At 53.7% G+C, this 284,581-nt stretch overlaps 3 protein-coding genes across 3 annotated transcripts in view; 1 reads left to right on the top strand and 2 right to left on the bottom strand.

Moving 5' to 3' along the window:
* The window catches only part of LOC144248838 (olfactory receptor 14J1-like), an 819-nt gene extending 173 nt beyond the window's left edge, over positions 1-646 (bottom strand). Inside the window, exon 1 of the mRNA XM_077790819.2 lies at positions 1-646. This exon is cut by the window's left edge and continues 173 nt beyond it. Within this exon, the coding sequence (XP_077646945.1) occupies positions 59-646 (588 nt within the window). The 3' untranslated portion in view covers positions 1-58.
* Positions 647-35,230: 34,584 nt separating this feature from the next.
* LOC110479977 (uncharacterized) lies at positions 35,231-188,190 on the top strand. The gene is given in 14 exon segments (XM_085565443.1): positions 35,231-36,124; positions 116,719-116,742; positions 134,632-134,649; positions 164,541-164,656; positions 164,659-165,449; positions 169,566-169,640; positions 171,439-171,481; positions 171,797-171,954; positions 173,487-173,762; positions 174,678-174,858; positions 175,527-175,596; positions 179,494-179,594; positions 179,698-179,768; positions 187,319-188,190. Coding segments are annotated over 14 exon segments (3,489 nt in total). The 5' UTR covers positions 35,231-35,258; the 3' UTR covers positions 188,018-188,190.
* A 10,663-nt stretch (positions 188,191-198,853) lies between these two features.
* On the bottom strand, positions 198,854-199,683 carry LOC146764078 (olfactory receptor 14J1-like). The gene has a single exon (XM_085565444.1). It carries the CDS (start codon positions 199,681-199,683, stop codon positions 199,096-199,098), a length of 588 nt encoding a protein of 195 aa, XP_085421570.1. The 3' UTR covers positions 198,854-199,095.
* Positions 199,684-284,581: the final 84,898 nt, after the last annotated feature.

Below are 284,581 nucleotides of genomic sequence, written 5' to 3' on the forward strand. Positions count from 1 at the left end.
ACAAGATTTACCAAAGATGATATGTATTACAAGTGATTTTCAGAAATTGGCCAGAATTTTAATGTTTCTGAAAGCATCCAGTCATCAGTCTCCACACTGCAGCCTTGAGCTCCTGGTTCCTCAGGCTGTAGATGAGGGGGTTCAGGGCTGGAGGCACCACCGAGTACAGAACTGACAGGGCAAGATCCAGGGATGGGGAGGAGATGGAGGGGGGCTTCAGGTGAGCAAATGTGGCAGTACTTAAGAACAGGGAGACCACAGCCAGGTGAGGGAGGCAGGTGGAAAAGGCTTTGTGCCGTCCCTGCTCAGAGGGGATCCTCAGCACAGCCCTGAAGATCTGCACATAGGAGAAAACAATGAACACAAAACAGCCAGATGATAAACAGGCACTAACAGCAATGATCCCAAGTTCCCTGAGATAGGATTTGGAGCAAGAGAGCTTGAGGATCTTGGGAATTTCACAGAAGAACTGGCCCAGGGCATTGCCATGGCACAGGGGCAGGGAAAATGTATTGGCTGTGTGCAGCAGAGCATTGAGAAAGGCACTGGCCCAGGCAGCTGCTGCCATGTGGGCACAAGCTCTGCTGCCCAGGAGGGTCCCGTAGTGCAGGGGTTTGCAGATGGACACGTAGCGGTCATAGCACATGATGGTCAGGAGATAAAATTCTGCTGCAAGAAAAAAGAAAATCAGAAATACTTGGGCAGCACATCCTGTGTAGGAGATGGTTCTGGTGTCCCAGAGGGAATTGTGCATGGCTTTGGGGACAGTGGTGCAGATGGAGCCCAGGTCGCTGAGGGCCAGGTTGAGCAGGAAGAAGAACATGGGCGTGTGCAGGTGGTGGCCGCAGGCTACGGCGCTGATGATGAGGCCGTTGCCCAGGAGGGCAGCCAGGGAGATGCCCAGGAAGAGGCAGAAGTGCAGGAGCTGCAGCTGCCGCGTGTCTGCCAGTGCCAGCAGGAGGAAGTGGCTGATGGAGCTGCTGTTGGACATTTGCTGTGGCTGCACATGGGCACCTGGTCATGGAGAAAGGACAGTGAAGTGTTAAAGGAGATATCTCTAAGTAAAATCAAAGACATTTCACATACACCTCTTTTTTCTGTGACACACACGGGCATATTTTTGTGTTCAAGAGTTCTGCAGATTACTTTTTAAGCTCCCACCATGTCTCTTCTTGTGTTCTTGGGTATCAGAAAACTGAAGCATTTCTCCTTCTCCCAGGGAGAAGAAAGCAATTTCTGTGAGGCAAAATGATAAGTGGAGACTGAGGGGAGATGGTCTGTCCTTCTGACATGTTCAAATTTCTCTGGGCTTTAACCGCTCTCAGTTAGAGGATGATAACCTTCCCACGCTTCCTCTAAAATGTCACCAGGTACGGCTGAGAGCAGATGGATCCACCAAAGTCCAGCTCCACCATTTGGAGCCAAGGACTCACGTTGCTCATTTCACCAACCCAGCAGCATTTTCAGGGTCACAACACCTCTACCTTTCCCTATCAACCTTATGACTCAAAGATGCTCTAGGACAGGTTTGCACCCTGCATTGAAGCTCCCAGCTTCGGCTCAAATCTCAGGGACACTGCCAAGTGTCCTTCTGATGGCACTGGATGAAGGGAGGTGCAGCTCCTTCCCTGGCTGCACTGCCAGCATTGCCCAGAGCCGGGCACTGGGGACAGCTGTGTCACCCTGAGCCAGCTGTGCCCCCTGCCAGAGCCCCCAGTGCCGGGCAGCTGCTCCCAGCCCTGTGCTCTGCAGAGGGAACTGGGCCCGGGGCTGCAGAGCTGCCCCACGGCTCTGCTGCAGCTCTGCCTGCACAGGAGGGGCTGCACGCCTTGGAGCCCCGGCCCTGAGGGCAGAGGCTTGGCTGGGGCACAGGAGGGAGGGGGCTTGTTCAGAGGGAGGGGCTGCACTGGAGGGGATCCTCTGGACATCTCTAAACTCTCCCTGCCTCAGCATTTCTGGGTTTTGTTTTCTCTCCTTCCCTGATCTTCTCTCTGCTTGCTGGAGATTTTCCTCCTGCAGGTGTTTCCCTGTGCCTCATCTCTCCCTGCCAGCACTCCCAGAACCCAAATCTCTGTGCACTCTCCTTGGCCTGACAGAACCCTGCCAGTTTGCAGGACACTGGCTGGGGGCAGGTTCTATTTGCAGCTTGGAGAAAGGACAGCTCAGACTGAGCCTGATGGCTCCAGCAAAGGTGATGCTGGGGCTGTCCATAGGCAGAGTGGCTGAAAGCACATTAGGGATCCCCTGTGAACCTATTAATTACTAAAATAACACTTCTATTGTCTCATGCACTTGTCAAAATTCATAATCCACCATTAATATTTATCCCCCTTCCCTGCCACTCTCCAATAATAGGAAACCAAATAAAAAGTCTTAGGAAATTTCCTCCTTTTTATCAAAATCGTTTTCTTGGAAAAATTCTATGACTGATCAGAACCCCTCAGAATGTCAGAGATTCATGAATATTTCACCTCCCCAGCACCAGAAATACTCAGAGTTGTACTCACAGGGTCTGTGGGCATTGGGATGTTCCAGCTTTAGGAGATCACTGCAGGAGCTGCAGCTGCATTGTCCTGCAGCCAGAGGTTCCTGTGCCAAGGGCTGGCAGTGATTCTGCCCCAGGCACTTCTCAGCCCCTTCCCAGCCCTGACTGATTGAAGCTCTCTGTGCCTCTGTGCTGTGCCCGGGCTGGCTGCAGGCAGTGCCCCAGCCCTGCTGGGCTGGGAGAAGAGCTGCTCAGCAAGAGAAATGTGCTTTTGAAGCTCTGCTTGGTTACCAGCATCACCCTCTGTGCCAGGAGCCCGGCCCAGCTCAGCTGCACAGACACAGCACAAGGACTTTAATGACCGTCTCAGGGGCTGCTGTTGTTTTCATTAGTCTCATTCCCAGAGAGTGTGCTCAAAAAACTTCTCAAGAACTCAAAGTGTGATTGAAACACTGAAATTTCTTGGACTTTTAATGGGTCCCACTGAGGGACAGCACTGAGAAAGTGTCCCCAAGTAGAGCATAATGCTGGAGCAGAGATGACAGCAAGGGACAAGCAAGGGAAAGGTGTCTCTGGTGCTGAGCAAACCTGGATGTGTTTCAGGAATGCAAAGGGCCCAGGCCTGAGCCCCAGACCCTGGCAAGGCAGATCCTGTCCCTCCTTCATTGCTCAGGGCTCTTCCCGGGATGGGCACTGGCATGTGGGGATGTGCAGTGCCAAGGGCAGGACCATGGGGCGGCCCCTGCCAGGCTGCTGAGCAGGGACAAGGAGGCACTGAGGCCCCAGGGCTGCAAGGGTCACTTGTCCCCTCGTGGCCTCAGGCCCAGGGCCAGCAGCCATGGCCAAAGGGCTGCACAGGTTGGCTCTGTCAGGGCCTTGCAGCTGCTGCACATCCCTGAGCCCTCTGCAGCCCAGGCTGTCCCACGGTGTCCCTGCCCTGTGCCTCTGTCCCTGCAGGCTGTCGTCACCCCCGGCTGCCCCACCTCGCTGGCCCTTCCTTTGCTGGCAGCTCTGCCTCCTGCTGCCCCTGCCTGGGCACACAAAGCCTTGGGCTGCTCCAGGCTCCTGCTGGGGACGTGCTGCACCACAGCCCTGCCCTGGGAGGGAAATTCCTTTCTCCTCCTGTGTCCAGTCTGGACTTCCCCAGCTGCATTTGTGGCATAATTTCTCTCCCTGCCTGATTCCCACTATGGAGAAAAGCTCCACCATTTCCACATCCACCCTTCAAGCCCTGCCAGGCCACTCCTGATCTGTCCTCAGTCTCTTCACAACTGAGCCCAGGCAAATCAGCCTCCATACATGGGTTATGTTCTTGAGGCCTGCAAAACCCAGCTCGGGAGATCTCTGGGCCCTGTCCAAGGTGTTTGCAAAGGAAAACCTTCTGCTCATATCACCAGAGGCCAAGGCCAGGCAGAACTGTCCTTCCTGGCAGCTTTTGTCTGGGAGCAATCCTAGGATAGATGGAATTTTGGTGGCTACATTCCAGCTCCTGCCATGGCCCCGGGACAAGAGGGTCAGTTCTTTTCTGCAGGAAGAAAGGAACAGAGACCCAGTGCTTCTGAGGCAACTGAGATGTGACCATCAGAGGCCAAGGCCAGCCAGAGCTGGCAGGTCTTTTTCTGGCAGATACCCTTGCATACAGGAAATTTTTGAGGGGAAATACCAATTTTGTCCATGGGTGTCTGAAAAGAGGGACAGTTCTTTTCCATAGCAAGGAAAGCACAGAGCCCCAGTGGTTCATGGGCAGATGAGAAGCAGCCCTTGACATTCCAAGATCAGCCAGACCTGTCAAGTGGTCCCTGGGAGGCCAAGCCAGCCAGACCTGTTCCCTGTTCCCCTCATTCCATGGAGCCCCACAGTGTCCCAATGGTCCCTTGTTTCCAGGAGGCCCTGAGGTGTCACAATGCCCCCTTGATGACACGAGGCTCTGAAGGGTCGGAATGGTCTCCATGGTTCCACAAGGCCCCACAGAGTCATGGTGGTCTCTGGGTTCCATGGAGCTCCGCGGTGTCACCATGGCACCAGAGTGTCACAATGGACTCCATGGTTCCACCAGGTCCTCACCGTGCCACCATGGTCTCCACAGGAAGGGAACAACCCAGCCCCAGCGTTCCAGGGGCAGATGAGCCACAGCCACCAGAGGCCAAGGGCAGCCAGATCAGATGGTGCTGGCAGATTTTGCCCTTGGATATAGGGAATTTTAGAGGTGGAATGCCAGTTTCAGACCTGCTGCCTGGAGGAGAAGGACAGTTCTTTTCCATAGGAAGGCAAGGATGGAACACCGGTGTTTCAGGGGCAGATGAAAGGTGACCATCAGAGGCCAAGGGCAGCCAGACCTCTCTGTTCTGGTATTTTTTTGTCTGAAAGCAACCCTTGGATATAGGGAATCTGGGAGGTGGAACCCCAATTTCGGCCATTTCTGCATTGTTAAGAAGGACGGTTCTTTTCCATAGGAAGGAAAGCCCAGAGCCCCACTGTTGCAGGGGCAGAAGCAGAGAGAGAAGGCTCCTGGGAGGCCGGGCCATTCAGACCTGTTTGTCCTGGCAGCTTTTGTCACTGAGAAATCCTTGGACCTAGGGAATTCTGGAGGAGGATTCCAAACTTTGGCCATGGGCATCTGGTCAAGATGGATGGTTTTTCCCATAGGAAAGAGAAGCGTGGAGCCCAGGTGTTTTGGAAGAAGATGAGAGGTGGTCACCATAGGCCAAGAGAGCCAGACCTGTCTCTCCTGGCACCTTTCATCTGGGGGAAATCCTTGGATATTCAGAATTTTGAAGGTGGAATCTCAGTTCTGGCCATGGGCACCTGGGCAGGAAGAAGAGTTCTTTTCATCAGAAAGGAAAGCACAAAGCCCCAGTGTTAAAAGGCAGATAAAAATCACCTCTTTGGAAACCAAGGCCAGCCAGACGTGTTTCTCCTGGAAGCTTTCACTTGGGAGAAATCCCTGGATATAGGGAATCCTGGAGGCGGATTCCCAACTTTGGCCATGGGTGCCTGGATGTGAAAGGTGCTTTTTTCCCATAAGAAAGAAAAGCACAGGGTCCCAGTGTTTCACAGGCAGATGAGAGGTGGCCCCTGGGTGGCCAAGCCAGCCAGGTCTGTCTGTCCTGGCAGATTTCATCTGGGAACAATCTTTGCATAGAAGCAAACTAAGAAGAGGAATCCAAATTTTGCCCATGGGCACCTGGAGGAGAAGGACAGTTCTTTCCACAGGAAGGAGAGCACCGAGCCCCAGTGCTCCAGGGGCAGATGAGCAGCAGCCCTGGACATGCCAAGGTCAGCTGGACCTGTCAGGTGGCCCCCAGGTGGCCCAGCCAGCCAGGCCTTGATGCCTTGAGAGGCCACCTAGAGCAGAGGCTGGACAGTGTTACAGGAGTAAAGTGGGGATTTATTAAAAAGGCCTTCAAAGGATTCACCTGGGCAGTACAAGGGCCTGGCTGAGCGTACATCCAGGATGGACGCCAGGTCACGCGTTTTCACACTTTTAAAAGTTCTGGTTCATTTCCATATTGGGGTTAATTGTCCAATTACACCTTCAGGTTATGCAGTCCCACCCTCGCAGTCTGCTCTCCTCAATTCGCTGCTGTTTTCATGTCTTGGGCCCGAAGCTGCAGCGGTGTCTATGGTTCTCGGGCAGGAAAAGGATTGTTTTGTCTGACTACACTGTAAGAGAACTTGCTGACACTCTGCATGAAGTTCAGAGTTACAGACTGATACAGCACAGAATTGGGAAAATATGGAAGCTAAAACTTAAGGCATCAGCCTGTCCCATGTTCCCTTGGTTCCATGGGGACCCACAGTGTTACAATGGCTCCTCGTGACACTCTGGGCTCCACAGTGTCACCCTGGGCCCTTGGATCCATGGGAGCTTCCCAATGGTCCCCTCTGATTCCACGAGGTCCCCACAGTGTCACAGCTGACCCATGGCTCCATGAGGTTCCCCAGTGTCACCAGGGTGTCTTTGGACCTGCCTTGTCCCAACTGACTCATGGCTCCATGATGCTCCATGAGGTTCCCCAGTGTCACCATGGTCGCTGTCAGAGGCTGGATGAGATCAATGTCCCCAGACACCTTGGGCTGAGCTGTCAATCAGTCACACAGATGGGACAGCGCTGACCCAGCTCTGAACACCTGAGATATCAGAAGTCCCAGCTGGGGGGAGGCCCACGAAGGCCCAGGGGCTTAAAACCAAGGAGCACAAGGTCAGCCCCTGGTATGGACTCTGCCTTCTCCTGGGGTTTGTGTCTCCCCAACGCTGGAACCCCAGGAGCTGGGAGCCACATGTGTGTCTTTCTGTGGAGCTTCTCTCTTCCTGTCTCTCTCTCTCTTTCCTCTCCTTCTAATGCTTTTTATATGGAACATTTGTGGGTACCTGAACAACTTCAGTGTTTAGGGCTTTCCAGGCTAAATGGGCTGAGGGAATGAAGTTACAGCTGTGACAAGTGATTTAAGTTGGATTGGATTTGTATTAAACACTTTTCCAAAGTTCCTTGTTCTTTTGTACTTTGCCATAAAATTTTGTGGGTCCCGAATGGGCGCTGAGGGCACTTGGGGGTCCCGGAGGGTCTGGGGGACACTGATGGGACAGATGGGGGCGGTACCGGGGTTCTGTGGAGCGCGGGGCATGACGGGCGTTGTAGTCCCGGCTTTAATGGGGCTCTATGGGGCCGCAGAGCATGACGGGAGTTGTAGGTAAAAAAAAAAGATGGCGCATACCCCAGGCCCCGCCCCCAAAGCCATGATCCCTGGCGCTGATTGGTTGGAATCGTGATAGGCGGGAGCCTCGGCCAATGGGAGGCAGTGTGGGCGGGAACAGCCATTCAACCCCTCCAGTCCCTCCCAGCACAGCCCAGTTCATCCCAAGCACAGCCCAGTACAGCCCCAGTGCCCCTCCAGTCCCTCCCAGTACAGCCCAGTCCCTCCCAATACACCTGAGTTCATTCCCAGGCCCTCCCAGTCCCCCCAGTTCCATCCATATCCCGCTCCAGTGTCCCCCAGCCTTCCCCACAGCGTTCCCGCCCATTGCGGGGCAGCGGCGCAGACGGAATGTCCTGCGGCCCAAACCTCCTGCTCCTGCCACACAGCGCCAGCCTTCTCCCCTCCTCCTCCTCTGCCAGCACGGCACAAATTCCAGCTCGGAGGAGGCTTCCCCAGAGAGGGCTCCGGCTCCTGTCTCAGCCCGAGTGTCCCTGCAGAGGAACAGGGCATCCTTCAGGCACTTCCACAAGCTCAGGGTTCCCATTTCATGGCGAATCTGGGATGCCGGGGGAGAACGCCGGGGCATGGCCGGCCCGGGGCGCTCGGGCGGCGCTCGGGGCCGCTCCTGGCCCGGGCCGAGCGCTGACAGCCGCGTCCCGCCCGCAGGGAAGGCGCAGGAGGCCCGGCAGGAGCGGCCCCGGCGGGTTCGCTGCTGGGCAGCGGCGGCTGCGGCGGCGGCTGCGCGGCCACGCGGCTCTCGGACGGCGCCCGGGGAGCGGCGGGGCCGGCGGCGGGCACGGAGGAGGGGAAGGAGGAGGAGGAGGAGGAGAGAAGGAGAAAGAGGAGAAGGATGGGGCTGTGCGGGGCAGGCGGCGAGCTCAGCCCGCTGCTGCCCTCGGCTCGCAGGTGGCCATCAAAAGGGTGCCAGGGAACCGCGTCCGGCGCCGGGGCGAGCTGGTGATGAGCGGGGCCAGCGGCAGAAGCCGGGCCGTGCCGGGCGGGGCTGAGCCGGGGCCCGGCAGGGTGGGAGCTGCCAGGACGCCTGGAGGGAGAGCGGGCGTGGGGCCAGCGCAGGGCGCAGAGCATCCCGGGCTGGCCGAGGGGTTCCCGACCCCCGGCACGGCATCAGCCCCACTGACGGCATCGTGTTCCTCCCGCAGCCCCACGGCACCAGCGCAGCCCTGGAGATCGCGCTGCTGGACAAGGTCTCCTCTGGCTATGCTGGTGTCATTCAGCTCCAGGAGTGGCCTCAGCTCCCCGACAGCTTTGTGCTGGTGCTGGAGCATCTGGAGCGGTGCCAGGACCTGTCGGGTTTCCTGGCGGAGCGGGGGTTCCTGCCGGAGGAGGAGGCACGGGGGCTGCTCCTCCAGGTGCTGGAGGCTGCAGCATCCCCCTGATGAACTGTGTCTGTGTTCCACAGGAACCCTGTCCTACAGCCCACCAGAGGGGATCCACCATCAATGCTACCACGGTGAGGCAGCGACGATCTGATCCCTGGGCCTCCTGCTGCACCACCTGGTCACGGGGAAGCTCCCATTCAGGAGGGGCCAGGAGATATCTGGGGTCAGATCTTGTTCCCACCATGGCTCTCTCAAGGTGGATCCTCATCTCTGGCCTCGGGAGCAATACCAGTGCTGGGAGACAGCAGCAGCTCATGGGCATTCTGCTCTGGCAGCTGCTGAGGAGGTGGCACATGTCCTGCTCTCCTGCTCTCCTCCAAACAGAAAATCCATGGGGAAGTTTAGGCCCACCTCTAAGCACACCCAGCATGGCCTGGGCACGGGAAAAGGGGGCAACTTCTCCAAATGACTGGTGATTTCTGGTTTCTCTCCCCAGAGTGCCAGGATGTCATTAAGAGGTGTTTGTCCATGCAGCCCTTGGACAGGCCATCCTTAGAAGAGATTTTCCGTGATCCATGTTCCTCTGCCCTAGAAGATGGGAGAGATCCACATGCACAGTTGGATCCAGGGGCCTGGCAGGTAACAGCTCCACACATCTCTTGGCACTCAGTAGCAAAGCCAACCAGACAGGTTTTGTCCTGCCTGTAGCTCTGAGCAGGGGTCAGCAGGAGGGAACACAGCTCATGGGCTGGAGCTGAGCTGGAGACTTGGTGTGGCAAGCACTGGGGGCCACCATCACCCTGGTTTTGCTTGCCATGGTTCATGGATGGCTGGGGCCCTGGGCAGAGCCCTGACAGCCTGGTCTGGCCCAGGGAAGAAGGAGCCCCTGGAGAAGCTGTCCCAGGTGGGGCTGCTGCTGGGGACAGTGAGGACACAGGGGAATGCTCCCAGATTTGGGCATTGCACAGCCTGGCTGGGAACCAAAGGTTCCCCCTTTGCTGGGGCGGATGCAGCTGATCCTTCAGTCGGCTGCCAGGCTGCTTTTGGCAGGGCTGGGGGCATGGGCTGGGGTGGGTACGAAATGGGAGTGGGCTCCTGGCCCTGCCAACAGCCCCCAGCACCCACCGTGCCCCGGACTGGGGCTGGGCTGGGGCACCCAGCCTGACACAAACAAACCCCCATGGTGGGAGCAGAGGTGGGACTCCAGACCCTGTGCAGGGGCTGCTTTGCTTTGCAGGCAAGGAAGGGCTTGGGCTGCTCCACTGCCCTTGTTTGCTTTGGGATCACCATGGGGGCAGTGCAGGGGAAGGGAGAAAGCCTGGGATTCCCTCACCCATGGTGGGTTTTTCCCTGGCACGCAGGGGTTGGGCCTTCCTTAGGGCCCTGACAGAGATAAGATTTTTGACCTTTTTTCTTGTTCCCCTTTTTCTCTGTAACCTATTTTCCATAATTTGATGTTTGTCTTTCTAGAGGAAGCGTTTCAGGTGGGGCCCAGTCTGGATCAGGACGTGCTTGGGAGCAGCTGCGGCGTGGATGGGCCGTGCCCTTGGAGAAGGCTGAGGGCATCGTTTGGGACCAGCTTTTCTTCCAGCGGGGGATGGCGTGAGGTGGGTCCTGTCTGCTGGGGATGGTGGGGTCAGAGCTTTGGGGAGATGGCAGCGAGCACAGGAGCGTCCTGCTCTGGGCAGCTGCTGAGGGCTGGAGGTGCCGTGGCTGGCTGCAGGCTGGGCACATGTCCTGCCCTCCTGCTCTGCTCCCAAAGGCAGCAGTGATGGGCAGCTCTGGGCACAGCTCTGGCACGGCCAGCATGGCCTGGGCACCGCGGGTGGCTGGGACAAGGGGACAGGAGCCTTCAGCTGACGGGGCTTTCTGGTTTCTCTCCTTGCAGCCGGGCTCTGCGGGTGCTGAGGCTGCTCTGGGCTCTGCCAGGGCCCTGCTGGAGCTCAGCACGGGGCTGCAATCAGCCAAAGGAGAAATGGGGTGCCCTGCAGCACAGACTGGCTTGAGCATTTTAGCAATACAGCACAAGAAAACATGCAGCCACCCAAAAAATAAACTTGTTCAATAACTTCTTGTCTTGGTTAGACAAGACAGGAGTCTGTGAAAGAGGGCAAAGCCTCCTGTGCAATGGAGAACGGCAAACCCCCCTCCCTCTGAATTACGAGGATCTTTAAATTAAAAGGCTCTCAGGCAAAGATATGGGAGTGGGAGTAACAATTCTTTACTAGGAGAAAACTAGACAACAATTTAAAAAGGAAAATGCAATCGGTACAAACAAAACTAGTGAAAGAAAAAAGTCTAGAACCTGAGGAATGCCAGTATCAGGTTTTGCTGGGACAATTGCTTTCCCTTGCAATAGTTGATGAGTTGCAGCTGAAGTGGTGATCTTTAGAAGGGTATAATTTTCCTCTGAAGATCTGGTGGCAGCGGGGGCCGGTCTTCCTCTGCGCCGGGGTTGCCTCTGAGCTCCGCTGCCGTCGCCTCTGCGCGCGCCGGCTGCTTCGCTGCGGGTGCCGCCAAAGAGAGAGCGAGAGAGAGAGCTGCTTTCCCCGGGAATCCCGCGAAGAGAGAGAGAGAGCTGCTTCTCTCGGAGTCCCGCAAAGAAGAGGGAGAGTTGCTTCTCTCGGAATCCCGCGAAGAGAGAGCGAGAGAGCTGCTTCTCTCGGAGTCCCGCGAAGAAGAGCGAGAGCGCTGCTTCTCTCGGAGTCCCGCGAAGAAGAGCGAGAGCGCTGCTTCTCTCGGAGTCCCGCGAAGAAGAGCGAGAGCTGCTTCCCCCCTCTGGGTGGGACCCCTCACGGCGTTACATTTTTTCAGCCTTTCATTGAATCAGTCAAAGGTGTATACACAAACCATTGTCTCTGAGAGAGATAACAAAAAAACCTGTCCAACCGGTTCGCCTTCGACAGATGGCAAATGGAATACAAGCTTATCTTACAACCCAGGACACTTCTGAAATTAAATCAATCTGGGATGACCCCAAATGACTTTTTGCAGCTTGCTCAAGCAGTACCTCAGCCCTTCTCTGAACTGTTCTCTCTTCTCCCTGCCTTTTACATCCAAACTGCTTCCTCTTTTCCCCCAGTGAGTTCCCAGCCCATTCCTGTCTCCATCACACTGTTCCCTTCCCTGGTGCCCCTCGCCATGAGGAAGGCCAAGCCCCAGGCTAAGGGACTCATCCTGTCACTGGCTGAGGAGCAGCAATGTCTCAAGAGGTCTGGTGGGATTTTAGTGTCATTCAGAGCTGCTCTCCAGCCCCCAGCTCTCCTCACTGCTGAGTTCCCGCTCCTTTTTCCTCGTCCTTGCAGCAGGATGAGCTCTGTGAATCCCCTGGAGCCTCCCCACTCTTTCCAGCCCACGCACCCACCTCAGTTAGGCTGAAGCTGCAGCTTCTCTGTCTCCTCTGGCACACCAGTGCAGTCCCCTGTGCAGGGAGCCCCAGCCCCAGAGCACAGCACTCAGCAGTGCAGTCGGGGCTGGAGCAGCTGCCCTGCAGCCCTGCCTTGGCTCTTTGTGGCAGGGAATGCTCCCTGTTTGCAGCTGTCCCTGCAGGATGGCCCCAGGGCAGAGCCCAGCCGGGCTCCCACTGCAGCCCCTGAAGCTTGGGGCAGACAGTGGTCCCAGAGCTGAGGTTCACGGGGAGCCCCCGGAGCTGTGCCTCGCACTCTGTTGCCGTGTCACCGTGCAGGCTGGCTTGTACGGGGTGAATGAACCAGCCCTGCTTTGACTGACAGGGGCCGGGCCCATCACATCTCTCCCATGGCTGCAGGCATTGCCCAGGCCAGAATCTGAAGGGGCACAGAGATCAGAGCAGTGACATAATCCAGACCGGGTTTTCAAAGGCCCTTTAGAAGGAAGGGCTTGAGAATAAACGTGCTCTGTTTGCCACACAAACATAAGGGTGAGTGGTCTCTTTGGCTCCAACCCACTTTCCTCCCTGAGCCAAGGTTACCCTCTCCCTCACACGTCCCCCTCGTGCCTTCCCACTGCCTTGTCCTGTCAGGGCTTCCACAGCCCCTCATCCCTTTGTGGCCCCGTCCCCTCAGGGTCTCCCCAGCCCGGCCAGCCTGCCCGGCAGCAGCGCCGCAGCCCCACAGGAGCTCCAGAGGAGCCCCACCAAGAGGCACCTGGGAGCCCTCAGCAATCCAGCCAGCAACACACGGGCAGGAGGACACGGATGGCGCTTCCTGCCTGGGACAGGGCTTGTGGCCATCTCCAGGCACCGCTCTCACAGAGATCCCCACAGCTCCAGCCCCTGCCCATCTGCTCTGTGGGCAGCACAAAGGCTTCATCAGAGCCACCAAAGGCCAAGGGGCTTCTGGCCATTTTCCCTGCAACCCTGCAAGCCTGAGCAGCTTCCTGAGCCCAGGAACCCTTTTCTCCCTCTTCCCCTCAGCCCTGCAGAGCCTGGACAGCCAAAGAAAGATCCTGGGAGTCTGTCTATAGCAACACATCCTATATTAACATGCTAAAGAAAAACAAAAAGAAAGAAAAGAACAATCTTAACGAAACAAAACATTCCTGCTGGCTCAGGTGGCCCCAGCAGACAGAGCCTCTGGAATCAGCTCTGTGCAGAGCTCCAGCAGCGCAGCCAGCCGAGCCTCGACAGACGAGGCCGTCTCCTCCATGCCCTGCAGAGCCGATCACGCAGGCTGTCAAAGATGGAATATGGAGCTCTCTCTGCTTCCTGGACGATGTATGGTGTTTGAACTGCCAGGCTTGCGACGTCGACACTGATGTCATTTTCCATGCCTTCAAGGGCTGAAAGAGAGAGGAACAGAGCCATGGTCAGTTCCCACATCTGAGGGGACCCGAGGGGACTCTGTGCCAGGGCCATCCCAGCTGGCTCTGGCCATGGCCAGCAGGGAGCAGGGACCAGCTGGATCAGCCCAAAGCTGCTGGCCACGAATCCCCCAGGTGCCCTGAAAGCTCTGTGTGCTCTGCCCACGCCGGCCCTGGTCCGCACAGGGAGCAGAGCCCTCCGCAGCCGGGGCAGGGCTCGCAGCTCCCCCGGCAGCCCCCGCTGGCAGCCCGCTGCCCTCACTCACCCTCAGAGAGGAGCTGGAGCTCTTCCTTCCTCCCCCTCAGGTGCCGCCCGGCCGTCCCTGGGAACACAGAGCCTGTCAGGCCCAGGGCACAGCTCCCTGCCAGCGGCGCCGCCAGCCCTGTGCCCACACGCCCTCCTGGCCCGGCTCGTGGCTCACCCATGAACCTGACGGCCGCCTCTCGCAGGGGCTCCTGTGGGCTCTGCAGGTAGGGCAGGGCCCGGCGCAGGTGCTCGGCCACGCTGCTGCTGTCCTCTGCCAGCTGGAGAGAGCGACAGGAGGGAAGGGTTGGCCCTGCAGCCCCCCGGGCCGGGGCTCCATGGGCACCCGGCTGGGGCCGCAGGAGCCTGGAGCAGAGCCCGGGCGGCCTCGGGCTGCAGCAGCGGGCAGGGGCACAGCTGCCAGCCCGCACACCGAGCACCGCGCTCAGGGGCTGCTCCAGGCTGGGGCTGCGGCTTCCCGGCCCTCCTTACCAGGCACTCGCTGAACTGCCACAGCTTCTGGTTCTTCACCAGCTGTCCAAGGTCCCTCCTCCTGAGGAACTCGGCTGCACAGAGCAGCGTTTCCTGAGAAGCCTGGAGAGCAGCAGAGACGCGGAGATGGCCCCACAGCCCAGGGCGCAGGACCCCGTCCCTGTGCCAAGGCCAGCAGGAGCTGCAGCCTGCGAGGCGCCAGGGCAGGGCCAGCCCAGCCCCTGCCAGGGGCCAGCGGCAGCTGCCGAGTCCTCACCTCTGCCACTCGCTGGTTCTCATCATGGCAGTGGAAGAAGAGTGGCACCAGGCTCTGGCGCACATGTGCCTTCAGGACCTTTTTTTCCTCTTCTGGAAAAACATCCAGCATCTCCTTGAAGATAAACATGGAGCACAACTGCACCTCGCTGTCCTCCTGTATGGATGGGAGGAAGAAAGACCTCAGTGTCAGCTGCTTCAGGCCCACCTGGGCACAACCCACTGAGTGCACAGGGCACAAAGTGTGCGGGCCGCACCCGCTGGCCGTGGCTGGAGGCTCAGAGCCTTACGTTGTCAAAGAGTGGCAGGAGCGCCTCAGCCAGCTGCAGGGCGAGGGTGCTGGTTACTGGGGCACCATTGCACAGGAACAAACCCCTGAGGAGAACCGTGGTCATCCTGAGCATGGTGCTGTCATCTTCCTGAAGGAGCTCCACGAGCCTTTCATGCAGGCTCCACATCCTTATGGCCATCTACTTGTGGAACACAAGTGTGTGAAACACCATCCTGCTGCCACAGGGCCCAGGGGCCAAAGGCCTGTGCCAAAGCCCTGGGGCAGCTGCAGCAGGAGGCAGGAGAGCTGGCAGCAGCTGCCCCAGTGCCCCAAGGCCAGCCAAGCCCCAGGGACTGCCTTCCCCAGCCCCACGCTGGCAGCACGGCTTCAGCCCCTGCGCTCTTCTCACCGAGACACTGGTGGTGCCGAGCGCCACGAGGCCTCGGAGTGCCAAGCGACGCCTCCCCCTGCACTCGCTCTGCAGGTGCTTGGACAGGAACTGCAGGACGCTATCCCGGCACTCACTCAAGTTCAGGTGCTCCAGGATCTGAAAGGCACAGGCCGGTGACGGGGGGGCGGCCGGCGGGAGCCCGGAACCGCCCAGGGCCGGGCCCAGGCAGCAGCACAGGGCGCGGGCTCCGTCCCAGGCACTGCGGCCAAGAGAGGGCAGAGAGCCGGGAGGCAGCTCAGCGAGGCAGCGCCGGCCTTCAGGCTCACCTCCACAAGGAACGCCAGGGCGGCCAAATCCCGGCACGGCGTGTCCTTGCTGAGCAGCCCGAGCAGGTGGAACGCAATCCTGGAACACGCGGCTTCGGATGCGCGGTGCATTTCTCTGACAGGAGGAAACACTAGTCAAAGCCCTCAGCCAGCGGGGGCAAACCTCTCCCAGGACTGCCTCACAGAGATCTGGCCTTTCTCCACCACCCTGCAAGGGCAGCTGAGCCCTCTGGGAGGTTGCTGCTCTTGGGCACGCTCCTCTCCCAGCCTTTTGCAGCCTCCTTGGCCGTCCCTTGGTGACAAGGCCTTCTGGCCCACGTCCATGGGGACTGTGTGGGGCACCTCGGGCACAGGGCACACATGCCGGGGACAGCTGGGGAGCAGGGGGTCTCACCTGGCCAGCACGCCCACAGCACAGTGGTGGGTGTCAGCACAGAGCAGTGTGTCCCAGCCATGCTTGTCTTCCATGGCCACCACCACATCCTCATAGTGAAGTTGGCAGAGCAGGGCCTTGAGGGTCTGCTCTGCAAAGCTGTGCACAGAGCAAAGCTGAGGTTACACTGGGAGCACTGGCCCCTGCCCTGGGCACATGGCAGGGACAGGAGGACTGGCATGGAGCACCTGCTGGGGCTGGTGGCAAGACCGTGTTGCTGCTGGCATCCCTTCCAGAAGGTATCAACCTCCTCTGGCACATCCAGAGTGCTGAAGAGCACTTGGTAGAGCAGATGCACAAAGAGGCCGGGGAAATGCACGGTGACTACATGTGGCACACAGGGCAGCTGGAGGATCTTCCACATCACCACGGTTGCCTGCAAAGGACAGAGCAGCCTGAGACAGCGCTCAGTGCCGAGGTGTCCGTGTGGCAGGGCCCGAGCATGGGAGGGAGAGGCCCGGAGAGACGCAGGGGGAGCACCGGGCCTGGTGGCCCTGGAGCTGCCCCGAGGCCAGGTTTCAGCCCAGCGCCTGAGGCAGGGAGACGCCGTGGGGGAGGGAGGATGGAGAGCTGCTGGAAAGGTGGCCTTGGGGCCAGCAAAGGCAGAAACTCACAGCCAGGGCAAGGACAGCCGCGTGGTCCCCATCGGAGGTGCACGTGCTGTGCTCTGGCCAGCTCCCCAGCACATCAAGGAGCACGAGCATGGCCGGCTCTGCAGTCCTCAGCGAGCACATGATGTTCTTCCACATGGCCAGAGCAGCTCTGTGGGGTCAGAGCTCTGTCTCAGAGGAGTCTGGGACACAGAAGCGTGGCCTGGGCGGCAGCGGGGAGCTGAGCTGCTCTGCCAGCCCTTCCTCTGCCCACTGCCCCTCACTGGCAGCACGCAGGCAGCCCAGCCCTGTGGGCACTGGCCCCTGAGGGGCAGGGGGAAAGCATGGCAGCCCTGGCAGGGGCCAGGGCTGGCAAAGGGAGCAGCCAGAGGGCCCTGGAATTCTCTGTGTCAGACACCTGGGACAGGCTGCACAGGGGGAAGGGCTGCTGAGCCCCGAGCCCTCTGGGCAGGTGGGCACCGTACCTGTCACACAATGGGGCCACACGCAGGAGAGCCATCACCACGTCAGAGGGCTGTGCCTCTGTCAGATCCAGAAGGGGCCTGTACAGATTGTATTCAGGAAACTCATTGGCCAAGAGCCACTGGTGGATGTACCTCACCATGGCAGGCACCTGAAGAAGGAAGGGGAGACTTGGAAAGCTGCCGGAGGAAGGAATGTGCCCAGCTGCCCCAGAGAAGTGCTTCCCTTGCCTCCACACTGCCATGGCCTCAAAGGCTTCCAGGGAGCAGCAGGTGTGGCTTGGGAGGCCAAGCAATTGCTGGGAGAAGAATAGCCAGGCCACAGGCTGCTTACTTGCTTTGGGCTGGAAGGACCCTCCTCCACAAGCATATCCAGCAGGGCAGCGCTGGTCTTGGTTTTGAAGATGGGAGAGTACGCTCTTAGCACGGTGCCCATGGCGCTGCTCTCTTCCTCCCGAATCCTCTTCATGAATTTGCAAACCATCTGCAGCAGAAGGGCAAGAAGCCCGGGATGCTGCATGGAGTGCTCCGAGCACAGTGCTGGGCTGAGCAGTGCCAGCAGGCCCAGCCCAGGTGGGGATGGCTGCAGGTACCTGCGCTGTTCTGCGGAAGCGGCCACGGGTGCGTTCCTGCTCTCGTGTGCGCTGCACGGCTGCACCTGGCAAAGAGCGAGCGCAGCCCGAGCTGAGGGGCTGCGGGAGAAGCCGGAGAACACAGCCCAGCCCTGCGCTGCCCAGGCAGGGACAGCCCCGCGACGGCCCAGGGCACGGAGCACGGCTGTGGGGTGTCTGCCCGGCCCCTATTCCATCCTGTCCATGGGCATGGCCCCAGGGGATGGGATGGGATGGGATGGCATGGCATGGCATGGCATGGCATGGCATGGCATGGCATGGCATGGCATGGCATGGCATGGCATGGCATGGCATGGCATGGCATGGCATGGCATTGCATGGCATGGCATGGGGCCAAGCTGGCTGAAGGCACCAGCCCTGTGGCCCAGCTCTGCCACTCACCCTTCTGCGGTGGCTGGAACTGCTCCAGCTCTTCAGGCTGCTGTGCTGGGGCAGCTCCAGGGCCTTCTTTCTCCTCCTTCCCCCAGGCCAGCTTGGGCACGCTCGCAGGTCTGAGCTCTACGACACTGCCTGGATTCATGGCTGCTTGCAGAAGGTGAAAAGGAAAAGGTCCAAGTCAGCAAGTGCTGCAGTCGTGCCTTGAGGGCACCTGCAAGAGTGAAGTCTTGGCAAGGCTACAGGACAGCAAGTCCTGCACTCTGGTCCTGGGGGCTCCAGCCACAAGGACAGGAGACTCCTGTCAAGGGCAGTGAAAAGCAAATACCACGGTCTGCCCTCGAGGGCAGCTGCAGAAGAGATGCCTCGGGAAGGCCAGGGGTCACCAAGTGCTCTGGTCTGGCCACGAGCTCACCTGCAGGAGTAATACCTTGGGAAAGCTCTGGGTCAGCAAGGAACAAGTAGCTGTGCGAGGGCTCCTCACAGCACCGCTCTCTCGCGTCCTCTCTCGTCGTGTGCACCGAGCACTGTGGAGTGTAACTGTAACTTGTAACTGCCAACACCTCTGCCAGAGCGTGTCACCAAGGGCCCTTGGAATCCCTGCCCCGTTCCATTCCACGGTGACCATGCTGCACCGTGTCACCAAGGGCCCTTGGAATCCCTGCCCCGTTCCATTCCACGGTGACCATGCTGCACCGTGTCACCAAGGGCCCTTGCACGCACTGCCACCTGCCCTGGGGCCAGCCCCAGCCCCCCAGAGTGGCCCAGGGTGGAAGGAATGCCTTGCCCCAGGTGTGTCAGACAGCCCAGCAGGATCTTTAGGAAGGGCTCAGCCCATCAGCAAACGCTGCCCTGCTCTGCGGGCTCAGAGCAGCAGGAGCCCCCGCAGCTGCCGACGCAGCCGCGGCGGGAAGGGCACGGGGCCTCCACAGAAGCTGGCACGGCCTCCTCGGGACACGTCCCACACGGTGGCCATCCTAAGCACGGCCGTGGAACACAGACCAGGAACGTGTGGGCCAGGGCAGGAATGCTGCTCTGAGCCCGCAGAGCAGGGCAGCGCTGACAGCAGCAGGTGAGGCACAGTCCCTGCCCAAGCAGAGTTCCCCCGAGCCCTGGCAGCACCGGTGCCCGTCTCCTGCCCAGAAACCTGTGCCTCAAAAGGGCTTCTCTGCCCGAGGGCAGCCAAAGCTGGTGTGCACTGGGGGCTGTGCTCCGTCCTACTGGGGCTGTTGGGAGCAGCACCTGGAGCAACTGGTGGCAACACTTGGTGAGTGTCAGATGTTGTTGCTCCTTCCTGGGATGATTTTTTCATGGAAGGGATTAGCAGCAGCACAGAAACACCAACAGCTACTGAACTTCACAGGACAAAGGGACTCCACCGAAACACTGCCATGTTTCCTTGTGCTTTTGCATCTTTCTTGCACTCTGAAAGAAGAAGAATTGGCCCAAGCCCTGCTATTCAAATCTCCAGCTGCTGTGTGTCTTCCTGTGGCAGCTCACTGCAAACAAAACTGGCTGCCTGCTCAGCTGGGCAATGGACGGCCACAAACAGGGAGGGCCCTGGTGAACATCTCTTTGGTCTCGTGGGGCAGCGAGGGCACAGGAGACAAAGACTGCTCCTCCCGAGTTCATGGGGCAACAGAGAGATTTTATTTCCCAAGCCCCCCCTTACACAGGGCATTTGAAAGACCAGGCCTGGAAGCTCTCATTGGTTTGAGCTCCACGCCCCTTCAGGTTCTGGCCCGTGAGGTGCCTGCAGTTTTGGGAGATATTTGATTGGTCAAGACCCCTGTCAATCATGGGAACACCTCACCCTTCTTTTCTTTATAAAATTCTGTGTATTGTTCTCTGTCACCCATCTGCAAGGGCCCTTTGCCAACATGGGGACAGAGGACAGCGTGCATCTAATTTACACTGGAGCTGCAGCATTCCCCTCCAGGGACTATTAGGGGAGAACTCAGGCCACAGGCATAATGCTTCTTGGTTACAAATTGAACTTATCTCTAAAAGCAGAAAGCTATTTAACCCTGAGCCCATTTAACACTTGGAGAAAAACCCAATTTTATAAAACAACCTTTCAGCACTTGATCCCCTGGGGAAAAACCAAACTCCCAGAAAACAGTCTGTAAACAGAAAAACTGTTTGTAAACATGAGAAATAATTTGTAAACAAATCAAATCCATCTATGAACTGTCCATGAGGCAGGTGATCATTTGTAATGCTGTCTGTGGTTTCCAATGTCCATATTTTAGGCAGCTGTATTGTACTGTTGTAGGATTTATTGTAAAACATGAGAACAGACTCAGAGGCGAGGAGGGTGTACCCTCAATCCAACCCCTTTCCCCTTTTTTCTTTGTCTAAGAAATAATAATAGGATTAGAACATGGATTTTGAATACTATTAACTTATGCAAAGTTTCATCCAGGTTTACTGATAATATTTTTCTTTACCAGCCAGGTTCAGGGCAAAGAACTTGATTGGGAGATGTTTTGATCAGGGCAAGGAACTTGGTTGGGAGACATTTTCTGTATTTATATTTTATCTAGTGCAAACCATATACTTTTTTCCCTTTGTTAGAAGTTAGAAATTTTTTATTGACTTTAATAAAATCTGACTTTTAACTTTTAAAATGATGACAAGTGGCAGAATTTCAGTGAAAAAACATTGCAACTGCAATTTGCTTATGACAAATCAATGTTCTGTCTGTACCTCAGTGGATATTCTTTGAATCATACCAGTTTATCTTGAAGCAATGCAAGAATAATTACACAAATATTAAGAAAAGACATGTTAATGCACATACTAGGACTTCTTTAAGACAATGATTTACTAAAATATGAATATCAATCTAATATCGATATCCAAATGAGATGGACAAAAACTCTCTAAGAGTTTAAAGTTAGAAAGTGTATGTTTATTGAGTCAGCCAGGCAGTAAGTGGGATAATTCCCTAATGCACACTGCAAAAATCACAGGTATTACAAAGCTTTTTTATTTGCAGAAGTCTTGAATACACAAAATATGAATGCATATTCATATCCCTGTCACTTCCTCTGCTCCGCTTCATGTGCTAATTGGCAAAAAGGCAATTAAGCATGTGTGGTTCTGTTCCCTGAAATGAGTCGGGGGTCCATTTCGGGGAGGGGTCTCCAAAATGAAGAAGCAATATAAGCCTTCCTCGTTCTGACCTTTCTGCCTTTCCCATGGATACGTGACAAATGAAACCTTGCCGTTTTCCTGTGCTTAATGGATCCCTAAAGTATGGGAAGTCTGCAACTGTTTTTGTGCCCCTGAAATCTGTTTATCACCAGGAGCGGGGCTGGGATGTGCCCTGGTGCCTGGGACATCATCAGGAGCGGGGCTGGGATGTGCTCTGGTGCCTGGACATCACCAGGAGCGGGGCTGGCTCTGATGCTCTCCAGTGCCTGGGACATGACAAGGGGCGGTGCTGGCTGGGGTTTGTTTGGTGCCTGTGCAATCCCAAGGGCAGTGTCACAGCGGGGCAGCTCTCAGTGTCCTCAGCAGGTCACAGTGTCCAGGGCAGCCCGTGCCAGCGGTCACTGTGCACACGGGGCAGGCTGGGCTGGACAGGGGACAGGGCAGAAACGCTGCCCTGGGACTGGGGTCTCCCCCTGCCTCTGGGGCCCAGCCCCTGCTGGGAGCGCCTTGGGCAGGGCACGGGGCTGCTGCTGGGCCAGGGGGACAGGACATGCCCCCTGTCCCCTGCTGCTGGGCCAGGGGGACAGGCCGTGCCCCCTGTCCCCTGCTGCTGGGCCAGGGGACAGGCTGTGCCCCCTGCCAGCTGCCCAGGCCCCTCTGATGCCTGTCCCATGTCCCTGTGGCTCCTGTCCCCACCACTCCCCACCACCTTCACTCCCTCCTTCAAAGCCCCACTCAACCCCTTCACAGTGACCTCTGGAAAGAAAGAATGAATGAAGGAAAGGAAGTGTTGGCTGTTCACCCTGGCTGGATGTCAGGCACCCACCAAAGCTGCTCTCTCACTCCCCTCCAGAGATGGACAGGAGGGAGAAAACAGAATGAAGGCTTCATGGGTTGAGCTAAGGACTGGGACAGATCACTCAGCAAATGCCATCATGGGCAAACCATTTTCAAAATTGGAGATAATAATGGAATTTATTGCTATCTGGATCAGGGCAGGATAGTGAGAAGTAAAACCAAGCTTTAAAAACACCTTCTGCCCTTCCCTCCCTCCTTCCCAGCTCTATCTCCTCCCACAGTGGCTGCAGGGAGACAGGAAATGGGGGCTCTGGTCAGTTCATCCCCTGTTGTTTCTCCTGCTGCTCGGGGGGAGGAGTCGTTCCCCTGCTGTGCCAGGGGTCCCTCCTGGAGACACTTCTCCATGAACTTCTCCACGGTGAGTTCATCCCACGGACAGCAGTTCTCCACAAGCTGCTGCAGCGTGGCTCGCTCCTCCATGGGCTCACAAGTCCTGGCAGGGCCCTGCTCCAGCGTGGGCTCCTCTCCAGGGGTTTGCAGGTCCCTGCCAGGTCCCTGCTCCAGCACAGGTTTCTCATGGGGTCGCAGCCTCCGCTCAGGCATCCCCCTGCTCCAGCACGGGCTCCTCCAGGCGCTGCAGGTGCATCTCTGCCCTCTGTGCCCTCCACGGGCTGCAGGGCCCAGCTGCCTCCCCAGGGACTGACCAGGGAATCTCAGGGCAATCAGCTCCAGCAGCTGGAGCAGCTCCTGCCCCTCCTGCCCTGCCCTGCCCTGCCCTGCCCTGGGGGTGTGCAGAGCTGCTCCCCTCACAGGTCCTCACCCTGCTCCTCCCTGCTCACAGTCACAACTCCAGCATCACCCATTTCCTTAAATCTCTTATCCCAAAGGCGTTACCACCATTTCTAACAGGGCCAGCCTTGGCCAGCAGCCAGTCTGTCCTGAAGCTGGCTGGAATTGACTCTGTGGGACATGGAGGAGCAGCTGCTCTCACAGAAGCTGCTCCTAGATCCCTTGCCTTACCAAAACGTGGCCATGCAAACCTGGTATAAGTATGGTAGAGTTTTTATTACCACTATTAATTCTTATTATTTCTATTACCTCTATTTTTGCTATTAATGGTACAGTTATTATTATTACTAGTATTTTTAGTCTTTTGGACTCTATATTAATAGTGGCTAGATTAGAACTGGAAACAAAGGTACTTCATTGCAAGTAGCGGCTAGAGTTTTGTCAGCCTCTTGCCCTGCCCTGTTCTGTGTCATTGCTGTGTCTGTGTGTGAAGCTGCTGCTGCCAGGCCACCCTATTTCTCTGGTTTGGAAAATTCCATGGCATTGCTCACATGTCAGAAAGAGAGGGGCTCATTCTATTCAAACGCATGCCCTTAGCTCTTTGAGTCCCATTGTTGGAAGCTTGTTTTCTAACATTGTCGACTTTCTCAGCTTCTGTTAATATTTGTGATTTTATAACAAAATGTTCTTGGATGTGATTGTGCAAGATTCTCTAATCAGCTTTCAGTTTGCTCTTGGGTTTCTTACCGGTGTGTCCGAGCTGAAGGCAGCATTTTGGGTGGAAGGCTTCAGTGGGAGCTGGGATTGCCTCGGCAGCAGCTGGTTTTGCAATGTGAGCAGCGCTGACAGAGATTCCGTGCGCTGAATATTCCGCCTGGTTGGAGCCGCAGTGCCCGGCTGGAGGGAGCCGCGCCGGGCGCTGCGGGTTGTGCCGGGCCGGGCAGCGGCCGCAGCCCCGGCAGGGCCCGGCCGTGGACACGGAGCCTTTGCTGGGCAGGGCTCGGCCCTGCGGCGCCGGGCGGGCGGTGCCGCTCCCGCCGGGAGCCTGCGGGAGCCGGGACAGCGAGAGAGCCCGGGCCGAGCATCAGCCCCGGGGCACGGCCCGGGAGGGGGCACAGCCCGGGGGTCCCGCAGAGCCTCCCTGCTCCAGAGCCGCGCCTGCCGCAGCGGGGCAGCTGCGGCACCTGCGGGGCACGGAGGAGCCGCAGGCGGCGTTCCGAGCGCTCCTTCGGGGCAGGATTTTGTCCCGCTGCGGGGAATTCCCGCGGGCCGGGCGGGCCGGGGCCGCTGCCGAGCGCCGCCGCCTTTCCCGGGAGCCGCCGGGCAGAGCTCTCTGCTCGGGGCTGGGAAAAACACCTTCACTGCCCTGGGAACATTTAAAAAGTTTCATACAGGACAAGAGGAGACAAGGGCCATAGAGCAAAGGTTGTTGTGGCCGGGTGCATCTCGGCACTGAGCCAAGAGCACACGGTTATCTCCGGAGATACCCCTTGAATACCTTTTCCCTTACACCAGCCTGTTGCATATTCATAGTCCCTTATGCATAGTAAACTTTTTCCCAAGCTAGTTTACATGTTCCAAGAACTGTTCAGCATGGCTCCTCCTCGGTTCCACCTTTTTAGGGCATGTGTATTCCTTGGTTGTGGTTTTGGTCCTTTTTTATCATCATCTTCAGTTTTGGACCCGGCCCACACTGCCTTCAGACGGTGAGTGCTGATGGTTGGCAGATCTGTACAGGTGTCCTCATCCTGTGCTCACTGGATGTTATCCCATCCAAGCAGGCATTTTAACACAAGCATGCTTCTATCAGCTATGGCACTACTATGTCTGAACGTAATCAATGAACAACAGAAATAAAAACTATATAACAAAGTTATTGTAACACCACACATATAAAATCCAGTGGAATATTTGCAAAAAGCCAATATTATAATATGTATCTATGACAGGGCCAAGGGCCGGGTGCCCACTCGGTGGCCCCGGGACAGCAGAATTTTGGGGTCCCGGTGCTGGCTGCCGGCAGAGCCCCGGCGCTGGGCCGGGGATGCGTGGGACCCTCCCGCGGTGGGGTTGGGCTGCCCGGGGCAGGCGCTGCATCGTCAGCCCGGAGCCACCGGGGATCGCCCGGTACCGGCGGGGCGGGGCTGGGGAGCGGAGAAGGGCGGCACCGGAGCTGGGGGACCCTCTGCAGCCTGCGGGGTCGGACATACCGATAAGGGGGTCCCCGGGAGCCTGGAACGTTGTGAAAAACGCTAATCACTTGGTTATTAAAATTTTAAACGTTTAATAATAATAAAATGGTTATAAAAATAGTAACACAATTAGACTAATCCAATTTAGAGTTAGGACAATTACAAGACAATAAAAAGCAAAAAATTATAGACGTCCAGATGCTCTCGGACACTTAAGCCAGGACAAGCATGCCTTGTGAACAAAGGAATAATCTTTAAAGCAATAGCCTATTGCATATTCATGTATCTCATACATGATGCATAAATTCCTTGCAAATTAGGAACTTTTCTGGATTTTGTCAACTTCTTTCCCTTAATCCTGGTGCTTCCATAAAGATGGAAACAAGATGGAAGAATGTTTGTCTTTTCTGATAAGGAGGTTGTAACTCTTTATGTGCCCCAAGTCACCGCCATCCCTGTGTGAAGAGTTTATTGATTATCTCATCTCTTGCTTGAGCAAGTAAAAAAATCCTACATCGCAGAGTTTCTATTTTAATATTATGTTGTTACCTAAAACTCTATTTAACACACTACTTAAGAGAATTAATACAGCATAACTTTCTAACATTACACATATAATATTCATTGTAACATTTGTGAAAAGCCAATCATAAAATAAGCATTCTACACAGAAAGTGTTGAAATGATAAAACCAGTCAAAACCCCTTAGGAATTGGAAGGAAAACCAGAGGCAGTGGCAGCTAACACCTCTGAAACCCGTGGCTTTTGCTCCTCTCTTTGACCTGAGAGCTTCCTGGGCAGGGGCGACTCTTCCAATTGCACCAGCGTGGCCATGGCTGGGAAGGGCAGCGAGCAGATGGGTTGAGCTTCTCCTGCCAGCCCCTAAAGTGCCAGCTGTCATTTGTGTGCGCTGAGGATTCCCTTCAGGCTCGGAGCTGGCGCAGCTGCTCCTGGGCGCTGCTCGCCCGCGGGCGCAGCGGTGCTGCAGCCGCTGTCCCGCACACAGGGAGGGCTCTGGAGCCTCCCAGGGCACCAAGGAGCGGAGCAGGGAACGTGCCGGGATCTGCTGCAGGACCGTGGGGCTGTGGGGGATCCTTCGGTCTCTTGGATGGGGCAGGGAGGGGGCAAATGGAATCAAGGTGAGACAGGGATCAGGCAGCCCCACGCCAGGCAGCGTTTTCTCCTCTGAGAGCTCCTCTGAGCTGAGCGAGCTGGTGAATCCTGCGGAGCAAATGAGACCCGGGAGCGAGGGAAGGGCTGGCTGGGAAGGAGTCAGATAAACCCAGTGGGTATTTCCCTTTCCAAGGGGCTCCTGGGGAGACAGAGGAGACAAGAAGGATTCCCCATCTCATGACATTCCCTTTTTTCCTTCAGTAGTCCTATTGCAGTCACTGCATACAAGAGTTGAATTGATCCCTTTGATGCCAGGGAGCAGCCAGAACTTGAACCTCGCTGGATCCAGCCCTGTCTGCCTATCACCGAGCAGAGGGAAAAGATAAAGAACCTGGGTGGGGGTTGAGCCAAAATGGCATTTTGCCACTTCTGATCTGCTCCCAGCTTTTGCAGCAGGGCAACAACCCCATCGCTGCAAACCACTCCCTTTTGCAAGGCACACGTGGACCTCGCTGGCAGCTCAGGGCTCCTGAAGGGGCTGCTGCAGTTGGCAACTGGAGCTGGTGTTGAACTTTTCACATTGCTTACCCCCCCCATCCAAATGCCATCAACTGTCTGAGGAAGGACACAAAAATATTACCCTGGAGAAAGTGGGGCCAAAAGCTTGGAAAAGGATAAAAGAAATGTTCTTATGATGACAATGACAAAAAACCACAATTTATTTTTGACAGCAAATGAATACCCACAGCCCTCCAGCCCTCCCAGACTGGCAGGCCGAGTGGGGCCGTTTCCATGGCATGAGGAGCTGGCAGCCTGCAGAGAGAAACCAGAGAGCCACGGTCAGTCACAGAAGGCTCCTGTGCCCCTGTCCCACCACAGCCTGTGCCTGGGCCAGGCTGCTGTGTGCTCAGAGCCCAAACCTCCTGACCCATTCTCCGTTTTTAGACAAGGGCAGAGTGGTAAGCCACATTCCATCTCCTCTGCTGAAGCACAGCCCAGCAGCCTCCTCAGCAGCTGCAAGGGCGGGATGCCCGTGTGCCTGGTTTCCTGGCTCCCCGGCAGACCAGGGGTTAAACGTTGGGTGTCTCCTGGATTGTCCCCGGAAAGAGCCCATCTCTGCATCGAGCTACCTTTTTTCATTTAGAAATTAGGTCTTTCTTTCTCTGCCAACTGGTTTCTCCAGCCCCGGCTGCAGCCACTGGTCATATAAAACTTTAAGAATCTTTTTCTACAAGCACAACTGACTTGATGTATATTTTACACAAGCACAAATTATTCCATAACATATATTACAATGGAGCTGCGGAGATCCCCTGCAGGTTCATGGGGATGCAGAGATCCCCCTGCAGGTCCATGGGGATGCAGGGATCCCCTGCAGATCCATGGGGATGCAGAGATCCCCCTGCAGGTCCATGGGGATGCAGGGATCCCCTGCAGGTCCATGGGGATGCAGAGATCCCCTGCAGGTCCATGGGGCTGCAGAGATCCCCTGCGGGTCCATGGGGATGCAGAGATCCCCCTGCAGGTCCATGGGGATGCAGAGATCCCCTGCAGCCCCTGGAGGAGCCGGGCTGGAGCTCGGCGATGCCTGAGAGGAGGCTGTGAGCCCGCGGGCAGAGGGGCCCCGCTGGAGCAGCCTGTCCTGGCAGGACTGAGCCCGTGGCACAGTGACCCACGCTGCAGCACTCGGAGGGGGCTGTGCCCAGGGGATGGACTCCGCTCCGAGAAGTTCCTGGAGAAGTCTCGGCCGGGAGAGAGCGCAGGGTGCAGCAGGGAACGACTCCTGTCCCTGAGCAGAGGGAGAAGCCCCGGGGGATGAGCTGAGCATGGCCCCATTCCCTGTCTCCTGCCCTGCCGGGGGAGGAGGTGCAGCTGGGAGCAGGGAGGCGTGGGGAAAGCTGCATTTAAGGCTCTGCACTGACTTCTCCTTCTCCTGCTCCGAGTCTTTGGAGTTTTCCGCCAGAAATCTCTCCCCTGCCCCACCCACCCACAGGGCTTGGGGCAGGTTTCCCTTTTCGGGGGAAATCAAAGCAAAGCTCTGATGCAATAACGAGGGGCAGGAGAAGTGAGGCTCCTGGGCTTCCCGCAGAGGCGGAGGCACGGGAGGCGCAGGGCCGGGAAAGCCGTGGCGGGAGGCGCGGAGAAGTTTGTTTGTGTGGGCAGCTCAATCCCGGCTCGGGCCGGGCCCGTGCCGGGGCTGTTCCTCATCTCCGGCTTTCCCCTCACGCAGCCCGGGGGCGCCGAGAGCGCGGGGCGAGGCGGGGCCGTGCGCAGAGCCCGCCCCGAGCTCGCTGCCATTGGCCGCCGGTGCCGTCAGTCGCGGTTGCGGCGCGCTGATTGGTGGGAGCGGGGCGCGGCGCGGCCCCGGCGGCGGGCTGAGGGCGGCCGTGGCCGCGCAGCGCCGCCATTGGCCGAGCGGCTGCGCGGGCCCGGCAGCGGCGGCAGCGGCCGGAGCGCGGTGAGGCGGCGGCGGCGGAGCTCGGAGGCGGCCCCGGCGCAGGTGGGAGCCGCGCTGGGCTCTGCGGGGGCTCGGGGCCGGCTGCGGGCGGAGGGGGCGGCAGGGGGCTCCGGCGGCTCGCCGGTGCCGTGTCCGGCCCGTGCCGGCCCCGGGCTGAGGGCGCTGCGGGAGCGGCTGCCCGCGGTCTCCTTCCCGCCGGGGCCGGGCAGGAGCCGCTGCCGGAGCAGCGCTGGCTCGGCCCGGCTGCTGTGGGTAGGACAGAGGGGCTGCCCCGCGGCCGGGAGCGGGCGGGGAAATTCCCGTCGCCGGAGGTTCGTGTGCCCGGGGGAGAGCGAGGAGTCCTGTCAAAGTGACTTTATTGCCGAGCAGGGGCAGAGGCCGTGGGGCATTTGCCGTGCGCTCTCTGCCGTGGCTGTAGTCCGCAGCCTCCTTTTTATCCTCATTTTCCCGGCCGATCTCCCTCTGCCTTTGCCCACCGGCTGAGTTCCTTGGAGGGTTCCGACTTCCCGATGCGCCTGCTGCCTGTCCTCGTTAATGTGCACCCTCCTTTTGTATAACAGCCGATATTCATGGCTCTGTTAAGTCTTTGTTCTTCTCCTCCAAGTTCAGGAATGTAGCAGGACTTTGAGCAGCTGTCTGGGTCAATTTGTAACATTTATTGGATCTGATGGATTCTCCTTCTTTATCTACAAGTGCCCGGCCCTATTTCCAGGCAGATTCACTCCTTGACTCTGTTTTGTCCTTCCCGGGTCCTCTTTGGTTTTGGGATTATTCTCGGTGCCCTCATTCCCTGTCCTTTTGTAGCCGTTTGTGGTTCAGGAGGCCTGGCTGCCACCTGCATGCCCTGGCTCAGCTGCTGGATGAGCTGCACTGCCAAGGTGTGGAGCATGGTAAAAAGATGAGAGTTGCTGCAGCACAGAAGAGGAGAAGCAGCATTCCTTTAACCCCTGGTGTGCCAGGGAGCCAGGAAAGCGTGTCCCATTCCCATCCTTTCCATGTTTGACCAATACATAAACTGCTCTCCTATTTCCTTTGTTAGCTTTTTCAGCACTTTTTCCTTGTCATCTCTTTACCAGCAGCATTTTGAGCCATTTAGTTTTCCACAAACTCCTGTTTTTTCTGCTCACAGATAATCTGATCCCATCCCCCGGTGAAATGTTGTGTTCCTCATTTCAGTGGCTTGGTTGGCAGGAAGGTCAGGAGCTGGATCTGTCTGGTTGGTTTGTATTCCGAGGACAGCTTTTAATCAAATTATGCCATTGAAATGATAAATGGGTTCTCTGTCTCCTGAAATGAATTGGTTTGCAATCCCAGGGGCTGGTCCATGGTGTTGTAGGATATGTTCTGGTGGCCATGCAATTTTTCCCCATTTTTGGGTGCTCCCTCCAGCAGGGGCTGCATCAATTGACTGCTTTTTTTGAATTACATCATCAATATTTGAATTCCAGCTGATTTTCCTGAACTTGTTATAGCAAAAAACCCAGTGCTGTGATACACCCTGTACAGCATAGACAGTGGCAGCAGATGTGGGAGTGGGCAGAGGGATGACCCCCCCCATATTTTAGGAAGTTTTCACAACATTCTCCATTTGCTGTTTCCCTTTGCAGCTTCAGCCATTTCTGTTTCAGAGTCAGAGATCCTCACCATGGGCTCTGCCTTCAGCTGTGCAGATTCCACCTGTGCAAGCAGGCAGAGCTTGGGGTGAGGGGCAGAGGGAATCAGCCAATTCCTGCCCCAGGCAAGAAGAGCCAGATAGTTGCCCCACTCTGCCCCCAGCAGTGTTAATTTGAATTTCTAAAGCTCCTCTCTTGGCTGCCTGTTTATGAGTTAAGGGGTCACTTTTAAATCTCTTCTAGTTTTGCAAAATACAGCCAAGAGGTGAACATCGAAGAACCCAGACCAAAATTTTGGTACCTCTAAGAGCCACGCAGAAACATACATGAAAATATTCCAAGGCGATTCACATTTTTCTCCTTCTCCTCAGAATAAAAACTCATTCTCACATCTCTGACCCGAACATAACCGGCAATATAGAAGTGGGAGTAATACAAAATATACTCTAATGCTCTAAACTTTGCATTGAAACTGCACGAAAAAGAAAAGCTCCACCAATATGTTTAGTGTTAGAGTCAAGGCATTCCTTGATTGTAGCCAGGATGTGCAACAGATATCATTCTATCCCCACATAGCCTGGGTGTGCAGAGAAAATCGTTGCATGACACGTGGCTTTTACTCGATTTTTCGCTAACCTGATCCAGTCTGATCCAGTCTAAATCGATTGGTTTAATGTTCTGTAGTTTCAAGTTGTGCAGTTTTTAGTATTTGGTTTCCTATTGGACCCAGATTTCTTTGCTTGTGCTGTTAATGAGGTGGGAAGTGCTGGATTTCCTTCTCAGCCTTTTGCAGACCAGGTGTCTGCAGCCCTGCCGGGGGCAGTGTCTGGGGTAGGTGTTGGTTGCTGTTTGCTGCTGGGGTTGATGTTTTGCTGCTGGTCGTTGTCTTTGTGGGTCTCTTTTGGGCCATTCCCAGTGTGTTGAGATGTTAAACTCATCTCCACTGAGTGGTGTAACATCCCTTAACAAAACCTTTAACATTTGTTTCCCCAAGGCCAAGGCAAAGCAAGCCTGAGTAGAGAAATCAAAGGTTAACAATGTTCAAGTCTGTGAGCTGGTCTATTTTCCATGGATGCACTGGCAGGCAGGGCAGTGTGTGAGTGTGAGTGAGAGCCAGAGTGGAATTGTCCCGGTGTCTCCCCAGCAGCTGTGGCAGTGCAGGCCCAGCGAGCACTGAAGCTGCAGCAGTGGCAGCAAGGGCTGGCCCCGGTGGCTGGAGCTGCCCAGGGAGGGTGGCCAGGCCGAGGATTTCAGCAGAGGAGGTGTGGGCAGGCCCAGGGCCTTGCCCCGCTGTGGAGCCCTGGCTGCTGCTGCGCTGCCTTCAGTGCAGGCTCAGGGGGGCCTCCCATCCTCCTGCTGCAGGCGTGAAGTGCAAATCTCCGGGGCTGCAGAGACCTGGAGCCCAGGCTGAGGGGTCCCCCCGTGTTCAGCTGTGCTGGCGGCTGTTTCTGGCCTCGGGGCCCCTTGGCATGGGCCACGCCACTTGGCCACCAGTGGTGCTGCTTTGCACTCCTTAGGAAGAGCCCATGTCCTGCTTGGATGTTGGCAGCAGCAAAGTGCCAAGGCAGGCTCTGTGCCAGCCCAGCTTCCTGGGAGAGATTGCACCAGAGATAGGATTCTGGCCACAGACTGCTTTAAATGTGCATCCCTTATCTCCACCCTGCACTAGGTGGAGAATTACCAGAGTAAGGAATTCCCGAGATCAATTGCAAGGGAGAGAATCAAGTATCTGCCCTGGCTCTCGCTCTTCTTCTTACCCAAACCAATGGCAAAAGCCGTACCATGGCATCTTGGTTTCTATCCCCAGCTTCCAAAGGTGTTTCTTTCTTTCCCCATTCATTCTTTGTACCCATCCTGAGCTCTGGGGGTGCCAGGGGTTATGGAGGTCCCATTGTATTCCTAAAGCTGCCATAAGCCCCTGGACGATCTTTCCTGGAAAATGAGTGCTGTTCTCTGAGTCTGTTTCTTCCACAATGCCTTTATTGAAATGATTTCTTTTGGAAATACCTTAATAAGTGATCCAGTGGTTGCTGAGCAGTCAGAATTGCTTTTGCCCCCCTGTTAGGTGAGATGGTGTCACCAGAAGATATTGAAGCCTTCCTGCTCAGGGCATTTCAGTGCCAGGCTCTTACAAGCACACACAGCTGTGCCGGTTGAGCTGACCATGGGGGTAACCTGCGCTTTGTCAGATTCCCTTTCCTCAATAACAGCGTGTCGTGGAACTCTTTTCCCTTCTGCTGCCCCTGAAGAGCCATCCACAAACACATTTTCTCCATTTTCAGACGAAGACTGAGCGTTCTCCAGGGCTCCAGTGTGGTGGGTCCCCGGTGGGATGGAGCTCAGAGAGCCCTGACAATCCATGTCCATGCAGGGGTGGACTTGCTCCTGCTGAGGGTGCTGCTGTCTGTGCTTGCAGTGTCCTTGTGGGCTGCAGCTGGAGCCCTGACTCCTTCCCAGGGGCTGTTTGGGTGGGGTCTGCCCTGGCCAGGGGGGCAATGCCTCTGCCAGGTGCTTGTGGCCGACCCCGTCATGCCCTGGGTGCTGGGGCCCCCTTGGGCCCTGGGGTTGATCCCTCAGGGCTGTGGGAACTCTGCCGTGGCCTTTGCCTTCAGCTTGGCCTTTTGCTCATCCCTTCTTGCCTTCAGCTGCTGTGCCTTTGTGCCCAAGTGCTGCAGGGCCTTCTTGTGCCACTCCTGCAGCCCCGGTCACTGCCTGTGGGTGCTCATCCTCTGAGAGCTGCTGAGCTTTCTGCAAAACCTTTCCTTTCTGCAGGGACCCAAAGTAAATCCTGAACAGCAAATCCTGATCCTTCATGTGCACTCTGCATTTCCCAGCTGCTCCTTTGTGTTCCCCGTTGTGCTCAGGGTCCCTGCCCAGCCCGTGTGGCAGAGCCGGTGCCTGTCCTGCCGCAGTGTCCAAAGGCGGCCCCCCCGGCGGGCAGGGCCGGCAGCTCCCCGGGGCCGGGCAGCGGCCGGGGCGTCCCGCAGCCTCCTGGGGGCCGGGGGCCACTGCCGGCCCTGCCCGGGGCTGGTGGGGTCAGGCAGCGCCCGGCGCTGAGCCCCGGCTGCCCCACAGCCCCGGCCCGGCCCCGCAGCTCCCCACAGGCCCCAGCCCGTGCTCCCGGTACCGCACCTCTGCGCCCGGTGCTGCCGCTGCCACCGCAGAGAAACCCCTGGCATCCTGACCTCCTGCTTTTCCTCTCCTGGAAACCGGGGATGGAAAGGATCTGGATCAGCTGGCAAATTGTGAGGATAAAACAGTGCTGGAAAACAAAACAATCCTGAATATTTTTCTCTTCCTCCTCTTTTTCATCATCCTTTTTCTTACCACACAGATTCCTCCTGCTGCTTCTTGCCTGAACCATATTGCTGCACTCTCCTTCACCCAATTCCTTCCCAGCACACCAACACCATGCATCCCCTGTTGTACAAATGCCTTCTCTACTTCCCTTGTTGCCTCCCTGGGTGTCCATGTCCTTAATTACCTCTAGGGGAATGTGCAAACTACCTCAGCATTCTCCCAAGGGACCCTTCAGAGACATTTTGGGATCATCATCCCTTTGGCCGGGACCCCTCCCTGGCTTTCCCTTTTCTCCCCTCCATGGGTGCCCTGCCATGTTCACTCCCCGAGGATCCCAGGGCACTCACTGATGAGATTTTCAGTGCTCTTTCTCTGCTGACTCTTCACACACCCCCTGATGTGTCACTCGTCTGTCTCCTGGTCACTCCCGGGTCCCCAATCAATCCCCGGTGCTGCCACCAGCCAAGGGAGCCGATCACCCAAAGTGGGTGAGGCACCTTCAGCTGCACTCCCTGCCCGCCGCCCCGGACGGTGGAAGGTATTCGGGATGAGCCCCAGGGTGTGTGGGTAAACTTACATCACCAGAGAATTCTGTCCACAGAGCAGACAGGTGTCCTGTAGAAGTAATTTTATTCCAAAAAATGGGAAAGGCCATTGGACATTCCCGATGGGATCTCTCCAATTGTTGGAGGACACATCCTCCTCTTCATCCTAATTCTCCTGGCCACATCTCCCTCTGCTTTCCCCATTGGCTGAAGCACTTGAGAGGTACAGACTTCCCAATCCACCTTCTATATACCCCCTTCATATGCACCCCACTTCTGTATGGCAAACGATATTCATGGCTCTTTTAAGGTTTTTTTATGTTTCTGGAAGTTCATTAATTGAGCAGGACCTTGGCTGAGGAGCAGTCTGTGTCATCAGTTAATAACATCTTCTGAGACAGATTGTGTCTGCTGTCACTTCCTTCTGTACAGGTCCCTGGCCCTATCTCCGAGCAGATTCAGAGCATCTGTTTGTAAAGACACTTTCCTGTGGTTCCTTCCATGGGGTCCCCCGTTTGTGGGACATCCCCCCTGGAGCAGGGTGTCCCCTCTGTGCTGCAGCCCCAGGGCTCGGGCAGAGCTCAGCCAATCAGAGCCCGCGGCGCTGATGACTCACCAGTTGCCAGGCAGACTCGCAGCTCCCCGCGTTCCCCACCTGGACCCACCTGCGCCCCCCCTCGGCCCCATGGCCCCGCGAGGGGAATTTGGGGAGGTGGGAGTGGGGCAGCGCCAAGGCCGGGCCCCCCCGCGCTGTCCTGGCGGGAGCGGCTGCAGTGGGGGCCGAGTGCGGGCGGGAGCGGCCGAGAGCCCAGCGCTGCCCCAGCCCGACCTGCCCCAGCTCCATCCCTGCCCCTGCGCTGGGATGCTGTGGGTGTGGGGGGAAGAGGGAGCCGGCAGTGGGTGCTGGGCCTGGGGGCAGGAGGAGAAGGGAAGGAGAAGCAGGCTTGAGGAACAGAATGGTCAAACGATGCAGGTGGCAGGAGAGGGTGGGATTGTGCAGGAGAAGGAGGAATAGCAGGAGGAAGAGGAGTGTGAGGAAGAGGAGAGACACAGGAGGAGGAGGAGGAGCAGAAAGAGGAAGCAGCAGAAGGTTCCACCCCTCCCTGTGTCTGCAGCCTCCCCCCAGCCCAGGAGTGCTGCTCCCCCCACATGCAGCAGGTGACTGTGGAGGGGGATCCACGATTTTCACGGGGTGAATCTTGGTGTTTCTGAGCTTGCTTGGGCTAAATGTTGGTGCTTTGGTTTTATGTGGCAGCTGAATATTTATATCCTGGAGGAGGTTTTTCCCAAGTTGTGATGTTTAGGGAGTTTTTGATTTGTGTCTTGGAAGTTTGCGGTATTTTTGGTCTGAATCTTGGTGTTTTGGAGGTTCTTACAGACACAAGATTCCCAATGACTTCCTGAGATGAACTTGGGCAAGGTGGAACCTCCAGTCCAAGGTGCTCCCCTCTTGTTTTTTTCCCCAAACCAGGATTTATCATTTCCAGGGCGTGGCTGGATGGAGGAGGAGGAAAAGCCCCGGAGATGCTGCAGGAGGAGGAGCTGCAAACCCAGCCCAGGGAGCTGCGGGGAGGAAAGAGCCCCCCTGAGCCAGGAAGGCGGGCAGAGATCCAGGCGGAGCTCGGAGCTGGTGGAGAAGCCTCATGGCAGGGAGAAGTCCCACAAGTGCTTGGAATGTGGGAAGGGTTTCAGCTGGAGCTCCACCCTGATCCAGCACCAGAGGATCCACACTGGGGAGAGGCCCTACGAGTGTGGGGAGTGTGGGAAGAGGTTTCAGACCAGATCCCATCTCCTCAGTCATGAGCAGATTCACACAGAGGAGAGGCCCTTCCACTGCTCCGACTGCGGGAAGGGTTTCAAGCAAAACTCCAACCTCACCGTGCACCGGCGCATCCACACTGGGGAGAGGCCCTACGAGTGTGGGAAGTGTGGGAAGGGCTTCAAAGACATGTCTGGCCTGATGGTGCACCAGGTGATCCACACTGGGGAACGGCCCTATGAGTGCTTGGAATGTGGGAAGAGCTTTGGGCGGAGCTCACACCTGAGAAGACACCAGTGCATCCACACTGGGGAGAGGCCCTACGAGTGTCCCCAGTGTGGGAAGAGGTTTCAGGCCAGCTCCAATCTCCTCAGACATGAGCGGATTCACACAGAGGAGAGGCCCTTCCGCTGCCCCGACTGCGGGAAGGGCTTTAAGCGAAACTCCCACCTCATCAGGCACCAGCGCATCCACACCGGGGAGAGGCCCTACGAGTGTGGGAAGTGTGGGAAGAGCTTCTCCAGGAGCTCTCAACTGACCCAGCACCAACGGAGGCACCACTAAGGGAAGCCCTGTGAGTGCCCCGAGTGAGGAAAGAGCTTAGAGTGAGGGAAGAGCTTGGTGTGCTGCTGCAGCTCCATCCCCCATGGGAGGATCTGGGCTGGATGATCCCCAGTGACCCCCGTTGGGCAGAGCCCTGGTGCCCCGGTATGGGGAATAAAACAGAGAGTAAAGCAATGGAGCTGATAAAGGGGCCCGATATCTGAGGCCTGACTGAGCAGAAACTGTGGGAGACACAGACAGTTTAAATCTCCCAGGGCAAGAAGTGACCAGAAAAAATGGTGTGAGTCTTTGTGATAACAGAAATGTTCCCACGTTACTGGATGTCACGAAGAATATGTAACCAATGGGAAATTGCTACCAAAAACAGAGCCCTCTATAAGCACCATACAAGTAAATCCCAGTATAAACACCTGGTAAACTCAATAAAATTGGCTTTGGTCTAAACTCGGATGTCCCCGTCTCTCCATGGTGGATAACCCTGTTGTGGGTGATCCCCGTTGGGTGGGGGAAGGCGCTGGAGGGATTTCTTTCCCTTCTCCTGGTGCTGCCGTGGTTTGGTTGGTAATAAATTCCCTCCCTGTGCCCAGGCCGGGTCTGTTGTCCCCGTGCCGGTGCTCGGGGCGGGATCTCTCCCGTTCCTTCTCTGCACTGCCGGGCCTCTCCTCAGCCAATGAGAGAACGCGGTGGAGAAGAGTCAGCCAATCAGCGAGAGCGGGGCTGATGACTCACCAGTTGCCGGGCAGACCCGCAGCAGGCAGTGTTCCCCACCTGGACCCGCCCTCCCTGCCCAGGGCCGGCCCCGCCGTGGGGTCCCCCCAAGTCCCTCCCCAGTGCCCCCATGAACTGGGCTGGGTTTAACTGGGAAGCTTTACTGGGAACACTGGGAGCAGGGGGCAGGGGCAGAGTGACAGCAGGGCTGGGGGACACTCGACCCCCCCAAAATCAGCGTGGGGCTGGAGCAGGGGGTGCCGGCCGGGTCCGGGGCCACGGGGAGGGGCTCTCACCGCCGGTGGCTCAGGAGCTCTGTGGGCAGAGAACGGGGGGTGACACCGGGCTGGGGTCCCCAGGGGGACCATTCACATTCTGGGGGAGGTGGGATACGACTCACGGGACCCCCCTTCCTTGTGCAGATAGAACCAGATTCCCAGTGCCAGGAAGATGAAGCCCAACACGGAATCCCCAGTTCCTGACAGCATCTTGCTGCGGCAGCATCCAGCAGCATCTCTGGGGTCTCCGCAGGGGTCAGGACCCCCCAGAAACTCTCACAGGCACCCAAGCCCCTCCAAGCACCCTCCTGGTCGCTCCCAACCCACTCAGGATCGCCTGAAACCTCCCTCTTGATCCCTTCCTCACCTCCCCAGGACCCACCAAAGCCCCTCCTGTCCCTCTCAGGATCCCACAGCCTCCTTCCAGTTGCCCCCCACTGCTCCAGGACCCCCAAACTCTCTCTCAGTCCCTTCCCAGCCCCACCAGGGTTTATCCAGACCCCTCCCAGTCTCTTCCCAGCACAACCAACCTTGTCCCAATCTCTGCTTTTCCATCCCCAATCTCCATCCAGCTCCTCCAGGCTCACTCACATCCCTTCCAGTCACACCCAGCACACCCAAACTCCCTCCCAGTGTCCACCAGGACCCCCAGAATCCCTTCCCACCCTCCCCGGTATCCTTCAAACCCCTTCTTAGCCCTTCCAAACCCACAACCTCCTCTCCCAGTTGAAATCAGGCTCTCTCCTACTCCCTCCCAGTTGCTCCCAGCACATCCCAATGGCTCTCCCAGTGCCCCCAATTCCTCCCCTGTATCCCAGTGCTGGCTCAGGGGGTGCTCCAGGCTGACATGCTCCACCTGGCAGGTGGAGGTGAGCCCGGCCCGGGTTGGGGTTTCCAGCAGCACCAGGAGCTGGTGGGTCCAGTCCCCGTTGGGGACCATGTCGGTGGCCACCACAGAGAGCTCCTGCTGGCCCTGGAACCACCTCAGCTGGACGTGGGCAGGGTAGAAATCCACCAAGAAGCAGAGCAGGTGGCCGGGGCTGGGCTGGGAGCTCGAGGGCACCAGCGAGATGGACACGCTGGGGGTCACTGGGAGAGAGGAGGGAGGGTTGGTGTGGCCTTGGGGCAGACTGGGAATTGACTGGGAGATACTGGGAATGGACTGGGAAGACTGGGGTGGCACCCAGAGAGAGGGGAGGGGATGGGGGGCACAGGGAGAGAGCGTGGAGATCTCGGAGTGAACTGGGGAGGAACTGGGAATGGGCTGGGAAGGAGTGGGAGGGACTGGGGCGGCACTGGGAGGAACTGGGAATGGGCTGGGAAGGAGTGGGAGGGAGTGGGGCGGCACTGGGAGGAACTGGGAATGGGCTGGGAAGGAGTGGGAGGGAGTGGGGCGGCACTGGGAGGAACTGGGAATGGGCTGGGAAGGACTGGGAGGGACTGGGGCGGCACTGGGAGGAACTGGGAATGAAGCGCGCGGCACTGGGAGGCCGAGTCCAGTGCGGGGCACGCGGCGCTGCGGGTCTGCCTGGCAACTGATGAGTCATCAGAGACTCGCGCTCTGATTGGCTGAGAGGCGGCAGCGCCACGCCAGGCTGAGATGGACAGCCGGGAGGCACTGGGAGAGACTGGGATGGACTGGGAGAGCCACGGGGGTCAGTAATTAGTTGGTTGGTCCGTCTTTGGGATGCTGCAGGCGAGGCTACAATTCTGGATGGCACTGAAGCGAGACATTTGGGATCCCTGTCACATGATCCTGTCATTGATCAAGGAATGATGAGGGGGGCTAACCCTCACAGCCTCTGGGCACGGGTTCTGGAAAGTGTAGCACAAAGATACCTGTGTGCAGATGATCTTTATATGCAGCAGACTCAGTGGAAGACTATAGAAAACAAGGGATCCAACGTCTGAGAGAAATGGCAGCGGCAGAGATTATCTTCTCAGATGAAATAACTAGAAATCCAGGCTTGGCACCATGTACATCTGTGATGTGGCGAAAACTTGTACGGCTTGGGCCACATGAATACGCTTCTGCTTTAGCAATAATGAAACGAGAGGAGAGGGATGAGACCGTGCTCGACATGGCAAGGAAACTCCGAGCATATGCAGATGCTGTACGTGGCCCAACCCATGCCAGAATTGCAGCAGTGGAAACATGTCTGCAGAAATTAGAAGATAAGATAGAGGAGAATCATAAGAGACTCAGGGAGGAGATTAAGGAGGACCTTTTCCAAATCTCAGCAGTACAGATCAGAGGTTCTGGTATCCAACATAGACGTTCCTCAGATGGTGAGAGAAGGTACACCCCAAGAGCTGAGCTGTGGTTCTTCCTGTGTGACTGCAGAGAAAACATGAGGAGATGGGACGGAAAATCTACTGCTGCTCTGGCACAACGGGTGCATGAATTGAAGGAAGGCAAGACTCAGAGAGGAAGTGCCACCAAAAGGAGAGCAGCTCCAGTTGCCCGTAGCCAAACTGCCAGGCATGATGATGATGATGACACGTCCGATCCCCTTGAAGGAACCTCTAAGACATACGCCCAAGGTAAGAAGGATAAACAGGCTTAGAGGGGCCCTGCCTCTAGCCAGGTAGAGGCGAGGGAAAACCGTGTTTTCTGGACTGTGTGGATTCACTGGCCTGGCACATCAGAACCACAAAGATAAAAGGCTTTGGTCGATACTGGTGCACAATGCACGTTAATTCCATCGAGACACGTAGGGGCAGAATCTGTCTCTATCGCCGGTGTGACAGGGGATCACAGGACTTTACCTTGGTGGAAGCTGATGTAAGTCTGGCAGGAAAGGAGTGGAAGAAACACCCTATTGTGACTGGCCCAGAGGCCCCATGTATTTTGGGCATAGATTATCTTCGAAGGGGGTATTTTAAAGACCCAAAGGGACTCAGGTGGGCATTTGGGAGAGCAGCTGTAGCGACAGAGGGCATCCAGAAATTGAACACCTTGCCTGGACTGTCTGAGAATCCAACTACAGTAGGACTTTTGAAGGGAGAAGAACAAAAAGTACCAATTGCCACTTCAACAGTGCATCGTCGACAGTACAGAACAACTCGAGATGCTGTGGTTCCCATCCATAGGATGATCTGAGAGCTGGAGAGCCAAGGGGTGGTCAGCAAAACCCACTCACCCTTCAACAGCCCCATCTGGCCTGTGTGCAAATCTGACAAAGAATGGAGATTGACTGTGGACTATCATGCATTGAATGAAGTGACTCCAGCACTGAGCGCTGCTGTGCCAGACATGCTGGAACTCCAGTACGAGCTGGAGTCCAAGGCAGCAAAGTGGTATGCCACCATTGATATTGCTAATGCATTTTTCTCCATTCCTCTGGCAGCAGAATGCAGGCCTCAGTTTGCTTTCACCTGGAGGGGCGTGCAGTACACCTGGAACCAACTGCCCCAGGGGTGGAAACACAGCCCCACCATCTGCCATGGACTGATCCAGGCTGCACTAGAAAAGGGTGAGGCTCCAGAACATCTACAGTATATTGATGATATCATTGTGTGGGGGAACACAGCAGCAGAAGTGTTTGAGAAAGGAGAGAAAATCATCCAAATCCTCCTGGAAGCTAGTTTTGCCATCAAGAAGAGCAAAGTCAAGGGACCTGCTTGAGAGATCCAATTTTTGGGAGTGAAGTGGCAAGATGGACGGGGTCAGATTCCTACAGATGTCATCAACAAGATCATGGCGATGTCGCTACCAACCAACAGGAAGGAGACACAAGCTTTCCTAAGTGCCATAGGCTTTTGGAGAATTCCTGAGTACAGTCAGATTGTGAGCCCTCTTTACCTGGTTACCTGCAAGAAGAAGAATTTCCCCTGGGGCCCTGAGCAGCAACAAGCCTTCACCCAGATCAAGCAGGAGATCGCTCATGCTGTAGCCCTTGGCCCAGTCAGGACGGGACCAGAGGTCAAGAATGTGCTCTACTCTGCAGCCGGGAACCATGGGTTGTCCTGGAGCCTTTGGCAGAAGGTGCCTGGGGAGACTCGAGGCTGACCACTGGGATTTTGGAGTCAGAACTACAGAGGGTCCGGAGCCAACTACACTCCCACAGAGAAGGAAATCTTGGCCACCCACGAGGGAGTCCAGGCCACCTCAGAGGTGACTGGCATGGAAACACAACTTCTCCTGGCACCCCGACTGCCGGTGCTGGGGTGGATGTTCAGAGGAGAGGTTCCCTCCACCCACCATGCCACCAGAGCTACATGGAGCAAGTGGATTGCTCTCATCACACAGCGTGCCCATATGGGTAAACTGAATCACCCTGGGATTTTGGAAATAATTACAAATTGGCCCGAAGGTGAAAGTTTTGGTGTCACAGATGAAGAAGAAGAACCAGTGACATGGGCTGAAGAAGCTCCACAATACAACCAACTGCCCGCAGAGGAAACCATTACAACTCTATTCACCGACGGTTCCTGTCGCATCGTAGGGATGAATCGGAAGTGGAAAGCAGCTGTATGGAGTCCCACACGACGGGTTGCAGAGGCCACTGAAGGAGAAGGTGGATCAAGCCAGCTTGCTGAACTCAAAGCTGTTCAACTGGCCCTGGACATTGCAGAAAGGGAGAAGTGGCCAAAGCTCTACCTCTACACTGATTCATGGATGGTAGCCAATGCTCTATGAGGTGGCTGGAGAGGTGGAAAAAAGCTAACTGGCAGCATAGAGGAAAACCAATTTAGGCTGCTGAAGTGTGGAAAGATATCGCTACCTGGGTAGAGAAGCTACCTGTGAAGGTTCGCCATGTAGATGCCCATGTCCCCAGAAGTAGAGCTAATGAAGAGCAGCAAAACAACCAGCAGGTAGATCAGACTGCAAAGATAGGGGTATCAAAGATAGACCTCGATTGGGAACACAAGGGAGAATTGTTCCTAGCACGATGGGCCCATGATGCCCCAGGTCATCAGGGCAGAGATGCCACCTACAAGTGGGCATGAGACCGAGGGGTGGATCTAACCATGGACAGTATTTCTCAGGTGATCCATGACTGTGAGACCTGTGCTGCCATCACAGGCCAAGCAGGTGAAGTCCCTGTGGTATGGTGGACGGGGGTCCAAGTACAAGTATGGGGAGGCTTGGCAGATTGACCACATCACACTGCCCCAGACACGCAGGATGGTTGGAAAGCTACCCTATGTCGCATGCTACAGCCCATAACACCATCCTGGGCCTTGAAAAGCAGGTCCTTTGGAGGCATGGTACCCCTGAGAGGATTGAGTCAGACCATGGGACTCATTTCAAGAACAGCCTTATCAACACCTGGACTAGGGAACATGGTATTGAGTGGGTGTACCACATCCCAAACCATGCACCAGCTGCAGGCAAAGTGGAGAGGTACAATGGACTGTTAAAAACAACCTTAAAAGCATTGGGTGGGGGTTCTTTCAAAAATTGGGAGCAGCATTTAGCAAAGGCCACCTGGTTAGTTAACAGCCAAGGTTCCACCAATCGAGCAGGTCCTGCCCAGTCTGAGCCCCAGAATATAGTAGATGGAGTTAAAGTCCCAGTGGCACATGCCAGAGGTTTGTTAGTGAAATCAGTGTGGATCAATTCTGCCTCGAGTACAGACAAACCTATTTGTGGGATTGTCTTTGCTCAGGGACCAGGTTGTACATGGTGGATAATGCAGAGAGATGGAGCAACACGATGTGTACCTCAAGGGGATCTGACTGTGGGGTGAGACTCGTGCAAATATCACTATTTGCTGGATGTTGCTGCCAGTATCTGTACACGAAAACACACAGACATGAGACAGAAGGAAATGTGTAAGTGTCAAAGGTTTGAGCAAGTGAAATAGAAGGAAATGTTAATGAGTAAGTGAAAGATGGAAGTTTTTACTTGATGGAGTTTTTACATGATGTTGAAGATATGGAGGTAAGGGGTGGAATGTCCAAGGGTGACATTATGGTGTTTGTATCTCCAATCGTGTGTTCTGTTTATGTTTGATATTCTGTTCTGTGCTCTCAGAACTGACTCAGAAAGTGAAGGTTTGTTTTGCCTTGTTATCAGCTGGCTCACCTCCCCCATGCTGTGCTGTCTAGAAGAGGCCAGTGCTGGCTGGCTTGCTTTGCTTTGCTTGCTGGCTTTTGCTTGCTTTGCTTTGCTTTTTTGCTTGCTTTTGCTTTTGCCTTTGCTTTTTAAATTAGTTTAGCTAAGCAGTCCAATTCTTTCCCTGGACTGTTTCTTTTCCCTTTCCCTTTCCTGAATACCATCCAACCTGCTCTGGACTGGGACCCTCTAAACACCGAGGAGCATCCAGAGCCTGCGCTCTGTGATCTGCAGCAGCCATCCCCAGTGCCCAGAGCAATCCCCAGCGCCCAGACCCGGGCGACCACCCCCAGGAGAGACTTTCTGGATTTGTCATCTCTTCAGAGTGGTGAAAGAGTTTGTTGTCATCTGGTGTTGTTCATTTTTATAGTGCTGGGAAGGGTTTTGTTTGTTAAATAAACAGGTCATTTTCCACTTCTCTCAGAGAAAATTCTTCCCGAATCAGGTGGGTGGGGAGGGGCCATGGGGGTTTGTTTTCTGGGGGCTCCTTCCAGAGGTTTTTCTCCCAAATTTGCCCTAAACTAGGACAAATATTTTGCTGCCCATCTCGTGGCTGGAGAGAATGAAAAAAAAAGAAAACAAAAACGTTCTAATCATATTTTGGTTCCAATTACTTTGTGTTAGTATGGAGCAGTTACTGGCTTTGTTGTTTGAATTCGTAGTGTCTTTTAGAGTGGAGGCCTGTATGTGTTCCTGGTCCCTAGGGTTTTTTTTGAGATCTTAATCCCTCTATGGTCTCTATGTTTATTTTTTTTATCCAGGAATAGCTCCAGTATTGTCCCTAATACGTAGTTTTTGCAGTAGAAGGGCACTGACCAGAATATCCATCAGGCTGTGCTATGGTGTGATGGCTTGCAGGGGGTTTATGAAGGTGCTGAAGTCTGTTCCAGGAATGCATGGCTCATGGTCATGGTTGTGCAGCCAGTTTGTTAGAGGGGAAGCAGGGGATGAGGCTTTTCAGCCGTTGCTTTCCTTCTTCTCCTCTGAATCTCTTAGCTCCCTATTAGAGAATGTTCAGTTTCCCCTGACTGTTAAAGAGACCATCTTCCTGGTGTTTAATCTGGTAAGCTTTCTCTACACAGTCTGCAGTCTCTCTAGAATGAGGGCTGAGATTTCTAGAGGGGCTGAAGAGACCCCTGACCCAGGAGTAGACCCAGGTGTGAGAAATCCTGAGTGGTGTGGGAAATGGGGGGGGCGGGAATTGGCACATAGACCGTTTTCCCACATTCAAATCGATTTTACTGATTTGCCTAAAGTAGGAAGGTATAAACACTTATTGGTGATAATAGATCACTTGACTCACTTTGTAGAGACATTCCCTACCTCCAGGACAACTACACAAACAGTAGTAAAAATACTATTAGAAGAGATAATCCCTTGCTACAGACTAGCAGAAGTAATAGACTCTGACAGAGGGCCACACTTTGCCTCCAAAATAATTAAAGAAGTAGTTACAGCTCTAGGAACAAAGTGGCAATATCATACTCCCTGACATCCACAAAGCTCAGGTAAAGAGAAAAGGGTAAATGGGAAAATTAAGAAACAACTAAATTGATGTATAAAACACAGTTATCTTGGGTAAAATGTTTACCTTTAGCCTTGTTAAATATAAGAATTCTGCCCAGAACCAATATTGGAATTTCTCCATTTTAAATGCTTTATGGGGTGCCTTATTACATGGATTCTCCTATAGATCACCCTGAAATAAGTAATCAACAAATTAACCAATATGTCATGCAACTTATGAAGGCTCGGGAAGAGCTTAGAAGAGCTGGGTTACTAGTGCAACAACCTCCTTTAGACCTAGCAATCCACAATATAAATCCAGGTGATAAGGTGTTAATAAGAAACCTAGAAAGAAACCTCACTAACCCCAAACTGGGAAGCCCCCTATGTTGTTTTACTCACTACAGAAACTGCAGTCAGAACCGCCAAGAAGGGGTGGACCCATGCGAGCCGAATAAAGGAACAATTCCTGCTGCTGCCGAAGAGCCCTGGAGAAAAACCAGCCAGCCCGGGGACCTTAAGGTCACATTTAAATGGACTGAGTGGACTCAGTAAGAATTGTACGAACCAGCTGGTAGAGTGAGATATTGGACTATGGATATCCTATAACTAATGATTTTAGAGTATATTGTACAAATAAGGATTGTGATTTTTACCCTTTTGTATGCTCTATTTGTAAAATTTGCCGGAACAGTGGTGGGTCCATAGTTACAGAGGCACTCCTCCTAGGGGTATTTGTAAAGGTGTTATCAGTTAGAAAGAGAACTGACAGAGTCAGTCCTAAGGATTGGAGTAGAGAACGGGACCCTACCAAGGGAATCCCAAGAGTGGTGGGAGGTGTTTACTAAGGGGGCTAGGCCTGAAAATTGTTGTTTCCACTCCAATTCCCCTAATTGTTCAAATTATAAAAGGGAATTACCAGAAAACTTTACCTGGGATTCAGTGTGACTCATCACAAGTGAAGGATAAAAGCTGGGAATCATTCAAAAAGAGGCAACAAAAACAGAGTAAGGGTCCTCCTGAAGAATATCCTTGCTGCTGAGAAGATGGTGCGCCTCGCGGCTCAGAGCAACCGAGTCGGCGAGAGAGGCAGAGGGATAAGAAGCGGTGGAGGAAAGAGCCCTCAGACTGGGACAATTCAAAGTATTTCAAGAACTGCCTCAAGGATACTGATCTCCCAAGGGTAAAGGTGAGCCCGGCAATAACATGTCAAAACAAACACTGGGAATGGGGAGATAATGATAATCAAATCCTGGGGCAGTTTGGACTCCACCCTTGCTGGCAAATTCTGTGCATATTAGTTATATGTTGTACCTGGCCTGGTCAAGGGGACTATGCACACCAGCCATTTAATTGGACTCTGATCAAAATAGACCAAGGGAAAGTTGTTAAGCATAATGCCACCACTGTAGCTCCCATTTTTTTTGTTACTAACAAAGACTTGGCAGACTCTATGTGGAGATGGAGTAAACCTGAACTCCGGGCTACCTATTGGTGTCCTAGTTCCAATCCTGGGAGGGGATATGGTCATTATCCTGGGGAATATCTGTGTGGGTATTGGGGCTGTGAAACCATAGCAATCGCCTGGGCAGTCACCCATCCAGGTAAATGTTTAAATGTCTCATGGTACCCTGAGGGGTGCAAAACTCCGGGGTATGGCACTCAAGGAGAAATTCTGTATAAGGGAGATTGCAGGTCCCGTAATATTGTTGTTACTAAGTTTAACTTTCAGACCTTACATTGTTAATAAAATCATAGACATTGTAAAAGGAAGATTAGAGGCAGCTCATCTAACACTTATTAGAGATAGGTAGGAAACATTGCCCAGGGACTTAGAAGTAGATGAAACCCTGGTCTTAAGCTACCAAGAGTTAAAGCGTTTTAATGAACAAATTGGTAAAGAGAAAAAGGGGGAATTGTAATAAATAAAAATTGTTTTGCTCATCAAAACGAGCGATATAGGAGATAAGAATCTGAACTGAGTAGGGAATGCAATTAGCATAGAAGACTGTGTAACTAATTATATACAAGTTAACTTTTAGGCCAAGGACAATCTGCAAGGAAGATGAGGAGCCTTCATTCCTATGACCACCAAGGGCAGAACAAAAGACCCCCCAGGAACCAATTGCACCGACGCAGAGTGCATCGAGAGAAAATGCGTCAACAGGAAATAAAAAGGGACTATAAAAAAAAAAAGGTGAAGGGGGAAGGTGCGCCGTGGCAGAGCAGAGGCTCCCTGGCCACCCAGACCTGTTCTTTTGCTTAATACCACTTGCTTAATAAATTCTTGTTAATTGATTTATCTATAATTAGCCTCCCCAATTGAATTTGTCCATAACACCCCTGGCCCAGCAGCAGGGGACAGGGGGCACGGCCTGTCCCCCTGGCCCAGCAGCAGCCCCGTGCCCTGCCCAAGGCGCTCCCAGCAGGGGCTGGGCCCCAGAGGCAGGGGGAGACCCCAGTCCCGGGGCAGCGTTTCTGCCCCGTCCCCTGTCCAGCCCAGCCTGCCCCGTGTGCGCAGTGACCGCTGGCACGGGCTGCCCTGGACACTGTGACCTGCTGGGGACACTGAGAGCTGCCCCGCTGTGACACTGCCCTTGGGATTGCACAGGCACCAAACAAACCGCAGCCAGCACCGCCCCTTGTCATGTCCCAGGCACCAGAGAGCATCAGAGCCAGCCCCGCTCCTGGTGATGTCCCAGGCACCAGGGCACATCCCAGCCCCACTCCTGGTGATGTCCCAGGCACCAGGGCACATCCCAGCCCCGCTCCTGATGATGTCCCAGGCACCAGGACACATCCCAGCCCCACTCCTGGTGATGTCCCAGGCCCCACAAGTGTCCCAGGTGTGGGAATAGCTCATGACACGGCTCAGCCTTGACCCCAAACCAGCAGAGGCACCACGAAGGGCAGCCCTGCGAGTGCCCCAGTGTGGGAAGAGCTCCGTGTGCTTCTCCAGCTCCATCCCCCATGGGAGGATCCGTGCTGGTTGATCCCCAGTGAGCCCCAGTGGGCAGAGCCCTGGTGACCTGTGGTGCTGCTGATCCATGTTGGGAAGACACCCAGCTGGAGGGGCTCCACATCCTCCTGGCTCCCCGTGGCCTGGATTTTCTTTTCATTTCTCTTTGCCCTTTCAAAACTCTTAAAAGCAGGCAAAAATAAAGATGTTGAGCTAAGACAAGGATAGGGACATGGAGGGGGGGGTCTTGCAGGGGATATGGGGGATGCTGGGTTTGAAGGACTTGGGGGTTCCTGGGAGGGACCTGGGAGTTGCTCAGGGCTTTGGGCACCCCAGGCTTAGCAGCTCCAGTTGCCCTGGGAGACCCTGGTGGAGGTTCTGGGCAGCTGGTCAAGGACCTCCTGCCCTGGAACTGTCCCCATGTGCCCCCATCCCAACACCTCATCCCCCTGCAGCGGCTGCCCCATTCCTTACTCCCCTTCCATACTCCCCTTGCCCCTGCCTGTTCCTGTGTCCCCCCTGTCCCGTTCCCATCCTGCTCCCATCCCAATCCGGACCCCATTCTTTATCTTTGTACCGTATTCCCTGTCCCTGTCCCTGTCCCAGTCCTATTCCCTGTCCCCATTCCTGGTCCCTGTCCCCATTCCCTGTCTCTGTCACCACTCCCAGTCCCTGTCTCCATTCCCATTCCCCATTCCCTGTCCCCATTCCCATTCCCTGTCCCCATTCCCATTCCCTGTCCCCAATCCCGGTGAGACATTAATTTTGAAGAATTAAGAATTTTAGGAAAGTTAAGATGATAGTTAAATTAGATGTTGCTGACTTATCGGAAGTAGATAAATCGGCTTTGTTCATAGTTAACAGTAGCTGGATCTTAGATAAGATATCCAGGATCTATTAACTCATTGCTTGCCAGCTTTATGCTTGGGTAGCTGTGCTTATCATGTGAAACAGAATGTGATCAACAGATTTCAGGGACACAAAAACAGTTGCAGACTTCCCATAGTTTAGGAATCCAATAAGCACAGGAAAAACGGCAAGGATTCATTTGTCACGTGTGCATGGGAAAGGCAGAAAGGTCAGAACGAGGAAGACTTATTTTACTTCCTCATTTTGGAGACCCCTCCCCAAAAAGGACCCCTGACTCATTTCAGGGAACAGAACTACACATGCTTAATTGCCTTTTTGCCAATTAGCATGTGAAGTGGATCAGAGGAAGTGACAGGGATATGAATATGCATTCATATGTTGTGTATTCAAGACTTCTGTAAATAGAAAAGCTTTGTAATACCTGTGATTTTTGCAGTGTGCATTAGGGAATTATCCCAGGTACTGCCTGGCTGTCTCAATAAACATACACTTTCTAACTTTAAACCCGTAGAGAGTTTTTGTCCATCTCAGTTGGATATCGATATTAGATTGATATTCATATTTTAGTAAATCATTGTCCTAAAGAAGTCCTAGTATGTGCATTAACATGTCTTTTCTTAATATTCGAGTAATTATTCTTGCATTGCTTCAAGATAAACTGGTATGATTCCAAGAATATCCACTGAGGTACACATAGAACATTGATTTATCATAAGCAAATTGCAGTTGCAGAGATTTTCACTGACATTCTGCCACTTGTCATCATTTTAAAAGTGAAAAGTCAGCTATTAAAGTCAATAACAAAATTTCTAACTTCTAACAAAGGGAAAAAAGTATATGGTTTGCACTAGATAAAATATAAATACAGAAAATGTCTCCCAACCAAGTTCCTTGCCCTGATCAAAACATCTCCCAATCAAGTTCTTCACCCTGAACCTGGCTGGTAAAGGCAAATATTTTCAGTAAATGTGGATGAAACGTTGCATAAGTTAATAGTATTCAAAGTCCATGTTCTGTTCCTATTATTATTTTTATACAAAGAAAAAAGGGGAAAGGGGTTGGATTGAGGGTACACCCTCCTCCCCTCTGAGTCTGTTCTCATGTTTTACAATAAATCCTACAACAGTACAATACAGCTGCCTAAAATATGGACACTGGAAACCACAGACAGCATTACAAATGATCACCTGCCTCATGGACAGTTCATAGATGGATTTGATTTGTTTACAAATTATTTCTCAAGTTTGCAAACAGTTTTTCTGTTTACAGATTGTTTTCTGGAAGTTTGGTTTTTTTCCAAGGGATCAAGTGCTTAAAGGTTGTTTTATAAAATTGGGTTTTTCTCTAAGTGTTAAATGGGCTCAGGGTTAAATAGCCTTCTGCTTTTAGAGATAAGTTGAATTTGTAACCAAGAAGCATTATGCCTGTGGCCTGAGTTCTCCCCTAACAGTTCCTGGAGGGGAATGCTGCAGCTCCAGTGTAAATTAGATGCACGCTGTCCTCTGTCCCCATGTTGGCAAAGGGCCCTTGCAGATGGGTGACAGAGAACAATAAACAGAATTTTATAAAGAAAAGGAGGGTGAGGTGTTCCCATGATTGACAGGGGTCTTGACCAATCAAATATCTCCCAAAACTGCAGGCACCTCACGGGCCAGAACCTGAAGGGGCGTGGAGCTCAAACCAATGAGAGCTTCCAGGCCTGGTCTTTCAAATGCCCTGTGTAAGGGGGAGCTTGGGAAATAAAATCTCTCTGTTGCCCCATGAACTCGGGAGGAGCAGTCTTTGTCTCCTGTGCCCTCGCTGCCCCACGAGACCAAAGAGATGTTCACCAGGGCCCTCCTTGTTTGTGGCTGTCCATTGCCCAGCTGAGCAGGCAGCCAGTTGTGTTTGCAGTGAGCTGCCACAGGAAGACACACAGCAGCTGGAGATTTGAATAGCAGGGCTTGGGCCAATTCTTCTTCTTTCAGAGTGCAAGAAAGACACAAAAGCACAAGGAAACATGGCAGTGTTTCGGTGGAGTCTCTTTGTCCTGTGAAGTTCAGTAGCTGCTGGTGTTTCTGTGCTGCTGCTAATCCCCTCCATGAAAAAATCATCCCAGGAAGGAGCAACAACATCTGACACGCACCAAATGTTGCCCCCAGTTGCTCCAGGTGCTGCTACCCACAGCCCCTGTAGGACGGAGCACAGTCCCCAGTGCACACCAGCTTTGGCTGCCCTCTGGCAGAGAAGCCCTTTTGGGGCACAGGTTTCTGGGCAGGAGACGGGCACCGGTGCTGCCAGGGCTCGGGGGAACTCTGCTTGGGCGGGGACTGTGCCTCACCTGCTGCTGTCAGCGCTGCCCGGGCCCCAGGGCTCAGAGCAGCATTCCTGCCCTGGCCCACACGTTCCCGGTCTGTGTCCCACGGCCGTGCTCAGGATGGCCACCATGTGGGACGTGTCCCGAGGAGGCCGTGCCAGCTTCTGTGGAGGCCCCGTGCCCTTCCCAGCGCGGCTGCGTCGGCAGCTGCGGGGGCTCCTGCTGCTCTGAGCCCGCAGAGCAGGGCAGCGTTTGCTGATGGGCTGAGCCCTTCCTAAAGATCCTGTTGGGCTGTCTGACACACCTGGGGCAAGGCATTCCTTCCACCCTGGGCCACTCTGGGGTGCTGGGGCTGGCCCCAGGGCAGGTGGCAGTGCGTGCAAGGGCCCTTGGTGACACGGTGCAGCATGGTCACCGTGGAATGGAACGGGACAGGGGATCCAAGGGCCCTTGGTGACACGGTGCAGCATGGTCACCGTGGAATGGAACGGGACAGGGATTCCAAGGGCCCTTGGTGACACGCTCTGGCAGAGGTGTTGGCAGTTACAAGTTACAGTTACACTCCACAGTGCTCGGTGCACACGACGAGAGAGGACGCGAGAGAGCGGTGCTGTGAGGAGCCCTCACACAGCCACTCGTTCTTTGCTGACCCGGAGCTTTCCCGAGGTATTACTCCTGCAGGTGAGCTCGTGGCCAGACCAGAGCACTTGGTGACCCCTGGCCTTCCCGAGGCATCTCTTCTGCAGCTGCCCTCGAGGGCAGACTGTGGAATTTGCTTTTCACTGCCCTTGACAGGAGTCTCCTTTCCTTGTGGCTGGAGCCCCCAGGACCAGAGTGCAGGACTTGCCGTCCTGTAGCCTTGCCAAGTCTTCACTCTTGCAGGTGCCCTCAAGGCACGACTGCAGCACTTGCTGACTTGGACCTTTTCCTTTTCACCTTCTGCAAGCAGCCATGAATCCAGGCAGTGACGTAGAGCACAGACCTGCGAGCGTGCCCACACTGGCCTGGGGGAAGGAGGAGAAAGAAGGCCCTGGAGCTGAACCAGCAGAGCAGCCTGAAGAGCTGGAGCAGTTCCAGCCACGGCAGAAGGGTGAGTGGCAGAGCTGGGCCACAGGGCTGGTGCCTGCAGCCAGCTTGGCCCCATGCCATGCCATGCCATGCCATGCCATGCCATGCCATGCCATGCCATGCCATGCCATGTCATGCCATGCCATGCCATCCCCTGGGGCCATGCCCATGGACAGGATGGAATAGGGGCCGGGCAGACACCCCACAGCCGTGCTCCGTGCCCTGGGCTGTCGCGGGGCTGTCCCTGCCTGGGCAGCGCAGGGCTGGGCTGTGTTCTCCGGCCTCTCCCGCAGCCCCTCAGCTCGGGCTGCGCTCGCTCTTTGCCAGGTGCAGCCGTGCAGCGCACACGAGAGCAGGAACGCAGCCGTGGCCGCTTCCGCAGAACAGCGCAGGTACCTGCAGCCATCCCCACCTGGGCTGGGCCTGCTGGCACTGCTCAGCCCAGCACTGTGCTCGGAGCACTCCATGCAGCATCCCGGGCTTCTTGCCCTTCTGCTGCAGATGGTTTGCAAATTCATGAAGAGGATTCGGGAGGAAGAGAGCAGCGCCATGGGCACCGTGCTCAGAGCGTACTCTCCCATCTTCAAAACCAAGACCAGCGCTGCCCTGCTGGATATGCTTGTAGAGGAGGGTCCTTCCAGCCCAAAGCAAGTAAGCAGCCTGTGGCCTGGCTATTCTTCTCCCAGCAATTGCTTGGCCTCCCAAGCCACGCCTGCTGCTCCCTGGGAGCCTTTGAGGCCATGGCAGTGTGGTGGCAAGGGAAGCACTTCTCTGGGGCAGCTGGGCACATTCCTTCCTCCAGTAGCTTTCCAAGTCTCCCCTGCCTTCTCCAGGTGCCGGCCATGGTGAGGTACATCCACCAGTGGCTCGTGGCCAATGAGTTTCCTGAATACAATCTGTACAGGCCCCTTCTGGATCTGACAGAGGCACAGCCCTCTGACGTGGTGATGGCTCTCCTGCGTGTGGCCCCATTGTGTGACAGGTACGGTGCCCACCTGCCCAGAGGGCTCAGGGCTCAGCAGCCCTTCCCCCTGCACAGCCTGTCCCAGGTGTCTGACACAGAGAATTCCAGGGCCCTCTGGCTGCTCCCTTTGCCAGCCCTGGCCCCTGCCAGCCCCCCAGCGTGCTGCCATGCTTCCCCCCTGCCCCTCAGGGGCCAGTGCCCACAGGGCTGGGCTGCCTGCGTGCTGCCAGTGAGGGGCAGTGGGCAGAGGCAGGGCTGGCAGAGCAGCTCAGCTCCCCGCTGCCGCACAGGCCACGCTGCTGTGTCCCAGACTCCTCTGAGACAGAGTTCTGACCCCACAGAGCTGCTCTGGCCATGTGGAAGAACATCATGTGCTCGCTGAGGACTGCAGAGCCAGCCATGCTTGTGCTCCTGGATGTGCTGGGGAGCTGGCCAGAGCACAGCACGTGCACCTGCGATGGGCACCACACGGCTGTCCTTGCCCTGGCTGTGAGTTTCTGCCTTTGCTGGCCCCAAGGCCACCTCTCCAGCAGCTCTCCATCCTCCCTCCCCCACGGCATCTCCCTGCCTCAGGCGCTGGGCTGAAACCTGGCCTCGGGGCAGCTCCAGGGCCACCAGGCCCGGTGCTCCCCCTGTGTCTCTCCGGGCCTCTCCCTCCCGTGCTCGGGCCCTGCCACACGGACACCTTGGCACTGAGCGCTGTCTCAGGCTGCTCTGTCCTTTGCAGGCAACCGTGGTGATGTGGAAGATCCTCCAGCTGCCCTGTGTGCCACATGTAGTCACCGTGAATTTCCCCGGCCTCTTTGTGCATCTGCTCTTCCAAGTGCTCTTCAGCACTCTGGATGTGCCAGAGGAGGTCGATACCTTCTGGAAGGGATGCCAGCAGCAACACGGCCTTGCCACCAGCCCCAGCAGGTGCTCCATGCCAGTCCTCCTGTCCCTGCCATGTGCCCAGGGCAGGGCCAGTGCTCCCAGCGTGACCTGGGCTTTGCTCTGTGCACAGCTTTGCAGAGCAGACCCTGAAGGCCCTGCTCTGCCGACTGCACTATGAGGATGTGGTGGTGGCCATGGAAGACAAGCGTGGCTGGGACACACTGCTCTGTGCCGACACCCACCACTGTGCTGTGGGCGTGCTGGCCAGGTGAGACCCCCTGCTCCCCAGCTGTCCCCGGCATGTGTGCCCTGTGCCCGAGGTGCCCCACACAGTCCCCATGGCCGTGGGCCAGAAGGCCTTGTCACCAAGGGACGGCCAAGGAGGCTGCAAAAGGCTGGGAGAGGAGCGTGCCCAAGAGCAGCAACCTCCCAGAGGGCTCAGCTGCCCCTTGCAGGGTGGTAGAGAAAGGCCAGAGCTCTGTGAGGCAGTCCTGGGAGAGGTTTGCCCCCGCTGGCTGAGGGCTTTGACTCGTGTTTCCTCCTGTCAGAGAAATGCACCGCGCATCCGAAGCCGCGTGTTCCGCAATTGCGTTCCACCTGCTCGGGCTGCTCAGCAAGGACACGCCGTGCCGGGATTTGGCCGCCCTGGCGTTCCTTGTGGAGGTGAGCCTGAAGGCCGGCGCTGCCTCGCTGAGCTGCCTCCCGGCTCTCTGCCCTCTCTTGGCCGCAGTGCCTGGGACGGAGCCCGCGCCCTGTGCTGCTGCCTGGGCCCGGCCCTGGGCGGTTCTGGGCTCCCGCCGGCCGCTCCCCCGTCACCAGCCTGTGCCTTTCAGATCCTGGAGCACCTGAACTTGAGTGAGTGCCGTGACAGCCTCCTGCAGTTCTTGTCCAAGCACCTGCAGAGCGAGTGCAGGGGGAGGCGTCGCTTGGCACTCCGAGGCCTCGTGGCACTCGGCACCACCAGTGTCTCGGTGAGAAGAGCGCAGGGGCTGAAGCCGTGCTGCCAGCGTGGGGCTGGGGAAGGCAGTCCCTGGGGCTTGGCTGGCCTTGGGGCACTGGGGCAGCTGCTGCCAGCTCTCCTGCCTCCTGCTGCAGCTGCCCCAGGGCTTTGGCACAGGCCTGTGGCCCCTGGGCCCTGTGGCAGCAGGATGGTGTTTCACACACTTGTGTCCCACAAGTAGATGGCCATAAGGATGTGGAGCCTGCATGAAAGGCTCGTGGAGCTCCTGCACGAAGATGACAGCACCATGCTCAGGATGACCACGGTTCTCCTGAGAGCGTTATTTTTCTGCAATGGTGCCCCAGTAACCAGCGCCCTCGCCCTGCAGCTGGCTGAGGCGCTCCTGCCACTCTTTGATAACGTAAGGCTCTGCGCCTCCAGCCACGGCCAGCGGGTGCTGCCCGCACACTTTGTGCCCTGTGCACTCACAGGCTGTGCCCAGGTGGGCCTGAAGCAGCTGACGCTGAGGTCTTTCTTCCTTCCTTTCATACAGGAGGACAGCCAGGTGCAGTTGTGCTCCCTGTTTATCTTCCGAGAGATGCTGGATTTTTTTCCGGAAGAGGAAAAAAAGGTCCTCAAGGCACACGTGCGCCAGAGCCTGGTACCACTCTTCTTCCACTGCCACGATGAGAACCAGCGAGTGGCAGAGGTGAGGACTCGGCAGCTGCCGCTGGCCCCTGGCAGGGGCTGTGCTGGCCCTGCCCTGGCGCCTCGCAGGCTGCAGCTCCTGCTGGCCTTGGCACAGGGACGGGGTCCTGCGCCCTGGGCTGTGGGGCCATCTCCACGTCTCTGCTGCTCTCCAGGCTTCTCAGGAAACACTGCTTTGTGCGACCGAGTTCCTCAAGAGGCGGGATCTTGGACAGCTGGTGCAGAACCAGAAGCTGTGCCAATTCACCGAGTGCCTGGTAAGGAGGGCCGGGAAGCCGCAGCCCCAGCCTGGAGCAGCCCCTGAGCGCGGTGCTCGGTGTGCGGGCTGGCAGCTGTGCCCCTGCCCGCTGCTGCAGCCCGAGGCCGCGCGGGCTCTGCTCCAGGCTCCTGCGGCCCCAGCCGGGTGCCCATGGAGCCCCGGCCCGGGGGGCTGCGGGGCCAACCCTTCCCTCCTGTCGCTCTCTCCAGCTGGCAGAGGACAGCAGCAGCGTGGCCGAGCACCTGCGCCGGGCCCTGCCCTACCTGCAGAGCCCACAGGAGCCCCTGCGAGAGGCGGCCGTCAGGTTCATGGGTGAGCCACGAGCCGGGCCAGGAGGGCGTGTGGGCACAGGGCTGGCGGCGCCGCTGGCAGGGAGCTGTGCCCTGGGCCTGACAGGCTCTGTGTTCCCAGGGACAGCCGGGCGGCACCTGAGGGGGAGGAAGGAAGAGCTCCAGCTCCTCTCTGAGGGTGACCAAGGGCAGCGGGCTGCCAGCGGGGGCTGCCGGGGGAGCTGCGAGCCCTGGCCCGGCTGCGGAGGGCTCTGCTCCCTGTGTGGACCAGGGCCGGCGTGGGCAGAGCACACAGAGCTTTCAGGGCACCTGGGGGATTCGTGGCCAGCAGCTTCGGGCTGATCCAGCTGGTCCCTGCTCCCTCTGGCCATGGCCAGAGCTGGCTGGGATGGCCCTGGCACAGAGTCCCCTCGGGTCCCGTCAGATGTGGGAACTGACCATGGCTCTGTTCCTCTCTCTTTCAGCCCTTGAAGGCATGGAAAATGACATCAGTGACACCGTCGGAAGCCTGGCAGTTCAAACACCGTACATCGTCCAGGAAGCAGAGAGAGCTCCATATTCCATCTTCAATAACCTGCGTGATCGGCTCTGCAGGGCATGGAGGAGACGGCCTCGTCTGTCGGGGCTCGGCTGGCTGCGCTGCTGGAGCTCTGCAGAGAGCTGATTGCAGAGGCTCTGTCTGCAGGGCCACCCGAGCCAGCAGGAATGTTTCGTTTCTTTAAGACTGTTCTTTTCTTTCTTTTGTTTTTCTTTAGCGTAGAAATATAGGATGTGTTGCTATAGACAGACTCCCAGGATCTTTCTTTGGCTGTCCAGGCTCTGCAGGGCTGAGGGGAAGAGGGAGAAAAGGGTTCCTGGGCTCAGCAAGCTGCCCAGGCATGCAGGGTTGCAGGGAAAATGGCCAGAAGCCCCTTGGCCTTTGGTGGTTCTGCTGAAGCCTCTGTGCTGCCCACAGAGCAGATGGGCAGGGGCTGGAGCTGTGGGGATCACTGTGAGAGCGGTGCCTGGAGATGGCCACAGGCCCTGTCCCAGGCAGGAAGTGCCATCCGTGTCCTCCTGCCCGTGTGTTCCTGGCTGGATTGCTGAGGGCTTCCAGGTGCCTCTTGGTGGGGCTCCTCTGGAGCTCCTGTGGGGCTGCGGCGCTGCTGCCGGGCAGGTTGGCCGGGCTGGGGAGAACCTGAGGGGACGGGGCCACAAAGGGATGAGGGGCTGTGGGAGCCCTGACAGGACAAGGCAGTGGGAAGGCACGGGGGGGACGTGTGAGGGAGTGGGTAACGTTGGCTCAGGGAGGAAAGTGGGTTGGAGCCAAAGAGACCACTCACCCCGATGTTCGTGTGGCAAACAGAGCACATTTATTCTCAAGCCCTTCCTTCTAAAGGGCCTTTGAAAACCCAGTCCGGATGATTTCACTGCTCTGATCTCTGTGCCCCTTCAGATTCTGGCCTGGGCAATGCCTGCAGCCTTGGGAGAGATGTGATGGGCCCGGCCCCTGTCAGTCAAACCAGGGCTGGTACATTCACCCCGTACAAGCCAGCCTGCACGGTGACACACAGCAACAGAGTGCGAGGCACAGCTCCGGGAGCTCCCCGTGAACCTCAGCTCTGGGACCACTGTCTGCCCCAAGCTTCAGGGGCTGCAGTGGGAGCCCGGCTGGGCTCTGCCCTGGGGCCATCCTGCAGGGACAGCTGCAAACAGGGAGCATTCCCTGCCACAAAGAGCCAAGGCAGGGCTGTAGGGCAGCTGCTCCAGCCCCGACTGCACTGCTGAGTGCTGTGCTCTGGGGCTGGGGCTCCCTGCACAGGGGACTGCACTGGTGTGCCAGAGGAGACAGAGAAACTGCAGCTTCAGCCTAACTGAGGTGGGTGCGTGGGTTGGGAAGAGTGGGGAGGCTCCAGGGGATTCACAGAGCTCATCCTGCTGCAAGGACGAGGAAAAGGGAGCGGGAACTCAGCAGTGAGGAGAGCTGGGGGCTGGAGAGCAGCTCTGAATGACACTAAAATCCCATCGGACCTCTGAGACATTGCTGCTCCTCAGCCAGTGACAGGATGAGTCCCTAAGCCTGGGGCTCGGCCTTCCTCATGGTGAGGGGCAACAAGGAACGCAACAGTGTGATGGAGACTGGAATGGGCTGGGAACTCACTGGGGAAAAAGAAGGAGCAACTGGGAAGTAAAAGGCAGGTGGGGGAGAGAACAGTTCAGAGAAGGGCTGAGCGACTGCTTGAGCAAGCTGCAAAAAGTAATTTGGGGTCATCCCAGATTGATTTCATTTCAGAAGTTATTGAACAAGTTTATTTTTTGGGTGGCTGCATGTTTTCTTGAGCTGTATTGCTAAAATGCTCAAGCCAGTCTGTGCTGCAGGGCACCCCATTTCTCCTTTGGCTAATTGCAGCCCGGTGCTGAGCTCCAGCAGGGCCCTGGCAGAGCCCAGAGCAGCCTCAGCACCCGCAGAGCCCGGCTGCAAGGAGAGAAACCAGAAAGCCCCGTCAGCTGAAGGCTCCTGTCCCCTTGTCCCAGCCACCCGCGGTGCCCAGGCCATGCTGGCCGTGCCAGAGCTGTGCCCAGAGCTGCCCATCACTGCTGCCTTTGGGAGCAGAGCAGGAGGGCAGGACATGTGCCCAGCCTGCAGCCAGCCACGGCACCTCCAGCCCTCAGCAGCTGCCCAGAGCAGGACGCTCCTGTGCTCGCTGCCATCTCCCCAGAGCTCTGATCCCACCATCCCCAGCAGATAGGACCCACCTCACGCCATCCCCCGCTGCAAGAAAAGCTGGTCCCAAACGATGCCCTCAGCCTTCTCCAAGGGCACGGCCCATCCACGCTGCAGCTGCTCCCAAGCACGTCCTGATCCAGACGAGATCTCCACCTGGAATGCTTCCTCTAGAAAAACAAACATCAAATTATTGAAAATAGGTTACAGACAAAAAGGGGAACAAGAAAAAAGGTCAAAAATCTTATCTCTGTCAGGGTTTTAAGGAAGGCCCAACCCCTGCATGCCAGGGAAAAACCCACCATGGGTGAGGGAATCCCAGGCTTTCTCTCTTCCCCTGCACGGCCCCCATGGTGATCCCAAAGCAAACAAGGGCAGTGGAGCAGCCCAAGCCCTTCCTTGCCTGCAAAGCAAAGCAGCCCCTGCACAGGGTCTGGAGTCCCACCTCTGCTCCCACCATGGGGGTTTGTTTGTGTCAGGCTGGCTGCCCCAGCCCAGCTCCAGCCCGGGGCACGGTGGGTGCTGGGGGCTGTTGGCAGGGCCAGGAGCCCACTCCCATTTCGTACCCACCCCAGCCCATGCCCCCAGCCCTTCCAAAAGCAGCCTGGCAGCCGACTGAAGGATCAGCTGCATCCGCTCCAGCAAAGGGGGAACCTTTGGTTCCCAGCCAGGCTGCGCAATGCTGAAATCTGGGAGCATCCCCCTGTGTGTGGACTCATCTGCAAACTCCCTGTGGAACCTGGCTTTGGAGGAGGTGTCAGAATCAAAGTCCACCATCTTCAGCCTGCCGGTGGTCAGGTGGAGCAAGTGGTTGTCATCCTTGGTGTTCTCCTCGCTGTCCCCAGCAGCAGCAGCCCCACCTGGGACAGCTTCTCCAGGGGCTCCTTCTTCCTTGGGCCAGACCAGGCTGTCAGGGCTCTGCTCAGGGCCCCAGCCATCCATGAACCATGGCAGGCTAAACCAGGGGGATGGTGGCCCCCAGTGCTTGCCACACCAGGTCTCCAGCTCAGCTCCAGCCCAAGAGCTGCATGTTCCCTTCTGCTGACCCCTGCTCAGAGCTACAGGCAGGACAAAACCTGTCTGGTTGGCTTTGCTACTGAGTGCCAAGAGATGTGTGGAGCTGTTACCTGCCAGGCCCCTGGATCCAACTGTGCACATGGATCTCTCCCATCTTCTAGGGCAGAGGAACACCCTGCACTCAAGGATCACGGAAAAGCTCTTCTAAGGATGGCCTGTCCAAGGGCTGCATGGACAAACACCTCTTAATGACATCCAGACACTCTGGGGAGAGAAACCAGAAATCACCAGTCATTTGGAGAAGTTGCCCCCTGTTCCCGTGCCCAGGCTATGCTGGGTGTGCCCAGAGCTGCGCCTAAACTTCCCCATGGGTTCTCTGTTTGGAGGAGAGCAGGAGAACAGGACATGTGCCACCTCCTCAGCAGCTGCCAGAGCAGCATGCCCATGAGCTGCTGCTGTCTCCCAGCACTGGTATTCCCCCTGTGCCCACAGATGAGGATCCACCTTGAGAGAGCCGTCCTGGGAACAAGATCTGCCCCCAGATATCTCCTGGCCCCTCCTGAATGGGAGCTTCCAATGACCAGGTGGTGCAGCAGGAGGCCCAGGGACCAGATCGTCGCTGCCTCGCCGTGGTAGCATTGCTGGTGGATCCCCTCTGGTGGGCTGTAGGACACGGTTCCTGTGGAACACAGACACAGTTCATCAGGGGGATGCTGCTGCTCCCATAGCCTGGCCCCAGCACCCCTGGGCATGCAGGGGCTGCCCCAGTGGCACACGGTGTGACAGCTGCCCTCTCGCCAGCACCTGGGACTTGTGTACAGACTCGGGGCTGGAAAAGAAGCCGCTGGTGCTGGAAGAGGGCAGCAGAAGCCCTGGGAAGGCACAACCATGACACACCAAAGAAAAACTCACCCAGTGGTGGAGAAAACCCCCTCTCCTCCCTGCTTGCCTGGCCCCACAAAATGTTAATAAGCCAAGGCAAACAAGGGGAGCAGAGCAGTCAAAGCCCTTCCTCACCTGCACACCAAACCGTCTGGGGCACGGGGTCAGACCCCCTCTCTGCTACCCCCATGGGGGTTTTTGTCGGGGCTGCCCCAGCTCCAGCCCCAGCCCAGGGCACAGTGGGTGCTGAAGGCTGTCGGCAGGGATGGGAGTTGGCCCCCCTCACACCCCACCCAAATCAACCTGGCTCCAGCATTAATCCCATCCCGGCTGCAATAGGGGAAGCCCCGGTGCTGCACCTCAGGTGGGCCATGAGATGCACAGGAGCATCCCCTGGCAGGGCTCACCTGCAAACTGGGTGTAGGCTGTGTCTTGGAGGAAAGTGCCACAGCCAAAGCCGATCAGTGTCAGCTGCCCGGTGGCCAGGTCGAGCAGGATGTTCCCTGGTTTGATGTCCCTGTGCAGGACCCCGCAGCTGGGGCAGCGCCGCACGGCCTCCAGCACCTGGAGGAGCAGCCCCCGCGCCTCCTCCTCCATCAGAAATCCCCACTCCACCAGGAAACCCGACAGGTCCTGGCACCGCTCCGGATGCTCCAGCACCAGCACAAAGCTGTCGGGGAGCTGAAGCCACTCCAGGAGCTGAATGACACCAGCACAGCCAGAGGAGACCTTGTCCAGCAGCGCGATCTCCAGGGCTGTGCTGGTGCCATGGGGCTGCGGGAGGAGCACGATGCCGTCAGTGGGGCTGATGCCGTGCCGGGGGTCGGGAACCCCTCGGCCAGCCCGGGATGCTCTGCGCCCTGAGCTGGCCCCACGCCCGCTCTCCCTCCAGGCGTCCTGGCAGCTCCCACCCTGCCGGGCCCCGGCTCAGCCCCGCCCGGCACGGCCCGGCTTCTGCCGCTGGCCCGGCTCACTCACCAGCTCACCCCGGCGCCGGATGCTTTCGCTGCTTTCGCTGCTTTCGCTGCCGCTGCTGCCGCTGCAGCTTAAGCTCCATGTCCGTGTGTCCCCGTGTCCGTATGTCCGTGTCCATGTGTCCCCGTGTCCGTGTGTCCCCGTGTCCGTGTGTCCATGTCCGTGTGTCCCGATGTCCGTGTGTCCCCGTGTCCGTGTGTCCCCGTGTCTGTGTGTCCCGTGTCCATGTGTCCCGGTGTCCGTGTATCTCCATATCCGTGTGTCCCTGTGTCCGTGTGCCCCCGCGCCCAGCCCCGCGCTCCCCGGGGCAGCCCCTGAGCCTGTCCAAACACGGGAACTTTGCCGTGTCCAGCCCAGACCCAGAGCCTGGACTCCTGCCCAGGGGCACAGGAATCCCCTCGGTCGCTGCTGTTCATTGTCCCTGCTGAGGATCAAACACTCTTGGAGCACATTCCCTCAATGCTGAATTTGTACCTGACCCAAGAACTGCACTTAGTCCCCAGCACTGATTTCCAAAAAAAAAAAACAAAAAAACAAAACAAAACAGGGGAAGGCAAACTGTGTGTAGCTCATGGTATTTTACACTGTCTAAAACTTGCCACCTCGTGGATCATAGAAGTGAGATCCATTTGCAATTAATGGGAAGGAGAAGTAGTGAAAGATAGAAAAGGGTAGCATGAAAATAAATAGAGAAAAACATCTTGGATTGTTTCTTTCCATTTTCATTTCATTTCTTAAAAGCTGTTTCAGTTTTCCTAGAATCTTCTCCACAGTCCTGTTTGCTGTTTCCAAGAACCTTGGCTGGAGAACGAGGAAGCTTTGAGCAGCTTCTGTCACAAGATGTGCCACCAGCTGCAGCTTCTCTTGGCTTTCCACACCGTGTGTGCAGCTCGACTCTTTGAGAAAAGTGGGACAAATAGATGAAGAACTTTACAACTTGTTCTTTCTTTTCCTTGTGGGCTGGGCAGTTGTGCCATTGGTGAGATTTTCACTGTTATTGTTCTACCCTAAGAAAACATGATGGATGTCCTGGGTTGTAAGATAAGCTTGTATTCTATTTGCCATCTGGCAAAGAGGCTGGGCAGGTTTGTTATCTTTTCCAAGAACCGGTTTTGCTCCTAAGAGGTAATGGTTTGTTAGTGGGCCATTGACTGATTCAATGCAGGGCTGGTAACGTAACACCAACCTATTGTGAGATGTTCCACCCAGAGGGGGAAGCCAAGCACTCTTTTATTGGATATAAGGGGGTACCTTTTTTGGGGACAGAGCAGCTCTTTACTTTGGGGGATTGCCAGAGAAGCAGCTCTTTTCGGCGGCACTCGCAGAGAAGCAGCCGGAGCGCGGTGAGGCGGCGGCGGCGGAGCTCGGAGGCAACCCCGGCGCAGAGGAAGACCGGCCCCACTGCCACCAGATCTTCAGAGGAAAACTATACCCTTAAAAAGATCACCACTGCAGCTGCAATTCATCAACCACTGCAAGGGGAGCAATCGACCCAGCAGGACTGCTACTGGCACACTGAATCCTCAGGTTGTGGACTTTTTTCACTGGTTTTGTTTGTACCGATTGCATTTGCCTTTTTAAATTGTTGTCTAGTTTTCTCCTAGTAAAGAATTGTTACTCCCATTCCCATATCTTTGCCTGAGAGCCTTTTGATTTAAAACTCCTAGTAATTCGGAGGGAGGGGGTTTACCTTCTCCATTGCACAGGAGGCTTTAGCCGTCCTTCGCAGACTCCTGTCTTGTCGAACCAAGACAATGGACTACCAGGAATTGTCAGGGAATGCAAGCCTAACTGAATGCAGAGAAAGAATCTCCAGAGCCTGCAGCCAGAAATGGAGAGCTGTGTGATAATCATTTCAACATCCCCATGGACAGCTTGAAAGTGATGTAGAAGATGAAAATGGGCTGACAGAGGGAGTTTGTTTCTGTGTTCAGTTTAGAAGCTTCCACATCTCATGCACTGATATATATCAAGAGTTCAATCAGTTCATGAAAAGCACCAGAACAATCTGGACCTTTCAGGAGATGACTGTAAGAACCTGAAAAGGAGAAATGCAGGCAATGACTTGGTGAGCTTTGTCTGGAAGAAGGGTCACTTTTCCCAAATAATTTCTAATCCATCTCCTCTGCATTTGTCTCTCTGAAAAAGGCCATTTTCATCCCAGATTCCCCATGAAATGGGAACCCTGAGCTTGTGGAAGTGCCTGAAAGATGCCCTGTTCCTCTGCAGGGACACTCGGGCTGAGACAGGAGCCGGAGCCCTCTCTGGAGAAGCCTCCTCCGAGCTGGAATTTGTGCTGTGCTGGGAGAGGAGGAGGAGGGGAGAAGGCTGGCGCTGTGTGGCAGGAGCAGGAGGTTTGGGCCGCAGGACATTCCGTCTGCGCCGCTGCCCCGCAATGGGCAGGAATGCTGTGGGAAAGGCTGGGGGACACTGGAGCGGGATATGGATGACACTGGGGGGACTGGGAGGGCCTGGGAATGAACTCAGGTGTATTGGGAGGGACTGGGCTTTACTGGGAGGGACTGGAGGGGCACTGGGGCTGTACTGGGCTGTACTGGGGATGAACTGGGCTGTGCTGGGAGGGACTGGAGGGGCACTGGGGCTGTACTGGGCTGTGCTGGGGATGAACTGGGCTATGCTGGGAGGGACTGGAGGGGTTGAATAGCTGTTCCCGCCCCCACTGCCTCTTATTGGCCGAGGCTCCCGCCCATCACGGCTCCAACCAATCAGCGTCAGGGATCATGGCTTTGGGGGCGGGGCCTGGGGCCTGCGCCATCTTTTCTTTTGCCTACAACTCCCATCATGCTCTGCGGCCCCATAGAGCCCCATTAAAGCCGGGACTACAACGCCCGTCATGCCCCGCGCTCCACAGAACCCCGGTACCGCCCCCATCTGTCCCATCAGTGTCCCCCAGACCCTCCGGGACCCCCAAGTGCCCCTCAGCGCCCATTCCGGACCCCCAGAATTTTCCTGACAAAGTACAAAAGAACAAGGAACTTTGGTAAAGTATTTAATACAAATCCAATCCAACTTAAATCACTTGTCACAGCTGTAACTTCATTCCCTCAGCCCATTTAACCTGGAAACTCCTAAACACTGCAGTTGTTCAGGTACCCAAAACTGTTCCATATAAAGAGCATTAGAAGGAGAGGAAAGAGAGAGAGGCAGGAAGACAGAAGCTCCACAGAACGACACACATGTGGCTCCCAGCTCCTGGGGCTCCAGTGTGGGCATGACACAAACCCCAGGAGAAGGCAGAGTCCATATCAGGGGCTGACCTTGTGCTCCTTGGTTTTAAGCCCCTGGGCCTTTGTGGGCCTCCCCCCAGCTGGGACTTCTGATATCTCAGGTGTTCAGAGCTGGGTGAGTGCTGTCCCAGCAGAGTGACTGATTGACAGCTCAGCCCAAGGTGTCTGGGGACATTGATCTCATCCAGCCTCTGACAGCGACCATGGTGACACTGGGGAACCTCATGGAGCATCATGGAGCCATGGGTCAGTTGTGACAAGGCAGGTCCAAGGACACCCTGGTGACACTGGGGAACCTCATGGGACGATGGGTGAGTTGGGACAAGGCAGGTCCAAGGACACCGTGGTGACACTGGGGAACCTCATCGAGCCATGGATCAGTTGTGACACTGTGGGGACCTCGTGGAATCAGAGGAGACCATTGGGAAGCTCCCATGGATCCAAGGGCCCAGGGTGACACTGTGGAGCCCAGAGTGTCCCATAGGAGCCATTTTAACACTGTGGGTCCCCATGGAACCAAGGGAACATGGGACAGGCTGATGCCTTAAGTTTTAGCTTCCATATTTTCCCAATTCTGTACTGTATCAGTCTGTAACTCTGAACTTCATGCAGAGTGTCAGCAAGTTCTTTTACAGTGTAGTCAGACAAAACAATCCTTTTCCTGCCCGAGAACCATAGACACCGCTGCAGCTTCGGGCCCAAAAATTGAAAACACCAGCGAATTGAGGAGAGCAGACTGGGAGGGTGGGGCTGCATAACCTGAAGGTATAATTGGACAATTAACCCCAATATGGAAATGAACCAAATCTTACAAAAGTGTGAAAACGCGTGACCTGGCGTCCATCCTGGGTGTACCCTCAGCCAGGCCCTTGTACTGCCCAGGTGAATCCTTTGAAGGCCTTTTTAATAAATCCCCACTTTACTCCTGTAACACTGTCCAGCCTCTGCTCTAGGTGGCCTCTCAAGGCATCAAGGCCTGGCTGGCTGGGCCACCTGGGGGCCACCTGACAGGTCCAGCTGACCTTGGCATGTCCAGGGCTGCTGCTCATCTGCCCCTGGAGCACTGGGGCTCGGTGCTCTCCTTCCTGTGGAAAGAACTGTCCTTCTCTTCCAGGTGCCCATGGCCAAAATTTGGATTCCTCTTCTTAGTTTGCTTCTATGCAAAGATTGTTCCCAGATGAAACCTGCCAGGACAGACAGACCTGGCTGGCTTGGGCACCCAGGGGCCACCTCTCATCTTCCTGTGAAACACTGGGACCCTGTGCTTTTCTTTCTTATGGGAAAAAAGCACCTTTCACATCCAGGCCCCCATGGCCAAAGTTGGGAATCTGCCTCCAGGATTCCCTATATCCAAGGATTTCTCCCAGGTGAAAGCTTCCAGGAGAGACAAGTCTGGCTGGCCTTGGTCTCCAAAGAGCTGATTCTTATCTGCCTTTGAAACACTGGGGCTTTGTGCTTTCCTTTCTGATGAAAAGAACTCTTCTTCCTGCCCAGGTGCCCATGGCCAAAACTGAGATTCCACCTTCAAAATTCTGAATATCCAAGGATTTCCCCCAGATGAAAGGTGCCAGGAGAGAGACAGGTCTGGCTCTCTTGGCCTATGGTGACCACCTCTCATCTTCTTCCAAAACACCTGGGCTCCACGCTTTTCTTTCCTATGGGAAAAACCATCCATCTCGACCAGATGCCCATGGCCAAAGTTTGGAATCCTCCTCCAGAATTCCCTAGGTCCAAGGATTTCTCAGTGACAAAGCTGCCAGGACAAACAGGGCTGGCTGGCCCGGCCTCCCAGGAGCCTTCTCTCTTTGCTTCTGCCCCTGTAACACTGGGTCTCGGTGCTTTCCTTCCTATGGAAAAGAACCGTCCTTCTTAACAATGCAGAAATGGCCAAAACTGGGGTTCCACCTCCCAAATTCCCTATATGCAAGGGTTGCTTTCAGACAAAAAAATACCCGAACAGAGAGGTCTGGCTGCCCTTGGCCTCTGGTGGTCACCTTTCATCTGCCCCTGAAACACCGGTGTTCCGTCCTTGTCTTCCTATGGAAAAGAACTGTCCTTCACCTCCAGGCAACCAGGTCTGAAACTGGCATTCCACCTCTAAAATTCCCTATATCCAAGGACAAAATCTGCCAGCACCATCTGATCTGGCTGCCCTTGGCCTCTGGTGGCTGTGGCTCATCTGCCCCTGCAGCACTGGGGCTGCGTTGTTCCCTTCCTGTGGAGACGATGGTGGCACAGTGAGGACCTGGTGGAACCATGGAGTCCATTGTGACACTCTGGGGCCATGGTGACACTGCGGGTCTCCATGGAACCCAGAGACCACCATGAATCTGTGGGGCCTTGTGGAACCATGGAGACCATTCCGACCCTTCAGGGCCTGGTGTCACCAAGGGGGCATTGTGACACCTCAGGACCTCCTGGAAACAAGGGACCAGGCTCCATGGAATGAGGGGAACAGGGAACAGGTCTGGCAGGCTTGGCCTCCCAGGGGCCACCTGACAGGTCTGGCTGATCTTGGAATGTCAAGGGCTGCCTCTCATCTGCCCATGAACCACTGGGGCTCTGTGCTTTCCTTGCTATGGAAAAGAACTGTCCCTCTTTTTTGACACCCATGGACAAAATTGGTACTTCCCCTAAAAAATTTCCTGTATGCAAGGGTATCTGCCAGAAAAAAACCTGCCAGCTCTGGCTGGCCTTGGTCTCTGGTGGTCGCATCTCAGTTGCCTCAGAAGCACTGGGGCTCTGTGCCTTCCTTCCTGCAGAAAAGAACTGACCCTCTTGTCCAGGGGCCATGGCAGGAACTGGAATGTGGCCGCCAAAATTCCATCTATCCTAGGATTGCTCCCAGACAAAAGCTGCCAGGACAGACAGTTCTGCCTGGCCTTGGCCTCTGGTGATATGAGCAGAATGGTTTCCTTTGCAAACACCTTGGAGAGGGCCCAGAGATCTCCCGAGCTGGGTTTTGCAGGCCTCAAGAACATAACCCATGTATGGAGGCTGATGTGCCTGGGCTCAGTTGTGAAGAGACTGAGGACAGATCAGGAGTGGCCTGGCAGGGCTTGAAGGGTGGATGTGGAAATGGTGGAGCTTTTCTCCATAGTGGGAATCAGGCAGGGAGAGAAATTATGCCACAAATGCAGCTGGGGAAGTCCAGACTGGACACAGGAGGAGAAAGGAATTTCCCTCCCAGGGCAGGGCTGTGGTGCAGCACGTCCCCAGCAGGAGCCTGGAGCAGCCCAAGGCTTTGTGTGGCCAGGCAGGGGCAGCAGGAGGCAGAGCTGCCAGCAAAGGAAGGGCCAGCGAGGTGGGGCAGCCGGGGGTGACGACAGCCTGCAGGGACAGAGGCGCAGGGCAGGGACACCGTGGGACAGCCTGGGCTGCAGAGGGCTCAGGGATGTGCAGCAGCTGCAAGGCCCTGACAGAGCCAACCTGTGCAGCCCTTTGGCCATGGCTGCTGGCCCTGGGCCTGAGGCCACCAGGGGACAAGTGACCCTTGCAGCCCTGGGGCCTCAGTGCCTCCTTGTCCCTGCTCAGCAGCCTGGCAGGGGCCGCCCCATGGTCCTGCCCTTGGCACTGCACATCCCCACATGCCAGTGCCTGTCCCGGGAAGAGCCCTGAGCAATGAGGGAGGGACAGGATCTGCCTTGCCAGGGGCTGGGGCTCAGGCCTGGGCCCTTTGCATTCCTGAAACACATCCAGGTTTGCTCAGCACCAGGGACACCTTTCCCTTGCTTGTCCCCAGCTGTCATCACTGCCTCCAGTGTTCTGCTCTGACTGGAACCTGGGGAGGCTTTCTCAGTGTGCCTAACAGGGATCTCTTCAAAGTACAAGAAACTTCAATGTTTCAATGTAACTGAGATCTTGAGAAGTTTTGTGACATCACCGAGGGGGATGTGACATCACAGGGCTGGCTGTGACATCACAGAACAGATTGTGACTTCACAGGATGACTTTGTGACATCACAGTCTTCTGTGACATCACAGCACTGCTGTATGGCATCACAGGGTGACATCATAGAATTGGCTGTGATGTCACAAGGGCTATGTGACATCACAATGATGGCTGTGTGACATCACAAGGATAGTGTGACATCACAGAGATGGCTGTGTGACATCACAGGGATATTGTGACATCACAGAGATACCTGTGTGACATCACAAGGGCTTTGTGACATCACAGGGGCTGTGTGACATCACAGAGATGGCTGTTTGACATCACAGGGGCTGTGTGACATCACAGGGGCTTTGTGACATCACAGTCTTCTGTGACATCACAGCACTGCTGTATGGCATCACAGGGTGACATCATAGAATTGGCTGTGATGTCTCAATTGCTGTGTGACATCACAGAGATGGCTGTGTGACATCGCAAGGGCTTTGTGACATCACAGGGACTGTGTGACATCACAGGGACATTGTGACATCACAGAGTTGCCTGTGTGACATCACAGAGGCTGTGTGACATCACAACAGTGTGACCTCACAGAGATGGCTGTGTGACATCGCAAGGGCTTTGTGACATCACAGGGGCTGTGTGACATCACAGAGATGGCTGTGTGACATCACAGGGGCTGTGTGACATCACAGGGGCTGTGTGACATCACAGAGATGGCTGTGTGACATCACAGGGGCTGTGTGACATCACAGGAGTCTATATGAGGTCTCTGCAGAGGTCACTCTGCCCCAGTTCCCCCAGAGAAGTCCAACGCTGCTCGTGCACAGCGGGGTCTCCTGTCCCCCCGGGTCCCCTCGCCCCCGGCGCTGCAGCCTCCCCCAGAGGATGTTCCACGAGATCGACCCCAGAGCCTGACACGGGGACGGGGGCTGGAGCCATGGGGGGTGGGACAGGGGGACAGGGACCCCCCGGCAGTGTCCCCATGTCCTCCAGGGCCATCGCTTGGGCCAGGGCTCCTTCACCCTGTGACCAACAAGGGCTTGAGAGCACTGAAAAAATCCCCAGCAAAAACCAGATTTAATATTAAAGTGACAGCAGCACAAAGTTCCTTGGCAAGAGTCACTCTGCTTCTGACTGGACACTTCAGGCACAGCAAGGAAACAAAGCAACAACAAAACCAAACAAAATCCAGACAATCAAACCAGAAATGAAACACAAACTGTCCCTGTGTGAGCGTGACACAAGGACAGTGAGGGCAAGGATAAAAGGAATATGGCCCAAAAGCTGAACACCTCAAACTTAACAGGACTTAACTTCTACTTTAAATTTCACAATTAAGCAAAAGAAATGAGCTTAACAGTATTTAACCTAACTTATAACCTAAGATTTTGCAATTTAACAGAGGAATAAGCTTTAACAATATTCAGCTTAGCTTATAACTTCTATTAAGTGTAACAACTTAGCAAAACAACAACTCTTAGCAGCATTTCACTTAGGTTATTCCTCATGACTTAACCTCACTTGCAGGCCTGACTGGCTCAGCTTCCCAAGGCACTGAGAGCCCTCAGGGAGCAGCATTTCTGCCACATTTCCCCAGCACAGGCACTCCTGTGTGCACTCAGACACAGAGAGTCAGTGCAAGGCACCTGTGAGAAATTCCCCTGAGGGCAGGGAAATGCTCCCTGAGGATGCTTTGGCATCTCCCCAGCAGGGAAGGGTTGAGCCTGGAGGAGTGGGGGGATCGGCCCAGGCTCCCTCGTTGTTGGGGATCCCCGAGTGCAGCAAACGGGAGAGTTCCCGGCTCGGAGAGGCCCCACTCAGAGGGAGTCGCTGGCCCAGGAGAGCTCCAAGGGCTCCTTTTGGAGCGCTGTTTGTAGGGCCCCAAGAGAGGGGCTGCAGTCCCAGCCATGTTTCATCCTGGCCGCACTTGGCATCAGCAGCTTTCTTTGGCAGGGTGAGAACAGGGATGTTGTGCCACCGAGGGAACACAAACAGTTCCCAGGGCTGCTCCTAAAGCAGCCAGGAGCTGGCTGGGCAGCAGCAGTGCCTGGAGCAGAGCGTGTTTGTGCTGAGCTCCAGAGGAGCTGAGCCCAGGGGCTGCTGGCCAAGGCCAAGGCCAGCGAGCATTTCTCAGCTGGCAGGGCGGCCTGAGAAGGGGAGGGGGGAATGCACCAGCACAGGAACCATGGAACCAAGGGACCATTGTGACACTGTGGGGCACCATGGAACCAAGAGGCCATTGCGGTGGTGTGTTTTTCTTTAATTTGATATTTGTTTAATATCTGTTTCCCCCCCCATCCCTAATCTCCTCCTCTCCCCAGTGTCAGTCTTCCCTAGCTCTCCCCTAACCCGTTCATCTCCAAGTTGCCAATCCTCCCTTTCCCTGCCCCTTTCCCTGGAACCTTCCCTGTCATTCATCCTAGCCCCTTCCTCAGCTTCCAGACCATTCCCTGTCTATTTAGTGAGGCTCAACACTCTATTGATCCATTTGTACTATTCCACTCCCCTGTTTCCCCTGATAGGTTTGTGATATGTTAGTTCTGCCCTAAACTCCTCCCCTGCTATTCCCTTAGTGGTTACTGTTCCTACACCCGTCCTCCTGAGTTCTGTATAAAACCTCTGCTCCCGCCCCCGAGGGAGTCTTGGGGCTTGCTGAATAAAACCATCCTGTTCACCCCCAAGTCCCGTGTCGCCTTCGTCTGTCCCCGCGCGCCACGAACTGCGACTGTAGAGCTTGCAGGGGGAAGCGGCCGCCCGTTCTCTTCCCTCACCGCCCAGCCCGGCACGGCTCGGAGTGCCGCGGCGAGAGGAGCGCATGCGCGCCACAACAAGGCCATTGTGACCCTGTGGGGCACCATGGAACCAAGGGGCCATTGTGACACTGTGTGGCCTCATGGAACTGTGGAGACCATTATGACATTTTGAGGTTTCATGGGACTAAGGGACCATTGTGACACTGCGTGACCCCAGGGAGCCAAAAGTCCATTGTGACACTGGAAGGCCTCATGGAGTCACGGAGACACCATGAAGACACTTCACAGCCTCATGGAAACACGGGGCCATTGTGACACTGTGAGGCACCATGGAACCAAGGAGACCATTGTGACACTGAGGCGACTCATGGGATCATGGAGAGGATTGGGACACTATGAGGCCCCACGGAATAAGCACAGCATTGTGAACTGTGAGGCCTCATGGCACCAGTGTGACCACTGTGACCCTGGGGGTCCCCACAGAACCAAGGGGACCATTGTGACACTGTGGGGCCTCGTAAAACCAAGAGGCCTTTGTGGCACTGCAGGGCTGCAGGGAACCAAAGGTCCATTGTGACACTGCAGGGCCTCGTGTCATCAGTGTTCCATTGTGACCCTGTGGAGCCAAAGGAGACCATTGTGACACCACAAACCCCAGGGCCCAAAGATCCATTGTGACATTGTGGCCTCATGGAACAGAGGAGTCCCATGTCATTGTGGGGCCTGGGGAACCACGGAGACCACTGGGACACTGCGGGGCCCCAAGGAACCGAGGGAACACGGAACAGGTCTGGCTGGTTTGGCCTCCAGGGGCTGCCTGACAGCTTGGCACCTGGAGGGTCTCTTCCCATCTGCTATTGAAGCACTGGGGCTCGGGGCTTTCCTTCCTATGGAAAAGAACTCTCCTTCTCCTCTAGGCACACATGGCCTGAATTGGGATTTCACCTCCATTTCCTTATATCCAGGGATTGTTCCCATGGACATATTGCCAGGACAAATGTGGCAGGCAGTCGTTTGGTAAGGGTCACTGCTTATCAGTCCCCAAAACACTGGGGAAGGCTCCATGCTTTCTTTCCTTTGGGAAAGAACTGTCCTGCTTCTCCAGGTGCCCATGGATGAAATTGGGATTGTCTCCAAAATTCCCTATATCCAAAGACTGCCCCCAGACAAAATCTGCCATTCCTGAAAAGTCTGGCTGGCCTTGGCCTAATGAGGCTCTCACCTGCCTTCCAAACAGTGGGGCTCTGTGCTTTCCTTCCTATGGAGAAGAACTGTCCTTCTCAGCCAGGTGCCCATGGCCATATTGGGATTTCACCTCCAATGTTGACTGTTGTGACAGACTGGGGGAGATTGTTGTCTGGAAACATTTCATGTGTGGGGGAGGAAGGGACAGGTCCAGCCCTGCCCTCCCTGGAACCCCAGCACTGCCCAGGAGCCCCAATCCCCCCAGAGCCTCTATCCCAGCCCAGCAGTGTCTGCCAGTCCCTGGCACAGCACAGGCAATTCTCCACAGCCACCTCTGGAGCTCCCAGCCCAGCTCCTGAGTGACAAAATGACCCCAAGTTCCACCTGGGGGAAGGGCCCAGGAAGATCAAGGGGTATTGATGGCTGACCACAAGGCAAGCACACAGCTTGACCTTACCTCCTCTTGGAATTTCCAGCTGAACACCACTGTAATCAAAGAGCTGGTACCTTTGTGTGCTTCCTTGTATCTATTCTGTCTTTCTCTCTTTCTTCTCCTTCTACTTCTCTCCTCTTTAACATTTTGATTAACTTAAAATAGAACAGGCCTAAAGTTGGTGAAGCTGAATCAAGACGCTTTGTGGCTGACAATCCATCAGACTCTGTCCCTACCCCCACCCCACCATTTCCCCCATCCAAGCCCTGGCACTCAGAGAAGCCTTATGCAAATCTGAGCTCCCTCCAGCCCAGGCTGCACCTGCAGCTTTCAGCTCCTTGGCTCCAACTCCCACCTGCTTTCCTTGGAGAAGAAGCTGCCCCAAACAGAGGGATGTTCATTTATTGCCAGCCATCAAAGCCAAGGGAAGGCACAGCTCCATCCAATGCAAAAGTCATTCCTGTGCTGGCTATTAAATCCACTGTGCACAAGCAGACAGTCTCAGAGCAATGGAAAACACCTTCTGTGCCCAGCACATCCCAAGGTCTCCCCAAACCCTCCCTGCCCCGATTCTGCCCAGATTTGCTCTTTGCACACACGAGTCACAGGCTGAAGTCAGGAGCTCCCTCCATGCCCAGAGGGAGGAAAAGAGGGAAAGTGGATGAAGAGCTCTCCTGTGCAGAGCCAAGGTCCAAGTGCAGCCCCTGCAGTGGGAACCACAACTCATCAGGTTTGTGTCCTTTGGGCTCAGGGATGGTGACACTCAGAGGCACAGAAAGGTTTCTTGCCAACAAACATATGTTGAATATTTGAACAGTTTAATAACCATCACATCTCTTCCGTCAGCTCTCTGTGATGTCCCAGCATCTGACATGTCCCCATCCCCAAGGGATTTCTGTACAGGAACAGTTTTAGACAGAGATATAAGAAAATGTAATTCTGTGATAGATATAAATCTAAGTAAGATGTTGACTAATGTGATATTTATTTGAACTTTGAAAAGAAACTTTCAAGCTCACAGCATGTAACCAATCAGTTGAGAGGCCCTCCAATGACCAGAGAGCACCTAGAGGAAGAAATCTGGGAGTAACAGGAAGTACATAGATCCAGCTGATCTAGTGAAGAGATGTCCTTAGACATGGCCATTTTAAAAGGAGAGTGGGAAACACCTGAAGGAAGAGGGAGATGATGTAATAAACAAAATATTGGTGACTCAAGTAGACAGGAAGTTCAGTATTTCTGTTCCTTCACCGATCAGCACGCTTCCAGGAAATTTCTGTTCCTGAAGGGAAAACTTTGGTCTTCCTTAAAATCAGTGATGTGACCCAGATAATAAAAATGTCCTTGTATAACACAAAATGTACAAATATTAAAACTGGTTCCCCTTTACAGGCAGATATCAGCTCTGTGCCCATGGACAGGCAGTGCCACTTGTGCCCTGAGGTGCCCAGCTGGGATTGGATCTCTCCGAGAGGAGCTGAGGGAGAGCAGAGCACCTTGCAAGCTGCAGGTCCCTGCCAGCCACGCAGGGCTCCTGTGCCATCAGCATCTGCTCTGCTCCAGTCTGGAACAGGGCCCAGCACGGTGCCGGGACCATCAGAGAGCTGAGGTGTGTGCTGGAATTCCATGGCCTCCCCATGGCGCAGCAGCCCTGCATTTCCCTGCTCCAGCCTTGGTCTCCAGCACAGCCATGGAGGCTCTTTGGGCTCCTGAGTGTTCCTGCAGCCCCCAAGGGCAGCTGAGCTCTGCCTTGGGCACAGGCAGCCCTGGCCAGCGCAGGCCATGCTCAGCAATTCCTTGTCTGTGCCCGGCCTTGCTGCCAGCCCCGGCAGCGGCTGCGTGGCCCCTCGGTGGCCCTGTGCTGGCCCAGCCATGGTGCCACAGCCCCTGTGCAGCCCAGCCCAGGACAGGAGCATTGCGGCTGGGAACGGCCCCTGTGCCGTGGGGCCCTGGGCAGCCTTGGGGCTCTGTGCCCCATGGCCTCCCTGCTGGGCAGCCTCTGCCAGCTCCTGCAGAGCCCGTGGCACCTGTGGGGCTGCACAGACAGCCCTGCCCGGGCTCTGCCGGCCTCTGGGCCAGCAGAGAGGCGGCCAGGGCTGGCCATGGCTGGGAACAGGCCCTGAGCCCCGCAGGAGGATGGAGCTGGGCCACAGCCAAACTCAGCCCAGGGCAGAGCTGGGCTCAGCAGCCAGGGCTGCCCAGGGCTGGCACAGACAGAGGCTGGCGCTGACAAATGTCCTGGGCCCCTCCCTGCTCTGTCCGTGCCCCAAGGGCACAGAGCATCCTCCTCTCTGGGGCTCTTGCCTGTTTTCAATGCCTGCCCAGGCGCTGGCCCTGCCCCACAAGGCCTGGGCTGAGTCCTGCCCCTGCCCGCTCAGCCAGGCTGAGATGGACACTGATGGTTTCTGTGCCAGGCTCTCCCAGCCCAGCCCAGCTCCCTGCCAGCTCTGCCAGCTGCCCTGAGCTCTGGGCAGCACCAAGGGCCTCTCCCCAGCACAGCCCAGCCGGCTCTGGCCCCACAGCTCTGCTCAGCCCAGGCTGCTCTGGGCACTGCCCCACGGCCTCAGCCCCTGCCAAGGGCACAGCAGCAGCTGCAGCTCAGCCAGGACTCAGCCCCACCATGGGGGAAGGGGCTTGGCCAAGGCCAAAGGAGCTCCCTGGCTGCCCTGCTCCCCTCTGCCTGAGGTGCTGAGAGCTCTGCAGCCCCTCCTGCCATCCCATCTGCCCAGGCCAGCACAAGAGCCCCGGCCCTGGGGCCCTCCAGAGCTGCTCCTGCTCCAGGCCCAGGGCCCATCCCAGAGCTGGGGCAGCCACAGAGCTGTGCCCATTTCTGCTCATTGCTGCTCTGATGTGGATGCATCCCCAGCCACTTGGGGGTTGCTGATGAATTTTACTGCTCCAGAGGCCTCTTCTTTCTTGAGCTCTTCAGTTCAGGAATTCAGTGAGAATAGCTCATAAATATTTGTTCAAAATGTGCGAAAAAGAAAAGCTCCTTGGAATATATTAAGTTTTCAATACTTCTCTGGTTAATGAAACAGATTTCGTAAGTGTATTCAAAGTGAATATACTGTATTGAAAACAATGCTTAGAGACCAGTTTTGTCCTGTTTTCTTTTCCTTTTTATAGATTTATATCAGCAATGTCCCAATTGATACTGACCCCCTGCACCTCCTATTGCAGTCTGAACAGATATGAAAATCAAGACTCTTCATGTCTGACAATCAATAACACTTTGTCCCCAGTCCCTCCCCACAATATTCTGAGGCATTTCTGAGACCCACAGGAATCAATGACTCTGAGAACGGAGGGAAATATTGTTATTCTGTGGTGCCCCATGGAACCAAGGGACCCTGGTGACACTGCAGGATCTCGTGCCGCCAGGGCTCCATTTTGATACTGCAGCACCAAGGAATTCCTTGTGGCATTCTGAGGCCTCATGGAACCAAGAGGCCACGGTGACCTTGCAGGCCCTTGTGGAACCATGCAGAGCTTTGTGACAGAGCAGGACCTTGTGTCATGATGGGGCCACTGTGACTCTGCAGGGCTCCAGTGACCCAAGAGGCCTGAGCTGCTCCTCAGGGACTCATGGAATGAATGAAACATGTTTGACACCGTGGTGGCTCTTGGGACCAAGAGGCCATTGTGACACTCTGGGACCAAGGAGAGCATTGCTGCCCTGCCAGACCTCATGGAACCAAGGATCCACTGTGACACTGCAGGGCCTTGGGGGACCACGGTGACATTGTGACCCTGCAGGGCCCAAGGATCCAAGGGACTTTGTGACACCAAGGGGTCCCATGGAACCAAAGGGACATTGTGACACTGGGAGGCCTCATGGAATCATGGAGACCATTGGGACACTCTGGGGCCTCATGGAACCATGGATGACACCAAGTTGGCTGGGAGTGTGGATCTGCTGGAGGGTGGGAGGGCTCTGCACAGGGCCCTGGGCAGGCTGGATCCAGGGCCCAAACCCAACAAGGTGAGGTTTAACAAGTCCAAGTGCCGGGTCTTGCATTTTGGCCACAACAACCCCTGCAGTGCTACAGGCTGGGGACAGAGTGGCTGGACAGCAGCCAGGCAGAAAGGGACCTGCAGGGACTGATGGACAGCAGGCTGGACATGAGCCAGCAGTGTGCCCAGGTGGCCAAGAAGGCCAATGGCTCCTGACCTGGATCAGGAATGGTGTGGCCAGCAGGAGCAGGGCAGTGATTCTTCCCCTGTGCTTGGCACTGGTTGGGCAGCACCTCAAGTGCTGTGTCCAGTTCTGGGCCCCAATTTAGGAAGGAGATGGAGGGGATGGAGAATGTCCAGAGACTGACAACAAGGCTGGTGAGGGGTCTGGAGCCCAAGTCCTGTGAGGAGTGGCTGAGGGAGCTGGGGTTGTTGATCCTGGATGAGAGGAGGCTCAGGAGAGGCAAGATGGTGGCAGGGCAGAGCTTGGACTTGATGATTTCCAAGGACTTTTCAAGCCTTGCTGATTCTGGAATTCTCTGAAACCACCCTTGGGCCAGTTGCAGGAGGAGCCCTGGGCCTCCTCTTCAGAACCTGCAGCTGCCCAGGTCCCTCAGCTTCTCCTCACAGCCCCAAAGTCCATCCTGTCAGTCCTGCAGAGCCTCTGCAGCTCCTCCTCACTGCCCAGAACAGGGAGCCCCACAGGCAGACACAGCAGCCCAGATGTGCTCCCCTGGCCTGGGGTGCCTCTGGCAAGGGAGCAGCACCAGGCACTGCAGGAGCCTGCAGACAATTCCTGCAGCACTTGTGAGATGATCCTGCTCCCCAAGGGACGTTCCCATGGTGCCAAGTCAGGAACTGCAATGGGGAGTGGGGCCAGAGAGGAAAGGGCACACAGGGATGGGCTGTGTGCAGGGGAGGGAACAGAGGTGGGCAAGAGGAAGAAATTTGTAGCAGGAAGAGGAAAGAAAACAAAGGTGAAGCCAAGGAAATGCTCAGGGCAGTTTGGGGGTGGCTGCCAGGCAGCCCTGGCTCTGAGCAGCAGCGTCTGCAGTGGGACAGGAAACTCCCAGCTGATGGGAACAAACTTTCTGGCTGACTGCAGACACCAGGACAAAGCTGAGTGGTTTCCCTGGCATCCCCCAGCCCTTCCTGGCTTCAGGGGCTGATGGCATTTGTGCTCCCTCAGGTCCATGTCCCCACACCTGCAGCCTGGGGCTGCTCACGGGGGTTTTCTGTGCTGAGCATTGGCCTGGCCGTGTTCTTGAGAGAGCCTGGGCAAGGAGCCTGGAGCCCCCAGGCCCTGGCCTGAGGCGTCAGTGCTGCCCCAGCAGTGCCCATGGCCTGTCCCTGCTGCAGCCCCGGCACTGCCACCCCCAGGACTGTGCCCGGCCCCGAGAGCACTCAGGCCCTGCAGCAACACCAGGGCCACCAGGGCAGCGGGGCAGGGCCACGGGAGCAGCACTGGCAGCACCAAGTGCTGCTGCTCCTGGGCACAGCTGCTGTGCCAGCCCTGATCTGCCCCAGCTCTGCACACAGACATTGCTGCTGCAGCTCCAGAGAAGGCAACCAAAGGGCATCTCTGCAGAAAACTCTGCTGGGTCATCCTTTAGTTCCTTTAAAGCCACCAAGAGCACAGCCCCTCATTGGCACAGTCTTTGGCCACAGGGAAAGTGGAGAGAAACGAAATGAGAAATGGCACAAGGAATTACATTTATTTGTGGACAGCATTAAATGTAAAACAAAGAAAAAGAACCTCCAAGAGGAAAACAACAAGAAGTATCAAAGACGACTTTTATTCAAAGTTATTTCAAGAAATTGGCCAGCAGTTTAATGTCCCTGACAGCTTCCAGTCATCAGTCGCCACACTGCAGCCTTGAGCTCCTGGTTCCTCAGGCTGTAGATGAGGGGGTTTAGGGCTGGAGGCACCACCGAGTACAGAACTGACAGGGCCAGATCCAGGGATGGGGAGGACTTTGAGGGGGGCTTCAGGTAGGTAAATACACCAGTGCTGACAAACAGAGAGACCACAGCTAGGTGAGGGAGGCAGGTGGAAAAGGCTTTGTGCCGTCCCTGCTCAGAGGGGATCCTCAGAACGGCCCTAAAGATCTGCACATAGGAGAAAACAATGAACACAAAACAACCAAATAGTAAAGAAATGGAAAACACAATGAGGCCAAATTCCTTCACGTATGGTTGTGAGCAAGAGAGCTTGAGGATCTGTGGGATTTCACAGAAGAACTGGCCCAGAGCATTGCCATGGCACAGACGCAAGGAAAATGTATTGGCTGTTTGCAGCAGAGCATTGAGAAAGGCACTGGCCCAGGCAGCTGCTGCCATGTGGGCACAAGCTCTGCTGCCCAGGAGGGTCCCGTAGTGCAGGGGTTTGCAGATGGACACGTAGCGGTCGTAGCACATGATGGTCAGGAGGCAAAATTCTGCTGAGATGAAAAAACAAAAAAAAAGACCTGTGCAGCACATCCTGTGTAGGAGATGTTTCTGGTGTCCCAGAGGGAATTGTGCATGGCTTTGGGGACAGTGGTGCAGATGGAGCCCAGGTCGCTGAGGGCCAGGTTGAGCAGGAAGAAGAACATGGGCGTGTGCAGGTGGTGGCCGCAGGCTACGGCGCTGATGATGAGGCCGTTGCCCAGGAGGGCAGCCAGGGAGATGCCCAGGAAGAGGCAGAAGTGCAGGAGCTGCAGCTGCCGCGTGTCTGCCAGTGCCAGCAGGAGGAAGTGGCTGATGGAGCTGCTGTTGGACATTTGCTGTGGCTGCACATGGGCACCTGTTCATGGAGAAAGGACAGGGACAAGTCAGGAGAGGCTGCTTGGAGCCAAACCTGGGCCATTCCCTGCAGCCTGTCCTGCTGGGACTCACCCACCCTTGTTCCTGCTCTGGGAAAGCCTTCACCCAGGTCCCTGCCTGAGCTCCAGTTGTGCTGGCTGAGTGTGCCAGGAGCAGGCAGAGCTGTGCATGGGGGCTCTCAAGGAGCCATCCCTGCTCTTCTGCCCTGGGTTAGTGGCTTTGTGGAAGAGGGACAAGGCTGGATATTCAGGATTGGTCAGGGGAATCACTCCTACTGCAGAAAGGTTTGGTAGCATCTGCATTCGAACTTCTAATGGTATTTCACTTTATTTCTAAAGGACATAGATGGCAGGAGTTGGTTTTAGGAATTGTTTTCCTACCCACACATCATTGCTTGCTCTCTGAGGTCAGAAATCCCCAGCATTCCTGCTGCACTCAGAGTTTGCCACTGAGAGATGTGAGAGGTAAAGGATTCCCTGTGGCTGAGGGAAGGTGAGGGGCTGGATGGGCTTGTTCCCCCAGCACTGCTCTGTTCAGCCCCCTCTGCTTCCCTGAGCATCTCCCTGGGCCTGGACATCCCCTCCTGAGAGGTGCCTTGTCCCTGCCAGTGCTCACAGAGCCCATCCCACCCTGTGTGCCCTCAGCCCACCCTACAGAAACCTGCCTGTGTGCAGGGCCCTGGCTGGGGCAGGCTCTGTGTGCAGCTGGGCAAGGGCAGCTCAGGAGAGCCCTGCTGGGCCCTGCAGAGGTGATGCTGCTGCTGCCCAGGGCTGAGGAGTGGCTGAAGGCCCTTTGGGAGGCTCCCAGCAGAGACACTGACCAGCCAAAGTCACAGTTCTGGAGTCGCTGTACATGTTCAAACATTCCTTTGATGATCCCGTGTGTCCCTTTCAACTCAGAATGTTCTGTGATTCTGGGATTACAATTCCTGCTCTGCTTCTCTCATCCCCCTGGTGTCTATAATCAAAAGAGAAAAAAAAATAAAAAATAAAAACCCTTGCAACAGTGTTAGAAGACTACAGTAAAAATCAGACCTTTATTGGAAGCTTCCAAGTGTCCCCAGGGGACACCCAGTCCCTGATTTTAACAATTTATTACGGTTAATTAATTAGGGTATTTAATAGGAACATCCAATAGGAGATTCAGTTGCCCCAGTTACCCTTCCCAGGCTCAAACCATTGGAGTAGGTCCAAGGGCTTCTATGCCTTTACTTTTTGTTGTGACTGCTCACATTTTGGTCGAAAACCAAAATGTTGTTCTCGTAGGTCCTCTTCCTGATAATAAGACTATGCAGTATTTCAGGAATGTGTTTAGGCAGTCAGTTTATTCTTCTAAAATCTAAAATAAAAGTAAGGAAATGTACTAGAGTTATTTAAGGATTACAGTTATATAATAGTATTTCAATAGAGTTAATTAGAGTTTAATAGTTAATAAGAATTATAATTTTATAACTATATAATAGTATATAACTATAAAATAGTAATTTACAGAGGTACAAATATATGAAAAATGTATAAAACAAAAATGTTTTTTTCATCACCCCAACTTTCCCATATTGCTCCAAGCAGGAAATAGAAAACACTCTCAGGAAAGCTCCTGATCTTTACAGCAATCCCAGCCTTACCTTCTTTGGGAAGTGCCCTCCGGAGCTGTGCCCAGGCTGGTCTGGAGCTGGGAGCAGCCCTGCCCCAGCCAGCCCCTCTCAGCAGCAGCACCTGCCCTGCTCAGGGTGGCTCCTTCCCCCCACAGCTCCTGGCCAGCGCTGGGAGCAGCTCCAGGGCCGGCTGAGAGCTGTCCCTGGCAGGCAGCAGAGTCCCTGGCCCAGCACAGCGCCCTGGGCTGCAGGACCCTGCTCTGCAGGACAGCCCTGGGCACCCCTGGCTGCTCTGCACAGGAGATGAGCAGAGAATGCACTCACAGGCTCTGTGGGCATTGGCATGTTCCAGCTTTAGGAGATCACTCCAGGAGCTGCAGCTGCATTGTCCTGCAGCCAGAGGTTCCTGTGCCAAGGGCTGGCAGTGATTCTGCCCCAGGCACTTCTCAGCCCCTTCCCAGCCCTGACTGATTGAAGCTCTCTGTGCCTCTGTGCTGTGCCCGGGCTGGCTGCAGGCAGTGCCCCAGCCCTGCTGGGCTGGGAGAAGTGCTGCTCAGCAAGAGAAATGTGCTTTTGAAGCTCTGCTTGGTTACCAGGATCACCCTCTGTGCCAGGAGCCCAGCCCAGCTCAGCTCAGCAGCACAGACACAGCACAAGGACTTTAATGACCCTCTGGGGCTTTCTGCTCAGGCCCTGAACATCAGGCCCTGAGAGGGAGCTGCAGAAACCTCTGCAGAACTCCAAGTCGCAATCCAGCTCCAAAGTTTCTGGGACTTTTAATGGGTCCCACTGAGGGACACGACTGAGAAAGTGTCCCCAGGCCCCAGGCAAAGCAGAGAACTGGAGGCACTGATGCCAGGTGGGGACAAAGAGAAGCCAAGTCTTGGTGCCCTGGGGCACAGCAGGGTCTGTGCCACCAAGGGCTGTGAGGAGACACCTTGTCCTGAGGCCCTGGGGCCTCCTGGACAGCCCCAGCCAGGCTGGGCACTGTCAGCCCCTGGTCCTGCCCTCAGCATCCCCCCCTAGCCCACATCCCAGTGGGGTCAAGGATCTGCTGGAAGGAGTCCCTGGGGAGCCTTGGTCAGGAATGGCCCTGGGGGCTCCTTCATGCTCCCAGGGACTGCAGGTTTTTCAAAGGACTTTGGCTTTTGCTTTTGCCTTGGAGTCTCTGAGAGCTTTCTGCAATCATGGCCTCCAATTATCTGCTGTAATTAGTCCCTGGAGAGGCTTTGTCAGGAACAACACTCAGTGGGGCCCATTAATGCTTCAAGGTACTTCAATTTTATTAAGGTACTTGGTGTTTGCCTTTTTATACAGACTCTGTGAGAGGTTTGTGCAATCATGGCCCCAATTATCTGCTTTAATGAGTCCCTTGAGAGCTTTGTTCAGGCACTCAGTAGGGCTCATTAATACTTTGAGATTCTTAGCTTTTGTAAGGTACTTTGGATTTTCCTTTCCACATTGACAGTTCTTTGTGCCATTTTGAGTCTCTGAGAGGTTTTTGTGCCATCCTGGCCTCCAGTTCTCTCCTCCAAGGACTCCATGAAGAGACTGTGGTATAGATGAACCTTTGTGGTTCCCATTAATGCTTTAGACCCCAACCACTTTGGGGTTTTCTTCTGACTTTGACTCTGGGAAAAGTTTTTGCAATCTCCTCTCAGGCCCTGAGGTTCCAGGGCTCAGCTCCAAATGCACCACGGGGCTCATTAGGATCAAGCAAGTCCTGACAAACCATGGGTCTGCCTCAGTTTCTCTCTGCTCTCGTGCAGTTTGTCATTAAGTTTCTGTAGTGATTTTGGGTCATCATTTTGAGATTTCTCGGCCAATGCTTCAATAGTGTGGTGGCTAATTACCAGTGCACTCACTAGAATATACTTACTATTTCCTGCTGTGACATAGGATTAGGAGAAAGGCGAAGTAGTCAAAAAATATTAAAAGGGTATAAATAAATTGTATTAACAATAACTAAAGAAAGAATAATAAGAATTAGAACAAAACTTTCAGAACACTTCCTCTCTCCATACAACCTGACAATGTAAAGAGACAAAACCCAAAATTTTCAGTCAGTTTACCACCTCTAAAATAGTCTTTCTTCACTTCACTTAGGGAGAGAAGTTCCTCTTGTTAATGTTATGAAGACTTCTCCACAAGAAAACTGTTATCTCATGGCTTTTCATTTCCGTGAATAACAGCTGACTGGAAAAATCTGCAGTCATGAAGTCCCTCCCATTTTTTCACAGCTTTTCCCACAGCTGTGTTTAGCGGCCATGCCAACTTATGGGGTATTAGTTTCAAGATGAGCTGTTTAAGAGCAAAGGTTCTCTTCATCTATTTCTGAAATCATCATCTCTGGGAACAGAGATCTTCTCTCCCTGAGGACACAGGGTCTCATCACTCTGCTCTCTTTCTCTGTTCAAACTTCTCATGGGATCACAGCTACTTCAACATTTGCTTACTTTAGCATGGAGGCCTTTGCTGAAACAAGTCATCTCCCCATACTTTTCAATGCATTATAGGGAAAAAGAGAGTCTGATGTATCCATGATATCCTTCTCCATAGCTTTAGCAGAGGATTTCAGCCCCAAGATCAAGGCATCTCCTCATCCCTCCCATCTGGGACTCAACTTCCTCTTCCCTGCCCTTGGTGTGTCCATGCTGCTCCTCTGTGTGCCTGCCCTGTGTCCTTTTCTCTCACTGGAGGGAGGATGGCAGCACTGGCAGAGTCAATATCTCCCAGGGCTGCAGATGGTTCCGTGAGCCTGGCCGGGCTCGGTAGCCAATTCTTGTTTTGGCCATGGTCCCTGGACATGAAGACCAGTTCTTTTCTATAGGAATGAAGGAACAGAGCCCCACTGCTTTTGGGGCAAATGAGAAGTGACCACAAGCGGCAAAGGCCAGCCAGAGCTTCCAGATTTTGTTCTTAGAGATACCCTTGAATATAGGAAAGATTTTAGGCAGAGTGTCAGTTTTGGCAATGGGCATCTGAAAAGACGGATGGTTCTTTTCCATACAAAGGAAACAAAGGAGCCCCATTGCACCAGGAGTTGATGAGGGGCAGCCCTTGACATCCCAAGATCAGCCAGACCTGTCAGGTGGCCACTGGAAGGCCAAGCCAGCCAGACCTGTTCCATGTTCCCTCGGTTCCATGTGGCCCCACAGTGTCCCAATGGTCCCTTGCTTCCAGGAGGCCCTGAGGTGTCACAATGCCCCTTTGGTGACCCCAGGCCCTGAAGGGTCAGAATGGTCTCCATGGTTCCATCTGCCCCACAGAGTCATAATGGTCTCTGGGTCCATGAAGCCCCGCGGTGTCACCATGGCCCCTTGGTTCCATGGGCTCCAGTGGTGCCACAATGATCCCCTTGGCTCCATGAGGTGCCCACAGTGTCACAGTGATCTCCATGGGAAGGAAAGAACCGAGCCCCAGTGTGGCAGGGGCAGCCACCAGAGACCAAAGCCATCCAGACTTGATGGTACTGGCAGATTTTGCCTGGCAGCAACCCTTGGATATAGGGAATTTTAGAGGTGGGATCCCAGTTTCAGATATGGACACCTGGAGGACAGTTTTTTCCATAGGAAGGAAAGCACAGAGCCCGAGTGTTTCAAAGGCAGAAGAAGAAAGGGGTGGCTCCTGGGAGGCTCAGCCAAACAGACCTGTTCTTCCTGGTATCATTTGTCATGGAGGAATCCTTGGATAGATGGAATTTGGGAGGAGGAATCTCAATTTTGACAACAGTCACCTTGAGATAAAGGACAGTTATTTCCACTGGAGGGAAAGCACCAAGCCCCAGTGTTTCTAAAGCAGATGAGAGGCAGCTCCCAGGAGGCCAAGGGCAGCCAGACCTGTCTGTCCTGGCAGCTTTCACTTGGGAGCAATCCTTGGATGTACAGAGTTTTGGAGGAGGAATCCCAATTTTGGCCATGGCCCATGGAGGAGAAGGAGAGTTCTCTCCCATAGGAAGGAAAGCCCAGAGCCCCAGGGCTCCAGGGCAGGTGAGAAGCAGCCCTGGACATGCCAAGGTGGTCAGGTGGTCCCCAGGAGGCCCAGCCAGCCAGACCTGGTCCGTGTTCCCTTGGTTTGGTGGTGATGCCTTGAGAGGCTGCCTAGAACAGAGCTAGGCAGTGTTAAAGGAATAAAGCAGGTATTTATTAAAAGGCCTTCAAGGGATGCACATTGGGCAGTACAAGAGCCTGGCCCTGGCTCCATCCTAGATGGAGTCCAGGTCACGAATTTTCACTGGGGCAAACGGGGAGATTTGGTCTGGCAGGATGTGTAAAACAATCCCCTGTAATATCTACCTGTTCTCACACAGAGCACTTGGCTGCAGGGACACATTCCCATCGTTCCTGCCCAGGTTTCAGGATTCAAACACTGCTGTCCTTCCCAGGAGCTGTTCCTTCAGCTGCCTTGGGAGGCCTTTTGGCCTCTGGACCAACGCTCTGGCTCCATTATTAGCACTGCTGAATCCAAACCCTTTATCTCCACCAACAGCAGTGAATTGAGGTGGATCTCCTTTTTTCCCAATTGTTTTAAACACTGACAATGTCAATAATTGTGCTACCCTGACATGGGTTTGAATAATCCAATCTTGTTCACTATTGTTTAACTAAATTACTTTAATTTTCCCTTGATAATCAGTTCCTCCTCCCATGACATGAGCACTTTGCAAGGCCAAGCTCCAGTGAGCAGTTACTAAACCAAAGTGTCCTGGAGGAATCTGGATTCCTGTTCCTGTATTGTTAACTCTCCTTTGCTTCTGAATTATCCTAATTCCAGTGGATGAAGGTCCAGCCCTGCAGCCTCTGGGCTGGCCCTGCCAGGGCCATCACACCCAGAACAATTTCCCAGGCAGTCCCAGTCTCACTGCCCAGGGCTGTATTTGCACATTGGGAGCAGCCGTGCACAGCCAGGGGGTTCCCATTTCCCCAGGGGCCATTGTTAAAGGCATGGAGCACATCTGGGAGATGGGTTCTCCATGGGGACAGGTTCCCAGCTCCTCATTCTTTAACTGCTCTTTTAACAACCCCTTCTCTGCCTCCTCCTCCTCATCCTCCTCCTCCTCCTCATCCTCATCTTCCTACTTCTCATCCCCATCCTCGTCCTCATCCTCCTCCTCATCCTGCTCCTCCTCCTCCTCCTCTTCCCCCTCCTCCTCCTCTTCCTCCTCCTACTGGTCTTCCTCGTCCTCCTTGTCCTGTTCCTCCTCCTCCTCCTCCTCCTCCTCGTCCTCATCCTCCTTGTCCTCCTTGTCATCCTAGTCCTCCCCCTCCTTCTTCTCCTCCTTGTCCTGATCATCCTTATCCTCCTTCTCCTCATCATCCTCCTCCACATCCTCATTCTCATCCTCTTCCTCCTCCTTCTCGTCTTCCTCATCCTCCTCCTCCTTGTCCTCCTTGTCCTCCTGGTCCTCCTTGTCCTCCTCATCCTTGTCCTTTTCTTCATCCTCATCCTCCTCCTCCTTATCCTCCTCATCTATATCCTCCTCCTCCTCCTCATCGTACTCCTCCTCATCCTCATTCTCCTCCTTCTCCTCCTCCTCATCTTCCTCCTCCTCCTCCTCATCCTCCACATCCTGCTCGTCCTCATCCTCCTCGTCCTTCTCCTCCTGGTCCTCCTCATCCTTGTCCTCCTCCTCCTCCTTTTCTTTATTCTCCTCCTTGTCCTCCTCCTGTTCATCTTCCTTCTCCTCCTCATCCTCCTTCTCCTCGTCCTCATGCTCCTCCTCTTGCTTCTTCTCCTCCTCCTCCTCGTTCTTCTCCTCATCATCATCATCATCATCATCCTTGTCCTCGTTCTCTCTCTTCCTCCTCCTATTCCTCCTCCTCATCTTCCACCTCCTCTTCGTCCTCCTCGTTGCGTCCACCTCTTCCTCTTCCTCCTCCTCCTCTGAGTGTAGTTCTCATGATTCAATGACTCTAGGATTCCAGGAACCTGGAACACTGGGATTCCATGGCTCTGTGACCCCATGGATGGATTCAGGATTGTCTCCAAGGCCACAAGGGAACGTTGGTGCCAGTGGGAGGGGCTGCAGTGCAGGGGCACCAACAGCTGAGAGGCAGCTGCTGCTGCTGCTGCTGCTGCTGCTGCTGCTGCTGCTTGTGGGGGTGCTGCTGGCAGGGTCAGGGCCCTGGTGTGGCTGAGCGTTGCCATCTCAGCCTGTGAGCTCCTGGGAGCTCAGGACAGAGCCAGGACTGACCCAGGTTGGCACTGCACTTGAGGACTGTTGCTGTAGGACACGTGAAAGCACAACACGAGCCACTTGCTGTTTGCAAGGTAAAAAAAGAACGTTTATTATCTGACTCTGTCTTTTATACCTTCCCAAGGTGACATTGGATTGGAGAGTGAATGGGCTACTTCTCCAAAGACATTGCACAAACTACTAGTACATCAAGTGTTCTCCACCCCCATAAAAGAATGTAAACAATATGTTGTTTACAGAAATTGTGTGGGAAAGTTCTCTAAAGGAATGTAAACTCAGAAGGCTTTAGAAAGACTTAAGAATCAGGGTGACAGAGGACAGACACAGAGAATGGAAAGTGCCCACAGAGTGGTTCAGAGCAGGTCTGTGGGAAGGAGGAGGGAGGGAGGATGAATCCCCTGCCCAAGGCTGCCAAGGGAAGGCTTTGGGAGGGAAAGCAAGCCTTGACCTGACACTAAGTCCTTCAAGGGCTCATTTGCCCACGCTGAGCAGGATTTCATCGGGCTTTATCTCACGACAGTAGCAGGGTCAGAAGTGGTGGGAGGAGCTGAAAAGCAGGGCTGTGTATTCCCTCCCGCAGCCCATCTGGGAACATCTGGGCAAGGTCTCCATTGTCTGCCTGCAGCCAGCTTGGGGGGCCCTTCCTCTCCTCCTCCTGCTTGGGGGACTGGGCTTGGTTTCTTCTGCCATCTGCAATGCTGAGCTCCTCTCTCCTCAAACCCAGCTGCTCAGGTTTGTGTCCCTGTGTCTCGCACCTTCCTCCTCTTCCTCCTCACCACGTGCTCATGGAGCCTCTTTGGGCAGCTGGACTGTAACTGGCAATAGCAGGCGAGCCCTGAGGAGCACCTCTGGCCTCCAGCCTTTCTGCAGGGCTGGCCAGAGCCTTCCTAAACTGAACATTGAATCTGAAACCCATAGCAGTTTGGGAAGAAATATTACTTTCTTCGCTAGTATCAATATATTTTTCCTACCCCCTTCAGGTAAGAAAGGATTTCACTCCTGAGCTGCATTAATGGATGCTGTAATTCCCAGTGCTCCCTTCAAACTTCCAGGGATTGGAGGGTGCACTGCAGGCTGTGAAGAAGCACTTCCCAGGCATGGCCGAGGTTGTACATCTATTCAAACAAACGGGAACTGGAGAGGGTTCTTTCAAAGTGTGACTCCTCCCTATTCCATCAGCAATAGTCTCACAGGATTTATGGGTCAGGAACATGTACAACACATGCCAGGGAAGCTGGGCAAGCAGTGAGTGCTGTACCAGCAGGGCCAGAACAGAGCAAGAGCCAGCGCCAAACAGGCTGAGGCAGCCAGGCCAATCCCATCTTTCCAGGGCTCTGGGCTGAACACACAGCTTCAATAACGCCAGGTGCGCTCCCCACAGAGCCTTCTGCAGAGCTCTGGGTGAGGACTGCCAGCTTTCCTCTTTATTTCATATCAGAAAGGGAAATTTTTCTCTTGTTTTGCCCATTTTACCTATGCAGATGTGATGGGAGGCCATCTCTCTGTTTGTGTAGGTGTTGAACCTGGGAAAGACAGTCTGTAGTGTCAGCTGGATACCTGAGGGCTGTCACATAAGCAGTAAGGGTGAGCTGTCAATTTAAATCATTATAAGGGATGTAGTATGTTCCAATCCTTCTTAACATTAAAATTCAGTGCCACCTGTGGCTCCAGTGGGATGTGGATCAGGCATGTGTCTTTACCAAAAATGTAATGGTTATTATAATACTTTTCAATTGGGATTGGGCTCAAAAGCAGGAGGGTCTTGGTGTGAAATTAGTATCCAGCCTAATCATTACAAGTAATTATGAATTTTATTGAATAAATGCACATGCACAAATGTGCCAGCAGCTAGTCTCTGTGATGAGTAGGTTTGAGGCATTTTTTCATTTAGTCTGTAGTGTGACCTTCAGTGCCTGCAGACTTACATATTAAATTTCTCTCTTGGTCACCACTTGATGATTATCGTCACTAGAATGAAATTCTTAGTGTAGTGAGGAGGTGTGAAATAGATAAGAAAGTCTGTTGGGTTTGCATGGCCAGGTTTTGGTAGGTGAAGTAATGGTTTCTGTAAGAAGCTGTTGGAAGCTCCCCCATGCCCACAGAGCAAATGCCAGCCGGCTCCAGGAGAGGCACACTGGCCTGGGCCGGGCCTGTCAGGGATGTGCTGATGCCTCTGTTATTGCTGTGAATATGTAAACTCACTGAAGAAGGGAAAAGCAATTGCAGCAAAGGAATTGTGTCCAGAAAGGAGCGAGGATGTGTGAGAGGAGCAGCCCTGCAGACAGCCAGGTCCGTGCAGGAGGGGCAGGAGGTGCTCCAGGCACAGGGATGCTGAGATTGCCCTGCAGCCCTGGGGCAGCCCTGGGGAGGCAGCTGAGCCCTGAGCACAGGGAGGGCACAGAGATGCTGAGATTGCCCTGCAGCCCTGCAGGAGCACATGCCCCAGCAGGAGGATGCCTGAGAGGAGGCTGTGAGCCCGTGGGAGGCCTGTGCTGGAACAGATTGCTGGCAGGGACCTGCAGACCTGTGGAGAGAGGAGCCTACCCCAGAGGAGGTTTCCCGGTTGGACGTGTGATCCTGGGAGGACCCGAGCTGGAGCAGGCTGTCCTTGAAGGACTGCGCTTGTGGAAGAGTGATCCCCGTTGGAACAGTTTGGGAAGAACTTGTCAGGAAAATTAATCCACAAACACCGGAGGTTTATGTCATAGCCACAAGCCCCCAGCTGGGTAAAAATTAGCACTGACCCCATGATTCACAGAAGGCTGATCAACCTCTTCATTATATTATATATCATTATTAAGAAACCCATTGCTTTTATATACAGTTATAATACACCTGGACCTAATTGGTCCACTAATCCAATCACCACCACCATTGGCTAATTAAAAAAACACCCTTTGGCAAACAAATCTCCATAACACATTCCACATGTTCACAACAGCAGGTGCAGCAAGTGAAGATAAGAATTGTTTCTCATTCTTTTCTCTGTTCTTCTCACAGCCTGCCCCCAGGACAATGCCTGGGAAAGTTGTTTCTCTATGTGGCCATAGAGCTGCCTGCCACAGGTTTATGTCCTAAACAGAGACAGAGGAGTTATTTTATTTTATTCAAATAAAGGGAGAGGCCATGGGGCATTCCCTTGAAGTCTTTCCAATTTTTGGAGGACGTAGCCTCGTTTTTATCCTAATTTCCCTTCTGTCTTTCCACACTGGATGAGGTACTTAAGCGGTCCTGATATGCCTGATACCAAAGATTCCCCTCTAATGTACGTCACTCACTTTTAGATTTTAATTTTCATGGAATCTATGTTTTTTCCCCATTGTTTATTTCATCTTTCAATATCCAATTTCATTTATCAGTAAACATACAGTTTGTTTGTTGTCTGAGATTGAGAGGCCAGATGTTTTCTATTGCCATCTGTGTAGCAGTTGCCTCTGGACTGTTTTCCTTATCTCCTGTGAATGGGCCCATCAATGTCTCCCCACATGGCTCAGAGATAACTCCCTCCAGAGCCATTTCTGTTTAACAGGGGATCAAGTGTTGCAGCATTTCTGAGAGACAGAGGTCATGATTTATGTTTGGAATGAGATTTGAGCTACTCCAGTCTGGGCCTCAGATTTGGGCCTTGTGAGGCCTTCCAGCCTCTGACACAGTTAGAAATTAAGAGTTTGTGGTACAGTTAGAAATTGTATTAAGGTGTGATGGGGAGCACTGGGCTGTCTGGGTGTGAAGTAGTAGAGGTTTATAGTGTAAGGTTTCGGCCACCTTAAGACAAAGAAAAAAATGTTAGCTTGCCAATCAGAGTGCCTTTGTAAATTGTAAACTATGTAGATGTGTATAAAAACTGCCATCTTCTCTCAAATAAGCGGAGAACGTTGCATTAATAATATCGGTTGGATGTGCATTCTGTCCGGCCAGCTTTCCCATTTTATGAGATTCCTGGCTTTTATCAAGGACCCACTGTGTTACTCAGAATGACATCAGCCCATGGTGAGATGCTCCACCCAGGGGGAAGAGCTATACATTCCAACCTAGATATATCCTGGGATTTCTAGACAGAGACGCAGCCTTCCCACAAGTTTCCAAGAGGACAAAGCTGGGGTTTTCCACTGGACCAACTACACCTTTTCTACAGGACCACTGCTCTCACAGAAACCAGCTTTGGCTGCCCTCTGGCAGAGAAGCCCTTTTGGGGCACAGGTTTCTGGGGCAGGAGACGGGCACCGGTGCTGCCAGGGCTCGGGGGAACTCTGCTTGGCGGGGACTGTGCCTCACCTGCTGCTGTCAGCGCTGCCCGGGCCCCAGGGCTCAGAGCAGCATTCCTGCCCTGGCCCACACGTTCCTGGTCTGTGTCCCACGGCCGTGCTCAGGATGGCCACCGTGTGGGACGTGTCCCGAGGAGGCCGTGCCAGCTTCTGTGGAGGCCCCGTGCCCTTCCCGCCGCGGCTGCGTCGGCAGCTGCGGGGGCTCCTGCTGCTCTGAGCCCGCAGAGCAGGGCAGCGTTTGCTGATGGGCTGAGCCCTTCCTAAAGATCCTGTTGGGCTGTCTGACACACCTGGGGCAAGGCATTCCTTCCACCCTGGGCCACTCTGGGGGGCTGGGGGTGGCCCCAGGGCAGGTGGCAGTGCGTGCAAGGGCCCTTGGTGACACGGTGCAGCATGGTCACCGTGGAATGGAACGGGACAGGGGATCCAAGGGCCCTTGGTGACACGGTGCAGCATGGTCACCGTGGAATGGAACGGGACAGGGGATCCAAGGGCCCTTTGTGACACGCTGTGGCAGAGGTGTTGGCAGTGACAAGGCCATGCCACAGTGCTCGGTGCACGCGACGGGACAGGACAGGACAGAGCGGTGCTGTGAGGAGCCCTCGCACAGTCACTCGTTCCTTGCTGACCCAGAGTTTTCCCGAGGTATTACTCCTGCAGGTGAGCTCGTGGCCAGACCAGAGCACTTGGTGAGCCCTGGACTTCCTGAGGCATCTCTTCTGCAGCTGTCTTCGAGGGCAGACTGTGGCATTTGCTTTGCACCATCCTTGACAGGAGTCTACTGTCCTTGTGGCTGAAGCCCCCAGGACCAGAGTGCAGGACTTGCTGTCCTGTAGCCTTGCCAAGTCTTCACTCTTGCAGGTGCCCTCAAGGCATGACTGCAGCACTTGCTGACTCGGACCTTTTCTGAGCCACCTTCTCCTACAAGTAGCCATGAATCCAGGTAGTGACATAGAGCACAGACCTGCGAGCCTGCCCAAGCTGGCCTGGGGGAAGGAGGAGAAAGAAGGCCCTGAAGCTGCCCCAGCACAGCAGCCTGAAGAGCTGGAGCAGTTCCAGCCACCGCAGAAGGGTGAGTGGCAGAGCTGGGCCACAGGGCCGGTGCCTTCAGCCAGCTTGGCCCCATCCCATCCCATCCCATCCCATCCCATCCCATCCCATCCCATCCCATCCCATCCCATCCCATCCCATCCCATCCCATCCCATCCCATCTTCTGGGGCCATGCCCATGGACAGGATGGAATAGGGGCCGGGCAGACACCCCACAGCCGTGCTCCATGCCCTGGGCCGTCGCGGGGCTGTCCCTGCCTGGGCAGCGCAGGGCTGGGCTGTGTTCTCCGGCCTCTCCCACAGCCCCTCAGCTCGGGCTGCGCTCGCTCTTTGCCAGGTGCAGCCGTGCAGCGCACACGAGAGCAGGAACGCAGCCGTGGCCGCTTCCGCAGAACAGCGCAGGTACCTGCAGCCATCCCCACCTGGGCTGGGCCTGCTGGCATTGCTCAGCCCAGCAGCACGCATGCAGCACCCCATGGCTTCTTGCCCTTCTCCTACAGCTCGTTTGCAAATTCATCAAGAGAATTTGGCAGGAAGAGACCAGCGCCATGGGTCCTGGGCTCAGAGCATGCTCAGAGCTCCTCAGACATGAGACCAGTGCCGCCCTGCTGGATTTGCTTGTGCAGAGGGGTGTTTCCAGAGCAGAGCAAGTAGGCAGCTGTGGCCAGGCTTCAATTCCCCCATGAGTCACACGGCTTCCCAAGCCAAAGTGCTGGGCCCTGTGAGCCTTTGAGGCCATCGCAGTGCGGTGGGAAGGGAAGCACTTCTCTGGGGACCCTGGGAACACTGCTCCCTCTGGCAGCTTTCCAAGTCTCCTCTGCCTTCTCCATGTGCCCACCATGGTGAGATACATCCACCAGTGGCTCATGGCCAATGATTCTGCTGAGCACAGGCTGGACAACGCCCTGCTGTATCTCACAGAAGCGCAGCCAAATGACGCAGTAATGACACTCCTGCGTGTGGTCCCATCCTGTGACAGGTATGGGGCCCACCTGCCCAGAGGGCTCAGGGCTCACCCCAACCCATCACCCAGTACAGCCTGTGCCAGGTGTCTGACCCACAGAGAGTCCCAGGGCCCTCTGGCTGCTCCCTTTCCCAGCCCTGGCATGTCAGCCCCAAGCCTGCTGCCATTCTCCCTCGCTGCCCCACAGGGGCCTGTCCCCACAGGGCTGGGCTGCCTGGCTGCTGCTTTGCAGTGGGCAAAGGCAGAGCCGGCGGTCAGCCCGGGCCCCTAGAGATGCCCAGGCCACGGTGCTGTGTCTGAGATCCCCTGAGACAGAGCTCTAACCCCACAGAGCTGCCATGGCCATGTGGAAGAGCATCTTGTGCACGCCCTGGACTGCAGAGCTGGCACAGCAGATACTCCTGGATGTGCTGGGGAGCTGGCCAGAGCACAGCACGTGCACCTCCGATGGGGACAAAACGGGTGTCTTTGTCCTGGCTGTGAGTTTCTGCCAGTGGCCTTTGCTGGCCCCAAGGTCACCAGTCCAGCAGGTCTCCATCCTCCTTCCCCCACTGCATCTCCCTGCCTCAGGGCCTGAAAGCTGGCCTAGGGACAGCTGCAGGGCCACCAGGCCCGCTGCTCCCCCTGTGTCTCTCTGGGCCTCTCCCTGCCACGCTCAGACCCTGTCACACAAACACCTCGGCACTGAGCCCTGTATTGGGGGGGCTTTGTCCTTTGCAGGCAACTGTGGTGATGTGGAAGATTCTCCAGGAGCGCTGTGTCCCAGATATAGTGGATGAGCATTTCCCGCAGTTATTTGTGCATCTGCTCTTCCAAGTGTTCTTCAGCACCAAAGAGATGCCAGAGGTGGTTGATACCTTCTGGAAGGGATGCCAGGAAGAACACGGCCTTGCCACTAGCCCCAAATAGTGCTCCATCCCAGTCCTTCTGTCCCTGCCACATGGCCAGGGCAGGAGCCAGTGCTCCCAGTGTGACCCGGGCTTTGCTCTGCACTCAGGTTTGCAGTGAGGACCCTGAAATCCCTGCTGTGCCGAATGGACTATGAGGATGTGGTGGTGTCAATGGAATGCAAGTGTGGCTGGGACACGCTGCTCTGTGCTGACACCCACATTTATGCCGTGGGTCTGCTGGCCAGGTGAGACCTCCTTCTCCCCATTGCTCCCAGCATTTGTGCTCTGTGTCTGGGATATCCCACTCAGTCCCCATGGCTCTGGGCCAGGGGACGAGGGATGGCCAAGCATACTGGGAAAGGCTGGGAGAGGAGGGTGCCCAGTAGCAGCCACATCTCAAAGGGCCCAAGTCCCCCTGCAGGGTGGGGGGTAAAGACAAGAACTGCATCAGTCTGTCCTGGGAGGCGCTTCCCCCCCAGCTCAGGGTCTTAGTGTCGTAGGAGCAGGCCCCCAGCTGGGTAATCATTATCACTGACTCCATGTGTTGCAGAAGTCTGATCAATAATAATCTTTATTAGGAAACCCATTGTTCTTATAGATAGTTATGATCTAGGTTGATTGAATTGGTTTTCTAGTCTAGACACGATCACCATTAGTTAATTAAGAAAGCACCCTTTGGTAGACAAATCTCCGTAACATATTCCACACGTTCACAATACCAGGTACAGCATGTTAAGATAAGAATGTTTTTTCATTCTTTCCTCTTATCTTCTCTGACTTTCTCAGGCAATGCCTGGGAAAGTTGTCTCTCTCTGGGGCCAGAGAGCTGCTGCCACATCTTAATGCCATTTACCTCCTTGCAGGGAGATGCACAATGAATCCATCGATTTGTGCAAAAGCATCTCAGGCTGTCTCCTTCAGTTGCTCCGCAAAGAGATGCCATACTGGAACTTCCCTGCCCTGGCATTCCTTGTGGAGGTGAGTCTGAAGGCCGGCGCTGCCTCCCAGCTCTCTGCCCTCTCGTAGCCGCAGCTGCCTGGGACGGTGCCCACGCCCTGTGCTGCTGCCTGGTCCCCGCCCTGTGCGGTTCTGGGCTCCTGCCGGCCGGGTCCCCTGTCACTGCCCTGTGCCTTTCAGGTCCTGCATTGCCTGGACTTGGTTGCATGCAGTGACAGCATCATGGATCTCTTGTCGAGGCACTTGCTGAGTGAGTGCACAGAGATGCGCCGCCAGGTTCTGAGGGCCCTCCTCTTGCTCAGGGATAATCCCTCGCTGGTAAGGAGGGGCAGCAGCTGAAGCCGTGCAGGCAGCGTGGGGCTGGGGAACGCAGTCGCTGGAACTTGGCTGGGCTTCAGGCACTGGGGCAGCCGCTCCCAGCTCTCCTGCCTCCCACTTCAGCTGCCCGAGTGCTGCGGGACAGGCCTTTGGCCTCTGGGCCCTGTGGCAGCAGGGTGGCCTTTCACACACCTTTGCTCCGCACAGGCCAAAAGAATGTGGAGCCTGACCGAAAGCCTCGGGGAGCTCCTGCAGGAAAATGATAGTGATGTGGTCAGGATGGCCATTGTTCTAGTTAGTGATTTGTTCCTGGATAATGACGCCCCAATACCCAGCCCCATCGCCCTGCAGCTGGCTAAGGTGCTCCTGCCACTCTTTGAACACGTAAGGCTCTGTGCCCTCAGCCATGGCCACTGGCTGCTGCCCAGACACTTGGTGCCCTGTGGAGATGCAGGCCTGCACCAACGTGGGCCAGAATCAGCTGATGCCAAGGTCTTGTTTCCTTCCTGTTCCACAGGATGATAGCCACGTGCAGCAGCTCTCCATGTTTGTCTTTCGAACCTTGCTGTCTGCTGTAGCAGAAGAAGGAAAAAAGCCCCTGATGACACAAGTGTGTCACAGCCTGCTCCCACTCTTCTTCCACTGCCATGATGAGAATCAGTGTGTGGCAGAGGTGAGGACTCGCGGGCTGCTGCTGTTCCCCTGGGAGAGGGCTTGGCTGCCTCCTGCCCTGGCGCCTTGCGGGCTGCAGCCTCCTCCTGGCCCTGGCACAGGGATGCTGATTCTGGGCCCTGGGCTGTGGGGCCATTTCCATGTCTCTACTGCTCTCCAGTCTTCTCAGGAAACCCTGCTCTGTGTGGCCAAATTCCTGAACAGGAGAGATCTTGAAAAATCTGTAAAGAAGGAGAAACTGTGGAGGTTCATTGAGATCCTGGTAAGGAGGAGCCGGGAATCTGCAGCCCCAGCCTGGAGCAGCCCCTGAGCACGGTGCTCGGTGTGCGGGCTGGCAGCTGTGACCCTGCCCGCTGCTGCAGCCCGAGGCCGCGCGGGCTCTGCTCCAGGCTGTGATGTCAGTGTTACATCAGAGACATGTCAGTGTGACACCACAGAGATGACCATGTGACATCACAGAGAGCTTCATGGTATCATAGAGATGTCAGTGTCACATCACAGAGAGCTGTGTGAAATCACAGAGATGTCTCTGTGACATCACAGGAGCTTGCATGACATCACAGAGATGACAATGTGACATCACAGACAGCTGTGTGACATCACAGACATGTCATTGTGACATCACAAAGATGTCTAGGTGACATCAAGTGGAGCTTGTGTGACATCACAAAGATGACCTTGTGACATGACAGAGAACAGTGTGACATGACAGAGAGTTGTGTGACATCAAAGAGATGTCCGTGTGACATCACAGAAAGCTGTGTGACATCACAGAAATGTCAGTGTGACATCACCGATGTGACCGCGTGACATGACAGAGAGCTGTGTGACATCAAAGGGATGCCAATGTGATATCACAGTATTTCCTGTGACATCACGGATATGACAGTGTTACATCACAGAGATGTCCGTGTGACATCACAAAAAGTTGTGTGACACCACAGACAGCTGTGTGACATCACAGAAATGTCAGTGTGACATCAAAGAGAGTTGTGTGACATCAGAGAGATGTCTCTGTGACATCACAAAATACTCTGTGACATCACAGAGATGACCGTGTAACATCACGGGAGGTTGTGTGACATCACTGAGATCTCAGTGTGACATAACAGAGATGACAGTGTGACATCACAGAGAGCTGTGTGACATCACAGTGAGTCAATGTGACATCACAGAGATGTCCATGTGACATCACAGGAGGTTGTGTGACATCACAAAGGTGTCCATGTGACATCACAGAGAACGGTGTGACATCACAGGGAAGTCAATGTGACATCACAGAGAGCTGTGTGACATCAGAGAGATGTCAGTGTGACATCACAGAGATGTTCGTGTGACGTCACAGGAGGTTGTGTGACATCACAGAGATGTCCATGTGACGTCACAGAGAGCTATGTGATGTCACAGATATGTCAGTGTGACCTCACAGATATGTCTCTGTGACATCACAGGAAGTTGTGTGACATCACAGAGATGTCAGTGTGACCTCACAGAGAGATTTGTGACATCACAGGGTTAGTGTGACATCACAGAGAGCTGTGCCACGTCACAAAGGTTTCAGTGTGAAACCATAGAGATGTCATTGTGACATCATAGGAGGTTGTATGACATCACTGTGATGACCGTGTGGCATCACAGAGAGCTGTGTGACATCACAGAGATGTCAGAGTGACCTCACACAGATGCCTTTGTGACATCAAGTGGAGATGTGTGACATCACAAAGGTGACCTTGTGACATGACAGCGAGCAGTGTGACATCACAGAGAAGTCCATGTGACATCACAAAAAGCTGTGTGACATCACAGAGAGCTATGTGACATTAAAAACAGTTGTGTGATGTCACAGAAATGTCAGTGTGACATCAAAGAGAGTTGTGTGACATCAGAGAGATGTCTGTGTGACCTCCCAAAAAGCTCTGTGACATCACAGAGATGATTGTGTGACCTCACAGGAGATTGTTTGACATCACAGAGATGTAAGTGTGACATCACAGAGAGCTGTGTAACGTCACATACATGTCAGTGTGACATCAAAGAGAGTTGTGTGACATCACAGAGATGTCCATGTGACATCACAGAGTGGCCACAGTCCTGTCCCAAAGCACTGGGGCAGGTGAGCCAGGGGAGCTGGGAGCAGCTGCCCCAGCTCCTGAAGCCCTGCCAGCCCAAGGGGCTGCTCTGCCCAGCGCAGCTTCAGCCACTGCCCCCTTCTCACCATCCAAGGATCCTTAGTGAGCACTGCGAGACCTCAGTCAGGCTCCACATTCTTTTGGCCTGTTTGGAACAAAAGTGTGTGAAAGGCCACCCTGCTGCCACAGGGCCCAGAGGCCAAAGCCCTGTCCCGCAGCACTCGGGCAGCTGCAGTGGGAGGCAGGAGAGCTGGGAGCGGCTGCCCCAGTGCCTGAAGCCCAGCCAAGTTCCAGCGACTGCGTTCCCCAGCCCCACGCTGCCTGCACGGCTTCAGCTGCTGCCCCTCCTTACCAGCGAGGGATTATCCCTGAGCAAGAGGAGGGCCCTCAGAACCTGGCGGCGCATCTCTGTGTGCTCACTCAGCAAGTGCCTCGACAAGAGATCCATGATGCTGTCACTGCATGCAACCAAGTCCAGGCAATGCAGGACCTGAAAGGCACAGGGCAGTGACAGGGGACCCGGCCGGCAGGAGCCCAGAACCGCACAGGGCGGGGACCAGGCAGCAGCACAGGGCGTGGGCACCGTCCCAGGCAGCTGCGGCTACGAGAGGGCAGAGAGCTGGGAGGCAGCGCCGGCCTTCAGACTCACCTCCACAAGGAATGCCAGGGCAGGGAAGTTCCAGTATGGCATCTCTTTGCGGAGCAACTGAAGGAGACAGCCTGAGATGCTTTTGCACAAATCGATGGATTCATTGTGCATCTCCCTGCAAGGAGGTAAATGGCATTAAGATGTGGCAGCAGCTCTCTGGCCCCAGAGAGAGACAACTTTCCCAGGCATTGCCTGAGAAAGTCAGAGAAGATAAGAGGAAAGAATGAAAAAACATTCTTATCTTAACATGCTGCACCTGGTATTGTGAACGTGTGGAATATGTTACGGAGATTTGTCTACCAAAGGGTGCTTTCTTAATTAACTAATGGTGATCGTGTCTAGACTAGAAAACCAATTCAATCAACCTAGATCATAACTATCTATAAGAACAATGGGTTTCCTAATAAAGATTATTATTGATCAGACTTCTGCAACACATGGAGTCAGTGATAATGATTACCCAGCTGGGGGCCTGCTCCTATGACACTAAGACCCTGAGCTGGGGGGGAAGCGCCTCCCAGGACAGACTGATGCAGTTCTTGTCTTTACCCCCCCACCCTGCAGGGGGACTTGGGCCCTTTGAGATGTGGCTGCTACTGGGCACCCTCCTCTCCCAGCCTTTCCCAGTCTGCTTGGCCATCCCTCGTCCCCTGGCCCAGAGCCATGGGGACTGAGTGGGATATCCCAGACACAGAGCACAAATGCTGGGAGCAATGGGGAGAAGGGGGTCTCACCTGGCCAGCAGACCCACGGCATAAATGTGGGTGTCAGCACAGAGCAGTGTGCCCCAGCCACGCTTGCGTTCCACTGACACCACCACATCCTCATAGTCCATTTAGCACAGCAGGGACTTCAGGGTCCTCACTGCAAACCTGAGTGCAGATCAAAGCCCGGGTCACACTGGGAGCACTGGCTCCTGCCTGGCCATGTGGCAGGGACAGAAGGACTGGGATAGAGCACCTGCTGGGGCTGGTGGCAAGGCCATGTTCTTCCTGGCATTCCTTCCAGAAGGTACCAACCACCTCTGGCATCTCTTTGGTGCTGAAGAACACTTGGAAGAGCAGATGCACAAATAACTGCGGGAAATGCTCCATCACTATATCTGGGACACAGGGCTCCTGGAGGATCTTCCACATCACCACAGTTGCCTGCAAAGGACAAAGTCCCCCGAGACAGCGCTCAGTGCCAAGGTGTTCATGTGGCAGGGCCTGAGTGTGGCAGGGAGAGGCCCAGAGAGACACAGGGGGAGCAGCGGGCCTGGTGGCCCTGCAGCCGTCCCTAGGCCAGCTTTCAGGCCAGTGCCTGAGGCAGGGAGATGCAGTGGGAGAGGGAGGATGGAGAGCTGCTGGAGAGGGGTCTTGGGGCCAGCAAAGGCCACTGGCAGAAACTCACAGCCAGAACAAAGACACCCATTTTGTCCCCATCGGAGGTGCACGTGCTGTGCTCTGGCCAGCTCCCCAGCACATCCAGGAGTATCTGCTGTGCCAGCTCTGCAGTCCAGGGCGTGCACATGATGGTCTTCCACATGGCCATGGCAGCTCTGTGGGGTTAGAGCTCTGTCTCAGGGGATCTCAGACACAGCACCGTGGCCTGGGCATCTCTAGGGGCCTGGGTTGACCACTGGCTCTGCCTTTGCCTACTGCCCCTCTCCAGCAGCAGCCAGGCAGCCCAGCCCTGTGGGGACAGGCCCCTGTGGGGCAGCGAGGGAGAATGGCAGCAGGCTCGGGGCTGACACGCCAGGGCTGGCAGAGGGAGCAGCCAGAGGGCCCTGGGACTCTCTGTGGGTCAGACACCTGGCACAGGCTGTACTGGGCGATGGGTTGGGGTGAGCCCTGAGCCCTCTGGGCAGGTGGGCCCCGTACCTGTCACAGGATGGGGCCACACGCAGGAGTGTCATTACTGCGTCATTTGGCTGCGCTTCTGTGAGATACAGCAGGGTGTTGTCCAGCCTATGCCCATCAGAATCATTGGCCATGAGCCACTGGTGGATGTACCTCACCATGGCAGGCACCTGGAGAAGGCACAGGGAGACTTGGAAAGCTGCCAGAGGGAGCAGTGTTCCCAGTGTCCCCAGAGAAGTGCTTCCCTTCCCACCACACTGCGATGGCCTCAAAGGCTCACAGGGGCCAGCACTGTGGCTTGGGAAGCCGTGTTAATCATGGGGGAATTGAAGCCTGGCCACAGCTGCCTACTTGCTCTGCTCTGGAAACACCCCTCTGCACAAGCAAATCCAGCAGGGCGGCACTGGTCTCATGTCCGAGGAGCTCTGAGTAGGCTCTGAGCCCAGGGCCCATGGCGCTGGTCTCTTCCTGCCGAATTCTCTTGATGAATTTGCAAACGAGCTGTAGGAGAAGGGCAAGAAGCCACGGAGTGCTGCAGGCGTGCTGCTGGGCTGAGCAGTGCAAGCAGGCCCAGCCCAGGTGGGGATGGCTGCAGGTACCTGCGCTGTTCTGCGGAAGCGGCCACGGCTGCGTTCCTGCTCTCGTGTGCGCTGCACGGCTGCACCTGGCAAAGAGCGAGCGCAGCCCGAGCTGAGGGGCTGTGGGAGAGGCCGGAGAACACAGCCCAGCCCTGCGCTGCCCAGGCAGGGACAGCCCCGCGACGGCCCAGGGCATGGAGCACGGCTGTGGGGTGTCTGCCCGGCCCCTATTCCATCCTGTCCATGGGCAGGGCCCCAGGGGATGGGATGGGATGGGATGGGATGGGATGGGATGGGATGGGATGGGATGGGATGGGATGGGATGGGATGGGATGGGATGGGATGGGATGGGGCCAAGCTGGCTGAAGGCACCGGCCCTGTGGCCCAGCTCTGCCACTCACCCTTCTGCGGTGGCTGGAACTGCTCCACCTCCTCAGGCTGCTGTGCTGGGGCAGCTTCAGGGCCTTCTTTCTCCTCCTTCCCCCAGGCCAGCTTGGGCAAGCTCGCAGGTCTGTGGTCTATGTCACTGCCTGGATTCATGGCTACTTGTAGGAGAAGGTGGCTCGGAAAAGGTCCGAGTCAGCAAGTCCTGCACTCTGGTCCTGGGGGCTTCAGCCACAAGGACAGGAGACTCCTGTCAAGGATGGTGCAAAGCAAATGCCACAGTCTGCCCTCGAAGACAGCTGCAGAAGAGATGCCTCAGGAAGTCCAGGGCTCACCAAGTGCTCTGGTCTGCCCACAAGGTCACCTGCAGGAGTAACGCCTCGGGAAAGCCTCAGGGTCAGCAAGGAACGAGCGGCTGTGCAAGGGCTCCTCACAGCACTGCTCTGCCCTGTCCTGTCCCGTCGCGTGCACCGAGCACTGTGGCGTGGCCTTGTCACTGCCAACACCTCTGCCACAGCGTGTCACAAAGGGCCCTTGGATCCCCTGTCCCGTTCCATTCCACGGTGACCATGCTGCACCGTGTCACCAAGGGCCCTTGGAATCCCTGTCCCGTTCCATTCCACGGTGACCATGCTGCACCGTGTCACCAAGGGCCCTTGCACGCACTGCCACCTGCCCTGGGGCCACCCCCAGCCCCCCAGAGTGGCCCAGGGTGGAAGGAATGCCTTGCCCCAGGTGTGTCAGACAGCCCAACAGGATCTTTAGGAAGGGCTCAGCCCATCAGCAAACGCTGCCCTGCTCTGCGGGCTCAGAGCAGCAGGAGCCCCCGCAGCTGCCGACGCAGCCGCGGCGGGAAGGGCACGGGGCCTCCACAGAAGCTGGCACGGCCTCCTCGGGACACGTCCCACACGGTGGCCATCCTGAGCACGGCCGTGGGACACAGACCGGGAACGTGTGGGCCAGGGCAGGAATGCTGCTCTGAGCCCTGGGGCCCGGGCAGCGCTGACAGCAGCAGGTGAGGCACAGTCCCCGCCAAGCAGAGTTCCCCCGAGCCCTGGCAGCACCGGTGCCCGTCTCCTGCCCCAGAAACCTGTGCCCCAAAAGGGCTTCTCTGCCCGAGGGCAGCCAAAGCTGGTTTCTGTGAGAGCAGTGGTCCTGTAGAAAAGGTGTAGTTGGTCCAGTGGAAAACCCCAGCTGTGTCCTCTTGGAAACCTGTGGGAAGGCTGCCTCTCTGTCTAGAAATCCCAGGATATATCTAGGTTGGAATGTTTAGCTCTTCCCTCTGGGTGGAGCATCTCACCATGGGCTGATGTCATTCTGAGTAACACAGTGGGTCCTTGATAAAAGCCAGGGATGTCATAAAACGGAAAAGCTGGCCGGACAGAACGCACATCCAACCAATATAATTAATGCAACGTTCTCTGCTTATTTGAGAGAAGATGGCAGTTTTTATACACATCTACATAGTTTACAATTTACAAAGGCACTCTGATTGGCAAGCTAACATTTTTTTCTTTGTCTTAAGGTGGCCGAAACCTTACACTATAAACCTCTACTACTTCACACCCAGACAGCCCAGTGCTCCCCATCACACCTTAATACAATTTCTAAATGCACCACAAACTCTTAATTTCTAACTGTGTCAGAGGCTGGAAGGCCTCACAAGGCCCAAATCTGAGGCCCAGACTGGAGTAGCTCAAATCTCATTCCAAACATAAATCATGACCTCTGTCTCTCAGAAATGCTGCAACACTTGATCCCCTGTTAAACAGAAATGGCTCTGAAGGGAGTTATCTCTGAGCCATGTGGGAAACATTGATGGGCCCATTCACAGGAGATAAGGAAAACAGTCCAGAGGCAACTGCTACACAGATGGCAATAGAAAACATCTGGCCTCTCAATCTCAGACAACAAACGAACTGTAGGATTGCTGATAAATGAAATTGGATATTGAAAGATGAAATAAACAATGGGGAAAAAACATAGATTCCATGAAAATTAAAATCTAAAAGTGAGTGATGTACATTAGAGGGGAATCTTTGGTATCAGGCATATCAGGACCGCTTAAGTACCTCATCCAGTGTGGAAAGACAGAAGGGAAATTAGGATAAAAAGGAGGCTGCGTCCTCCAAAAATTGGAAAGACTTCAAGGGAATGCCCCATGGCCTCTCCCTTTATTTGAATAAAATAAAAGGACTCCTCTGTCTCTGTTTAGGACATAAACCTGTGGCAGGCAGCTCTATGGCCACAGAGAGAAACAACTTTCCCAGGCATTGTCCTGGGGGCAGGCTGTGAGAAGAACAGAGAAAAGAATGAGAAACAATTCTTATCTTCACTTGCTGCACCTGCTGTTGTGAACATGTGGAATGTGTTATGGAGATTTGTTTGCCAAAGGGTGTTTTTTTAATTAGCCAATGGTGGTGGTGATTGGATTAGTGGACCAATTAGGTCCAGGTGTATTATAACTGTATATAAAAGCAATGGGTTTCTTAATAATTATATATAATATAATGAAGAGGTTGATCAGCCTTCTGTGAATCATGGGGTCAATGCTAATTATTACCCAGCTGGGGGCATGTGACAATGACATAAACCTCTGGTGTTTGTGGATTAATTTTCCTGACAAGTTCTTCCCAAACTATTCCAACGGGGATCACTCTTCCACAGAGCGCAGTCCTTCAAGGACAGCCTGCTCCAGCTCGGGTCCCCCCAGGATCACACGTCCAACCGGGAAACCTCCTCTGGGGTGGGGTCCTCTCTCCACAGGTCTGCAGGTCCCTGCCAGCAATCTGTTCCAGCACAGGCCTCCCACGGGCTCACAGCCTCCTCTCAGGCATCCTCCTGCTGGGTCATGTGCTCCTGCAGGGCTGCAGGGCAACCTCAGCATCCCCGTGCCCTCCCTGTGCTCAGGGCTCAGCTGCCTCCCCAGGGCCCCCCAGGGCTGCAGGGCAATCTCAGCATCCCTGTGCCCTCCCTGTGGTCAGGGCTCAGCTGCCTCCCCAGGGCTGCCCCAGGGCTGCAAGGCAATCTCAGTATCCCCGTGCCTGGAGCACCTCCTGCCCCTCCTGCAGGGACCTGGCTGTCTGCAGGGCTGCTCCTCTCACACATCCTCGCTCCTTTCTGGACACAATTCCTTTGCTGCAATTGCTTTTCCCTTCTTCAGTGAGTTTACATATTCACAGCAATAACAGAGGCATCAGCACATCCCTGACGGGCCCGGCCCAGGCCAGTGTGCCTCTCCTGGAGCCGGCTGGCATTTGCTCTGTGGGCATGGGGGAGCTTCCAACAGCTTCTTACAGAAACCATTACTTCACCTACCAAAACCTGGCCATGCAAACCCAACAGACTTTCTTATCTAGTTCCCACCTCCTCACTACACTAAGAATTTAATTCTAGTGATGATAATCATCAAGTGGTGGCCAAGAGGGAAATTTAATATGTACGTCTGCAGGCACTGAAGTTCACACTACAGACTAAATGAAAAAATGCCTCAAACCTACTCATCAAAGAGTCTAACTGCTGGCACATTTGTACATGTGCATTTATTCAATAAAACTCATAATTAGTTGTAATGATTAGGCTGAATACTAATTTCGCACCAAGATCCTCCTGCTTTTGGACCCAATTCCAATTGAAAAATATTACAATAACCATTACATTTTTGGTAAAGACATGCCTAATCCACAGGCCACTGGACCCACAGGTGGCACTGAATTTTAATGTTAAGAGGGACTGGAACATACTACATTCTTTATAATGATTTACATTGACAGTTCACCCTTACTGCTTATGTGACAGCCCTCAGGTATCCAGCTGACACTACAGACTGCCTTTCTCAGGTTCAACACCTACACAAACAGAGAGATGGCCTCCCAACACATCTGCATAGGTAAGATGGGCAAAACGAGAGAAAAATTTCCTTTTCTGATTGTCCAAGATTGGAGCACCAAGATGTTTCTTATTACCATCTGAGTAGGAGCTGCCTCTGGGCAGTTTTCCTTAACTCCTGTTAATGGCCCAACAATGTCTTGCCACATGGCTCAGAGACACTCTCCAGGAGACAGTTCTGTTCAACAGGTGATCAAGGACACACCTCGTGACTCAGAATAACATCAGCCAATTGTGAGATGCTCCGGCCAGGGGGGAGGAGCTAGGCATTCCCACCTGGATAAAACCGGGACTTTCTAGACAGAGAGTCAGCCTTTCCACAGGTTTCCAAGAAGACACAGCAACCACATCTGCAATTCCAAGAGGACTGCAGCCACTCCAATTTGGACTGCACCAGCATGCTGGCCAGAGGGGTGTTAGGTTGTATTCTGACTTTGTCAGTGGTCTTCTTTTTGTGGTATTGCACGTATTTTTGGGTTTTTTTCTCTTTTCCCAATAAATTGTATTTCTGATTTAGAGTCTCTCACTGGTTTTGCTTTCAAACCAGAACATTGATACAAAATAAAGAGGAAAGCTGGCAGTCCTCACCCAGAGCTCTGTAGAAGGCTCTGTGGGGAGCACACCTGACGTTTTTGAAGCTGTGTGTTCAGCCCAGAGCCCTGGAAAGATGGGACTGGCCTGGCTGCCTCAGCCTGTTTGGCGCTGGCTCTTGCACCGTTCTGGCCGTGCTGGTACAGCACTCACTGCTTGCCCAGCTTCCCTGCCATGTGTTGTACATGTTCCTGACCCATAAATCCGGTGAGACTATTGCTGATGGAATAGGGAGGAGTCACACTTTGAAAGAACCCTCTCCAGTTCCCCTTTGTTTGAACAGAGGTAATTCAACAAGTCTATCCACAAATGCTGGAAGATATCCTCCAGTTCTGCCCATGGAGATGCAAATGGCCCTGAGCAGCCCAAGGGCTTTGGCAGGAAGGCCACTCCTTTCCAGGATTTCCCCAAGAGCCCCGGGTCAGTCTTTCCTTCTCTGTGCTCCCATCTGGCTACATTCCTACGCTGCCTCCAGATCATGAATGTGGCAGGGACACCCAAGCAAACCACTGTGCATGTGTGCCATTGGATCTTTCCTCCAGTTCCCACAAAGGCCATGCCAAACACTCCTGTCTGGCTTCCAGGTCTGCAATTTCCTCCTCCAAGTGCAGCTGGTGCTGCCGAAGGGTTACCTCCTGCTCCTTCATCCTCTGGACAATTCCTTTGTCATCCTCAGGAGAAATCCCATTCTTTCCAGGGGGCTGGTTGATGCTGACAATGTCCATCAACACCAGGTAACTATGGAAGAGTCCTTCAGCCATGGTTGATCCTTCCCTGAAAGAGAAAGAAAGGAGGACAGAGCCAAGATCCAGACTATATTGCCTTGGGAAGAGACAGGAAAGAGGCTCGCCCCTGGCAGGAAGGCTCTGGCCAGCCCTGCAGAAAGGCTGGAGGCCAGAGGTGCTCCTCAGGGCTCGCCTGCTGCTGCCAGTTCCAGTCCAGCTGCCCAAAGAGGCTCCATGAGCACGTGATGAGGAGGAAGAGGAGGAAGGTGTGAGACACAGGGACATGAACCTGAGCAGCCAGGTTTGAGGAGAGAGAAGCTCAGCATTGCAGATGGCAGAAGAAACCAAGCCCAGTCCCCCAAGCAGGAGGAGGAGAGGAAGGGCCCCCAAGCTGGCTGCAGGCAGACAATGGAGACCTTTCCCAAATGTTCCCAAATGGGCTGGGGGGAGGGAATACACGGCTCTTCTTTCCAGCTGCTCCCACCACTTCTGACCCTGCTGCGGTTGTGAGACAAAGCCTGATGAAATCCTGCTCAGCGTGGGCAACTGAGCCCTTGAAGGACTTAGTGTCAGGTCAAGGCTTCCTTTCCCTCCCAAAGCCTTTCCCTTGGCAGCCTTGGGCAGGGGATTCATCCTCCCTCCCTCCCTCCTTCCCACAGACCTGCTCGGAACCACTCTGTGGGCACTTTCCATTCTCTGTGTCCGTCCTCAAGTGCAGTGCCAACCTGGGTCAGTCCTGGCTCTGTCCTGAGCTCCCAGGAGCTCACAGGCTGAGATGGCAACGCTCAGACACACCAGGGCCCTGCCCCTGCCAGCAGCACCCCCACAAGCAGCAGCAGCAGCAGCAGCAGCAGCAGCAGCAGCTGCAGTCGCCTCTCAGCTGTTGGTGCCCCTGCACTGCAGCCCCTCCCGCTGGCACCAACGTTCCCTCGTGGCCTTGGAGACAGTCCTGAATCCATCCATGGGGTCACAGAGCCATGGAATCCCGGAGTTCCAGGTTCTGGAATCCTAGAGTCATTGACTCTTGAGAACCACACTCAGAGGAGGATGAGGAGGAGGACAATGAGGAGGAGAAGGATAAGGATGTGGAAGATAAGGAGGAGGAGGATGAGGAGGAGGATGAGGAGGAGGATGAGGATGAGGATAAGGATAAGGAAAAGGACGAGGATGAGGAGGACAAGCAGGATGAGGAGGAATAGGAGGAGGAAGAGGATGAGAATGAGGGTGTGGAGGAGGACGATGAGGAGGAGGAGGATAAGGATGAGCAGGGCAAGGAGGAGGAAGGGGAGTAGGAGGACAAGTAAATGGAGGAGGAGGACAAGGAGGAGCAAGAGGACAAGGAGGAAGAAGAAGACCAGTAGCAGGAAGAAGAGGAGGAGGAAGAGAAGGAGGACGAGGAGGAGGAGGCGGAGAATGGGTTGTTAAAAGAGCAGTTAAAGAATGATTCCTGGGAACCTGTCCCCATGGAGAACCCATCTCCAGATGTGCTCCATGCCCTTAACAATGGCCCCTGGGGAAATGGAAACCCCCTGGCTGTGCATGGCTGCTCCCAATGTGCAAATACAGCCCTGGACAGTGAGACTGGGACTGCCTGGGAAATTGTTCTGGGTGTGATGGCCCTGGCAGGGCCAGCCCAGAGGCTGCAGGGCTGGACCTTCATCCACTGGAATTAGTCAGGATAAATCAGAAGCAAATGAGAGTTAACAATAGAGGAACAGGAATCCAGATTCCTCCAGGACACTTTGGTTTGGTAACTGCTCACTGGAGCTTGGCCTTGCAAAGTGCTCATGTCATGGGAGGAGGAACTGATGCAGATTATCAAGGGGAAAATGAAGTAATTTGGTTAAAGGATAGTGAACAACATTGCATTATTCAAACCCATGTCAGGGTAGCACAATTATTGACACTTTTAGTGTTTAAAACAATTGGGGAAAAAAGGATATCCACCTGAAATCACTACTGTTGGTGGAGATAAAGGGTTTGGATCCAGCAGTGCTAATAATGGAGCCAGAGTGTGGGTCCAGAGGCCAAAAGGCCTCCCAAGGGAGCTGAAAAACAGCTCCTGGGAAGGACAGCAGTGTTTGAATCCTGAAACCTGGGCAGGAACGATGGGAATGTGTCCCTGCAGCCAAGTGCTCTGTGTGAGAACAAGTAGATATTACAGGAGATTGTTTTACACATCCTGCCAGACCAAATCCCCCTGTTTGTCCCAGTGTAAAACTCGTGACCTGGACTCCATCTAGGATGGAGCCAGGGCCAGGCTCTTGTACTGCCCAAGATATATCCCTTGAAGGCCTTTTAATGAATACCTGCTTTATTCCTTTAACACTGCCTAGCTCTGTTCTAGGCAGCCTCTCAAGGCATCACCACCAAACCAAGGGAGCACGGACCAGGTCTGGCTGGCTGGGCCTCCTGGGGACCACCTGACCACCTTGGCATGTCCAGGGCTGCTTCTCACCTGCCCTGAGGCACTGGGGCTCTGGGCTTTCCTTCCTATGGGAGAGAACTCTCCTTCTCCTCCATGGGCCATGGCCAAAACTGGGATTCCTCCTCCAAGACTCTGTACATCCAAGGATAGATCCCAAGTGAAAGCTGCCAGGACAGACAGGTCTGGCTGCCCTTGGCCTCTTGGGAGCTGCCTCTCATCTGCTTTTGAAACCCTAGGGCTTGGTGCATTCTTTCCAATGAAAAGAATTGTCCTTCTACTCAAGGTGTCCGTGGTCAAAATTGCGATATCTCCTCCCAAATTCCATGTATGCAATGATTCCTCCATGACAAAAGCTGCCAGGAAGAACAGGTCTGGCTGTCTCAGCCTCCCAGGAGCTACCTCTTTCTTCTTCTGCCTTTGAAACACTGGGTTTGTGCTTTCCTTCCTATGGAAAAACCTGTACTTCTCCAGATGTCCATATCTGAAACTGGGATCCCACTTCTAAAATTCCCTAGATCCAAGGGTTGCTCCCAGCCAAAATCTGCCAGTACCATCAAGTCTGGCTGCCCTTGGCCTCTGGTGGCTGCCCCTGCAGCACTGGGGCTCGGTTCTTACCTTCCCATGGAGATCACTGTGACACTGTGGGCACCTCATGGAACCAAGGGGATCATTGTGGCACCACTGGAGCCCATGGAACCAAGGGGCCATGGTGACACCACGGGGCTTCATGGACCCAGAGACCATTATGACTCTGTGGGGCCTGATGGAACCATGGAGACCATTCCGACCCTTCAGGGCCCCGAGTCACTAAGGGGGCATTGTGACACCTCAGGGCCTCCTGGAATCAAGGGACCATTGGGACACTGTGGGGCCCCATGGAAGCGAGGGAACATAGACCAGGTCTGGCTGGCTTGTCCTCCCAGGGGCCACCTGACAGGTCTGGCTGATCTTGGGATGTCAAGGGCTGCCTTTCATCAGCTTCTGGAACACTCCTCTGTATGGAAAAAAAGTCTGTTATTTCAGATGTCCATTGCCAAAATTGGTACTCACCCTAAAAAATTTCCTATTTGTAAGGGTATCTCTTCAAAAAGAATCTGGCATCACTGGCTGGCCTTTGCATCTGGTGTTCACCTCTTGTCTGTCCCTTAAACAATGGCGCTCTGTTCCTTCATTGCTATGGAAAAGAACTGGTCTTCATATCCAGGAACCATGGCCAAATTTAGAATTGGCCAATGAGCCCGGCCAGGCTCACAGAACCATCTGCAGCCCTGGGCAGATATTGACTCTGCCAGTACTGCCATCCTCCCTCCAGTGAGAGAAAAGGACACAGGGCAGGCACACAGAGGAGCAGCATGGACACACCGAGGGCAGGGAAGAGGAAGTTGAGTCCCAGATGGGAGGGATGAGGAGATGCCTTGATCTTGGGGCTGAAATCCTCTGCTAAAGCTGTGGAGAAGGATGTCATTGATACATCAGACAATCTTTTTCCCTATAAGGCATTGAAAAGTATGAGGAGATGACTTGTTTCAGCAAAGGCCTCCATGCTAAAGTAGGGAAATGTTGAAGTAGCTGTGATCTCATGAGAAGTCTGAACATTGAAAGAGAGAAGAGTGATGAGACCCTGTGCCCTCAGGGAGAAAAGAAGGCGTCTGTTCCCAGAGATTAAGATGATTTCATAAATAGATGAAGAGATACTTTGCTCTTAAACAGCTCATCTTGAAACTAATACCCCATAAGTTGGCATGGCCGCTAAACACAGCTGTGGGAAAAGCTGTGAAAACATGGGAGGGACTTCACAATTGAAGATTTTTCCAGGCAGTGGCTATTCATGGAAATGAAAAGCCATGAGATAAATGTTTTCTTGTGGAGAATTCTCCATAACATTAACAAGAGGTACTTCTCTCCTGATGTGAACTGAAGAAAGATTAGAATATTCTAGAGGTGGTAAACTGACTTGAAAATTTCAGGTTTTGTCTCTACATTGTCAGGTTGTATGGAGAGAGGATGTGATCTGAAAGTTTTGTTCATATTCTTATTACTCTTTCATTTAGTTACTGTTAATAAACTTTTCTTTACACTCTTTTAAAGTTTTGAGCCCACTTTTCCTTTCTCCTAATCCTATCTCACAGCAGGAAATGAGTAAGTATATTCTAGTGAGTGCACTGGTAATTAGCCAGCACTGAACCCACCACACTAATTGATGCGTTGACCAAGAAATATCAAATAGGCAAACGGAAACCACCATAGAAATCTTCCTGATGAACTGCCCCAGACAAGAGGGAAATCGAGGCACAGCCATGGTTTGTCAGGACTTGCTTGATCCTAATGAGCCCCGTGGTGCATTTGGAGCTGAGCCCTGGAACCTCAGGGCCTGAGAGGAGATTGCACAAACCTTTCCAGGAGGCAAAAGTCAGAAAAAAACCCCAAAGTTTCTCGAGGTATTAATGGGACCCACTGAGATCCATCCCCAACAACGGTTCCTGATGGACTCCTTGGAGGAGTGAACTGGAGGCCAGGATGGCACAAAAACCTCTCAGACACTCAAAATGGCACAAAAACCTCTCAGTTTTGGAAGAAGAATTCAAAGACCCTCACAAAAGTTGAGTATCTCAGAGTATTAATGAACCCCACTGAGTGTCAGTACAAAGCTCTCACAGGACTCATTAAAGCAGATAATTGGGGCCATGATTCCACAAACTTCTCACAAAGTCTGTAACAAAAGTGAAACACCAAGTACCTTAAAAGAACTGAGTACCTTGAAGCATTAATGAGCCCCACTGAGTGTTGTTACTGACAAAGCCTCTCCAGGGACTAATTACAGCAGATAATTGGAAGCCAGGATTGCACAAAGCTCTCAGAGACTGCAAGGCAAAAGCAAAAGCCAAAGTCCTTTAAAAAACCTGCAGTCCCTGGAAGCATGAAGGAGCCCCCAGGGCCATTCCTGACCAAGGCTCCCCAGGGACTCCTTCCAGCAGATCCTTGACCCCACTGGGATGTGGGCTAGGGGGGGATGCTGAGGGCAGGACCAGGGACTGACAGTGCCCAGCCTGGCTGGGGCTGTGCCAGGAGGCCCCAGGGCCTCAGGACAAGGTGTCTCCTCACAGCCCTTGGTGGCACAGACCCTGCTGTGCCCCAGGGCACCAAGACTTGGCTTCTCTTTGTCCCCACCTGGCTTCAGTGCCTCCAGTTCTCTGCTCTGCCTGGGGCCTGGGGACACTTTCTCAGTCGTGTCCCTCAGTGGGACCCATTAAAAGTCCAAGAAACTTTAGAGTTGGATTCTGACATGGAGTTCTCCAGAGGTTTCTGCAGCTCCCTCTCAGGGCCTGATGTTCAGGGCTGAGCACAAAGCCCCAGAGGGTCATTAAAGTCCTTGTGCTGTGTCTGTGCTGCTGAGCTGGGCCGGGCTCCTGGCACAGAGGGTGATCCTGGTAATCAAGCAGAGCTTCAAAAGCACATTTCTCTTGCTGAGCAGCTCTTCTGCCAGCCCAGCAGGGCTGGGGCACTGCCTGCAGCCAGCCCGGGCACAGCACAGAGGCACAGAGAGCTTCAATCAGTCAGGGCTGGGAAGGGGCTGAGAAGTGCCTGGGGCAGAATCACTGCCAGCCCTTGGCACAGGAACCTCTGGCTGCAGGACAATGCAGCTGCAGCTCCTGGAGAGATCTCCTAAAGCTGGAACATCCCAATGCCCACAGACCCTGTGAGTGCATTCTCTGCTCATCTCCTGTGCAGAGCAGCCAGGGGTGCCCAGGGCTGTCCTGCAGAGCAGGGTCCTGCAGCCCAGGGCGCTGTGCTGGGCCAGGGACTCTGCTGCCTGCCAGGGACAGCTCTCAGCCGGCCCTGGAGCTGCTCCCAGCGCTGGCCAGGAGCTGTGGGGGGAAGGAGCCACCCTGAGCAGGGCAGGTGCTGCTGCTGAGAGGGGCTGGCTGGGGCAGGGCTGCTCCCAGCTCCAGACCAGCTCCAGAGGGCACTTCCCAAAGAAGGTAAGGCTGGGTTTGCTGTAAAGGTCAGGAGCTTTCCTGAGAGTGTTTTCAATTTTCTGCTTGGAGAAAGATGATGAAGTTGTGATAATGATAAAAATATTTTTGCTTTTTATATATTTTTCATATATTCACAGTTCTGTAAATTACTGTTACGTAGTTTTAAAATTATAATCCTTAACTAACTCTATTAAACTCTTAAATAACTCTTTTTAACTACTATTATATATTTAATGTATTTATGATCCTTAATTAACTCTAGTATGTTTCCTTACCTTATCTTAGATTTTAGAACTATAACCTGTCTAAATACATTTTTCAAGTGCTATATAATCTTTTTATCAGAGAAAGAACCCACAAGAAGAGTATTTTGGGTTTTGAATGTGAGCAGTGATAAGAAAAACTGGGACAAAGAAGGCCCTGGACTTATTCCAGTGGGTTGAGCCAGGGGTGTGTAACTGGGTACTGAATCTCCCATTGGATGTTCCTGTTCAATATCCTAAATAATCAACATTAACAAATTGTTGAAATCAGGGGCTGGGTGTGCCTCATCCCCACTGGGACACCTGGAAGCTTCCAATAAAGGTCTGGATTTTACTTTACTGTTCTAACACTGTTGCAAGGGTTCTTTTTTTCTCTTTTGATTATAGACAACAGGGGAATGAGAGAAGCAGAACAGGACTTGTAGTCCCAGAATCACAGAACATTCTGAGTTGAAAGGGACACACAGGATCATCAAAGGAATGTTTGAACATTTACAGAGACTCCAGAACTGTGGCTTTGGGTGGTCAGTGTCTCTGCTGGGAGCCTCCCAAAGGGCCTTCAGCCACTCCTCAGCCCTGGGCAGCAGCAGCATCACCTCTGTAGGGCCCAGCAGGGCTCTCCTGAGCTGCCCTTGCCCAGCTGCACACAGAGCCTGCCCCAGCCAGGGCCCTGCACACAGGCAGGTTTCTGTAGGGCCGGGCCCAGGGCACACAGGGTGGGATGGGCTCTGTGAGTGCTGGCAGGGACAAGGCACCTCTCAGGAGGGGATGTCCAGGCCCGGGGAGATGCTCAGGGAAGCAGAGGGGGCTGAGCAGAGCAGTGCTGGGGGAACAAACCCATCCAGCCCCTCACCTTCCCTCAGCCACAGGGAATCCTTTGCCTCTCACATCTCTCAGTGGCAAACTCTAGTGCAGCAGGACTGCTGGGGATTTCTGACCTCAGAGAGCCAAGAATGATGTGTGGGTAGGAAAACAACTCCTAAAACCAACTCTTGCCCTCCTTTAGGTCTGGGAGTGCAGATGGTGTCAAGCCTTTCTTCAATAGGAGTGATTGCCCTGACAAATCCTGAATATCCAGCCTTGTCCCTCTGCCACAGGGCCACAAACCCAGGGCAGCAGGGCAGGGATGGCTCCTCCAGAGCCCCCACGCACAGGCCTGGCTGCTCCTGGCACACTCAGCCAGCACAGCTGGAGCTCAGGCAGGGACCTGGGTGAAGGTTTTCCCAGAGCAGGAACAAGGGTGGGTGAGTTCCAGCAGAACAGGCTGCAGGGAATGGCCCAGGATTGGCTCCAAGCAGCCTCTCCTGACTTGTCCCTGTCCTTTCTCCATGAACAGGTGCCCATGTGCAGCCACAGCAAATGTCCAACAGCAGCTCCATCAGCCACTTCCTCCTGCTGGCACTGGCAGACACGCGGCAGCTGCAGCTCCTGCACTTCTGCCTCTTCCTGGGCATCTCCCTGGCTGCCCTCCTGGGCAACAGCCTCATCATCAGCGCCGTAGCCTGCGGCCACCACCTGCACACGCCCATGTTCTTCTTCCTGCTCAACCTGGCCCTCAGCGACCTGGGCTCCATCTGCACCACTGTCCCCAAAGCCATGCACAATTCCCTCTGGGACACCACCACCATCTCCTACACAGGATGTGCTGCACAGCTCTTTTTCTTTCTATTCTGTGCAGTAACAGAGATTTCCCTCCTGACCATCATGTGCTACGACTGCTACGTGTCCATCTGCAAACCCCTGCACTACGGGACCCTCCTGGGCAGCAGAGCATGTGCCCACATGGCAGCAGCTGCCTGGGCCAGTGGCTTTCTCTATTCACTGTTGCACACAGTCAATACATTTTCCCTGCCCCTGTGCCATGGCAATGCCCTGGGCCAGTTCTTCTGTGAAATCCCACAGATCCTCAATATCTCATGCTCAAAGTCCTACCTAGGGGAACTTGGACTCCTTGCTTTTAGTGCTGTTTTCTTATTTGGTTGTTTTGTGTTCATTGTTTTCTCCTATGTGCAGATCTTCAGGGCCGTGCTGAGGATCCCCTCTGAGCAGGGACGGCACAAGCCTTTTCCATTTGCCTGCCTCACCTGGCTGTGGTCTCCTTGTTCTTTAGCACTGGCACAGTTGCCTACCTGAGGCCGCCCACCATCTCCTCCCCATCGCTGGATCTGGCCCTGTCAGTTCTGTACTCAGTGGTGCCTCCAGCCCTGAACCCCCTCATCTACAGCCTGAGGAACCAGGAACTCAAGGCTGCAGTGAGGAGACTGATGACTGGATGGTTTCAGAAGCATTAAACTGCTGGCAAATTTCTGTAAATCACATTAAATAAAAGTAATCTTTGATACTTCCTATTAATTTCATTATGGAGGTTATTTTCCACCTTGTTTTAGGTTTTTCAGTTTGTCCACAAAAAAGTATCATTTTTTGTGTCATTTCTCATTTTGTTTCTCTCTGTGAAACCTTCCCTGTGCCCACAGACATTTTCCATGAGTGGCTGCACTCTTAAAGGCTTTAAAAGAAACTAAAGTGTCTCCCAGCAGAGTTTTCTGCAGAGATGCCCTTTGGTTGCCTTCTCTGGGGCTGCAGCAGCAATGTCTGTGTGCAGAGCTGGGGCAGATCAGGGCTGGCACAGCAGCTGTGCCCAGCAGCAGCAGCACTTGGTGCTGCCAGTGCTGCTCCCGTGGCCCTGCCCCGCTGCCCTGGTGGCCCTGGTGTTGCTGCAGGGCCTGAGTGCTCTCGGGGCCGGGCACAGTCCTGGAGGTGGCAGTGCCGGGGCTGCAGCAGGGACAGGCCATGGGCACTGCTGGGGCAGCGCTGACGCCTCAGGCCAGGGCCTGGGGGCTCCAGGCTCCTTGCCCAGGCTCTCTCAAGAACACGGCCAGGCCAATGCTCAGCACAGAAAACCCCCGTGAGCAGCCCCAGGCTGGCCGTGGGCAGGCTGGGGGCAAACAGCACGGCTGGTGCTCTGCAAGGGCCCTGGGGGAGACGGGAAGGAGCAGCAGAGCAGGGGCTAATCCATCCCCAGTGTGCTGCACAGCCCAGGGCAGCATCCCAGAGCATCCTCATGGAGCTGCCAACAACATCCCCCCTCTGCAGCCCTGGCCTCTGCCCCAGCTCACAGAGGTGCCGCATCCTTGCAGGCACAGACATGGCAGCACTGGCTCAGCAGCCCCTGTTTGCATTGCACACAGCAGGTGGGAGCACCCCCATGCTGGTGCAGTGGGGACATGAACCTGAGGCAGCACAAATGCCATCAGCCCCTGGGGCCAGGAAGGGCTGGGGGACACCAGGGAAACCACTCAGCTTTGTCCTGGCCTCTGCAGTCAGCCAGAAAGTTTGTTCCCATCAGCTGGGAGTTTCCTGTCCCACTGCAGACGCTGCTGCTCAGAGCCAGGGCTGTCTGGCAGCTATCCCCAAACTGCCCTGAACATTTCCTTGGCTTCACCTTTGATTTCTTTACTCTTCCTGCCACAGATTTCTTCCTCTTGCCCAGCCCTGTTCCCTCCCCTGCACACAGCCCATCCCTGTTTGCCCTTTCCTCTCTGGCCCCACTCCCCATTGCAGTTCCTGACTTGGCACCATGGGAACGTCCCTTGGGGAGCAGGATCATCCCACAAGTGCTGCAGGAATTGTCTGCAGGCTCCTGCAGTGCCTGGTGCTGCTGCCTTGCCAGAGGCACCCCAGGCCAGGGGGGCACATCTGGGCTGCTGTGTCTGGCTGTGGGGCTCCCTGTTCTGGGCAGTGAGGAGGAGCTGCAGAGGCTCTGCAGGACTGACAGGATGGGCTTTGAGGCTGTGAGGAGAAGCTGAGGGACCTGGACTGGTGGAGCTTCTGAAGAGGAGGCCCAGGGCTCCTCCTGCAACTGCTGCAAGGGTGGTTTCAGGGAATCACAGAATCCGTAAGGTTGGAAAAGACCTTGGAGGTCATCAAGTCCAACCTGTGCCCTGACACTGTCTTGTCTCTTCTGAGCCTCCTCTTCACCAGGATCAACAACCCTGGCTCCCTCAGCCACTCCTCACAGCACTTGTGTTCCAGACCCCTCACCAACCTTCTTGCCCTTCTCTGCATACAGTCCAGCCTCTCCATAAATTGAAGAGGCTTCCTAAATTAGGGGTCCAGAACTGGACACAGCACTCGTGGTGCTGCCCAACCACTGCCCAGCACAGGGCAAGAATCACTGCCCTGCTCCTGCTGGCCACACCATTCCTGATTCAGGCCAGGAGCCATTGGACTTCTTGGCCCCTGGGCACTCTGCTGGCTCATGTCCAGCCTGCTGTCCATCAGTCCCTGCAGGTCCCTTTCTGCCTGGCTGCTGTCCAGCCCCTCTGTCCCCAGCCTGTACCACTGCAGGGGTTGTTGTGGCCAAAGTGCAGGACCCGGCACTTGGACTTATTAAACCTCACCTTGTTGGATTTGGGCCCTGGATCCAGCCTGTGCAGGTTCCTCTGCAGAGCCCTCCCACCCTCCAGCAGATCCAGACTCCCAGCCAGCTTGGTGTCACCAGAGTTCCATGAGTCCCCAGAGTGTCCCAATGGTCTCCATGATTTCATGAGCCCTCCCAGTGTCACAATGTCCCTTTGGTTCCATGGGACCCCTTGGTGTCACAAAGTCCCTTGGATCCTTGGGCCCTGCAGTGTCTCTATGTCACCGTGGCCCCCCGGGCCCTGCAGTGTCACAGTGGATCCTTGGTTCCATGAGGTCTGGCAGGCAGCAATGCTCTCCTTGGTCCCACAGTGTCACAATGGCCTCTTGGTTCCAAGGGCCACCACAGTGTCAAGCATGTTTCCTGCATTCCGTGAGTTCCTGAGGGGCAGCACTGGCCCCTTGGTTCCCTGAGGTCACAATGGCCCCATCATGACATGAGGTCCTGCTCTGTCACAAAGCTCTGCATGGTTCCACAAGGCCCTTCAGGGTCACAGTGGCCTCTTGGTTCCATGAGGCCTCAGAGTGCCACAATGAATTCCTTGGTGCTGCAGTGTCCTGGAATCTGACACTCCCTAAATTGGGGACCCCAGAACTGGACCCAGCACTCGAGGTGCTGCCCAACCAGTGCCCAGCACAGGTGAAATAAGGATGAAAAATAAAAACCCCACAATTCCAATAAAGATTTGTAAGGAATGGTATGTTTATTTACAGCACTGGACACACTGGGGACTCATTGCCCTTCAATGGACATGCGCACCCCTGAGAAGTCCCAAACCTTTTTTATTACCCTTAATTAATTTCCATAGGCATAGAATTTCACAATAGGTTCATGCATATTCATTTTGATGATTTCATGTTGCACTTAGAGCTAGTTGCACTTGTTTCTGTCAGAAAGTACAGAAAGAACTCCTGGGTCACTCTGCGTGGTCTGTTTAAAGGCCCAAGGAGTCTTTCTTATCTTTTTTTAGTGTGGAAATTTGCATTCTTTCTCTTTAGCTGGGGCAACTTTCCTAGTGCTGCAGTTACCAGACTAAACAGCATATTTCACTCATGTTAGCAAGCTCAAAGCAGCACATTTCACCGAAATCCAAATGGATTTCTACCCTGTTAAATTTTCACTCTTTCTCGCAGGGGAAGAATCACTGCCCTGGTCCTGCTGGCCACAACATTCCTGATCCATAGGAGTGCCAGGGGTTGGATGAGGGAAATGGGGGAGGTAGGGACAAAGTGTTATTGATTGTCAGCCATGAAGGATCATGATTTTCATATGTATTCAGATTGCATAACAAGGTGCTGGGGGTCAATATCAATTGGATATTGCTGATATCAAGATATAAATAGGAAAAGAAAAGTTAAAAGGGCAAAACATTTCTCTCTGCATTGTTTTCAATATAGTCTATCCACTTTGAAGACACTTCTGAAATCTGGTCCTGTCCTGACTGGGTCAAGGGCTACAGCATGAGCGATCTCCTGCTTGATCTGGGTGAAAGCTTGTTGCTGCTCAGGGCCCCAGTGGAAATTGGTTTTTTTTGTGGGCGACCAGGTAGGGAGGGCTCAAAATCTGGCCATACTTGAGAATGTGCATTCTCCGAAAACCTATGGCACCTAGGAAAGCTTGTGTTTCCTTCTTGGTGCTGGGTAGAGACATCCCAGTGATCTTATTGATGACCTCAGTTGGAATCTGACTCTGTCCATCTCGCCACTTTACCCCAGGAACTGGATCTCTCAGGCAGGACCCTTGACTTTGCTCTTCTTGATGGCGAAGCTTCCAGCAGAATCTGGATGATCCTCTCTCCTTTCTCAAACACTTCCATTGCCGTGTTCCCCCACACAATGATGCTACTGATGCATTGCAGGTGTTCTGGAGCCTCACCCTTTTCCAGTGAAGCCTGGATCAGTCCATGGCAGATGGTGGGGCTGTGTTTCCACCCCTGGGACAGTCGGTTCCAGGTGTACTGCACACACCTCCAGGTGAAAGCAAACTGAGGCCTGCATTCTGCTGCCAGAGAAATGAAAAAAAACGCGTTAGCAATGTCATCAGTGGCGTACCACTTTGCTGCCTTGGACTCCAGCTCGTGCTGGAGTTCCAGCATGTCCAGCACAGCAGCGCTCAGCAGTGGAGTCACTTCATTCAAGCCACAATAGTCCACAGTCAATCTCCATTCTCCATCAGACATGTGCACAGGCCAGATGGGGCTGTGGAAGGGTGAGTGGGCCTTACTGACCACCCCTTGGCTCTCCAGCTCATGGATCATTCTGTGGATGGGGATCACGGCATCCCGATTCGTTCAATACTGCCAGCTGTGCACTGTCGAGGTGGCAATTGGTACTTGTTGCTCTTCCACCCTCAGGAGTCCTACTGCAGATGGGTTCTCTGACAGTCCAGGCAAGGTGTTCAACAGCTTAATGTCCTCTGCCTCTGCAGCAGCTATGCCAAAAGCCCACCTGAGTCCCTTTGGGTCTCTGTAACAGCCGTTCTGGAGGAAGTCTATGCCCAGAACACACGGGGCCTCTGGGCCGGTCACAATGGATGTTTCTGCCGCTCATTCCCAGCCAGGCTCACCTTGGCTCCAACAGGGTCAATTGCTGCGATCCCCCCGTCACCCCGGCAATGGAAACAGGTTCTGCCCCACATGTCCCGATGGCATTGGGGTACACTGTGCACCAGTGTCAGCTAAGGCTTCATATTTCTGTGGCACTGATGTGCCAGGCCATCGGATCCACACCATCCAGAAGATCCAGTTTTCCAGTGCTTCTCCCTGGCTAGAGACAGGGCCCCTCTAACCCTGGTTATTGTTTCTTTCCTAGGCATACATGGTAGAGGTATTTTAAAGGTGATCTGACAAATCACTTTACTGGAATTCCCTCCGTCAGTGCTTCCCTCCTTGAGCCGACACACCCACGCTGCCAGGACAGAAATGGGTTTCCCATCCCACCTTCCCATGTCTTCCCCATGGTCACGCAGAAAGAACCCCAGGCCAGCCCGTGGGGTGTACCCTCTCTCTCTGGCTGGGGAACGTTGGGCTCTGACTTTGGGGCCTGTGACTCGCACTGGGGCAATGTGGGAACTGTTCCTCCTCACCTCCTCCCTCATCTCCCTCATCTCCTCTTTGAGTTCCTTGCCCACAGCAGAGCCATGAGCCTGCACTGGGCCATGGATCATACTCTCACAATTTCTCAGCTGCTGGCAGCAGAGCCCACTGTCTCTCGGCTGTTATCGGCATTAATCGTGGCAATGAAGGTGGTGTACTGAGATGGCCCCAGCCTTGCCAGACTCCACAGCATTTGCCCTGTGCCCCTGACCTTGTTGGGGTCATTATCATGCTGTCCATCCCTCCCAAAGAGTACCTCCAATGCTGCCACTTCCCTCAGCTGTTGGTCCCTTCCTCAAGGGTTTTCCATCACGTTCTGTGCTGGTGCTCCTGCATTGTCACCCTGTGGACAAACCTCTCTCTGGCACTCATTAAAATCCGCTCCCAGAGGGAAAGGGACCCTGGCTCCCTTACAAAAATCTGATTCATACCTGAGTCCTGGGTCAAGGGTCCCAAATTCCTTGCCTCACCACTATCCAGCTGGACACCTGTATCCATGAGGTCTCAGACTTGAAGCAGTCAGGTTGTATAAGCCTCACGTCTCCGTCGTACAATGTCCTTGTGCAGGTTACGGAGACTTTTGTACATCAGGGACTTGGTGATGATCGCAACCTTTGGTTCCCCTGTGGGTTGTAAGGGCCTTCCCTTATCTGGGTGCTCGGATTCCATCTTAGACCTCCTTGTTTCTACAGGGGCGACTGCTGCTGGCTGTGGCTGCCTTTGTGGCTCAGCTGGAACCTGGACAGTTGTAACATCTGTGGGTTCCACTGCTGCCCCATCAGACTCTCCTTTTTCGAGGCAGGGGGAGGGCTTCTCACCAGCTGGGGAAATGCACTCCTTCAGCATCTCCTGCATCTCCCTCACCAGACCCCCACCCAGTCTGGGTGGTTCATATCTGGGGTGGCTGTGGGGCAGGGTCAGGCTCTGGGGCAGCAGCATCCCTGGTCTCTGGGGCCGTGTCAGGTTCTGGGCTGGGTGTCAGGGTGGTTATCCAGGTTAATCTTCCCTTGTCTCTCAGTGCCAAATAGAACAGGGCTAACAGCAACACAGCCCCTGTATGAGATCATTGGTATTTGGAGTGGATCTGAGCCCTTCACAAACTGGTGGGGCAGACCCAAAGAGATGGTTAAAGGCTTGGGAGAAAATTTCCCCTGGTGTCATTTCCTCACAGTAGGTGCCATTATTAAAGTAACCCCAAAAGCACACAGTTAGTGTGTGACAGCTGTGAATCCATGTGCCTGCTTCCCAGAGGAAGTTAAAGATCATGAATTCTTCCCCTTATTCACCCATAAAACAAACAGGAGAACAGCCACAGCAGCCTTGGCTGTAGGAGCCATGTTTAGATCAGGGCCTGCAAATGGAGAAATGCAGCCACGGTTCCGTGCCACCCAAACCAGGGCAGGCTGGAGCACAGGGTGCTGCTGAACGAGGTTTCTGTGGCAGCACACAAAAATTGGATTACTCAAGAACTGTTATTCCCTTTTTTGTTCCTGTGCCCTCGAGCTGCACATTGGATGCCAAAATCTGTCTTGGTTCGCAAAGACAGGAGTCTGCTAAGGAAGGCAGGAGCCTCCCCTGAAATGGGGAAAAAAAATGTAGAACCCCTCCCTCTGAATTGCTATAAATTTGAAGTTAAGGGCGACTCTCAGGCAAAAATATGGGAGCAGGAATAATAGTTCTTTATTAGGGAAGAAAATTAAAAGATAAAATAAACAATGCAGCGAACCAACCTCAAAGAGACAGCAATTGAATACATCTTGCCTTGCAATCTAGGACAACAACTTATTCAGCAGGAATCACATCCATTTACCACATGCCCCTTATCCCCCAGATATTGCCCACCTGGGACTGACATCCAAAAACATTTTTAAAAAATTATGCATTTTTTTCATAATTAAAATTTAGTTAAATTTTAATTAAAGGAATTATATTAATTAATTTTATCTTAATAACAATTAAAATTTTACTTGGTTATGCATAAAACCATTATTCAATATTTTATTATTTCATTTTAATGCTTATATATAAAAAATCTCTGTATGTGTTTTGCAACCAAAAACTTATTGGTCATTGGTTCTAAGTAAGACAATTCTCTTCATTAATTCATTGACCACAATTGGCTATAGATTTTGCCCTCTTTATTCCAATTTTCTTTATTTTTATTATTTTTATCATCATTTTTATCATTTTCACAGGCAGGGTAAAAGCGGCCACTTTGCGCCCACGGAGACATTTCTGGGCACATTTGGGGCAGTTTTGTGTCTGGGGAGGGAATTCAGAGAGAACTTGAGGGTCTGGGGGCCCCTGGGGGAGCCGGGCGGGCGCTTGGAGGGGCACTCAGGGATCCTGAGGGGCAGTTCGGGGTCCGGGGGAGCACTCGGGGGTCCGGGGCCCTGGAGGTCAGCGAGGGGAATTTGGGGCCCTTCGGGGTCCGGGGGAGCACTCGGGGGAGCTTGGGGAGATTTAACCGGGTTCCTCAGGGCGCAGGGCGCGGCAGGAATTTTAGGCGCGGAACTGTGTTCTGAGGGGCTCTGGGGCCGCGGGGGATGAGAGGAGAGGAATTCCCACAGGTGGCTGTACCGGGCACCTGTGGGGCTGGGAGCACTCAGGGGATCCGAGGACGCTTTTGGGGGGTCCCGAATGGGCGCTGAGGGCACTTGGGGATCCCGGAGGGTCTGGGGGGCACTGATGGGACAGATGGGGGCGGTACCCGGGTTCTGTGGAGCGCGAGGCATGACGGGCGTTGTAGTCCCGGCCCCAATGGGGCTCTATTGGGCTGCGGTGCATGATGGGAGATGTAGGCAAAAGGAAAGATGGCGCTGACTCTAGGCACCGCCCCCAGAGCTATGATCCCTGGTACTGATTGGTTGGGAGATGTGATGGGCGGGAGCCTCGACCAATGGGAGTTGGTGGGAGCGGGACCAGCCCATTCAACCCCTCCAGTCCCTCCCAGCACAGTCCAGTTTATCCCCAGTACAGCCCCACTGCCCCTCCAATCCCTCCCAGCAAAGCCCAGTTCATCCCCAGTACAGCCCCAGTGCCCCTCCAGTCCCTCCCAGCACAGCCCAGTTCATCCCCAGTACAACCCAGTGCAGCCCCAGTGCCCCTCCAGGCCCTCCCAGTAGACCCCACTCCCTCCCAATACACCTGAGTTCATTCCCAGACCCTCCCAGTTCCTCCCAATGTCATCCACAATATGCCCCAGTGTTGCCTAGTCTTCCCCACAATGTCCCTAGTTTGTCCCAGTATCCCCCAGTTTCACTCCCAGTATGTCCCAGTGTGTCCCAGTGTACCCCCATAGTCCATCCCAGCCCACCCAGATTCCCCCTCAGTGTTCCTCATGTTCCCAGGCTGTCCCAGACCCCAACAGTTTCACTCCCAGTATGTCCGAGTGTACCCCACAGCATTCCCAGTGTTCCCCAGTATGTCCCAGTCCTCCCCAGTGTTTCCAAGGACAGTTTAATTTCTCAGGGCTGCCATGGCAGCCAAACCCAGCAGTGGGGTCAGTGCAGTGCTCATGGCCACAGCCCCTTGCAGTGCCCAGTGCAGCTGGGGCTGATGATCCACCCTCACAGCTGGCCCTGGGCCGGTCTGGAGGAGTTTTGGTGGCGCCTTGGGCTGCCACACACCTGAGGAGGGTGTCTGTTTTCATGGGAAACTCAGGGGTTTTAGATTACTCCAAACATAGAAAAAGGGAAAGCCCCTCTTAGGCTGGGTGCAGCCAGCTCTGCGAGCACAGCAGGTCCCAGGTGAGTGAGGACAGACAGGATGGGCTGGGGCAATGTGGAGCAAGGTTGTCCATGCTGGGCCAGAGCTCAGGGCACAGCTTCTCTGAGCAGGCCAGAGCTCCTGAGGGGAGACCCTGGCTCAATATCAAGCACAGAATGCTGAATAGCCTCTGATCTAAAGAGAAATGTAATAAAATACACCCTTTAAAACAGGAATGTGTATTTCTTACAAGCACTTTGAAATCTTTCTCCACAACTGGAATAGGAAAACTTTATTGACCCTCTCAGGGCTTTGGTGTTGTTTGCATCAGACTCAGTCCCTGAGAGTGTCTTCAAAAAACTTCTCAAGAACTCAAAGTTAAATTAAAACTCCAAAGTTTCTTGAAGTTTTAATGGGTCCCACTGAGGACACAACTTAGAAAGTGTCCCCAGGCTCCAGTCAGAGAAGAACACTGGAGACACTGATGACAGCTGGGGACAAGCAAGGGAAAGGTGTCTCTGGTGCTGAGCAAACCTGGATGTGTTTCAGGAATGCAAAGGGCCCAGGCCTGAGCCCCAGCCCCTGGCAAGGCAGATCCTGTCCCTCCCTCATTGCTCAGGGCTCTTCCCGGGATGGGCACTGGCATGTGGGGATGTGCAGTGCCAAGGGCAGGACCATGGGGCGGCCCCTGCCAGGCTGCTGAGCAGGGACAAGGAGGCACTGAGGCCCCAGGGCTGCAAGGGTCACTTGTCCCCTGGTGGCCTCAGGCCCAGGGCCAGCAGCCATGGCCAAAGGGCTGCACAGGTTGGCTCTGTCAGGGCCTTGCAGATGCTGCACATCCCTGAGCCCTCTGCAGCCCAGGCTGTCCCACGGTGTCCCTGCCCTGCGCCTCTGTCCCTGCAGGCTGTCGTCACCCCCGGCTGCCCCACCTCGCTGGCCCTTCCTTTGCTGGCAGCTCTGCCTCCTGCTGCCCCTGCCTGGCCACACAAAGCCTTGGGCTGCTCCAGGCTCCTGCTGGGGACGTGTTGCACCACAGCCCTGCCCTGGGATGGAAATTCCTTTCTCCTCCTGTGTCCAGTCTGTCCTTCCCCAGCTGCATTTGTGGCATAATTTCTCTCCCTGCCTGATTCCCACTATGGAGAAAAGCTCCACCATTTTGGAATCCACCCTTCAAGCCCTGCCAGGCCACTCCTGATCTGTCCTCAGTCTCTTCACAACTGAGCCCAGGCACATCAGCCTCCATACATGGGTTATGTTCTTGAGGCCTGCAAAACCCAGCTCGGGAGATCTCTGGGTCCTGTCCAAGGTGTTTGCAAAGGAAAACCTTCTGCTCATATCACCAGAGGCCAAGGCCAGGCAAAACTGTCTGTCCTGGCAGCTTTTGTCTGGGAGCAATGCAAGGATAGATGGAATTTTGGTGGCCACATTCCAGTTCCTGCCATGGCCCCTGGACAAGAGGGTCAGTTCTTTTCTGCAGGAAGGAAGGCACAGAGCCCCAGTGCTTCTGAGGCAACTGAGATGCGACCATCAGAGGCCAAGGCCAGCCAGAGCTGGCAGGTTTTTTTCTGGCAGATACCCTTGCATACAGGAAATTTTTTAGGGGAAGTACCAATTTTGTCCATGGGTGTCAAAAAAGAGGGACAGTTCTTTTCCACAGCAAGGAAAGCACAGAGCCCCAGTGGTTCATGGGCAGATGAGAAGCAGCCCTTGACATTCCAAGATCAGCCAGATCTGTCAGGTGGCCCCTGGGAGGCCAAGCCTGCCAGACCTGTTCCCTGTTCCCCTCATTCCATGGAGCCTGGTCCCTTGTTTCCAGAAGGCCCTGAGGTGTCACAATGCCCCCTTGGTGACACGAGGCCCTGAAGGGTCGGAATGGTCTCCATGGTTCCACAAGGCCCCACAGAGTCATGGTGGTCTCTGGGTTCCATGAAGCCCCGCGGTGTCACCATGGCCCCAAAGTCCCAATGGACTCCATGGTTCCACCAGGTCCTCACCGTGCCACCATGGTCTCCACAGGAAGGGAACAACCCAGCCCCAGTGCTGCAGGGGCAGATGAGCCACAGCCACCAGAGGCCAAGGGCAGCCAGATCAGATGGTGCTGGCAGATTTTGTCCTTGGATATAGGGAATTTTAGAGGTGGAATCCCAGCTTCAGACCTGGCTGCCTGGAGGTGAAGGACGGTTCTTTTCCATAGGAAGGCAAGGACGGAACACTGGTGTTTCAGGGGCAGATGAAAGATGACCATCAGAGGCCAAGGGCAGCCAGACCTCTCCGTTGTGGTATTTTTTTCTCTGAAAGCAACCCTTGGATATAAGGAATCTTGTTGTGGTTCGGCATGCACTCCTCGCCGCGGCACCCCGAGCGGTGCCGTGCTGGGCGGTGAGGGAAGAGAACGGGCGGCCGCTTTCCCCCGCAAGCTCTGCAGTTTCAGTTCGTGGCGCGCAGGGACAGACGAAGGCGACACGGGACTTGGGGGGGAACGAGATGGTTTTATTCCATAAGCCCCAAGACCCCGGCGGGCGGGGGGGCAAAGGTTTTATACAGAACTCAGGAGGACGGGTGTAGGAACAGCAACCAATGAGGGAATAGCAGGGGAGGAGTTTAGGGCAGAACTAACATCTGGAAGCTGAGGAGGGGGCTAGAATGAATGACAGGGAAGGTTCTAGGGAAAGGGGCAGGGAAAGGGGGGTTGGGGGTGGGGAAACAGATATTAAACAAATATCAAATGAAAGAAAAACACACCACCGCAGAATCTGGGAGGTGGAACCCCAATTTCGGCCATTTCTGCATTGTTAAGAAGGACGGTTCTTTTCCATAGGAAGGAAAGCCCAGAGCCCCCGTATTGCAGGGGCAGAAGCAGAGAGAGAAGGCTCCTGGGAGGCCGGGCCATTCAGACCTGTTTGTCCTGGCAGCTTTTGTCACTGAGAAATCCTTGGACCTAGGGAATTCTGGAGGAGGATTCCAAACTTTGGCCATGGGCATCTGGTTGAGATGGATGGTTTTTCCCATAGGAAAGAGAAGCGTGGAGCCCAGGTGTTTTGGAAGAAGATGAGAGGTGGTCACCATAGGCCAAGAGAGCCAGACCTGTCTCTCCTGGCACCTTTCATCTGGGGGAAATCCTGGGATATTCAGAATTTTGAAGGTGGAATCTCAGTTCTGGCCATGGGCACCTGGGCAGGAAGAAGAGTTCTTTTCATCAGAAAGGAAAGCACAAAGCCCCAGTGTTTCAAAGGCAGATAAAAATCAGCTCTTTGGAGACCAAGGCCAGCCAGACTTGTCTCTCCTGGAAGCTTTCACCTGGGAGAAATCCCTGGATATAGGGAATCCTGGAGGCGGATTCCCAACTTTGGCCATGGGTGCCTGAATGTGAAAGGTGCTTTTTTCCCATTAGAAAGAAAAGCACAGGGTCCCAGTGTTTCACAGGAAGATGAGAGGTGGCCCCTGGGTGGCCAAGCCAGCCAGGTCTGTCTGTCGTGGCAGATTTCATCTGGGAACAATCTTTGCATAGAAGCAAACTAAGAAGAGGAATCCAGATTTTGGCCATGGGCACCTGGAAGAGAAGGACAGTTCTTTCCACAGGAAGGAGAGCACCGAGCCACAGTGCTCCAGGGGCAGATGAGCAGCAGCCCTGGACATGCCAAGGTCAGCTGGACCTGTCAGGTGGCCCCCAGGTGGCCCAGCCAGCCAGGCCTTGATGCCTTGAGAGGGCACCTAGAGCAGAGGCTGGACAGTGTTACAGGACTAAAGTGGGGATTTATTAAAAAGGCCTTCAAAGGATTCACCTGGGCAGTACAAGGGCCTGGCTGAGGGTACACCCAGGATGGATGCCAGGTCACGTGTTTACACACTTTTTAAATATTTGGTTCATTTCCATATTTGGGTTAATTGTCCAATTATACCTTCAGGTTATGCAGCCCCACCCTCCCAGTCTGCTCTCCTCAATTCGCTGCTGTTTTCAAGTTTTGGGCCCGAAGCTGCAGCGGTGTCTATGGTTCTCGGGCAGGAAAAGGATTGTTTTGTCTGACTACACTGTAAAAGAACTTGCTGACACTCTGTATGAAGTTCAGAGTTACAGACTGATACAGCACAGAATTGGGAAAATATGGAAGCTAAAACTTAAGGCATCAGCCTGTCCCATGTTCCCTTGCTTCCATGGGGACACACAGTGTTAAAATGGCTCCTCCATGACACTCTGGGCTCCACAGTGTCACCCTGGGCCCTTGGATCCATGGGAGCTTCCCAATGGTCTCCTCTGATTCCACGAGGTCCCCACAGTGTCACAACTGATCCATGGCTCAATGAGGTTCCCCAGTGTCACCATGGTGTCCTTGGACCTGCCTTGTCCCAACTCACCCATCGTCCCATGAGGTTCCCCGGTGTCACCAGGGTGTTCTTGAACCTGCCTTGTCACAACTGACCCATGGCTCCATGAGGCTCCATGAGGTTCCCCAGTGTCACCGTGGTTGCTGTCAGAGGCTGGATGAGATCAATGTCCCAAGACACCTTGGGCTGAGCTGTCTGTCAGTCACACAGATGGGACAGCGCTCACCCAGCTCTGAACACCTGAGATATCAGAAGTCCCAGCTGGGGGGAGGCCCACGAAGGCCCAGGGGCTCAAAACCAAGGAGCACAAGGTCAGCCCCTGGTATGGACTCTGCCTTCTCCTGGGGTTTGTGTCATGCCCACACTGGAGCCCCAGGAGCTGGGAGCCACATGTGTGTCGTTCTGTGGAGCTTCTCTCTTCCTGTCTCTCTCTCTTTCCTCTCCTTCTAATGCTCTTTATATGGAACATTTTTGGGTACCTGAACAACTTCAGTGTTTAGGGGTTTCCAGGCTAAATGGGCTGAGAGAATGAAGTTACTGCTATGACAAGTAGTTTAAGTTGGATTGGATTTGTATTGAACGCTTTTCCAAAGTTCCTTGTTCTTTTGTACTTTGCCAGTAAAATTTTGGGGGTCCCGAATGGACGCTGAGGGGCACTTGGGGGTCCCGGAGGGTCTGGGGGACACTGATGGGCAGATGGGGGCGGTACCGGGGTTCTGTGGAGCGCGGGGCATGACGGGCGTTGTAGTCCGGGCTTTAATGGGGCTCTATGGGGCCGCAGAGCATGACGGGAGTTGTAGGCAAAAGAAAAAATGGCGCAGACCTCAGGCACCGCCCCCAAAGCCATGATCCATGGCGCTGATTGGTTGGGGCCGTGATGGACGTGAGCCTCGGCCAATGGGAGGCAGTGCGGGTGGGAACAGCCATTCAACCCCTCCAGTCCCTCCCAGTACAGCCCAGTTCATCCCAATACACCTGAGTTCATTCCCAGGCCCTCCCAGTCCCCCCAGTGCCATCCATATCCCGCTCCAGTGTCCCCCAGCCTTCCCCACAGCGTTCCTGCCCATTGCGTGGCAGCGGCGCAGACGGAATGTCCTGCGGCCCAAACCTCCTGCTCCTGCCACACAGCGCCAGCCTTCTCCCCTCCTCCTCTCCCAGCACGGCACAAATTCCAGCTCGGAGGAGGCGTCCCCAGAGAGGGCTCCGGCTCCTGTCTCAGCCCAAGTGTCCCTGCAGAGGAACAGGGCATCCTTCAGGCACTTCCACAAGCTCAGGGTTCCCATTTCATGGCGAATCTGGGATGCCGGGAGCGAACGCCGGGGCATGGCCGGCCCGGGGCGCTCGGGCGGCGCTCGGGGCCGCTCCTGGCCCGGGCCGAGCGCTGACAGCCGCGTCCCGCCCGCAGGGAAGGCGCAGGAGGCCCGGCAGGAGCGGCCCCGGCGGGTTCGCTGCTGGGCAGCGGCGGCTGCGGCGGCGGCTGCGCGGCCACGCGGCTCTCGGACGGCGCCCGGGGAGCGGCGGGGCCGGCGGCGGGCGCGGAGGAGGGGAAGGAGGAGGAGGAGGGAGAGAAGGAGAAGGAGGAGAAGGATGGGGCTGTGCGGGGCAGGCGGCGAGCTCAGCCCGCTGCTGCCCGTGGCTCGCAGGTGGCCATCAAAAGGGTGCCAGGGAACCGCGTCCGGCGCCGGGGCGAGCTGGTGATGAGCGGGGCCAGCGGCAGAAGCCGGGCCGTGCCGGGCGGGGCTGAGCCGGGGCCCGGCAGGGTGGGAGCTGCCAGGACGCCTGGAGGGAGAGCGGGCGTGGGGCCAGCGCAGGGCGCAGAGCATCCCGGGCTGGCTGAGGGGTTCCCGACCCCTGGCACGGCATCAGCCCCACTGACGGCATCGTGCTCCTCCCGCAGCCCCACGGCACCAGCGCAGCCCTGGAGATCGCGCTGCTGGACAAGGTCTCCTCTGGCTGTGCTGGTGTCATTCAGCTCCTGGAGTGGCTTCAGCTCCCCGACAGCTTTGTGCTGGTGCTGGAGCATCCGGAGCGGTGCCAGGACCTGTCGGGTTTCCTGGCGGAGTGGGGGTTCCTGCCGGAGGAGGAGGCACGGGGGCTGCTCCTCCAGGTGCTGGAGGCTGCAGCATCCCCCTGATGAACTGTGTCTGTGTTCCACAGGAACCCTGTCCTACAGCCCACCAGAGGGGATCCACCAGCAAGGCTACCACGGCGAGGCAGCGACGATCTGATCCCTGGGCCTCCTGCTGCACCACCTGGTCACGGGGAAACACCCGTTCAGGAGGGGCCAGGAGATATCTGGGGTCAGATCTTGTTCCCAGGATGGCTCTCTCAAGGTGGATCCTCATCTCTGGCCTCGGGAGCAATACCAGTGCTGGGAGACAGCAGCAGCTCATGGGCATTCTGGTCTGGCAGCTGCTGAGGAGGTGGCACATGTCCTGCTCTCCTGCTCTCCTCCAAACAGAAAATCCATGGGGAAGTTTAGGCCCACCTCTAAGCACACCCAGCATGGCCTGGGCACGGGAAAAGGGGGCAACTTCTCCAAATGACTGGTGATTTCTGGTTTCTCTCCCCAGAGTGCCAGGATGTCATTAAGAGGTGTTTGTCCATGCAGCCCTTGGACAGGCCATCCTTAGAAGAGATTTTCCGTGATCCATGTTCCTCTGCCCTAGAAGATGGGAGAGATCCACATGCACAGTTGGATCCAGGGGCCTGGCAGGTAACAGCTCCACACATCTCTTGGCACTAAGTAGCAAAGCCAACCAGACAGGTTTTGTCCTGCCTGTAGCTCTGAGCAGGGGTCAGCAGGAGGGAACACAGCTCATGGGCTGGAGCTGAGCTGGAGACCTGGTGTGGCAAGCACTGGTGGCCAACATCCCCCTGGTTTTGCCTGCCATGGCTCATGGATGGCTGGGGCCCTGGGCAGAGCCCTGACAGCCTGGTCTGGCCCAGGGAAGAAGGAGCCCCTGGAGAAGCTGTCCCAGGTGGGGCTGCTGCTGGGGACAGTGAGGACACAGGGGAATGCTCCCAGATTTAGGCATTGCACAGCCTGGCCGGGAACCAAAGGTTCCCCCTTTGCTGGGGCAGATGCAGCTGATCCTTCAGTCGGCTGCCAGGCTGCTTTTGGCAGGGCTGGGGGCATGGGCTGGGGTGGGTACGAAATGGGAGTGGGCTCCTGGCCCTGCCAACAGCCCCCAGCACCCACTGTGCCCCGGACTGGGGCTGGGCTGGGGCAGCCAGCCTGACACAAACAAACCCCCATGGTGGGAGCAGAGGTGGGACTCCAGACCCTGTGCAGGGGCTGCTTTGCTTTGCAGGCAAGGAAGGGCTTGGGCTGCTCCACTGCCCTTGTTTGCTTTGGGATCACCATGGGGGCAGTGCAGGGGAAGGGAGAAAGCCTGGGATTCCCTCCCCCATGGTGGGTTTTTCCCTGGCACGCAGGGGTTGGGCCTTCCTTAGGCCCCTGACAGAGATAAGATCTTTGACCTTTTTTCTTGTTCCCCTTTTTCTCTGTAACCTATTTTCCATAATTTGATGTTTGTCTTTCTAGAGGAAGCGTTTCAGGTGGAGTCCAGTCTGGATCAGGACGTGCTTGGGAGCAGCTGCAGAGTGGATGGGCTGTGCCCTTGGAGAAGGCTGAGGGCATCGTTTGGGAGCAGCTTTTCTTCCAGCGGGGGATGGCGTGAGGTGGGTCCTGTCTGCTGGGGATGGTGGGATCAGAGCTTTGGGGAGATGGCAGCGAGCACAGGAGCGTCCTGCTCTGGGCAGCTGCTGAGGGCTGGAGGTGCCGTGGCTGGCTGCAGGCTGGGCACATGTCCTGCCCTCCTGCTCTGCTCCCAAAGGCAGCAGTGATGGGCAGCTCTGGGCACAGCTCTGGCACGGCCAGCATGGCCTGGGCACCGCGGGTGGCTGGGACAAGGGGACAGGAGCCTTCAGCTGACAGGGCTTTCTGGTTTCTCTCCTTGCAGCCGGGCTCTGAGGGTGCTGAGGCTGCTCTGGGCTCTGCCAGGGCCCTGCTGGAGCTCAGCACCGGGCTGCAATCAGCCAAAGGAGAAATGGGGTGCCCTGCAGCACAGACTGGCTTGAGCATTTTAGCAATACAGCTCAAGAAAACATGCAGCCACCCAAAAAATAAACTTGTTCAATAACTTCTGAAATGAAATCAATCTGGGATGACCCCAAATGACTTTTTGCAGCTTGCTCAAGCAGTAGCACAGCCCTTCTCTGAACTGTTCTCTCTTCTCCCTGCCTTTTACATCCCAACTGCTTCCTCTTTTCCCGCAGTGAGTTCCCAGCCTATTCCAGTCTCCATCACACTGTTCCCTTCCTTGGTGCCCCTCGCCATGAGGAAGGCCAAGCCCCAGGCTAAGGGACTCATCCTGTCACTGGCTGAGGAGCAGCAATGTCTCAAGAGGTCTGGTGGGATTTTAGTGTCATTCAGAGCTGCTCTCCAGCCCCCAGCTCTCCTCACTGCTGAGTTCCCGCTCCTTTTTCCTCGTCCTTGCAGCAGAATGAGCTCTGTGAATCCCCTGGAGCCTCCCCACTCTTCCCAGCCCACGCACCCACCTCAGCTAGGTTGAAGCAGCAGCTTCTCTGTCTCCTCTGGCACACCAGTGCAGTCCCCTGTGCGGGGAGCCCCAGCCCCAGAGCACAGCACTCAGCAGTGCAGTCGGGGCTGGAGCAGCTGCCCTACAGCCCTGCCTTGGCTCTTTGTGGCAGGGAATGCTCCCTGTTTGCAGCTGTCCCTGCAGGATGGCCCCAGGGCAGAGCCCAGCCGGGCTCCCACTGCAGCCCCTGAAGCTTGGGGCAGACAGTGGTCCCAGAGCTGAGGTTCACGGGGAGCTCCCGGAGCTGTGCCTCGCACTCTGTTGCCATGTCACCGTGCAGGCTGGCTTGTACTGGGTGAATGTACCAGCCCTGGTTTGACTGACAGGGGCCGGGCCCATCACATCTCTCCAAAGGCTGCAGGCATTCCCCAGGCCAGAATCTGAAGGGGCACAGAGATCAGAGCAGTGAAATAATCCAGACCGGGTTTTCAAAGGCCCTTTAGAAGGAAGGGCTTGAGAATAAACGTGCTCCGTTTGCCACATAAACATAAGGGTGAGTGGTCTCTTTGGCTCCAACCCACTTTCCTCCCCGAGCCAACGTTACCCTCTCCCTCACACGTCCCCCTTGTGCCTTCCCACTGCCTTGTCCTGTCAGGGCTCCCGCAGCCCCTCATCCCTTTGTGGCCCCGTCCCCTCAGGGTCTCCCCAGCCCGGCCAGCCTGCCCGGCAGCAGCGCCACAGCCCCACAGGAGCTCCAGAGGAGCCCCACCAAGAGGCACCTGGGAGCCCTCAGCAATCCAGCCAGCAACACACGGGCAGGAGGACACGGATGGCGCTTCCTGCCTGGGACAGGGCCATCTCCAGGCACCGCTCTCACAGAGATCCCCACAGCTCCAGCCCCTGCCCGTCTGCTCTGTGGGCAGCACAAGGGCTTCATCAGAGCCACCAAAGGCCAAGGGGCTTCTGGCCATTTTCCCTGCAACCCTGCAAGCCTGGGCAGCTTGCTGAGCCCAGGAACCCTTTTCTCCCTCTTCCCCTCAGCCCTGCAGAGCCTGGACAGCCAAAGAAAGATCCTGGGAGTCTGTCTATAGCAACACATCCTATATTAACATGCTAAAGAAAAACAAAAAGAAAGAAAAGAACAATCTTAACGAAACAAAACATTCCTGCTGGCTCAGGTGGCCCCAGCAGACAGAGCCTCTGGAATCAGCTCTCTGCAGAGCTCCAGCAGCGCAGCCAGCCGAGCCCTGACAGACGAGGCCGTCTCCTCCATGCCCTGCAGAGCCGATCACGCAGGCTGTCAAAGATGGAATATGGAGCTCTCTCTGCTTCCTGGACGATGTACGGTGTTTGAACTGCCAGGCTTGCGACGGCGTCACTGATGTCATTGGCTGTGCCTTCAAGGGCTGAAAGAGAGAGGAACAGAGCCATGGTCAGTTCCCACATCTGAGGGGACCCGAGGGGACTCTGTGCCAGGGCCATCCCAGCCGGCTCTGGCCATGGCCAGCAGGGAGCAGGGACCAGCTGGATCAGCCCGAAGCTGCTGGCCACGAATCCCCCAGGTGCCCTGAAAGCTCTGTGTGCTCTGCCCACGCCGGCCCTGGTCCACACAGGGAGCAGAGCCCTCCGCAGCCGGGGCAGGGCTCGCAGCTCCCCCGGCAGCCCGCGCTGGCAGCCCGCTGCCCTTGGTCACCCTCAGAGAGGAGCTGGAGCTCTTCCTTCCTCCCCCTCAGGTGCCGCCCGGCCGTCCCTGGGAACACAGAGCCTGTCAGGCCCAGGGCACAGCTCCCTGCCAGCGGCGCCGCCAGCCCTGTGCCCACACGCCCTCCTGGCCCGGCTCGTGGCTCACCCATGAACCTGACGGCCGCCTCTCGCAGGGGCTCCTGTGGGCTCTGCAGGTAGGGCAGGGCCCGGCGCAGGTGCTCGGCCACGCTGCTGCTGTCCTCTGCCAGCTGGAGAGAGCGGCAGGAGGGAAGGGTTGGCCCCGCAGCCCCCCGGGCCGGGGCTCCATGGGCACCCGGCTGGGGCCGCAGGAGCCTGGAGCAGAGCCCGCGCGGCCTCGGGCTGCAGCAGCGGGCAGGGGCACAGCTGCCAGCCCGCACACCGAGCACCGCGCTCAGGGGCTGCTCCAGGCTGGGGCTGCGGCTTCCCGGCCCTCCTTACCAGGCACTCGGGGAACTGCCACAGCTTCTGGTTCTTCACCAGCTGTTCAAGGTCCCTCCTCCTGAGGAACTCGGTCGCACAAAGCAGTGTTTCCTGAGAAGCCTGGAGAGCAGCAGAGACGCGGAGATGGCCCCACAGCCCAGGGCGCAGGACCCCGTCCCTGTGCCAAGGCCAGCAGGAGCTGCAGCCTGCGAGGCGCCAGGGCAGGGCCAGCCCAGCCCCTGCCAGGGGCCAGCGGCAGCTGCCGAGTCCTCACCTCTGCCACTCGCTGGTTCTCATCGTGGCAGTGGAAGAAGAGTGGTACCAGGCTCTGGCGCACGTGTGCCTTGAGGACCTTTTTTTCCTCTTCCGGAAAAAAATCCAGCATCTCTCGGAAGATAAACAGGGAGCACAACTGCACCTGGCTGTCCTCCTGTATGAAAGGAAGGAAGAAAGACCTCAGCGTCAGCTGCTTCAGGCCCACCTGGGCACAGCCTGTGAGTGCACAGGGCACAAAGTGTGCGGGCAGCACGCACTGGCCGTGGCTGGAGGCGCAGAGCCTTACGTTATCAAAGAGTGGCAGGAGCGCCTCAGCCAGCTGCAGGGCGAGGGCGCTGGTTACTGGGGCACCATTGCAGAAAAATAAAGCTCTGAGGAGAACCGTGGTCATCCTGAGCATGGTGCTGTCATCTTCGTGCAGGAGCTCCACGAGCCTTTCATGCAGGCTCCACATCCTTATGGCCATCTACTTGTGGGACACAAGTGTGTGAAACACCATCCTGCTGCCACAGGGCCCAGGGGCCACAGGCCTGTGCCAAAGCCCTGGGGCAGCTGCAGCAGGAGGCAGGAGAGCTGGCAGCAGCTGCCCCAGTGCCCCAAGGCCAGCCAAGCCCCAGGGACTGCCTTCCCCAGCCCCACGCTGGCAGCACGGCTTCAGCCCCTGCGCTCTTCTCACCGAGACACTGGTGGTGCCGAGCGCCACGAGGCCTCGGAGTGCCAAGCGACGCCTCCCCCTGCACTCGCCCTGCAGGTGCTTGGACAGGAACTGCAGGACGCTGTCCCGGCACTCACTCAAGTTCAGGTGCTCCAGGATCTGAAAGGCACAGGCTGGTGACGGGGGAGCGGCCGGCGGGAGCCCAGAACCGCCCAGGGCCGGGCCCAGGCAGCAGCACAGGGCGCGGGCTCCGTCCCAGGCACTGTGGCCAAGAGAGGGCAGAGAGCCGGGAGGCAGCTCAGCGAGGCAGCGCCGGCCTTCAGGCTCACCTCCACAAGGAACGCCAGGGTGGCCAAATCCCGGCACGGCGTGTCCTTGCTGAGCAGCCCGAGCAGGTGGAACGCAATCGCGGAACACGCGGCTTCGGATGCGCGGTGCATTTCTCTGACAGGAGGAAACACGAGTCAAAGCCCTCAGCCAGCGGGGGCAAACCTCTCCCAGGACTGCCTCACAGAGGTCTGGCCTTTCTCCACCACCCTGCAAGGGGCAGCTGAGCCCTCTGGGAGGTTGCTGCTCTTGGGCACGCTCCTCTCCCAGCCTTTTGCAGCCTCCTTGGCCATCCCTTGGTGACAAGGCCTTCTGGCCCACGGCCACGGGGACTGTGTGGGGCACCTCGGGCACAGGGCACACATGCCGGGGACAGCTGGGGAGCAGGGGGTCTCACCTGGCCAGCACGCCCACAGCACAGTGGTGGGTGTCAGCACAGAGCAGTGTGTCCCAGCCACGCTTGTCTTCCATGGCCACCACCACATCCTCATAGTGCAGTCGGCAGAGCAGGGCCTTCAGGGTCTGCTCTGCAAAGCTGTGCACAGAGCAAAGCCCAGGTCACGCTGGGAGCACTGGCCCTGCCCTGGGCACATGGCAGGGACAGGAGGACTGGCATGGAGCACCTGCTGGGGCTGGTGGCAAGGCCGTGTTGCTGCTGGCATCCCTTCCAGAAGGTATCGACCTCCTCTGGCACATCCAGAGTGCTGAAGAGCACTTGGAAGAGCAGATGCACAAAGAGGCCGGGGAAATGCACGGTGACTACATGTGGCACACAGGGCAGCTGGAGGATCTTCCACATCACCACGGTTGCCTGCAAAGGACAGAGCAGCCCGAGACAGCGCTCAGTGCCGAGGTGTCCATGTGGTAGAGCCCGAGCACGGGAGGGAGATGCCCGGAGAGACGCAGGGGGAGCACCGGGCCTGGTGGCCCTGGAGCTGCCCCGAGGCCAGGTTTCAGCCCAGCGCCTGAGGCAGGGAAACGCCGAGGGGGAGGGAGGATGGAGAGCTGCTGGAAAGGTGGCCTTGGGGCCAGCAAAGGCAGAAACTCACAGCCAGGGCAAGGACAGCCGTGTGGTCCCCATCGCAGGTGCACGTGCTGTGCTCTGGCCAGCTCCCCAGCACATCGAGGAGCACGAGCATGGCCGGCTCTGCAGTCCTCAGCGAGCACATGATGCTCTTCCACATGGCCAGAGCAGCTCTGTGGGGTCAGAACTCTGTCTCAGAGGAGTCTGGGACACAGCAGCGTGGCCTGGGCGGCAGCGGGGAGCTGAGCTGCTCTGCCAGCCCTGCCTCTGCCCACTGCCCCTCACTGGCAGCACGTAGGCAGCCCAGCCCTGTGGGCACTGGCCCCTGAGGGGCAGGGGGAAAGCATGGCAGCACGCTGGGTGGCTGGCAGGGGCCAGGGCTGGCAAAGGGAGCAGCCAGAGGGCCCTGGAATTCTCTGTGTCAGACACCTGGGACAGGCTGCACAGGGGGAAGGGCTGCTGAGCCCTGAGCCCTCTGGGCAGGTGGGCACCGTACCTGTCACACAATGGGGCCACACGCAGGAGAGCCATCACCACGTCAGAGGGCTGTGCCTCTGTCAGATCCAGAAGGGGCCTGTACAGATTGTACTCAGGAAACTCATTGGCCATGAGCCACTGGTGGATGTACCTCACCATGGCCGGCACCTGGAGAAGGCAGGGGAGACTTGGAAAGCTACTGGAGGAAGGAATGTGCCCAGCTGCCCCAGAGAAGTGCTTCCCTTGCCACCACACTGCCATGGCCTCAAAGGCTCCCAGGGAGCAGCAGGCGTGGCTTGGGAGGCCAAGCAATTGCTGGGAGAAGAATAGCCAGGCCACAGGCTGCTTACTTGCTTTGGGCTGGAAGGACCCTCCTCCACAAGCATATCCAGCAGGGCAGCGCTGGTCTTGGTTTTGAAGATGGGAGAGTACGCTCTGAGCACGGTGCCCATGGCGCTGCTCTCTTCCTCCCGAATCCTCTTCATGAATTTGCAAACCATCTGCAGCAGAAGGGCAAGAAGCCCGGGATGCTGCATGGAGTGCTCCGAGCACAGTGCTGGGCTGAGCAGTGCCAGCAGGCCCAGCCCAGGTGGGGATGGCTGCAGGTACCTGCGCTGTTCTGCGGAAGCGGCCACGGGTGCGTTCCTGCTCTCGTGTGCGCTGCACGGCTGCACCTGGCAAAGAGCGAGCGCAGCCCGAGCTGAGGGGCTGCGGGAGAGGCCGGAGAACACAGCCCAGCCCTGCGCTGCCCAGGCAGGGACAGCCCCGCGACGGCCCAGGGCACGGAGCACGGCTGTGGGATGTCTGCCCGGCCCCTATTCCATCCTGTCCATGGGCATGGCCCCAGGGGATGGGATGGGATGGGATGGGATGGGATGGGATGGCATGGCATGGCATGGCATGGCATGGCATGGCATGGGGCCAAGCTAGCTGCAGGCACCAGCCCTGTGGCCCAGCTCTGCCACTCACCCTTCTGCCGTGGCTGGAACTGCTCCAGCTCTTCAGGCTGCTGTGCTGGGGCAGCTCCAGGGCCTTCTTTCTCCTCCTTCCCCCAGGGCAGCTTGGGCAAGCTCGCAGGTCTGAGCTCTACGTCGCTGCCTGGATTCATGGCTGCTTGCAGAAGGTGAAAAGGAAAAGGTCCGAGTCAGCAAGTGCTGCAGTCGTGCCTTGAGGGCACCTGCAAGAGTGAAGTCTTGGCAAGGCTACAGGACAGCAAGTCCTGCACTCTGCTCTTGGGGCTCCAGCCACAAGGACAGGAGACTCCTGTCAAGGATGGTGCAAATGCCACAGTCTGCCCTCGAGGGCAGCTGCAGAAGATTTGCCTCGGGAAGGCCAGGGGTCACCAAGTGCTCTGGTCTGGCCACGAGCTCACCTGCAGGAGTAATACCTTGGGAAAGCTCCGGGTCAGCAAGGAACGAGTGGCTGTGTGAGGGCTCCTCACAGCACCGCTCTCTCGCGTCCTCTCTCGTCGTGTGCACCGAGCACTGTGGCGTGTAACTGTAACTTGTAACTGCCAGCACCTCTGCCAGAGCGTGTCACCAAGGGCCCTTGGAATCCCTGCCCCGTTCCATTCCACGGTGACCATGCTGCACCGTGTCACCAAGGGCCCTTGGAATCCCTGTCCCGTTCCATTCCACGGTGACCATGCTGCACCGTGTCACCAAGGGCCCTTGCACGCACTGCCACCTGCCCTGGGGCCACCCCCAGCCCCCCAGAGTGGCCCAGGGTGGAAGGAATGCCTTGCCCCAGGTGTGTCAGACAGCCCAGCAGGATCTTTAGGAAGGGCTCAGCCCATCAGCAAACGCTGCCCTGCTCTGTGGGCTCAGAGCAGCAGGAGCCCCCGCAGCTGCCGACGCAGCCGCGGCGGGAAGGGCACGGGGCCTCCACAGAAGCTGGCACGGCCTCCTCGGGACACGTCCCACATGGTGGCCATCCTGAGCACGGCTGTGGGACACGGACCGGGAACGTGTGGGCCAGGGCAGGAATGCTGCTCTGAGCCCTGGGGCCCGGGCAGCGCTGACAGCAGCAGGTGAGGCACAGTCCCCGCCCAAGCAGAGCTCCCCCGAGCCCTGGCAGCACCGGTGCCCGTCTCCTGCCCAGAAATCTGTGCCCCAAAAGGGCTTCTCTGCCAGAGGGCAGCCAAAGCTGGTGTGCACTGGGGGCTGTGCTCCGTCCTACAGGGGCTATTGGTAGCAGCACCTGGAGCAACTGGTGGCAACACTTGGTGCGTGTCAGATGTTGTTGCTCCTTCCTGGGATGATTTTTTCATGGAAGGGATTAGCAGCAGCACAGAAACACCAACAGCTACTGAACTTCACAGGACAAAGAGACTCCACCAAAACACTGTCGTGTTTCCTTGTGCTTTTGTGTCTTTCTTGCACTCTGAAAGAAAAAGAATTGGCCCAAGCCCTGCTATTCAAATCTCCAGCTGCTGTGTGTCTTCCTGTGGCAGCTCACTGCAAACACAACTGGCTGCCTGCTCAGCTGGGCAATGGACGGCCACAAACAGGGAGGGCCCTGGTGAACATCTCTTTGGTCTCGTGGGGCAGCGAGGGCACAGGAGACAAAGACTGCTCCTCCCGAGTTCATGGGGCAACAGAGAGATTTTATTTCCCAAGCCCCCCCTTACACAGGGCATTTGAAAGACCAGGCCTGGAAGCTCTCATTGGTTTGAGCTCCACGCCCCTTCAGGTTCTGGCCCGTGAGGTGCCTGCAGTTTTGGGAGATATTTGATTGGTCAAGACCCCTGTCAATCATGGTAACACCTCACCCTTCTTTTCTTTATAAAATTCTGTGTATTGTTCTCTGTCACCCATCTGCAAGGGCCCTTTGCAAACATGGGGACAGAGGACAGCGTGCATCTAATTTACACTGGAGCTGCAGCATTCCCCTCCAGGAACTGTTAGGGGAGAACTCAAGCCACAGGCATAATGCTTCTTGGTTACAAATTGAACTTATCTCTAAAAGCAGAAAGCTATTTAACCCTGAGCCCATTTAACCCTTAGAGAAAAACCCAATTTTAAAAAACAACCTTTAAGCACTTGATCCCTTGGGGAAAAACTGAACTCCCAGAAAACAATCTGTAAACAGAAAAACTGTTTGTAAACATGAGAAATAATTTGTAAACAAGTAAAGTCCTTATATGAACTGTCCATGAGGCAGGTGATCATTTGTAATATTGTCTGTGGTTTCCAGTGTCCATATTTTAGGCAGCTGTATTGTACTGTTGTAGGATTTATTGTAAAACATGAGAACAGACTCAGAGGGGAGGAAGGTGTACCCTCAATCCAACCCCTTTCCCCTTTTTTCTTTGTCTAAGAAATAATAATAGGATTAGAACATGGATTTTGAATACTATTAACTTATGCAAAATTTCATCCACGTTTACTGATAATATTTTTCTTTACCAGCCAGGTTCACAGTGAAGAACTTGATTGGGAGATGTTTTGATCAGGGCAAGGAACTTGGTTAGGAGACATTTTCTGTATTTCTATTTTTTCTAGTGCAAACCATATACTTTTTTCCCTTTGTTCAAAGTTAGAAATTTTGTTGTTGACTTTAATAGCTGACTTTTAAAATGATGACAAGTGGCAGAATTTCAGTGAAAAACTTTGCAACTGCAATTTGCTTATGATAAATCGATGTTCTATGTGTACCTCAGTGGATATTCTTTGAATCATACCAGTTTATCTTGAAACAATGAAAGAATAATTACTAGAATATTAAGAAAAGACATGTTAATACACAAACTAGGACATCTTTAAGACAATGATTTACTGAAATATGAGTATCAATTTAATATCGATATCCAGCTGAGATGGACAAAAACTCTCTAAAGGTTTAAAGTTAGAAAGTGTATGTTTATTGAGACAGCCAGGCAGTACATGGGATAATTCCCTAATGCACACTGCAAAAATCACAGGTATTACAAAGCTTTTTTATTTGCAGAAGTCTTGAATACACAAATATGAATGCATATTCATATCCCTGTCACTTCCTCTGCTCCGTTTCATGTGCTAATTGGCAAAAAGGCAATTAAGCATGTGTAGTTCTGTTCCCTGAAATGAGTTGGGGGTCCATTTTGGGGAGGGGTCTCCAAAATGAAGAAGCAAAATAAGTCTTCCTCGTTCTGACCTTTCTGCCTTTCCCATGCATACGTGACAAATGAATCCTTGCCGTTTTCCTGTGCTTAATGGATCCCTAAAGTATGGGAAGTCTGCAACTGTTTTTGTGCCCCTGAAATCTATCACCAGGAACGGGGCTGGGATGTGCTCTGGTGCCTGGACATCAACAGGAGCAGGGCTGGGATGTGCCCTGGTGCCTGGGACATCACCAGGAGCGGGGCTGGGATGTGCTCTGGTGCCTGGGACATCACCAGGAGCAGGGCTGGGATGTGCCCTGGTGCCTGGGACATCACCAGGAGTGGAGCTGGCTCTGATGCTCTCCAGTGCCTGGGACATGACAAGGGGCGGTGCTGGCTGGGGTTTGTTTGGTGCCTGTGCAATCCCAAGGGCAGTGTCACAGCGGGGCAGCTCTCAGTGTCCCCAGCAGGTCACAGTGTCCAGGGCAGCCCGTGCCAGCGGTCACTGCGCACACGGGGCAGGCTGGGCTGGACAGGGGACGGGGCAGAAACGCTGCCCCAGGACTGGGGTCTCCCCCTGCCTCTGGGGCCCAGCCCCTGCTGGGAGCGCCTTGGGCAGGGCACAGGGCTGCTGCTGGGCCAGGGGGACAGGCCGTGCCCCCTGTCCCCTGCCGCTGGGCCAGGGGGACAGGCCGTGCCCCCTGTCCCCTGCTGCTGGGCCAGGGGACAGGCCGTGCCCCCTGCCAGCTGCCCAGGCCCCTCTGATGCCTGTCCCTCGTCCCTGTGGCTTCTGTCCCCACCACTCCCCACCACCTTCACTCCCTCTGTCAAAGCCCCACTCAACCCCTTCACAGTGACCTCTGGAAAGAAAGAATGAATGAAGGAAAGGAAGTGTTGTCTGTTCACCCTGGCTGGATGTCAGGCACCCACCAAAGCTGCTCTCTCACTCCCCTCCAGAGATGGACAGGAGGGAGAAAACAGAATGAAGGCTTCATGGGTTGAGCTAAGGACTGCGACAGATCACTCAGCAAATGCCATCATGGGCAAACCATTTTCAAAATTGGAGATGTTAATGGAATTTTTGCTATCTGGATCAGGGCAGGATAGTGAGAAGTAAAACAAAGCTTTAAAAACACCTTCTGCCCTTTCCTCCCTCCTTCCCATCTCTACCTCCCCCCGCAGTGGGTGCAGGGAGACAGGGAATGGGGGCTCTGGTCAGTTCATCCCCGGTTGTTTCTCCTGCTGCTTGGGGAGAGGAGTCATTCCCCTGCTGTGCCAGGGGTCCCTCCTGGAGACACTTCTCCATGAACTTCTCCACGGTGAGTTCATCCCACGGACAGCAGTTCTCCACAAGCTGCTGCAGCGTGGCTCGCTCCTCCATGGGCTCACAAGTCCTGGCAGGGCCCTGCTCCAGCGTGGGCTCCTCTCCAGGGGTTTGCAGGTCCCTGCCAGGTCCCTGCTCCAGCACAGGTTTCTCATGGGGTCGCAGCCTCCGCTCAGGCATCCCCCTGCTCCAGCACGGGCTCCTCCAGGCGCTGCAGGTGCATCTCTGCCCTCCGTGCCCTCCACGGGCTGCAGGGCCAAGCTGCCTCCCCAGGGACTGACCAGGGAATCTCAGGGCAATCAGCTCCAGCAGCTGGAGCAGCTCCTGCCCCTCCTGCCCTGCCCTGCCCTGGGGGTGTGCAGAGCTGTTCCCCTCACAGGTCCTCACCCTGTTCCTCCCTGCTCACAGCCACAATTCCAGGATCACCCATTTCCTTAAATCTCTTATTCCAAAGGTGTTACCACCATTTCTAACTGGGCCAGCCTTGTCCAGCAGCCAGTCTGTCCTGGAGCCAGCTGGAATTGACTCTGTGGGACATGGAGGAACAGCTGCTCTCACAGAAGCTGCTCCTAGATCCCCTGCCTTACCAAAACCTGGCCATGCAAACCTGGTATAAGTATGGTAGGGTTTTTATTACCACTATTAATTCTTATTATTTCTATTCTCTCAATTTTTTGCTATTAATGGTACAGTTGTTATTATTATTACTAGTATTTTTAGTCTTTTGGACTCTATATTAATAGTGGCTAGATTAGAACTGGAAACAAAGGTACTTCATTGCAAGTAGCGGTTAGAGTTTTGTCAGCCTCTTGCCCTGCCCTGTTCTCTGTCATTGCTGTGTGTGAAGCTGCTGCTGCCAGGCCTCCCTATTTCCCTGGTTTGAGAAATTCCATGGCATTGCTCACATGTCAGAGAGGGCTTATTCCATTCAAACACATGCTCTTAGCTCTTCGAGTCCCATTGTTGGAAGCTTGTTTTCTAACATTGTTGACTTTCTCAGCTTCTGTTAATATTTGTGATTTTGTAACAAAATGTTCTTGGATGTGATTGTGCAAGATTCTCTAATCAGCTTCCAGTTTGCTCTTGGGTTTCTTACCGGTGTGTCCAAGCTGAAGGCAGCATTTTGGGTGGGAGGCTTCAGTGGGAGCTGGGATTACCTCGGCAGCAGCTGTTTTTGCAATGTGAGCAGCGCTGACAGAGATTCCGTGCGCTGAATATTCCGCCTGGTTGGAGCCGCAGTGCCCGGCTGGAGGGAGCCGCGCCGGGCGCTGCGGGTTGTGCCGGGCCGGGCAGCGGCCGCAGCCCCGGCAGGGCCCGGCCGTGGACACGGAGCCTTTGCTGGGCAGGGCTCGGCCCTGCGGCGCCGGGCGGGCGGTGCCGCTCCCGCCGGGAGCCTGCGGGAGCCGGGACAGCGAGAGAGCCCGGGCCGAGCATCAGCCCCGGGGCACGGCCCGGGAGGGGGCACAGCCCGGGGGTCCCGCAGAGCCTCCCTGCTCCAGAGCCGCGCCTGCCGCAGCGGGGCAGCTGCGGCACCTGCGGGGCACGGAGGAGCCGCAGGCGGCGTTCCGAGCGCTCCTTCGGGGCAGGATTTTGTCCCGCTGCGGGGAATTCCCGCGGGCCGGGCGGGCCGGGGCCGCTGCCGAGCGCCGCCGCCTTTCCCGGGAGCCGCCGGGCAGAGCTCTCTGCTCGGGGCTGGGAAAAACACCTTCACTGCCCTGGGAACATTTAAAAAGTTTAATACAGGACAAGAGGAGACAAGGCCATAGAGCAAAGTTCTTACGGCCGGGTGCATCTCGGCACTGAGCCAAGAGCACACGGTTATCTCCGGAGATACCCCTTGAATACCTTTTCCCTTACACCAGCCTGTTGCATATTCATAGTCCCTTATGCATAGTAAACTTTTTCCCAAGCTAGTTTACATATTCCAAGAACTGTTCAGCATGGCTCCTCCTCGGTTCCACCTTTTTAGGGCATGTGTATTCCTTGGTTGTGGTTTTGGTCCTTTTTTATCATCATCTTCAGTTTTGGCCCCGGCCCACACTGCCTTCAGACGGTGAGTGCTGATGGTTGGCAGATCTGTACAGGTGTCCTCATCCTGTGCTCACTGGATGTTATCCCATCCAAGCAGGAATTTTAACACAAGCATGCTTCTATCAGCTATGGCACTACTATGTCTGAGCGTAATCAATGAACAACAGAAATAAAAACTATATAACAAAGTTATTGTAACACCACACATATAAAATCCAATGGAATGTTTACAAAAAGCCAATATTATAATATGTATCTCTAACAGGGCCAAGGGCCGGGTGCCCGCTCGGTGGCCCCGGGACAGCAGAATTTTGGGGTCCCGGTGCTGGCTGCCGGCAGAGCCCCGGCGCTGGGCCGGGGATGCGTGGGACCCTCCCGCGGTGGGGTTGGGCTGCCCGGGGCAGGCGCTGCATCGTCAGCCCGGAGCCACCGGGGATCGCCCGGTACCGGCGGGGCGGGGCTGGGGAGCGGAGAAGGGCGGCACCGGAGCGGGGGGACCCTCTGCAGCCTGCGGGGTCGGACATACCGATAAGGGGGTCCCCGGGAGCCTGGAACGTTGTGAAAAACGCTAATCACTTGGTTTTTAAAATTTTAAACTTTTAATAATAATAAAATGGTTATAAAAATAGTAACACAATTAGAGTAAACAAATTTAGAGTTAGGACAATTACAAGACAATGAAAAGCAAAAAATTATAGACGTCCAGATGCTCTCGGGCACTTAAGCCAGGACAAGCATGCCTTGTGAACAAAGGAATAACCTTAAAAGCAATAGCCTATTGCATATTCATGTATCTCATACATGATGCATAAATTCCTTGCAAATTAGGAACTTTTCTGGATTTTGTCAACTTCTTTCCCTTAATCCTGGTGCTTCCATAAAGATGGAGACAAGATGGAAGAATGTTTGTCTTTTCTGATAAGGAGGTTGTAACTCTTTATGTGGCCCAAGTCACCGCCATCCCTGTGTGAAGTTTATTGAGTATCTCATCTCTTGCTTGAGCAAGTAAAAAAATCCTACATCGCAGAGTTTCTATTTTAATATTATGTTGTTACCTAAAACTCTATTTAACACACTACTTAAGAGAATTAATACAGCATAACTTTCTAACATTACACATATAATATCCATTGTAACATTTGTGAAAAGCCAATCATAAAATAAGCATTCTTCACAGAAAGTGTTGAAATGGTAAAACCAGTCAAAACCCCTTAGGAATTGGAAGGAAAACCAGAGGCAGTGGCAGCTAACACCTCAGAAACCCGTGGCTTTTGCTCCTCTCTTTGACCTGAGAGCTTCCTGGGCAGGGGCGACTCTTCAATTGCATCAGCGTGGCCATGGCTGGGAAGGGCAGCGAGCAGATGGGTTGAGCTTCTCCTGTCAGCCCCTGAAGTGCCAGCTGTCATTTGTGTGCGCTGAGGATTCCCTTCAGGCTCGGAGCTGGCGCAGCTGCTCCTGGGCGCTGCTCGCCCGCGGGCGCAGCGGTGCTGCAGCCGCTGTCCCGCACACAGGGAGGGCTCTGGAGCCTCCCAGGGCACCAAGGAGCGGAGCAGGGAACGTGCCGGGATCTGCTGCAGGACCGTGGGGCTGTGGGGATCCTTCGGTCTCTTGGATGGGGCAGGGAGGGGGCAAATGGAATCAAGGTGAGACAGGGATCAGGCAGCCCCACGCCAGGCAGCGTTTTCTCCTCTGAGAGCTCCTCTGAGCTGAGCGAGCTGGTGAATCCTGTGGAGCAAATGAGACCCGGGAGCGAGGGAAGGGCTGGCTGGGAAGGAGTCAGATAAACCCAGTGGGTATTTCCCTTTCCAAGGGGTTCCTGGGGAGACAAAGGAGAAAAGAAGTATTCCCCATCTCATGACATTCCCTTTTTTCCTTCAGTAGCCCTATTGCAGTCACTGCATACAAGAGTTTAGTTGATCCCTTTGATGCCAGGGAGCACCCAGAACTTGAACCTCGCTGCATCCAGCCCTGTCTGCCTATCACCGAGCAGAGGGAAAAGATAAAGAACCTGGGTGGGGGTTGAGCCAAAATGGCATTTTGCCACTTCTGATCTGCTCCCAGCTTTTGCAGCAGGGCACCAACCCCATCGCTGCAAACCACTCCCTTTTGCAAGGCACACGTGGACCTCGCTGGTAGCTCAGGGCTCCTGAAGGGGCTGCTGCAGTTGGCAACTGGAGCTGGTGTTGAACTTTTCACATTGCTTACCCCCCCATCCAAATGCCATCAACTGTCTGAGGAAGGACACAAAAATATTACCCTGGAGGGGCCAAAAGCTTGGAAAAGGATAAAAGAAATGTTCTTATGATGACAATGACAAAAAAACACATTTTTGACAGCAAATGAGTACCCACAGCCCTCCAGACCTCCCAGACTGGCAGGCTGAGTGGGGCCGTTTCCATGGCATGAGGAGCTGGCAGCCTGCAGAGAGAAACCAGAGAGCCACGGTCAGTCACAGAAGGCTCCTGTGCTCCTGTCCCACCACGGCCTGTGCCTGGGCCAGGCTCCTGTGTGCTCAGATCCCAAACCTCCTGACCCATTCTCTGTTTTTAGAGAAGGGCAGAGTGGTAAGCCACATTCCATCTCCTCTGCTGAAGCACAGCCCAGCAGCCTCCTCAGCAGCTGCAAGGGCGGGATGCCCATGTGCCTGGTTTCCTGGCTCCCCGGCAGACCAGGGGTTAAACGTTGGGTGTCTCTTGGATTGTCCCCGGAAAGGGCCCATCTCTGCACCCAGCTACCTTTTTTCATTTGTAAATTAGGTCTTTCTTTCTCTTCCAGCTGTGGTTTCTCCAGTCCTGGCTGCAGCCACTGGTCATATAAAACTTTAAGAATCTTTTTCTACAAGCACAACTGACTTGATGTATATTTACACAAGCACAAATTATTCCATAACATATATTACAATGGGGCTGCGGAGATCCCCCTGCAGGTCCATGGGAATGCGGAGATCCCCTGCAGATCCATGGGGATGCAGAGATCCCCTGCAGGTCCATGGGGATGCAGAGATCCCCTGCAGGTCCATGGGGATGCAGGGATCCCCTGCAGGTCCATGGGGATGCAGAGATCCCCTGCAGCCCCTGGAGGAGCCGGGCTGGAGCTCGGCGATGCCTGAGAGGAGGCTGTGAGCCCGCGGGCAGAGGGGCCCCGCTGGAGCAGCCTGTCCTGGCAGGACTGAGCCCGTGGCACAGTGACCCACGCTGCAGCACTCGGAGGGGGCTGTGCCCAGGGGATGGACTCCGCTCCGAGAAGTTCCTGGAGAAGTCTCGGCCGGGAGAGAGCGCAGGGTGCAGCAGGGAACGACTCCTGTCCCTGAGCAGAGGGAGAAGCCCCGGGGGATGAGCTGAGCATGGCCCCATTCCCTGTCTCCTGCCCTGCCGGGGGAGGAGGTGCAGCTGGGAGCAGGGAGGCGTGGGGAAAGCTGCATTTAAGGCTCTGCACTGACTTCTCCTGCTCCTGCTCCGAGTCTTTGGAGTTTTCTGCCAGAAATCTCTCCCCTGCCCCACCCACCCACAGGGCTTCGGGCAGGTTTCCCTTTTTGGGGGAAATCAAAGCGAAGCACTGATGCGCTAACGAGGGGCAGGAGAAGTGAGGCTCCTGGGCTTCCCGCAGAGGCGGAGGCACGGGAGGCGCAGGGCCGGGAAAGCCGTGGCGGGAGGCGCGGAGAAGTTTGTTTGTGTGGGCAGCTCAATCCCGGCTCGGCCCGGGCCCGTGCCGGGGCTGTTCCTCATCTCCGGCTTTCCCCTCACGCAGCCCGGGGGCGCCGAGAGCGCGGGGCGAGGCGGGGCCGTGCGCAGAGCCCGCCCCGAGCTCGCTGCCATTGGCCGCCGGTGCCGTCAGTCGCGGTTGCGGCGCGCTGATTGGTGGGAGCGGGGCGCGGCGCGGCCCCGGCGGCGGGCTGAGGGCGGCCGTGGCCGCGCAGCGCCGCCATTGGCCGAGCGGCTGCGCGGGCCCGGCAGCGGCGGCAGCGGCCGGAGCGCGGTGAGGCGGCGGCGGCGGAGCTCGGAGGCGGCCCCGGCGCAGGTGGGAGCCGCGCTGGGCTCTGCGGGGGCTCGGGGCCGGCTGCGGGCGGAGGGGGCGACAGGGGGCTCCGGCGGCTCGCCGGTGCCGTGTCCGGCCCGTGCCGGCCCCGGGCCGAGGGCGCTGCGGGAGCGGCTGCCCGCGGTCTCCTTCCCGCCGGGGCCGGGCAGGAGCCGCTGCCGGAGCAGCGCTGGCTCGGCCCGGCTGCTGTGGGTAGGACAGAGGGGCTGCCCCGCGGCCGGGAGCGGGCGGGGAAATTCCCGTCGCCGGAGGTTCGTGTGCCCGGCGGAGAGCGAGGAGTCCTGTCAAAGTGACTTTATTGCCGAGCAGGGGCAGAGGCCGTGGGGCATTTGCCGTGCGCTCTCTGCCGTGGCTGTAGTCCGCAGCCTCCTTTTTATCCTCATTTTCCCGGCCGCATCTCCCTCTGCCTTTGCCCACCGGCTGAGTTCCTTGGAAGGTTCCGACTTCCCGATGCGCCTGGAGCCTGTCCTCGTAAATGTGCACCCTCCTTTTGTAGAACAGCCGATATTCCTGGCTCTGTTAAGTCTTTGTTCTTCTCCTCGAAGTTCGGGAATGTAGCGGGACTTTGAGCAGCTCTCTGGGTCAATTTGTACCATTTATTGGACCTGATGGTTTCTCCCCTTCTCTACAACTCCCTGGCCCTATCTCCAGGCAGATTCACTCCTTGACTCTGTTTTGTCCTTCCCGGGTCCTCTTTGGTTTTGGGATTATTCTCGGTGCCCTCATTCCCTGTCCTTTTGTAGCGTTTGTGGATCAGGAGGCCTGGCTGCCACCTGCATGCCCTGGCTCAGCTGCTGGATGAGCTGCACTGCCAAGGTGTGGAGCATGGTAAAAAGATGAGAGTTGCTGCAGCACAGAAGAGGAGAAGCAGCATTCCTTTAACCCCTGGTGTGCTGGGGAGCCAGGAAAGCGTGTCCCATTCCCATCCTTTCCATGTTTGGACCAATACATAAACTGCTCTCCTATTTCCTTTCTTATCTTTTTCAGCACTTTTCCCTTGTCATCTCTTTGCCAACAGCAGTTTGAGCCATTTAGTTTTCCACAAACTCCTCCTTTTTCTGTTCACAGATAATCTGATCCCATCTCCTGCTGAAATGTTGTGTTCCTCATTTCAGTGGCTTGGTCGGCAGGAAGGTCAGGAGCTGGAGCTGTCTGGTTGGTTCTTATTCTGAGGACAGCTTGTAATCAAATTATGCCATTCAAATGAAAAATGGGTTCTCTGTCTCCTGATATGAATTTGTGAGAAACGCCAATCACTTGGCTTTTAAAATGTTAGAAGTTTAATACTAGTAAAATGGTTATAGAAGTAGAAATACAATTAGGCTAATAAAAATTTAGGGTTAGGACAATTGCAAGACATTAAAAAGCAAAGACTTACAGATGTCTAGGTGCTCTCTTGGGCGCTTAAGCCACAACAAGAATACCTTGTGAATAAAGGAATCACCCCTAAAAAAATACACTGTTGCATATTCTTATATCCTTCATGGTTATGCATACATTTTATTTAAAACAAGAAACTCTGTCTGTTGTATGTCAGCTATTTTTTTTAATCCCCACGGCATCCTCCAGTCTGAGCATGGCCTGAAGAAATTAACTTCTTCTAGTAAGAAAACCATAAATTCCTCTTGTCTGGAGAATTTAGGTGTTCCTAGAGGGAATTTAGGTGTTCTCATTCCTTAACCCCCCCCCCCCCCCCCACACACACACACATGCATATTTTCTCTTTTAACTACTAAAGCTTAATTTTATCTACAAAGCTACGTTTACCATACTATTAAGATGTTCATACAGCACAAGTTATCATTATAACATAATACATGTAGTAACTATCTGCACAGAGCCATATAACATGCATTTTTCACAAAATCATTTTGGTTCCCAGGGGCTGGTCCATGGTGTTATAGGATTTGTTCTGGTGGCCGTTCATCTTTTCCCCATGTTTGGGCGCTCCCTCAAGCTGGGGCTGCATCAATTGACCATTTTTTTTCTTACTCCTTCATCATATACTTGAATTCCAGCTGATTTCCCTGAACTTGTTCTAGCAAAACCCCCAGTGCTCTGATACACCCTGTACAGCACAGACAGGGACAGCAGATGTTGGAGTGGGCAGAGGGATGATCCCCCCCTTATTTTAGTGAAGTTTTCCCAACATTCTCCATTTGCTGTTTCCCTTTGCAGCTTCAGCCATTTCTGTTGCAGTCAGAGATCCTCAGCATGGGCTCTGCCTTCAGCTGTGCAGATTCCATCTGTGCAAGCAGGCAGAGCTTGGGGTGAGTGGCACAGGGAATCAGCCAATTCCTGCCCCAGGCAAGAAGAGCCAGGTACATTGTCCCCAGTTTGCCCCAGCAGTGTTAATTTGCATTTCTGAAGCTCCTCCTGGGTGCCTGGAATGCAGCTTCTCTTCCACAGCAGCCTTCAGCAGCCTCAGTTGTGCCCCCCCCCCACACCTGCTGCTTTTTTTTTTCCTTCAAATCATCTATTTATTGTTTATGAGTTAAAGGGTCACCTTTAAATCTCATCTAGTTTTGAAAATTTTGAAAAACTCTTATCACTTGTTTTTTAAAATTTTAAAAGTTTAATAATAATAAAATGGTTATAAAAATAATAATACAATTAGAGTTAGGACAATTAGAAGACAAAAAAAGCAAAGAATTACGGACGTCCAGATGCTCTTGGACCCTAAGTCAAGAAAAGCTTGACTTGTGAACAAAGGAATCACCCTTAAACCAATACACTTGTTGCATATTCATACATTCTTCATGGTTATGCATACATCCTATTCTAAACAAGAAACTCTGTTGTATGTCAACTGTTTCCTTTAATCCCCTGGCATCTTCAAGTCTGAGCAAGGCCTGAAGAAATTAGCTTCTTCTGATAAGAAGCCATAAATTCCTCTCCTTTGGAAGATTTAGGTGTTCTTCGAAGTGAGTATCTCATTCCTAAAAGAAAACTCCCCCCACATACATAATCTCTATTTTAACATAATGTTGTAACCTAAAACTACACTTAACACAATACCTAAGGGAATTAATACAGCATAACTTTCTAACGTGACACATATAATATTCACTGTAACATTTGCGAAAAGCCAATCATAAATATGCATTTTTCACAATCCCACCTCTTACTGCTCAAGCCAAATGATTTATAAAGAATATTTCCTGTCCTCTTGCATTCTTTGGACTCTGTTGGTAATCAAATAAAACATGGGATTAAACAAAGAAGAAATAACAAAACACTTGTAACACATAAAAGGAAGAATCCTAATTTCTTCCAGCATCCCATTCTCAATACATTACCCCACCTGCTAGTTTTTAACATTATTTTCCCATTTTTGGACTGATACCTAGGTCATAATTTTTTTCTGATATCCTTTGTTTTTTCCAGGATGACATCCTCATTGCCATCTATTTTCAACAATCTGTACACCCCATTCTTTAGCCAATAAATAGCATAAAGCCAACCTATTTTAATGCACTGCAGGTGATGTTTGGCTTTGCTTACTCAATATTTATTCCAATGCCTGAGCAGCTTTGTTTATTATCTTGTCTATAACTGCTCGGAGTCCTTTAATACGATTCAGGATATAATTTGGGGTTAATACAGAGCTGGACTGCTGTGCTTGTTTTACCTTTTTTTTACTAATTGTCTCTTTACCGAATCTTGGACTATATTTCTAAGATCAAATGTAAAACAAATCCACCTCTCTCCTTTTGGACATTCCATGCCCCAAGTATTACTACTTTTTCCTAAGTTCTTTGTATGTGATAATTTTCCCCCTTTTTCCTGCAGATACTTAATTTGGACGGGTTATAACAGTGGCTGTTGACATGGGTGTGTGTAACAAAAAGGAACTTTGGTTTCTTTCCATGTGATACTTTCTGTAGCATTTGTGACACGATCTTGCTGCTATCTCAGAAGGGAAAAGACAACAAATGAGAGACAGAAACAGGAATGACAGAGGTCTGGCTTGGCTTATACCCCCACCTCCCCTGCCTGTGGGGTGCTGCCCACAGCAGGTACGTGTGATCTTCTCGCTGGTGAGTTCAGTGCTCAATCCAGGCTTGCCCTCTGTTTCCCTTGTCACTCCTTTTTTACTCATTTCCAGGCAAATTGTTTTTGACACCTTTTATCTGTGGTTTTCCACCATTCCTCAGGTATCTCTCAGTCCACAGGCACTAATAATTCCCATCTACAAAAGCAATTTATTACTTCAATTTTTGAGGTCTTTCTGTATAGGGGATTGATTCAGTACTCAATACTTCTTGCCACGAGAACATAGATTTTGTGAGCTACAATGCCAATTATTCTCATAATTTAACCATTCACTTATAACCCAGCTGCCATGTCCAATATGGGGATGAATCAAATAAAGTATACAGCATAGTATTAATGGCAATTTCCCTTCTTGCCTGTACAAGTCACAGGCTAAGGCCAGACTATCAGAACTCTTTGACTCAAACACTCCCGATCCTCCTGTTTGAAGTGGCAGTGTTCCTCTGCCAAGGAGGTGTCGGAGGCGTCTCAGGGCTTATTCAGGCAGGGCTTAGAACCAGTGATGCAAGCTTTGCCTTATTTCTCAGTTAGGTGTTATTCTTTGTACCTGCCTTGGATCATTTGGGTCTTCCCAAACCATTACCACCCAGTCCTGGTTGAAAGTCAATTTGGTATCACCCGGTTTAGATGTGATAGTCCATTCCTCACATTTCTTCACAAATTCTTTTATTTTGCTGGCATGAATTCACCCTCTTTTCCATGGTTGGGATTGCTGCTTTAGTAGTACCTGGAAAGGACTTCTTAATAACACAATGTTAAAAGAAAAACAATACTGCATTAACTTTCACCATTAGTTTTCTTCAAAACTTTCTGGGTTTAACTAAAAACTTTTTCTATAGCTGCTTCTTCTTCTTGTATCCAGCTGTGCTAATTGCTGCAGAGGCCAATTCTTCTTCTTGTGAGCTATAACTAGTTAAATAAAAAAAGACTAGCCCAAATTTAACACAAGATGTATCACATCTCTTGGTTTTTTGCTTTTTAGGCAACATCCAACAGTTTTAGTCTTACAGACCCATTCTTCAGAACAAAAGCCTCCTTAATAACAAAAATCAGAAGAAAAAAAAAGAAGTCTTGTTTAAAAAAATAAAGCACATTGTGAGAGTCAGCTATCTCTGCTTTGATCTTATCTCTATTGGTGGTCCAGCTCTCCCTCTTTTTCACAGCTTTGCCTTTGACTGTACTTCCTCACTCCCCTCCCCTTGTTGTCACTCTGTCTAGCAGGAATGGGGGAGAACTTACAAATAGCGACGGTATGGGGACTTTGGGGCATATTTCGCTCTCTCTCTTTCTCTTTCTCTCTCTTTCTCTCTCTTTCTCTTTCTCTCTCTTTTTCTCTCTTTTTCTCTCTTCTCTCTTCTTCTCTCTTGTCTCTTCTCCCTTTCTCTCTCTTTCGCTCTCTTTTTCTCTCTTCACATTTCAACATCCACATTCCAATATCAGTCCACTTTCTAACATTAGTCCTACAGCCTGGAGAGGTGAGTCTGCCAATCACCTCTCCCTCCTTTTTCAACTTCCTTACAAATTTAATTACTTTTGTTATGTGTGTTCTGCAGGCCTTTAATTCACGGCACCCTCCACCAAGGCTACCAGCTACCCACAGCTGACAGTGCTAAAACTAAAGACTTATTTTGCTGTCACAATTTTCCATTCACAAGCTTGAAAGGGTTTAGGAACAAGGTAAACAAAAACTTACTTCTGAAGTGATCTTGCCTGCAATAAAAAATTTAAGGCAATGCTTGTTAGTGCAATATAATTTGCAAAGAAGCCAAGGTTTGATTTGGGAAGGGCATCTGAGGACACAGAGCATGAGTTTTACAAATCTACAATTTGAAGAGGGAATAGACAAAATGTGGATACAGTGGGGGAGACAGCAAGTAAGGAATTTATCTCTGCAATACTCTCTTTTTGACTGCCAGGAGACACTCTCTGAAGAGGTTCTTACAGTACAAACAATAACTGGATGGGAAGAGGCACTCTTGAATTTAAGCTTTGGTGTCAAAATAGGAAACTGCCCCTGAGCACTGCAGTGCTGGAGCACCCTGCCTGCAAACTCACCAGAGGCAAGCCACTGCTGCCACGCTGCAGGGCTGCCTGCAACACAGAGGGAACCATGGCCAAGCCCTCCCTGCAGGCCTGGGCAATCCACACAAGGAATCACAATTGCTTCATAGCTCTCTAACTCATTCAAGAAATAGGAAACTGTAGTAAACAGAGATCTCCCTCACCATCTTTTTCATATGTGTGTGTCACACACCCACTGTGATGCTGGAAGTAACAAATTGTTTACATTAGAAGATACTGAAACTTTTTCTTCATCTAGCTTTGTAGGTTCCCTTTTCTATATGTAGCCACCTCCCATTCTGGGAAAAAATGAGCCCTATTTTTTTACAAGTGTTTTGTATGCACAATTTTAATTTCTGTTCTAGATACACTGCAAGTAGTTAGCACTTCCAGAAAAAACAGCAAACAAACAAAACAAAAAAACTAAGAAAGCAAAACACATTTGGGTACATGAAAAAGGACTGGTTGGAAGGAAAAATGTTTCTCATTGACCTACCAAGCAGCTGGTGTTACCTTTATTTTAACTTTACACACTGAGAACACTTGATTGAACAGCCTGCATTGACTCAAATTAATAGCAGGTTTTGCTATGTCACAGCTGTAAACTAGTTTTTCAATCCTAGAGTACAGTAAGTTATGTATTTCAAGATAAAAATCACAATGCAAATTGGAAGAAATTTAGTACTGCATGAGGTGTGCACACAATTAATTTACCTCTAGAAGTCAGTTTATGACTTTCCTCTACTAGGATTGCAGTAGCTGCTATAGCTTGAATACACACTGGCCAGCCTTGATTTACTGGATCCCACATCTTTGATAAATAAGCCACGGGTCTCTTTACTCCTCCCCACTCTTGAAACAAAACCCTATGAGCTACCCCTTTTTTTTCATTTACATACAAATGAAAGGGTTTTGCTAGTGAAGGTGAGCTTAAAGTTGATATTGGGGCTAGTTTTAACTTCTTTTTTCTTAGTTTTTCATTATCCTTTTTGATCCATTTTATATCATCTCCCTCTGTCAGTTTTTTTTATTCAAAAATTTTACTGCCTGTGTATATCCTTCAATCCACAATCTATAATATCCCAATAATCTGAGTATCTTTCTGATTTCCCCCTTTGAAGAGGGAGGGGAAGGGATAGAATCCCTGTGTTTCAGTCAGGGTTGAGCTTCCAACTACCCTTTCTAAGCAAGTGTCCAAGATATTTTACCTCTGATTCTACAATTTGCAGCTTCCCTTTTGATACCCTTAATCCTTTTTCCCCAAGAAAATTCAAAAGCTTTATAGTAGCCTCTCCAGCTTCAGCTTCCCCAGAAAGTAAAAGATTATCCACTTATTGGATAATTTGTATTTCAGGGGGAGTGGGGAAAGTTTGTAGTATTGTTTCTAAAGCTTGTCCGAATAAGTCTGGGGATTCTGTAAGCCCCTGTGGTAGTTTTGTCCATCTTAATTGCTGTTTTCTCCAGTTAGTGGGTCCTCCCATTCAAAAGCAAAGATAACTTGCTCTCCTGGGCTAATGGGCAAGCCCAAAAGGCATCTTTAAGGTCCACTACACTAAACCACTGATGCTGGGGAGGAGCTTTACTGAAAAGAGTATAAGGATTTGGTACCACTGGATAGCGGGTCTGAGTTCCTTTGTTAACCTCCCTTACGTCTTGTACCAGTCTATAGCTCCCGTCAGGCTTCTTTACTGGGAGTATTGGGGTATTATGGGGAGACATACAAGGTTCTAATGTCCATCCTTTGTTAGTCCTTCTATTACTGGCTTTAAACATTCCCGTCCTTCTAAAGGTACAGGATACTGCCGTACATGTATGGGACAATTTTTTTTTCCTCAGTTGTTATCTTTATGGGGTCAATATTTAATCTTCCCCTATTTCCCTCCCCAGCCCAAACTTCCTTGTTAATTCTTCTTCCATCCTCCTGGCCTAGTTTTAAAAGTCTAGCTGTCATCTTCCATTCTTTTGGAACAACCCCTATTCCTAATTTCACTTGTAAATCTTGTCCCAATAAATTGCTACCTGCCCCTGGGACCAAGAAAACATCCCTCATCCAAAATCTAGTTTCTCCCTCTTATTACCACATTTTTAATAACGGGTACTGTGGAACTCTCTCCTTTTGCTCCTGTTACTTTTACAGTATCTATGCTTACACTATAATCTTATGGAATATTTTACAGAAAAGTTATTTCTGCCCTTGTGTCTACCACAAACTCCAATTTTTCTTCTTGGGGAACGACTTTTAAAGCTATCATAGGCTTTACATGGTATCTGTCCCCTGAAAAAATAGAGCCTCTGACATCCTTATTCTTCTTCGGTGCCCATCTCTTTACAAATTCTCAGATCTGTTACCCTCTTAGGACAATCTCTCTTATAATGACCTTTGCCCTTACAGTAAAAGTAGACATTCTTACAATATTTCTGAAACTTTGCATTGGGATTTTATTCTTTCCTGTTCCCCTGTCTCTACGACTATCATATCTAGGAATAGGGCCTGTGGGTTTTTTATTGCTTTCTTGCAATCGTTTCCTTGCATGGTGACTGCCATAATCTTTGCTTTTAGTTTGGCTTTGGCCACAGACTTTCTGAGCCTCCTTTAATGAATCATCTAATAATCTGTCATGCCAATCTTCAATTTTTTCCATTATCTGGCCAAGCACAAAGTTAATCCTTAACAAAGCTTTTTTCACATCAGTCTCAGGATCCACTCTGGAACACTGCCTCCTATTTCTCCCAAGTCTGTCCAACCACTCAGCCGGAGCCTCCCCCCTCCCCTGCTGTGCCCCAAAAGTCCCCTCAGCACTTTGCCCTCGAGATGCTGCCCCCCTATTCCCCCGACAATCAAATTTGATACTCATTCATATGTTTTCTCCCCTCCTCATAATTTTGACCCCACTCAGGAGGTGTGGTTGGCATTTGCCCTCCTCGGGGGGCCCTGTGGATTTTCTTTAGTCCAGACTTTTATGCCTGCAATTCTGATCATTTGCCTTTCTTCTTAAGAAAATAGTATCTTTATTATCGACCACATTTCTTCCCAAATATAAATGTTTGAACCTAAAAATTGGTCTAATTGTTCAGCAGTGCTTATGAGATCCTCCAAAATCCCTTTGATTTCCTTTTTAAAATTCCTGACCCCAGAAGAAGTCAAAGGAGCATTCACAAAGCCGGCTCCACGCCCTCCCATCGGGACCTCTCTTAGTGGAAATAGATCCATTCCTTTAGCCCAGTCTCTTTCTATAGCCTTTCTCCCGTGCTGTGAGGAAGAGTCCGGAGAATGTTGCCTCCTAACTGAACTCCCTGTGTTCCTGTAAGGGGCGTCCTCCAGACAGAAAGAGTTTCTCGGAGCTGGGGCTGCGGTTCCCGGGGAGCGGAGCTCCGGGCAGGAAGGGGCTGAGGGCAGGGCCGAGCGCCCAGCCCTGGTCCTCCGAAGGCGGAGCCCGGGCAGGGTGTGCTGCCGGAGCCGCCGCAGGAGGGGCAGTGCCGGGGGCACCAGCCGGGAGCGGGATCGGCCCGCCCGCGGTTAGGGGCGGCTGGGCCGGTGCTCCCGGCAGAGGCAAAGCAGCAGCGGCGGTGCACAATTCTGCAATGAGGGCAATCTGGCCACTGGGTGAAACATGTTGGCCCACGAATTCCTTTGGCATGGCCCTGTTGAACATTCCCCTACAATTCCAATTTCTTTTGTGAGTCTGAAGAGCCAGAGCTGAGGCATCAATATTTTTGGGTTTTCATTTTCTCAAGTTTTGCTCTCTTTCTCCTTTCCATAACACATCATGGAGGCTGTCTGGGGTCAAAAAGTTCTACAATGTTCTGGCTGGAAGAGAGAATCCTCAATCCAGGCTGTGTAATTCCCTGTTAATCCTCAAAATTGTCTCAGCTCCTTTTTGGTCCTGGGAAATGTTACTTCTGAGATTGCCCAGACCCTCTCTGGATCAATGCACCTGGAATCTTCAGTCCCAGTATTTCCGAAATATTTAATATTTTTCTCCACCATTTGCGTTTTTTTGTTTTTTTTTTTTTTTCCCCAATACTCAAAAGATATGTTTAGCCAGGAAATTCAGCCATTTCATAGAGGCTTTGTCTACCACTTGTTCTTGTCCTCCTCATTGGAGCCATCTGATTCCCTGACTGGCAGGATAGGAGTGCTGTAGGGAGACATCCCTGGCTCCAAGAGCCCTGCCTTTAGCAGGGACTCCATACCAGGCTGTGAGCCCTTCCTTCCCTCCCCTGGAACAGGGTGTTGCTTTTAGACACCACTTGTCCTGGTTGCTTCCAAGTAATTTCAAGAGGCTCTACATAAAATTTTCCTCTGGGGCTGCCCACACCTCTGGGTTCTCTTCAGCACAGGCCTTGCCAGACATTCGACACAAAGGTACAGCAGCAATAGCCTGTGTATCACCTTTTACAATATTACAATGCCACCATCAAATTCCTTCCTAGTTAATTACAATCAGAGTAGGAAGAAAAAGAAATTAGTTTATTTCAAACCTATCCCCCACAGCTCCTAATAGCGATTGAACAAATGATTGATACCAGTTCAGCTTTGCCATTTATTCCCTTAATAATGAAAACATTCCTTTACAATTTTCCCCCGTTAGGTGTAAGATTCCGAGTGGATGGAGAGGCCCCTGTGTCCATCAGGAGAGGCCTCCTCTGGATGCAGACCCAGCCTGAATGTTCTCCAGGGCTCCAGTGTGGTGGGTCCCCGGTGGGATGGGAGCTCTGAGAGCCCTGACAAACCATGTCCATGCAGGGGTGGACTTGCTCCTGCTGAGGGTGCTGCTGTCTGTGCTTGCAGTGTCCTTGTGGGCTGCAGCTGGAGCCCTGACTCCTTCCCAGGGGCTGTTTGGGTGGGCTCTGCCCTGGCCAGGAGGGCAATGCCTCTGCCAGGTGCTTGTGGCCGACCCCGTCATCCCCTGGGTGCTGGGGCCCCCTTGGGCCCTGGGGTTGATCCCTCAGGGGCTGTGGGAACTCTGCCGTGGCCTTTGCCTTCAGCTTGGCCTTTTGCTCATCCCTTCTTGCCTTCAGCTGCTGTGCCCTTGTGCCCAAGTGCTGCAGGGCTTCTTGTGCCACTCCTGCAGCCCCGGTCACTGCCTGTGGGTGCTCATCCTCTGAGAGCTGCTGAGCTTTCTGCAAAACCTTTCCTTTCTGCAGGGACCCAAAGCAAATCCTGAACAGAAAATCCTGATCCTTCATGTGCACTCTGCATTTCCCAGCTGTTCCTTTGTGTTCCCCCTTGTGCTCAGGGTCCCTGCCCAGCCCGTGTGGCAGAGCCGGTGCCTGTCCTGCCGCAGTGTCCAAAGGCGGCCCCCCCGGCGGGCAGGGCCGGCAGCTCCCCGGGGCCGGGCAGCGGCCGGGGCGTCCCGCAGCCTCCTGGGGGCCGGGGGCCACTGCCGGCCCTGCCCGGGGCTGGTGGGGTCAGGCAGCGCCCGGCGCTGAGCCCCGGCTGCCCCACAGCCCCGGCCCGGCCCCGCAGCTCCCCACAGGCCCCAGCCCGTGCTCCCGGTGCCGCACCTCTGCGCCCGGTGCTGCCGCTGCCAGCGCAGAGAAACCCCTGGCATCCTGACCTCCTGCTTTTCCTCTCCTGGAAACCGGGGATGGAAAGGATCTGGATCAGCTGGCAAATGTGAGGATAAGACCCTGTTGAAAAACATCCCCATCCTGAGTATTTTTCTCTTTCTCCTCTTTCCCGTCATCCTTTTTATTACCACATAGATTCCTCCTGTTGCTTCTTGCTGTAATGATATTGCTGCACACTCCCCTTCACCTGATCCCTTCCCAGCGCACCAACACCCTCCATTCCCTTGTTTTCCAAATGCTTTCTCCATTTCCCTTATTTCCTCCCTGGGTGTCCATGTCCTTAATTACCTCTGGGGGAATGTGCAAACTACCTCAGCATTCTCGAAAGGAACCCTTCAGAGACATTTTGGGATCATCATCCCTTTGGTCAGGACCCTCCCTGGCTTTCCCTTTTCTCCCCTCCATGGGTGCCCTGCCATGTTCACTCCCTGAGGATCCCAGGGCACTCACTGATGAGATTTTCAGTGCTCTCTCCCTGCTGACTCTTCACAGACCCCCTGATGTGTCACTCGTCTGTCTCCTGGTCACTCCCGGGCCCCCAATCAATCCCCGGTGCCTCCGTCAGCCAAGGGAGCCGATCACCCAAAGTGGGTGAGGCACCTTCAGCTGAACTCCCTGCCCGCCGCCCCGGATGGTGGAAGGAATTCGGGATGAACCCCAGGGTGTGCGGGAAAATTGACATCACCAGACGATTCTGTCCACAAAGAATACAGAGGAGTACTATAAAAGTAATTTCATTTCTAAAACTGGGAGAGGCCATGGGACATTTCCCATGGGATCTCTCCAATTGTTGAAGGACACAGCCCTCCTTTTCATCCTAATTCTCCTGGCCACATCTCACTCTCTCTTTCCTCATTGGCTGAAGTACTTGAGAGCTACAGATATCCCAGTCCACCTACTACATACACCATTAATATGCACCCCACTTTCATATAGCAAACGATATTAATGGCTCTGTTAAGTCTTTGTTGTTCTTCTGGAAGTTCATGAATAGAGCAGAACTTTGCTGAGCAGCAGTCTGTGTCATCAATTAATAACATTTTCTGAAACCGATGTCTTCTCCTGTCACTTCCTTACATAAAAAAGTTGCCTGGCCCTATCTCTGAGCAGCTTCAGAGCATCTGTTTGTAAAGACACTTTCCTGTGGTTCCTTCCATGGGGTCCCCCGTTTGTGGGACATCCCCCCTGGAGCAGGGTGTCCCCTCTGTGCTGCAGCCCCAGGGCTCGGGCAGAGCTCAGCCAATCAGAGCCCGCGGCGCTGATGACTCACCAGTTGCCAGGCAGACTCGCAGCTCCCCGCGTTCCCCACCTGGACCCACCTGCGCCCCCCCTCGGCCCCATGGCCCCGCGAGGGGAATTTGGGGAGGTGGGAGTGGGGCAGCGCCAAGGCCGGGCCCCCCGCGCTGTCCTGGCGGGAGCGGCTGCAGTGGGGACCGAGTGCGGGCGGGAGCGGCCGAGAGCCCAGCGCTGCCCCAGCCCGACCTGCCCCAGCTCCATCCCTGCCCCTGCGCTGGGATGCTGTGGGGCTGGGGGGAAGAGGGAGCCGGCAGTGGGTGCTGGGCCTGGGGGCAGGAGGAGAAGGGAAGGAGAAGCAGGCTTGAGGAACAGAATGGTCAAAGGATGCAAGTGGCAGGAAAGGGTGGGATTGTGCAGGAGAAGGAGGAATAGGAGGAGGAAGAGGAGTGTGAGGAAGAATAGGGACACAGGAGGAGGAGGAGCAGAAACAAGGATCACCACGAGGTTCCATTCCTCCTTGTATCTATAGCCTCCCCTCAGCCCCAGGAGCATTGCCACCCCACATGCAGCACGTGACTGTTGAGGGGTTCCACGATTTTCACAGGGGTGAGTCATGGCATTCCTCAGCTTTATTGGGTTAAATGTTGGTGATTTATTTTTTTTTAGGGGCTGAATCTTTTTGTTTTGGAGGAATTTTTTGCTGAATCTTGATGTTTGGGGAGGTTTTGATCTGTGTCTTAAAGTTTGGAGGATTTTTATGCTGAACCTTGGTGTTTTGGAGGTTCTTATAGACACATGATGCCCAATGACTTTGTGAGATGAAGTGGGGACAGGAGGAACTCCCAGTCCAAGATGCTCTGTTCTTTTTTTTTCCCCCAGACCAGGATTTTTCATTCCCAGGGAGGAATGAAAATGGAGGAAATGGAGGAGGAGGAAAAGCCCTGGAGATCCCGCACAAGGAGTGGCAGCAAACCCAGCCCAGGGAGCTGCAGGGAGGAAAGAGCCCCCCTGAACCAGGAAGGCAGGCAGAGATCCAGCCAGAGCTCAGAGCTGGTGGAGAAGCCTCGTGGCAGGGAGAAGCCCCACAAGTGCTTGGAATGTGGGAAGGGTTTCAGGCGGAGCTTGGATCTGATCCAGCACCAGGTGATCCACACTGGGGAGAGGCCCTACGAGTGTGAGGAATGTGGGAAGGTTTCCGCTGGAGCTCCAACCTGAGACATCACAAGAGGATCCACACCGGGGAGAGGCACTTTGAGTGTGGGGAGTGTGGGAGGAGCTTCAACCGGAACTCCATTCTGATCCAACATCAGAGGATCCACACTGGGGAAAAGCCCTTTGAGTGTGGGAAATGTGGGATGAGCTTCAGCCAGAAGGGCTACCTGATGCAACACCAGAGGATGCACACTGGGGAAAAGCCCTATGAGTGTGGGGAATGTGGGAAGAGCTTCAGGCACAGCTCTGGCCTGAGGAGACACGAGAGGATCCACACTGGAGAAAAGCCCTACGAATGTGGGGTGTGTGGGATGAGTTTCAGCCTCAACTCCCAGCTTACGGAACACAAAAAGATCCATACTGGGGAAAAGCCCTACAAGTGTGGGGAATGTGGGAAGAGTTTCAGGGAAAGCTCAGCCCTGATTCGGCACCAGGTGATCCACACTGGGGAACGGCCCTACACCTGCTTGGAATGTGGGAAGAGCTATGGGTGGCACTCAGACCTGAGAAAGCACCAGCGCATCCACAGCGGGGAGAAGCCCTACGAGTGTTCCCAGTGTGGGAAGAGGTTTCAGATCAGCTCCAGTCTCCTCGTACATCAGCGGAGTCACACCGAGGAGAGGCCCTACCGCTGCCCTGACTGCGGGAAGGGCTTCAAGCACAACTCCAATCTCACCGTGCACCGGCGCATCCACACCGGGGAGAGGCCCTACGAGTGTGGGAAATGTGGGAAGAGCTTCTCACAGAGATCAGCCTTGATCAAACACCAAAGGAGGCGCCACTAAGGGGGGAAGCCCTGTGAGTTCCCCAAGGGTGGGAAGAGCTTCTTATGCTCCTCCCAGCTCCATTCCCTATGGGAGGATCCACGTTGGATGATCCTCAGTGACCTTCATTGGGCAGTCTTGGTGATCTATGGGCCTGGTCATCTCTGTTGGGAAGACACTTGGCTGGGAGGCTCCACATCTTCCTCGTTCCCTGTGGGCACCTAGATAAACCCAGTGGCAGGAACATCCATTGGGGCACAGACCAACAATGGGAATTCCTTGGGGAGAGCAGATTTAATGACTTCCAACTCCATAAAATCTTTTGCATTCAATCCTATATTCTGGTGGCATCAAGGAATACTGAATGGTCTTGGAGGTATGTCCTAGGTTGACTATATGATGCTTGTATCTCCAGTTGTCTGTTCTGTTTATAGTGAATTATAATTTTTGCACCTTTAAGACTTGTTCCGAGAGCAAAGGAGGGAGAGAAGGGCAGAGTTTGTTTTCAGAAACTGCCCTCACTCCTCCACATTCCTGCTCCTGGGCCAGGTTGTCTGCAGATGGACAGACAGAGGTACAGATCTCTCCTTTGCTGTTAATTAGTTTTAGCTAGCTGTGGCAGAGAAGTTTCCCTGGACTGTGGCTGCTTTTCCCTTTTCTTTGGACCTGTTTAAACCTGTTCTGGCCTGAACACCCAGAAGAGCACCGGCAGCTCACACCTGTGGCCCAGCGGGCCAGGCCTGGACTGTGGCATTTCCAGCACTGGAGGGACTGATAAGAGACTGAGGGAGCTGAGCTACAACCCACGGAGGGACTTCCTGAGTTTGTCTCTCTTTTAGAGCAGCAAGAGGTTTTATTGTTTAATATTGTTTAGGTTTTATTCTTTAAAAAACAGTTTTTTCCACTGTTCTCCAAGGAGATACTTTTCCCAAACTGGCTTGGGGAGGAGCCAATTGAATCTGCTTTCCAGAGGAATCCCTTTGGAGGTTCTCTCCCAAATTTGCTCTGAACCAGGACAAGGTCTTTTCCAACTTCAGGGATTCCACGATTTTGATTTCCTATTGCCCAAGGGTGTCTTCTGCAGCCAGATGGTGGAAAAACTGGGGAAAAGACCAAGATTTTGGAGACAGTGGGGTAGAAACTCCACCAAAAAGGTTCTTCCCTCCACCCAAGCACGTGGATCCTCAGCCGGCATGGACATGGAAGTCTTTTTCTTTTGGCCTTGATTTTGTTTTCATTTCTCTTTATCCCTTTAAAATATCCAATATTGAAGTAAAAATAGACATTGAACTAAGTTAGTGGATGTGGTCATGGTAGGACACAGACATGGTGGGACACGTGTAAGAATGTGCCCTCTGTTGACAGAGTAGACAAGTTAACCTTTTGTTCCCTTAAAAAGGACAAAAGGCCAGGTGTTTCTCTCCTCAATTTGGTTGAAAGACACCTCATAGGACCTTGGGGACTTCACCTCAAACCTAAGGGTAGCTAATTGGACAGGAGCCAAAAAGTCCCACCTAAGCAATTCCCTAGAAAAGAAGAGAACAAAAGAAGTTAATTGCTTTTGTGAAGTGTTTTAGCAAGAGCAAGAACCTCTTGCCCTGACTTGGCTTTTCTCTGTAAAAAGCTTTTTTATTTTTGCCTTTTATTAAAACTTTTTATTCCCAACACTGTCACATGAGCCATCCTGCTTGTTTTATGCCACCTGAGGTAGCTGAGCTATCAAGGGTATAATGCTTATCTCTGAGAGCTTATAAGACCAGGCTCAAAAAGAGAAAAAGCATTAGACATGGAGAGTGACATGGGCACGAATGGACATGGAGGGGGACAGGGCCATCCCTAGGGACATGGGGAGACACAGGCATGGATGGAGACATGGGGGACAGTGACAGGGATGGAAACATGGTGGGGAGACAGCCATGGGTGAGGACATGGTGGGACATGGCCAGTGACAAGTGGGGACATGGCCATGGCCGGTGCTATGGGAGGAACTTGCAGGGGATGAGGGGGATGCTGGGTTTGAGGGAGTTGAGGGTTCCTGGGCAGGACTTGGACCTTGCTGAGGCCTTTGGGGAGCCCAGGCCGAGCGGCTCCGGCTGCGCTGGGAGAACCTGGTGGAGGTTCTGGGGCAGCTGCTCAAGGACCCCTGACCTGGAGCCCCAGCTGGGCATTGGGCTCCTGGAAGGGGATGAACGTCCTTGTCCCTAGGAGGGAAATCCCAACACCCCCAGGGTGTTTGGGACAGCTGAGGGGCCACAACAGGGAGGGGAAAGCCCAACAGAGCTGTCCTCCTCCTAAGCTACATCCTAAAAGTCCCAAAACTCAGGGATTCCTCCCAGGAAAAAGCTGCCAGGAGCTGCCTGAATTGAGGGAAAGGGGGGATGTGATCCTCAAACTGAACAGGAGGGGCCTGGATCCCCAAATCCAAGCCCGGGGTGAGAGGTAGAGCTGGAGGCACAATGGGGAAGGGGTGGGAGAGCAGGGGAAAAGAGGATTCTGACCAGGAGAGGAATGGGACCCTCAGATTGAGTTGGGAGGGGTCTTTGGGTTGGGGGAACAATGGGAGTGGGGAGGGAAGGGTGGGGATGGGATCAAAAATGGGTGGTTCCATGGGCATCCCTTAGTGTCCCCATCGCTTGATCCCTGGAGTGATTTCCGTGAGGCTCTGGGAGGGGGGAATGGATCTGCACTGGGTGGGTCCCCAAGCCCCCTGCCCATACCTGGGGGGCTCATGGGAGGTTCCCTCTACCCAAACGCTGGTGCTGCAGCCATGGGGGAGAGGTGGGTAGGAAAGGGGGATCTGGGGTGGTCAGGGAGGAGGAGCAGTAGGAAGAGGAGAGAGAGATGAGGAGGAGGTTAGGGAAAAGAAGGAGCAGGAACAGGAGGAGGAAGAGGAGGAACTGCAGCAGATCCACACGGTTTGCCTGCCCTTCTGCTGAGTCTGCAGCTCCCCTGGTCATGGCAGCATTTACTCCCCCAGATCCTGCAGGTAAGTGGGGAGGGGGAGCTCACCCCAAATCCATTGGGGGATTTCTGGGAGTTTTTTTTTTGCAGGGAAAGGGATATTTGGATCTTGCATTGCACCAAAGGTGAGACGCAGATGCCCCTTTGGAGACTTGTGAAGGGTTCCTGTAGCGATCTCTGTACTGGCTGGGGCAGTGGTAACAGTTTGGGGGGGACATTGGTTTTGGGGTTCCAATTGGCATCGGAGTGGGGAGAGCAGCAATGGCCAATCCTGGAGCTGGGGGATCCCAGCAGCCTGGAGGAGTGGGGGACTCGAGATGAGCAGAGTCTGGGCCCATCCAACTGTGAACAGGGTGGTGACTTCTCGAGCTGGACTTGGGCAGCAGGACCAAGGTGCTCACCCTTTGTTTTTCCCCCAAGCCAGGATTTGTCCATCCCAACCTTTGTGCAGGTGGAGCTGGTGGAGGCTGTGAGGAAAAGGAAGATAGCATGGAACACTGAGGCAGGTGAGGAGGAAGTCACTGCCCCTTTCCCCCTCTCCTCTGCTCCACCTATCAGGCCAACATTGCCCCTGGCTGCAGGACAGCGCTGCTGCCAACGCTGTCCTGCCAGGGATGAATTGGTGGGATCTCCTTCCCCTTCCCTCTGGCATGGAGGCAAATCCCATCCTCTCCTTGTCCACCCTCCTTCCTCTTCTCATTCTATCCTTCTTCCTTCCACATTCCTTCCTCTTCTTTTCTTTCCTTACCCCAGGCACTGAGCTGCAGACAGAGACCTGGGAGGACAAATCGCTGCTCAGAACCTCTGTTTTGAGGCTGTTTTGAGCAGCTCCACAGCATGGGAACCCAATGGGGAGGAAAAGCCCTGGGGATCCCACACAAGGAGGGGCTGCAAACCCAGCCCTGGGAGTTGTGAGGAGGTAAGAGCCCCTCTGTGCCTAGAAGGCAGCCAGAGATCCAAATGACACTCAGAGATGGTGGAGATGACTCATGGTGGGCAGAAGCTCCACAAGCACTTGGAATGTGGGAAGGGCTTCAGCTGGAGCTCCGGAGATCAGACCTGATCTGGTGCCAGGTGATCCAGATGGGGAATCAATCAGCCCTACAAGTGTGGGGAGTGTGGGAAGGGCTTTGGGTGGATCTCCAAGTTCATCAGCACCACAAGATTCACACCAGGGAGAGGCCCTATGAGTGTCCCAAGTGTAGGAAGTGGTTTCTGAGAAGCTCCAATCTCATCGTAATGAGCCAAGGATCAGCTGGAAATGTATTTAGGATAATTGAAAACTGTGGATGAGTCAAGGGGACAGCTGGGAATATAACTGAGATAGTAGAAGATTTCATATTTTAGTTAAGATTTTAAAATTAGTTGAGAAGCCAAGTTAGCTAGCAAAAATCACATGCCTTAGTTAAAGACTAGCAAATATATTAGAAAAGTAAAGCTAGGAGTGACAGGGATAGATGTAGGAATTGTGAAGGAGCAGAGACCATAGAAATATCTTGCCTTAAGAATAATCAGCAGTTAGGAGAGGCTACTGTGACCAGCAGATCAAAAAGTCCTGCAAACTGGCCATGGGTGAAGAGTTTACCTTGAGGAAGACAGCTTTCTTCCTCCCTTACACCCACTCCCTTATTTCAAAATCCCAAAGACCCAGTTAAGGAAACACGATTGCACAGCCGTAATGGATATTCAGCTGATTATAATACGAAGTGGGCAGGTAATGATTATGTATTATGTGTCCTTAGAAACAGCTTGGATATGTAAAACCTTTTCTGTATAAATAGAAAGCAGGAGTCTGCAACTCCTCGCACATGTACTTGGAAATGATTCCATGTGTGTCCAGCACTGCAATAAAATACCCTTCTTTCCAGCTTTAATTAGTTGAGGAGCCGTCTGTCCATGCTTCAGTGCATCAGTGGATTCACACACAGAGAGGCCCTTCTGCTGCCCTGAGTGCGGGAAGGGCTTCAAGCACAGCTCCAGCCTCGTCACCCACAGGCACATCCACACCGGGGAGAGGCCCGGTGAGTGTCCTGTGTGTGGGGAGAGATTCTCCAGAAGCTCTCGCTTGACCCAACACCGAAGGAGGCACCATTAAGGGAAGCCCTGCGAGCACCCCCAGTCCCAGTGTCACCCCCTTTCCTGCCCACAGAGCTCCTGAGCCAGCGGCGGCCGCAGCCGCTCCCCGTGGCCTTGCACAGGACCCCCTGTGATGGGGCAGGGAGGATTCGGGAGGATTTGGGAGGATTTGGGGAGGATTCGGGGAGGATTTGGGAGGATTTGGGGAGGGTTTGGGAGGATTTGGGAGGATTTGGGAGGATTTGGGAGGATTTGGGAGGATTCGGGGAGGATTCGGGGAGGATTTGGGAGGATTCGGGGAGGATTTGGGAGGATTGGGGAGGATTCGGGGAGGATTTGGGGAGGATTTGGGAGGATTTGGGGAGGATTTAGGAGGATTCGGGAGGATTTGGGGAGGATTTGGGAGGATTTGGGCCGTGGCGGGGCGGGTCCGGCCGGGACCGCTGGTCGCTGCGGGTCTGCCCAGCAACTGGTGAGTCATCAGCCGCGCTGTCTCTGATTGGCTGAGGGAAGGCGGGAGTAGGAAAAGGATCGGGAGAGATCCCGCCCCGAGCACCAGCACTGGCAAAACAGTCCCAGCCCGGGCACAGGGAGGGAATTTATTACCATCCAAATCACAGCAGGAGAAGGGAAAGAAATCTCTCCAACACCTTCCCCCCACCCAACAGGGATCACCCAGACCAGGGGTTATCAATGATGGAGAGTCGGGGGCATCTGAGTTGGGATCAGAAGCCAATTTTATTGAGTGTACCAGGTGTTTATATAGAGTTTCACTTGTATGGTGCTTATATAGGGCTCTGGTTTTGGTAACAATTTCCCATTGGTTACACTTCTTTGTGACATCACATCACCTGGTAACATTATTTTATCACTATGTCTCACAATATGTTTCTTGGTCACTTCTTGCCCAGGGAGACTTTCTCTGTGTCTGTCTCTCCCATGGTTTCTGCTCAATCAGGCAGAAGAAGAAGAAGATATCAGGCCCCTTTATCAGTTCCACTGTACTCTCTGTTTTATTCCCCATACCTCCCCCTATCTGTTCAAACAAAAATACATTCTTAAGTGATTTGTCTATTAATTTTTTCACACAATATAAAATACAAGGAATAAGCATAACAATACATAATATAATCCTAATACATATAAGCCTATTTTAACTAAATTTCTTATCCATCCACCAAGTCTCCAATCCCCCAGAAGCTGATCTAGCCCTGTAAGCCCTGATACCACTGGGTAATCATAACCATTTTCCCAAGGGCATAAGTCTGTTAGAGGTTAAACAGGTGCTGATGTGGTGGCGAGGTCCTGTTCACAAGGGTTCTCCTCCAATATTGATGTTCAAGGTGAATCTTCAAGTGATGCAGTCAAAGAATCTCAAAACGCCTTCACATTGTTTGCTGGAATCCACTTGGAACCATTCTCTGTGGACATGCAAGCAAAACCTCTACCCCAGCCTGGTCAGAGAGAAAGCCAGGTAAAAGTTCCTAGGAATTGTTCTGGGGAGTTTTGAAAAGGCTGAGAGAAAGAATTAAAGCAATCTTGCAGCTGGTGTTTTGAACAGTTGTTTTCTTATAAGATGTTTACTAAAGGGTGTTTCCTTAATTAGCCAATCATGTGAGGTGTGTTGATTAAAGGACCAGTCAGGTCTACCGCTGTTGGAGCAGTGTATAAAAAGAAATGGGTTCCTAATAAAATTAGTATTAGTCTCCTGGAGAGAGTTAGATTTTATGTGTCGCCTGACTCTTGTTCCTGACTCAGTGGTGACACCAGGTGACATCAGGTGACCTAAGGATAAAGCCCCAATATCTTACCAGATCCTGGATCCTTCACTAAGGCAAGGGATTTTTCCTTTTGTTGCAATTGTGAATTACAATTAAAATGTCAAACAATCAGGGGTTGGGGTCCATCAAAGATCATTTCAAGAAGTTGAACACATAAAAGGCTTTCTGCAGTCTCTCTGAAGGGTTGTCCTCTCTGGCCCCCCTTTCTATTGTACCAGGAGACGCTTGAGGGAGCCATGTTCAGTGACAGATTGGCCTTTTGAGGAATGAGGAATACCTGTTTTGTGCATAATTCCCCAAAGGCAAAAAAGGTAGCAACTCAGCAGGAGGTATAAGCTGGGCCATTGCCTTTACTTCAGGTGGTATACCCAGAGTTACAAAAGCAGCAGTGACGTTCTAGAGACATCTTTAGCCGTTTTCCCTGAATGGGCTGATGCAATGTCTTGGTTTGAAAAGACAGGAGTCTGTGTAGGAAGGCAAGACCCTCCTGTGAAATGGAAAAGGTAAACCCCCTCCCTCCGAATTACCACAATTTCAAAATTAAAAGGCTCTCAAGCAAAGATATGGGAATGGGAATAACAGTTCTTTACTAGGAAAAAAACTAAATTTAAAAAAATGCAGTTAGTACAAACAGAATAGTGATGGAGTCAGAAACCTGACACCCTGAGGAGTCAGGGTGTTGGTAATAGTCCAGTTAAATGGTGGCTGCTCCTCCTGGAGTGGCTGATGAAATGCTGCTGAAGCGGTGATCTCTAGAAGGGTGGAGTTTTCTCTGAAGGTCTGGTAGTAGTTGGGCCTGGTCTTCCTCTGGGAATTCAGCAGAGAAGAAGCTGCTCCTCGGGGAATCCAGTGAAGGGGCTTCCCAGTGTCTCAAAAATGCTGATTTTATGCAGGTAGGAATGCTTGGCTCCTCCCTCTGGGTGGAGCATCTCACAATGGGATGATGTAACTTTACCGGTCATGCAGTGAGTCATTCAATGGTCCATGAACAGAAGATATCTCCCCAGAGGGAGACATTGTTCTTGGAAGAGATAAGAAAACTGCCCAACCTCCAACAGATGGCAAATAGAATACATGCTTATCTTACAAGCCAGGACACCCCACATCCCCACTGTCCCCATTGTCCCCAGTGTCCCCCTACTGTCCCGATGTCCCCAATGTCCCCCCATATCCCCCTTGTCCCCGGTCTCCCCGATGTCCCCCCACATCCCCATTGTCCCCTCAGTGTCCCCGCACCCATGATGCCCTGTCCCACCCTGCAGTGTCCCTGTTGGTGTCCACGCGGACGCCGCAGACACGGGCGCTGCTGGGGGCGCCGGGGCGGCTGCACTGCGCCTTCGCGCCCCCGGCCGAGCCCTTCACGCTGCAGCGGCTGCGGCACCGCCACGGCACCACGCGGCGCCTTCTGGCCTTCGACTTGGCCGCTGCCCGCCGCCCTGAGGCCGCGCCAGGGGTGCTGCTGTTCCTGGGGGGCCACGGGAGCCCCCCCGGCACCGCGCAGGTGAGGGGAGGGGAGGGGCTGCGGAGCCCTGCGGGGACAGCGGGGGGCGCCACCGAGCGCAGGGGGTGGGGGGAGGGTCGGGTGCTCCCGGCCGCCAGGGGGCGCTGCTGGGTGTGGGTGGCCTCAGTCCTCCTGGCCACTGGGAAGCGCCAATGGGCAGCCTTGGTCCTCCCGGCCGCTAGGGGGTGCTGCAGGCATGGAACTGCTTTGGTCCTCCTGGCCACCAGGGGGCGCTGTGGGCATGGAACTGCTTTGGTCCTCCCAGCCGATAGGGGGCGCCACTGGCAGTGGGTGGTTTTTGGCCCTCCCGGCCACCAGGGAGCGCTAGTGGCATGGGACGGGCTCGGTCCTCCTGGCCACTAGGGGGCGCTGTGGGCATTGAACAGTTTTTTGAAGGTTTTGGGAGCATTTTTTGTGGCTTTTTGGGAAGTCCTGGGGGGTTCGGTGGGTGATTTTTGGGGGTTTTGGGGGCATTTTTTGGGTTTTTTGGGGGGAGTTTTGTGGGTGATTTCTGGGGGCTTTTTTTGTGTGTTTCTGGGAGGGTTTAGCGGGTGATTTTTGTGGGTTTTGGGAGCATTTTTGGTGGTTTTTTTTGGGGGGGTTCTGGGGGTTTTTGGGCACAGAACGGCCACGGTCCTCCCAGCCGCTGGGGGGCACCACTGAGGCAAACGTTTCCTCGGTCCTCCCAGCCGCCGGGGGGCGCCAGGGAGATGTCGCTGCAGCTGTCCCAGTCCCTCCCAGTCCATCCCAGTTCCCTCCCAGTCCCTCCCAATATGTCCCAGTATGTCCCAGTCCCTCCCAGTTCCCTCCCAGTTCCTTCCCAGTCCCTCCCAGTCCTTCCCAGTATCCCCAGCTCACTGTCCCGTTTCCCAGCCCCTGCTGCCATCCCGGCTGTCCCCGGGGCTCCCGGCTGAGCTGTGCTGCGACGCCGTCGGCTTCTTCCTGCTGGACGTGGAGATCCGCTGGGAGCACCGCGCCCACGGACACCCCAGGCCACGCTTGGGGGACACCGAGAGGGACACCGAGGGGGACACCTTGGTGACCACCCTGGGGCCCGGCTGGGACGTGCCACACCAGGTCACTGTGGTGGTGGCGGGTGAGGGACACCTGGGGACATCAGGGATGGGGTTTGAGGACACCTTGGGACATCAGGGATGGAGTGGGAAACCTGGGGACATCAGGGACAGGGTTTGGACACAGCTGGGGACATCAGGAACGGAGTTTGGGACACTTGAGAACATCAGGGATGGGGTTGGGGACACCTGGGGACATCAGGGATGGGGTGTGGATGGTCTTGGGACACCAGGACTGGAGCTGGGGACATCTGGGATGGGGTTTGGGACATTGAGGATAGAGTTGGGGACACCAGGACAGAGTTGGGTACATCAAGAGTGGGGTTGGGGACAGCTGGGGACATCGGGAATGGGGTTTGGAGGGTCTTGGGACAGCAGAGATGCCTGGGGACACTGGGGACAGGGTTGGGGACATCAGGAATGGAGTTGGGGACAGCTGAGATGGGGCTGGGGACACCTGGGATGGGGTTTGGGACAGCTGGGATACGGCTGGGGACAGCTGGGACAGGGTTGGGGACACCGGGGATGGGGTTTGGGACACTGGGGACAGGACTGAGATCTCCTAAGGGACATCAGGAGCAGAGCTGGGGACATCGGGGGGTGGCCGGTGCCACCAGGATGGGCTCGGTGCCACCCAGGGGTGTCAGTGTCACCCGGGGGTGTCGGTGACGTGTCCCCAATGTCCCCACAGGTGCCACCAGGCCCAGCGTGGAGGACATGGCGGGGATGGGCCTAGTGGACATTTGGGGAGGTCTGGGGAGGTCTGGGGACATCTGGGGACATCTGGGAAGGTTTGGAGACATTTGGGGAGTTTGGGGACATTTGGGGAGGTTTGGGGATATTTGGGGACACCGGTGGGGTTGGTGACACTTGGGGAGTTTGTTCCAGTTTGGATTTTAAGGTTCTTTTTTAAAGCATTGATTAAAAAACCCAAAGCACGAATTTAAAGTCATTAGAGAACCAATTACCCAGCTCCAATTGTTCACTGATTTTTTTTTAAAAAGCAATTTTTAAAAAGTTCCGTTTCCCATTTTATCGATTTTTCATCAAATCTTCGCTTTTGTCATGGGAGAGAGAGGGACAAAAAAAGGAGAAAAAAATGGGGGAAAAAAGGAAAAAAAAGAGATTTTCTTTCCCATTGTTCCTTCATCTCCACACATCCTAATCAATAGCAGAGAGTTAGCAATGATCAATAGTAGGGAGTTATCAATAATCAATAGTGAGTTATCAATAATCAATAGCGGATTATCAATAATCAATAGCAGTGAGTTATAAAAAATCAATAGCAGATTATCAATAATCAATAGCAGGGAGTCATCAATGATCAATAGTAGGGAGTTATCAATTATCAATAGCAGAGAGTTATCTATAATAGCAGATTATCAATAATCAATAGCAGGGAGTTATCAATGATCAATAGCAGTGAGTTATCAATAATCGATAGCAGATTATCAATAATCAATAGCAGGGTGTTATCAATAATCAATAGCAGGGAGTTATCAATAATCAATAGCAGTGATTTATCAATAATCGATAGCAGATTATCAATAATCAATAACAGGGTGTTATCAATAATCAATAGCAGGGAGTTATCAATAATCAATACCAGCGCATCACTCAATCGGCATTTTTCACAATATTACAAAGAAATCAATCCAATATTATTTATTGATTTTTGATAATTGATTATTAATTATTAACCATCACAAATAAATTTATCCGATATCAACTATTGATTAATAATTAATCAATATTGCAGAGAAATAAATTCAGTAGTAATTATTAATTCTTTATTATTACCAGCATTACAAAGAAATAGACACAATATAAACTATTGATTATTAATTAATCAACACTAAAAATAAGTTGATCTATTATTAATTATTAAGGATTAATTAATCAATATTACAAAGAAATCTATCCAATATTAATTATTAGTTATTGATTATTAAGAATCAATATTACACATAAATTAATCCTATGATATTAGTTATTTATTATAATCAATATTACAAGGAAATCAATCCTATATTATTATTATTAATATTACAAAGTAACAAATCCAATAGTGTTAATCAATGTTAAAAATAAAATAATCCAATATAAATTATAAATTATCAATCAATATCACAAAAAAATCAATCTATGTTATTATATATTAGTAATTATTAATTATTAATCACTCGATATTACAGAAACTTTTATCCACTCTTCATTATTATTTATTATTAATTGTCCAAGTTTTAAAAAAAAACGTTTTCCAATTCCCATCTGAGTAGGAGTTGCCTTGGGGCAGTTTTTCTTATCTGTTGTTAATGGCCCCATCAATGCCTGAGAGATAACACCGTCCAGGAGGAGGAGGTGATTAAGGACACACCTGGTGACTCATAATGACCCATTGTGAGATGCTCTGCCCAAGGGGAGGAGCTAGGCATTCCCACCTGGATAAAACTGGAGATTTCTACACAGAGGGGAGCCTTTCCACAGGTTCTCTGAGAAGACACAGCAACTACATCTGCCATCCCAAGAGGACTGCAGCTACTCCAATTCGGACTGCTGCCAGCATGCTGGACAGGTTGTATTCTGACTTTGTCAGTAGCCTTTCCCTTTGTATTATTGTATATATTTTTGTCCTTTTCCCCTTTTCCCAATAAATTGTATTTCTGACTTGGAGTCTCTCACTGGTTTTGCTTTCAAACCAGGACATACAGTAAAGGTTTTAGGCCGTATTCCTTTTATCCTTGCTCTCACTGGCCTTGTGTCTCACACACACACAGGGACAGTTCTCAGTTTGTTTCTGGTCTGATTGCCTGGATTTTGTTTGGTTTTGTTGTTGCTTTGTTTCCTTGCTGTGCCTGAAGTGTCCAGTCAGGGGCAGAGTGACTCTTGCCAAGGAACTTTGTGCTGCTGTCACTTTAATATTAAATCTGGTTTTTGCTGCTCCCTTGCTGGGGATTTTTCCAGCGCTCTCAAGCCCTCTTTGGTCACAGGGTGAAGGAGCCCTGGCCCAGGCTCTGGCCTTGGGGGACACGGGGACGCTGCTGGGGGGTCCCTGTCCCCCTGTCCCACCCCCCATGGCTCCAGCCCCCGTCCCCGTGTCAGGCTCTGGGGTCGATCTCATGGAACATCCTCTGGGGGAGGCTGCAGCGCCGGGGGCGGGGGGACACAGGGGGACAGGGGACCCCGCTGTGCACGAGCAGCGTTGGACTTCTCTAGGGGAACTGGGAGGGGACTGGGGCAGAGTGACCTCCCCAGTGACCTCACACAGCCACTGTAATGTCACAGCCCAGTCTGTAATGTCACACAGCCCCTGTGATGTTACACAGCCGTGGCTCAGTGCTGAGTAGTTCTGTGCCATCCCAGCAGTGGCCTCTCCCTCCTGCCCCCTCCCTCAGCTGCTGCCACCCTTGGGGCGCTGGGCCTTGGCTTCTTCTTCTCCCTGGGCATCCCCTGCTGCCCACCCAGGGTGTCCCGGGGAGCTGCTGCCCCTGAGCCAGAGGCTCTGCTCTGCTGCCCTGGGTACCCCGGGTTCCCAAAGCACCCCACAGCCAGGCTGGGCCCAGAGTGTCACAATGTCCCCTTGGATCCATCAGGCCCCGCAGTGTCACAATGCTCCCTGCGCTCTCTGAGGCCCCACATCACCCAGCCCAGGCCATTGCTGTGGTTCCTGTCCCTCCCAATATGATCCCAGTGATTCCCAGTCTCTCTCAGTATATCCCACTTGATCCCAGCATGCTCCCAGTCACTCCCACTTCCTCCCAGTTGCTTCCAGCATAATTCCAGTTGCCCAGAACCACTTCTAGCCACCCTCAGTGCAGTACCAGTTGCTCCCAGTATATCCCAGTTGCACCGACCATGGTCCAAACTGCCCTCAGAATGTTCCTGGTCACTCCCAGTATGATCCCAGTCCCCCTCAGTGTCATCCTAGTTCCACCCAGTATGATCCCAGTTGCCCCCAGTCACCCCTAGTACAGTCCCACTCACTGCCAGTATGACCTCAGTGGCCCCCAATATAGACACAGTCACTCGCAGTTGCCCTCACTTGCCCCCAAAATGGTCCCAGCTGTTCTCAGTGTTGTCCCCTCCAGTATGGTGCCAGACACTCCCAGTATATCCCAGTTTCCCCCAGCATGCTCCATCCCAGTCACCCCAGAGTCCCCAGTATGGTTCCAGTTGCCCCCAGGATGACCTCACTCATTCCCAGTATATCCCAGTTACCTCCAGCAGGCCCCCAAACCCCCTCCCAGCACCACAAATGGCCCCAAGAGCCACAATAGCCTCTCTCAGTCCCACCAGGAGTCCCTAAAACCCCTCCCAGCCCTCCATGGAGCTGAGCAGGAGAGGTTGGTGGACAGGAACATCCCCAGCAAGGGTCAGCTAGGACACTTCAGCAGCAATTTGGGCATTTTGTGGGGAACACCTGGAATGGGCAGACCCAGGCCAAGGACTGGGACAGACAACTGGAATTCCTGGAGAACAGATGAGGTTAGATGGACCCGTTGGCTGGAACAACTACAAGAGCATGGCCATGTCCCTTGGCTTGGATGGTCCCACAACACCCAAATCCCCCCCTTAACCTCAAATTCACATTCAAATCCCAGTAAAATGATTCAGCTTTAGATCTCTACTTGATTTCTTTATTTTTACCCCAATTCTAGGTGTTCTGATGGGATAAACATGGAGAGTATTCAAGTGGGAAAAGATCTCCATGATCATCCATTATTGCATGATGCCACCAGAAGAAAAAGTGACACAGCAGGTAAGAATTTCTTGGGCTGTAAAGTCAAAGAAACAGCTCTTCCCAATTAATTTTCAATGTTGATCAGAGTCCCAAAGGATGTTGCTGGTCTGTGTTCATCCAGGTGTCTATAGGGATCCAGGAGGATTTGAAGACCACTTTCCAGGTGTCTTCTCAGCAGGGATCACAAGGAATGTGGGTCACCAGGTCTCTGACCAACATTGGTCTTCTAAAGGGGGATGGAGTGGGAGCAGCGCATGAAGCTCTTCCTGCAGTCGGGGCAGTCACAGGGCTTTCCTTACCTGTGCCTAAGTTGGTGTCGAGTCAAGTGAAAGCTCCTGGAGAAGCTCTTCCCACACAGGGGACACTCATAGGGCCTCTGCCTGGTGTGGATGTGCCGGTGCCGGACAAGGTGGGAGTTTTGCTTGAAGCCCCTCCTGCAGTCAGGGCAGCGGAAGGGCCTCTCCCCGTTGTGAATCCGCTGGTGCTTGCAGAGAGCAGAGCTCCACCTAAACCTCTTCTGACACTCGGGACACTCATAGGGCCTCTCCCCAGTGTGGATGCGTTGGTGGATGATGAGTTCTGAGCTCCAGCCGAAGCCCTTCCCACACACCCCACACTTGTAGGGCCATTCCCCGGTGTGGATCATCTGGTGGCGGATCAGGGGGGATTTCCGCCTGAAGCTCTTCCCACACTCCAAGCACTTGTACGGCTTCTCCCCATCATGAAGCTGCTCATGGACCACCAGCTCTGAGCTCTGGCTGAAGCTCTGCCCACCTTCCTGACACTGGGTGTGTCTTTCCTCCTCAGATGACCTTGGGCTGGTTTTGCAGCCCCTCCTCCTGCGGGATCTCTGGGGCTTTTCCTCCCCGTTGGGTTCCTGTGCTGTGGAGCCAGTCAAAATGGCCTCTTCCATGAGGTTCTGCTGCGGGGATTTGTCCTTCCTGGTCTCCATCTGCAACTCCTGCTCTGGGGGAGGAAGGACAAGGAGAGGATGGGATTTGCCAGAGGGAAGGGCAGGGAGATCCCCCGAGTGCGTCCCCAGCAGGAGGACACCGGCAGCGGGGCTGTCCTGCAGCTGGGGGCCAGGCTGGGCTGGGAGATGGAGCAGGAGAGAGGGGGAAAGGGGCACTGACTTCCTCCTCACCTGCCTGGGCATCCCAGGGCATCTTCCTCTTCCTCGCAGCCTCCTCCTCCATCTGGAAGATATTTGGAGATGGGAAATCCTGTTTTGAAAGGAAAACAAGGGATGAGCACAGTGAGTTTTGTACTGGTTTCAAAGCAAACCTGGGAGAGAGTCTAAGCCAGAAGGACAATTTAATAGGAAAATTAAGATCAAAGCTATGATACAGAAAGACTGGTTTAAACTCACAGAGTCAGGATATAACCTGACACCCTGATAATCAGTGTGGTGGTAGCAGGCTGATGAAATGGTGGCTGCAGTCCGGCTGGAGTGATGAACGTGATTCTGTCAAAGCAGTGATCCTGTAGAAGGGTCTGGTCTTCCTCTGAAGTTCCAGTGGTGGTTATGGAGCTCTTGTCCTCTGGGAATGCAGCAGGCAAGGTGATCGTGGTGTTGCAAGGGTGAGATTATATCCAGGTAGGAATGCTTGGTTCCTCCCCCTGGGCGGAGCATCCCACAATGGGATGATGTAATTTTATCAGTCCTGCAGTGACACTCAATGGCCCATTAACAGAAGATGGCCCCTGGAGAGCGTTATCAGGGCTGAGCCATGGAAGAGATAAAGAACACTGCCCCACCTGTTGATAACAGTTTTTGGAGATGGGGACTGAAAACACTTTTGGTTACATCTGACACTGTAACCTGAAACAGTGAGGCAATTCCTGCTCGGGGTGGGGGGTGAACACCACCCCCCTTACCCAAACTGGCTCAGGTGTAAAACCCCCACCCTGGGAAGGCCACGCACACAGGGGACAATGTCACACTTGCCCTGTCCCAGGGGAGATCTCTGTTCCTGTCAGTCCCTTGCTCTCTCCCCTTTTCTCTTTCTTTCCATCTCTCTCTCTACCTCACATTTACTGTCAATAAAATCCACTTTGGATTTGGTCTCCTTAGCAGCTTAATTGTGGCAGAGGCATCTCTCCAACAATTTTGTTAACCAGATTGTGACATTATTTTTGCACAGTGAGTTCAGGGCACTGTTGTCTGACCCCAAGCGTGTTTGACAGCAGCGTGGTTCCCTCCTCTGAGAAGGTTTTGCCTCTTTCTGGAGGATCTCTTGGAAACTTGGATGCAGCTTCCTCTGAGTGACTTTTGGGAGAATTTATGAGGAAAATGGCTCTTGTGGGTGGCCAATGTAGAGAAAATATTTTGTTTTCCTTCTTTGAAAAGTCTGTTAAAATCACTGGAAGAAAGGGATAAAATCATACCAGCAAGACTGGCAAGGATCATTCACCACGCAGTGAGGAACAAAAGGTTATAACGTCCCACAAGAAGTCCTGTAAAGTAGCTAAATGCCAAATAACTCCTGAATACACAAGCTTTGGGGCTTTGCCAAATGTGAGAATCATTTTCTCTTGCTACCTGTCTCCTTTGTGACAGCTACACTGAGCTTTCCCTCCCATTTAATAACCTGTATTGGGCTAAATGTCCACTTTTATCACAACCTGCCAGCAGCTGAGCTGGAGTTGTGCCGGAAGTGGTGAAATTTGAAATTGCCACAGAATTGCTTCTATTGTCAGTTTATTAATGTTTGGGATTTGTTTGCATTTTCATCACAAGTGACTTGTGGGAAGAGCAAATATTCCTCAAGGCATTTTTTTGTAGGGTTAAGTTTGATTTCTGGCAAGTTTGTTTAATCTGGTACCCAGGGGATGCTCGAGTGGTCTCTGTGCTTCTCACCCTGGGGGATGCTTGGGAGGGGCTTAGATGGGTTGTCCCTTTCCCTGTCACTCCAGGCCATTCCCCAGGGGTGTCCCTGGCCCTATTACCCCAGGGCATTCCCTGAGGGGTTGTCCCCATCTCTTTCACCCCAGGCTATTCCACAGGGGCTGTCCCTGTCCCTATCCCTGTTACCCCAGGCCATTCCTGAGGAGGTGTCTCTCTCCCCGTCACCCCAAGCCATTCCCCAGGGGGTCTCCATCATTCTCACCCCTGTGCCAGGGGAGTGCTCTGTCCCTCTCAGCCAAGATGTGCTTGGGCATTGAAACAGGGTATTTTACAGGTTAAATTTAACAGGGTAGAAATCCATTTGGATTTAGGTGAAATGTGCTGTTTTGAAGTATTAGCAGCTTGCTAACATAGGTAAAATGTGCTGTTTAGTCTGCTAGCTCTGCTGCTGAAACGCAGATAGAAAATCAATCCCCACAAATCCTGTAAGGAGTTGCAGAGATGGTATATTTATTGCAGCGCTGGATGCATGTGGGGATCGTTCCCCTTCAAAGGACATCAGCACCCTGTGTAAGAGACGGTCCCAAGTTCCCCTCATTTTTGCCTCATGTTTGCCGCAATGGCAGAGACTGAGATCCTGGAGACCCTGATTGGAGTTCCGGCTTGGAGAGGTTATTTTTGCAGGTGTATTTGCTGTACCACCACAGACCACTGCTTCGAGCAGGGCCTGGCAAGGACCTGGCAAGGAGTGGCTTGTTCTACGCGCTCACACCGGCTTCATGATACCTGCTCAACCCACAGATTTTCCCACCTCTTGGCCAAATGAACTTTGGGGTAACTCTGGTGATCTCCCACGGAAGACCCCTCATCTCTCTCGTGACCACTGTGACAGACAGAGATCGAAGCCCCTCCCAAGGACTGAGACCCCCACCACAGGGAGGAGGGCTGGCCTGATCAATGTGAGATGTTTCCCAGGTGTGGTTGATGGACTAAGAAGACAATGTCTCTCTTTCACAGCTGAAAACATGACCTGTTCCTCCTCGGTGGCTTCAATGGACTTATTCTTCATTCTACCTGTTCCCCCTCAATTACTTCAATAGACTTTCATTTTCTTTTGCCTGTTTCCCCCACTTAGACAGAGGACCATGAAAGACCCCTGAGATTACCAAGATTTTGAGATTCTCCCTGACACAAGAAAATAGATTGTTATTGTCTGGACCAGAGAGGATTTTGTCTGCCTTGGAACCTATAATCCCCTTTCCCCTCCTTTTCTTTCTATCCTTTATTTCCTTTCTGTCCCCTCCATTGCATTTGCTGTTGGCACTCTATAATAAAGGTGCATTTGTTGTGATTAAAGTGATGGTCCCCTGCTGTTTGCCTTTTTGCATTTTGGGGATTAGTAAATGAAACATCATGACACCCTGCTCCTCCAAACAGATCTTGACACTCCCTCACGGGATTGGGACCTGCAGGCAGGGTCCCTTCCTACCCCAATAGTTCCAGGATTCTGTCAGGGACTCGCTTCCCTTTCCTTCTTCCCTCTGCTTCCAGCTGTGAATGTGCCAGAAAATGCCCAGCAAATCCACCTTTGCTGTGTGCTTTGGGAGCTCACACAGCTGCTGCACCTTGTCCCCTGCCCTGCACAGCTCCTTGGGAGGCACAGCAGGAGCAGCACCCTGAGAGCCTCAGGAATGCCCCTCTGGGATCCATGTCACACACTCCCAGGGGCTGGAATTCCAGTTCCCAGCCAGGAAAAGATGTTCCTGCCCTTGAAGGAAAAGCTCTTAACAAGGACCCAAAAGCCAAGTGGAGCAAGATCCTTCAGTGACATTTCACTGCCAGCCTTCATAACTTCACCCATGGTTGTTGTAGCTCATGGATTGGGAATGAAATCAGGGCAGGGTCTTTTGTAAGAGCTGCCCTGGGTCAAGGGAGACACTGAGAGAGAAACAGAGCAGGTGAAGGAAGGCAGGAGAGAAAGGAGGACACAAACACAATCAGCTGAGAAGGTAGCACTCTGAAAACAGAAATGCCATGGACTGAAAATGAATGGGATGAAAAGAAATAATTTTGTAGCTTGTATTTCCAATCAAAACACAATTTCCTCACTTTTTCACCAACCTCCTCCTGGTGTCATTCAGCAGGGCTGTCAGAAAGTTCTTCATTCTGAGCGGATGCTCCAGGCTGCAGCCACAAGGAAACAGGGAATGGGGATTTTCCTACTCCTGGGGAGTTTGACATCCTCAGCTGAGGAGAGAAGGAGGCAGCAGCAGAAAAGGACAGCTGGGCTTCACCCTTCCACAAGAAAGAGGAGGGGAAAAATCTCTCATCATGTTTGCAGCTGCTCCCACAGGGATGTGAGGGCTGATCCCAGAGCCCCAAGGATCACATTCAGGGCAGCCCTCAGGGAATGTTCACCTGGTATTGGGGGGCTGCATGGGAGCACCTGGATCTTGGAGCACCCAGCTGCCCCCCATGTTTGGAGGTGCCTGAGGAGGGCTGGGACGATGCCAGGGACATCCTGCAGTGACATCCCCCCTGTCCCACTCTGTGTGTGCTCAGTCCCAACCCTGACCCTGATCCTGGTCTCAATCTCACTCCACGGTTAGACACACTCAGAGTTCCGTATTTAATCTCAGCCAGTGCCAAATATATCTAGGCCCAGACCCAATCCCAGCCTCAGCCCTAAAGCCAATCCCACATTTTGCCTTAACCCCAATCCCAGCTCTAATCCAAATCTTAGCCCCAACTCCAACCCCAGACCCAATTCCAGCCCTTTCCTAAATCCTCAGCCCCAAACCAAATCCCCAGGTTCAGCCCTTCTGGGGGTTTGGGGGTGTCTCTGTCCCTCTGACCCCAATGATGTTTGGGTGGGGTCGCACCAGGGCTGAGAGGGACAGAGACCCCCCAGCCTCCCCAAGGATGAGAAGGTCGGAGAGCCCCCCCAGCCCCGAGCACCCTCAGCGGTGAGAGGGACACAGAGCCCCTGGTCCCCAGCCCTGCACAAACTTTCCCTGAGGTCAGAGGGATGAAGACCCCCTGAGCATCCCCCAGGGTAAGGGGACAGAGACACCTTGAATATCCCCTGGGAACCAGACAAAATAAACTTGCAGAAATCAAACATAACTCTGCATAAAGTATTTTGATGAATATTTCATTTTCCCACAAGTCACTTGTGATGGAAATGCAAACAAATCCCAAACATTAATAAACCAAGAATAGAAGCGATTCTGTGGCAATTCCAAGTTTGATCAGTTCCCATGCAGCTCCAGCTCAGCTGCTGGCAGGTTCAAATAAAAGAAAAGTGAAAATTTGGCCCAATACAGATTATTAAAAGGAAGGGACTGCGCTGTGTAGCTATGACAAAGGTGACAGGGAGGAAAAAGATATTGATTCTCATATTTGGACAAAACCTCCAAACCTGTGAATTTGGGAGTTATTCAGGAATTTAGTTAGAGCTGGGCTTCTTGTAGGGCTTGTCAGTCTTGCTGGTATCATTTGTTACCTTTCATTCAGTGATTTTAACAAACTTTGCAGGGAAGGAAAACAAAATATTTTCTCTACATTGGCCACCCACAAGAGCCATTTTCCTCATAAATTCTCCCAAAAGTCACTCAGAGGAAGCTGCATCCAAGTTTCCAAGAGATCCTCCAGAAAGAGGCAAAACCTTCTCAGAGGAGGGAACCACGCTGCTGTCAAACACGCTTGGGGTCAGACAACAGTGCCCTAAACTCACTGTGCAAAAATAATGTCACAATCTGGTTAACAAAATTGTTGGAGAGATGCCTCTGCCGCAATTAAGCTGCTAAGGAGACCAAATCCAAAGTGGATTTTATTGAACAGTAAATGTGAGGTAGAGAGAGAGATGGAAAGAAAGAGAAAAGGGGAGAGAGCAAGGGACTGACAGGAACAGAGATCTCCCCTGGGACAGGGCAAGTGTGACATTGTCCCCTGTGTGCGTGGCCTTCCCAGGGTGGGGGTTTTACACCTGAGCCAGTTTGGGTAAGGGGGGTGGTGTTCACCCCCCACCCTGAGCAGGGATTGCCTCACTGTTTCAGGTTACAGTGTCAGATGTAACCAAAAGTGTTTTCAGTCCCCATCTCCAAAAACTGTTATCAACAGGTGGGGCAGTGTTCTTTATCTCTTCCATGGCTCAGCCCTGATAACGCCCTCCAGGGGCCATCTTCTGTTAATGGGCCATTGAGTGTCACTGCAGGACTGATAAAATTACATCATCCCATTGTGGGATGCTCTGCCTAGGGGGAGGAACCAAGCATTCCTGCCTGGATATAATCTCACCCTTGCAACACCACGATCACCTTGCCTGCTGCATTCCCAGAGGACAAGAGCTCCATAACCACCACTGGACCTTCAGAGGAAGACCAGACCCTTCTACAGGATCACTGCTTTGACAGAATCACGTTCATCACTCCAGCCGGACTGCAGCCACCATTTCATCAGCCTGCTACCACCACACTGATTATCAGGGTGTCAGGTTATATCCTGACTCTGTGAGTTTAAACCAGTCTTTCTGTATCATAGCTTTGATCTTAATTTTCCTATTAAATTGTCCTTCTGGCTTAGACTCTCTCCCAGGTTTGCTTTGAAACCAGTACAAAACTCACTGTGCTCATCCCTTGTTTTCCTTTCAAAACAGGATTTCCCATCTCCAAATATCTTCCAGATGGAGGAGGAGGCTGCGAGGAAGAGGAAGATGCCCTGGGACCCTGAGGCAGGTGAGGAGGAAGTCAGTGCCCTGTTCCCCCTCTCTCCTGCTCCATCTCCCAGCCCAGCCTGGCCCCCAGCTGCAGGACAGCCCCGCTGCCGGTGCCCTCCTGCTGGGGACGCACTCGGGGGATCTCCCTGCCCTTCCCTCTGGCACTGAGGTAAATCCCATCCTCTCCTTGTCCTTCCTCCCCCAGAGCAGGAGTTGCAGATGGAGACCAGGAAGGACAAATCCCCGCAGCAGAACCTCATGGAAGAGGCCATTTTGACTGGCTCCACAGCACAGGAACCCAACGGGGAGGAAAAGCCCCAGAGATCCCGCAGGAGGAGGGGCTGCAAAACCAGCCCAAGGTCATCTGAGGAGGAAAGACACACCCAGTGTCAGGAAGGTGGGCAGAGCTTCAGCCAGAGCTCAGAGCTGGTGGTCCATGAGCAGCTTCATGATGGGGAGAAGCCGTACAAGTGCTTGGAGTGTGGGAAGAGCTTCAGGCGGAAATCCCCCCTGATCCGCCACCAGATGATCCACACCGGGGAATGGCCCTACAAGTGTGGGGTGTGTGGGAAGGGCTTCGGCTGGAGCTCAGAACTCATCATCCACCAACGCATCCACACTGGGGAGAGGCCCTATGAGTGTCCCGAGTGTCAGAAGAGGTTTAGGTGGAGCTCTGCTCTCTGCAAGCACCAGCGGATTCACAACGGGGAGAGGCCCTTCCGCTGCCCCGACTGCAGGAGGGGCTTCAAGCAAAACTCCCACCTTGTCCGGCACCGGCACATCCACACCAGGCAGAGGCCCTATGAGTGTCCCCTGTGTGGGAAGAGCTTCTCCAGGAGCTTTCACTTGACTCGACACCAACTTAGGCACAGGTAAGGGAAGCCCTGTGACTGCCCCGACTGCAGGAAGAGCTTCATGCGCTGCTCCCACTCCATCCCCCTTTAGAAGACCCATGTTGGTCAGAGCCCTGGTGACCCACATTCCTTGTGATCTCTGATGAGAAGACACCTGGAAAGTGGTCTTCAAATCCTCCCGGATCCCTATAGACACCTGGATGAACACAGACCAGGAAAATCCATCGGGACTCTGATCAACATTGAAAATTAATTGGGAAGAGCTGTTTCTTTGACTTTAAAGCCCAAGAAATTCTTACCTGCTGTGTCACTTTTTCTTCTGGTGGCATCAAGCAATAATGGATGATCATGGAGATCTTTTCCCACCTGAATAATCTCCTTGTTTATCCCATCAAAACACCTAGAATTGGGGTAAAAATAAAGAAGTCAAGTAAAGAGATCTAAAGCTGAATCATTTTACTGGGATTTGAATGTGAATTTGAGGTTAAGGGGAGGATTTGGGTGTTGTGGGACCATCCAAGCCAAGGGACATGGCCATGCTCTTGTAGTTGTTCCAGCCAACGGGTCCATCTAACCTCATCTGTTCTCCAGGAATTCCGGCTGTCTGTCCCAGTCCCTGGCCTGCGTCTGCCCAGTCCAAGTGTTCCCCACAAAATGCCCAAATTGCTGCTGAAGTGTCCTAGCTGACCCTTGCTGGGGATGTTCCTGTCCACCAACCTCTCCTGCTCAGCTCCATGGAGGGCTGGGAGGGGTTTTAGGGACTCCTGGTGGGACTGAGAGAGGCTGTTGTGGCTCTTGGGGCCATTTGTGGTGCTGGGAGGGGGTTTGGGGGCCTGCTGGAGGTAACTGGGATATACTGGGAATGAGTGAGGTCATCCTGGGGGCAACTGGAACCATACTGGGGACTCTGGGGTGACTGGGATCGAGCATGCTGGGGGCAATTGGAATATACTGGAAGTGTCTGGCACCATACTGGAAGGGACAACACTGGGAACAGCTGGGACCATTTTGGGGGCAAGTGATGGCAACTGCGAGTGACTGTGTCTGTAATGGGGGCCACTGAGGTCATACTGGCAGTGAGCGGGACTGTACTAGGGGTGACTAGGTGCAACTGGGAACATACTGGGTGGAACTGGAACAACACTGAGGGGGACTGGGATCATACTGGGAGTGACCAGGAACATTTTGAGGGCAGTTTGGACCATGGTCGGTGCAACTGGGATGTACTGGGAGGTACTGGTACTGCACTGAGGGTGGCTAGAAGTGGTTCTGGGCAACTGGAATTATGCTGGAAGCAACTGGGAGGAAGTGGGTGTGACTGGGAGCATGCTGGGATCAAGTGGGATACACTGAGAGAGACTGGGAATCACTGGGATCATACTGGGAGGGACTGGAACCACAGCAATGGCCTGGCCTGGGTGATGTGGGGCCTCAGAGAGCGCAGGGAGCATTGTGACACTGCGGGGCCTGATGGATCCAAGGGGACATTGTGACACTCTGGGCCCAGCCTGGCCGTAGGGTGTTTTGGGAGCCCCGGGGTACCCAGGGCAGCAGAGCAGAGCCTCTGGCTCAGGGGCAGCAGCTCCTCGGGAAAACCTGGGCGGGCAGCAGGGGATGCCCAGGGAGAAGAAGCCATAGCCCAGAGCCCCAAGGGTGGCACTGGCTGAGGGACGGGGCAGGAGGGAGAGGCCACTGCTGGGATGGCGCCGGAACTGCCCAGCATCACAGGGCTTATATGACATTACAGACTGGGCTGTGTGACATCACAGAGATGGCTATGTGACATCTGAGAGGCTGTGTGAGGTCACTGGGGAGGTCACTCTGCCCTAGCCCCCTCCCAGTTCCCCCAGAGAAGTCCAACGCTGCTCGTGCACAGCGGGGTCCCCTGTCCCCCCAAGTCCTCCTGCCCCTGGTGCCGCAGTCTCCCCCAGAGGATGTTCCACAAGATCAACCCCAGAGCCTGACACGGGGACGGGGGCTGGAGCCATGGGGGGTGGGACAGGGGGACAGGGACCCCCCGGCAGTGTCCCCGTGTCCCCCAGGGCCAGAGCCTGGGCCAGGGCTCCTTCACCCTGTGACCAATGAGGGTTTGAGAGCGCTGAAAAAATCCCCAGCAAAAACCAGATTTAATATTAAAGTGACAGCAGCACAAAGTTCCTTGGCAAGAGTCACTCTGTTCCTGACTGGACACTTCAGGCACAGCAAGGAAACAAAGCAACAACAAAACCAAACAAAATCCAGGCAATCAAACCAGAAATGAACTGAGAACTGTCCCTGTGTGTGTGACACAAAAAAAAATGAGGGCAAGGATAAAAGGAATATGGCCCAAAACCTTAACAGACCTAAAACCTAATAGGAGTTACCTTATACCTTTACCTTAATTTCTACATTAAACTTAACAATTTAGCAAAAGAACAGAGCTTAACAGTATTTAACCTAACTTATAAACTATAACTATGCAATTTAAAACAGGAATAACATTTAACAATATTTAACTTAACATATAACTTATATTAAACATATGAACTTAGCAAAAGAACAACTCTTAGCAGCGTTTAACTTAGCTTAGACCTCATGATTTAGCCTTACCTACAGGCCTGACTGGCTCTGCTATCCAAGGCAGTCAGACTCCTCAGGGAGCAGCATTTCTGCCACATTTCCCCAGCACAGGCACTCCTGTGTGCACACAGACACAGAGAGTCAGTGCAGGGCACCTGTGAGAAATTCCCCTGAGGGCAGGGAAATGCTCCCTGCGGATGCTTTGGCATCTCCCCAGCAGGGAAGGGTTGAGCCTGGAGGAGTGGGGGGATCGGCCCAGGCTCCCTCGTTGTTGGGGATCCCCGAGTGCAGCAAACGGGAGAGTTCCCGGCTCAGAGAGGCCCCACTCAGAGGGAGTCGCTGGCCCAGGAGAGCTCCAAGGGCTCCTTTTGGAGCGCTGTTTGTAGGGCCCCAAGAGAGGGGCTGCAGTCCCAGCCATGTTTTATCCTGGCCGCACTTGGCATCAGCAGCTTTCTTTGGCAGGGTGAGAACAGGGATGTTGTGCCACCGAGGGAACACAAACAGTTCCCAGGGCTGCTCCTAAAGCAGCCAGGAGCTGGCTGGGCAGCAGCAGTGCCTGGAGCAGAGCGTGTTTGTGCTGAGCTCCAGAGGAGCTGAGCCCAGGGGCTGCTGGCCAAGGCCGAGGCCAGCGAGCATTTCTCAGCTGGCAGGGCAGCCTGAGAATGGGAGGGGGGAATGCACCAGCACAGGAACCGTGGAACCAAGGGACCATTGTGACACTGTGGGGCCTGTGAGACCCAGGGACCACTGTGACACTGTGTGGCACCATGGAATGTCGGGATCATTGCGACACTGAGAGGCCCCATCAAACCAAGAGTCCATTGTGACACTATGGGGCCTCATGGAACTGTGGAGACCATTATGACACTTTGGGGTGTCATGGGACCAAGCGACCATTGTGACATTGCGAGACCTCAGGGAGACAAAGGTCCATTGTGACATTGGAAGGCCTCATGGAATCATGGAGACACCATTAAGAGACTGCACAACCTCATGGAACCAAGGGGCCATTGTGACACTGTGGGGCACCATGGAACCAAGGAGACCATTGTGACACTGAGGCGACTCATGGGATCATGGAAGACATTGGGACATGAAGAGGACCCATGGAATAAGCAAAGCATTGTGACACTGTGAGGCCTCATGGCACCAGTGAGACCATTGTGACCCTGGGGGTCCCCACAGAACCAAGTGGACCATTGTGACACTGTGGGGCCTCATGAAACCAAGAGGCCTTTGTGGCACTGCAGGGCTGCAGGGAACCAAAGGTCCATTGTGACACTGCAGAGCCTCGTGTCATCAGTGTTCCATTGTGACCCTGTGGAGCCAAAGGAGATCATTGTGACACCGCAAACCCCCAGGGCCCAAAGGTCCATTGTGACATTGTGGCCTCATGGAACAGAGGAGTCCCGTGTCATTGTGGAGCCTGGGGAACCTCAGAGACCATTGTGACACTTGAGGGCCCCAAGGAACCAAGGGAACACGAAACAGGTCTGGCTGGTTTGGCCTCCAGGGGCTGCCTGACATCTTGGCACCTGCAGGGTCTCTTCTCATCTGATATTGAAGCACTGGGGCTCAGGGCTTTCCTTCCTATGGAAAAGAACTCTCCTTCTCCTCTAGGCACCCATGGCCAGAATTGGGGTTTCACCTCCATTTCCTTATATCCAGGGATTGTTCCCATGGACATATTGCCAGGACAAATCTGGCAGGCAGTCGTTTGGTAAGGGTCACTGCTTATCTGCCTCCAAAACACGAGGGAAGGCTCCAACCTTTCCTTCCTTTGGGAAAGAACTGTCCTGCTTCTCCAGGTGCCATGGCCAAAATTGAGATTGTCTCCAAAATTCCCTATCTCCAAAGATTGCCCCCAGACAAAATCTGCCTCTCCTGAAAAGTCTGGCTGGCCTTGGCCTAATGAGGCTCTCACCTGCCTTCCAAACAGTGGGGCTCTGTGCTTTCCTTCCTATGGAACAGAACTGTCCTTCTCCTGCGGGTGCCAATGGCCATATTGGGATTTCACCTCCAATGTTGACTGTTGTGACAGACTGGAGGAGATTGTTGGCTGGAAACTTTTCATGTGTGGGGGAGGAAGGAGCAGGTCCAGCCTTGCCCTGCCCTGGAACCCCAGCCCTGCCCTGCCCTGGAACCCCAATCCCCCCAGAGCCTCTATCCCAGCCCAGCAGTGTCTGCCAGTCCCTGGCACAGCACAGGCAATGCTCCACAGCCACCTCTGGAGCCCCAGCCCAGCTCCTGAGTGACCAAATGACCCCAAGTCCCACCTGGGGGAAGAGCCCAGGAAGACCAAGTAGTATTTAAGGCTGACCAGAAGGCAAGCACACACCTGGACCCTACCTCCTCTTGGAATTTCCATCTGAACATTGCTGGAATCCAGGAGTTGGTAGCTGTGTGTGTGTGCTTCTCTGTATCTTATTTTTCTCTCTTTCTGTATCTATTTCTTCTATTTCTGTACTCTTGCAAATATTGATTAACATAAAATTGAACAGGCTGAGAGTTTGTGAAGTTGAGTGAGCCAAGTTAATGCTTTGAGAAGTTGTTATTTTTGTTGCTTGAATGCGATATTAAAACGCTTGCCAAAGTTTCTCTGATTTTTCTAAATTTCCCAGTAAAGGCTGTTTTGTTGTTTTGAGCTCCTGAGAAACTCTTGATAGTATTGCTCCAGTGCATCCAACTCAGAACACACAAAAAATTGTCATTCCTATTAAATGTCTCCTTGAGAGAGTTTTTTAGTGGATGGGGGGCAACGCTTCTGTGTCCTGCTTGGCACAGCCCAGGCAGGGCTTTCACAGCCCCATCCCACACTCCATTTCCCAGCTGGAGCCACTGGTGCCTCTGAATTCTGCTGCCCCAGCCCCAGGGATGCTCTCCTTGTCTGCCCATTCCCCCAGGGCCTCTGGGCAGGGATGGCCTCAGTGGGGGCTGCTGACATCCTCAGACACTTGGAGGCTGCTGCTGAATTTTACTGTTCCAGAGGCTTCTTCAGCCTTCAGCTCTTCAGTTCAGGAATTCAGTGCCCCAGGGCTCATTAACATTCAGAACACATTAACAAGCCAAGCCTCTGGGAATAATTTGATTTAAGTTATCAAGTCTTCTGTGGTTAATTCAATATGTTTCAGAACCATACTCAGAGTGAATGCATTATTTTTACAAAGACAGTGACAAAAGTTTTTTAGGTCCTGTTTTTGTTTTTTTGGTTTTTTTTTATTGTTAATACATTGATATGTGCAATCTCCAATGGACACTGAAACCAAGCACCTCCTCATGGAGTTTGAATAGATATGAAAATCAAGAGCCTTTATGGCTGACAATCCATCAGATTCTGTCCCTACCCCCACCCCACCATTTCCCCCATCCAAGCCCTGGCACTCAGAGCAGCCTTGTGCAAATCTGAGCTCCCTTCAGCCCAGGCTGCACCTGCAGGTTTCAGCTCCTGGGCTCCAACTCCCACCTGCTTTCCTTGGAGAAGGAGCTGCCCCAGACACAGAGGGATGTTCATTTATTGCCAGCCAACAAAGCCAAGGGAAGGCACAGCTCCATCAAATGCACCAATCATTCCTCTGCTAGTTACTAAATCCACTGTGCACAGCAGACAGTCTCAGAGCAAAGGAAAACACCTTCTGTGCCCAGCACAGATCCCAAGGTCCCCCCAAACCCTCCCTGCCCCGATTCTGCCCAGATTTGCTCTTTGCACACATGAGTCACAGGCTGGAGGCAGGAGCTCTGTCCATGCCCAGAGGGAGGAAAAGAGGGAAAGTGGATGAAGAGCTCTCCTGTGCAGAGCCAAGGTCCAAGTGCAGCCCCTGCAGTGGGAACCACAACTCATCAGGTTTGTGTCCTTTGGGCTCCGGGACTGGTGACACTCAGAGGCACAGAAAGATTTCTTGCCGACAAACACAAGTTGAACATTTGAACAGTTTAATAACCATCACAGGTCTTCCCTCAGTTCTCTGGGATGTCCCAGCAGCATCTGACATGTCCCCATCCCCAAGGGAATTCCATATAGGTACAGCTTCAGATAAACATATAAGAAAATGTAATTATGTGATAGATATAAACACAATAAGGATATTGACTGATACGATATTTATATTAACTTTAGAAAAAATGAACAACTCCCTGAAGCTCAAAGCATGAAACCAGTCGTTTGAGAGGAACTTGAATGACCAGAAAGCATCTGGAGGCGTAAATCTGGGAGCAGCAGGATGTACATTGATCCAACTGGCCTGGTGAAGAGATGCCCTTAGACATGGCCATTTCAACAGGAGAGCTGGAAACACCTGAAGGAAAAGGGAGAGCAAGGAATAAACAGAATATTGGCGACACAAGTGGAAGGCAATGTCAGTATTTCTCCTCCTGCCATTAGTACAGGAAATTCCTGTTCCTGGACAGACAACTTTTGTCTTTCTTAAAAGTACTGAACTAACCCAGAAAATAAAAAATTTCCGTCCATAGTATGAAAAGTACAAGTATTAAAACCTGAGCCCCCTTCCAGACAGACATCAGCTGTGTGCCCATGAACAGGCAGTGCCACTTGTGCCCTGAGGTGCCGAGCTGGGACTGGATCTCTCAGAGAGGAGCTGAGGGAGAGCAGAGCACCTTGCAAGCTGCAGGTCCCTGCCAGCCCCGCAGGGCTCCTGTGCCATCAACATCTCCTCTGCTCCAGTCAGGAACAGGGCCCAGCACGGTGCCGGGACCATCAGAGAGCTGAGGTGTGTGCTGGAATTCCATGCCCTCCCCATGGCACAGCAGCCCTGCATTTCCCTGCTCCAGCCTTGGTCTCCAGCACAGCCATGGAGGCTCTTTGGGCTCCTGAGTGTTCCTGCAGCCCCCAAGGGCAGCTGAGCTCTGCCTTGGGCACAGGCAGCCCTGGCCAGCGCAGGCCATGCTCAGCAATTCCTTGTCTGTGCCCGGCCTTGCTGCCAGCCCCGGCAGCGGCTGCGTGGCCCCTCTGTGTCCCTGTGCTGGCCCAGCCATGGTGCCACAGCCCCTGTGCAGCCCAGCCCAGGACAGGAGCATTGCGGCTGGGAACGGCCCCTGTGCCGTGGGGCCCTGGGCAGCCTTGGGGCTCTGTGCCCCATGGCCTCCCTGCTGGGCAGCCTCTGCCAGCTCCTGCCGAGCCCGTGGCACCTGTGGGGCTGCACAGACAGCCCTGCCCGGGCTCTGCCGGCCTCGGGGCCAGCAGAGAGGCGGCCAGGGCTGGCCATGGCCGGGAACAGGCCCTGAGCCCCGCAGGAGGATGGAGCTGAGCCACAGCCAAACTCAGCCCAGGGCAGAGCTGGGCTCAGCAGCCAGGGCTGCCCAGGGCTGGCACAGACAGAGGCTGGCGCTGACAAATGTCCTGGGCCCCTCCCTGCTCTGTCCGTGCCCCAAGGGCACAGAGCAGCCTCCTCTCTCGGGCTCTGCCTGTTTTCAATGCCTGCCCAGGCGCTGGCCCTGCCCCACACGGCCTGGGCTGAGTCCTGCCCCTGCCCGCTCAGCCAGGCTGAGATGGACACTGATGGTTCCTGTGCCAGGCTCTCCCAGCCCAGCCCAGCTCCCTGCCAGCTCTGCCAGCTGCCCTGAGCTCTGGGCAGCACCAAGGGCCTCTCCCCAGCACAGCCCAGCCGGCTCTGGCCCCACAGCTCTGCTCAGCCCAGGCTGCTCTGGGCACTGCCCCACGGCCTCAGCCCCTGCCAAGGGCACAGCAGCAGCTGCAGCTCAGCCAGGACTCAGCCCCACCATGGGGGAAGGGGCTTGGCCAAGGCCAAAGGAGCTCCCTGGCTGCCCTGCTCCCCTCTGCCTGAGGTGCTGAGAGCTCTGCAGCCCCTCCTGCCATCCCATCTGCCCAGGCCAGCACAAGAGCCCCGGCCCTGGGGCCCTCCAGAGCTGCTCCTGCTCCAGACCCAGGGCCCATCCCAGAGCTGGGGCAGCCACAGAGCTGTGCCCATTTCTGCTCATTGCTGCTCTGATGGGGATGCATCCTCAGCCACTTGGAGGTTACTGATGAATTTTCCTACTCCAAAGGCCTCTGCTTTTTTGAGCTCTTCTGTTCAGAAATTCCGTCAAAAAGGCCCATAAATATATGTTATAAACACCTGAAGAAGAAAAACCTATGGGAAAATTCATGTCCTCAGTTCATCTGTGGTGAATTAGACAGATTTCAGAAGTTTATTCAAAGTGAATATACTATATTGAAAACAATGCAGAAAGAATTGTTTTGTCTTGTTAAGTTTTCTTTTCCAGTTTATTGATTGATATCAGCAATGTCCAATTGATATTTATCCCCAGCACCTTCTAATACAGTCTAAAAATATATGGAACCAAGGGGCCACTGCTGCTCCTCAGGGACTTGTAGAATTAAGGGAACATGTTTGACATCATGGTGGCCCTTGGGACCAAGAGGCCATTGTGACACTGTGGGACCAAGGAGAGCATTGCTGCCCTTCCAGACCTCATGGAACCAAGGATCCACCGTGACACTGCAGGGCCTTGGGGGACCACGGTGACATTGTGACACTGCGGGGCCCAAAGATCCAAGGGACTTTGTGACACCAAGGGGTCCCATGGAACCAAAGGGACATTGTGACACTGGGAGACCTCACGGAATCGTGGAGACCATTGGGACACTCTGGGGACTCATTAACCCTGGTGACACCAAGTTGGCTGGGAGTATTGATCTGCTGGAGGGTCGAGGGCTCTGCACAGGGCCCTGCACAGGCTGGATCCAGGGCCCAAATCCAACAAGGTGAGGTTTAACAAGTCCCAGTGCCGGGTCTTGCACTTTGGCCACAACAACCCCTGCAGCGCTACAGGCTGGGGACAGAGTGGCTGGAGAGCAGCCAGGCAGAAAGGGACCTGCAGGGACTGATGGACAGCAGGCTGGACATGAGCCAGCAGTGTGCCCAGGTGCCAAGAAGGCCAATGGCTCCTGGCCTGGATCAGGAATGGTGTGACCAGCAGGAGCAGGGCAGTGATTCTTCCCCTGTGCTGGGCAATGGTTGGGCAGCACCTCGAGTGCTGTGTCTGGTTTGGGACCCCCAATTTAGGGCGGACATGGAGGGGCTGGAGCATGTCCAGAGAAAGGCAAGAAGGTTGGTGAGGGGTCTGGAGCACAAGTGCTGTGAGGAGTGGCTGAAGGAGCTGGGGTTGTTGATCCTGGAGAAGAGGAGGCTCAGGGAAGACAAGGTGGTGTCAGGGCACAGGTTGGACTCGATGATCTCCAAGGTCTTTTCCAGCCTTGCTGATTCTGGGATTCTCTGAAAACACCCTTGGAGCAGTTGCAGGAGAAGCCCTGGGCCTCCTCTTCAGAAGCTCCAGCAGCCCAGGTCCCTCAGCTTCTCCTCACAGCCCCAAAGCCCATCCTGTCAGTCCTGCAGAGCCTCTGCAGCTCCTCCTCACTGCCCAGAACAGGGAGCCCCACAGGCAGACACAGCAGCCCAGATGTGCCCCCCTGGCCTGGGGTGCCTCTGGCAAGGGAGCAGCACCAGGCACTGCAGGAGCCTGCAGACAATTCCTGCAGCACTTGTGGGATGATCCTGCTCCCCAGGGGACGTTCCCATGGTGCCAAGTCAGGAACTGCAATGGGGAGTGGGGCCAGAGAGGAAAGGGCAAACAGGGATGGGCTGTGTGCAGGGGAGGGAACAGGGCTGGGCAAGAGGAAGAAATCTGGACCAGGGAAGAGTAAAGAAAGCAAAGGTGAAGCCAAGGAAATTCCTAGGGCAGTTTGGGGGTGGCTGCCAGGCAGCTCTGGCTCTGAGCAGCAGCGTCTCCAGTGGGACAGGAAACTCCCAGCTGAAAGGAAAAAACTTTCTGGCTGACTGCAGAGGCCAGGACAAAGCTGAGTGGTTTCCCAGGCATCCCCCAGCCCTTCCTGGCCCCAGGGGCTGATGGCATTTGTGCTCCCTCAGGTTCATGTCCCCACACCAACAGCCTGGGGCTGCTCACGGGGGTTTTCTGTGCTGAGCATTGGCCTGGCCGTGTTCTTGAGAGGGCCTGGGCAAGGAGCCTGGAGCCCCCAGGCCCTGGCCTGAGGCGTCAGCGCTGCCCCAGCAGTGCCCATGGCCTGTCCCTGCTGCAGCCCCGGCACTGCCACCCCCAGGACTGTGCCCGGCCCCGAGAGCACTCAGGGCCTGCAGCAACACCAGGGCCACCAGGGCAGCGAGGCAGGGCCACGGGAGCAGCACTGGCAGCACCAAGTGCTGCTGCTCCTGGGCACAGCTGCTGTGCCAGCCCTGATCTGCCCCAGCTCTGCACACAGACATTGCTGCTGCAGCTCCAGAGAAGGCAACAAAAGGGCATTTCTGCAGAAAACTGTGCTGGGAGATCCTTTAGTTCCTTTAAAGTGACTGAGAGTGAAGCCCCTCATTGACACAGTCTGTGGGTACAGGGAAAGTGGAGAGAAACAAAATGAGAAATGGCACAAAAAATGATATTTAGTGCAGACAATGTGGAAAAAACTAAAACAAAGGAAAAAATACCCAAACAAATCAACAAAATGTGTCAAAGATGACTTTTATTACAAGTGATTGGCAGAAATTGGCCAGCAGTTTAATGTTTCTGAAGGCATCCAGTCATCAGTGTCCACACTGCAGCCTTCAGTTCCTGGTTCCTCAGGCTGTAGATGAGGGGGTTCAGGGCTGGAGGCACCACCGAGTACAGAACTGACAGGGCCAGATCCAGGGATGGGGAGGACATCGAGGCGGGCTTCAGGTAGGCAAACACTGCAGTGCTGAGGAACAGAGAGACCACGGCCAGGTGAGGGAGGCAGGTGGAAAAGGCTTTGTGCCGTCCCTGCTCTGAGGGGATCCTCAGCACAGCCCTGAAGATCTGCACATAGGAGAAAACAATGAACACAAAACAGCCAAGTCCTAAACAGGCGTTACCTGCAATGAGCCCAAGTTCCCTGAGGTAGGATTTGGAGCAGGAGAGTTTGAGAATTTGGGGGATTTCACAGAAGAACTGGCCCAGGGCATTGCCATGGCACATGGGCAGGGAAAATGTATTGGCTGTGTGCAGCAGAGCAGTGAGAAAGGCACTGGCCCAGGCAGCTGCTGCCATGTGGGCACAAGCTCTGCTGCCCAGGAGGGTCCCGTAGTGCAGGGGTTTGCAGATGGACACGTAGCGGTCGTAGCACATGATGGTCAGCAAGAAATACTCTGATCCAATGAAGAAGGAAAAAAAATAGAGCTGTGCAGCACATCCTGAGTAGGAGATGTTCCTGGTGTCCCAGAGGGAATTGTGCATGGCTTTGGGGACAGTGGTGCAGATGGAGCCCAGGTCGCTGAGGGCCAGGTTGAGCAGGAAGAAGAACATGGGCGTGTGCAGGTGGTGGCCGCAGGCTACGGCGCTGATGATGAGGCGGTTGCCCAGGAGGGCAGCCAGGGAGATGCCCAGGAAGAGGCAGAAGTGCAGGAGCTGCAGCTGCCGCGTGTCTGCCAGTGCCAGCAGGAGGAAGTGGCTGATGGAGCTGCTGTTGGACATTTGCTCTGGCTGCACGTGGGAATCTGTAAAAAAATAATTATGGAATAGTTGGGTTTGGAGAGGACTTTAAATATCCCAGCACAGCTTGCAGGCACTCTTCCCCTCACTGCCTGCCCAGGGTTCTGCTGCCTGGAGCTGTCCCTGCCAGCTGCTGCTTTCCTGTGCCCAGGGCTGGGCCCTGCCAGAGCTGCCAGAGCCCAGCCCAGCCCTGGAGGCTCGGGTCTGCCCTGCAGACCCCTCCCAGCTCAGGCACTGCCCAGGGGCAGCTCTGGCTCTGCAGGCTCTGATGGCAGTGTCAGAGTAGCCCTGAGGAGGCTGGAAAAGCCACACTGATGCTGTCTCTAAGGGGCCCGGTGCTGATTTCTGTCACTCCCTTGGTTATTCACATCTAGAGATTTTTTTTTTTTATTTTTGTAAACCTAAACTGAGAGATTAATATCTATCTGCAATTTTCCATCCAGGCAACCCAGAATATTAGATTTTCAAAGCAGGATTTGCCCCTTGATGTAGCCCCTGCCTTACTGTGGTCTTTGTATGATCTGCTCGTTTCTAGAGTTTAATGTTATGCTGGGAGCAGTCCTGAAAAATGCAGCATCCTCACCACACAAGAAAATTCCAAGTCCTACCAGCTGTGTCCTTCCACCCAGATCTTGTCCCCCAGCGCTGGGAGCAGCTCCAGGGCCGGCTGAGAGCTGTCCCTGGCAGGCAGCAGAGTCCCTGGCCCAGCACAGCGCCCTGGGCTGCAGGACCCTGCTCTGCAGGACAGCCCTGGGCACCCCTGGCTGCTCTGCACAGGAGATGAGCAGAGAATGCACGCACAGGGTCTGTGGGCATCGGGATGTTCCAGCTTTAGGAGATCTCTCCAGGAGCTGCAGCTGCATTGTCCTGCAGCCAGAGGTTCCTGTGCCAAGGGCTGGCAGTGATTCTGCCCCAGGCACTTCTCAGCCCCTTCCCAGCCCTGACTGATTGAAGCTCTCTGTGCCTCTGTGCTGTGCCCAGGCTGGCTGCAGGCAGTGCCCCAGCCCTGCTGGGCTGGGAGAAGAGCTGCTCAGCAAGAGAAATGTGCTTTTGAAGCTTTTCCTGGTTACCAGCATCACCCTCTGTGCCAGGAGCCCAGCCCAGCTCAGCAGCACAGACACAGCACAAGGATTTTAATGACCCTCTGGGGCTTTGTGCTCAGGCCCTGAACATCAGGCCCTCAGAGGGAACTGTAGAAACATCTCCAGAACTCCAAGTCAGAATCCAACTCCAAAGTTTCTTGGACTTTTAATGGGTCCCACTGAGAGACACGACTGAGAAAGTTTCCTCAGGCCCCAGGCAGAGCAGAGAACTGGAGGCACTGATGCCAGGTGGGGACAAAGAGAAGCCAAGTCTTGGTGCCCTGGGGCACAGCAGGGTCTGTGCCACCAAGGGCTGTGAGGAGACACCTTGTCTTGAGGCCCTGGGGCCTCCTGGCACAGCCCCAGCCAGGCTGGGCACTGTCAGCCCCTGCTCCTGCCCTCAGCATCCCCCCCATGCCCACATCTCAGTGGCCTCAAGGATCTGCTGGAAGGAGTCCCTGGGGAGCCTTGGTCAGGAATGGCCCTGGGGGCTCCTTCATGCTCCCCGGGACTGCAGGTTTTTGAAAGGACTTTTGGTTTGGCTTTTGCCTTGGAGTCTCTGAGAGCTTTCTGCAATCCTGGTCTCCAATTATCTGCTTTAATTAGTCCCTGGAGAGGCTTTGTCAGTAACAACACTCAGTGGGGCCCATTAATGCTTCAAGGTACTTCAGTTCTTTTAAGGTACTTGGTGTTTCCCTTTTGCTACAGACTCTGTGAGAGGTTTGTGCAATCCTGGCCCCAATTATCTGCTTTAATGACTCCCTTGAGAGCTTTGAAGTGACACTCAGTGGGGCTCATGAATACTTTGAGATTCTTAACTTTTGTAAGGTACTTTGGATTTTCCTTTCCACATTGAGAGTTCTTTGAGCCATTTTCAGTCTCTGAGAGGTTTTTGTGCCATCCTGGCCTCCAGTTCTTTCCTCCAAGGACTCAATGAAGAGCCTGTGGTATAGATGGACCTTTGTGGGTCCCATTAATGCTTTAGACTCCAACCACTTTGGGGTTTTCCTCTGACTTTGACTCCAGGAAAGGTTTGTGCAATCTCCTCTCAGGCCCTGAAGTTCCAGGTCTCAGCTCCAAATGCACCATGGGGCTCATTAGGATCAAGCAAGTCCTGACAAACCATGGCTCTGCCTCAATTTCTCTCTGCTCTCGTGCAGTTTGTCAGGAAGTTTCTGTAGTGGTTTTGGTTCACCATTTTGAGATTTCTCGGCCAATGCTTCAATTAGTGTGGTGGATTCAGTGTTGGCTAATTACCAGTGCACTCACTAGAATATACTTACTCATTTCCTGCTGTGAGATAGGATTAGGAGAAAGGCAAAGTAGGCTTAAAATACTAGAAGTGTATAAATAAAATTGTATTAACAATAACTAAAGAAAGAGTAATAAGAATCAGAGCAAAATTTTCAGAACACTTCCCCTCTCCATACAACCTGACAATGTAGAGACAAAACCTGAAATTTTCAGTCAGTTTACCACCTCTAGAATAGTCTTTCTTCACTTCACTTAGGTAGAGAAGTTCCTCTTGTTTATGTTATGGAGACTTCTCCACAACAAAACAGCTATCTCATGGCTTTTCATTTTCACAAATAGCAGCTGCCTGGAGAAATCTGCAATCATGAACTCCCTCCCATGTTTTCCCACCTTTTCCCACAGATGTGCTTATGGGCAATGCCAAGTTATGGGGTATTAGTCTCAAGATGAGCTGTTTAAGAGCAAAGGTTCTCTTCATCTCTTTCTGAAATCATCTTCATCTCTGGGAACAGAGGTCTTCCTCTCTTCCTGAGGGTGCAGGGTCTCATCACTGTTCTCCCTTTCTCTGTCCAAACCTCTCATTGGAGATCACAGCTACTGCAACATTTGCTTACTTTAGCATGGAGGCCTTTGCTGAAACAAGTCATCGTCCCATACTTTTCAATTCATTATAGGGAAAAAGAGAGTCTGATGTATCAATGACATCCTTCTCCACAGCTTTACCAGAGGATTTCAGCCCCAAGATCAAGGCATCTCCTCATCCCTCCCATCTGGGACTCAACTTCCCCTTCCCTGCCCTCAGTGTGTCCATGCTGCTCCTCTGTGTGCCTGTCCTGTGTCCTTTTCTCTCTCACGGGAGGGAGGATGGCAGCACTGTCAGAGTCAATATCTCCCGGGGCTGCAGATGGTTCCGTGAGCCCGGCCGGGCTCGGTGCTGGCGGCCGGAGCTGTTTTGCCATGGAGGTTTCTGCAGCGGCTGCGCTGGGGCTGTGTCAGGCTGGGCCGCGCTGGGGCAGGGCCAGGATCTCAGCAGCCAGGCCAAAGCCCAGCAGCAGCACGGCCGGGGCCGATGGCTTCTCCTGCCCTGCCCGCCGGCTGCGGGCGAAGCCCAAGGGCGGCAGAGCCTTGGCCGAGCCGGCCCGGCCCGGGGCTGCTCCTGGGGCCCGGCGGATCCTGGCCGGGCCCGGGCTGGCGGCGGGGCAGGGCTCGGCAGGGCCAGATGTCAGCACCCGCAGCCACGGCCCGGCCTCGGCCCCGCGGCCTCCCCTGCCCTGCCCGGCAGCCGATGGCGCCTGGCGGCTCCCTGGGAAGGGGCCCGGCCCCACGGCAGGAGCCACCCGGCCCCACGGCCGAGACGGGGCTGGGCCGGCCTCGGCACCTCTGTGGGGCCACAAGGGAGAGAGACCCAGCCAGGCTTTCTCATCTCTAACTTGTGTCTGCACAGAGGTGTCTGCAGCTTCCTTAGTGCTTTAACAGACTGTCAGCTCTCAAAGCTAATTACTGATTGGTTTTTTGTCAGACATGGAGGAAACTGCTAGCAGCTTCTCTTAGGACATCATTTCTGTGATGCAAAACCACCACAGCAGCACAGAGCACAGAGCTCCATGTAGTGGCCATGTGCCCGAGGCCTCGAAACCCCTCCTTGGGAGATCTCTGGGCCCTCTCCAAGGTGTTTTCAAATGAAAACATTCATCTCAGAGTCTAAGAAAATTATCAGGGCATAGGGCTAGCCTGACCTGTCTGTCCTGACTACTTTTGTCTGGGAGCAATCCTTGGATATATGGAATTTGGAGGCCAAATTCTAATTTTGGCCATGGGCCCTAGACATGAAGGCCGGTTCTATTCCATAGGAAGGAAGGAAGAGAGCCCCAGTGAGTGTTTCACAGACAGATCAGGGGTGACCACCAGAGGCTAGATAGAGTGGCAGTTTTTTTTCTGCAAGATACCCTTGCATATAGGAAAATTCTTAGGGAGAATATCAGTTTTAGCAATGGGCATCTGAATAGGCAGAGCGTTCTTTTCCATAGAAAGAAGAACACAGAACACCATTGCTTCAGGAGCTGATGAGAGGTAGCCCTTGACATCCCAAGATCACCCAGACCTGTCAGGTGGCCCCTGGCAGGCCAAGCCAGACAGACCTGGTCTATGTTCCCTTGCTTCCATGGGGCCTCACAGTGTCCCAATGGTCCCTTGCTTCCAGGAGGCCCTGAGGTGTCACAATGCCCCCTTGGTGACACCAGGCCCTGCAGGGTCGGAATGGTCTCCATGGTTCCATCAGGCCCCACAGAGTCATAATGGTCTCTGGGCCCATGAAGCCCCATGGTGTCACCATGGCCCCTTGGTTCCATGGGCTCCAGTGGTGCCACAATGATCCCCTTGGTTCCACGAGGTGCCCACAGTGTCACAGTGATCTCCATGAGAAGGAAAGAACCGAGACCCAGTGTGGCAGCAGCAGCCACCTGAGGCCAAAACCAGACAGATCTCTCAGTCCTGGTTGCTTTTGTCTAAAAGCAACCCTTGGATATAGGGAATTTCAGAGGTGGATCCCCAGTTTTTGCCATTTCTGTGTAGATAAGATGGACAGTTCTTTTCCATGGGAAGGACAGCACACAGCCCAAATGTTTCAAAAGCAGATGATAGGCGACCCCCAAGGGGTCAGGGGCAGCCAGATCTGTCTCTCCTGGATGATTTCACTTGAGAGCAATCCTTGGATGTATGAAGTTTTGGAGGTGGAATCCCAGTTTTTGCAATGGGTACCTGCTCAGGATGGATGTTTTTTTCCTATATGAAAGAAAAGTGTGAAGTCCAAGTCTTCTGGAAGAAAATGAGAGGTGGCCACCCTTCGGACAAGCCAAACAGACCTTGGCACCTTTCATCTAGAGGCTATCCTTGGACACAGGGCATTTTGGAGGGGGAATCTCAATTTTGGCCATGAGCACCTGGACAGGAAGATGAGTTCTTTTTCATAAGAAGGAGAGCACAGAGGCCCAGTGTTTCAGAGGCACATGAGTGCCAGCCCTCAGGAAGCCAAGGCCAGCCAGACCTTTTTTTTCTGGGAGCTATCATTGGATATATGCTATTCCTGGGATATGAGAATCCACACACAAAATTGGCAGATGCCAAATTTTGGCTATGGGTGCCTGGTCAAGATGGCTGTTTTTTTTTCTTAAGACAGAAACACACATAGACGCAGTGTTTGAAAGGCAGATAAGAGGTGGTCCCCAGGTGCCCCAGCCAGACAGACCTGTTCCATGCTCCCTTGGTTCTGTGGGACCCCACAGTGTCACAATGGTCTCCTTTGTTCCATGAGACCCTGGAGTGTCACAATGTTCCCCTTGATCCTGCAGTGTCACAATGGCCCCGTGCTTCCATGAGACCTTGCAATGTCACAATGGCTTCGTGGTTCCACAGAGCCCTGATGTGTCACAATGGCCCCTCGGCTCCGTGTGCCCTCGCTGTGTCACAACGGCTCCTCTGTGTCACTGCGGCTGCACAAGGTCACCATGGACCCTTGGTTCCTTGGGGTCTCTGAGTTCACAATGGTCTCCTTGATTCCATGAGGCAGCACAGTGTCACAATGGCCCCTTGGTTCCATGAGGTTCCCCAGTGTCACCGTGGTCGCTGTCAGAGGCTGGATGAGATCCATGTCCCGAGACACCTTGGGATGCTCGGAATGCCCGTGTGGGGCCGGGGCCGGGTCAGGCCTTGGTTTGTGGTGGGATAGAGCCCCGCCCCCAGCCTGGCCTGGCAGAGCTGTCAATCACACAGCAGGGGCGGTGCTGATTGGCTGAGCTGTCAACCAATCACACACCAGCAGCTGGTGCCTACCCTGACTCTGATTGGGCAATCAGCTGGCAGTCCCACCCCAGGGGCGGGCCCATGGAGGCCCAGGGGGTTAAAAGCCGGAGCACGAGGCCAGCCCATGGTCTGGATCCTGCCTTCTCCTGGGGTTCCTCTGTTAGCGACGCTGGGACCTGAGCAGTTTGTGCCTCTGTGCATCTTTCTATAGATCTTCTGTCTTTCTGATGTTCTCTATTTCTCCTCTTTCTAATCCTACTTACCTGGAAACTATTTGGGGTAACTTAGCATTCTAAGGGTTAAAGGTTTTTAGGTTAAATGGACTAAGTTAATGAAGTTAATGATATGACAAGATTTTATCTTGAAGTGGATGTTGTATGAAACCCTTTGCCAAACTTCATTGATTGTCTATATTTTGCCAGTTACGTTTTGTATAATTTTGACCTCTTAGCTCTGTTGGTTAGAGCATGGGGCTGGTATCATCAAGGTTGTGGTTTCAGTTCCAAAGTGGGCCATTCACTTAAGAGCTGGACTTGATGATCCTTGTGGGTCCCTTCCTACCAAGAATATCCTTTGCATCTGGCTATGGTGAGAATATCAGGTTGATGTTTCTCCTGTGCACCAAACTCAAGTAAAGGAACCTTTGGTGACCCCCAGCATTTTCAATGTTCTGGGGTGTTACAGCACTGCAGGCTCACAATGGTCTCTTGTTTCCATGAGACCCCACAGTGTCACCCTGGCCCCTTGGATCCATGGGCCCAACAGTGCCACAATGATCCCCTTGGTTCCACAACTTCCCACAGTGTCACACTGGCCCCTTGGTTCCATGAGGATCTGCAGGGTCACACAGGTTTGTGACATTTGTCCTTGCTGCCCCTCACATACCCCTGCCCCACAAACAGCTCTGAGTCACCCATGAGGGACAGGCCCTTCTGTGCCAGGCTGGGCTCAGGGCTTGGCCTTTCTGCTTCCCCCAGCCAGCCCAGGCCTTGCTCAGCATTGCAGTTCCCTGCTCTGAGCCTTGGGCTCCCTGCAATCCTGGCCTCAAGGACCTGCTCTCACCTGGGAGCCTTTGGCAGTCCCTGCCCTCAGTGGGGCCCAGTGATGCTCCAAGGGACTTGGCGTTTTGCTTCTGACTCCTTGAGCAGCTTCTTCAGCCTTCTCTCAGTGCCTGAGGGTTCTGGACTCAGCCCCAAATCCACCATGGGGATAATCAAAATGCAGGAATCCTTCAGGGGTGCTTTGTCTTCATTCAATTGTCTGCAAATCTCCTGGGCTTGTGTAGCTGATTGGAGTCAGTTTGGAGTCCTTGTAAGGAGGAAGATTTCCAAGTGCACCTCCTGAATTTTTTTTTTTTAATCAAGTGAGCATTCTTAGTTTCCAGTTCAGGGAAGAGCTGATAGAAGCATTCCCCAGGTGACCTTGATGCTCAGTGTCTCCTTAGGAGGTCTGGGCATGTAGAAGAATGAGCCTCCTGAGGGCTGACCCTGTTTGGACAAGCTGCTCCTCACCCCCAGCCTCACCATGTCTGACATTGCCCACCTGGCACTGACATCCCTGTGCCCTGCAGCAGAACCTTGTCCCTGAGCTCTGCAGCTCCATGTCCCAGCCCACTGCACCATGTCCCACCTGCTCTCCTCAGGGCTCTGCCTGCACACAGGCCCAGGAGAAGTTTTCCTGTTGGGAAAGAAAGAATGCAAAAACCTGAGCAGGTTTCCTAAACAACAAACACAACTCAGGAGCCACCTGTTCAGTACAGGCTGCCTGTAATGGTGTCACCTTTCTACAAGGGACAGTGTGACCAGAAATGATCTCTGGAAGCAGAATTCTCTGAGTCTCCTAGCTGAATTCTCTGTCCCGGCCCTTTCCTTGTATCCGTGTTGCAGATGGAAGCTGCTGGTGCCATCCTCACCTTTTACCTCTCTTTGGAATGTAAACAGATGTTCCCAGCTGTGTTAAGCAGGATTTTCTCAATGTTTCTATAAATCTTTTGTGTTCCCCATGGAACGAAGGGGCCATTTTGGCACTGAGGGGGTGATGTGGAAGCAAGGAGTCAGTTGTGACCCTGGGGTCCCATGAAACCAAGGGGCCACAGTGACACAGCAGGGCCACATGGATCCAGTGGTCCATTGTGACACTGTGGATCCAAAGAGACCATGGAGACACCTCCAGAACCTCATGGAACCAAGGAGTCCATGGTGACCCAGTGGGACTGCATGGAGCCAATTGTCCATGGTGGCACTGCCCATCCAAGGAGCCCAGTTGGACACTGTGGAAGCTCATGGAGCGAGGTGGCCATTGTGACACTGAAGAACTTCATGATACCAAATATCCATGGGGACACAGCAGGGCATCATGGGAACACACAAAACGCTCTTGACAGTGTGGAAACTCCTGGAACCAGGGGCTGTTGTGGGACTGCAGAACCAGCACAGCTGCTGCACCTTGTCCCCTGTCCTGCACAGCTCCTTGGGAGGCACGGCAGGAGCAGCACACTCGGAGCCTCAGGAATGCCCCTCTGGAATCCATGGCACACACTCCCAGGGCTGGAATTCCAGTTCCCAGCCAGGAAAAGATGTTCCTGCCCTTGAAGGCAAAGCTCTTATGGAAGAGTCAAAAGCCAAGTGGAGCAAGATCTTAGAGTGACATTTCACTGCCAGCCTTCCTAACTTCACCTATGGTTGTTGTAGCTCATGGATTGGAAATAAATCAGGGCAGGGTCTTTGGTGGGAGCTACCCTGGGTCAAAGGAGGCACTGAGAGAGAAACAGAGCAGGCAAAGGAAGGCAGGAGAGAAAGGAGCTGTTTTGGTTTGGAATTGCAGGTGTCCGCTAAGGAGGGCAGGAGCCTCCCCTGAAATGGTAAAATGTAGACTCTTTCAGAATTGTCATAAATTTGAAATTAAGGGGGGGCTCTCAGATAAAAATATGGGAGCAAGAATAACTGTTTTTTATTAGGGAAGAAAATAGAACTATAAAATAAACAATGCAGTAAACAGAAATAACACTGACAGAGTCAGAATATAACCTGATACCCTTTTGGACAGGGTATTGCCACAATCCAATTGGATTTGTGGCTGCAGTCCTCCAGGAATGTCAGCTGTGGTTCTGTTGGAGAAGTGATCCTATAGGAAAGGGTGTCTTCCTCTGAAGAGGAAGAGGCAGCTGTTCCTCTGAGAAATCCAGCACAGAAAAATCTGTGTTGGTGGGCCAGAATCTCAAGACTAGATGCAGGTAAGAATGCTTGGCTCCTCCCTCTGGATGGAACATCTCACAATGGAATGTTACAGTTCTTATCAGTCATGCAGTGACATTCAATAGCCCATTATCAGCAGATGTCTCCCCTGAGGGAGGATTAATTGTGGAAGAGATAAGGAAAAACTGCACACTTAACACAGGACAACTGCCATACAGATGGCAAATAGAACACATCTTGCTTTTCAGTCTGGGACAGGAGGACACAAACAAAATCAGCTGAGAAGGCAGCACTCTGAAAATCAAATCAGAATTGACAGAAAATGAATGGGACAGAAATCAATAATTCTGATAGTTTTACTTATTATCAAAATAAATCACACCCACCCAGCCCCACATAATCCTGACCCCACAATCTCAAATTTGGATCTCGCTTCTCCCGATCACCTTCCAACCCCATCTCTCCCTGGAGGCTGAGGAATTGAGCAATTTTGGCATGGGACTGAGGTGGGAACCAGCCATTTTGAGGTAGGATTGAGTCACTTTAGGTGACAGACCAATCCACCTTGGGTTTTGGAGTGCAAAGATATGGAGAATACTACCAGATATCCGCCAAGAACCCACAAATTCTCCAGAAGATTTTTCCAGGCTGTGGTTATTCGTGGAAATGAAAAGCCATGAGATAACTGTTTTCTTGTGGAGAATTCTCCATAAGATTAACAAGAGGCACTTCTCTCCTGATGTGAACTGAAGTGTTATAAATTGAAGTGAATAATTTGATTCAGCCTTTTAAGATCAATTAATAATTTTATTAATTACAGCAAGCGATAGCAAGCAAACAGCGCTGGGTGCAGCTGGGAGCCTGGCTCTGCCAAAAGCTGACGACCTTTCCTTCTCTTCAGTCCCTTTTTATCCAGCACAAGTGGGGGTGATGGGTTTCCTTCCACTGTGGTTATCAGTTCCAGCAGTAGTTGGTTTGACAAGTGGGAGTGATGGATCTCCTTCTGCTGTGGTTATCAGTTCCAGCCAGTCCTGCAAGATTTTTCACAATCTTTGTTTGCGGTTACCAGCCTTGCCCAAGCCTGCAAATTCCATGCCCCGACCCCCCAACCCTTTTTATCCTAATTTCATACTTTTGATGAACAAACAAGTCAATGCAGTTTTTCACACTTTAGTAGCCTTGTGTTCCTCACCTTGGGGTGAATGATCCTTGTCAGTCTCACTGGAATCATTTGCTCCCTTTCCTCCAGTGATTTTAACAAACTTTTCAGGGAAGGACGAAAAAATATTTTCTTTACAATGGACACCCACAAAAGCCATTTTCCTCATAAGTTCTCCCAAATGTTGCTCAGAGGAAGCTGCATCCAAGTTTCCAAGAGTTCCTCCAGAAAGAGCCACGAGCTCCTCAGAGGAGGGAACCAGGCTGTTGTCAAAGGCACGTGGGGTCAGACAACAGTGCCCTGAACTCACTGTGCCAAAATAATATTGTAATCTGGTTAACAAAATTGTTACATAGATACCTCTGCCCCAATTAAGGAGCTCAGGCGACCAAATCCAAAGTGGATTTTATTGATCAGTAAATGTGAGGTAGAGAGAGATGCAAAGAAAAAGAAAAGGAGGGAGAGCAAGGGAGTGACAGGGACAGAGATCTCCCCTGGTGCGGTGCAAGTGTGACATTGTCGCCTGTGTGCGTGGCCTTCCCAGGGTGGGGGTTTTACACCTGAGCCAATTTGGGTAAGGGGGGTGGTGTTCACCTCTCCACCCCAAGCAGGGATTGCCTCACTGTTTCAGGTTACAATGTCAGATGTAACCAAAAGTGTTTTCAGTCCCCATCTCCATAAACTGTTATCAACAGGTGGGGCAGTGTTCTTTATCTCTTCCATGGCTCAGCCCTGATAACGCCCTCCAGGGCCATCTTCTGTTAATGGGCCATTGAGTGTCACTGCAGGACTGATAAAATTACATCATCCCATTGTGGGATGCTCCGCCCAGGGGGAGGAACCAAGCATTCCTACCTGGATATAATCTCACCATTTGCAACACAACGACCACCTTGCCTACTGCATTCCCAGAGGACAAGAGCTCCATAACCACCACTAGACGTTCAGAGGAAGACCAGACCCTTCTACAGGATCACGGCTTTGACAGAATCACGATCATCACTCCAGCTGGACTGCAGCCACCATTTCATCAGACTGCTACCACCACCCTGACCAACGGGGTGTCAGGTTATATCCTGACTCTGTCAGATTAAGCCAGTGTTTCTGTATCATTGCTGTGATCTTAATTTTCTTACTCAATTGTCATTCTGGCTTAGACTCTCCCACTGGTTTACCTTCAAACCAGTACAAAACTCAATGTGCTCATCCCTTGTTTTTTCCCAAAACAGGATTTCCCATTCCCAAACGTTTGCCAGATGGAGGAGAAGGTTGCGAGGAAGAGGAAGGAGCCCTGGGAAACCCAGGCAGGTGAGGAGGAAGTCAGTGCCCCTTTCTCCCTCTCTCCTGCTCCATCTCCCAGCCCAGCACAGCCCCCAGCTGCAGGACAGCCCCGCTGCCAGTGCCCTCCTGCCGGGGATGCACTGGGGGGATCTCCTTGCCCTTCCCTGTGGCACAGAGGCAAATTGCATCCTCTCCCTGTCCTTCCGTTCCCAGAGCAGGATCTGAGGATGGAGAGCAGGGAGGAAAAATCCCTGCAGCAGAACCTCATGGAAGAGGCCATTTTGAGTGGCTCCACAGTGCAGGAATCCAACGGGAAGGAAAAGCCCTGGAGATCCCACAGGAGGAGGGGCTGCAAATCCAGACCATGGTGTTCTGAGGAGGAAAGTTCCACCCTGGGCCAGGAAGGTGGGCAGAGCTCCAGCCAGAGCTTGGAGCTGTTGGTCACTGGGCAGCATAATGGTGGGGAGAAGCCCTCCAAGTGCTTGGAGTGTAGGAAGAGCTTCAGGCACAGCAAAACCCTGATCCGCCACCAGATGATCCACACCGGAGAATGGCCCTACGAGTGTGGGGAGTGCGGGAAGGGCTTCGGCTGCAGCTCTGCCCTTGCCACCCACCAACGTATCCACACTGGGGAGAGGCCTTACGAGTGCCCCGGCTGTCAGAAAAGATTTCACTCCAGCTCCAATGTCTTTGTACATCATCGGATTCACACGGATGAGAGGCCCTTCCTCTGCCCTGACTGCGGGAAGGGCTTCAAGCACAGCTCCAACCTTGTCAGGCACCGCCGCATCCACACCGGGGAGAGGCCCTACGAGTGTCCCCAGTGTGGGAAGAGCTTCTCAGACCGCTCATTCTTTACCCGGCACCAGCAGAGGCACCAGTAAAGGAAGCCCTGTGAGAACCCCGCCTGCAGGAAGAGCTTCGAGTGCTGCTCCAGCTCCATCCCCATCAGAGGACCCACCCTGATCAGCATCCTGGTGACCACATTCCCTGTGATACACAGAGGGAAGTGGCTGATGTTCTTTTTATTTTTGCTCCAGTTATCTTTTATCTACCTCCATTCAAAACACAGAAAATTGGGGTTTAAATTAACAAATGCATCAAACACATCTAAAGCCTCACATCTTAGTTGTGTTTTGGGGAATCTTGGATTCCGGGAGATATCTGTGAGGATATGGGGGAGTTTGGGGGCTATTTGGTTTAGTTTTCTTTCTTTCTTGGCACTCCAAAAAATGAGAGGGACTGATCTGTCAGCTGAAAACCACTCAGTGCCACTAAAAACTACTGAATCCCACCCCAAAATTACTCAATTCCACCGCCTCTCAGGGTGAAATTGGGTTGCAAGGGGATTGTGCAAAGCAGGATGCAAATCAGGATGGGCATTGGGTGGAGTGGGATGGGTGGGATGGGGATTGGGAGGTGTGAAATGGGGGAGGTACAGCATGAGAAGGGATCATGATGTCCAGGTGGGGTGGGATGGGTTGGGATAGGGATTAGGGATGTGGTCTGGGGTCTGAAATGAGACAGCAAAAATTTGGGGATGATTAAGATAGGGGGAACCCATTACTGGGTGAGTTTTTTAATAGTCTCCCTTAATGAAGAGATGCTGGTGCGGTGGTGTGTTTTTCTTTCATTTAATATTAGTTTAATATCTGTTTCCCCCCCCAACCCCCCTTTCCCTGCCCCTTTCCCTGGAACCTTCCCTGTCATGTTAGTTCTGCCCTAAACTCCTCCCCTGCTATTCCCTTAGTGGTTACTGTTCCTACACCCCTCCTCCTGAGTTCTGTATAAAACCTCTGCTCCCGCCCCCGAGGGGGTCTTGGGGCTCACTAAATAAAACCATCCCGTTCACCCCCCAAGTCCCGTGTCGCCTTCGTCTGTCCCCGCGCGCCACGAACTGAACTGCAGAGCTTGCAGGGGGAAGCGGCCGCCCGTTCTCTTCCCTCACCGCCCGGCACGGCTCGGAGTGCCGCGGCGAGAGGAGCGCATGCCGCGCCACAACATGCTGAGGTATCTCACATTCCTGAGGCAGTTTTGGGGCACTCCCCAACTCTTGGGGTGTTTCCTGACAGCAGTTCCATGGAGCCCCATGGCCAGGGGTGGTTCCCGTGGGCCTGAACTCAGTGCTGTGCCAGAGTCCATTGCCTCGGTGCTGGAGAGCAGAGAAATGATGAACGGCCCCTGACATCTCCTGTGTGTGTTTGTGGAGGCCTGTGAGCTTACTGGGGAAAGAACAGTGGCAATCCCCTGGAGAGATGTACTTCAGGCTCTGGACATTCCTCACAGCTCAGCGTGGGGAAAGAATCTTCCCCCATGGTGCTCTGCAGCACTGTGTCAATTTGTCGCAGTTCTCTGATCCCCATTGGCTCGTTGGCCTTCCCTACCCTTTTACCCTTATCTGTCCAAGTTCTAGTGAGTTCTCCCTTCCCTGTTTTCCCATTGGTTTATGTCCCTACCAATGCACCCTGGCATTTCCTATTGGTCCCTTCCCTGTCTACCACCCATGAGCCTTCCAACCATTGCATCCCTGATGTTCTTCTCTGCCCCCTCTTTTCCTCTATTTGAACCAGTTCAGGGAGAGCCTGAGCTCTTTTGTGGCTCTAGGTAGGAAGATGCTCAGGATCTCCCAGAGAGGCTCAGCAGGCAGTAGGATTGTGCCTGCATCTCGCTCTGGACATGCCAGTGGCTCAAGTGAGAGCTGTGGGAATGATTTAGAATGCACTGAGAGGGGCCACAGTCCTGCAAGGCTCTTACATCAGGAGCAAAGAGCAGCCTGGAGGCTGGGGAAGGCTGGAGCTGTTCCACTGTGTGCTCATCCCTCACCTTCATGGGGAGCTGCCCCCAGAGTTGCTATGTATCACTTTGATGGTTCTCCTGTTGGGTGTATTTTGGAGCAGCTCGAATCTGTGCCTTTTAAGGTGATCCCGTGGAAAGCAGCCATTTGCCTGCTGTGATGAACTCAAAACTAATACTAATTCCTCATTCCCTTTGGTTTGACTTGGGTTTTTTAGTCTCTTTGTTTGATTGGTTTGCAGGGGCTCGTTTGTTTTTGGGTTTTGTCTGTTTTGGTTTGAGTTTTTTGTTTGCTATTTTATAAGACTCAGGTGAAGTTGGCATAGCCAAACTCAAGAAAATGTACACCAGGCTTGACTTTCCAGAAATTACTTTTGGCTGGGTTTAATTGAATCTTCCAGACTCAGGATCACCAGTACATTGGCAGGTTTTGCTCTGCAACATCAGCTTGCCCAGACTCTGCTCGGTGTTTCACAAATGGAGAAGACAATGGATATTGTGCCAAGCTTCCTTTCAAACAGCCAAACCTGCATAAGCATGACAGAAAAAAAGAAAAGAACAGAGACTGTATTCACCAATTAGAGCAGAACCAGTGTCCCACCATCTTGCCCTCCACTCTTATTAATTTTGAACATTGAGAGGCAAAGCTGGGCCTAAAGCTTCCGTCTCTCAGTTCCTGATGCCATTTGACTCCAGCCTGGACTCCCCCTGATCACACTGCCTGCTGTCCACGTGGCGCTGGGGATGCTCAGCCTGGAAAGAGGAGACCCTGGGGAGGCCTCACTGCAGCTCTGCAGGACTGCAAGGGTGCCACAAGAAAGACTGGGACAGAGTGTTCCACAGGGCCTGTGGCAACAGGACAAGGGGGGACGGCTTTCAGCTGCAGGAGGCTGATTGAAGTTGGATCTGAGGAAGCTGCTCTTTGCCACTGAGGGTGCTGAGGCACTGGCCCAGGCTGTGGATGCCCCATCCTTGGGAACAGGGCTCTGAGCACCATGCTCTGGGGGAACGTTGCTAAGCATGGAACCAAAGGCTCTCTAGCTCAATGGTCATGTCACAATCCATGTCCCATCTGGAACTGCCAGCAGCCAGCAAGCAGCACAACACAACCACTGGCCCTGGGCTCAGCACACGCTGCACGCTGCTCCTGCTGCTCCTGTCACCCTTCTTGTTCCTGCCCCGAAACCTCATCTCATCAGTCTCCAAAGCTGCCTAAGGCCTGGATTGTGCCATCCATCCCTGCAGGATGCTGGCATTTGTCCTGAGGAAGGTACGGTGCCATTCCATGGAGGTGGATCCCCCCAGCTGCCCGGGTGGGCTGGAGTTCTGGGCGGATGGGGTGGGACAGGGACCCCACTCTGAAGTTTTGCTACCTCTGCAGGCTGTGGCAGGCAGAGAGGACAAGATGGAGGTGGACACACAGAGTGGTAGAGAGGAAAAGATGGAAGTGTATGGAGAAAAGACAGGAGAGGAAGAGATGGAGGTGGACACAGAAATTGATACGGAGGAGGAGATGGAGGTGGATGGAGAGCAGACTGGAGAGGAAGAGATGGAGGTGGATGTGGATGTGGAAGAGGAGATGGACTTGGACATGGAAGAGTACACCGAGGACATGGACATACATGAAAAAGATGAAGAGGAGGCCATGGTCCTGGGATGAAGACCAATGCCAGCAGCAGGACAGGCATGTGGTCCCCACAGGCAGAGTGGGTTCCCTGCAGCCAGGCTGGGGCGGGGCTGGGCTGGGTGGTCTCTGCTCAGGCCCATGGTACCCAGTGCCTTGGATTCTGGTGGCCATGCCCAGCCCGTCCTGTGCTTGCTTTGGGCCACACAAGCCCCATGGCAGTGCCTGGGGCCCAGCCCCAAGACCCAGCCAGCCTCAGCTCTGGCAGCAGAGTCCCGCTGTGCCAGCCTGGGGACACACGGAAGAGCCCCCTGTGCCTGACTGGAATGACCATGGCACCTGCTTTTCTTCCCGGACTGATGGAGATCCTGGACTGAAATGGCACCCTTTTGTACATAGTTTTTACAGTTTGTTGTTGCCTTTAGGATATAGGTTTTAGGGCTTTCTTTTGTCTTCTGTAAATACATTTCAGATATTGTTGTTAGATATGTTCTTAGGTATATACCTTCTAGAAACTGTTGTTATTACAAATATTCTTACAAATCTAAATGTGTTCTGTGTTTTCATTGCTGTTCTTCTGTAAATAAACAACCGTGATTTTTCCCACCCCAGTTCTCTTTCCATTTGCTTCGGGCACAGGCAGTATTGGCCAAGTTGCGGTTTCCACTTGCTCCAGGTTCCCAGGGCTGGAGGTTCATGGAGGAGCTGGCACAGCCACCCCAGGAGGGGTTGTCCCACTCAAAGGGTCCCGCTGACAGAGGTCACTGTCTCCTTGCAGTCTCTCTGGACACACTGGGTAGCTGCAGGGGCAAATCCCAAAGTGCCCTGTCCCACGGCATCCCATGTTGGGACTCAGTGTTCCAGCCGGGGTGAGCACTGCTTGTGGCCCTGGGCTCAGCATGACAGGCCTGGTGCTCACACCAGTGCAGACTTCAAGCTGGCCATGCACAGCTCCGTGTTTCTCCCAAAAATATCACTGCTGCAGCACCTGGGGGTTCCCCAGTGCTGGGCTTTTTATCCCTACTGCATGGAGGATCACATGGCAGGGCAAAGGATGGATCCCATGTGGCATCCAAGCTGCCCTGATCCAGGCTGGGCACAGCCTGATGAACGATGAACACATCTCGCAGGGATATGGAAACCTCCCCTGAAAACCCAGTTCAGGGAGAGCCTGAGCTCTTTTGTGGCTCTAGGCAGGAAGAAGCTCAGCATCTCCCAGAGAGGCTCAGCAGGCAGTAGGATTGTGCCTGCATCTCGCTCTGGACATGCCAGTGGCTCAAGTGAGTGCTGTGGGAATGATTTAGAATGCACTGAGAGGGGCCACAGTCCTGCAAGGCTCTTACATCAGGAGCAAAGAGCAGACTGGAGGCTGGGGAAGGCTGGAGCTGTACCACTGTGTGCTCATCCCTCACCTTCATGGGCAGCTGACCCCAGAGTTGCTATGTATCACTTTGATGGTTCTCCCGTTGGGTGTATTTTGGAGCAGCTGTTATCTGTGTTTGTTTATGGTGATCCCGTGGAAAGCAGCCATTTGCCTGCTGTGATGAACTCAAAACTAATACTAATTCCTCATTCCCTTTGGTTTCATCTGGGCTATTTTAGTCTCTGTGTTTGATTGCTTTGCGTGGGTTTGTTTGCTTCTGGGTTTGGTCTGTATTAGTTTGAGTTTTCTGTTTGCTTTTTCATAAGACTCAGGTGAAGTTGGCATAGCCAAACTCAAGAAAATGTACACCAGGCTTGACTTTCCAGAAATTACTTTTGGCTGGGTTTAATTGAATCCTCCAGGCTCAGGATCACCAGTACATTGGCAGGTTTTGCTCTGCAACATCAGCTTGCCCAGACTCTGCTCGGTGTTTCACAAATGGAGAAGACAATGGATATTGTGCCAAGCTTCCTTTCAAACAGCCAAACCTGCATCAGCATGACAAAAAAAAAAGAAAAAAACAGAGACTATATTCACCAATTAGAGCAGAACCACTGTCCCACCATCTTGCCCTCCACTCTTATTAATTTTGAACATTGAGAGGCAAAGCTGGGCCTAAAGCTTCCATCTCCCAGTTCCTGATGCCATTTGACTCCAGCCTGGACTCCCCCTGATCACACTGCCTGCTGTCCACGTGGCGCTGGGGATGCTCAGCCTGGAAAGAGGAGACCCTGGGGAGGCCTCACTGCAGCTCTGCAGCACTGCAAGGGTGCCACAAGAAAGACTGGGACAGAGTGTTGCTCAGGGCCTGTGGCAACAGGACAAGGGGGGACGGCTTTCAGCTGCAGGAGGCTGATTGAAGTTGGATCTGAGGAAGCTGCTCTTTGCCACTGAGGGTGCTGAGGCACTGGCCCAGGCTGTGGATGCCCCATCCTTGGGAACAGGGCTCTGAGCACCATGCTCTGGGGGAACGTTGCTAAGCATGGAACCAAAGGCTCTCTAGCTCAATGGTCATGTCACAATCCATGTCCCATCTGGAACTGCCAGCAGCCAGCAAGCAGCACAACACAACCGCTGGCCCTGGGCTCAGCACACGCTGCACGCTGCTCCTGCTGCTCCTGTCACCCTTCTTGTTCCTGCCCAGATACCTCATCTCATCAGTCTCCAAAGCTGCCTAAGGCCTGGATTGTGCCATCCATCCCTGCAGGATGCTGACATTTGTCCTGAGGAAGGTACGGTGCCATTCCATGGAGGTGGATCCCCCCAGCTGCCCGGGTGGGCTGGAGTTCTGGGTGGATGGGGTGGGACAGGGACCCCACTCTAAAGTTTTGCTACCTCTGCAGGCTGTGGCAGGCAGAGAGGACAAGATGGAGGTGGACACACAGAGTGGTAGAGAGGAAAAGATGGAAGTGTATGGAGAAAAGACAGGAGAGGAAGAGATGGAGGTGGACACAGAAATTGATACGGAGGAGGAGATGGAGGTGGATGGAGAGCAGACTGGAGAGGAAGAGATGGAGGTGGATGTGGATGTGGAAGAGGAGATGGACTTGGACATGGAAGAGTACACCGAGGACATGGACATACATGAAAAAGATGAAGAGGAGGCCATGGTCCTGGGATGAAGACCAATGCCAGCAGCAGGACAGGCATGTCCCCACAGGCAGAGTGGGTTCCCTGCAGCCAGGCTGGGGCGGGGCTGGGCTGGGTGGTCTCTGCTCAGGCCCATGGTACCCAGTGCCTTGGATTCTGGTGGCCATGCCCAGCCCGTCCTGTGCTTGCTTTGGGCCACACAAGCCCCATGGCAATGCCTGGGGCCCAGCCCCCAGACCCAGCCAGCCTCAGCTCTGGCAGCAGAGTCCCGCTGTGCCAGCCTGGGGACACACGGAAGAGCCCCCTGTGCCTGACTGGAATGACCATGGCACCTGCTTTTCTTCCCGGACTGATGGAGATCCTGGACTGAAATGGCACCCTTTTGTACATAGTTTTTACAGTTTGTTGTTGCCTTTAGGATATAGGTTTTAGGGCTTTCTTTTGTCTTCTGTAAATACATTTCAGATATTGTTGTTAGATATGTTCTTAGGTATATACCTTCTAGAAACTGTTGTTATTACAAATATTCTTACAAATCTAAATGTGTTCTGTGTTTTCATTGCTGTTCTTCTGTAAATAAACAACCGTGATTTTTCCCACCCCAGTTCTCTTTCCATTTGCTTCGGGCACAGGCAGTATTGGCCAAGTTGCGGTTTCCACTTGCTCCAGGTTCCCAGGGCTGGAGGTTCATGGAGGAGCTGGCACAGCCACCCCAGGAGGGGTTGTCCCACTCAAAGGGTCCCGCTGACAGAGGTCACTGTCTCCTTGCAGTCTCTCTGGACACACTGGGTAGCTGCAGGGGCAAATCCCAAAGTGCCCTGTCCCACGGCATCCCATGTTGGGACTCAGTGTCCCAGCCAGGGTGAGCACTGCTTGTGGCCCTGGGCTCAGCATGACAGGCCTGGTGCTCACACCAGTGCAGACTTCAAGCTGGCCATGCACAGCTCCGTGTTTCTCCCAAAAATATCACTGCTGCAGCACCTGGGGGTTCCCCAGTGCTGGGCTTTTTATCCCTACTGCATGGAGGATCACATGGCAGGGCAAAGGATGGATCCCATGTGGCATCCAAGCTGCCCTGATCCAGGCTGGGCACAGCCTGATGAACGATGAACACATCTCGCAGAGACATGGAAACCTCCCCTGAGAACCCAGTTCAGGGAGAGCCTGAGCTCTTTTGTGGCTCTAGGCAGGAAGAAGCTCAGGATCTCCCAGAGAGGCTCAGCAGGCAGTAGGATTGTGCCTGCATCTCGCTCTGGACATGCCAGTGGCTCAAGTGAGAGCTGTGGGAATGATTTAGAATGCACTGAGAGGGGCCACAGTCCTGCAAGGCTCTTACATCAGGAGCAAAGAGCAGCTTGGAGGCTGGGGAAGGCTGGAGCTGTACCACTGTGTGCTCATCCCTCACCTTCATGGGGAGCTGCCCCCAGAGTTGCTATGTATCACTTTGATGGTTCTCCTGTTGGGTGTATTTTGGAGCAGCTCATATCTGTGCCTTTTAAGGTGATCCCGTGGAAAGCAGCCATTTGCCTGCTGTGATGAACTCAAAACTAATACTAACTCCTCATTCCCTTTGGTTTGACTTGGGTTTTTTAGTCTCTTTGTTTGATTGGTTTGCATGGGCTCGTTTGTTTTTGGGTTTTGTCTGTTTTGGTTTGAGTTTTTTGTTTGCTATTTTATAAGACTCAGGTGAAGTTGGCATAGCCAAACTCAAGAAAATGTACACCAGGCTTGACTTTCCAGAAATTACTTTTGGCTGGGTTTAATTGAATCTTCCAGACTCAGGATCACCAGTACATTGGCAGGTTTTGCTCTGCAACATCAGCTTGCCCAGACTCTGCTCGGTGTTTCACAAATGGAGAAGACAATGGATATTGTGCCAAGCTTCCTTTCAAACAGCCAAACCTGCATAAGCATGACAGAAAAAAAGAAAAGAACAGAGACTGTATTCACCAATTAGAGCAGAACCAGTGTCCCACCATCTTGCCCTCCACTCTTATTAATTTTGAACATTGAGAGGCAAAGCTGGGCCTAAAGCTTCCGTCTCTCAGTTCCTGATGCCATTTGACTCCAGCCTGGACTCCCCCTGATCACACTGCCTGCTGTCCACGTGGCGCTGGGGATGCTCAGCCTGGAAAGAGGAGACCCTGGGGAGGCCTCACTGCAGCTCTGCAGGACTGCAAGGGTGCCACAAGAAAGACTGGGACAGAGTGTTGCTCAGGGCCTGTGGCAACAGGACAAGGGGGGACGGCTTTCAGCTGCAGGAGGCTGATTGAAGTTGGATCTGAGGAAGCTGCTCTTTGCCACTGAGGGTGCTGAGGCACTGGCCCAGGCTGTGGATGCCCCATCCTTGGGAACAGGGCTCTGAGCACCATGCTCTGGGGGAACGTTGCTAAGCATGGAACCAAAGGCTCTCTAGCTCAATGGTCATGTCACAATCCATGTCCCATCTGGAACTGCCAGCAGCCAGCAAGCAGCACAACACGACCGTTGGCCCTGGGCTCAGCACACGCTGCACGCTGCTCCTGCTGCTCCTGTCACCCTTCTTGTTCCTGCCCCGAAACCTCATCTCATCTGTCTCCAAAGCTGCCTAAGGCCTGGATTGTGCCATCCATCCCTGCAGGATGCTGGCATTTGTCCTGAGGAAGGTACGGTGCCATTCCATGGAGGTGGATCCCCCCAGCTGCCCGGGTGGGCTGGAGTTCTGGGCGGATGGGGTGGGACAGGGACCCCACTCTGAAGTTTTGCTACCTCTGCAGGCTGTGGCAGGCAGAGAGGACAAGATGGAGGTGGACACACAGAGTGGTAGAGAGGAAAAGATGGAAGTGTATGGAGAAAAGACAGGAGAGGAAGAGATGGAGGTGGACACAGAAATTGATACGGAGGAGGAGATGGAGCTGGATGGAGAGCAGACTGGAGAGGAAGAGATGGAGGTGGATGTGGATGTGGAAGAGGAGATGGACTTGGACATGGAAGAGTACACCGAGGACATGGACATACATGAAAAAGATGAAGAGGAGGCCATGGTCCTGGGATGAAGACCAATGCCAGCAGCAGGACAGGCATGTGGTCCCCACAGGCAGAGTGGGTTCCCTGCAGCCAGGCTGGGGCGGGGCTGGGCTGGGTGGTCTCTGCTCAGGCCCGTGGTACCCAGTGCATTGGATTCTGGTGGCCATGCCCAGCCCGTCCTGTGCTTGCTTTGGGCCACACAAGCCCCATGGCAGTGCCTGGGGCCCAGCCCCAAGACCCAGCCAGCCTCAGCTCTGGCAGCAGAGTCCCGCTGTGCCAGCCTGGGGACACACGGAAGAGCCCCCTGTGCCTGACTGGAATGACCATGGCACCTGCTTTTCTTCCCGGACTGATGGAGATCCTGGACTGAAATGGCACCCTTTTGTACATAGTTTTTACAGTTTGTTGTTGCCTTTAGGATATAGGTTTTAGGGCTTTCTTTTGTCTTCTGTAAATACATTTCAGATATTGTTGTTAGATATGTTCTTAGGTATATACCTTCTAGAAACTGTTGTTATTACAAATATTCTTACAAATCTAAATGTGTTCTGTGTTTTCATTGCTGTTCTTCTGTAAATAAACAACCGTGATTTTTCCCACCCCAGTTCTCTTTCCATTTGCTTCGGGCACAGGCAGTATTGGCCAAGTTGCGGTTTCCACTTGCTCCAGGTTCCCAGGGCTGGAGGTTCATGGAGGAGCTGGCACAGCCACCCCAGGAGGGGTTGTCCCACTCAAAGGGTCCCGCTGACAGAGGTCACTGTCTCCTTGCAGTCTCTCTGGACACACTGGGTAGCTGCAGGGGCAAATCCCAAAGTGCCCTGTCCCACGGCATCCCATGTTGGGACTCAGTGTCCCAGCCAGGGTGAGCACTGCTTGTGGCCCTGGGCTCAGCATGACAGGCCTGGTGCTCACACCAGTGCAGACTTCAAGCTGGCCATGCACAGCTCCGTGTTTCTCCCAAAAATATCACTGCTGCAGCACCTGGGGGTTCCCCAGTGCTGGGCTTTTTATCCCTACTGCATGGAGGATCACATGGCAGGGCAAAGGATGGATCCCATGTGGCATCCAAGCTGCCCTGATCCAGGCTGGGCACAGCCTGATGAACGATGAACACATCTCGCAGGGATATGGAAACCTCCCCTGAAAACCCAGTTCAGGGAGAGCCTGAGCTCTTTTGTGGCTCTAGGCAGGAAGAAGCTCAGCATCTCCCAGAGAGGCTCAGCAGGCAGTAGGATTGTGCCTGCATCTCGCTCTGGACATGCCAGTGGCTCAAGTGAGTGCTGTGGGAATGATTTAGAATGCACTGAGAGGGGCCACAGTCCTGCAAGGCTCTTACATCAGGAGCAAAGAGCAGACTGGAGGCTGGGGAAGGCTGGAGCTGTACCACTGTGTGCTCATCCCTCACCTTCATGGGCAGCTGACCCCAGAGTTGCTATGTATCACTTTGATGGTTCTCCCGTTGGGTGTATTTTGGAGCAGCTGTTATCTGTGTTTGTTTATGGTGATCCCGTGGAAAGCAGCCATTTGCCTGCTGTGATGAACTCAAAACTAATACTAATTCCTCATTCCCTTTGGTTTCATCTGGGCTATTTTAGTCTCTGTGTTTGATTGCTTTGCGTGGGTTTGTTTGCTTCTGGGTTTGGTCTGTATTAGTTTGAGTTTTCTGTTTGCTTTTTCATAAGACTCAGGTGAAGTTGGCATAGCCAAACTCAAGAAAATGTACACCAGGCTTGACTTTCCAGAAATTACTTTTGGCTGGGTTTAATTGAATCCTCCAGGCTCAGGATCACCAGTACATTGGCAGGTTTTGCTCTGCAACATCAGCTTGCCCAGACTCTGCTCGGTGTTTCACAAATGGAGAAGACAATGGATATTGTGCCAAGCTTCCTTTCAAACAGCCAAACCTGCATCAGCATGACAAAAAAAAAAGAAAAAAACAGAGACTATATTCACCAATTAGAGCAGAACCACTGTCCCACCATCTTGCCCTCCACTCTTATTAATTTTGAACATTGAGAGGCAAAGCTGGGCCTAAAGCTTCCATCTCCCAGTTCCTGATGCCATTTGACTCCAGCCTGGACTCCCCCTGATCACACTGCCTGCTGTCCACGTGGCGCTGGGGATGCTCAGCCTGGAAAGAGGAGACCCTGGGGAGGCCTCACTGCAGCTCTGCAGCACTGCAAGGGTGCCACAAGAAAGACTGGGACAGAGTGTTGCTCAGGGCCTGTGGCAACAGGACAAGGGGGGACGGCTTTCAGCTGCAGGAGGCTGATTGAAGTTGGATCTGAGGAAGCTGCTCTTTGCCACTGAGGGTGCTGAGGCACTGGCCCAGGCTGTGGATGCCCCATCCTTGGGAACAGGGCTCTGAGCACCATGCTCTGGGGGAATGTTGCTAAGCATGGAACCAAAGGCTCTCTAGCTCAATGGTCATGTCACAATCCATGTCCCATCTGGAACTGCCAGCAGCCAGCAAGCAGCACAACACAACCGCTGGCCCTGGGCTCAGCACACGCTGCACGCTGCTCCTGCTGCTCCTGTCACCCTTCTTGTTCCTGCCCAGATACCTCATCTCATCAGTCTCCAAAGCTGCCTAAGGCCTGGATTGTGCCATCCATCCCTGCAGGATGCTGGCATTTGTCCTGAGGAAGGTAGGGTGCCATTCCATGGAGGTGGATCCCCCCAGCTGCCCGGGTGGGCTGGAGTTCTGGGTGGATGGGGTGGGACAGGGACCCCACTCTAAAGTTTTGCTACCTCTGCAGGCTGTGGCAGGCAGAGAGGACAAGATGGAGGTGGACACACAGAGTGGTAGAGAGGAAAAGATGGAAGTGTATGGAGAAAAGACAGGAGAGGAAGAGATGGAGGTGGACACAGAAATTGATACGGAGGAGGAGATGGAGGTGGATGGAGAGCAGACTGGAGAGGAAGAGATGGAGGTGGATGTGGATGTGGAAGAGGAGATGGACTTGGACATGGAAGAGTACACCGAGGACATGGACATACATGAAAAAGATGAAGAGGAGGCCATGGTCCTGGGATGAAGACCAATGCCAGCAGCAGGACAGGCATGTCCCCACAGGCAGAGTGGGTTCCCTGCAGCCAGGCTGGGGCGGGGCTGGGCTGGGTGGTCTCTGCTCAGGCCCATGGTACCCAGTGCCTTGGATTCTGGTGGCCATGCCCAGCCCGTCCTGTGCTTGCTTTGGGCCACACAAGCCCCATGGCAATGCCTGGGGCCCAGCCCCCAGACCCAGCCAGCCTCAGCTCTGGCAGCAGAGTCCCGCTGTGCCAGCCTGGGGACACACGGAAGAGCCCCCTGTGCCTGACTGGAATGACCATGGCACCTGCTTTTCTTCCCGGACTGATGGAGATCCTGGACTGAAATGGCACCCTTTTGTACATAGTTTTTACAGTTTGTTGTTGCCTTTAGGATATAGGTTTTAGGGCTTTGTTTTGTCTTCTGTAAATACATTTCAGATATTGTTGTTAGATATGTTCTTAGGTATATACCTTCTAGAAACTGTTGTTATTACAAATATTCTTACAAATCTAAATGTGTTCTGTGTTTTCATTGCTGTTCTTCTGTAAATAAACAACCGTGATTTTTCCCACCCCAGTTCTCTTTCCATTTGCTTCGGGCACAGGCAGTATTGGCCAAGTTGCGGTTTCCACTTGCTCCAGGTTCCCAGGGCTGGAGGTTCATGGAGGAGCTGGCACAGCCACCCCAGGAGGGGTTGTCCCACTCAAAGGGTCCCGCTGACAGAGGTCACTGTCTCCTTGCAGTCTCTCTGGACACACTGGGTAGCTGCAGGGGCAAATCCCAAAGTGCCCTGTCCCACGGCATCCCATGTTGGGACTCAGTGTCCCAGCCAGGGTGAGCACTGCTTGTGGCCCTGGGCTCAGCATGACAGGCCTGGTGCTCACACCAGTGCAGACTTCAAGCTGGCCATGCACAGCTCCGTGTTTCTCCCAAAAATATCACTGCTGCAGCACCTGGGGGTTCCCCAGTGCTGGGCTTTTTATCCCTACTGCATGGAGGATCACATGGCAGGGCAAAGGATGGATCCCATGTGGCATCCAAGCTGCCCTGATCCAGGCTGGGCACAGCCTGATGAACGATGAACACATCTCGCAGAGACATGGAAACCTCCCCTGAGAACCCAGTTCAGGGAGAGCCTGAGCTCTTTTGTGGCTCTAGGCAGGAAGAAGCTCAGGATCTCCCAGAGAGGCTCAGCAGGCAGTAGGATTGTGCCTGCATCTCGCTCTGGACATGCCAGTGGCTCAAGTGAGAGCTGTGGGAATGATTTAGAATGCACTGAGAGGGGCCACAGTCCTGCAAGGCTCTTACATCAGGAGCAAAGAGCAGCCTGCAGGCTGGGGAAGGCTGGAGCTGTACCACTGTGTGCTCATCCCTCACCTTCATGGGGAGCTGCCCCCAGAGTTGCTATGTATCACTTTGATGGGTCTCCCGTTGGGTGTATTTTGGAGCAGCTGTTATCTGTGTTTTTTTATGGTGATCCCGTGGAAGGCAGCCATTTGCCTGCTGTGATGAACTCAAAACTAATACTAATTCCTCATTCCCTTTGGTTTCATCTGGGCTATTTTAGTCTCTGTGTTTGATTGCTTTGCGTAGGTTTGTTTGCTTCTGGGTTTGGTCTGTTTTGGTTTGAGTGTTCTGTTTGCTTTTTCATAAGACTCAGGTGAAGTTGGCATAGCCAAACTCAAGAAAATGTACACCAGGCTTGACTTTCCAGAAATTACTTTTGGCTGGGTTTAATTGAATCCTCCAGGCTCAGGATCACCAGTACATTGGCAGGTTTTGCTCTGCAACATCAGCTTGCCCAGACTCTGCTCGGTGTTTCACAAATGGAGAAGACAATGGATATTGTGCCAAGCTTCCTTTCAAACAGCCAAACCTGCATCAGCATGACAAAAAAAAAAGAAAAAAACAGAGACTATATTCACCAATTAGAGCAGAACCACTGTCCCACCATCTTGCCCTCCACTCTTATTCATTTTGTGCATTGAGAGGCAAAGCTGGGTGTGGGAGGGGACTTGGGAAACTGTCCCCCCGAATTACCCTGGGAGGTGACAGGTGTGTAGTTCCCCGCCTCCCCTGTTATCAATCAGTATGTCTGTCATCCCTTGGTTCTAGAAAATTCTTTGTTCTTTATACCTCCATTGGTTCCTTCCCTGAAGCCGCTCCTTCCCCTTACCCTCATTGGTTATAACCCTGCCACTCGACCCTGACTCTGCCCCCGAAGCCTTCCTTCACTGAACGCTTCATGCCTGGACCCTCCCTCTCTTGTCCCAGTTATAATCCCGATTCCGCCCCCTGTTCGGCGCTCTCAGAGCGAGCTCCCTCCCGGAGTGGTTGTTTTCCCTTCGCTCCCTGAATTGCTGTTCCTCAATAAACCCTCCTGGAAATAAAGCCGCCTGTGAGCCGTCCCGCCTTCATAGAGGAAGATTTCATTACGCTATCCGGCTTTCGAGGACTCGGCTCTCTGACAAGCAGAGTGGTCAGAGACCTAGAAGCCCTCACCTGGCGCCCGAACAGACTGGCCCCTCTCAGGAGTCAGCCGCAGAGCGTCTCCTCGGCTGCCTCGGCTCTGTGATCCGGCTGCCCGAGGACTGAAAGCGCCGTTCGCCGCCAGTTCCACGAGCGGCTGCTCTTCGTTGAAGAAGATCGCCTACCTCGCGGGCTGCAGACACCTCGTCCTGGTTCGACTTCGAGTTTGGGAGCAGACTCCGAACGGGACGAGACCTGCAGCGCTTCCTCTCCCCCTCAGAGGCTTTTTCGTTTTGACAGCGGTCTTCTTTGTCGTGAGTTCCTGGTGCCCTGTCTGGCACCCGACCCTGTCTCTTTTCCTTTTCGTTTCTCTCTTTGTCTCTTTGGGGATTTCCTTTTTTCTGCAGTGAGAATGGGCAATCGCCTGTCTCCTGCCCGGCGGGATTTTTACCTCCACGTTAAATCCTCCCTTGTTTTGGGTAACATTTCTTTTAAAAAGAGGGACCTTAAGGCTTTTGTTAATCTTATTTTCGATAACTTCCCTGACACCTCCAGGGATGATTTTTCTTCTCTTATTTTCTGGGGAAATATTGGGAAACTGTTATACGCATTACAAGTAAAGGGGAATTTTTCTGTGGGGCATTTTTTTCCACTTTTTCATTCTATTTACACTTTATTTAAACAAAAGGGTGAGAGTTGGGTCCCCGGTTCTCCTAACCTTCATCCCGCCCCCCCCACTCCTAACTCGGTTTCCCCTAAGGGTGGGTCGAGCAGCAGACCCTGCCATAACCAGGCACAGGGCTGCTACCGTCTCCCTGCTGCTCCCCGCCCCACTCTGTCCTCTCCTCGTCCTGGGACTGGCCATCCCATTGCGAGTCTTTCCTCTCCCCAAAGCCCTCAAACCCCTGTACCCAGTTTAAAACCATGTTATTCGATTCCTGATCTCTGTCACCACACCTCACAAAATGGCGCCGGCCACATGGCCGAGCAGCCCGCCACCGAGGGACAAAATGGCGCCTCCTCTCCACCTCCTCACTCCCTTCGGGCCCCTGCCAGTCCCCCTCAGGCTCCACCTCCGTCGAGTGCCGCCCCTGCGTCGGGTCCCGCCCCTACCACCGCGTCGATTGTTACATCGTCGGGACCCGCCCCTCCAGCCCCCATGGCCACACCCCTGGGTGGGCCCCCGGTGGGAGGGACCGGCCTGCAGGAAGGCCACGCCCCTGTGGGAGGGAACCCCCTGCCGGAAGGCCACACCCCGGTGGGTGAGCCTGGCCACGCCGCCCCTCAGGCCTCTTCTGGTTCCCACGCCACCGGAACCGGAAGTCGGCCTGGCCGGAAGCAGGCCATCTTGGCCTGCCGGGCTTCATGCCACCGAAGCCCACCGGCCAAGGGGAAGGTCCGAGCCCTTGCCCGTCCTGCCTCATCCTCCAATGAGGATGAGGACAGCGACAGCCCCCGGCCCACACCTAGGCCGGGAGGTGGGTGGGCCCGGATCAGGGCAGAGGCAATTAAGGATGGGGATTTGGAATTCGCAAGAGATCTGGGGCCGTTCGCAGCACCTGTGGTGAGGACCAGGGGGCAGCGGCCACACTGGGAGCAACTCCCATATGTGGAGATTAAAGACCTGAGGAAGGCTGCCAAAGACTATGGTCGAGACTCTCCTTTCTTTAAGAATGTATTGGACCTCGCTTTCTCGGGCCATACATTGGTCCAGCATGACGTTAAATATATTGCCAAGTCCTTGCTCACTCCCACCGAGCTTTTATTGTGGGACATTCAATGGAGAAAGCTCCTCAAGCCTCTTCTGAAAAAACACAATTTAGCAGAGGCAATTGGAGAGGGAGAGGAAGCCATAGAAGCCCTGGCAGGGGAGGGGGAGTTCAGCCAGCCAGAGGACCAAATACTGTTACCCACGGAGGTCCTAGATGACATCAAGGAGGCTGGCCGAGCGGCACTGTTAAAAATCCCCGATGGGAAAACCCCGCTCCAGAACTTTTCAGCTATTACCCAGGGCCCAGAGGAATCTTTCATAAAATTCGTGGACCGGCTGAGGGAGGCCATCGACCGGCAGATAGACCATCCTGCAGCGAGGGAAGAGCTCCTGAGAAAGATGGCCATGACCAACGCGACAGCCGAGACAAAGAAGATATTAAGGACTTTACCTCAGGACCCCGAACCCACCATTGCACAGATGGTGGAGGCCTGCACGAAAGCCGCCTCCACCGAGACCACTGTCGCCCTTGCAGTAAGTAAGGGGATTGGGGAGGCGATGTTGACGATGAACACCATCCGGTGCTTCGGGTGTGGCCAGATGGGCCACATACAAGCCAACTGCCCATACTGGCCCCCGGAGCAACCACACTACTCGTACACACCCTCCCCAAGACCAATACCCAAGAACCCGATGCCCTACCATCAGCAGGCGGGAAACGGGTCGCGGAGCGCGGGGAGGGGCCGCGCAAGGACAACAAGTGGCCCCTCACAGCGCCCAGGCCTCCCCACCATCCGGGAGGACCGGTGGCCCAGCGGACAGTTCCGAAGGGTTGGCGGAGCCACGACGACGGGCTCCGCCTCTTCCGTAGAATCCGCAACTTAGATTCAGACACTCACCGGGTCCTCAAAAGCTCCATCACTGTGACTCTCCAGGATGAGGACCTGGTGAGAGTTCCCGCTGGGTTCCTGGAACCCCCTTACCGTAATTGTGAGGTAACAGTGTTAATACTCGGAGATTGCAGGCTCACACCAGACCGTGTTACCGTCGTTCCTGAAGTGGTGTGTTTTCAGCCGGGGTCCGAGGTCACCGTCTCGGTCATCTGCCATCAACCACCTTGCACCATCACCAAGGGGCTCCCCTTCGCTGCCATGTACCTCCTCGACGTGGCCGACCTCACCGATCCACCAGTACAGGACTATTTCGCTGGACATGACTCCGGGGAAGACAATTTTGTCTTCCTCACACAAAATGTTTGCAAATCCAGACCAATGATTGAGACTGTTTTATCGCTTCAGGGAAAGTCCATCAAACTAGACCTGATGGCAGACACCGGGGCAGACGTCACCATCATACCCCGGTCAAAGTGGCCCCGCGACTGGGAGTTGGTGCCCCCTTGTGGCACAATCTCCGGAGTGGGAGGAGCTGTCAACTCCATGCGCAGCAAACACCTGGTAAGTGTGGAGGGCCCTGAGGGACAGATTGCCACCATTCGGCCTTTTGTTGTTTCATCTAACATCATGTTATTAGGCAGGGACGTTTTGTCCCAATGGGGTGCCCGCCTCGATATCCCTAGCCCTGCATGGGATTTTTAGTATGGGCCACTGCGGAGCGCACCTCCCCACCGCTGAATTGGAAGACCGATGTTCCAGTGTGGGTGGACCAGTGGCCCCTTGTGGAGGAGAAATTAAAAGCGCTCCATGAATTAGTAGAGGAGCAGGTTCGCCTGGGGCATTTAATACCCTCCACTAGCCCCTGGAACACTCCTGTCTTTGTTATTAAAAAACCTGGCAAAGACAAATGGCGCCTGCTCCAAGACCTGCGCAGGGTCAATGAGGTAATCGAGGACATGGGCCCCCTGCAGCCTGGCCTTCCCTCACCCTCCATGCTTCCCCGGGATTGGCAGCTCGCAGTCATTGACATCAAGGACTGCTTTTTCAACATCCCATTGTATCCCGGAGATGCCCCCAGATTCGCGTTCTCCGTCCCTTCCATCAATAGGGCGGAGCCTTATAAGAGATACCAATGGGCCACTTTGCCCCAGGGAATGAAAAATTCTCCAGTGCTCTGCCAAACTTTTGTGGCCCAGGTGCTTTCGCCGATCAGGAAGCTGTTCCCTGAAGCGATCATCCTGCATTATATGGATGATGTCTTGATCTGCGCTGAAACACAAGCTTATCTGCAGATCACACTTTCCAAAACTGTTAAGGCCATTAAAGCTGCAGGGTTTGAAATTGCTGAAGAAAAGATCCAGCTGTCAGCGCCATGGAAGTATTTGGGCTTTCACATTACGGGAAGGACTGTCGCGCCCCAATCTGTCACCGTCAAAGACGACCCACGGACCCTGCGGGATCTCCAGCAGATCTGCGGTACCATCACGTGGATCCGACCTCTCCTGGGACTCACCACGGAGGAGCTGGCGCCGCTCTTCAACCTGCTACGAGGAGATGGCGACCTAGCTTCCCCTCGCGAGCTAACACCTGCCGCCAAAGGAGCCCTGGAGAGAGTCGCTGAGGCCATACGATCCCGTCAGGCCCACCGTGTGGATCGGCTCCTTCCCGTCACCCTTGCCATACTGGGTAAGTGCCCAAACTTCCATGGTCTGCTTTTTCAATGGGACGCTGGGCGGAAGGACCCACTCCTTATCATTGAGTGGCTGTTTCTCCCGCACCAGCCAGCGAAAACTATTTCAACTCCTGCAGAGTTAATGGCTAGAATAATAATAAAGGCCAGACAACGCCTCCGGACCCTCGCAGGGTGTGACCCGGCGTGCATTTACCTACCTCTTAATTTGGAACAATTGGAATCCCTGCTTCAGACAAACGAAAGTTTGCAAATTGCTTTAGACAGTTACCCTGGACAGATTTCCATTCATTACCCTAAACATAAAATATTCAAAGACACGTTATATTTGGCCCAAAAGTCATTCAAAAATAAAACACCTATTAAAGGTGCTCTCACGGTGTTCACCGATGGGTCGGGAAAATCCCACAAATCGGTGATCACTTGGAAGGACCCGGAGAGTCAGAAGTGGGAGTCTGACATCCAACTGGTTGAGGGTTCCCCCCAGATCACAGAACTTGCTGCGGTCGTGAGAGCATTCAAAAAATTTCAGCAACCTTTCAATCTGGTAACAGATTCGGCTTATGTTGCCGGGGTAGCAGAACGGGCAGAACACGCCCTGCTCAAAGAAGTTCAAAACAAACAGTTATTCGATTTGCTCACAGAATTAATCTGGCTGATCTCCCACCGAGAGCAACTCTATTATATTATGCACGTCCGGGCTCACACAGACCTGCCAGGAGCTATTGCAGAGGGGAACCGGATGGCCGACCTCCTTGCAATGACATCTCATTACTCTGCACCTGCACTTTCATTAACCTTACCAGGCATCTTTGCACAGGCAAGGCTCAGCCATGCGTTTTTCCATCAAAATGCACCTGCCCTTGCCCGACAATTTAAAATATCAAAAGAACAAGCCAAAGCCATACTAGCCACATGCCCAAGCTGTCAGTCCTTCGCCCTTCCACCGCTGCCAACGGGGATAAACCCCCGAGGGTTGGCAGCATTGGAGCTGTGGCAAACAGACATCAATCACTATAATCCTTTTGGCCGCCTGAAATACCTGCATGTGTCCATAGACACATTTTCTGGGGCCGTGTTCGCGTCACTCCACACTGGTGAAAAAACAAAAGATATCATCAAACATCTATTCATGGCATTTGCCACATTAGGAGTCCCAAAAGCCATCAAAACGGACAATGGGCCTGGATTCACCTCGACAAGATTCACACAATTTCTACAACAATGGGGAATTGCCCATTCCACCGGCATTCCCCATAACCCCACAGGACAGGCAATAGTGGAACGCTCCCACAAAGAGTTAAAAAGGCTGCTAGAACAACAACACGATTCGGCTCTGGCCATGACACCAGTTGAAAGATTATGCAAGGCACTTTATGTTCTTAATTTCTTAAATTGTTCTGACCGGGAGCCGAATCCCCCTGCACTCAGACACTTTTGCAATAACACCAGGGCAGTTTTGAAAGAGCGTCCGCCAGTCCTCATCAGAGACCCAGAATCAAAAATCATCTCAGGGCCGTACCCTCTGATAACGTGGGGGAGAGGGTACGCTTGTGTTTCCACAGCCCAGGGTCCCAAATGGATTCCTGGAAAATACGTCAAACCGTACCTGGAGAGCACTACCACGGACCCCCCAGCGAGGAGCAACCCAGCGACCCCATCACAATCACCACCAGATAATGCAGTGGCGTGGCGACGGAGAAAAAAGAAGAGGACCGGAAGACCACCCAACATCGTCTCCCGGGTCCTCATCACAAGGACATACCTACCTCTGCAAAACTTAACAACTTCCGCCACCCCATCCCCTCCTGTGCCGTTCCCTCTACCCTCATACCTAACCCGTCATCCCTTTACCCCTCCGTCCTGAAATTTATTTTTATTTTAACCCAAAAGGGGGAGCTGGGGGAGGGGAGGGAACCAAATGTATGTTGGTAATATTGTTTTGTTTAATTTTAGTACTAGGATGGCTGCCAGAACATCATTCACCCAAAAGGAACAACAGAAGATGTCCCACTGCGCCCAGCTGGTTGCAGCCACGCTTTCCATCCTCCTGTGGCTGCATGTAGCAGATGGCTGGGTGGTACCACAGCCGAAAGAAAACGTCTGGATCACGCTGGCAAAGTCCTTGCAGCAGGATAACCTATGTCTGGCCATGGGCAACGTGGACAATCCCCTGTCCACTTGCCTGGTAGGGGTCCCCTTGGTAGCTGATGATTGGCCGGTATCCAATTCCGACCTGCTCCGAACCACGGGTAGGAGGCCTAACCCGGTCGATACTTGGGATGAGTGGACCAAAATTTTGCCCAACAGCAAAGAGGAACCCCAAGAATTGGACTTACTGGGGTCCTCCACAGCTAGATATTGTGTCAAATTCTATTATAGGAGGCCAAGTCAAAATTGGCACGGAATTGACTTGGCCAAAGACACATACCGGAAAGATGTAACACCTATCAGTAAAAAATATAACAGCCAAACCTGGTGCAATTATACTAGCCAGGTGATTTCAGTTTCATCCACTCATCCCAAGACATTGCCCAGGGGGATGTTTCTTATCTGTGGGGACAGAGTATGGTCGGGAATTCCATCTCGGCTCCAGGGAGGCCCATGCAGCCTTGGCAAGCTTGCTACCCTCACTCCAAACAGAACTCAAATTCTAGATTGGAAAAAAGAAAGACAATTGGCACGCACCAAAAGATCATATGCTCAATTCGACGAAAATTGTGACTCCGAAATTTACGATTGGGGAAAAACAAAGAGGGTCGCTGTATCCATCTTTTTACCATGGTATGCAGCAGCTAAGGCCCTCGGTGAGCTTTCTCACCTGGAGTGTTGGATAAGCAAGCATGCCAACGCCTCGTCTGCCGCCCTCTCCGATCTTCTGGCAGACCAGCAAACCACCAGGCAAGCCACATTACAAAACAGAACGGCTATTGATTTCCTGCTGCTCGCCCATGGCCACAGCTGCGAGGACTTCGAAGGATTGTGTTGCTTCAATTTAACATCACGGAGCACTTCCATCCAAGCCAACATCCAGCGGATCCGGACCGAAGTACAGGACATCAAAACGGAAACTTCGGCTGTGGACCCCGTCCACAAACTATTGATGCAGTGGGGCATTCCCGGGTGGGCGGCCTCCATTTTAAAAGAACTCTTTTGGATTTTCATAATTGTCCTTCTCATTTCAGTTGCCTTAACCATCTTCAAAAAGACGCTTACCAAGACTTTGGCAAATATTTATTTAATTAACAAGAACGGGGGAGATGTGGGAGGGGACTTGGGAAACTGTCCCCCCGAATTACCCTGGGAGGTGACAGGTGTGTAGTTCCCCGCCTCCCCTGTTATCAATCAGTATGTCTGTCATCCCTTGGTTCTAGAAAATTCTTTGTTCTTTATACCTCCATTGGTTCCTTCCCTGAAGCCGCTCCTTCCCCTTACCCTCATTGGTTATAACCCTGCCACTCGACCCTGACTCTGCCCCCGAAGCCTTCCTTCACTGAACGCTTCATGCCTGGACCCTCCCTCTCTTGTCCCAGTTATAATCCCGATTCCGCCCCCTGTTCGGCGCTCTCAGAGCGAGCTCCCTCCCGGAGTGGTTGTTTTCCCTTCGCTCCCTGAATTGCTGTTCCTCAATAAACCCTCCTGGAAATAAAGCCGCCTGTGAGCCGTCCCGCCTTCATAGAGGAAGATTTCATTACGCTATCCGGCTTTCGAGGACTCGGCTCTCTGACAAGCAGAGTGGTCAGAGACCCAGAAGCCCTCAGCTGGGCCTAAATCTTCCATCTCTCAGTTCCTGATGCCATTTGACTCCAGCCTGGACTCCCCCTGATCACACTGCCTGCTGTCCACGTGGGGCTGGGGATGCTCAGCCTGGAAAGAGGAGACCCTGGGGAGGCCTCACTGCAGCTCTGCAGGACTGCAAGGGTGCCACAAGAAAGATTGGGACAGAGTGTTCCACAGGGCCTGTGGCAACAGGACAAGGGGGGACGGCTTTCAGCTGCAGGAGGCTGATTGAAGTTGGATCTGAGGAAGCTGCTCTCTTCCACTGAGGGTGCTGAGGCACTGGCCCAGGCTGTGGATGCCCATCCTTGGGAACAGGGCTCTGAGCACCATGCTCTGGGGGAACGTTGCTAAGCATGGAACCAAAGGCTCTCTAGCTCAATGGTCATGTCACAATCCATGTCCCATCTGGAACTGCCAGCAGCCAGCAAGCAGCACAACACAACCGCTGGCCCTGGGCTCAGCACACGCTGCACGCTGCTCCTGCTGCTCCTGTCACCCTTCTTTTTCCTGCCCCGAAACCTCATCTCATCAGTCTCCAAAGCTGCCTAAGGCCTGGATTGTGCCATCCATCCCTGCAGGATGCTGGCATTTGTCCTGAGGAAGGTAGGGTGCCATTCCATGGAGGTGGATCCCCCCAGCTGCCCGGGTGGGCTGGAGTTCTGGGCGGATGGGGTGGGACAGGGACCCCACTCTGAGGTTTTGCTACCTCTGCAGGCTGTGGCAGGCAGAGAGGACAAGATGGAGGTGGACACACAGGCTGATAGAGAGGAAAAGATGGAAGTGTATGGAGAAAAGACAGGAGAGGAAGAGATGGAGGTGGACACAGAAATTGATACGGAGGAGGAGATGGAGGTGGATGGAGAGCAGACTGGAGAGGAAGAGATGGGGGTGGATGTGGATGTGGAAGAGGAGATGGACGTGGACATGGAAGAGTACACCGAGGACATGGACATAGATGAAAAAGATGAAGAGGAGGCCATGGTCCTGGGATGAAGACCAATGTCAGCAGCAGGACAGGCATGTGGTCCCCACAGGCAGAGTGGGTTCCCTGCAGCCAGGCTGGGGCGGGGCTGGGCTGGGTGGTCTCTGCTCAGGCCCATGGTACCCAGTGCCTTGGATTCTGGTGGCCATGCCGAGGCTGTCCTGTGCTTGCTTTGGGCCACACAAGCCCCATGGCAGTGCCTGGGGCCCAGCCCCAAGACCCAGCCAGCCTCAGCTCTGGCAGCAGAGTCCCGCTGTGCCAGCCTGGGGACACACGGAAGAGCCCTCTGTGCCTGACTGCAGTGACCATGGCACCTGCTTTTCTTCCTGACTGATGGAGATCCCGGACAGAGAGGCGACCCTTTTGTACATAGTTTTTACAGTTTGTTGTTGCCTTTAGGATATAGGTTTTAGGGCTTTCTTTTGTCTTCTGTAAATACATTTCAGATATTGTTGTTAGATATGTTCTTAGGTATATACCTTCTAGAAACTGTTGTTATTACAAATATTCTTACAAATCTAAATGTGTTCTGTGTTTTCATTGCTGTTCTTCTGTAAATAAACAACCGTGATTTTTCCCACCCCAGTTCTCTTTCCATTTGCTTTGGGCACAGGCAGTATTGGCCAAGTTGCGGTTTCCCCTTGCTCCAGGTTCCCAGGGCTGGAGGTTCATGGAGGAGCTGGCACAGCCACCCCAGGAGGGGTTGTCCCACTCAGAGGGTCCCGCTGACAGAGGTCACTGTCTCCTTGCAGTCTCTCTGGACACACTGGGTAGCTGCAGGGGCAAATCCCAGCGTGCCCTGTCCCATGGGATCCCATGTTGGGACTCAGTGTCCCAGCCAGGGTGAGCACTGCTTGTGGCCCTGGGCTCAGCATGGCAGGCCTGGTGCTCACACCAGTGCAGACTTCAAGCTGGCCATGCACAGCTCCGTGTTTCTCCCAAAAATATCACTGCTGCAGCACCTGGGGTTCCCCAGTGCTGGGCTTTTTATCCCTACTGCATGGAGGATCACATGGCAGGGCAAAGGATGGATCCCATGTGGCATCCAAGCTGCCCTGATCCAGGCTGGGCACAGCCTGATGAACGATGAACACATCTCGCAGGGATATGGAAACCTCCCCTGAGAACCCAGTTCAGGGAGAGCCTGAGCTCTTTTGTGGCTCTAGGCAGGAAGATGCTCAGGATCTCCCAGAGAGGCTCAGCAGGCAGTAGGATTGTGCCTGCATCTCGCTCTGGACATGCCAGTGGCTCAAGTGAGAGCTGTGGGAATGATTTAGAATGCACTGAGAGGGGCCACAGTCCTGCAAGGCTCTTACATCAGGAGCAAAGAGCAGCCTGGAGGCTGGGGAAGGCTGGAGCTGTACCACTGTGTGCTCATCCCTCACCTTCATGGGCAGCTGCCCCCAGAGTTGCTATGTATCACTTTGATGGGTCTCCCATTGGGTGTATTTTGGAGCAGCTGTTATCTGTGTTTGTTTATGGTGATCCCGTGGAAAGCAGCCATTTGCCTGCTGTGATGAACTCAAAACTAATACTAATTCCTCATTCCCTTTGGTTTCATCTGGGCTATTTTAGTCTCTGTGTTTGATTGCTTTGCGTGGGTTTGTTTGCTTCTGGGTTTGGTCTGTTTTGGTTTGAGTTTTCTGTTTGCTTTTTCATAAGACTCAGGTGAAGTTGGCATAGCCAAACTCAAGAAAATGTACACCAGGCTTGACTTTCCAGAAATTACTTTTAGCTGGGTTTAATTGAATCTTCCAGGCTCAGGATCACCAGTACATTGGCAGGTTTTGCTCTGCAACATCAGCTTGCCCAGACTCTGCTCGGTGTTTCACAAATGGAGAAGACAATGGATATTGTGCCAAGCTTCCTTTCAAACAGCCAAACCTGCATCAGCATGACAAAAAAAAAAAAAAAAAAACAGAGACTTTATTCACCAATTAGAGCAGAACCACTGTCCCACCATCTTGCCCTCCACTCTTATTAATTTTGAACATTGAGAGGCAAAGCTGGGCCTAAAGCTTCCATCTCTCAGTTCCTGATGCCATTTGACTCCAGCCTGGACTCCCCCTGATCACACTGCCTGCTGTCCACGTGGCGCTGGGGATGCTCAGCCTGCAAAGAGGAGACCCTGGGGAGGCCTCACTGCAGCTCTGCAGGACTGCAAGGGTGCCACAAGAAAGATTGGGACAGAGTGTTCCACAGGGCCTGTGGCAGGACAAGGGGGGTATGGCTTTCAGCTGCAGGAGGCTGATTGAAGTTGGATCTGAGGAAGCTGCTCTCTTCCACTGAGGCTGCTGAGGCACTGGCCCAGGCTGTGGATGCTCCATCCTTGGGAACAGGGCTCTGAGCACCATGCTCTGGGGGAACGTTGCTAAGCATGGAACCAAAGGCTCTCTAGCTCAATGGTCATGTCACAATCCATGTCCCATCTGGAACTGCCAGCAGCCAGCAAGCAGCACAACACAACCGCTGGCCCTGGGCTCAGCACACGCTGCATGCTGCTCCTGCTGCTCCTGTCACCCTTCTTTTTCCTGCCCCGAAACCTCATCTCATCAGTCTCCAAAGCTGCCTAAGGCCTGGATTGTGCCATCCATCCCTGCAGGATTCTGACATTTGTCCTGAGGAAGGTAGGGTGCCATTCCATGGAGGTGGATCCCCCCAGCAGCCCGGGTGGGCTGGAGTTCTGGGGGGATGGGGTGGGACAGGGACCCCACTCTGAGGTTTTGCTACCTCTTCAGGCTGTGGCAGGCAGAGAGGACAAGATGGAGGTGGACACACAGGCTGATAGAGAGGAAAAGATGGAAGTGGATGTAGAACAGACAGGAGAGGAAGAGATGGAGGTGGACACAGAAATTGATACGGAGGAGGAGATGGAGGTGGATGGAGAGCAGACTGGAGAGGAAGAGATGGAGGTGGATGTGGATGTGGAAGAGGAGATGGACTTGGACATGGCAGAATACACCGAGGACATGGACATAGATGAAAAAGATGAAGAGGAGGCCATGGTCCTGGGATGAAGACCAATGCCAGCAGCAGGACAGGCATGTGGTCCCCACAATGCAGAGCGGGTTCCCTGCAGCCAGGCTGGGGCAGGGCTGGGCTGGGTGGTCTCTGCTCAGGCACGTGCTACCCAGTGCCTTGGATTCTGGTGGCCATGCCCAGCCTGTCCTGTGCTTGCTTTGGGCCACACAAGCCCCATGGCAGTGCCTGGGGCCCAGCCCCCAGACCCAGCCAGCCTCAGCTCTGGCAGCAGAGTCCCGCTGTGCCAGCCTGGGGACACACGGAAGAGCCCTCTGTGCCTGACTGCAGTGACCATGGCACCTGCTTTTGTTCCTGACTGATGGAGATCCCGGACAGAGATGGCACCCTTTTGTACATAGTTTTTACAGTTTGTTGTTGCCTTTAGGATATAGGTTTTAGGGCTTTCTTTTGTCTTCTGTAAATACATTTCAGATATTGTTGTTAGATATGTTCTTAGGTATACACCTTCTAGAAACTGTTGTTATTACAAATATTCTTACAAATCTAAATGTGTTCTGTGTTTTCATTGCTGTTCTTCTGTAAATAAACAACCGTGATTTTTCCCACCCCAGTTCTCTTTCCATTTGCTTTGGGCACAGGCAGTATTGGCCAAGTTGCGGTTTCCCCTTGCTCCAGGTTCCCAGGGCTGGAGGTTCATGGAGGAGCTGGCACAGCCACCCCAGGAGGGGTTGTCCCACTCAGAGGGTCCCGCTGACAGAGGTCACTGTCTCCTTGCAGTCTCTCTGGACACACTGGGTAGCTGCAGGGGCAAATCCCAGCGTGCCCTGTCCCATGGGATCCCATGTTGGGACTCAGTGTCCCAGCCAGGGTGAGCACTGCTTGTGGCCCTGGGCTCAGCATGGCAGGCCTGGTGCTCACACCAGTGCAGACTTCAAGCTGGCCATGCACAGCTCCGTGTTTCTCCCAAAAATATCACTGCTGCAGCACCTGGGGTTCCCCAGTGCTGGGCTTTTTATCCCTACTGCATGGAGGATCACATGGCAGGGCAAAGGATGGATCCCATGTGGCATCCAAGCTGCCCTGATCCAGGCTGGGCACAGCCTGATGAACGATGAACACATCTCGCAGGGATATGGAAACCTCCCCTGAGAACCCAGTTCAGGGAGAGCCTGAGCTCTTTTGTGGCTCTAGGCAGGAAGATGCTCAGGATCTCCCAGAGAGGCTCAGCAGGCAGTAGGATTGTGCCTGCATCTCGCTCTGGACATGCCAGTGGCTCAAGTGAGAGCTGTGGGAATGATTTAGAATGCACTGAGAGGGGCCACAGTCCTGCAAGGCTCTTACATCAGGAGCAAAGAGCAGCCTGGAGGCTGGGGAAGGCTGGAGCTGTACCACTGTGTGCTCATCCCTCACCTTCATGGGCAGCTGCCCCCAGAGTTGCTATGTATCACTTTGATGGGTCTCCCATTGGGTGTATTTTGGAGCAGCTGTTATCTGTGTTTGTTTATGGTGATCCCGTGGAAAGCAGCCATTTGCCTGCTGTGATGAACTCAAAACTAATACTAATTCCTCATTCCCTTTGGTTTCATCTGGGCTATTTTAGTCTCTGTGTTTGATTGCTTTGCGTGGGTTTGTTTGCTTCTGGGTTTGGTCTGTTTTGGTTTGAGTTTTCTGTTTGCTTTTTCATAAGACTCAGGTGAAGTTGGCATAGCCAAACTCAAGAAAATGTACACCAGGCTTGACTTTCCAGAAATTACTTTTAGCTGGGTTTAATTGAATCTTCCAGGCTCAGGATCACCAGTACATTGGCAGGTTTTGCTCTGCAACATCAGCTTGCCCAGACTCTGCTCGGTGTTTCACAAATGGAGAAGACAATGGATATTGTGCCAAGCTTCCTTTCAAACAGCCAAACCTGCATCAGCATGACAAAAAAAAAAAAAAAAAAAACAGAGACTTTATTCACCAATTAGAGCAGAACCACTGTCCCACCATCTTGCCCTCCACTCTTATTAATTTTGAACATTGAGAGGCAAAGCTGGGCCTAAAGCTTCCATCTCTCAGTTCCTGATGCCATTTGACTCCAGCCTGGACTCCCCCTGATCACACTGCCTGCTGTCCACGTGGCGCTGGGGATGCTCAGCCTGCAAAGAGGAGACCCTGGGGAGGCCTCACTGCAGCTCTGCAGGACTGCAAGGGTGCCACAAGAAAGATTGGGACAGAGTGTTCCACAGGGCCTGTGGCAGGACAAGGGGGGTATGGCTTTCAGCTGCAGGAGGCTGATTGAAGTTGGATCTGAGGAAGCTGCTCTCTTCCACTGAGGCTGCTGAGGCACTGGCCCAGGCTGTGGATGCTCCATCCTTGGGAACAGGGCTCTGAGCACCATGCTCTGGGGGAACGTTGCTAAGCATGGAACCAAAGGCTCTCTAGCTCAATGGTCATGTCACAATCCATGTCCCATCTGGAACTGCCAGCAGCCAGCAAGCAGCACAACACAACCGCTGGCCCTGGGCTCAGCACACGCTGCATGCTGCTCCTGCTGCTCCTGTCACCCTTCTTTTTCCTGCCCCGAAACCTCATCTCATCAGTCTCCAAAGCTGCCTAAGGCCTGGATTGTGCCATCCATCCCTGCAGGATTCTGACATTTGTCCTGAGGAAGGTAGGGTGCCATTCCATGGAGGTGGATCCCCCCAGCAGCCCGGGTGGGCTGGAGTTCTGGGGGGATGGGGTGGGACAGGGACCCCACTCTGAGGTTTTGCTACCTCTTCAGGCTGTGGCAGGCAGAGAGGACAAGATGGAGGTGGACACACAGGCTGATAGAGAGGAAAAGATGGAAGTGGATGTAGAACAGACAGGAGAGGAAGAGATGGAGGTGGACACAGAAATTGATACGGAGGAGGAGATGGAGGTGGATGGAGAGCAGACTGGAGAGGAAGAGATGGAGGTGGATGTGGATGTGGAAGAGGAGATGGACTTGGACATGGCAGAATACACCGAGGACATGGACATAGATGAAAAAGATGAAGAGGAGGCCATGGTCCTGGGATGAAGACCAATGCCAGCAGCAGGACAGGCATGTGGTCCCCACAATGCAGAGCGGGTTCCCTGCAGCCAGGCTGGGGCAGGGCTGGGCTGGGTGGTCTCTGCTCAGGCACGTGCTACCCAGTGCCTTGGATTCTGGTGGCCATGCCCAGCCTGTCCTGTGCTTGCTTTGGGCCACAGAAGCCCCATGGCAGTGCCTGGGGCCCAGCCCCAAGACCCAGCCAGCCTCAGCTCTGGCAGCAGAGTCCCGCTGTGCCAGCCTGGGGACACACGGAAGAGCCCTCTGTGCCTGACTGCAGTGACCATGGCACCTGCTTTTGTTCCTGACTGATGGAGATCCCGGACAGAGATGGCACCCTTTTGTACATAGTTTTTACAGTTTGTTGTTGCCTTTAGGATATAGGTTTTAGGGCTTTCTTTTGTCTTCTGTAAATACATTTCAGATATTGTTGTTAGATATGTTCTTAGGTATACACCTTCTATAAACTGTTGTTAGTACAAATATTCTTACAAATCTAAATGTGTTCTGTGTTTTCATTGCTGTTCTTCTGCAAATAAACAACCGTGATTTTTCCCACCCCAGTTCTCTTTCCATTTGCTTCAGGCACAGGCAGTATTGGCCAATTGTGGTTTCCACTTGCTCCAGGTTCCCAGGGCTGGAGGTTCATGGAGGAGCTGGCACAGCCACCCCAGGAGGGGTTGTCCCACTCAAAGGGTCCCGCTGACAGAAGTCACTGTCTCCTTGCAGTCTCTCTGGACACACTGGTGTAGTAGATAGGGACAGGCGAACGGAAGATTTCGGGATGTGACGGAAAGAAAGACCCCCATCCCCCTCTCACCCTGCAACATGTTATCCATTACCCCAAAGAATGTAACCACACCTAACCCAGTAGTTTTCCACTCCTGACTAACCCTAGAGACCCTACCAACCCCCCTGACGTAGCAGAGTCCCCCAAGACTATTTAAACCCATGAGATAAGATAATAAACGCTTTCGACCGTCCACCACATTGGTGTCCAGCGCGTGTTGTTAGCCCGAGTGGCCCAGGGGAGACTGGGCTGCCGTGCTGTTCCTTGAAACCAGGTCGCCTTGCCTTCCCCTGAAGGCAACATAACTGGTGCCGAAACCCGGGAATAATTCGCTCGGGCAGTGGGTGTCGCCTGGACAAGAGCAGCGGCCAGACCGGTAAGACCGTGTTCTCGGCAAGGGAGACATCCCAGGACCCGCGATCATCATGGATGCCATCGCCAGGGTCGTAAGTGAGGTTCATAAGCAATGGGGAATTGAGTGTAAGCTCAAAGACTTTTATCTTGCTATAGCAAGGCTGCTTGAGCTTGGGGCAATTGAACGCCCTGTGGATGTTTTGCATCCGGAGATATGGGAAAAATGCACAGCCGCGCTGGCCGAGGACACGAAATCCTCAGGCAGCGGCAAATGCCTTAAGGCGCGGGGAAAAGTAGAGAAAGCCCTGCGCAGAGCAATAGAAGAGCAGGAGACATGGAGCGCGGCGCGTACGTGTTTATTAGTTACACCCTAGCTAGGGGTAGGAGCGGCAACGCAAACTACCCCTGAGGACGATCCGCCCGGGAGCGGGGATCCGGGGGGGCCCGGTGCGTCGCCCCCCTCCCCGGGCCAGGGCCCGGGGCCCCCCGCGGAGCCTTCCCAAAGATCCGCGGCTTCCCCATCCGCCCCGCCACCGCCGGTCGGTGACCCGGTACCGGAGGTGCAGCAGCGCGCAGAGCTCTGTCGGCGGGGACTGGCGGGGGAAGCCAGAGGCGCGGGAGCCACGGCTCGGGAGGAGATCCTGCCCACGCCGCCTCCATACTCCTTTGAAAATGGCGCCGGCAGCCAAGGGGAGGGGAGGGGCGCGGGCAGTCTCGGCGCGAAGAGCCCAGAGGCGCGGAGTTCTGCTAATGCGCGTGTGTGGGAGAAAGAGGAGGAGAGCGGCAGAGGGCTCGGAGCCGATCGGCAGCCGCGCCTGATGCCGCCACCATATAAGGGAGAAACCCCCCCCTGCAGGAGGCAGGGCGAGCCCGGGGGGCGGCAGCGGCGCCGCCCCCGGGGGGAGGAGCGGGGTCGGAGCCGCACAAAACGGCACCGAGCCCCGGAAGTGCGCTGGCATTCGACTTCCGACTCGGAGTTCAGCAGCAGCTCTGGCAGCTCGGAAGAGCTGCCGGGAGCCGGCTGGGACTCTGAGACGAAGAGAATAGAGCCAATGCAATTTAAAACAAAACCAAGTAAAGCTTTAAGCCGCACCGAAAAGCAGCCACAATACGAACCAGCCCAGTTTACCGACTGGGGAGAAATAAAAATAGCCTGTGCCGAATGGTCCCCAGCGGCCACCGTACAAGCCTTCCCAGTGAGGATCACCGGCCCGGAAGGGAACCAGCAGAGGGTATATGCCCCGGTAAACCCAAAAGATGTACAATCAATTGTCAAAGCCATTGCAGAAAAAGGAATCAATTCGGCCATGGTGTCCACATTAATTGATGGTCTTTTTAGTAATGACGACCTGCTTCCCTTTGATATTGAGCGAATAGGTCGCATGATACTTGATGGTGCGGGAATGATTGTGTTTAGACAGGAATGGGAGGATAATTGTACAAAGCTATTAGCCCAAGCATCTGGCGCGAGGCAGCCACTACACAGATCGACTTTATCCAGGCTTATGGGAAAGCACGATGATATGATCACGCCTCAGCAACAAGCCACACAGATGCGGGCTGAGGAGGTCAGGGTGACCACTCAGGCTGCTAGGGAGGCTATTCGTGCAGCCTCCCGGGTCATGGCCAAGCCGTCGCCGTGGTCCACCGTGAGGCAGGCAGAGAGCGAAAGCTTCACGCAGTTCGTAGATCGCCTGCAGGCAGCAATAGACTCCTCTACCCTGCCGGCAGAGGCAAAGGGCCCCGTGGTATCTGACTGCTTGCGCCAGCAGTGCAACTCTGTCACCAAAGATATCTTACGTTCCCTGCCAGCCGGAGCCAGCCTGGCTGACATGATCAGACATGTAGTGAGGGAAGAACACCTGACACCCATTCAGGCAGCCGTCCACACCCTGACCAGTGCCATGGCGTGTTTCAAGTGTGGTGAGGCAGGTCACATCGCGGTGAGCTGTCCCCAGCCGACACGGCAGCCCGCCGTGGCGCCTCCACCCCAAGCACGCCCGAGAGGAGCCTGTTGGAGCTGCGGGAGGAAAGGACATCTAGCCAAGGACTGCAGGTCCCGGCCCCAGGGAAACGGGAGAGGGAGGGGGCGTGCGGGCTGCACCCAGCCTCCTCCCGCTGCGAATGCAAGGCAGCCCATCTATGCCAACCCCCAGTGGGGCGGGGCGCCCTTATACCCCATACCCACACAGGAGACAGCCAGCTTCGTACCCTCGCCAGCGAATTTCGCAACACAGCCTGCGGTACCTTCGTACCCACTACCGCCGCAAGCAGCGCCTATGCCGCAGGGTCAGCAGGGGACGCCCCAGAACGGGACCCCTGGGTGGCCCTGGCCATGAAAATAGGGAAGGAGCCACCGAAGGTGTGGGGGACATGCCGCCTTTATGGCAGTCAGGACCCCCATGTCATAGGGCTTCAGTTTTGGGCAGACACAGGAGCAGACTGCTCGATTTTTCCCCAAGCACTGTGGCCCCGACACTGGCAATGCAAAGAAGTCCCCCCAGTGAACGGAGTGGGAGGGCCGTCCCGAGCTTGGAAAAGCACCCAATTAGTAGCCATAACGCTTCATACAAAAAAGGGACCAGAACAAACAGTAGCAATCCACCCCTACATTTTGCAAAACTCTCCACCCCTGATAGGAAGGGGCATCCTTGCTATGTTAGGAGTCAGGATTACAAATTTATAATAAGGGCCACTGCCGTACACCCACTGCTGCCAATAAAACTGACTTGGAAATCACCAGACCCCATATGGGTCGAGCAGTGGCCCCTGTCAAAGCCTCGAATGGCAGCCTTGCTGGAACTGGTCGACCTCGAGCTGCAAAAGGGTCACATAGAACCCTCCACCAGCCCGTGGAACACCCCTGTGTTTGTATGCTAGAAGCTACCTTTCTAACCCTAAACAAAACCAAACCGAACCTGACTAACTCCTGTTGGCTTTGTTATAATGTTAAACCCCCTTTCTACGAAGGCATTGCTTTAAACACCCCCTTCAGTTACTCCACAGCCGATGCCCCCCACCAGTACAGATGGGACACTCCCCGCAGAGGAATCACCCTGAGTCAAATCACAAGACAAGGCAAATGTTTTAGCAATGCAACTTTAGCAAAGCAGAAAGGCAACTTCTGCACTAAAGTTGTCAAGCCCAACAGAAAGATCAGTAAGTGGGTAGTCCCATCCGCATCTAGGATGTGGGTTTGCCAGCGATCCGAAGTGAGTCCTTGTGTGTTCCTTGCCAAATTTAATGACTCTATTGACTTCTGTGTCCAAGTTCTGATTGTTCCTAGGGTCCTGTACCACTCAGATGAAGAAGTGTACCACCTTTTCAAAGAACCTGACAGACTCCACAAAAGAGAAATAATCACAGGTATAACTATCGCAATGCTGCTCGGCCTGGGAGCAGCTGGTACAGCCACAGGTGTCTCAGCCATCGCAACCCAACAGCACGGACTCTCTCAGCTGCAAATGACCATCGATGAAGACCTGCAGAGGATCGAGAAATCCATCTCCTATCTAAAGAAATCAGTCTCTTCGCCTTCAGAAGTAGTTTTACAGAATAGGCGAGGACTGGACCTCTTGTTCATGCAACAAGGAGGACTGTGTGCAGCTTTGAAAGAGGAATGCTGCTTTTATGCAGATCATACGGGAGTCGTTAAAGACTCCATGGCAAAACTCCGAGATAGACTGGCTCAGAGAGAGACAGGGAAACCCAGCAGAGCTGGTTAGAATCCTGGTTCAATCAATCACCTTGCCTCACCACTTTAATTTCCGCCCTGGTAGGTCCACTGGCAATACTGCTTTTAGCTGTTACCATAAGACCATGCCTGCTAAACAAGCTAGTCTCGTTTGTTCAGGCCCGTCTAGAACGGGCGAACATTCTGTTCGTGGGCCAGCAACAAATGCTGTAAACCAAAAACTGCGAAGACAGTCAGCTGCAAAAGCCTTCAAAACTCACCTTGCGAGAATTACTCAGGTTTACCAAACCCCTTTTTTTCCTTACCAAGTTACAAGTTTGTACCTCACTCCAGTACCTATATCTACGACTACCTAATTTTATTTATGAAAAGGAGGGGGGAGATGTAGTAGATAGGGACAGGCGAACGGAAGATTTCGGGATGTGACGGAAAGAAAGACCCCCATCCCCCTCTCACCCTGCAACATGTTATCCATTTACCCCAAAGAATGTAACCACACCTAACCCAGTAGTTTTCCACTCCTGACTAACCCTAGAGACCCTGCCAACCCCCCTGACGTAGCAGAGTCCCCCAAGACTATTTAAACCCATGAGATAAGATAATAAACGCTTTCGACCGTCCACCACATTGGTGTCCTGCGTGTGTCGTTAGCCCGAGTGGCCCACGGGAGACTGGGCTGCCGTGCTGTTCCTTACAACCAGGTCGCCGTTGTCTTCCATGAAGGCAACAGTGTACATTTTCTTGAGTTTGGCTATGCCAACTTCACCTGAGTCTTATGAAAAAGCAAACAGAAAATCAAACCGAAACCAACAAAACCCAGAAACAAACAAACCCATGCAAAGCAATCAAACAAATAGATTTAAAAAATCCAAATAAAACCAAAGGGAATGAGGAGTTAGAATTAGTTTTGAGTTCATCACAGCAGGCAAGTGGCTGCTTTCCACGGGATCACCATAAAAAGCCACAGATAACAGCTGCTCCAAAATACACCCAACGGGAGAACCATCAAAGTCATACTTAGCAACTCTGGGGGCAGCTCCCCATGAAGGTGAGGGATGAGCACACAGTGGTACAGCTCCAGCCTTCCCCAGCCTCCAGGCTACTCTTTGCTCCTGATGTAAGAGCCTTGCAGGACTGTGGCCCCTCTCAGTGCATTCTAAATCATTCCCACAGCACTCACTTGAGCCACTGGCATGTCCAGAGTGAGATGCAGGCACAATCCTACTGCCTGCTGAGCATCTCTGGGAGATCCTGAGCATCTTCCTGCCTAGAGCCACAAAAGAGCTCAGGCTCTCCCTGAACTGGGTTTTCAGGGGAGGTTTCCATGTCCTGGTGAGATGTGTTCATCGTTCATCAGGCTGTGCCCAGCCTGGATCAGGGCAGCTTGGATGCCACATGGGATCCATCCTTTGCCCTGCCATGTGATCCTCCATGCAGTGGGGATAAAAAGCCCAGCACTGGGGAACCCCAGGTGCTGCAGCAGTGAAATTTTTGGGAGAAACACGGAGCTGTGCATGGCCAGCTTGAAGTCTGCACGGGTGTGAGAACCAGGCCTGCCATGCTGAGCCCAGGGCCACAAGCAGTGCTCACCCTGGCTGGGACATTGAGTCCCAACATGGGATCCCATGGGACGGGGCACGCTGCGATTTGCCCCTGCAGCTACCCAGTGTGTCCAGAGAGACTGCAAGGAGACAGTGACCTCTGTCAGCGGGACCCTCTGAGTGGGACAACCACTCCTGGGGTGGCTGTGCCAGCTCCTCCATGAACCTCCAGCCCTGGGAACCGGGAGCAAGTGGAAACCACAACTTGGCCAATACTGCCTGTGCCCAAAGCAAATGGAAAGAGAACTGGGGTGGGAAAAATCACGGTTGTTTATTTACAGAAGAACAGCAATGAAAACACAGAACACATTTAGATTTGTAAGAATATTTGTACTAACAACAGTTTATAGAAGGTATATACCTAAGAACATATCTAACAACAATATCTGAAATGTATTTACAGAAGAAAAAACAAAGCCCTGAAACCTATATCCTAAAGGCAACAACAAACTGTAAAAACTATGTACAAAAGGGTGCCATCTCTGTCCGGGATCTCCATCAGTCAGGAACAAAAGCAGGTGCCATGGTCACTGCAGTCAGGCACAGAGGGCTCTTCCGTGTGTCCCCAGGCTGGCACAGCGGGACTCTGCTGCCAGAGCTGAGGCTGGCTGGGTCTGGGGGCTGGGCCCCAGGCACTGCCATGGGGCTTGTGTGGCCCAAAGCAAGCACAGGACAGGCTGGGCATGGCCACCAGAATCCAATGCACTGGGTACCACGGGCCTGAGCAGAGACCACCCAGCCCAGCCCCGCCCCAGCCTGGCTGCAGGGAACCCGCTCTGCATTGTGGGGACCACATGCCTGTCCTGCTGCTGGCATCGGTCTTCATCCCAGGACCATGGCCTTCTCTTCATCTTTTTCATCTATGTCCATGTCCTCGGTGTACTCTTCCATGTCCAAGTCCATCTCCTCTTCCACATCCACATCCACCTCCATCTCTTCCTCTCCAGTCTGCTCTCCATCCACCTCCATCTCCTCCTCCGTATCAATTTCTGTGTCCACCTCCATCTCTTCCTCTCCTGTCTTTTCTCCATCCACTTCCATCTTTTCCTTTCTATCAGCCTGTGTGTCCACCTCCATCTTGTCTTCTCTGCCTGCCACAGCCTGCAGAGGTAGCAAAACCTCAGAGTGGGGTCCCTGTCCCACCCCATCCGCCCAGAACTCCAGCCCACCTGGGCAGCTGGGAAGATCCACCTCCATGGAATGGCACCGTACCTTCCTCAGGACAAATGCCAGCATCCTGCAGGGATGGATGGCACAATCCAGACCTTAGGCAGCTTTGGAGACTGATGAGATGAGGTTTTGGGGCAGGAAAATGAAGGGTGACAGGAGCAGCAGGAGCAGCGTGCAGCGTGTGCTGAGCCCAGGGCCAGCGGTTGTGTTGTGCTGCTTGCTGGCTGCTGGCAGTTCCAGATGGGACATGGATTGTGACATGACCATTGAGCTAGAGAGCCTTTGGTTCCATGCTTAGCAACGTTCCCCCAGAGCATGGTGCTCAGAGCCCTGTTCCCAAGGATGGGGCATCCACAGCCTGGGCCAGCGCCTCAGCAGCCTCAGTGGCAAAGAGCAGCTTCCTTAGATCCAGCTTCAATCAGCCTCCTGCAGCTGAAAGACGTCCCCCCTTGTCCTGGTGCCACAGGCCCTGTGGAACACTCTCTCCCAGTCTTTCTTGTGGCACCCTTGCAGTCCTGCAGAGCTGCAGTGAGGCCTCCCCAGGGTCTCCTCTTTCCAGGCTGAGCATCCCCAGCCCCACGTGGACAGCAGGCAGTGTGATCAGGGGGAGTCCAGGCTGGAGTCAAATGGCATCAGGAACTGGGAGATGGAAGCTTTAGGCCCAGCTTTGCCTCTCAATGTTCAAAATTAATAACAGTGGAGAGCAAGATGGTGGGACACTGGTTCTGCTCTAATTGGTGAATATAGTCTCTGTTTTTTTCTTTTTTTCTGTCATGCTGATGCAGGTTTGGCTGTTTGAAAGGAAGCTTGGCACAATATCCATTGTCTTCTCCATTTGTGAAACACCGAGCAGAGTCTGGGCAAGCTGATGTTGCAGAGCAAAACCTGCAAATGTACTGGTGATCCTGAGCCTGGAGGATTCGATTAAACCCAGCCAAAAGTAATTTCTGGAAAGTCAAGCCTGGTGTACATTTTCTTGAGTTTGGCTATGCCAACTTCACCTGAGTCTTATGAAAAAGCAAACAGAAAACTCAAACCAAAACAGACAAAACCCAGAAACAAAGAAACCCACGCAAACCAATCACACAAATAGATTTTAAAAATCCAAATCAAACCAAAGGGAATGAGGAATTAGTATTAGTTTTGAGTTCATCACAGCAGGCAAATGGCTGCTTCACACGGGATCACCATAAAAAGCCACAGATAACAGCTGCTCCAAAATACACCCAACGGGAGAACCATCAAAGTGATACATAGCAACTCTGGGGGCAGCTCCCCATGAAGGTGAGGGATGAGCACACCGTAGTACAGCTCCAGCCTTCCCCAGCCTCCAGGCTGCTCTTTGCTCCTGATGTAAGAGCCTTGCAGGACTGTGGCCCCTCTCAGTGCATTCTAAATCATTCCCACAGCTCTCACTTGAGCCACTGGCATGTCCAGAGCGAGATTCAGGAGCAATCCTACTGCCTGCTGAGCCTCTCTGGGAGATCCTGAGCATCTTCCTGCCTAGAGCCACAAAAGAGCTCAGGCTCTCCCTGAACTGGGTTCTCAGGGGAGGTTTCCATATCCCTGCGAGATGTGTTCATCGTTCATCAGGCTGTGCCCAGCCTGGATCAGGGCAGCTTGGATGCCACATGGGATCCATCCTTTGCCCTGCCATGTGATCCTCCATGCAGTGGGGATAAAAAGCCCAGCACTGGGGAACCCCCAGGTGCTGCAGCAGTGATATTTTTGGGAGAAACACGGAGCTGTGCATGGCCAGCTTGAAGTCTGCACGGGTGTGAGCACCAGGCCTGCCATGCTGAGCCCAGGGCCACAAGCAGTGCTCACCCTGGCTGAGACACTGAGTCCCAACATGGGATCCCGTGTGACAGGGCACGCTGGGATTTGCCCCTGCAGCTACCCAGTGTGTCCAGAGAGACTGCAAGGAGACAGTGACCTCTGTCAGCGGGACCCTTTGAGTGGGACAACCACTCCTGGGGTGGCTGTGCCAGCTCCTCCATGAACCTCCAGCCCTGGGAACCGGGAGCAAGTGGAAACCGCAACTTGGCCAATACTGCCTGTGCCCGAAGCAAATGGAAAGACAACTGGGGTGGGAAAAATCACGGTTGTTTATTTACAGAAGAACAGCAATGAAAACACACAACACATTTAGATTTGTAAGTATATTTGTAATAACAACAGTTTATAGAAGGTATATACCTAAGAACATATCTAACAACAATATCTGAAATGTATTTACAGAAGACAAAAGAAAGCCCTAAAACCTATATCCTAAAGGCAACAACAAACTGTAAAAACTATGTACAAAAGGGTGCCATCTCTGTCCGGGATCTCCATCAGTCAGGAACAAAAGCAGGTGCCATGGTCACTGCAGTCAGGCACAGAGGGCTCTTCCGTGTGTCCCCAGGCTGGCACAGCGGGACTCTGCTGCCAGAGCTGAGGCTGGCTGGGTCTGGGGGCTGGGCCCCAGGCACTGGCATGGGGCTTGTGTGGCCCAAAGCAAGCACAGGACAGGCTGGGCATGGCCACCAGAATCCAATGCACTGGGTACCACAGGCCTGAGCAGGGACCACCCAGCCCAGCCCCGCCCCAGCCTGGCTGCAGGGAACCCACACTGCCTGTGGGGACCACATGCCTGTCCTGCTGCTGGCATTGGTCTTCATCCCAGGACCATGGCCTCCTCTTCATCTTTTTCATCTATGTCCATGTCCTCGGTGTACTCTTCCATGTCCAAGTCCATCTCCTCTTCCACATCCACGTCCACCTCCATCTCTTCCTCTCCAGTCTGCTCTCCATCCACCTCCATCTCTTCCTCTCCAGTCTGTTCTCCATCCATTTCCATCTCCTCCTCCGTATCAATTTGTGTGTCCACCTCCATCTCTTCCTCTCCAGTCTTTTCTCCCTCCACTTCCATCTCCTCCTCTCTATCAGTTTGTGTGTCCACCTCCATCTTGTCCTCTCTGCCTGCCACAGCCTGCAGAGGTAGCAAAACCTCAGAGTGGGGTCCCTGTCCCACCCCATCCGCCCAGAACTCCAGCCCACCCGGGCAGCTGGGGGGATCCACCTCCATGGAATGGCACCCTACCTTCCTCAGGACAAATGCCAGCATCCTGCAGGGATGGATGGCACAATCCAGGCCTTAGGCAGCTTTGGAGACTGATGAGATGAGGTTTTGGAGCAGGAACAAGAAGGGTGACAGGAGCAGCAGGAGCAGCGTGCAGCGTGTGCTGAGCCCAGGGCCAGCGGTTGTGTTGTGCTGCTTGCTGGCTGCTGGCAGTTCCAGATGGGACATGGATTGTGACATGACCATTGAGCTAGAGAGCCTTTGGTTCCATGCTTAGCAACGTTCCCCCAGAGCATGGTGCTCAGAGCCCTATTCCCAAGGATGGGGCTTCCACAGCCTGGGCCAGCGCCTCAGCACCCTCAGTGGCAAAGAGCAGCTTCCTCAGATCCAACTTGAATCAGCCTCCTGCAGCTGAAAGCTGTCCCCCCTTGTCCTATTGCCACAGGCCCTGTGGAACACTCTCTCCCAGTCTTTCTTGTGGCGCCCTTGCAGTGCTGCAGAGCTGCAGTGAGGCCTCCCCAGGGTCTCCTCTTTCCAGGCTGAGCATCCCCAGCCCCACGTGGACAGCAGGCAGTGTGATCTGGGGGAGTCCTGGCTGGAGTCAAATGGCATCAGGAACTGGGAGATGGAAGCTTTAGGCCCAGCTTTGCCTCTCAATGTACAAAATTAATAACAGTGGAGGGGAAGATGGTGGGACACTGGTTCTGCTCTAATTGGTGAATATAGTCTCTGTTCTTTGCTTTTTTTCTGTCATGCTGATGCAGGTTTGGCTGTTTGAAAGGAAGCTTGGCACAATATCCATTGTCTTCTCCATTTGTGAAACACCGAGCAGAGTCTGGGCAAGCTGATGTTGCAGTGCAAAACCTGCCAATGTACTGGTGATCCTGAGCCTGAAGGATTCAATTAAACCCAGCCAAAAGTAATTTCTGGAAAGTCAAGCCTGGTGTACATTTTCTTGAGTTTGGCTATGCCAACTTCACCTGAGTCTTATAAAATAGCAAACAAAAAACTCAAACCAAAACAGACAAAACCCAAAAACAAACGAGCCCCTGCAAACCAATCAAACAAAGAGACTAAAAAACCCAAATCAAACCAAAGGGAATGAGGAATTAGTATTAGTTTTGAGTTCATCACAGCAGGCAAATGGCTGCTTTCCACGGGATCACCTTAAAAGGCACAGATTCGAGCTGCTCCAAAATACAACCAACAGGAGAACCATCAAAGTGATACATAGCAACTCTGGGGGCAGCTCCCCATTAAGGTGAGGGATGAGCACACCGTAGTACAGCTCCAGCCTTCCCCAGCCTCCAGGCTGCTCTTTGCTCCTGATGTAAGAGCCTTGCAGGACTGTGGCCCCTCTCAGTGCATTCTAAATCATTCCCACAGCTCTCACTTGAGCCACTGGCATGTCCAGAGCGAGATGCAGGCACAATCCTACTGCCTTCTGAGCCTCTCTGGGAGATCCTGAGCATCTTCCTACCTAGAGCCACAAAAGAGCTCAGGCTCTCCCTGAACTGGTTCAAATACAGGAAAAGAGGGGGCAGAGAAGAACATCAGGGATGCAATGGTTGGAGGGCTCAGGGGTAGTACACAGGGAAGGGACCAATAGGAAATGCCAGGGTGCATTAGTAGGGACATAAACCAATGGGAAAACAGGGAAGGGAGAACTCACTAGAACTTGGACAGATAAGCGTAAAAGGGTAGGGAAGGCCAACGAGCCAATGGGGATCAGAGAACTGCGACAAATTGACACAGTGCTGCAGAGCACCATGGGGGAAGATTCTTTCCCCACGCTCAGCTGTGAGGAATGTCCAGAGCCTGAAGTACATCTCTCCAGGGGATTGCCACTGTTCTTTCCCCAGTAAGCTCACAGGCCTCCACAAACACACACAGGAGATGTCAGGGGCCGTTCATCATTTCTCTGCTCTCCAGCACCAAGGCAATGGACTCTGGCACAGCACTGAGTTCAGGCCCACGGGAACCACCCCTGGCCATGGGGCTCCATGGAACTGCTGTCAGGAAACACCCCAAGAGTTGGGGAGTGCCCCAAAACTGCCTCAGGAATGTGAGATACCCCAGCATGTTGTGGCGCGGTACGCGCTCCTCTCGCCGCGGCACTCCGAGCCGTGCCAGGCTGGGCGGTAAGGGAAGAGAACGGGCGGCCGCTTCCCCCTGCAAGCTCTGCAGTTCAGTTCGTGGCGCGCGGGGACAGACGAAGGCGACACGGGACTTGGGGGGTGAACGGGATGGTTTTATTTAGTGAGCCCCAAGACCCCCTCGGGGGCGGGAGCAGAGGTTTTATACAGAACTCAGGAGGAGGGGTGTAGGAACAGTAACCACTAAGGGAATAGCAGGGGAGGAGTTTAGGGCAGAACTAACATGACAGGGAAGGTTCCAGGGAAAGGGGCAGGGAAAGGGGGGTTGGGGGGGGGGGGAAACAGATATTAAACTAATATTAAATGAAAGAAAAACACACCACCGCATCTCCCTCTTTTCTTTTACAAAAGGAAGGAGAATTTTGTGGTTTAAGCAAATTAATACAACGTAAAATTATATGATAACTTTGTAAATTACTTAAAGGACATGAAAGACACATTATTGCATTTATAGGGCAGGAAGAGTAGTAACAGCCTAAATCAGACATAAGACTGTACAAAACTTGCTGTTTTGCTGCTCTGAGTAACAATCTAAAACAATGTAAATAATTGAAACTATTGAAATAGAATGAAATAATTGACAGAAATTAAACTAAAAAATTTAATTAGAATGATTAAAATTACAACTATCTAATTTAAATAAAATAATTAAATGGAATTATTGGAATTAAATATAATAAAATATCAACTAAATATAACTAATAAATTTTTAAACTTCGCAGCAATGCAGCAAGCCTGAAGCGATATACTAGTTATGCGATTCCTGTAGCAATAATGGTTAAAAACACAGCCTTTAAGTCAAAAAATATTAGAAAAGACTGAATTAATTATAATTATAACAAAACAACTTAATATTGAATTAAATTGTAACATTACATATTATTAAAAAAACATAAGTTGAAAGACATCAAAAAATGATAAACTAATTGTGATTATAACATATGAAACATATAAAAACTTCATCTGGAATATATAAAATTGTCCTAAACGAAAGTCCAAATTAAGGGTACAAAGCACAGCAGGATTTGTGACTTCATCTGATTTAAAACTTGCTTTGTTATGGCGTTTGCGATGTTCAGCTTCTTAAATTCTTAAAGCAGAGTCAGCGGATAACGGCGCTTATCTTAAAGCAGAGTCAGTGGATAACGGCGCTTGTCTTAAAGCAGAGTCAGCGGATAGCGATGTGGTTTGTTCAATTTGAATGTTTGTTTGCGAGGTGGGCATAATATCTTGAGTATTAATTAACTGGGATGATATTTCTTTCTATAAAATATAACTCAACAAATAGATTATTCAAAAAATAATTAAAAGCAAAAAGAGGAATTCGTAGTTAAATAAAAAGGAGTATTGGGTAGGGTACATTAAGGAATAGGATAGGGGAATCAGACAATCACTTAATTAGTGATTGCCATGATTAACAGGGGGTATCGGTAAGGGGTGGACCGGGGCACCGCCATTTTAGGGGGAAGACAAAATGACGGATCCTCAGTCCCGGGTTTCGGCTCCATTTCCTCAGAAGAAGATCCCTCCCGACCTTCCCCCCGGAGGAAGAGCCAGAAGAAGGATTGGGGAATATCCAACCCCGCCTCCCCACAATAGGGACTAGCCTCGTGCAGGGACGGTGCAGGGCTATTGGGAGAGAAATGGGACTGGCAGGAAACCAGGGGCGGAAAAGAAGGGTCAAGGCGGGAAATGGGTCCCGAGCGGCGTGGCCAGCGCCATCTTGGGAGGGGGTGCCGGGCACACTGCACTTGGCCTGAGCAGTGTCCGGCAGGGCACTTGGGGCGGCTCGGCCACAGCAATCCCCAAGGGAGGATAGGAAAGGGTTTTAGGAAAGTCCGAGGGGATGGGGATATAGGGATCTTCACAGAAGCAAAAAGGGGAAATTTATAGGAGGGGGGGGGGGCCCAACGCAGCTGGATGTCGGCGCAATGCGTGGGTGTAAAGGGCCCCGTTTTAACAACTCTCCTATAGCTAACGTGTCGCCCTCTTAGCTGTTCCCTACTGGTGTCTTTTCTACCCCCTCTGTCCAGCCCAGAATGGGGAGGGGAGGATAGAGAAGACAACATTTTCGAGGAGAAGAAAAAGTGATCCAATCTAGGTCCCCACAGAAGACTAGGCGAAGAATAGCACTCAGTGCTAGCTTCCCCCAGAAAAGGAAAACCCACCCGCCTGCCAGGGACATGCAAGGCTACAGCCCCAGTCTGGGCGCAGACGGGGGTTAAAACGCAAAAAAAAAAAAGTGGCAGACCCAGCCGCCCGTCGGGGCGATCCCCACCCCGTGTAGCCTACCTTACCTTGCAGGCTCGGACGGAGACGGCTTGAATCTTCTCTTCGACTCGATGGAAAAGTCGCGCTAAAAACTGGGGATGTTCCTTTCCGGTTTTGGCCCTTCCGGAGGCCTGGGTGTTCCCGTTAAACCAAGACTCGTCCCCGAAGCCTTGGTTTCGGCCACTATCAGCCTCCGGTGGTCTCGCTGCAGATGCTGACCGAGGAACGAACCTCTTCTCGGTCAGCCCCTCTTCAGGCTCCCCCGAGCCGCTGCCAAAACCGCTCTCTATGTCCTCGGGTAAGACTGCCCGCCAAAAAGCTCTGCAGCCCGGCTGCCCATGCAGCGCGGCTGCTCCAGGGCGGGTAGATGGCGAGAACAAAGAGGTCCCGGAGCCTCAATCTTTTTCGCTCGGCGCTCAGCTTCTCATAGCATCCGGCAGAGCTTTTACGGCCGTAGATTTTCCTCTTCTCTCCTTCTTCTTCTGTGAGGCGGGCGCCCCCACGAATTTGCCCATTTTTCCTACAAGACGAAGGAGGGAACCATCCTCTGCTACCATATGTTGTGGCGCGGCATGCGCTCCTCTCGCCGCGGCACTCCGAACCGTGCCGTGCTGGGCGGTAAGGGAAGAGAACAGGCGGCCACTTCCCCCTGCAAGCTCTGCAGTTCAGTTCGTGGCACGCGGGGACAGACGAAGGCGACACGGGACTTGGGGGGTGAACGGGATGGTTTTATTTAGTGAGCCCCAAGACCCCCTCGGGGGCGGGAGCAGAGGTTTTATACAGAACTCAGGAGGAGGGGTGTAGGAACAGTAACCACTAAGGGAATAGCAGGGGAGGAGTTTAGGGCAGAACTAACATGACAGGGAAGGTTCCAGGGAAAGGGAAAGGGGCAGGGAAAGGGGGGTTGGGGGGGGGGAAACAGATATTAAACTAATATTAAATGAAAGAAAAACACACCACCGCACCAGCATCTCTTCATTAAGGGAGACTATTAAAAAACTCACCCAGTAATGGGTTCCCCCTATCTTAATCATCCCCAAATTTTTGCTGTCTCATTTCAGACCCCAGACCACATCCCTAATCCCTATCCCAACCCATCCCACCCCTCCTGGACATCATGATCCCTTCTCATGCTGTACCTCCCCCATTTCACACCTCCCAATCCCCATCCCACCCATCCCACCCCACCCAATGCCCATCCTGATTTGCATCCTGCTTTGCACAATCCCCTTGCAACCCAATTTCACCCTGAGAGGCGGTGGAATTGAGTAATTTTGGGGTGGGATTCAGTAGTTTTTAGTGGCACTGAGTGGTTTTCAGCTGACAGATCAGTCCCTCTCATTTTTTGGAGTGCCAAGAAAGAAAGAAAACTAAACCAAATAGCCCTGAAAGTCCCCCATATCCTCACAGATATCTCCCGGAATCCAAGATTCCCCAAAACACAACTAAGATGTGAGGCTTTAGATGTGTTTGATGCATTTGTTAATTTAAACCCCAATTTTCTGTGTTTTGAATGGAGGTAGATAAAAGATAACTGGAGCAAAAATAAAAAGAACATCAGCCACTTCCCTCTGTGTATCACAGGGAATGTGGTCACCAGGATGCTGATCAGGGTGGGTCCTCTGATGGGGATGGAGCTGGAGCAGCACTCGAAGCTCTTCCTGCAGGCGGGGTTCTCACAGGGCTTCCTTTACTGGTGCCTCTGCTGGTGCCGGGTAAATAATGAGCGGTCTGAGAAGCTCTTCCCACACTGGGGACACTCGTAGGGCCTCTCCCCGGTGTGGATGCACCGGTGCCTGACAAGGTTGGAGCTGTGCTTGAAGCCCTTCCCGCAGTCAGGGCAGAGGAAGGGCCTCTCATCCGTGTGAATCCGATGATGTACAAAGACATTGGAGCTGGAGTGAAATCTTTTCTGACAGCCGGGGCACTCGTAAGGCCTCTCCCCTGTGTGGATACGTTGGTGGGTGGCAAGGGCAGAGCTGCAGCCGAAGCCCTTCCCGCACTCCCCACACTCGTAGGGCCATTCTCCGGTGTGGATCATCTGGTGGCGGATCAGGGTTTTGCTGTGCCTGAAGCTCTTCCTACACTCCAAGCACTTGGAGGGCTTCTCCCCACCATTATGCTGCCCAGTGACCAACAGCTCCAAGCTCTGGCTGGAGCTCTGCCCACCTTCCTGGCCCAGGGTGGAACTTTCCTCCTCAGAACACCCTGGTCTGGATTTGCAGCCCCTCCTCCTGTGGGATCTCCAGGGCTTTTCCTTCCCGTTGGATTCCTGCACTGTGGAGCCACTCAAAATGGCCTCTTCCATGAGGTTCTGCTGCAGGGATTTTTCCTCCCTGCTCTCCATCCTCAGATCCTGCTCTGGGAACGGAAGGACAGGGAGAGGATGCGATTTGCCTCCGTGCCACAGGGAAGGGCAAGGAGATCCCCCCAGTGCATCCCCGGCAGGAGGGCACTGGCAGCGGGGCTGTCCTGCAGCTGGGGGCTGTGCTGGGCTGGGAGATGGAGCAGGAGAGAGGGAGAAAGGGGCACTGACTTCCTCCTCACCTGCCTGGGTTTCCCAGGGCTCCTTCCTCTTCCTCGCAACCTTCTCCTCCATCTGGCAAACGTTTGGGAATGGGAAATCCTGTTTTGGGAAAAAACAAGGGATGAGCACATTGAGTTTTGTACTGGTTTGAAGGTAAACCAGTGGGAGAGTCTAAGCCAGAATGACAATTGAGTAAGAAAATTAAGATCACAGCAATGATACAGAAACACTGGCTTAATCTGACAGAGTCAGGATATAACCTGACACCCCGTTGGTCAGGGTGGTGGTAGCTGTCTGATGAAATGGTGGCTGCAGTCCAGCTGGAATGATGAACGTGATTCTGTCAAAGCCGTGATCCTGTAGAAGGGTCTGGTCTTCCTCTGAACGTCTAGTGGTGGTTATGGAGCTCTTGTCCTCTGGGAATGCAGTAGGCAAGGTGGTCGTGGTGCTGCAATGGTGAGATTTTATCCAGGTAGGAATGCTTGGTTCCTCCCCCTGGGCGGAGCATCCCACAATGGGATGATGTAATTTTATCAGTGCTGCAGTGACACTCAATGGCCCATTAACAGAAGATGGCCCTGGAGGGCGTTATCAGGGCTGAGCCATGGAAGAGATAAAGAACACTGCCCCACCTGTTGATAACAGTTTATGGAGATGGGGACTGAAAACACTTTTGGTTACATCTGACATTGTAACCTGAAACAGTGAGGCAATCCCTGCTTGGGGTGGAGAGGTGAACACCACCCCCCTTACCCAAACTGGCTCAGGTGTAAAACCCCCACCCTGGGAAGGCCACGCACACAGGCGACAATGTCACACTTGCACCGCACCAGGGGAGATCTCTGTCCCTGTCACTCCCTTGCTCTCCCTCCTTTTCTTTTTCTTTGCATCTCTCTCTACCTCACATTTACTGATCAATAAAATCCACTTTGGATTTGGTCGCCTGAGCTCCTTAATTGGGGCAGAGGTATCTATGTAACAATTTTGTTAACCAGATTACAATATTATTTTGGCACAGTGAGTTCAGGGCACTGTTGTCTGACCCCAAGTGCCTTTGACAACAGCCTGGTTCCCTCCTCTGAGGAGCTCGTGGCTCTTTCTGGAGGAACTCTTGGAAACTTGGATGCAGCTTCCTCTGAGCAACATTTGGGAGAACTTATGAGGAAAATGGCTTTTGTGGGTGTCCATTGCAAAGAAAATATTTTTTCGTCCTTCCCTGAAAAGTTTGTTAAAATCACTGGAGGAAAGGGAGCAAATGATTCCAGTGAGACTGACAAGGATCATTCACCCCAAGGTGAGGAACACGAGGCTACTAAAGTGTGAAAAACTGCATTGACTTGTTTGTTCATCAAAAGTATGAAATTAGGATAAAAAGGGTTGGGGAGTCGGGGCATGGAATTTGCAGGCTTGGGCAAGGCTGGTAACCGCAAACAAAGATTGTGAAAAATCTTGCAGGACTGGCTGGAACTGATAACCACAACAGAAGGAGATCCATCACTCCCACTTGTCAAACCAACTACTGCTGGAACTGATAACCACAGTGGAAGGAAACCCATCACCCCCACTTGTGCTGGATAAAAAGGGACTGAAGAGAAGGAAAGGTCGTCAGCTTTTGGCAGAGCCAGGCTCCAAGCTGCACCCAGCGCTGTTTGCTTGCTATCGCTTGCTGTAATTAATAAAATTATTAATTGATCTTAAAAGGCTGAATCAAATTATTCACTTCAATTTATAACACTTCAGTTCACATCAGGAGAGAAGTGCCTCTTGTTAATCTTATGGAGAATTCTCCACAAGAAAACAGTTATCTCATGGCTTTTCATTTCCACGAATAACCACAGCCTGGAAAAATCTTCTGGAGAATTTGTGGGTTCTTGGCGGATATCTGGTAGTATTCTCCATATCTTTGCACTCCAAAACCCAAGGTGGATTGGTCTGTCACCTAAAGTGACTCAATCCTACCTCAAAATGGCTGGTTCCCACCTCAGTCCCATGCCAAAATTGCTCAATTCCTCAGCCTCCAGGGAGAGATGGGGTTGGAAGGTGATCGGGAGAAGCGAGATCCAAATTTGAGATTGTGGGGTCAGGATTATGTGGGGCTGGGTGGGTGTGATTTATTTTGATAATAAGTAAAACTATCAGAATTATTGATTTCTGTCCCATTCATTTTCTGTCAATTCTGATTTGATTTTCAGAGTGCTGCCTTCTCAGCTGATTTTGTTTGTGTCCTCCTGTCCCAGACTGAAAAGCAAGATGTGTTCTATTTGCCATCTGTATGGCAGTTGTCCTGTGTTAAGTGTGCAGTTTTTCCTTATCTCTTCCACAATTAATCCTCCCTCAGGGGAGACATCTGCTGATAATGGGCTATTGAATGTCACTGCATGACTGATAAGAACTGTAACATTCCATTGTGAGATGTTCCATCCAGAGGGAGGAGCCAAGCATTCTTACCTGCATCTAGTCTTGAGATTCTGGCCCACCAACACAGATTTTTCTGTGCTGGATTTCTCAGAGGAACAGCTGCCTCTTCCTCTTCAGAGGAAGACACCCTTTCCTATAGGATCACTTCTCCAACAGAACCACAGCTGACATTCCTGGAGGACTGCAGCCACAAATCCAATTGGATTGTGGCAATACCCTGTCCAAAAGGGTATCAGGTTATATTCTGACTCTGTCAGTGTTATTTCAGTTTACTGCATTGTTTATTTTATAGTTCTATTTTCTTCCCTAATAAAAAACAGTTATTCTTGCTCCCATATTTTTATCTGAGAGCCCCCCCCTTAATTTCAAATTTATGAAAATTCTGAAAGAGTCTACATTTTACCATTTCAGGGGAGGCTCCTGCCCTCCTTAGCGGACACCTGCAATTCCAAACCAAAACAGCTCCTTTCTCTCCTGCCTTCCTTTGCCTGCTCTGTTTCTCTCTCAGTGCCTCCTTTGACCCAGGGCAGCTCCCACCAAAGACCCTGCCCTGATTTATTTCCCAATCCATGAGCTACAACAACCATAGGTGAAGTTAGGAAGGCTGGCAGTGAAATGTCACTCTAAGATCTTGCTCAGCTTGTCTTCTGGCCCTTCCATAAGAGCTTTGCCTTCAAGGGCAGGAACATCTTTTCCTGGCTGGGAACTGGAATTCCAGCCCTGGGAGTGTGTGCCATGGATTCCAGAGGGGCATTCCTGAGGCTCCCAGGGTGCTGCTCCTGCCGTGCCTCCCAAGGAGCTGTGCAGGGCAGGGGACAAGGTGCAGCAGCTGTGCTGGTTCTGCAGTCCCACAACAGCCCCTGGTTCCAGGAGTTTCCACACTGTCAAGAGCGTTTTGTGTGTTCCCATGATGCCCTGCTGTGTCCCCATGGATATTTGGTATCATGAAGTTCTTCAGTGTCACAATGGCCACCTCGCTCCATGAGCTCCCACAGTGTCCAAATGGCCTCCTTGGATGGGCAGTGCCACCATGGACAATTGGCTCCATGCAGTCCCACTGGGTCACCATGGACTCCTTGGTTCCATGAGGTTCTGGAGGTGTCTCCATGGTCTCTTTGGATCCACAGTGTCACAATGGACCACTGGATCCATGTGGCCCTGCTATGTCACTGTGGCCCCTTGGTTTCATGGGACCCCAGGGTCACAACTGACTCCTTGCTTCCACATCACCCCCTCAGTGCCAAAATGGCCCCTTCGTTCCATGGGGAACACAAAAGATTTATAGAAACATTGAGAAAATCCTGCTTAACACAGCTGGGAACATCTGTTTACATTCCAAAGAGAGGTAAAAGGTGAGGATGGCACCAGCAGCTTCCATCTGCAACACGGATACAAGGAAAGGGCCGGGACAGAGAATTCAGCTAGGAGACTCAGAGAATTCTGCTTCCAGAGATCATTTCTGGTCACACTGTCCCTTGTAGAAAGGTGACACCATTACAGGCAGCCTTTACTGAGCAGGTGGCTCCTGAGTTGTGTTTGTTGTTTAGGAAACCTGCTCAGGTTTTTGCATTCTTTCTTTCCCAACAGGAAAACTTCTCCTGGGCCTGTGTGCAGGCAGAGCCCTGAGGAGAGCAGGTGGGACACGGTGCAATGGGCTGGGACATGGAGCTGCAGAGCTCAGCGACAAGGTTCTGCTGCAGGGCACAGGGATGTCAGTGCCAGGTGGGCGATGTCAGACATGGTGAGGCTGGGGGTGAGGAGCAGCTTGTCCAAACAGGGTCAGTCCTCAGGGGGCTCATTCTTCTACATGCCCAGACCTCCTAAGGAGACACTGAGCATCAAGGTCACCTAGGGAATGCTTCTATCAGCTCTTCCCTGAACTGGAAACTAAGAATGCTCACTTGATTAAAAAAAAAAAATTCAGGAGGTGCACTTGGAAATCTTCCTCCTTACAAGGACTCCAAACTGACTCCAATCAGCTACACAAGCCCAGGAGATTTGCAGACAATTGAATGAAGACAAAGCACCCCTGAAGGATTCCTGCATTTTGATTATCCCCATGGTGGATTTGGGGCTGAGTCCAGAACCCTCAGGCACTGAGAGAAGGCTGAAGAAGCTGCTCAAGGAGTCAGAAGCAAAACGCCAAGTCCCTTGGAGCATCACTGGGCCCCACTGAGGGCAGGGACTGCAAAAGGCTCCCAGGTGAGAGCAGGTCCTTGAGGCCAGGATTGCAGGGAGCCCAAGGCTCAGAGCAGGGAACTGCAATGCTGAGCAAGGCCTGGGCTGGCTGGGGGAAGCAGAAAGGCCAAGCCCTGAGCCCAGCCTGGCACAGCAGGGCCTGTCCCTCACGGGTGACTCAGGGCTGTTTGTGGGGCAGGGGTATGTGAGGGGCAGCAAGGACAAATGTCACAAACCTGTGTGACCCTGCAGATCCTCATGGAACCAAGGGGCCAGTGTGACACTGTGGGAAGTTGTGGAACCAAGGGGATCATTGTGGCACTGTTGGGCCCATGGATCCAAGGGGCCAGGGTGACACTGTGGGGTCTCATGGAAACAAGAGACCATTGTGAGCCTGCAGTGCTGTAACACCCCAGAACACTGAAAATGCTGGGGGTCACCAAAGGTTCCTTTACTTGAGTTTGGTGCACAGGAGAAACATCAACCTGATATTCTCACCATGGCCAGATGCAAAGGATATTCTTGGTAGGAAGGGACCCACAAGGATCATCAAGTCCAGCTCTTAAGTGAATGGCCCACTTTGGAACTGAAACCACAACCTTGGTGCTACCAGCCCCATGCTCTAACCAACAGAGCTAAGAGGTCAAAATTACACAAAACGTAACTGGCAAAATATAGACAATCAATGAAGTTTGGCAAAGGGTTTCATACAACATCCACTTCAAGATAAAATCTTATCATATCATTAACTTCATTAACTTAGTCCATTTAACCTAAAAACCTTTAACCCTTAGAATGCTAAGTTACCCCAAATAGTTTCCAGGTAAGTAGGATTAGAAAGAGGAGAAATAGAGAACATCAGAAAGACAGAAGATCTATAGAAAGATGCACAGAGGCACAAACTGCTCAGGTCCCAGCGTCGCTAACAGACGAACCCCAGGAGAAGGCAGGATCCAGACCATGGGCTGGCCTCGTGCTCCGGCTTTTAACCCCCTGGGCCTCCATGGGCCCGCCCCTGGGGTGGGACTGCCAGCTGATTGCCCAATCAGAGTCAGGGTAGGCACCAGCTGCTGGTGTGTGATTGGTTGACAGCTCAGCCAATCAGCACCGCCCCTGCTGTGTGATTGACAGCTCTGCCAGGCCAGGCTGGGGGCGGGGCTCTGTCCCACCACAAACCAAGGCCTGACCCGCCCCCGGCCCCACACGGGCATTCCGAGCATCCCAAGGTGTCTCGGGACATGGATCTCATCCAGCCTCTGACAGCGACCACGGTGACATTGCGGAACCTCATGGAACCAAGGGTCCATGGTGACCCTGTGCAGCCGCAGTGTCACAGAGGAGCCGTTGTGACACAGCGAGGGCACACGGAGCCGAGGGGCCATTGTGACACATCAGGGCTCTGTGGAAGCATGAAGCCATTGTGACATTGCAAGGTCTCATGGAAGCACGGGGCCATTGTGACACTGCAGGATCAAGGGGAACATTGTGACACTCCAGGGTCTCATGGAACAAAGGAGACCATTGTGACACTGTGGGGTCCCACAGAACCAAGGGAGCATGGAACAGGTCTGTCTGGCTGGGGCACCTGGGGACCACCTCTTATCTGCCTTTCAAACACTACGTCTATGTGTGTTTCTGTCTTAAGAAAAAAAAACAGCTATCTTGACCAGGCACCCATAGCCAAAATTTGGCATCTGCCAATTTTGTGTGTGGATTCTCATATCCCAGGAATAGCATATATCCAATGATAGCTCCCAGAAAAAAGCTACCAGGACTGACAGGTCTGGCTGGCCTTGGCTTCCTGAGGGCTGGCACTCATGTGCCTCTGAAACACTGGGCCTCTGTGCTCTCCTTCTTATGAAAAAGAACTCATCTTCCTGTCCAGGTGCTCTTGGCCAAAATTGAGATTCCCCCTCCAAAATGCCCTGTGTCCAAGGATAGCCTCTAGATGAAAGGTGCCAAGGTCTGGTTGGCTTGTCCGAAGGGTGGCCACCTCTCATTTTCTTCCAGAAGACTTGGACTTCACACTTTTCTTTCATATAGGAAAAAAACATCCATCCTGAGCAGGTACCCATTGCAAAAACTGGGATTCCACCTCGAAAACTTCATACATCCAAGGATTGCTCTCAAGTGAAATCATCCAGGAGAGACAGATCTGGCTGCCCCTGACCCCTTGGGGGTCGCCTATCATCTGCTTTTGAAACATTTGGGCTGTGTGCTGTCCTTCCCATGGAAAAGAACTGTCCATCTTATCTACACAGAAATGGCAAAAACTGGGGATCCACCTCTAAAATTCCCTATATCCAAGGGTTGCTTTTAGACAAAAGCAACCAGGACTGAGAGATCTGTCTGGTTTTGGCCTCAGGTGGCTGCTGCTGCCACACTGGGTCTCGGTTCTTTCCTTCTCATGGAGATCACTGTGACACTGTGGGCACCTCATGGAACCAAGGGGATCATTGTGGCACCACTGGAGCCCATGGAACCAAGGGGCCATGGTGACACCATGGGGCTTCATGGGCCCAGAGACCATTATGACTCTGTGGGGCCTGATGGAACCATGGAGACCATTCCGACCCTGCAGGGCCTGGTGTCACCAAGGGGGCATTGTGACACCTCAGGGCCTCCTGGAAGCAAGGGACCATTGGGACACTGTGAGGCCCCATGGAAGCGAGGGAACATAGACCAGGTCTGTCTGGCTTGGCCTGCCAGGGGCCACCTGACAGGTCTGGGTGATCTTGGGATGTCAAGGGCTACCTCTCATCAGCTCCTGAAGCAATGGTGTTCTGTGTTCTTCTTTCTATGGAAAAGAACGCTCTGCCTATTCAGATGCCCATTGCTAAAACTGATATTCTCCCTAAGAATTTTCCTATATGCAAGGGTATCTTGCAGAAAAAAAACTGCCACTCTATCTAGCCTCTGGTGGTCACCCCTGATCTGTCCGTGAAACACTCACTGGGGCTCTCTTCCTTCCTTCCTATGGAATAGAACCGGCCTTCATGTCTAGGGCCCATGGCCAAAATTAGAATTTGGCCTCCAAATTCCATATATCCAAGGATTGCTCCCAGACAAAAGTAGTCAGGACAGACAGGTCAGGCTAGCCCTATGCCCTGATAATTTTCTTAGACTCTGAGATGAATGTTTTCATTTGAAAACACCTTGGAGAGGGCCCAGAGATCTCCCAAGGAGGGGTTTCGAGGCCTCGGGCACATGGCCACTACATGGAGCTCTGTGCTCTGTGCTGCTGTGGTGGTTTTGCATCACAGAAGTGATGTCCTGAGAGAAGCTGCTAGCAGTTTCCTCCATGTCTGACAAAAAACCAATCAGTAATTAGCTTTGAGAGCTGACAGTCTGTTAAAGCACTAAGGAAGCTGCAGACGCCTCTGTGCAGACACAAGTTAGAGATGAGAAAGCCTGGCTGGGTCTCTCTCCCTTCTGGCCCCACAGAGGTGCCGAGGCCGGCCCAGCCCCGTCTCGGCCGTGGGGCCGGGCGGCTCCTGCCGTGGGGCCGGGCCCCTTCCCAGGGAGCCGCCAGGCGCCATCGGCTGCCGGGCAGGGCAGGGGAGGCCGCGGGGCCGAGGCCGGGCCATGGCTGCGGGTGCTGACATCTGGCCCTGCCGAGCCCTGCCCCGCCGCCAGCCCGGGCCCGGCCAGGATCCGCCGGGCCCCAGGAGCAGCCCCGGGCCGGGCCGGCTCGGCCAAGGCTCTGCCGCCCTTGGGCTTCGCCCGCAGCCGGCGGGCAGGGCAGGAGAAGCCATCGGCCCCGGCCGTGCTGCTGCTGGGCTCTGGCCTGGCTGCTGAGATCCTGGCCCTGCCCCAGCGCGGCCCAGCCTGACACAGCCCCAGCACAGCCGCTGCAGAAACCTCCATGGCAAAACAGCTCCGGCCGCAAGCACCGAGCCCAGCCGGGCTCACGGAACCATCTGCAGCCCCGGGAGATATTGACTCTGCCAGTGCTGCCATCCTCCCTCCACTGAGAGAAAAGGACACAGGGCAGGCACACAGAGGAGCAGCATGGACACACCGAGGGCAGGGAAGGGGAAGTTGAGTCCCAGATGGGAGGGATGAGGAGATGCCTTGATCTTGGGGCTGAAATCCTCTGGTAAAGCTGTGGAGAAGGATGTCATTGATACATCAGACTCTCTTTTTCCCTATAATGAATTGAAAAGTATGGGACGATGACTTGTTTCAGCAAAGGCCTCCATGCTAAAGTAAGCAAATGTTGCAGTAGCTGTGATCTCCAATGAGAGGTTTGGACAGAGAAAGGGAGAACAGTGATGAGACCCTGCACCCTCAGGAAGAGAGGAAGACCTCTGTTCCCAGAGATGAAGATGATTTCAGAAAGAGATGAAGAGAACCTTTGCTCTTAAAGAGCTCATCTTGGGACTAATACCCCATAACTTGGCATTGCCCATAAGCACATCTGTGGGAAAAGGTGGGAAAACATGGGAGGGAGTTCATGATTGCAGATTTCTCCAGGCAGCTGCTATTTGTGAAAATGAAAAGCCATGAGATAGCTGTTTTGTTGTGGAGAAGTCTCCATAACATAAACAAGAGGAACTTCTCTACCTAAGTGAAGTGAAGAAAGACTATTCTAGAGGTGGTAAACTGACTGAAAATTTCAGGTTTTGTCTCTACATTGTCAGGTTGTATGGAGAGGGGAAGTGTTCTGAAAATTTTGCTCTGATTCTTATTACTCTTTCTTTAGTTATTATTAATACAATTTTATTTATACACTTCTAATATTTTAAGCCTACTTTGCCTTTCTCCTAATCCTATCTCACAGCAGGAAATGAGTAAGTATATTCTAGTGAGTGCACTGGTAATTAGCCAACACTGAATCCACCACACTAATTGAAGCATTGGCCGAGAAATCTCAAAATGGTGAACCAAAACCACTACAGAAACTTCCTGACAAACTGCACGAGAGCAGAGAGAAATTGAGGCAGAGCCATGGTTTGTCAGGACTTGCTTGATCCTGATGAGCCCCATGGTGCATTTGGAGCTGAGACCTGGAACTTCAGGGCCTGAGAGGAGATTGCACAAACCTTTCCCGGAGTCAAAGTCAGAGGAAAACCCCAAAGTGGTTGGAGTCTAAAGCATTAATGGGACCCACAAAGGTCCATCTATACCACAGACTCTTCATGGAGTCCTTGGAGGAAAGAACTGGAGGCCAGGTGTAGTAGATAGGGACAGGCGAACGGAAGATTTCGGGATGTGACGGAAAGAAAGACCCCTTCCCCCTCTCACCCTGCAACATGTTATCCATTTACCCCAAAGAATGTAACCACACCTAACCCAGTAGTTTTCCACTCCTGACTAACCCTAGAGACCCTACCAACCCCCCCTGACGTAACAGAGTCCCCCAAGACTATTTAAACCCATGAGATAAGATAATAAACGCTTTCGACCGTCCACCACACTGGTGCCTGCGTGTGTCGTTGGCCCGAGTGGCCCAGGGGAGACTGGGCTGCCGTGCTGTTCCTTGAAACCAGGTCGCCTTGCCTTCCCCTGAAGGCAACATAACTGGTGCCGAAACCCGGGAATAATTCGCTCGGGCAGCGGGTGTCGCCTGGACAAGAGCAGCGGCCAGACCGGTGAGACCGTGTTCTCGGCAAGGGAGACGTCCCAGGACCCGCGATCATCATGGATGCCATTGCCAGGGTCGTAAGTGAGGTTCATAAGCAATGGGGAATTGAGTGTAAGCTCAAAGACTTTTATCTTGCTATAGCAAGGCTGCTTGAGCTTGGGGCAATTGAACGCCCTGTGGATGTTTTGCATCCGGAGATATGGGAAAAATGCACAGCCGCGCTGGCCGAGGACACGAAATCCTCAGGCAGCGGCAAATGCCTTAAGGCGTGGGGAAAAGTAGAGAAAGCCCTGCGCAGAGCAATAGAAGAGCAAGAGACATGGAGCGCGGCGCGTACGTGTTTATTAGTTACACCCAAGCTAGGGGTAGGAGCAGCAACGCAAACTACCCCTGAGGGTGATCCGCCCGGGAGCGGGGATCCGGGGGGGCCCGGCGCATCCCCCCCCTCCCCGGGCCGGGGCTCGGGGCCCCCCGCGGAGCCTTCCCAAAAATCCGCGGCTTCCCCATCCGCCCCGCCACCGCCGGTCAGTGACCCGGTACCGGAGGTGCAGCAGCGCGCAGAGCTCTGTTGGCAGGGACTGGCGGGGGAAGCCAGAGCCGCGGGAGCCGCGGCTCGGGAGGAGATCTTGCCCACGCCGCCTCCATACGCCTTTGAAAATGGCGCCGGCAGCCAAGGGGAGGGGCGGGGCGCGGGCAGTCTCGGCGCGAAGAGCCCAGAGGTGCGGAGTTTCGCTAAAGAGCGTGTGCGGGAGAAAGAGGAAGAGAGCGGCAGAAGGCTCGGAGCCGATCGGCAGCTGCGCCTGACGCTGCCACCATATAAGGGAGAAACCCACCCCTGCAGGAGGCAGGGCGAGCCCGGGGGGCGGCAGCGGCGCCACCCCCGGGGGGAGGAGCGGGGTCGGAGCTGCACAAAACGGCACCGAGCCCCGGAAGTGTGCTGGCATTCGACTTCCAACTCGGAGTCCAGCAGCAGCCCCGGCAGCTCGGAAGAACTGTCGGGAGCCGGCTGGGACTCTGAGACGAAGAGAATAGAGCCAATGCAATTTAAAACAAAACCAAGTAAAGCTTTAAGCCGCACCGAAAAGCAGCCACAATACAAACCAGCCCAGTTTACCGACTGGGGAGAAATAAAAATAGCCTGCGCTGAGCTGTCCCCAGCTGGCATGGCAGCCCGCCGCGGCGCCTCCACCCCAAGCACGCCCGAGAAGAGCCTGTTTGGGGCTGCGGGAGGAAGGGGCATCTGGCCAAGGAATGCAGGTCCCGGACCCAGGGAAACGGGAGAGGGAGGGGGCGTGCGGGCTGCACCCAGCCTCCTCCCGCTGCAAATGCAAGGCAGCCCATCTATGCCAACCCCCAGTGGGACGGGGCGCCCTTATACCCCATACCCCCACGGGAGGCAGCCAGCTTCGTACCCTCGCCAGCGAATTTCGCAACACAGCCTGCGGTACCTTCGTACCCACTACTGCCGCAAGCAGCGCCTGTGCCGCAGGGTCAGCAGGGGACGCCCCAGAACGGGACCCCTGGGTGGCCCTGGCCATGAAAATAGGGAAGGAGCCACCGAAGGTGTGGGGGACGTGCCGCCTTTATGGCAGTCAAGACCCCCATGTCATAGGGCTTCAGTTTTGGGCAGACACAGGAGCAGACTGCTCGATTTTTCCCCAAGCACTGTGGCCCCGACACTGGCAATGCAAAGAAGTCCCCCCAGTGAACGGAGCGGGAGGGCCGTCCCGAGCTTGAAAAAGCACCCAATTAGTAGCCATAACGCTTCATACAAAAAAGGGACCAGAACAAACAGTAGCAATCCACCCCTACATTTTGCAAAACTCTCCACCCCTGATAAGAAGGGACATCCTTGCTATGTTAAGAGTCAAGATTACAAATTTATAATAAGGGCCACTGCCGTACACCCACTGCTGCCAATCAAACTGACTTGGAAATCACCAGACCCCGTATGGGTCGAGCAGTGGCCCCTGTCAAAGCCTCGAATAGCAGCCTTGCTAGAACTGGTCGACCTCGAGCTGCAAAAGGGTCACATAGAACCCTCCACCAGCCCGTGGAACACCCCTGTGTTTATATACTAGAAACTACCTTTCTAACCCTAAACGAAACCAAACCGAACCTGACTAACTCCTGTTAGCTTTGTTATGATGTTAAACCCCCTTTCTACGAAGGCATTGCTTTAGACACCCCCTTCAGTTACTCCACAGCCAGTGCCCCCCACCAGTGCAAATGGGACACTCCCCGCAGAGGAATCACCCTGAGTCAAATCACAGGACAAGGCAAATGTTTTGGTAATGCAACTTTAGCAAAGCAGAAAGGCAACTTCTGCACTAAAGTTGTCAAGCCCAACAGAAAAATCGGTAAGTGGGTGGTCCCATCCGCATCTGGGATGTGGGTTTGCCAGCGATCCGGAGTGAGTCCTTGTGTGTTCCTTGCCAAATTTAATGACTCTATTGACTTCTGTGTCCAAGTTCTGATTGTTCCTAGGGTCCTATACCACTCAGATGAAGAAGTATACCACCTTTTTGAAGAACCTGACAGACTGCACAAAAGAGAAATAATCACAGGTATAACTATCGCAATGCTACTCGGCCTAGGACCAGCTGGTACAGCCACAGGTGTCTCAGCCATCGCAACCCAACAGCACGGACTTTCTCAGCTGCAAATGACCATCGATGAAGACCTGCAGAAAATCGAGAAATCCATCTCCTATCTAGAGAAATCAGTCTCTTCGCTTTCAGAAGTAGTTTTACAGAATAGGCGAGGACTGGATCTCTTGTTCATGCAACAAGGAGGACTGTGTGCAGCTTTGAAAGAGGAATGCTGCTCTTATGCAGATCATACAGGAGTCGTTAAAGACTCTATGGCAGAACTCCGAGATAGACTGGCTCAAAGAAAGAGAGACAAGGAAACCCAGCAGAGCTGGTTCGAATCCTGGTTCAATCAATCACCTTGGCTCACCACTTTAATTTCTGCCCTGGTAGGTCCACTGGCAATACTGCTTTTAGCTGTTACCATAGGACCATGCCTGCTGAACAAGCTAGTCTCATTTGTTCAGGCCCGTCTAGAACGGGCGAACATTCTGTTCGTGGGCCAGCAACAAATGCTGTAAACCAAAAAGTGCGAACACAATCAGCTGCAAAAGCCTTCGAAACTCACCTTGCGAGATTTACTCAGGTTTACCAAAAACCCTTTTTTCCTTACCAAGTTACAAGTTTGTACCTCACTCCAGTGCCTATATCTACGACTACCTCATGTTACTTATGAAAAGGAGGGGGGAGATGTAGTAGATAGGGACAGGCGAACGGAAGATTTCGGGATGTGACGGAAAGAAAGACCCCTTCCCCCTCTCACCCTGCAACATGTTATCCATTTACCCCAAAGAATGTAACCACACCTAACCCAGTAGTTTTCCACTCCTGACTAACCCTAGAGACCCTACCAACCCCCCCTGACGTAACAGAGTCCCCCAAGACTATTTAAACCCATGAGATAAGATAATAAACGCTTTCGACCGTCCACCACACTGGTGCCTGCGTGTGTCGTTGGCCCGAGTGGCCCAGGGGAGACTGGGCTGCCGTGCTGTTCCTTGAAACCAGGTCGCCTTGCCTTCCCCTGAAGGCAACAGCCAGGATGGCACAAAAACCTCTCAGAGACTGAAAATGGCTCAAAGAACTCTCAATGTGGAAAGGAAAATCTAAAGTACCTTACAAAAGTTAAGAATCTCAAAGTATTCATGAGCCCCACTGAGTGTCACTTCAAAGCTCTCAAGGGAGTCATTAAAGCAGATAATTGGGGACAGGATTGCACAAACCTCTCACAGAGTCTGTAGCAAAAGGGAAACACCAAGTACCTTAAAAGAACTGAAGTACCTTGAAGCATTAATGGGCCCCACTGAGTGTTGTTACTGACAAAGCCTCTCCAGGGACTAATTAAAGCAGATAATTGGAGACCAGGATTGCAGAAAGCTCTCAGAGACTCCAAGGCAAAAGCCAAACCAAAAGTCCTTTCAAAAACCTGCAGTCCCGGGGAGCATGAAGGAGCCCCCAGGGCCATTCCTGACCAAGGCTCCCCAGGGACTCCTTCCAGCAGATCCTTGAGGCCACTGAGATGTGGGCATGGGGGGGATGCTGAGGGCAGGACCAGGGGCTGACAGTGCCCAGCCTGGCTGGGGCTGTGCCAGGAGGCCCCAGGGCCTCAAGACAAGGTGTCTCCTCACAGCCCTTGGTGGCACAGACCCTGCTGTGCCCCAGGGCACCAAGACTTGGCTTCTCTTTGTCCCCACCTGGCATCAGTGCCTCCAGTTCTCTGCTCTGCCTGGGGCCTGAGGAAACTTTCTCAGTCGTGTCTCTCAGTGGGACCCATTAAAAGTCCAAGAAACTTTGGAGTTGGATTCTGACTTGGAGTTCTGGAGATGTTTCTACAGTTCCCTCTGAGGGCCTGATGTTCAGGGCCTGAGCACAAAGCCCCAGAGGGTCATTAAAATCCTTGTGCTGTGTCTGTGCTGCTGAGCTGGGCTGGGATCCTGGCACAGAGGGTGATCCTGGTAACCAGGAAAAGCTTCAAAAGCACATTTCTCTTGCTGAGCAGCTCTTCTCCCAGCCCAGCAGGGCTGGGGCACTGCCTGCAGCCAGCCCGGGCACAGCACAGAGGCACAGAGAGCTTCAATCAGTCAGGGCTGGGAAGGGGCTGAGAAGTGCCTCGGGCAGAATCACTGCCAGCCCTTGGCACAGGAACCTCTGGCTGCAGGACAATGCAGCTGCAGCTCCTGGAGAGATCTCCTAAAGCTGGAACATCCCGATGCCCACAGACCCTGTGCGTGCATTCTCTGCTCATCTCCTGTGCAGAGCAGCCAGGGGTGCCCAGGGCTGTCCTGCAGAGCAGGGTCCTGCAGCCCAGGGCGCTGTGCTGGGCCAGGGACTCTGCTGCCTGCCAGGGACAGCTCTCAGCCGGCCCTGGAGCTGCTCCCAGCACTGGGGGACAAGATCTGGGTGGAAGGACACAGCTGGTAGGACTTGGAATTTTCTTGTGTGGTGAGGATGCTGCATTTTTCAGGACTGCTCCCAGCATAACATTAAACTCTAGAAACGAGCAGATCATACAAAGACCACAGTAAGGCAGGGGCTACATCAAGGGGGAAATCCTGCTTTGAAAATCTAATATTCTGGGTTGCCTGGATGGAAAATTGCAGATAGATATTAATCTCTCAGTTTAGGTTTACAAAAATAAAAAAAAAAATCTCTAGATGTGAATAACCCAGGGAGTGACAGAAATCAGCACCGGGCCCCTTAGAGACAGCATCAGTGTGGCTTTTCCAGCCTCCTCAGGGCTACTCTGACATTGCCATCAGAGCCTGCAGAGCCAGAGCTGCCCCTGGGCAGTGCCTCAGCTGGGAGGGGTCTGCAGGGCAGACCCGAGCCTCCAGGGCTGGGCTGGGCTCTGGCAGCTCTGGCAGGGCTCAGCCCTGGGCACAGGAAAGCAGCAGCTGGCAGGGACAGCTCCAGGCAGCAGAACCCTGGGCAGGCAGTGAGGGGAAGAGTGCCTGCAAGCTGTGCTGGGATATTTAAAGTCCTCTCCAAACCCAACTATTCCATAATTATTTTTTTACAGATTCCCATGTGCAGCCAGAGCAAATGTCCAACAGCAGCTCCATCAGCCACTTCCTCCTGCTGGCACTGGCAGACACGCAGCAGCTGCAGCTCCTGCACTTCTGCCTCTTCCTGGGCATCTCCCTGGCTGCCCTCCTGGGCAACGGCCTCATCATCAGCGCCGTAGCCTGCAGCCACCACCTGCACACGCCCATGTTCTTCTTCCTGCTCAACCTGGCCCTCAGCGACCTGGGCTCCATCTGCACCACTGTCCCCAAAGCCATGCACAATTCCCTCTGGGACACCAGGAACATCTCCTACACAGGATGTGCTGCACAGCTCTATTTTTTTTCCTTCTTCATTGGATCAGAGTATTTCTTGCTGACCATCATGTGCTATGACCGCTACGTGTCCATCTGCAAACCCCTGCACTATGGGACCCTCCTGGGCAGCAGAGCTTGTGCCCACATGGCAGCAGCTGCCTGGGCCAGTGCCTTTCTCACTGCTCTGCTGCACACAGCCAATACATTTTCCCTGCCCATGTGCCATGGCAATGCCCTGGGCCAGTTCTTCTGTGAAATCCCCCAAATTCTCAAACTCTCCTGCTCCAAATCCTACCTCAGGGAACTTGGGCTCATTGCAGGTAACGCCTGTTTAGGACTTGGCTGTTTTGTGTTCATTGTTTTCTCCTATGTGCAGATCTTCAGGGCTGTGCTGAGGATCCCCTCAGAGCAGGGACGGCACAAAGCCTTTTCCACCTGCCTCCCTCACCTGGCCGTGGTCTCTCTGTTCCTCAGCACTGCAGTGTTTGCCTACCTGAAGCCCCCCTCGATGTCCTCCCCATCCCTGGATCTGGCCCTGTCAGTTCTGTACTCGGTGGTGCCTCCAGCCCTGAACCCCCTCATCTACAGCCTGAGGAACCAGGAACTGAAGGCTGCAGTGTGGACACTGATGACTGGATGCCTTCAGAAACATTAAACTGCTGGCCAATTTCTGCCAATCACTTGTAATAAAAGTCATCTTTGACACATTTTGTTGATTTGTTTGGGTATTTTTTCCTTTGTTTTAGTTTTTTCCACATTGTCTGCACTAAATATCATTTTTTGTGCCATTTCTCATTTTGTTTCTCTCCACTTTCCCTGTACCCACAGACTGTGTCAATGAGGGGCTTCATTCTCAGTCGCTTTAAAGGAACTAAAGGATCTCCCAGCACAGTTTTCTGCAGGAATTCCCTTTGGTTGCCTTCTCTGGAGCTGCAGCAGCAATGCCTGTGTGCAGAGCTGGGGCAGATCAGGGCTGGCACAGCAGCTGTGCCCAGGAGCAGCAGCACTTGGTGCTGCCAGTGCTGCTCCCGTGGCCCTGCCCCGCTGCCCTGGTGGCCCTGGTGTTGCTGCAGGGCCTGAGTGCTCTCGGGGCCGGGCACAGTCCTGGGGGTGGCAGTGCCGGGGCTGCAGCAGGGACAGGCCATGGGCACTGCTGGGGCAGCGCTGATGCCTCAGGCCAGGGCCTGGGGGCTCCAGGCTCCTTGCCCAGGCTCTCTCAAGAACACGGCCAGGCCAATGCTCAGCACAGAAAACCCCCGTGAGCAGCTGCAGGCTGTTGGTGTGGGGACATGAACCTGAGGGAGCACAAATGCCATCAGCCCCTGGGGCCAGGAAGGGCTGGGTGATGCCTGGGAAACCACTCAGCTTTGTCCTGGCCTCTGCAGTCAGCCAGAAAGTTTTTTCCTTTCAGCTGGGAGTTTCCTGTCCCACTGGAGACGCTGCTGCTCAGAGCCAGAGCTGCCTGGCAGCCACCCCCAAACTGCCCTAGGAATTTCCTTGGCTTCACCTTTGCTTTCTTTACTCTTCCCTGGTCCAGATTTCTTCCTCTTGCCCAGCCCTGTTCCCTCCCCTGCAAACAGCCCATCCCTGTTTGCCCTTTCCTCCCCCACTCCCCATTGCAGTTCCTGACTTGGCACCATGGGAACGTCCCTTGGGGAGCAGGATCATCCCACAAGTGCTGCAGGAATTGTCTGCAGGCTCCTGCAGTGCCTGGTGCTGCTCCCTTGCCAGAGGCACCCCAGGCCAGGGGGGCACATCTGGGCTGCTGTGTCTGCCTGTGGGGCTCCCTGTTCTGGGCAGTGAGGAGGAGCTGCAGAGGCTCTGCAGGACTGACAGGATGGGCTTTGGGGCTGTGAGGAGAAGCTGAGGGACCTGGGCTGCTGGAGCTTCTGAAGAGGAGGCCCAGGGCTTCTCCTGCAACTGCTCCAAGGGTGTTTTCAGAGAATCCCAGAATCAGCAAGGCTGGAAAAGACCTTGGAGATCATCGAGTCCAACCTGTGCCCTGACACCACCTTGTCTTCCCTGAGCCTCCTCTTCTCCAGGATCAACAACCCCAGCTCCTTCAGCCACTCCTCACAGCACTTGTGCTCCAGATCCCTCACCAGCCTTGTTGCCTTTCTCTGGACATGCTCCAGCCCCTCCATGTCCGCCCTAAAATGGGGGTCCCAAACCAGACACAGCACTCGAGGTGCTGCCCAACCATTGCCCAGCACAGGGGAAGAATCACTGCCCTGCTCCTGCTGGTCACACCATTCCTGATCCAGGCCAGGAGCCATTGGCCTTCTTGGCACCTGGGCACACTGCTGGCTCATGTCCAGTCTGCTGTCCATCAGACCCAGTAGGTCCCTTTCTGCCTGGCTGCTGTCCAGCCCCTCTGTCCCAGCCTGTAGCACTGCAGGGGTTGTTGTGGCCAAAGTGCAAGACCCGGCACTGGGACTTGTTAAACCTCACCTTGTTGGATTTGGGCCCCGGATCCAGCCTGTCCAGGGCCCTGTGCAGAGCCCTCGACCCTCCAGCAGATCAATACTCCCAGACAACTTGGTGTCACCAGGGTTAATGAGTCCCCAGAGTGTCCCAATGGTCTCCACGATTCCGTGAGGTATCCCAGTGTCACAATGTCCCTTTGGTTCCATGGGACCCCTTGGTGTCACAAAGTCCCTTGGATCTTTGGGCCCCACAGTGTCACAATGTCACCGTGGTCCCCCAGGGACCTGCAGTGTCACAGTGGATCCTTGGTTCCATGAGGTCTGGAAGGGCAGCAATGCTCTCCTTGGTCCCACAGTGTCACAATGGCCTCTTGGTCCCAAGGGCCACCATGATGTCAAACATGTTCCCTTAATTCTACAAGTCCCTGAGGAGCAGCAGTGGCCCCTTGGTTCCATATATTTTTAGACTGTATTAGAAGGTGCTGGGGATAAATATCAATTGGACATTGCTGATATCAATCGATAAACTGGAAAAGAAAACTTAACAAGACAAAACAATTCTTTCTGCATTGTTTTCAATATAGTATATTCACTTGGAATAAACTTCTGAAATCTGTCTAATTCACCACAGATGAATTGAGGACATGAATTTTCCCATAGGTTTTTCTTCTTCAGGTGTTTATAACATATATTTATGGGCCTTTTTCACGGAATTCCTGAACAGAAGAGCTCAAAAAAGCAGAGGCCTTTGGAGTAGGAAAATTCATCAGTAACCTCCAAGTGGCTGAGGGTGCATCCCCATCAGAGCAGCAATGAGCAGAAATGGGCACAGCTTTGTGGCTGCCCCAGCTCTGGGATGGGCCCTGGGCCTGGAGCAGGAGCAGCTCTGGAGGGCCCCAGGGCCGGGGCTCTTGTGCTGGCCTGGGCAGATGGGATGGCAGGAGGGGCTGCAGAGCTCTCAGCACCTCAGGCAGAGGGGAGCAGGGCAGCCAGGGAGCTCCTTTGGCCTTGGCCAAGCCCCTTCCCCCATGGTGGGGCTGAGTCCTGGCTGAGCTGCAGCTGCTGCTGTGCCCTTGGCAGGGGCTGAGGCCGTGGGGCAGTGCCCAGAGCAGCCTGGGCTGAGCAGAGCTGTGGGGCCAGAGCCGGCTGGGCTGTGCTGGGGAGAGGCCCTTGGTGCTGCCCAGAGCTCAGGGCAGCTGGCAGAGCTGGCAGGGAGCTGGGCTGGGCTGGGAGAGCCTGGCACAGAAACCATCAGTGTCCATCTCAGCCTGGCTGAGCGGGCAGGGGCAGGACTCAGCCCAGGCCTCGTGGGGCAGGGCCAGCGCCTGGGCAGGCATTGAAAACAGGCAAGAGCCCCAGAGAGGAGGCTGCTCTGTGCCCTTGGGGCATGGCCAGAGCAGGGAGGGGCCCAGGACATTTGTCAGCGCCAGCCTCTGTCTGTGCCAGCCCTGGGCAGCCCTGGCTGCTGAGCCCAGCTCTGCCCTGGGCTGAGTTTGGCTGTGGCCCAGCTCCATCCTCCTGCGGGGCTCAGGGCCTGTTCCCGGCCATGGCCAGCCCTGGCCGCCTCTCTGCTGGCCCCGAGGCCGGCAGAGCCCAGGCAGGGCTGTCTGTGCAGCCCCACAGGTGCCACGGGCTCTGCAGGAGCTGGCAGAGGCTGCCCAGCAGGGAGGCCATGGGGCACAGAGCCCCAAGGCTGCCCAGGGCCCCACGGCACAGGGGCCGTTCCCAGCTGCAATGCTCCTGTCCTGGGCTGGGCTGCACAGGGGCTGTGGCACCATGGCTGGGCCAGCACAGGGCCACCGAGGGGCCACGCAGCTGCTGCCGGGGCTGGCAGCAAGGCCGGGCACAGACAAGGAATTGCTGAGCATGGCCTGCGCTGGCCAGGGCTGCCTGTGCCCAAGGCAGAGCTCAGCTGCCCTTGGGGGCTGCAGGAACACTCAGGAGCCCAAAGAGCATCCATGGCTGTGCTGGAGACCAAGGCTGGAGCAGGGAAATGCAGGGCTGCTGCGCCATGGGGAGGGCATGGAATTCCAGCACACACCTCAGCTCTCTGATGGTCCTGGCACCGTGCTGGGCCCTGTTCCAGACTGGAGCAGAGCAGATGTTGATGGCACAGGAGCCCTGCGGGGCTGGCAGGGACCTGCAGTTTGCAAGGTGCTCTGCTCTCCCTCAGCTCCTCTCTGAGAGATCCAATCCCAGCTCGGCACCTCAGGGCACAAGTGGCACTGTCTGTTCATGGGCACACAGCTGATGTCTGCCTGGAAAGGGTGCAGGTATTAATACCTGTTAGTTTCATAATATTCAAGGACATCTTTATTATCTGGGTCATTTGAGTACTTTTAAGAAATGGCAAAGTTTTCCCACCAGAAACAGGAATTCCCTGCAAGTGGCAGGAGAAGAAATATTAATCTTCCTGTTGACTAGTGTCACCAATATTCTGTTTATTATTTCCTCTCCCTCTTCCTTCAGGTGTTTCCAGCTCTCCTCTTTGATGAGTTGTGGTTCTCACTGCAGGGGCTGCACTTGGACCTTGGCTCTGCACAGGAGAGCTCTTCATCCACTTTCCCTCTTTTCCTCCCTCTGGGCATGGAGGGAGCTCCTGCCTTCAGCCTGTGACTCATGTGTGCAAAGAGCAAATCTGGGCAGAATCGGGGCAGGGAAGGTTTGGGGGGACCTTGGGATCTGTGCTGGGCACAGAAGGTGTTTTCCATTGCTCTGAGACTGTCTGCTGTGCACAGTGGGTTTAATATCCAGCAGAGGAATGACTTTTGCATTTGATGGAGCTGTGCCTTCCCCAGGCTTTTTTGGCTGGCAATAAATGAACATCCCTCTGTGTCTGGGGCAGCTCTTTCTCCAAGGAAAGCAGGTGGGAATGGGAGCCAAGGAGCTGAAACCTGCAGGTGCAGCCTGGGCTGGAGGAAGCTCAGATTTGCACAAGGCTGCTCTGAGTGCCAGGGCTTGGATGGGGGAAATGGTGGGGTGGGGGTAGGGACAGAGTCTGATGGATTGTCAGCCATAAAGGGTCTTGATATTCATATCTATTTCAACTGCATGGGGAGGTAGTTGGATTCAGTCTCAATTGGAGATTGCACATATCAATGTATTAACTAAAAAATCAAAACAGGACCTAAAAAATGTTTTCTCACTCCCTGTGTAAATAAAATTCATTTATTTCAACTAAACTAATGGAATTCACCTAGTCAACCACAAAGGATTTGAAAGCTTAAATCAAATTATTCCCAGAGGCTTGGCTTGTTAAGGTGTTCTGAATATTAATGAGCCCTGGGGCGCTGAATTCCTGAACTGAAGAACTGAAGGCTGAAGAAGCCTCTGGAGCAGGAAAATTCAGCAGCAGCCTCCAAGTTGCTGAGGATGTCAGCAGCCCCCACTGAGGCCATCCCTGCCCAGAGGCCCTGGGGGAATGGGCAGACAAGGAGAGCGTCCCTGGGGCTGGGGCAGCAGAACTCAGAGGCACCAGCAGCTCCAGGTGGGAAATGGAGTGTGGGATGGGGCTGTGAAAGCCCTGCCTGGGCTGTGCCAAGCAGGACACACAAGCCCTGACCCCCACCCACTAAAAAACTCTCTCATGGAGACATTTAAAAGGAATGACAATAATTTGTGTCCTCTGAGTTGGATGCACTGGAGCAATACTATCAAGAGTTTCTCAGGAGCTCTAAACAACAAAACAGCCTTTACTGGGAAATCTAGAAAATCAGAGAAACTTTGGCAAACATTTTAATATGGCATTCAATCAACAAAAAAAAACTTCTCAAAGTATTGACTTGGCCCATTCAACCTCACAAACTTTAAGCCTGTTCAATTTAAAGTTAATCAATATTTGCATAAGTACAGAAATAGAAGAAATAGATACAAAAAGAGAGAACAATAAGATACAGAGGAGCACACACTCAGTTACCAACTCCTGGATTCCAGCAATGTTCAGATGGAAATTCCAAGAGGAGGTAGAGTCAAGATGTGTGCTTGCCTTGTGGTCAGCCTTAAATACCCCTTGGTCTTCCTGGGCCCTTCCCCCAGGTGGGACTTGGGGTCATTTGGTCACTCAGGAGCTGGGCTGGGGCTCCAGAGGTGGCTGTGGAGCATTGCCTGTGCTGTGCCAGGGACTGGCAGACACTGCTGGGCTGGGATAGAGGCTCTGGGGGGATTGGGGTTCCAGGGCAGGGCAGGGCTGGGGTTCCAGGGCAGGGCAAGGCTGGACCTGCCCCTTCCTCCCCCACACATGAAATATTTCCAGCCAGTAATCTCCTCCAGTCTGTCACAATAGTCAACATTGGAGGTGAAATCCCAATATGGCCATTGGCACCTGCAGGAGAAGGACAGTTCTTTTCCATAGGAAGGAAAGCACAGAGCCCCAGTGTTTGGAAGGCAGGTGAGAGCCTCACTAGGTCAAGGCCTGGCAGACTTGTCAGGAATGGCAGATTTTGTCCAGGGGCAGTCTTTGGAGACAATCTCAATTTTGGCCATGGCACCTGGAGAAGCAGGACAGTTCTTTCCCAAAGGAAGGAAAGTGTGGAGCCTTCCCCCGTGTTTTGGACGCAGATAAGCAGTGACCCTTTCCAAACAACTTCCTGCCAGATTTGTCCTGGCAATATGTCCATGGGAACAATCCCTGGATATAAGGAAATGGAGGTGAAATCCCAATTCTGGCCATGTGTGCCTAGAGGAGAAGGAGAGTTCTTTTCCATAGGAAGGAAACCCCGAGCCCCAGTGCTTCAATAGCAGATGAGAAGAGACCCTGCAGGTGCCAAGCTGTCAGGCAGCCCCTGGAGGCCAAACCAGCCAGACCTGTTCCGTGTTCCCTTGGTTCCCTGGGGCCCCGCAGTGTCCCAGGGGTCTCCGTGGTTTCTCAGGCCCCATAATGACATGTGACTCCTCTGTTCTATGAGGCCGCAATGTCACAATGGACCTTTGGACCCTGGGGGTTTGTGATGTCACAATGGTCTCCTTTGGCTCCACAGTGTCACAATGGAACACTGATGACGCGAGGCCCTGCAGTGTCACAATGGACCTTTGGTTCCATGGGACCCTCAAGTGTCACATTGGTCTCCATGGTTCCTTGAGGCCCCACAATGGCACGTGACTCCTCTGTTCCATGAGGCCACAATGTCACAATGGATCTTTGGGCCCTGGGGTTTTGCGATGTCACAATGATCTCCTTTGGCTCCACAGGGTCACAATAGAACACTGATGACACGAGGCCCTGCAGTGTCACAATGGACCTTTGGTTCCCTGCAGCCCTGCAGTGCCACAAAGGCCTCTTGGTTTCACGAGGCCCCACAGTGTCACAATGGTCCCCTTGGTTCTGTGGGGACCCCCCATAGTCACAATGGTCTCACTGGTGCCGCGAGGCCTCACAGTATTGTAGCATAATATCCCCATCGTGGTGATAATTAGCATTGACTTTATCATTCCAGAAGGCTGATCAATTGCTTTATTATATTATACTATACTATACTATACTATACTATACTATACTATACTATACTATACTATACTATACTTATTCAGACAAACTCATTGTGCTTACAGACAGTCCAATGCACTCAGAACAGATTGGTCCTTGAATGCAA

Source organism: Lonchura striata, chromosome 36 (assembly GCF_050655825.1).
Source record: "Lonchura striata isolate lonStrDom1 chromosome 36, ASM5065582v1, whole genome shotgun sequence".
NCBI classification, from domain to species: Eukaryota; Metazoa; Chordata; class Aves; order Passeriformes; family Estrildidae; genus Lonchura; species Lonchura striata.

Excerpts from the sequence above, each read along its gene's own strand:
- LOC146764078 (XM_085565444.1), bottom strand. The coding sequence starts at position 199,683 with ATGTGCTACGACCGCTACGTGTCCATCTGCAAACCCCTGCACTACGGG.